The sequence below is a fragment of the Pararge aegeria genome, chromosome 27, assembly GCF_905163445.1.
Source record: "Pararge aegeria chromosome 27, ilParAegt1.1, whole genome shotgun sequence".
In the NCBI taxonomy this organism is placed as follows: Eukaryota; Metazoa; Arthropoda; class Insecta; order Lepidoptera; family Nymphalidae; genus Pararge; species Pararge aegeria.
Window position 1 is genome coordinate 4,505,572 of NC_053206.1, and position 246,242 is coordinate 4,751,813.

General features: G+C 37.3%; 7 protein-coding genes and 1 non-coding gene across 12 annotated transcripts; 2 read left to right on the plus strand and 6 right to left on the minus strand.

The window, feature by feature from the left end:
• Positions 1-10,955: 10,955 nt before the first annotated feature.
• Positions 10,956-51,326, minus strand: LOC120635555 (mucin-2-like). The gene is made up of 49 exons (XM_039906570.1): positions 51,012-51,326; positions 47,613-47,643; positions 43,707-43,742; positions 43,054-43,269; positions 42,529-42,750; positions 41,498-41,716; positions 40,137-40,355; positions 39,797-40,015; positions 38,460-38,681; positions 35,122-35,258; positions 34,192-34,543; positions 30,123-32,504; positions 28,811-29,026; positions 28,366-28,584; positions 27,922-28,140; positions 27,478-27,696; positions 27,034-27,252; positions 26,590-26,808; positions 26,146-26,364; positions 25,702-25,920; positions 25,258-25,476; positions 24,814-25,032; positions 24,370-24,588; positions 23,926-24,144; positions 23,482-23,700; positions 23,038-23,256; positions 22,595-22,813; positions 22,152-22,370; positions 21,708-21,926; positions 21,264-21,482; positions 20,820-21,038; positions 20,376-20,594; positions 19,932-20,150; positions 19,488-19,706; positions 19,044-19,262; positions 18,600-18,818; positions 18,156-18,374; positions 17,712-17,930; positions 17,276-17,494; positions 16,832-17,050; positions 16,388-16,606; positions 15,944-16,162; positions 15,500-15,718; positions 15,012-15,230; positions 14,569-14,787; positions 14,062-14,280; positions 13,619-13,837; positions 12,363-13,394; positions 10,956-11,089 (listed from the first exon to the last, which is right to left on the minus strand). The coding sequence occupies exons 1-49, from the start codon at positions 51,324-51,326 to the stop codon at positions 10,956-10,958; spliced, it is 13,398 nt and encodes a 4,465-aa protein (XP_039762504.1).
• A 12,577-nt stretch (positions 51,327-63,903) lies between these two features.
• LOC120635750 lies at positions 63,904-65,459 on the minus strand. The gene is made up of 2 exons (XM_039906890.1): positions 64,624-65,459; positions 63,904-64,150 (listed from the first exon to the last, which is right to left on the minus strand). Exon 1 carries the CDS (start codon positions 65,371-65,373, stop codon positions 64,630-64,632), a length of 744 nt encoding a protein of 247 aa, XP_039762824.1. The 5' UTR covers positions 65,374-65,459; the 3' UTR covers positions 63,904-64,150; positions 64,624-64,629.
• Positions 65,460-79,849: 14,390 nt separating this feature from the next.
• On the plus strand, positions 79,850-115,108 carry LOC120635626. Of its 2 annotated transcripts, XM_039906655.1 has the most exons (9): positions 79,850-80,087; positions 102,093-102,917; positions 103,487-104,334; positions 104,826-104,953; positions 106,047-106,180; positions 107,108-107,243; positions 109,188-109,294; positions 111,727-111,857; positions 112,933-115,108. In XM_039906655.1, the coding sequence occupies exons 2-9, from the start codon at positions 102,135-102,137 to the stop codon at positions 113,042-113,044; spliced, it is 2,379 nt and encodes a 792-aa protein (XP_039762589.1). In that variant the 5' UTR covers positions 79,850-80,087; positions 102,093-102,134; the 3' UTR covers positions 113,045-115,108. The 2 variants fall into 2 exon arrangements, with proteins under 2 accessions (XP_039762589.1, XP_039762590.1); XM_039906656.1 differs by lacking the exon at positions 111,727-111,857.
• A 4,246-nt stretch (positions 115,109-119,354) lies between these two features.
• Positions 119,355-162,083, minus strand: LOC120635652 (cyclin G). 2 transcript variants are annotated; one of them, XM_039906705.1, is made up of 11 exons: positions 161,584-162,083; positions 135,541-135,657; positions 131,827-132,022; positions 129,728-129,843; positions 128,602-128,729; positions 127,864-128,042; positions 126,709-126,811; positions 124,686-124,804; positions 123,571-123,696; positions 121,622-121,710; positions 119,355-121,222 (listed from the first exon to the last, which is right to left on the minus strand). In XM_039906705.1, exons 3-11 carry the CDS (start codon positions 131,983-131,985, stop codon positions 121,141-121,143), a joined length of 1,101 nt encoding a protein of 366 aa, XP_039762639.1. In that variant the 5' UTR covers positions 131,986-132,022; positions 135,541-135,657; positions 161,584-162,083; the 3' UTR covers positions 119,355-121,140. The 2 variants fall into 2 exon arrangements, with proteins under 2 accessions (XP_039762639.1, XP_039762638.1); XM_039906704.1 differs by lacking the exon at positions 161,584-162,083 and adding an exon at positions 161,361-161,489.
• A 1,305-nt stretch (positions 162,084-163,388) lies between these two features.
• On the minus strand, positions 163,389-195,676 carry LOC120635716. Of its 2 annotated transcripts, none has more exons than XM_039906840.1 (13): positions 195,221-195,676; positions 191,865-191,966; positions 189,817-189,941; positions 189,018-189,163; positions 187,854-187,981; positions 187,107-187,213; positions 173,540-173,656; positions 172,325-172,461; positions 171,297-171,402; positions 170,634-170,689; positions 167,943-168,198; positions 167,498-167,579; positions 163,389-164,769 (listed from the first exon to the last, which is right to left on the minus strand). In XM_039906840.1, exons 1-13 carry the CDS (start codon positions 195,374-195,376, stop codon positions 163,537-163,539), a joined length of 2,751 nt encoding a protein of 916 aa, XP_039762774.1. In that variant the 5' UTR covers positions 195,377-195,676; the 3' UTR covers positions 163,389-163,536. The 2 variants fall into 2 exon arrangements, with proteins under 2 accessions (XP_039762774.1, XP_039762773.1); XM_039906839.1 differs by having other exon boundaries at positions 172,304-172,461.
• A 551-nt stretch (positions 195,677-196,227) lies between these two features.
• Positions 196,228-214,539, plus strand: LOC120635814. 2 transcript variants are annotated; one of them, XM_039906976.1, is made up of 7 exons: positions 196,228-196,515; positions 196,646-196,916; positions 203,201-203,395; positions 206,781-206,944; positions 209,545-209,770; positions 211,867-211,947; positions 212,577-214,539. In XM_039906976.1, exons 2-6 carry the CDS (start codon positions 196,750-196,752, stop codon positions 211,940-211,942), a joined length of 828 nt encoding a protein of 275 aa, XP_039762910.1. In that variant the 5' UTR covers positions 196,228-196,515; positions 196,646-196,749; the 3' UTR covers positions 211,943-211,947; positions 212,577-214,539. The 2 variants fall into 2 exon arrangements, with proteins under 2 accessions (XP_039762910.1, XP_039762909.1); XM_039906975.1 differs by having other exon boundaries at positions 196,228-196,395; positions 196,482-196,916.
• A 6,549-nt stretch (positions 214,540-221,088) lies between these two features.
• LOC120635557 lies at positions 221,089-245,251 on the minus strand. The gene is made up of 15 exons (XM_039906571.1): positions 245,231-245,251; positions 244,617-244,964; positions 241,291-241,429; positions 240,231-240,678; positions 239,258-239,662; positions 238,089-238,099; positions 236,407-236,478; positions 234,724-234,766; positions 234,275-234,324; positions 232,336-232,551; positions 227,408-227,593; positions 224,232-224,781; positions 223,267-223,412; positions 222,565-222,708; positions 221,089-221,223 (listed from the first exon to the last, which is right to left on the minus strand). Exons 2-15 carry the CDS (start codon positions 244,749-244,751, stop codon positions 221,135-221,137), a joined length of 2,634 nt encoding a protein of 877 aa, XP_039762505.1. The 5' UTR covers positions 244,752-244,964; positions 245,231-245,251; the 3' UTR covers positions 221,089-221,134.
• Trnay-gua lies at positions 229,601-229,689 on the minus strand. The gene is given in 2 exon segments: positions 229,601-229,636; positions 229,653-229,689. It is a non-coding gene; the product is annotated as a tRNA-Tyr (tRNA).
• Positions 245,252-246,242: the final 991 nt, after the last annotated feature.

Here is a 246,242-nt window from a genome sequence, read left to right on the forward strand (position 1 = left end):
ATAGACAAATATGAAAAAAAAAAGTGTGCGTGTACTAGCGTACACTCGTAAGAAGTGAAACTTCTTTATGACCTTATTTTTCGAAAAATGATCTTCTATATGCAACTTTAGAGAAATTTGTTAAATAACGTTAAAATAGATTAAATTTAGCAAAAGGCTTTTATTTTCATAGACATGAATACAAATAATATAGAAATTTTACCTTTAAATAAAATTTGTATTATGTTTCTAAGACGTCCGAAGTCCTTTAAGAAGAGTACATCGCTTTTTTGCCACGGCATTTCCGTCAGATGTCACTAATTTCGGTCACGTGTCGCGCCACTGACGCCCCCAGCAGCTGTTCTGTGAACTAACTACCACAAACCAAAACAAGCCACCCTAATTTGTCATTGTTCTGTTCATAATGATGCGTATACAGAATGGTATCACCAGGAAGACATTATTTGGACTTCGGACGTCTTAGGAAACATAATACAAATTTTATTTAAAGGTAAAATTTCTATATTATGTGTTCCGGTTGACGTCCGAAGTCCTTTATGAAGAGATCTGTTTGTTATCTCCTGGTGGCTTGTAGAAACAAAAACGCAACAATGTGATAAGTACATCTTTGATTCATGATTAAAGAAAAATAAGCTTTTATTTAATGATTAATTAGTAGAATTATTTTTAGCAGTTATAGGAACTATTAACATTAGTTGCTAGATGCTAAAAATACTCAATCAAAAATAAATAATCACATACGCAATAATACAGTACACAATAATTTTAATATTCAATTTACTGTAAATTTAATTTGATACAGAGAAATGTTGAGACAGGGACTTTGTAAGCACTGTACTATTATTAATTTTTTCCCTTCTATCAATCTCTCTATGATAAAATTTCCTAAATGTATTTTCATGTCTCCAGTTTGCTTTAGATAGAATATCATTTATAGAATATTTTTCAACCCAATTTAAGGACGAAACTGCGGATCTAAAGCTACCTGGTGTAGCCTCGATACCGGCTTCTAATAAAAGCTTCTTAACCCAACCCCCAATCATAGTTGGAGTAGCTGGTTTGTATGGTTCACGAGTGGTAATGAATAAGTTAGTCATAGAAGCTCTAAAATTTTTTGATACCAAAATTAAAGTTCTGAGCCAAAAAAGTGGATCAGTATTTTTATCAGGAGAAGCCTTGAATGTCCAGCTTGATTGCTGGAATGTAGCGGAATCGGTTTTAGAACCAAATACGGGATGCAACGTTATCAAACTATCCCTATCTATAAAATGCTCTGGATCACAATGTAAAAGTGTGAGATCATGAACACGTCGACAAGATGACAACAAAAGTATTGTGGCAGTATGCTTAGATACCTCGTATAAACTATTTATTTTGGGATTTGATTCCTGTAAGTACCTAATGAGTATTCTTGCATCCCATATAGGTACTTTAGGAGGTATCGGTCTAGCCAACGACACTGCTTTTAAAATATGTTTAACTAAATTATTTGATGAAATTTTGATATTTGAAATTGTTTCACAAATAGAAGCTATTGCTGATTTATGTACAAGTATGGTACGGTAAGCTAAATTATCCGTCAAATACAATTTAGCTAGATACCTAGCTACATCTTTCGGTAACGGACGGCGAAAATCTACGTTATTTAATGAACACCATTCTGACCATCTTATCCAAATGGGGGCATATGTTTTTAGCGTAGATGTTCTCCAGCATGATAAAAGAAGTTCTCTCTCGTCATGCGACCAATTTACTGTCAATGCGTCCCACCCAAAATGAGCCAAGCTTCCAATTTCAGCGTCTTTATGTGAGATGGCGGTCGTCCCGTCACCGTGTCGACGAGTGTTTTGCCGAGGTTTCGTATCTTGACCGGACGCGTTAGTGAACGGCTCTTTAGATCCGGACGCCAGAAAGGCTTCTTCCACTTGGGGGCTATTAATATGTACCTGCCCTCTGCTGAGTTGAGGTGTTGTAGGACGCGGGGAAGAAGTCCCGGCGGAGGGAAGATCCACGCCAGTTCGTATCTCCAATAAGTGCTGAATGCGTCGTGAAAGCAGGCGTTCAAGTCGGACAAGTCTAGCGTAGCATAATTTTGCACCACGTGAGCACTTTGAGACGCGAACAGATCTATATTTGGTGTTCCCCATATTTCGAATATTTTTGAAGTTGCTCGTTCTTGTAGGTGCCATTCCGAGCCTATTTGATTGCGTGAGAGCTTGTCGGCTTCGGTATTGTACACTCCCGGAAGGTGATGTGGAAGGAGTACAATATTGAGGCTGTCCGTCAGATTGATAAGCTCTTTTGTCAAGTCTAGAAGCCGTGCTGACCTTGTTCCTCCTTCGTTCTTTATATATGACACCACGGTCTTGTTGTCGCTCTGAAGGACCACTGTTGAATTTTTGAGTGTTGAGGCCTTCGTTGAGATGGCGGCAATCACAGCGTACATTTCTTTTAAGTTGCAATGGAATTTTTGCTGTTTTCGATTCCACGTGCCTGTTATTTTGCTGTTGTTTACTAGCGCTCCCCATTGTACATCTGATGCATCTGTGATTACGTAATTTGTCGGTCTTCTCTTTGGGTGGATCGGAGTCGTCTGTATCAGATTTTCTAGCCACCATTCTAGTTCGACACGTACCTTTTTCGGAAACTGTCTGGATTTGCGTGGATGTTGACGAAGACAATTGCTGTGACGCTGGATTGTACGGCAATGCAACCTTCCCCGGTGGGTGACGAAGGTAGCGAAGTTGAGATACCCTAGGAGGCGTTGCGCCTGCTTGAGGGTCCAACTGCCGGATGCTAGGAGAGAGATCAGAATCTGACGAACTTTTGTTATCTTGTCTAGGGGTAAGGACTTTACGTTGAGGTCCGTGTCCCATTTTACCCCCAAATATTCGAGCGATCTGCTTGGTGTTGTGATCGATTTCTCGATATTGACACACCAACCCAAGTTGGTTAAGAATTGGATAGCTAGTTGAACGTGAGTTCTCAGAATCTTCTCGGACTGGTGGACAATAAGATAGTCGTCCAAATACACCACTAGGCGGAGGCCTGTGTCGCGTAATACTTGGGCCGTCCAATTTGTCACAGAAGCGAACATTCTTGGTGCTACCGCTAAACCAAATGGCAGGCAAGTCATCTGTAGCAACTGACCTTTGTAACTGATACGTAAATAACGTCGGTGATCTTCCTTTATCGGAATATGGTAGTAGGCCTGGCTTAAATCGAGCTTGACCATCCAATCGCCCGGTTGTAAAAACTTTGGCATTTGATGGTGATGAAAAAGACGAAAATGTTTCGGTAACATGTAACGATTTAAAGCCTTCAGATTGAAGATGACTCTGCTCTTTCCATTGTTCTTGGGTATTATAAATAATGGGGAAATGAATGATGCCGTCGGCGGGGCTGGTTCTAATACCTGATTTTTGATCATCCACTGAATTTCTAAAGTCATGCTTTGGGAAGATGGAGTTTGAAATTTTTTTAAAACATCCGAAGTTGGAAGAACTAAAGGAGGAGCTTGATTGAAGGGAATTCAGGCGCCCGATATTAGCTTTAAAATAGTTTTGTGTGGCTTGAAATGCACCCACTTGTCTCGATAAAGTTTGAGACAGCCGCCCGAAAACCTTGTCGAGTCATCTTCTTGAATTTCTATTTTTGAATCCGCTCTCTTTTTGCCCCCCCTTTTTTCTTCCTATCGGAAGAGTCAATATTTCTTTTTCTATTTTTTCCTGGTTTACCCTTGGCTTGTTGAGGGCGAAAGGAATTTTCTGCAGATGTGGATGGTACTGGGGATTTTTGACGTGCCCGTGAATTGCGCGCTTCAGCATTTTGCTTTTGTAATTTATCAATACCTTCAATTTTTTGTAGATATTGTAACAAATCCGATGGACTAAACATGTATTCCGAAGAAGGGGGTATTTTTTCTAAATCTTCACGAATGTACTTTCCCTTTAAGCCCTTTAAAAGTTGCTTACGGCGTAATTCCAAAATTTCGGCTCGTTTTCCACATATTATTTGGAAAATATCATGTGATATACCCTTATAGTTAGATTCGTTGCCAAATAACTGCTTTAACTTATCGTACACAGAAGTTGAAGTTATTTGTGTGTCAGATTTAGTCGACCAATCCATTATGGATTGCAAGGCTTCATTTAGCAACTCATTTTGGGCCAGAAATGCATTCGATAATGCCGCAAAACTACGTTCCATTTGGAACCATCTAACAGGGCTGAAGGGATCTTCAAAACGCCTTAACTCCTCATTTACTTTTAACTCCGTGAAAGCGGGAGACGCCACATACTTTTTCTGTACTTCATTATATCGTACGGCATTCCAATCAGTGGAATTAAATCTTTGCATAGCGGATATCTTATCAACTCGTTCCGGTTTAGCCTTTGAGACGGTTGGTTCTTTAATTGATACAATAAGTTCAGAAATATCCTCTATTTTCCCAGGCGGTCGTGAAAAGGGATCCTGTAATACACTAGTATTTGCCTCAGTAGGGCTAACATATTGCCTAGTAGTTGAATTTGGTTCTGGCATTGCCAATTGGGCACACAAAATATTATTAACTTGACTCACCAATTGTTGAGAAAGCAACTCAAACCTCCGTTCCAATTCCTCTGAGGCAGAATGCGAGCGGCTGCGGCGCTCTGGGCCGCTACGCCGCCGTTTTTTCGGTGGCGTTGGCGGTCCTTCTGATGATGAATCTTCACTTTCACTCGACGTTAAATTCTCAGACCGAACTATATTGTCGGTCGCCGGTGGCGCGGGAATATTATCCATTTTACAATACTTAATTACTTCACGAAAAACCAAAATTATTATTTAATTTTAATTTTAATTTTAAAAACTTTTTACTTCTATCTCAAAAGTTTTAGAGAAAATGTTATAATAAAACATCTAACGAACTTGCGTGGTCGAAAGACGACGCAACAATGACAAATTAGGGTGGCTTGTTTTGGTTTGTGGTAGTTAGTTCACAGAACAGCTGTTGGGGGCGTCAGTGGCGCGACACGTGACCGTAATTAGTGACATCTGACGGAAATGCCGTGGCAAAAAAGCGATGTACTCTTCTTAAAGGACTTCGGACGTCAACCGGAACACATAATACAATTATTTCATTTTGCCTCATCATTTTACCTTATTACTACGAAAATTATTTCATCATTTCATTGATTATTTCTATCATTGTTATCGTTATTATATATTTTTGTTAATAATGGCTTATGGTAACTGAAATCCCTATCCCTATCCCTATCCAGTGGCGTGCACAGGGTTTTTGGACAGGGTATGCATAAAGAAGGCAGATGCCATAAAATGGAACAATCCTTCGCATTATATAGTTATACAAAAAAAAATGTGTGCGTGTACTAGCGTACACTAGTAAGAAGTGAAACTTCTTTATGACGTTATTTTTCAAAAAATAATTCACTATATGCAACTTTACAGAAATTGGTTAAATAAAGTTAAATTAGATAAAGTTTAATAAAAGGCTTTTATTATCATAGACATAAATACAAATTCTACAATTATTTCATTTTAGCTTATACAAATACAAAGATTATTATTGAATTTCATTAATTGTAATAGAATTATTACATTTTAATAAAATTATTAAATTTTTTTTTTTTTTTTCTATAACTTTCAATCGAACTTTGGTGATTTAGATATTATTTTCATCGGAGACTTACGTCAATTACCTCTCGTTCGCGCTACTCCTATCTACAAGCAACCTAAGCAGACTATTGTTGTACCAATATTATGGCGAAATCTGAAATTTTATGAACTAGACCAAGTTATGCGTCAAGCAAATCAACAGTTCTCGTCAATACTTACAAAAATCGGGAGAGGTGAACGTCTTAATGAAAGTGAAATATCTATCATTGAATGCCGTTTTTATTCCGTAGAAGAAGCTGCAACTAAGTGTCCTCAAGGTATACGATTATTTAATACAAATTACGCAGTCACTGAGTATAATAATCGAATATTAAACTCTTATTCAGAAAAAATAATTTCAACTGCTAATGATGTTTATAGTGGATGTACTACCAAGGATCAAGATACTTATGTGCACCAAAAACTACATAAAATGTCCTTGATTGATACAAATGGGTTGCCTTACATTTTTATTTTTATATTTTTATATATTCATAGAACTTGTTTCAGTCAACTGTCAAGATATTTTGTAGGAACTCTTTGAGGAGTCTTGAGTTTTGTTTACAAAAAAGATGGCGCGTAACGGAAAAATGTCACGCGTAACGAAAAAATGTTACACTAAATTTTTTTCCAACCCCGATAAAGAAGTTTCACTTCAAAAATTTAGGGTATGCAGAGCTTTTGTGCTTGTATGAAGTGTACGCCACTGTCCCTATCCCTACTATCCCTACTGCCCTACTAATACTATAAATGTCAATGTAAGTTTGTTTGTTACGCTTTCACGCAAAAACTACGTAACTGATCCTCATAAAACTTTGTACACATATTCTTGGAATTGTAAGAAGTAATATAGGATAATTTTTATCACGACATTAAGATCGGTTCCTTTGGGAGAGGGGATGAAGTCTTTGACGATTTTACACCATAACTCCGACAAATTATAACCGATTTAAATAATTACTTTTGTTCTATTGAGGTTATAATATCTATTTAATTTTGCCCAAACTTTGTGTAGATCTGATGAATATGGTTGTAGATAGAGGACAGAACTCCTGAGCGGACAGCAGCAAACCCCTCATTTAAGGCTTAGCGATACTTTAAATTTTTTTAGAACTAAAACTTAATTGAATGCCTCATCAAAAAACAAAATCACACGCAGACGAAGTCGCGGGCAACAGCTAGTATGTAATATATTGTTTACATTCCACAAAATTTAGTAACCGAGTAAAAACTCCATCAATTGTCTGCATGTAAAATCATCGGTGTTTTATCATTATTTTTACCGAGTAAAGAGGCACCTCCACTTGTGTATGACTACAATGAATGGTGAAGAATATTAATAATATCGTCCAACTTCTGATCAGGAGATACAGATAGTGCAACGATCAAAATTTTCATCCCATTTTCCACTTGCCATTGAGCCATACATAAATCACCAAATGCTGAAGCTTGACCCATGAAAGTCAGGAGAAAGAACAGAAAAATCAATTGTGGAAGTTACAATGTTGACAAAATCATTAGAATTATGATATATTCCTACACCTCCTGCTCTCGTATTCAGCCGTTTAAATTTTGCGATGCATTTGAAGTTAGTGATGTTTACTTCACTGTCATTGTACAGTCATGTTTCAGATTTTAGACTTTGACAATTGAAAGTGAAAATTGACAAGAAAAATATGGCGCGTAACGAAAAAATATCACGCGTAACCGAAAACCGAAAATAATAATAACGTTTTCATGCCAAAAATAATTGAATCTGCTCTGTTTTGGATGTTATCGTGTTTTTGAACTAATTTAAGGTCTTAAAAATATCATATATTTTTTTTCAAGTACAAATATCACCATTTCAAAGATACAGTCAAAGTCAAAAATATCTATATTCAAGTAAGCCATAGGTGAAACTTTTGATGCGTACATTACATCAGAAGTATACTACACGGTAGTGAGATAATGGATTTTCGTAAACTTAAAACTAAAGCTTTGAGGGTTCCAAACGCGTCCTGGTCTAAGAAGAAGCGCACAACAAAATCAGGCGGGTTTTTTTTTTTGGTATCACCATCTCACAATGTCATTTAAAATTATTAGAAGAGCAACCTGGTTAGAGCAATAATTCACGCCCAAGCTTGTTTATCGATTACGTAGTCCTTTATACTTTAATATGACTTTTCTACTTATATGCTTACGTCAGTGGCTTGAAAACCCCCTTTTGCACATTTGTAATAAGTCTGGGCTTTCAGACAGTTGTGGAATAATATTATGTAATCCTCCATTTTGTGGCGGCGGCCATCTTGGACCGATTTTGATCAAACATAGCAAAGAAAACTATCGACTCATACTTCGTTCAAGCAAAAAACAAAGATATAAAAATCGGTTCATTTATTCGGCCAGTAAGATTCCACATAAAAGAAATAAAATACAAAAATGAAAGCCTAACAAAATTCATAGTTTCTGGATTTCCTCTGGCCTGAGCTGGTGGCTGTGGTTACCACCCTGCCGACAACAACGTGCTCGGTGCCGCTAAGGGAATTAGCGCTCTGCTACCATGTTAGACTGTACCATCACTTTGCCATCCAATTCCCGCGGGTGTCGTACGAGGCGACTAAGGGAATCCTCCATCCAAACAGAGAACGGACAGCAGCGTCTTCTAAGCTGGCTAAATCTTTTGATCGGCTAAATCTTTTGATCAAAGAAATGTGCATTAATAAAGCGTCCATGTAAAAACTTCAACCATTCACTTTCCATATGGTATCCCGGTCAGAAGTTTTAAGTACACCCTATTTCTGCAACCCAGTATTGCCATTTCTCACAATGTAACATTAAAATTCCGCGTCATATGTCTCACAAACAAACCCTTCGGTTTCTCCAAAGAGGTTATAGCCTGGGCGCAAAACAAAAAAAAACACGCTTTTCTTTTCTGTTTCCTTACACTGTTATTCATTTATATTTAATAGAATTTTTAACACTATTCTCAATTTGAAATTATTAAAATTTATTTTAAATTTTTTAGTAAAATTTTCTATAAAAGCCGGGCACGTCGTGGGTGAGCTGAAATACTCACTCACTCCTTACCCTTTGTAGGGACAAAGGGTAGGGCCCCGCTGAGGTGCTCCTCCAAAACGTCTGGAAGCCGAAAAGAGCCGGCACAGGAGAGCATAGAAATGGAAACTGAATGCCAGGGCGCCATCTAGAGTTTCTCCATGCCAATCTAAACCACTGCACCCGTGCGCAGGACCTCTTGATGCAACACATGGCGGAGTGGCGGATTCATGTGGTGACGGCTGCCGAGCCCTACTTTGTCCCCCAGGGTTGAGCTCAGTCAAACTGGGCTGGGGATACTGAGGGCTTGGTGATGCCACCATGGCGGGGACCTCTCGCTGCCCAGCTAGCCATGCTGAGCAACGAGAGCGCTTTAGTAGCCGTGGCCGACTTCTGCTAGGACGTGTTTGCAGAAGGAGGCCGCGGAGCGGGTGCGTGAAGAGACTCCAGACGCGCATCCTCTCCGGCGTAGACTAGTAGGAAGAAGACGGCGGCAATTTGCCGCTCGCCAGCTTCTCTTGGGAGGCGGCGGCGATCACTACACAGGCCTTTCTACGATCTGAGGGGGGGTTCAAGCTGTCCTGATCCCCTCCTCGCTAGCGCGGGAGCCCCAACAATCGGTTTGGGTGGTTGGTAGACGTCCGGGAGGTATACAACGGATTTCCTGGGCGTCTAACAAAGCCAACAATAGGGACATGCCGTGGTAGTTTTTAGTTCGGGTATACCCCCTTTAGGGGGGGGGGGGGGGGAGTCTCACATAACCTCCGTCCTGCCCAAGGGTCGGAGGTAGCAATAAAGCTTTCACGTCACGTCACGTCAAGTCTGCTTATAAACTGGACGTACTTTCAATAATTTTATTGGTTTTAACGGAAGATATGTAAAGAGTACAAGTAGTAGTAGGGCTTTTTGTGACAGAGCTCGTCCGAGGAAGTACTTCAACATGCTTTTCATTTCTGCCGTTAACCAGCATTTTTCTATGCTGTGTTTCAGTCTGCTGCCGTTATAATTACAGGCACATGAGGAATAACACCTATGCCTCAGTTGACGGACACAGGGCGGCACGTTGCAGGACCCTTAGTACAAGATTTGCACGCTCGCAATCGAACAGTCGTTTTCGAGTATTACCATACTTAAACATCAGAATAAAACCTTATGTTAGTAGGATCTTATGTCTATTGGTTTAAAGCTCAATCTTGCCTGCAATTCTTCAGCTAGGGCTTTTGGCGCGCAATCGAGGAGTCCTTTTTACATGTCAAAGTGTGTAATGTACCTTATTTTACTGGCTTTAGAGTCGCAAATCATATAATTCTGATTTTTGTTTAACATGTTTTGCCAAAAGCCCTAGCTGAAGAATTGCAGGCAAGATTGAGCTTTCGTGTTTTCGTGCGGGAATAATTAAAAATTTGACTTAAATGGATTTTATTAGCTAGGATTAGGATTAAAGCTAAAATATTCTTTAGCGTGGACTTTTGACGGAACGGAACGGAACGAATAAAAAAATTATTCTACTTGTAAGATGATGAGAAGACAGAGTTTGATATGCGTAAAGGATTCCACGATTGCGAGTGAGAAAATATTGTCCTAAGGATACAAGATTATTTGCGATCTCCGAAATCACCTGCAATGTAGCAATTGATGGGCATATACGTGCAATCCGTCGCTGTCGAGGGATTCCCAAGCGACTGTTCGTTTATGGACCCCATAGACACTAGAAATTTTCTGACGTCGTCACCTTGTCGCCGCGAACGAGACTCAGAACACACCAATTGTTATTTCCTTTTAGAACACATTACTAGACTAGTTACTACTAACTAGACTTTATTGCATTTTTTATTTTAAACGACATTGCCTTTTACGTTCTATAACAGCTAGAGTACGCCGTTGTGAAAAACAGTAATGTATGACTCCCAGCGCGTAGTATTTTCACTTCGAACTTTTAGTAGTACTGGCTGTTCTACTAAAAGAGAAAACCTCGTCGTACGATGCAACGGCTCCACCGTTGCATCGTACGACGAGGTTTTCTGTACTCGCGCTAAAGGGCTTTTCTAGTTTCTCTTTATTAAGATTTCTATCTATTAATAAAACAAAACAAAATTGTATGCTCATCGTTTATTTGTTTTTGGTTCAATTTTACAAAAATTGAATTTTCTTAATGCTCGTTTATATACATATTGTTATATTATAATTTGATTATAAAGTATAAAATGGGTATATTCGTATATCGCGTTAATTCAGTCGCTCTTTCTTTTCTTCTTTTGAACTCAATTCATACTGGCCTCGTATTTGAAACGATTTCTCATTTCCAAGGGCATATCCTCGAATCTGCTGAAGCATATGCAAATCCTACTCTTCCCTGGCGAGTTGGGGTAGAACCCTGGCAGGAATGGGTAACGACCTGTGAGATTTAAAACATCATTAATTTCAATCTATATAACATAAAATTTAATGAATTAAAGAAAAGCAGGGTAAACTTTGGGCACTGCAGATAGAAGTGAGAACAAATCTATGTACAAATATACACAGTAGACATTTAAGTTGTAGTAAAGTGTTTTTTGACACAGCTTATTTCCGCTGAGCGGCATTGTTGCAAGCTGTGTTCCGGTCATATCTACGTCTCAGGTTAATGGACACAAGGCAGCACTTTGCGCGGATGTGTTCCTTTAATGGCAATGGTTTTACACTTAACAGAAGCAAACCGTTTGCAGAAGAAACACAAGTAGGGAGAAACGTAAAAATAGAAATAGGGAGAAATGGGGAATTGGAAATAGGGAAAAATGGGGAAATTCAAATACGGGGAGAGGAAGCCAGCGGAGCCGGTGTTCATCGAGGTTTCAGTGGGAAAAGGTAGGACAGAGCTGGACTGGATTGTGCTTTCGACACTTTGAAATCGATAAAACCGTGCGTAGGCTATCTGTTCGGTCCATGAAATATTAACTAAGTATAAATTCCGGTCACATCTACGTCTCAGGTTAATGGACACAAGGCAGCTCTTTGCGCGGATGTGTTCCTTTAATGGCGATGGTTTTACACTTAACAGAAGCAAACCGTTTGCAGAAGAAACACAAGTAGGGAGAAACGTAAAAATAGAAATAGGGAGAAATGGGGAATTGGAAATAGGGAAAAATGGGGAAATTCAAATACGGAGAGAGGAAGCCAGCGAAGTGATCGATGTGGACGACGAAGCGGAGCCGGTATTCATCGAGGTTTCAGTGGGAAAAGGTAGGACAGAGCTGGACAGGGTTGTGCTTTCGACACTTTGAAATTGATAAAACCGTGCGTAGGCTATCTGTTCGGTCCATGAAATATTAACTAAGTATAAAAAAAATGGGAAGCGTGCGATGGTGATGACGAGAGTTTCAAACTTTTTGTTCACCCAAAAAGCACAGATACAAATATATATACTTACGACAATACACACATCCCCATCTAGCCCCAAAGTAAGCGCAGCTTGTGTTATGAGTACTACGATAACTGATGAATATTTTTATGAATAATACACATAAATACTTATAATATACAAATAAACACCCGGACACTGAAAACATTAATGTTTATCACACAAAAAATTGTCCAGTTGTGGGAATCGAACCCAGCCTTGACTCAGAAAGCAGGGTCGCTGCCCACTTCGCCAATCGGCCGTCACGATGATGATAGTTCATTTCACTTACTGTTAGCGGAGGAAGGTTTTCCAATAGATGATGCTCCCTTTGAACATGGCTGCTTTTGTTCGTTGGGTTTAACGGCTGGTAGTCCTTGTCCTTTATTTTCTATTGTTGGTTTCTCAACCTGTTGATTTCCTTTTGTCGGTTTCTCAACCTGTTGATTTTCCTTTGTTGGTTTCTCAACCTGTTGATTTTCTTTAGTTGGTTTCACGACCTGTTGATTTTTTTTTGTTGGTTTCTTAACCTGTTGATTTCCTTCAGTTGGTTTCTCAACCTGTTGATTTTCCTTTGTTGGTTTCTCAACCTGTTGATTTCCTTTGGTTGGTTTCACGACCTGTTGATTTCCTTTTGTTGGTTTCACGACCTGTTGATTTTCCTTTGTTGGTTTCTCGACCTGTTGATTTTCCTTTGTTGGTTTCTCAACCTGTTGATTTCCTTTAGTTGCTTTCTCAACCTGCTGATTTTCCTTTGTTGGTTTCTCAACCTGCTGATTTCCTTTAGTTGGTTTCACGACCTGTTGATTTTCCTTTGTTGGTTTCTCAACCTGTGGATTTTCCTTTGTTGGTTTCTCAACCTGTTGATTTCCTTTAGTTGGTTTTTCGACCTGTTGATTGCCTTTTGTTGGTTTCTCGATCTGTTGATTTTCCTTTGTTGGTTTCTGAACCTGTTGAATTCCTTTAGTTGGTTTCTCAACCTGTTGATTTCCTTTTGTTGGTTTCTCAACCTGTTGATTTTCCTTTGTTGGTTTCAAAACCTGTTGATTTCCTATAGATGGTTTCTCAACCTGTTGATTTTCCTTTGTTGGTTTCTCAACCTGTTGATTTCCTTTAGTTGGTTTCACGACCTGTTGATTTTCCTTGGTTGGTTCCTCAACCCGTTTTGGTCCTTTTGGTGAATCATTCTTGCCTGGCTTTGTCGTTGTGATAGAGACATCATCGGTGTTAACATTTTTGGTATACTGGTCATCAATTGTGGTTCTTTCGGTAGACTTTACATCGGTTTTAGTGTTCTTATATTCAGTTGTTGAACTGCCGGTATCTGCAAATGAATGTATAATATTAAATGTCTTTATTGAGTAAAAGCAAGAATAAACCTTGATTAGTGACATAAAGGGAGCAACTAAGGGATCGTCGTCATAATTACAGCAACAAACGGACGTCCACTGCAGTTTGTCGGTCCTCAGGTGCGAACCTTCTCATGACGACAGACCCGTACTAGTAATTGACAGTTATTAAGGATAACAAACTATTTTTTAGACTTACTGCCTCCCTGAGGTTGATTCCTTGGTCCCTTGGTGGGTGTTGATTTAGGGCCTGACTGTTTTGGTCCTTTTGGTGAATCATTCTTGCCTGGCTTTGTCGTTGTGATAGAGACTTCATCGGTGTTAACATTTTTGGTATTCTGGTCATCAATTGTGGTTCTTTCGGTAGACTTTACATCGGTTTTAGTGTTCTTATATTCAGTTGTTGTACTGCCGGTATCTGCAAATGAATGTATAATATTAAATGTCTTTATTGAGTAAAAGCAATAATAAACCGTGATTAGTGACATAAAGGGAGCAACTAAGAGATCGTCGTCATAATTACGGCAACAAACGGACGTCCACTGCAGTTTGTCGGTCCTCAGGTGCAAACCTTCTCATGACGACAGACCCGTACTAGTAATTGACAGTTATTAAGGATAACAAACTATTTTTTAGACTTACTGCCTCCCTGAGGTTGATTCCTTGGTCCCTTGGTGGGTGTTGATTTAGGGCCTGACGGTTTTGGTCCTTTTGGTGTTTCATTTTGGCCTGGCTTTGTCGTTGTGATAGAGACATCATCGGTGTTAACATTTTTGGTATTCTGGTCATCAATTGTGGTTCTTTCGGAAGACTTTACATCGGTTTTAGTGTTCTTATATTCAGTTGTTGTACTGCCGGTATCTGCAAATGAATGTATTATATTTAGTATATTTATTGACAAAATGCATGGTTATACCGTGATAAGTATCAAGAACGGAGAAATTAAGGGATCGTCGTCATAATCACAGCGACGTGTAATGTAATGACGCAATAAGGTGCATGGTGTTTAATTCCTGCTTGACAGATATTAAACGACGAACGGACGTCCACTGCAGTTTGTCGGTCCTCAGGTGCGAACCTTCTCATGTCGACAGACCCGTACTAGTAATTGACAGTTATTAAGGATAACAAACTATTTTTTAGACTTACTGCCTCCCTGAGGTTGATTTCTCGGTCCCTTGGTGGGTGATGATTTAGGGCCTGACTGTTTTGGTCCTTTTGGTATTTCATTTTGGCCTGGCTTTGTCGTTCTGATAAAGACATCTTCGGTGTTAACATTTTTGGTATTCTGGTCATCAATTGTGGTTCTTTCGGTAGACTTTACATCGGTTTTAGTGTTCTTATATTCAGTTGTTGTACTGCCGGTATCTGCAAATGAATGTATAATATTAAATGTCTTTATTGAGTAAAAGCAAGAATAAACCGTGATTAGTGACATAAAGGGAGCAACTAAGGGATCGTCGTCATAATTACGGCAACAAACGGACGTCCACTGCAGTTTGTCGGTCCTCAGGTGCGAACCTTCTCATGACGACAGACCCGTACTAGTAATTGACAGTTATTAAGGATAACAAACTATTTTTTAGACTTACTGCCTCCCTGAGGTTGATTCCTTGGTCCCTTGGTGGGTGTTGATTTAGGGCCTGACTGTTTTGTTCCTTTTGGTGTTTCATTTTGGCCTGGCTTTGTCGTTGTGATAAAGACATCATCGGTGTTAACATTTTTGGTATTCTGGTCATCAATTGTGGTTCTTTCGGAAGACTTTACATCGGTTTTAGTGTTCTTATATTCAGTTGTTGTACTGCCGGTATCTGAAAATGAACGTATAATATTAAATGTCTTTATTGAGTAAAAGCAAGAATAAACCTTGATTAGTGACATAAAGGGAGCAACTAAGGGATCGTCTTCATAATTACAGCGAAACATAAAGGGAGCAACTAAGAGATCGTCTTCATAATTACAGCGAAAACGGACGTCCACTGCAGTTCTTTGGTCCTCAGGTGCGAAACCTTTTCATGACGACAGACCTCTACTAGTAATTAACAGTCCTTTAGGAATGCAAAATATGTTTTAGACTTACTGCCTCCCTGAGGTTGATTCCTTGGTCCCTTGGTGGGTGTTGATTTAGGGCCTGACTGTTTTGGTCCTTTTGGTGTTTCATTTTGGCCTGGCTTTGTCGTTCTGATAGAGACATCTTCGGTGTTAACATTTTTGGTATTCTGGTCATCAATTGTGGTTCTTTCGGTAGACTTTACATCGGTTTTAGTGTTCTTATATTCAGTTGTTGTACTGCCGGTATCTGCAAATGAATGTATAATATTTAGTATATTTATTGACAAAATGCATGGTTATACCGTGATAAGTATCATGAACGGAGGAATTAAGAGATCGTCGTCATAATCACAGCGACGAACGGACGTCCACTGCAGTTCTTTGGTCCTCAGGTGCGAAACCTTTTCATGACGACAGACCCCTACTAGTTATTAACAGTCCTTTAGGAATGCAATATATTTTTTAGACTTACTGCCTCCTTTAGGTTGATTTCTCGGTCCCTTGGTGGGTGATGATTTAGGGCCTGACAGTTTTGGTCCTTTTGGTGTTTCTTTTTGGCCTGGCTTTGTCGTTCTGATAGAGACATCTTCGGTGTTAACATTTTTGGTATTCTGGTCATCAATTGTGGTTCTTTCGGTAGACTTTACATCGGTTTTAGTGTTCTTATATTCAGTTGTTGTACTGCCGGTATCTGAAAATGAACGTATAATATTAAATGTCTTTATTAAGTAAAAGCAAGAATAAACCTTGATTAGTGACATAAAGGGAGCAACTAAGGGATCGTCTTCATAATTACAGCGAAGAACGGACGTCCCCTGCAGTTCTTTGGTCCTCAGGTGCGAAACCTTTTCATGACGATAGACCCCAACTAGTAATTAACGGTCCTTTAGGAATGCAAAATATGTTTTAGACTTACTGCCTCCCTGAGGTTGATTCCTTGGTCCCTTGGTGGGTGTTGATTTAGGGCCCGACTGTTTTGGTCCTTTTGGTGTTTCATTTTGGCCTGGCTTTGTCGTTTTGATAGAGACATCTTCGGTGTTAACATTTTTGGTATTCTGGTCATCAATTGTGGTTCTTTCGGTAGACTTTACATCGGTTTTAGTGTTCTTATATTCAGTTGTTGTACTGCCGGTATCTGAAAATGAACGTATAATATTAAATGTCTTTATTGAGTAAAAGCAAGAATAAACCTTGATAAGTGACATAAAGGGAGCAACTAAGGGATCGTCTTCATAATTACAGCGAAGAACGGACGTCCCCTGCAGTTCTTTGGTCCTCAGGTGCGAAACCTTTTCATGACGATAGACCCCAACTAGTAATTAACAGTCCTTTAGGAATGCAAAATATGTTTTAGACTTACTGCCTCCCTGAGGTTGATTCCTTGGTCCCTTGGTGGGTGTTGATTTAGGGCCTGACTGTTTTGGTCCTTTTGGTGTTTCATTTTGGCCTGGCTTTGTCGTTCTGATAAAGACATCTTCGGTGTTAACATTTTTGGTATTCTGGTCATCAATTGTGGTTCTTTCGGTAGACTTTACATCGGTTTTAGTGTTCTTATATTCAGTTGTTGTACTGCCGGTATCTGCAAATGAATGTATTATATTTAGTATATTTATTGACAAAATGCATGGTTATACCGTGATAAGTATCATGAACGGAGGAATTAAGGGATCGTCGTCATAATCACAGCGACGAACGGACGTCCACTGCAGTTCTTTGGTCCTCAGGTGCGAAACCTTTTCATGACGACAGACCCCTACTAGTTATTAACAGTCCTTTAGGAATGCAATATATTTTTTAGACTTACTGCCTCCTTTAGGTTGATTTCTCGGTCCCTTGGTGGGTGATGATTTAGGGCCTGACTGTTTTGGTCCTTTTGGTGTTTCTTTTTGGCCTGGCTTTGTCGTTCTGATAGAGACATCTTCGGTGTTAACATTTTTGGTATTCTGGTCATCAATTGTGGTTCTTTCGGTAGACTTTACATCGGTTTTAGTGTTCTTATATTCAGTTGTTGTACTGCCGGTATCTGAAAATGAACGTATAATATTAAATGTCTTTATTAAGTAAAAGCAAGAATAAACCTTGATTAGTGACATAAAGGGAGCAACTAAGGGATCGTCTTCATAATTACAGCGAAGAACGGACGTCCCCTGCAGTTCTTTGGTGCGAAACCTTTTCATGACGATAGACCCCAACTAGTAATTAACAGTCCTTTAGGAATGCAAAATATGTTTTAGACTTACTGCCTCCCTGAGGTTGATTCCTTGGTCCCTTGGTGGGTGTTGATTTAGGGCCCGACTGTTTTGGTCCTTTTGGTGTTTCATTTTGGCCTGGCTTTGTCGTTTTGATAGAGACATCTTCGGTGTTAACATTTTTGGTATTCTGGTCATCAATTGTGGTTCTTTCGGTAGACTTTACATCGGTTTTAGTGTTCTTATATTCAGTTGTTGTACTGCCGGTATCTGAAAATGAACGTATAATATTAAATGTCTTTATTGAGTAAAAGCAAGAATAAACCTTGATAAGTGACATAAAGGGAGCAACTAAGGGATCGTCTTCATAATTACAGCGAAGAACGGACGTCCCCTGCAGTTCTTTGGTCCTCAGGTGCGAAACCTTTTCATGACGATAGACCCCAACTAGTAATTAACAGTCCTTTAGGAATGCAAAATATGTTTTAGACTTACTGCCTCCCTGAGGTTGATTCCTTGGTCCCTTGGTGGGTGTTGATTTAGGGCCCGACTGTTTTGGTCCTTTTGGTGTTTCATTTTGGCCTGGCTTTGTCGTTTTGATAGAGACATCTTCGGTGTTAACATTTTTGGTATTCTGGTCATCAATTGTGGTTCTTTCGGTAGACTTTACATCGGTTTTAGTGTTCTTATATTCAGTTGTTGTACTGCCGGTATCTGAAAATGAACGTATAATATTAAATGTCTTTATTGAGTAAAAGCAAGAATAAACCTTGATAAGTGACATATAGGGAGCAACTAAGGGATCGTCTTCATAATTACAGCTAAGAACGGACGTCCCCTGCAGTTCTTTGGTCCTCAGGTGCGAAACCTTTTCATGACGATAGACCCCTACTAGTAATTAACAGTCCTTTAGGAATGCAAAATATGTTTTAGACTTACTGCCTCCCTGAGGTTGATTCCTTGGTCCCTTGGTGGGTGTTGATTTAGGGCCCGACTGTTTTGGTCCTTTTGGTGTTTCATTTTGGCCTGGCTTTGTCGTTCTGATAGAGACATCTTCGGTGTTAACATTTTTGGTATTCTGGTCATCAATTGTGGTTCTTTCGGTAGACTTTACATCGGTTTTAGTGTTCTTATATTCAGTTGTTGTACTGTCGGTATCTGAAAATGAACGTATAATATTAAATGTCTTTATTGAGTAAAAGCAAGAATAAACCTTGATTAGTGACATCAAGGGAGCAACTAAGGGATCGTCTTCATAATTACAGCGAAGAACGGACGTCCACTGCAGTTCTTTGGTCCTCAGGTGCGAAACCTTTTCATGACGGTAGACCCCTACTAGTAATTGACAGTCCTTTAGGGATGCAAAATATTTTTTTGACTTACTGCCTCCCTGAGGTTGATTCCTTGGTCCCTTGGTGGGTGTTGATTTAGGGCCTGACGGTTTTGGTCCTTTTGGTGAATCATTCTTGCCTGGCTTTGTCGTTGTGATAGAGACATCATTGGTGTTAACATTTTTAGTATTCTGGTCATCAATTGTGGTTCTTTCGGTAGACTTTACATCGGTTTTAGTGTTCTTATATTCAGTTGTTGTACTGCCGGTATCTGCAAATGAATGTATAATATTAAATGTCTTTATTGAGTAAAAGCAAGAATAAACCTTGATTAGTGACATAAAGGGAGCAACTAAGGGATCGTCTTCATAATTACAGCGAAGAACGGACGTCCACTGCAGTTCTTTGGTCCTCAGGTGCGAAACCTTTTCATGACGATAGACCCCTACTAGTAATTGACAGTCCTTTAGGGATGCAAAATATTTTTTAGACTTACTGCCTCCCTGAGGTTGATTCCTTGGTCCCTTGGTGGGTGTTGATTTAGGGCCTGACTGTTTTGGTCCTTTTGGTGAATCATTCTTGCCTGGCTTTGTCGTTGTGATAGAGACATCATCGGTGTTAACATTTTTGGTATTCTGGTCATCAATTGTGGTTCTTTCGGTAGACTTTACATCGGTTTTAGTGTTCTTATATTCAGTTGTTGTACTGCCGGTATCTGAAAATGAACGTATAATATTAAATGTCTTTATTGAGTAAAAGCAAGAATAAACCTTGATTAGTGACATAAAGGGAGCAACTGAGGGATCGTCGTCATAATTACAGCAACAAACGGACGTCCACTGCAGTTTGCCGGTCCTCAGGTGCGAAACCTTTTCATGACGATAGACCCCTACTAGTAATTGACAGTCCTTTAGGGATGCAAAATATTTTTTAGACTTACTGCCTCCCTGAGGTTGATTCCTTGGTCCCTTGGTGGGTGTTGATTTAGGGCCTGACGGTTTTGGTCCTTTTGGTGAATCATTCTTGCCTGGCTTTGTCGTTGTGATAGAGACATCATTGGTGTTAACATTTTTGGTATTCTGGTCATCAATTGTGGTTCTTTCGGTAGACTTTACATCGGTTTTAGTGTTCTTATATTCAGTTGTTGTACTGCCGGTATCTGAAAATGAACGTATAATATTAAATGTCTTTATTGAGTGAAAGCAAGAATAAACCTTGATTAGTGACATAAAGGGAGCAACTAAGGGATCGTCTTCATAATCACAGCGACGAACTGACGTCCACTGCAGTTCTTTGGTCCTCAGGTGCGAAACCTTTTCATGACGACAGACCTCTACTAGTAATTAACAGTCCTTTAGGAATGTAAAATATTTTTTAGACTTACTGCCTCCTTTAGGTTGATTTCTCGGTCCTTTGGTGGGTGATGATTTAGGGCCTGACTGTTTTGGTCCTTTTGGTGTTTCATTTTGGCCTGGCTTTGTCGTTCTGATAGAGACATCTTCGGTGTTAACATTTTTGGTATTCTGGTCATCAATTGTGGTTCTTTCGGTAGACTTTACATCGGTTTTAGTGTTCTTATATTCAGTTGTTGTACTGCCGGTATCTGAAAATGAACGTATAATATTAAATGTCTTTATTGAGTGAAAGCAAGAATAAACCTTGATTAGTGACATAAAGGGAGCAACTAAGGGATCGTCTTCATAATTACAGCGAAGACCGGACGTCCCCTGCAGTTCTTTGGTCCTCAGGTGCGAAACCTTTTCATGACGATAGACCCCAACTAGTAATTAACAGTCCTTTAGGAATGCAAAATATGTTTTAGACTTACTGCCTCCTTGAGGTTGATTCCTTGGTCCCTTGGTGGGTGATGATTTAGGGCCTGACTGTTTTGGTCCTTTTGGTGAATCATTCTTGCCTGGCTTTGTCGTTGTGATAGAGACATCTTCTGTGTTAACATTTTTGGTATTCTGGTCATCAATTGTGGTTCTTTCGGTAGACTTTACATCGGTTTTAGTGTTCTTATATTCAGTTGTTGTACTGCCGGTATCTGCAAATGAATGTATAATATTAAATGTCTTTATTGAGTAAAAGCAAGAATAAACCTTGATTAGTGACATAAAGGGAGCAACTAAGGGATCGTCTTCATAATTACAGCGAAGAACGGACGTCCACTGCAGTTCTTTGGTCCTCAGGTGCGAAACCTTTTCATGACGATAGACCCCTACTAGTAATTGACAGTCCTTTAGGGATGCAAAATATTTTTTAGACTTACTGCCTCCTTGAGGTTGATTCCTTGGTCCCTTGGTGGGTGATGATTTAGGGCCTGACTGTTTTGGTCCTTTTGGTGAATCATTCTTGCCTGGCTTTGTCGTTGTGATAGAGACATCTTCGGTGTTAACATTTTTGGTATTCTGGTCATCAATTGTGGTTCTTTCGGTAGACTTTACATCGGTTTTAGTGTTCTTATATTCAGTTGTTGTACTGCCGGTATCTGCAAATGAATGTATAATATTAAATGTCTTTATTGAGTAAAAGCAAGAATAAACCTTGATTAGTGACATAAAGGGAGCAACTAAGGGATCGTCGTCATAATTACAGCGAAGAACGGACGTCCACTGCAGTTTGCCGGTCCTCAGGTGCGAAACCTTTTCATGACGACAGACCTCTACTAGTAATTAACAGTCCTTTAGGAATGCAAAATATTTTTTAGGCTTACTGCCTCCTTTAGGTTGATTTCCCGGTCCCTTGGTGGGTGTTGATTTAGGGCCTGACGGTTTTGGTCCTTTTGGTGAATCATTCTTGCCTGGCTTTGTCGTTGTGATAGAGACATCATTGGTGTTAACATTTTTGGTATTCTGGTCATCAGTTGTGGTTCTTTCGGTAGACTTTACATCGGTTTTAGTGTTCTTATATTCAGTTGTTGTACTGCCGGTATCTGAAAATGAACGTATAAAATTAAATGTCTTTATTGAGTAAAAGCAAGAATAAACCTTGATTAGTGACATAAAGGGAGCAACTAAGGGATCGTCTTCATAATTACAGCGAAGAACGGACGTCCACTGCAGTTCTTTGGTCCTCAGGTGCGAAACCTTTTCATGACGATAGACCCCTACTAGTAATTGACAGTCCTTTAGGGATGCAAAATATTTTTTAGACTTACTGCCTCCCTGAGGTTGATTCCTTGGTCCCTTGGTGGGTGTTGATTTAGGGCCTGACGGTTTTGGTCCTTTTGGTGAATCATTCTTGCCTGGCTTTGTCGTTGTGATAGAGACATCATTGGTGTTAACATTTTTGGTATTCTGGTCATCAATTGTGGTTCTTTCGGTAGACTTTACATCGGTTTTAGTGTTCTTATATTCAGTTGTTGTACTGCCGGTATCTGAAAATGAACGTATAATATTAAATGTCTTTATTGAGTGAAAGCAAGAATAAACCTTGATTAGTGACATAAAGGGAGCAACTAAGGGATCGTCTTCATAATCACAGCGACGAACTGACGTCCACTGCAGTTCTTTGGTCCTCAGGTGCGAAACCTTTTCATGACGATGACCCCTACTAGTAATTAACAGTCCTTTAGGTATGCAAAATATGTTTTAGACTTACTGCCTCCCTGAGGTTGATTCTTTGGTCCCTTGGTGGGTGTTGATTTAGGGCCTGACTGTTTTGGTCCTTTTGGTGAATCATTCTTGCCTGACTTTGTCGTTGTGATAGAGACATCATTGGTGTTAACATTTTTGGTATTCTGGTCATCAATTGTGGTTCTTTCGGTAGACTTTACATCGGTTTTAGTGTTCTTATATTCAGTTGTTGTACTGCCGGTATCTGCAAATGAATGTATAATATTAAATGTCTTTATTGAGTAAAAGCAAGAATAAACCTTGATTAGTGACATAAAGGAAGCAACTAAGGGATCGTCGTCATAATTACAGCGAAGAACGGACGTCCACTGCAGTTTGCCGGTCCTCAGGTGCGAAACCTTTTCATGACGATGACCCCTACTAGTAATTAACAGTCCTTTAGGGATGCAAAATATGTTTTAGACTTACTGCCTCCCTGAGGTTGATTCTTTGGTCCCTTGGTGGGTGTTGATTTAGGGCCTGACTGTTTTGGTCCTTTTGGTGAATCATTCTTGCCTGGCTTTGTCGTTGTGATAGAGACATCATTGGTGTTAACATTTTTGGTATTCTGGTCATCAATTGTGGTTCTTTCGGTAGACTTTACATCGGTTTTAGTGTTCTTATATTCAGTTGTTGTACTGCCGGTATCTGCAAATGAATGTATAATATTAAATGTCTTTATTGAGTAAAAGCAAGAATAAACCTTGATTAGTGACATAAAGGGAGCAACTGAGGGATCGTCGTCATAATTACAGCAACAAACGGACGTCCACTGCAGTTTGCCGGTCCTCAGGTGCGAAACCTTTTCATGACGATAGACCCCTACTAGTAATTGACAATCCTTTAGGGATGCAAAATATTTTTTAGACTTACTGCCTCCCTGAGGTTGATTCCTTGGTCCCTTGGTGGGTGTTGATTTAGGGCCTGACGGTTTTGGTCCTTTTGGTGAATGATTCTTGCCTGGCTTTGTCGTTGTGATAGAGACATCATTGGTGTTAACATTTTTGGTATTCTGGTCATCAATTGTGGTTCTTTCGGTAGACTTTACATCGGTTTTAGTGTTCTTATATTCAGTTGTTGTACTGCCGGTATCTGCAAATGAATGTATAATATTAAATGTCTTTATTGAGTAAAAGCAAGAATAAACCTTGATTAGTGACATAAAGGGAGCAACTAAGGGATCGTCTTCATAATTACAGCGAAGAACGGACGTCCACTGCAGTTTGCCGGTCCTCAGGTGCGAAACCTTTTCATGACGATAGACCCCTACTAGTAATTAACAGTCCTTTAGGGATGCAAAATATGTTTTAGACTTACTGCCTCCCTGAGGTTGATTCTTTGGTCCCTTGGTGGGTGTTGATTTAGGACCTGACTGTTTTGGTCCTTTTGGTGAATCATTCTTGCCTGGCTTTGTCGTTGTGATAGAGACATCATTGGTGTTAACATTTTTGGTATTCTGGTCATCAATTGTGGTTCTTTCGGTAGACTTTGCATCGGTTTTAGTGTTCTTATATTCAGTTGTTGTACTGCCGGTATCTGAAAATGAACGTTTAATATTAAATGTCTTTATTGAGTAAAAGCAAGAATAAACCTTGATTAGTGACATAAAGGGAGCAACTAAGGGATCGTCTTCATAATTACAGCGAAGAACGGACGTCCACTGCAGTTCTTTGGTCCTCAGGTGCGAAACCTTTTCATGACGATAGACCCCTACTAGTAATTAACAGTCCTTTAGGAATGCAAAATATGTTTTAGACTTACTGCCTCCCTGAGGTTGATTCCTTGGTCCCTTGGTGGGTGTTGATTTAGGGCCTGACGGTTTTGGTCCTTTTGGTGAATCATTCTTGCCTGGCTTTGTCGTTGTGATAGAGACATCATTGGTGTTAACATTTTTGGTATTCTGGTCATCAATTGTGGTTCTTTCGGTAGACTTTACATCGGTTTTAGTGTTCTTATATTCAGTTGTTGTACTGCCGGTATCTGCAAATGAATGTATAATATTAAATGTCTTTATTGAGTAAAAGCAAGAATAAACCTTGATTAGTGACATAAAGGGAGCTACTGAGGGATCGTCGTCATAATTACAGCAACTAACGGACGTCCACTGCAGTTTTTTGGTCCTCAGGTGCGAAACCTTTTCATGACGATAGACCCCTACTAGTAATTGACAGTCCTTTAGGGATGCAAAATATTTTTTAGACTTACTGCCTCCCTGAGGTTGATTCCTCGGTCCCTTGGTGGGTGTTGATTTAGGGCCTGACAGTTTTGGTCCTTTTGGTGAATCATTCTTGCCTGGCTTTGTCGTTGTGATAGAGACATCATTGGTGTTAACATTTTTGGTATTCTGGTCATCAATTGTGGTTCTTTCGGTAGACTTTACATCGGTTTTAGTGTTCTTATATTCAGTTGTTGTACTGCCGGTATCTGAAAATGAACGTATAATATTAAATGTCTTTATTGAGTAAAAGCAAGAATAAACCTTGATTAGTGACATAAAGGGAGCAACTAAGGGATCGTCTTCATAATTACAGCGAAGAACGGACGTCCACTGCAGTTCTTTGGTCCTCAGGTGCGAAACCTTTTCATGACGATAGACCCCTACTAGTAATTAACAGTCCTTTAGGAATGCAAAATATGTTTTAGACTTACTGCCTCCCTGAGGTTGATTCCTTGGTCCCTTGGTGGGTGTTGATTTAGGGCCTGACGGTTTTGGTCCTTTTGGTGAATCATTCTTGCCTGGCTTTGTCGTTGTGATAGAGACATCATTGGTGTTAACATTTTTGGTATTCTGGTCATCAATTGTGGTTCTTTCGGTAGACTTTACATCGGTTTTAGTGTTCTTATATTCAGTTGTTGTACTGCCGGTATCTGAAAATGAACGTATAATATTAAATGTCTTTATTGAGTAAAAGCAAGAATAAACCTTGATTAGTGACATAAAGGGAGCAACTAAGGGATCGTCTTCATAATTACAGCGAAGAACGGACGTCCACTGCAGTTTGCCGGTCCTCAGGTGCGAAACCTTTTCATGACGATAGACCCCTACTAGTAATTAACAGTCCTTTAGGAATGCAAAATATGTTTTAGACTTACTGCCTCCCTGAGGTTGATTCCTTGGTCCCTTGGTGGGTGTTGATTTAGGGCCTGACGGTTTTGGTCCTTTTGGTGAATGATTCTTGCCTGGCTTTGTCGTTGTGATAGAGACATCATTGGTGTTAACATTTTTGGTATTCTGGTCATCAATTGTGGTTCTTTCGGTAGACTTTACATCGGTTTTAGTGTTCTTATATTCAGTTGTTGTACTGCCGGTATCTGAAAATGAACGTATAATATTAAATGTCTTTATTGAGTAAAAGCAAGAATAAACCTTGATTAGTGACATAAAGGGAGCAACTAAGGGATCGTCTTCATAATCACAGCGACGAACGGACGTCCACTGCAGTTCTTTGGTCCTCAGGTGCGAAACCTTTTCATGACGACAGACCCCTACTAGTAATTAACAGTCCTTTAGGAATGCAAAATATGTTTTAGACTTACTGCCTCCTTTAGGTTGATTTCTCGGTCCCTTGGTGGGTGATGATTTAGGGCCTGACTGTTTTGGTCCTTTTGGTGTTTCATTTTGGCCTGGCTTTGTCGTTCTGATAGAGACATCTTCGGTGTTAACATTTTTGGTATTCTGGTCATCAATTGTGGTTCTTTCGGTAGACTTTACATCGGTTTTAGTGTTCTTATATTCAGTTGTTGTACTGCCGGTATCTGCAAATGAATGTATAATATTAAATGTCTTTATTGAGTAAAAGCAAGAATAAACCTTGATTAGTGACATAAAGGGAGCAACTGAGGGATCGTCGTCATAATTACAGCAACAAACGGACGTCCACTGCAGTTTGCCGGTCCTCAGGTGCGAAACCTTTTCATGACGATAGACCCCTACTAGTAATTGACAGTCCTTTAGGGATGCAAAATATTTTTTAGACTTACTGCCTCCCTGAGGTTGATTCCTTGGTCCCTTGGTGGGTGTTGATTTAGGGCCTGACGGTTTTGGTCCTTTTGGTGAATCATTCTTGCCTGGCTTTGTCGTTGTGATAGAGACATCATTGGTGTTAACATTTTTGGTATTCTGGTCATCAATTGTGGTTCTTTCGGTAGACTTTACATCGGTTTTAGTGTTCTTATATTCAGTTGTTGTACTGCCGGTATCTGAAAATGAACGTATAATATTAAATGTCTTTATTGAGTGAAAGCAAGAATAAACCTTGATTAGTGACATAAAGGGAGCAACTAAGGGATCGTCTTCATAATCACAGCGACGAACTGACGTCCACTGCAGTTCTTTGGTCCTCAGGTGCGAAACCTTTTCATGACGACAGACCTCTACTAGTAATTAACAGTCCTTTAGGAATGTAAAATATTTTTTAGACTTACTGCCTCCTTTAGGTTGATTTCTCGGTCCTTTGGTGGGTGATGATTTAGGGCCTGACTGTTTTGGTCCTTTTGGTGTTTCATTTTGGCCTGGCTTTGTCGTTCTCATAGAGACATCTTCGGTGTTAACATTTTTGGTATTCTGGTCATCAATTGTGGTTCTTTCGGTAGACTTTACATCGGTTTTAGTGTTCTTATATTCAGTTGTTGTACTGCCGGTATCTGAAAATGAACGTATAATATTAAATGTCTTTATTGAGTAAAAGCAAGAATAAACCTTGATTAGTGACATAAAGGGAGCAACTAAGGGATCGTCTTCATAATCACAGCGACGAACGGACGTCCACTGCAGTTCTTTGGTCCTCAGGTGCGAAACCTTTTCATGACGACAGACCCCTACTAGTAATTAACAGTCCTTTAGGAATGCAAAATATTTTTTAGACTTACTGCCTCCTTTAGGTTGATTTCTCGGTCCCTTGGTGGGTGATGATTTAGGGCCTGACTGTTTTGGTCCTTTTGGTGTTTCATTTTGGCCTGGCTTTGTCGTTCTGATAGAGACATCTTCGGTGTTAACATTTTTGGTATTCTGGTCATCAATTGTGGTTCTTTCGGTAGACTTTACATCGGTTTTAGTGTTCTTATATTCAGTTGTTGTACTGCCGGTATCTGAAAATGAACGTATAATATTAAATGTCTTTATTGAGTAAAAGCAAGAATTAACCTTGATTAGTGACATAAAGGGAGCAACTAAGGGATCGTCTTCATAATTGCAGCGACGAACGGACGTCCACTGCAGTTCTTTGGTCCTCAGGTGCGAAACCTTTTCATGACGACAGACCTCTACTAGTAATTAACAGTCCTTTAGGAATGTAAAATATTTTTTAGACTTACTGCCTCCTTTAGGTTGATTTCTCGGTCCTTTGGTGGGTGATGATTTAGGGCCTGACTGTTTTGGTCCTTTTGGTGTTTCATTTTGGCCTGGCTTTGTCGTTCTGATAGAGACATCTTCGGTGTTAACATTTTTGGTATTCTGGTCATCAATTGTGGTTCTTTCGGTAGACTTTATATCGGTTTTAGTGTTCTTATATTCAGTTGTTGTACTGCCGGTATCTGAAAATGAACGTATAATATTAAATGTCTTTATTGAGTAAAAGCAAGAATAAACCTTGATTAGTGACATAAAGGGAGCAACTAAGGGATCGTCTTCATAATCACAGCGACGAACGGACGTCCACTGCAGTTCTTTGGTCCTCAGGTGCGAAACCTTTTCATGACGACAGACCCCTACTAGTAATTAACAGTCCTTTAGGAATGCAAAATATTTTTTAGACTTACTGCCTCCTTTAGGTTGATTTCTCGGTCCCTTGGTGGGTGATGATTTAGGGCCTGACTGTTTTGGTCCTTTTGGTGTTTCATTTTGGCCTGGCTTTGTCGTTCTGATAGAGACATCTTCGGTGTTAACATTTTTGGTATTCTGGTCATCAATTGTGGTTCTTTCGGTAGACTTTACATCGGTTTTAGTGTTCTTATATTCAGTTGTTGTACTGCCGGTATCTGAAAATGAACGTATAATATTAAATGTCTTTATTGAGTAAAAGCAAGAATAAACCTTGATTAGTGACATAAAGGGAGCAACTAAGGGATCGTCTTCATAATTGCAGCGACGAACGGACGTCCACTGCAGTTCTTTGGTCCTCAGGTGCGAAACCTTTTCATGACGACAGACCCCTACTAGTAATTAACAGTCCTTTAGGAATGCAAAATATTTTTTAAGACTTACTGCCTCCTTTAGGTTGATTTCTCGGTCCCTTGGTGGGTGATGATTTAGGGCCTGACTGTTTTGGTCCTTTTGGTGAATCATTCTTGCCTGGCTTTGTCGTTGTGATAGAGACATCTTCGGTGTTAACATTTTTGGTATTCTGGTCATCAATTGTGGTTCTTTCAGTAGACTTTACATCGGTTTTAGTGTTCTTATACTCAGTTGTACTGCCGGTATCTGAAAATGAATTGTTATATTAAATGTCTTAATTTAGTTTACGCTGGAATCAAAGAAAGGCATTTAGGCATAATACAGTAAATAAATTATAATTAATGTAGTTACTAAGTAATCGAAACGTATTAAATTATAATTTTTTTTTCAAAAGTAAGAGCGTTGCAGATAATGCATTAGCATTATAAACCCCTATTATAAAACTTTATTTGAGCATTTTAGTTTGAGATTCACGCTAGTTAACGGGCCAGGGTAGCAAATTTAGTGTGTTTACAAATAATTTATATTGCTTATTCTCCATGTTTGTTAGGTGCATGAAAAGTATGTAGGTGAAAAATCTTTATCACATTTGATAATCCAATCTTGAGATAACTTATAGGCTATTTTAAATCGCGCTGGGAAGGGTCTCCCTTACAAGTTGTATGCATATATATTTCTATGCTTACTGGCGTGAACTAATGTACCACACATTTTACACTACACTATTCAGATTTCCGATAATAAGCTCTCTAAGCACGTCTCGCTCCGACACCGGAGCTTTCATAGGAAATGTAAGTGTTTGTGGTTGTGTATTTTATTATCTCATTAGATAAATTAATAACCATCCAATGAAAAACAAATATGTAAATATTTGAAGCCAAGTTCCATATTAAGAATACGGGTGGTTTTCGGTTTCACCATGTGTTTATGTAAAAAATATTTTGACTTATTAAGAGGGCAAAAATGGCTCTAAATGCTGCGTGTTAAATTATATATGGTAACTGCGTCTCCAGTCCCTTATACTTGGCCGGTACTTGTCTGACACACTATCGTGTTCTTTGAGTGATTCATGACATCATCTTTCTTCTGAAATTAATAATAAACCTGAAGATCTTTTTTTGTTTTTTTGGATGCGTTTGATCGGGGCCAAAGTTTCGGTTTTCAAAATATGTGTTTTCAAGATTCACAGTTAAGCATCAAGAAAAGATAAAAAAGCGAAAATATAGTAACAGCGGTGGTGCATACAACTCTGTTGGCATATTGTGTAATATAGTTCAAGTTTGTATGGAAAAATCCGAGATTTTACTGTTGTCGTGTTGTGTATAATATAAGCTTACTGTACCTTTCTCCGCAGTTTCTTGATTATTTTCCGCTTCCGGTGTTGGTGTAGGACTTTCTTTCTGTTTTAGTTTCCCTCCTGATTCCGGTGTCTTATTTTTTTCTGATTCCGGTGCTGGTCTCGGTTTTACTTCCGGTTGTGGTTTCTGTCCAGGTTTTGGGTTCTGATTGTTTGTTGCTTCTGGTGTTGGTGTGAGAGTTTCCTGTTGTTCTGGTTTCTCCCCTGAATCTGGATTCTTATTATTTTCTGCCCCCGGTGTAGGTTGTAGTTTTTCGCCTGATTCCGGTTTCTTATTATTTTCCGCTTCCGGTTTTGGTTGCGGCTGTACTTCCGGTTGTGGTTTTTCGCCTGATTCCGGTTTCTTATTATTTTCTGCTCCCGGTGTTGGTTGTGGCTGTACTGTCAGGTTTGATTTTTCGCCTGATTCCGGTTTCTTATTATTTTCTGCTTCCGGTTTTGGTTGCGGCTGTACTTCCGGTTGTGGTTTTTCACCTGATTCCGGTTTCTTATTATTTTCTGCTCCCGGTGTTGGTTTTGGCTGTACTGCCGGTTTTGGTTTTCCACCTGAATCTGGATTCTTATTATTTTCTGCCCCCGGTGTAGGTTGTGGTTTTTCGCCTGATTCCGGTTTCTTATTATTTTCTGCTTCCGGTTTTGGTTGCGGCTGTACTTCCGGTTGTGGTTTTTCACCTGATTCCGGTTTCTTATTATTTTCTGCTCCCGGTGTTGGTTTTGGCTGTACTGCCGGTTTTGGTTTTCCACCTGAATCTGGATTCTTATTATTTTCTGCCCCCGGTGTAGGTTGTGGTTTTTCGCCTGATTCCGGTTTCTTATTATTTTCTGCTTCCGGTTTTGGTTGCGGCTGTACTTCCGGTTGTGGTTTTTCGCCTGATTCCGGTTTCTTGTTATTTTCTGCTCCCAGTGTTGGTTGTGGCTGTACTGTCGGTTTTGGTTTTTCGCCTGATTCCGGTTTCTTATTATTTTCTGCTTCCGGTTTTGGTTGCGGCTGTACTTCCAGTTTTGGTTTTTCGCCTGATTCCGGATTCTTATTATTTTCTGCTCCCGGTGTTGGTTGTGGCTGTACTTCCGGTTGCGGTTTTTCGTTTGATTTCGGTTTCTTATTACTTTCTGCTCCCGGTGTTGGTTTTGGCTTTACTTCCGGTTGTGGTTTTTCGCCTGATTCCGGTTTCTTATTATTTTCTGTTTCCGGTGTTGGTTGCGGCTGCATTTCCGGTTGCGGTTTTTCGTTTGATTCTGGTTTCTTATTATTTTCTGCTCCCGGTGTTGGTAACGGCTGCATTTCCGGTTGCGGTTTTTCGTTTGATTCTGGTTTCTTATTATTTTCTGCTCCCGGTGTTGGTTGCGGCTGTACTTTCGGTTGTGGTTTTTTGCCTGATTCCGGTTTCTTATTATTTTCTGCTTCCGGTATTGGGTGCGGCTGTACTTCTGGTTGCGGTTTTTCGTTTGATTTCGGTTTCTTATTATTTTCTGCTTCCGGTATTGGTTGCGGCTGTACTTCCGGTTGCGGTTTTTCGTTTGATTTCGGTTTCTTATTAGTTTCTGCTCCCGGTGTTGGTTGTGGATGTACTTCCGGTTGTGGTTTTTCGCCTGATTCCGGTTTCTCATTATTTACTGCTCCCGGTGTTGGTTGTGGTTGTACTGCCGGTTTTGGTTTTTCGCCTGATTCTGGTTTCTTATTATTTTCTGCTACCGGTGTTGGTTGTGGCTGTACTTCCGGTTGTGGTTTTTTGCCTGAGTCCATTTCCTCTATATTATCTGCTACCGGTGTTGATGAAGGTCTTTCTTCCTGTTGTGGTTGCTCTCCTGATACTGGCTTCTGATTATTTTCTACTTCGGGTTTTGGTTGCTTTAATTCGGGTTGTGGTCCAAATTTTGGTTGTTGATTGGTTATTTCTTCCGGCTTTTGTTGCGGTCTCTTTGTCGGTTGTGGTTTCAGTTGTTGGGTTTGTGGTAAAGGTTTTGATCCTTTATTTTTTGGGTAGATTGATTCAGGATAGCTAGGTGTGCCTTCTGGTGTGTAATAAGTGTAATCATTGTCATAATCGTTACTACCAGATTGCCATGACCCTCGTTGGTCATTGTAAGAGTTTCTTCCTTTTTCACCGTAGTTTACTACATTGCCTGCTCCCGAAGGTTGTCTCAGTCCTGATCCAGGTCGTGGGAATGGAGCTTTGTATCCCGGTTGTGGGGATTGAGGCCCTGCTCCCCGTCCTGGGTAAAAAGATTTTCTATAGTCATAGTCATTCATGCCAGATTGCCATGATTCTTCTTGGTCATTGTAAGTATTTCTGCCGCTTTCCTCGTAGTTTACTAATTTGCCCCTTGGTGGGTTGCGGTTCGGCCCCCAGATGTTACCTGATGTACCTGAGTAATATATCAGTAGGGTTTTATATACTGGACCGTTGGGAAGTAATTAACTCTTTAATGATAGAAACCAAAAAAAAATCACGTAGTTAGCTTATTTTAATCTTCGTTAAGAACGAGATTCCATGAGAGTAGGTGCACAAAATGTAGTTATCGCAGTCACATGCACCTAAGTATTGACGCAAAAGTACTTAAGCGAGCGAGCGAGTATTTGAAACGAACCCAAAACAATTGACTCAGTAACGCCTTCACTTGATCCATGCACTGACACCTCCTCTTGGCATTTCAGCACAGTAAGATTATAAAAACTATAAGTTAATGCAACTGATTACAGACAGACCAAGATAACATGACCTGAATCTTCACATCACTATCAAGCTACTTCGCCTGTACAGTACTAACCCCAGGCAGGTAGTGAGATTAATAACAGACCAATTAACAGACATCTTTTCATTATCGGTGCCAACGACATCCCTCTGTCTAGAGCATGTATGGAAGCAGATGAAACACCTATACACGTACCGCTCCGATGCAACGGAGTAGCAGAACATCACGCATTATAGCTTGGCTCCTCAGAATATACTAGGTATATTCTGGGTCCGCTAAGATTCTGGAGTGAGTACGGCTGGCTGGGGTGCCAGCGGTTCTACGTACAACGGATGGTCTCCTGCCTGACATATCCGAATGTCCTCGGCTAAATTAATTACTAATAAAAGAAAAAAGATTCTAATGATTAAGAAATATAGGTCCACCGGCTAGTGGCAAAACTCCACAAACACCCGAGACGTGGCCAACTTCTCAAAAAAAAATCTAGAAAATACTAAATCCTTCTCACCTTTAATGTAACAGAGACATAAATTAACAATAAGGACATAAAATCCAATCACTGAACTGATTCCACTTTGCGAATTCCCGGGGTGTCTCCTTGACTCCCTAAAAATTTTTAATCATCGTCCTTGTTTTTTTTTGCCATTCTCCCCATTACAGGGCTGGATACACATACTCTACTACTACTCTACTAGACTTCCCTCGCTCGTCAGCGATCCACAGTCACGTGTTTGAGTTGCTGGCGCACCGATTATACTTTTAACCGATACACCAAAACCAGTGGTTCAACAAAGTGCACCGAGTCTTACGTTCTAAATGAATAACACTTATCGTTCTAATTAAATCGTCGACGCTATTGCACTAGCTAACCCAGAAAATACGTTAACCCTACACACAAGAGCTTGGTCGCTTCTGAACGTCGTCATCATCATCAGCCAATATGCATCCTCAGCTGGACACATGCCTCCTTGGAGCAGCGCCCACTTTTCCTACTCCTAGCCTTCTGCATCCAATGGATGCCTGCTACTTTTAGGAAGACGTCGCACTACCTAGTTGGGGAGCGCCATACACTCCAGTTGCCGAGTCGTGGTCTCCACTACAGGACCTCTACTACAGGCTCCAATGCGAATTATTACTCCGACAAACGTGACCAGCTCACTGCCATTTCAGCGTGCTAGCCTTTCTTAGCAAGGGACGAACAATATTGACCAGGCCTTTGGCCTGCTAGGAAATATCTGACCCACTCAGAGAAAATAATCTAGTAAAAACAATTAAATTTATTAAACTAAAACTTAATCCTGGAATAATTAATAATTGATGAGTAATTGAAAGATCAAGTTAGAATATAAAGAATACATACGCGATGGACGTCTCCTTGGAGGATGCTGTGGCCTTGGAGATGGATGTTTTTTGTTGCCTTTGGATCCCTTTGGTCCAGTCGGTCTGTTCGGCTCTTGCCTTGGTTTTGTTTGTTTCTTGGGTCCTTTTCCTCGGATTGGCCTGCTTGGATTAGCTGTCTGCGGCAAGATCAATGGTGCTAAGTCCTCCTCGTATTCCTGGGCCATTGGTTGTCGTGGGTAGATAGCTGGCGTCATCTCAGCCACGGTCTCTTCCTGGTACATCTGTGGCATTTTTGGTTGCGCGTAGACAAACTCCTCAACTGGTTGCCTGAAGCGTGGTGGGTAAGCCATTGGTGGTTCAGTGTAGTATACCTGAGTGAATATAAATCTGTCAGTTATTGTTTGACTGCGATTTCATATGGCTTTATTGTAATTTTACTGTAAAGACGCAAAAATGTATTAAGGCACGCATCAAAAATGCCGTCTATATGCATATAAACGATGGGGGAGACGATAAAAAAACAGAGTCATGATGGTAGTGTGATCTGGTTACGAGAACGCGACAAATGAATGGCCACGTTGTCCTAGGCAGTAACTTTATAGATATATGCACAAACGCATGAGCAAGTTGGGCCATGGATCTGGTAATTTAATAATTAATAAACGATTTAAAGATCTTTGTCTAACATAGAGATCCTATCAAATAATACAAGCTTATATATAATTATTACATAGTTGGTCAACTCGAATTCCAAACAGAGCAATGGGTGCGGTGTGGGAAGTGCAGATAACCTTCCCACCTGTCCGCTATGTCTGCGTTAGGCCGGCTAGGCTTTGCTTGCGTGCCGTTACTCTCAATGAGTATACAAACAAGTAGTCTCAACATATTCTAGTCTCAACTGAATATAGATAATATGTTAACAGAGTTGGTTCGCCAAAATAAAATTCACCTCTTCCTGAATAGGCATGGGCACGATCACTTGACGGTAATGTGGCTGGTGGCGGTGTCCGTAGGCAGGAATGGCAATCACCTGTGGTGGACGCTCGATTTCCACCGGGAGTGGCATAATATTGGCATTCGATGAGCCTGCGAAGTAAGTGTTTTTGATTAGTTTACTGGCTTGGATAGTTCTTCTACAAAAATCACTTATACCTGACTATGGCTGTTGCCCACGTTATTGATCCACGTTTATTACGCTTTTTGACAAATCCCTTGGGAACCGTTTGTTTTCCCGGCATAAGAAGTCGTATTTTACTCTCCGTCCTTTCAACTAACTCTATGCTAAAAGTCAAGTCCATTGGTGGCTTAGTTAGGACGTAAAGGTAGAATAAACAAACAATCATACTTTCTTCATTTATAATATTAGGTTAGAATTAATATTTCGAGAAATCATTATCTATATATATAAAAGAGGATGTTTGTATATATGTCATCGATAAACTCAGAAACTATTTGACCGATCATTATGAAAATTGGTATGCTTATGTATTTTTTCACGGAGAAGGTTTATATGCTATGCCCATTGATGTAACTCCCCACCAGGCGGCGCTGTCAAGTATCGACTTCCGCCCCGTTCAACCGATTGTCATAAAAATTGGTATGACCATGTATTTTTCCACGGAGAAAACGAACATGCTATGTCCATTGATGTAACTCCCCACCAGGCGGCGCTGTCAAGTATCGACTTCCGCCCCGTTCAACCGATTGTCATAAAAATTGGTATGACCATGTATTTTTCCACGGAGAAAACGAACATGCTATGTCCATTGATGTAACTCCCCACCAGGCGGCGCTGTCAAGTATCGACTTCCGCCCCGTTCAACCGATTGTCATAAAAATTGGTATGACCATGTATTTTTCCTCGGAGAAAACGAACATGCTATGTCCATTGATGTAACTCCCCACCAGGCGGCGCTGTCAAGTATCGACTTCCGCCCCGTTCAACCGATTGTCATAAAAATTGGTATGACCATGTATTTTTCCACGGAGAATGTAAATATGATGTCCATGTTATTAAATATCACCATCATATAGCGCTTCAATGCATTAAGTTCTATAGCGATCAACTGATTCAAAATTTTATATGCGGCAATGAATGCAATAAAATGTTTTCTCATTAAATTCAATGAGTTATTTTAAAACTTATATTAAATAAGAAAATTAAAGAAATAACTAACCTTCATTTGTAAACAAAAAACTATAATTTATTTAAAAAGCAAATCAGCTAACTTCAAATATATCATTTGTTATTGAAAATAAAAATAAAGCAATAAAATAAAAAATAACTTATAATTATTATTTTAAAATAACATGATCATGTACTAAAAAAAATTGATTTGTAATTTTAATTGTAAGTGTAATTTAATGAAAGTCAATAATACTCTTAATTAGTAAGTATACTCAAGACTTTAATAATAATATTATTTAATTTTTTTTTTCTATTTACAATTTATAAATAGTTAATTTAAATTGTAAATAGAAAAGAATTAACTAATTAATTATTTATGTAAATAGATAAAACAGGTGCTACACAAATAATATTATTTACAATGCCACGGAAAAAATCAAATATCGGAAGATCAACGAGAAATACGAAGCAACCAGAAGAACTACAGAAACACCGCAACAACAAACAACACGATTAGAATCAAACAGACTTCGAGCTTCGTCTTTGAGAGCTAATGAAACAGATAGTGAACGTGTTGTTCGAGTTACAGACCTACGATCAAGAGCGTCTTCATCAAGAGCTGCCGAAAAACCTGACGAACGAGCTCAACGTTTGGATGATCAAAGATTAAGACAAAATCAGTTAAGAACTAAAACCGATCTTAATAAAGCAGCCTTTAATTACGATAAGAAATATGATTACAAGATCCATCCCGATGTGGTCATTGGTTCAATGAATGTAGTATGTCCGCATTGTCGCGCTAAGAAGTTTCAAAAATAAACTTCCGGTTTGTGTTGCTCCAACGGCAAAGTTCATTTACCACCACTGGTTGAACCACCAGAACCTCTTCTTACATACGTATCTGGAACTACTAAGGAGTCTAAACATTTTCTTCAGCATATTAGAAAATACAACTCCTGTTTTCAAATGACATCGTTTGGAGCAACAAATATTGTAAAATATAATCATTTTATGCCCACATTTAAAGTGCAAGGACAAGTATACCATCAAATTGGTTCACTTCTCCCAGTACCTGAAGAAAATCCCCATTTTTTGCAAATTTATTTCATGGACAACGTAGAAAAAGAGATTGACCGACGATGCATGTTCAGTACGACAACTAACCGGGAAATTATTACTAAATTACGGATTATGCTTCATGAAAATAATTGTTTGATTAGAGATTTTAAATCTGCATTAGAAGGTGCGACAACAGATGATTTCAGGGTCATTATTAGAGCAGATAAAAAACCTTCGAATGAGCATGAAAGACGCTTTAATGCACCCGTGGCTTCTGAAGTCGCAGCTGTAATTGTTGGTACAGAAATTACAAAAAGAGATATATACAGAAATTACAGCTTGAAGCACTTGACGGATTGGGCTGAAATTTTGCACACAGATAGTTATTACAACGTAGGCGTCCGCTAGGAAAGGATTTTTTTAAATTCCATCAGGGTTAAATATGGGATGAAAGTTTGTAAAAAATTCTTCATTTATCAATTTATTTTTCAAGCTACATCAATTAAACTTTGATTTTAGGTTTTCGATTTATAATAAAGAAATACGTATTTCATAGAGGATCAAAATTTATATGAAAGTTTCTGATTTTCTAAGTAATTTCCGTTCATATTTTTCTATAAGCAGCAAGACCTTTTTTTAACCCTTTGTAGTAAATTTACCAAATCAAAAATAAAACTTAACGTGAGCGAAGCCGCGGGCAAAAGCTAGTCATTTATAATAAATAAATTTCAGTATTTTTTTTGTTACAAAATTAACAAATAAACAGGAGATTGGAACTGGCTAACAATAACGATGGCATGCTTAATTAAAAAAAATTGTAAAAGATAATACAGCAACTAAAAAAAACTTGCAACATTATATTATTAGACGATTAGTAAAGGTAAGGAAAAGGGTAAGCCAAACTGTCCTTTACATTGTTTACTTCCTTTATATTATAGTTATTGCTCCTGGCATTATACATACTCAAGTTGCGGTTGACCCCTGCATCATTTGCGATTGACCCCTATATAATTTGCGATTGACCCCTAACCTAATTTGCGGCTGAACCCTACTCGTAAAAACAGGACAAGCAAAAGAAGATGAAGAAAGTCTATTCTTACTTGATGAATAGCTGTAGTCATTGTTGGAGCTAGATGACTTTGATTCTTCGTTGGACACAGTGTTCCATTTTCTAATTCCACCGTTACCATCGTCTGTCACTCCAGAGTACGCGTTGTTGTTGTGCGAGGAGTCTTGAGCATCCTTGCTTTTACTGTCCACGTTTTCACGTTTGGCCGTGTAATGCGTTTGGCCGTCTGCAGTTGTGAAGGACGTGACGTCCTCTGAAAGAAGTCATTAAAGAAGGTTCAGTAAAGATTTTTTTTTCAACTACAAGTTTGCCCTTTTAAGTGATGAAGCCTGAGATGGTTACGGGCTTACTGTAAGCTGTAAGTTATGACTGTTCTCATATTCTAATATTACTGGGCTGATTTCAACCATTTCTTCACCTTAATTACTAAGAAGTAACATAGGCTATAATATATTTTAAAACAAATTGGAGATGCATAAGAAAATTGCACTAACGTAAACCAAAGTAGCAAAATTTTGCCTATAAAATTAATTACTTGGCGTGGGCTGAGAAAACTATTGATGATACATAAAAATTATGTAATAAATTATTAAAGTAACTATAATTACCTTTAAAAAAGAGACAGATATCTAACTATCATGGTTAGGTCACAAAAAGTTTTACTATCTATAATTTTATTTATTCGCTGGCAGAAATAAACAAAAAAATTTTTTAATCTTCAAGTATTTAATATTTATCAAGCAGTAAAATACTTTTTAATTCATTCGAACCGGAATCTTAACGAAAAGGTTATTTTATAGCTACAATTAATTGAAAAGTTCTTTTCTTAAAACTATAACTGGCGATACGTATTTTAGTTTATTCTCTATTAACTTTACGGTTACTACTTGTTGTTAGTGATAAAAGCTGAAACCGACATATACACTAAATTCTCCTTCAAACCTCAAAAGTTGGGTCCTAACCATTTACTGACTCCAGTTAACATTGCTAGTTCTTTATGCTACTGCCACACATCTCCGAAATAAACTGTTCCTACGGGATACTTTAGAAACAAAAACAAACGAGCTATTCTTGTTTATACATATATAAAATCTGAATCTCGGAAACGGCTCCAACTATTTTCTCCAGGGGGTTTCGGGGGCGATATATTGATTTAGGTTTCATTTTATCCGTGTTCAGGCAATGAAAAACTGTTACTGCTATTTCGCCCAGAAGGGAAATCTTTTTCTATAGAGATAGAAGTCGACATAATTTTGATTATTATTATCCGTTTTTTCCAGAAACTTAAAACCAATCCCCTTATCGGTTTCAACTTAAGATATATTGAAAACTAAATAAAAAAAATATAAAATCAAACATAAAAAGTACCGTTATCGTAGTTATAAATATCGTCGCTTTTGGAGGAATCTTTCTGACTATCAGACACTTTGTTCCATTGATTCCTCTTGTTGCCATCAATTACCACACCGGAGTTAACGTTTCTATTTTTCTTGGTGTCGTAATCGCTGTTACTCTTACGATTGATGTCCTCACTCTTGGAAGAGTACATTTCTTGGCCGTCATTCCCTTTGTAGGATTTCACATCTTCTGCAACGAGTAAAATAATATCTTAGTACGCTTCACAACCGGTATAAATTGACAAAGATTACCCCACAAAATATCTTTTTTCATTGACTATTGTTTAGAGAGGATGCTTCTAGGCGCTTACTTTTTGCGTGGTTAAAACTCTCGTTGTCGTTGGCGGACTCAGACTGGCTGTCATCGACAGAGTTCCACCATGTCCTTTTATCACCTTCTATCTCTGAACCGAAGTTTTCGTTCCTCTGGTTGTTGGAGTTGAAGGCACTGTCGCTATCACTGACAACGGATTCAAAGTCGGACTCGTATTGTTGCTGGCCGTCCTTTCCCACATTCGAGTATACCTTATCTGAAATAAGTCGCAAGATAAAGTTTACAAAATGGAAAACCATTTTTGCAGATATTTTAATTCGTTGAAATAAATATATGCTTAATTAAATGTATGGGTGTGTGTCTTCTTAAAATCAGCGTTGCAATGTTTCCTAAACATTCAACAAAGAGCTCAGTTGGTAAGTATTTAAATTTATATTATGATTCTATGATATTAAATGTAGTTTTTGTTTAGTTTTTATTACTTTGCGCTATCTAGCAAAGCTGTTTCTTTTCATTATTTTTTGTTTCTGTTTTTTTTTTTTTTTTTTTTATTAACGATAGGCCAGCGTTTGACGACAATCATGCCCGTTAGAAAGCAATGATGAGGTCTAGGTTGAAGCACGCTTGCCTAGAAAAAGCCTATTCACTCTAGCCTTGAAGGTACTTAAATTATACGTGGCAGGAAACACAGTTACCGGGAGGGCGTTCCATATCTTAGCGGCAAGTATCAGAAACGTGGATAAAAAACGTTTCGTGCGTGTTGATGGGATATCAACCACATAAGGATGCCACCGCTCTCGGTGTCTCGCTGTTCTGTGGTAAAACGGGGAAGGGGGAACAAGATTGTGAAGTTCCTGAGCACACTCACCGAAGTTTATCCGGTAAAAAACCGATAAACAGGCAATTTCCGTTTTCTTGTCTAAAAGAATAGTGTTAATAGAGGCTTTATTTATTTATTTATTATTCATGACATCCCGCGACTTCTCTCGTATTTTTTCCGGTGGGAGCAGTTCGTTTTTAGCAGTTCATTCGTTTAAGATAAAAGTATCCTATTGCAGCTATATCTTTATACCAATTTATTTAAGATCAGTTAATTTGTATTTTTTTTGATCCACAGGAAAAGAACCCATTTGATTTCTCGGAATAAAAAAATCCCGGTTGGTTGTAACTTATGCATGACTCGAGCACGGGACTGATATTGACAAATTTTGGCCCATAGATCCCATGCATCCTCTAGACGGATATTTAGTACAACACACACTATACATCATTGACTACGAGCACGGGATGAGTTCATGAAGTTTGTACTCTAAACCTAAATAAATAGATGCCTTTTTAGTGTAAACCTGGAACTTTGATTCTGGAAATAAATTTTGTTCTATTGTCAAATCAACCAACCTTTAAAGTAATTATACTGGTCATCATCTTGGGTCGATACAGCGTCGCCCTTAGAAAGTGTTCTGTATTTGCTTAACTTTTTGCCGTCGTCCATTTGTTGCACGTCTAAGTTGTAGTTGCTGTTGGAGTTACGGCCACTATTGGTGTTTCTGTCCACATCTTCGCGGTTGGACTTATATAGTCTGCTTCCATCGCCGGATGAGTACGAAGCCACATCGTCTGTGGATAGTCATCATCATCACAATCGATTTGCGTTACATGTAAAAATATAGATATTTGGTTTGGTTTAAAGACTGGCATTGTTGCAAGCGAAAAAGATCCTGTGGCATGTCATTATGGCACAGATGGTTTTGCTATTATGGTCTATTTGCCATTTACTACCACTTATCCACCCGGTTCCGGAAAGGATGCGTAAATGGTTTGCCCGACAAAAAAGATATTTTTTCAAAATAACTAACTGTTACTTTTATAGAATTTGACTATTAACCTTGCACAGAAAATGTAAGGTTTTGAGTTTTTTCTGGCAGCAAATTCCCAGTACCAGCCTGGAATTAGGAAATTGGCTTAAGCCAACCGTGCCTCAGTGAGCAAATTAAACCATCAGATCCGGTTATTACCACTTAACTGTGATGACAATCATTAAAGAGAGCGACATTAAAGATTATTGATTACTGCCAAATGTCACAATGGTCAGCGACCCTGCGACCGGTGGTAGAGTCAATACAAACAGACATTCTTGACGTTTCAATAGTTCTCTTAGAGTAGGCCTACTTAAAGTAAATGCATCTTGAATTTTGAATTTTGACAAATGTTTTTCAGTTCTGGGAGTTTATCTGTACGTTCATCAGTCATCTTAGTAACCATCACAAGCTACGCTTACTTTCGGGCTAGATGGCAATGTGTGTATTCTCGTAGTATATTTATTGATTATCAAAAGTTTTAAGCAGTGTGGAGGATCAGATACCTTTCTCCCATGAGAAAGGCCTGTCAGCGGTGGAATAAGTATTATATGCATAATGCCATATAAATACCTGTTGAGCGGCTGTAGCCATCATTCTTGTTGCCAGAGAAAGAGTCTCTGTCAGCTACAGAGTTTCGTATAGACTTCTTGTTACCAACGTTGCTTTGTTGCTGGTATTGCTTGTGGCTGCGGTCGGATTGGCTGTTGCTGTCGTCGTATCCACTGCCGCTGTTGCGTCTGTTGATGTAACTGCTGCTGCCGTCAGCGTCGTTGGTGTAACCTTGTTCATTACCTGCAATATTATAAATGTAATTTTAAAAATTTTGCCCCTTTACCGTACGCCCGTTTGCTGTGGAGGCATGTGTATTGGTGTCACGTGATTGAACCCTATTCAATTTGTGTTTGACCCCTAATCAATTTGCGGTTGAACCCTAGTGACCCCTACTCGACCCTACCAAAAAAAGAATGTTTTTATTAAAACAATCTGCCTATATGATTTATAGAACATTTTAAACCATTTCTTGGGAGAAGCTATTCTAACCCTCACTCTATTTGCAGTTGACTTGTCACCCCTACTCAAAAAAAAAATACTCACCATCCGCATAACGGTAGTTTTTAGCGGAGTTTTGGACGTCATTCTGGACGTCATCCACAGCGTTCCATCTCCGACCGTTGGAATCCTCGCCAGAATATTGATTCTGTTTCTTGTTGGATTCCTGGTCGTTGTTGTTAGAGCTACCGTAGTTTTTATAGTTTTGCTGCAGTTTTTTTGTCACGCCGTGCATTAAGCCAGACTTGTAAGGAGGTAATTCTGTGGGCAAATAAAATTTTGCGTAAGTCATCATTAATCATTATGACGGCCGACTGGCGATGACTGATGAATATATTTTTTTATTATGAATAATATAGATAAATACTTATAAAATACATTTAAACACCCAGACACTGAAAAACATTCCTGTTCGGCACACAAACATTTTCCAGTAGTGGGAATCGAACCCACGGCCTCTGACCCAGAAAGCAGGGTCGCTGCCCACTGCGCCAATCGGTCGTCGATTGCAGTCAAGGTGTAACTTGTGGAATAACAGAGGACACTGCTTCCCGTCCCCCGTTGTATTCCCTAAGTCGCCTCGTACGACACCCGGGGGAAGAGTAGGGGCGGGCGGTGACAATTGTATTCTGATCTACGCTCACCACACGACCCTGGACCGGTTTATAAGTAACAATATGATTTTAAACTTTACTTACTCTTAACCGCCTTAATGGCGTCAACATTATTTTTATCTGAAAGAAATAAACAACACATTGAAATAATAATACTAGTAGAAAATAATGTCTGGCGTTAATTCAAATTCAAAATTTCTTTATTCATGTAGGCCTATCACAGGCACTTATGAAGCGTTCATACATATTTGTTTACATAATTGTAAGGGGATGGTGATAACTTCGTTCGCCAACTTAAATGTAAAGCTACGAGGGTTCCAAACGCGCCCTGGTCTAAGAAGAGCCCACAACAAACTTGGCCGGGTAATTTTTTTTTGTTATCACCATCTCCAAGTAAATTTATATAAAGCTGTGAAGCTAGAGCAATTCACGCCCAAAAATGAAACAACTGTTTCAGCCGCGTTTCTTTCACCGTTGAATTTAAGTGACATTTTAATTACTTAAACGCACAGAACTCAGAAAAGTAAGAGGAGGAAAAGTTAGATTGGATTCAAACTCGGACCACCGAAAATGAAGTCGAAGTCCTACCCAATAAAAGTGGCAATCACGTCACCAAGAAAGAAAAAAAACAACATATTGAAATAATAATAATAGCATATTATCAAAATTAAGCTTAATTTGCTATACTCCGCGAAAAGCAGGAGAATCTGTGTGGTGTAATTTATAATTTCTTCAATCCTTGTACTCCACACCAAACAGATCCTCGGCAATGTACCCTCTACGCACGTTTCGCTCCGAAACCGGAGCATCATCAGGAGATGTTGACTTTTCAAAATTCAAAATTCAAAATTCATTTATTTCAAGTAGGCCTAATACAAGCACTTTTGAAACGTCAAGTCTGTCCGTGTGTAGTGACTCTACCACCGGTTCGGAAGGCAGATTCTACCGAGAAGAAGCCGGCAAGAAACTCAGCAGTTGCTCTTTTCCAACATCAAAAATTTACATTTTATATTTTAACATTCATTTTTCTATCTTGTGAGAGATGAAAGCGGAGCCGGATGCTTCCAAGCAACCTTGTCATTTCAATGAATAATTGTCAAGTTACTTAACAATTATTCATTGTAAAGTCATCTTAGCTTAATTTTGATAATATATCATGGATTTCCGCAAAGTAACGCCTGCTTCTATACAATATATAATATTAGCAGAAAAAAAAATTGGCATCAATGAAATCTTATATCTTTAAACGAGCAATTCTTGTATATATATAATTGGAATCTCGGAATCGGCTCCATCGATTTTAATGAAATTTAGTATACAGGGGGTTTTGGGGGCGATAAATCGATCTAGCTAGGATTCATTTTTAGAAAATGACATTTTATTTATGTTTTCCGATAATAACCGATTTGGTACAACGATGTTGCACGGGTCAGCTGGTAACTAATTATGCCGCGTTCTTAAAGTATGGATTTATAAACGCTAGTCGATGTCGTGCTGTCTCTCTCTCTCTCTGTACGTCGGCCATCTTGGTTCTTCTTATTATAGTACTTCCTTAATACAAGGTTTTCCTTATTGAAGAACCAAGATGGCCCACGTAATGGTAATTTAAGAAACATCGTCTATAAACAGAGCAAAATTTTAGGCCATGCAAGGACATGTCCTACAAAATGGCGGCTGTGTCCATCAACCTGAGGGTGTAAGACTTATGTGCGTGTAATTACACCGTCAATTGAACCGAACAACCATTCTGGTTTTTTTTTAAATCCTAATTTTTAGAGATGATTCGCTGGGCGAATACGCCTCTCTGTAGTGTAACATTACGTATAACATACAGCATTAATCCCTACTAATATTATAAATGTCAATGTAAGTTTGTTTGTTACGCTTTCACGCAAAAACTACTTAATCGATCCTTATGAAACTTTGTACACATATTTTTTGGAAGCGTTAGAAGTAATTAGGATACAGTGTTTGACGATTTTACACCATAACTCCGACAAATGATAACCGATTTAAATTATTATTTTTGTACTGTAGAGGTTATAATTTTTTTTTTTTTTTTTTTGTCTTTTTATTCACTACGATCTGTCACATTAAGTAGTTGGTAGGTCGGGACTTGTCATGACATGCTCGGAATGCGACTAGGGTCCATCCTACTTTACTTTATTGTTTAAGTATGTATAATATGTACTGTAGAGGTTATAATATGTGTTTAATTTTGCCCAAACTGTGGTTGGAGATGGAGGACGAACTCCTCAGCGGACAGCAGCAAATCCCTCATTTAAGGCATAGCGATACTGAACAATTTAATTTTTTTTAGAACTACAACTAAATTTAATGCTAAATCATAAAACAAAATCAAACGCAGACAAAGTCGCGGGCAACAGCTGGTACTACATGCAGCAGTAGCCAGGACTGTCATCGAGAAAGGAACTTTTACTGTCTCTTCTCTATATCAATCCCAACTAATCGCAACAGTTTTCTTGCTGTCATTGAATGTGGGTAGGCCAGCACAATGGTAAAATATCCGACGGGGCTTAGAATCAGCTTATTGAAGTGCTGTCGTCGGTAATCTTTGTTCCGGGCACATTCTATTAGAATATGGACAACGTCTTCGACCACATTGCAGACACTACAATTGGGTGTATTAACTTTTTTGCTGACGGCAGAAATAAGTATGGCGCGGGCGATAGCACTTCCCAGGACGAGCTCTGTTACAGAAAGCTGCAATATTAACGTCCGTCGCCATTCTTAACCGCGTTAAGTAGGAAAGAAGCCTTCGCCATATTAATCCAGCCATCACTAGTGGCAATGTTTTGCTAGCTAATGGTTCGTTAAACCGATAAGATATCGACATATGTGCTTAGCAGTGGCGTGCACTTCATACATGCACAAAAGCACTGCTTACCCTAAAATTGATATAAAGCTCGTATAGGAGGAGGATTTTTGTCGTTTTATGCAATTGTCCTGCTGTATGCATACCCTGGTAAGAAACCCAGAACTATATATACAACGTGTAATCGAATTATGTAATACTGTTGAATGGTGCATAAGTATATTTCATAAGGAATACTATAAAAATATTAAATTAATAGAAGCTCTTTTTTTCCATACAAACTAATTCAAAACATTCTATGTGTTTACTTGTGACAACCCTATTGAAGATAAAAGGCTGACACGTGCATAGCACACAAGGCAATGCACGTGCTAAGAAAGTGACAACAGTCCCTCGATTTTAATTTCGCACGTGATGTTAGGGCTGTATCTGATTTCTATCCATAAAACTGTGGCAGTGGTCTAATCAAAAACTATTATCGTTTTGGTGTCATAGATTAGTCTCAGAGACAGCAAATAATATAGGTACCTATAAAGAATGTAAAGTAATATTTCGGTTTTCATCTTCACGAAGAAAAAAATAATTTTTTTTCTTACTAAATCCTGCACTAAATTCAAAATTCATTTATTTCAAGTAGGTCTAATATAAGCACTTTTGAAACATCAAGTCTGTGTGTGTGCAGTGACTCTACCACCAGTTCGGAAGGCAGATTCTACCGAGAAGAAGCCGGCAAGAAACTGAGCAGTTGGTCCTTTCCAATATCAACAATTTACATTTTACATTTTAAAATTCATTTTTCTATCTTGTGAGAGATGAAAGCGGAGGCCGGACCTTGCTGTAATAAATGTGTTTTAACACATTCTTTAAACTTATGCATTCGTAGGTCCAAAAATACTTTAGGAATCATGTTATAAAAGCGTATACTCAATCGCACAAATGACTTCTGCACCTTTCGCAGACGATATGCAGATATCCTTCACACTATGTATGAATACCTACTATGTAAAAATTTCTCCACTGAAAATAAACAGACAATGTTGTCTAAAGGTGAAATTAAGTTTTGCAGTGGCATAAGCACTCATTGCGTCACCATTACCCTAAACATCGGGAAGTCACCTAACTTGGCAACACTGTCAAATTAAAAAAAGACTTACCTTCATTTGGTGCTGCTTGGGTACTCAGTGCCTGAAATAAAGAAAAGTGCGTTAAACTTCAGTAAAACAACGGTTAGAACTAGCGTACTCTCATGATGAATAATTTTATCGAAAATTTTCAAGAATCTTAGCATGGATATAGAGGTGCAAAAGTTACAAGTAAGTTTTGATTTTAATCCCTAGTTCACCCATTGATATAGCATCCCTATCCCTAGCCCTATCCCTACTCCCTACTAAAATTATAAATGTCAATGTAAGTTTGTTAGTTACGCTTTCACGCAAAAACTACTTTACCGTTTCTCATGAAACTTTGTACACATAATCTTTGAAGTGCTAGAAGTAAATATATAAAGGATACTTTTTATCCCAACTTTAAGCTCGGTTTCTATGGGAGAGGGGTTGAAAGTGTTTGATGATTTTACGCCATAATTCCGACAAATTATAACCTATTTAAATAATTATTTTTTGTACTATAGAGGTTATAATATGTGTTTAATTTTGCCCATACTTTGTGTAGATTTGATGGTTGGAGATAGAGGACAGAACTCCTCAGCGGACAGCAGCAAACCCCACATAAGGCTTAGCGATACTGAATACTTTAAATTTTAGAACTACAACTAAATTTAATGCCACATCAAAAAACAAAATCAAACGCAGACGAAGTCGCTTACCCACTAATTACTTACTTACTACCCATACTAATTACTTTACCAAAAACCTTACTATGAATTTTCATAGTATAATCAGTGTGGGTAAATATGGGGTATGAGCGAATTGTTACATGTGAATTTTGAAATAAACCCCTAATGTACTCCCTTGGTGGAGGATTTTGCGAAAACACTCAAACACGTTCGCTATTCTTTATTTCCCAAAACTTCACATCCCAAACTTTAGTAATACAAAATTTCATCCCCTTTCCACTCCCTTGCAAAGCACATAGCTTATGTGTTTTACAACAAAATATTCGATATGCCGATACGGAATATGGGTTTCATATAACTGCTATAACACCTAAGAAGTTATCCTACTGCCGTCTTAGACTTGGAATTACATTCAAGTGTTGACTTGTACTGGAACAAAAAATACTAATTCCACGAGGATAACTTTTAGCTTCCAGCAAGGCTAGCATCGGCGGGAGACAATTATCTCCCCGGGGAAAGGATAAAAATGTATCTTCTCCCACAGCTTTATCAACTCTCGGAGCACTGGCGCACAAGTTGATATAATATCCAAATAATATATGTGTAATAATAAACGGGGTGAAACTTCTCCTATTCCATGTTCCCGTATTTTAGCAGATGGACACGTTAATTACATTCCATGTCAGGGGACATAATCGCGGGATATATTTTTTGTCTCCTGCCTCCTGCAGACAAAAATTATGCAGCGTACCTACATTATCCATCAATTCCATCCACAACCTATTAAAGTTCCACAGCTGGGCATATGCCCTATATGGTTTAAGAGTATATCCACCACGCTGCTCCAATGCGGGTTGGTTGGCTTAATAACATTAAAAAAAAAAAAAAAGTAAATATATTATACTCACGAGCACGCAGACAAGAAGCAGTAATCGTAGATTCATCTCAAAGGTCTCAGGACTATATTATCCTATAAAGACCGATGGATCAACTATAAAGACACGATCAAACCCTGATCGTTTTATACTTTTCGCGCTGTTTGTGCAAACACCATTAATTTTCTTAAAGTAAATTTGTTTAATTGGTAATAAATTATTTAACAGCAACTGCACAAATAGCTTTATTGTCAAATTTGGTGAAGTGGGTGTCACGCAAAATGAACGCCGACGGTTCAGCTACGCAGTGGATAGGTTTTTTTATCATCGTTTCAACGATATAAAAATATTTTATTGACTGTAAAACCATTAAGAGTATGAACTAAATTTGGTCTTGAAACTCACTGCAAGCTTAACAAACTAAATCAATGGTAGTTATCTATCAACGCACAGCTCAAATCACTAGACGGATTAGGATGAAATTTCGCATACAGATAGCCTAACCTTCCTTTAAAAAATAATTCTTGGAAATTCATTCCCTAACGGGGAAATACGAACTAGAAATTTAAATATCAATGAATAATTTGATAACGTGAGCAAAACCTTGTATTTAAAAGGTAATTTATAACAGAATGCTTTGTATAGGCCAAGCGTTTACAGAATTTACACGTTTTGCCTATACTATACGTGTTGAATTGTACAAATACCCTAATGTACATTAAGATCTGAAACTAAAAAAATAAGCATAATTTGATACGCTCCGCGAGAATCAATGGAATCTATATGGGGTAATTTATAATTTCTTCAATCTTTATACTCCACACCAAACATATCTTCGGCAATGTACTCCCTACGATCTGAAACGCTATTTTTACATAGCACGACGTATATGAAAATTATTATTTTAAGTTAATGCAACTTGTAAATTATTTTGTGTTAGTATTTGCTTACTTTATGACGTAGATATAGAAAGATCTGGCTGATTCGAGTACTGCACGTAGGCCAACACTTTTTTTTTTAAAACTAATATAAAGCAGATGGCCTACCTGTTGGTAAGTGAGAACACATCGTCTATAAACTGAGCGTCACTTCACAGGGCATGCTAGGAGCACATCCTGCAACATATTGCTCTGTGTCCATCAATTCAAAAAAAATCCCACATAACCCAAATTCTCCCACAGAGAATTGGGTATCTTTTAAGAAGATTTCCCGCCCGTCAAGAAAAAAAAAAAAAGGTAGCACCTACGCTTCAAATCATTCAAATCAGCCTCGTATATATAAGTGCCTGTAATTACATCGGCGACCAAGTTCCCATTTATGGGATGGCTCTACCAACTGCCAAGTATCAGCTTGATACCCTGGATTCGGTGGATCGCCGTGCTGGAAGGCTCATCGGTGACCTAGCCAGTAAAAAACTTAAGAGTTTGGAACATCGTCACAAGGTTGCCTGCATTACGTAATTCTATAGAATATATTTCGACGAGTGTGCTCAAGAACTATTTGATCTAATTCCCCCCTCGCCTTTTTACCATCGACCCGCGAGGCACCGTAAGGATCTGCATCCCTACGTGGTCGATATACCGCGGACGCGTACGAAGCGCTTCGCATCTTCGTTTCTGATCCGCACCGCTAGAATCTGGAATGCTCTTTCAGCTTCCATTTTCCCCAGTTCCTACAATATGAGTACCTTCAAATCTAGAGTGAATAGGCATCTTCTAGGCAAGCGCGCTCCACTGGCTGCATCATCGCTTACCATCGATACGATAGGGCACCATGGTGGCGCCCTAGCCAGTCCTCCATAACGGGCCTTATCGCCGCTATAGTGGCATGCCCTGCGCTGGGATTATCCAGGCGTCTCTTCCATACCGCCATTAGGATCTGACGGAGCTCGAAACGACGCTGCGAGGAACCGATGCCGCGGGTATCCGCGGCATCGGTTCCTCGCCCCTTCTTCGCGTCTCCATTTTCCACTGATGTATTGAGGCGAGGGTTTTAGCTTCGAGATCCCAAGGTGCAAATCCAGCTAGGAGGCTCGCCACCTCAAAAGAAATCGTGCGATATCCTTTTATTACCCTAACGGACATCGCTCTCTGCGGTCTACGCAATATTGCGACGTTGCTGGCCTTCAGGGTGCACTGGTGCTCCATATAGAGCCATTGAGCGCACGACTCCCATGTAGAGCTTTCGACATGAGTCATTTGGACCACCAAGATTGGGCAACAGACGAGCAAGCGCACCCGCAGCCCCCATCAATTTAGGAACCAACCTACTAAAATGCTGCCTAAAGTCCCATCGGCTGTCGAGGACGAGTCCCAAGTATTTCATCTTTGACTCGACACCGATGCGAACGCCATCAACAATAATGTGGGATCCTGAAGGTGGTGCGCGTCGAGGTCCGTAGAAAAACATGCCTCACACTTATTAAGCGCCACCTCATAACACAAGCTACGCTTACTTTGGGGCTAGATGGTCATGTGTGTATTGTTGTAGTATATTTATTATAATTACTTAATAATAATGAAATCGAACTTTTATCACTGACAGGTATATTACAGCTAATATACCTGATATAGTGCTAGTCGATCGAGCAGTGCGCCGTGCAATAATTGTTGACATTACTATTCCACATGACGATAATCTGGTGAAAGCCTGAAAGGAAAAAGTATCTTAATACGTGGACCTTGCTCACGAGATTACTCCCATGAGGTGTGTTGAGTCGACCGTTATTTTACCGATAGTCGTGCCAGTCGATGGTCTTCTGGCGAAAAGCTCCGACCAACATCTTAAGAAGCTTTCGCTTGGTTGTTGGATCAAGGGTCGGATACAGAAGGCAGTAGTCCTTGAAACGGCGGGCATTGTGAGGAGGTTCCTCACTCTGGAGCCCTAACCGCCGGTTGCTTGGGCATTCAAAAGCCCCGCAAGCGGAGGGTGGAGGTTTATTTTTATAAATTTTTAATAGTGTTTTTTAATGTGTTTTTAAGCATTGTTAATAATTTAAAACAAAAAAAGAAAAATAATAAATGATAGAGCTTAATATTTATAGGAATATATATACTAACGGGTTAATTGATTTATATATTTAAAAAAAATGTTATGTTGGTTTGTGTACGCCCCATAACTCAAAAAGTTCTGCACCGATCGAGCTGAAATTTTTGCATGATATATCCAACAATCCGTATCAAGGATTGTTTTTATCTATTTTTTACATCAGTCACATATCCGCGACCGCGAAACTACAGTTGTTTTTAACGATCGATGTACCAGTGACCGCGCCATCTGCCGAAAGCGAGGAAAACACTTGCTGACATATGGAATGTATTCTTTGTTTTGTTTCTCATTTCTCAACCTTTTCATAAAAATGTGCCATAGCGAAGCGTGGCAGGGTACAACTAGTTGATTTATAATTTTTGCAAAAGGTTTATTGTAAATATATTATAACTTACTACTTGTTCCTCTCTCTAAAAAATAATAAATAAAAAGTCGTATGTCTGTTGTGTGTGTGTGGTGTAGTGAAGAGAGGGTGTGTATTACTGTATTCACTCATGAGAATGAATGCGTGTAAAGGGTACTTTGTAAATTAAATAAAATGGGTGGTCATTTTTAAAAATATTACCCAGAAAAACGACATCGCCGGATTTCATGGCCGCAGTCATGACGTCATAGTTAAATTAGAGCTTCAGTTTTTTAGTAGTAGACCTGTTTGTGACAGAGCTAAAGGGGGAGTACTAAAGCCATGCTTGTTACTGCCGCTAAGCAGCATTCATTATCTTCTTTTCTTTTAAAATACAACTTTTTTAAGGTGTGTATTGAGATGGGTTTTATCTGAATTAAAACGTCACGAAAAAGTAAGTAAAGTATCTACTGTTACCCGCGACTTCGTCTGCGTTTGATTTTGTTTTTTGATGTGGCATTAAATTTAGTTGTAGTACTAAAAAAAAATCAAGTATTCAGTATCGCTAAGCCTTAAATGAGGGGTTTGCTACTGTCCGCTGAGGAGTTCTGTCCTCTATCTCCAACCACAGTTTGGGCAAAATTAAACACATATTATAACCTCTAGAGTACAAAAATAATTATTTAAATCGGTTAAGTATAATTTGTCGGAGTTGTGGTGTAAAATCGTCAAACACTTTCATCCCCTCTCCCAAAGGTACTGAGCCGATATTTTTGACTTTGTGAAATGGACTATTGAATATGGAATACTGTTAGACTCATTATCGAAAAACCAACATTAAAATTAGAATTGAATCATTTGAATTACCCAAATGCGCCGTCAAACCTTAAAGCTAACTTCAGGATGTCGGTTTTTTGTGACGATGTGTGCGGGCATTGTAAAAATTTACTCTTATCATTTTTCCCTAACGCGCCAAATGAATGCTTCAAAAAATCTAAATCCGTGCTCCAAAGCTAAAGATTGTTGATTTTGGTATTGATAAGAAAAAACATAGCAACAGATATAAAATCAGAATACTTGATATACTTACGCAGAGATCTACGAAAATGAATTTTGCTTATAATATCAAAAGTTGTTAAGCAAAATTCTAACTGACATAGCTCAACGAGTCTCGAAGCTGAAGTAGCAATGGGCGGGGCACATAGCTCGCAGAACCGATGGACGCTCTGGTCCCGAGGTGCTGGAATGGCGACCCCACGCAATTAATCGCCAGTTCAAACGAGTAGCTGGAAACCAGCGGCCCAGGACTGACGATTTTAAAACTCCCCACAGAAGACCTATGTCTATGACTTCAATCGGTAGAAGTTATGATGATGACTTCTGTTTCCGGGCTCCATAGATTCAACATGTCCAACACGTTCAAATGCCTTGTTGATTTGCAGCTCTGAAGATACCAATTTTGGCTAAGCCACTAACTTGGCTGCAGTGAGTGGCTTAGCCAAATTCTGTAATTTCGTCTTGATTGCTTAAGAATCTTAAAACGCACATACTTTACTAGTATCGAGTGGAAAAAAAAATGGAAATCAATAAATGATTAAAAATATAGTAACTGTTGTAAACTTCGCATATTCCATGTTCCCGTGCTTAAGCAGATGGACACTTTTATTATGACCCCTTTCCAGGCTCCACTGCGACTGATTTAACAAGTCCAATATATATTTTTGATTTACACCTCTAAAAATACCGAATTTGGCTAAGCCACCAACTTGGCTGCAATAAGTGGCTTAGCCAAATTTCGCAATTTCGTCTTGATTGCTACAGAATTATATCCCCTGATTATTACAGGGGATATAATCAGGGGATGTAATGTTTGTCTGCCTGTGCTAGCCCTGCAGGGGGCTAATTAGTCTTTAATAGGGGAGGGGGACAGATGAGAGATCCGTTTCGTAGAGCAGGATGAGTTTATAGGTCATCATATACCTATCATTCCACTGACTGAATATAAGCGACGACGTCAATAAGTATTTATGTAAAATAATAAACCATTTATTCAATGTAACAGGCTTTGTACAGGTGTCTGACAATTAATATGTACTTTGTAATTCAAAACAAAGAGGTGTTATTGAAAGTACGTATGTACGCTTTACTTATCTTGCGCAGATGCTATTATTAATTTATTGGTATTTGTTTTCAGGAAAACCAAAGTCCAAAGACACAATGAAAAAAGCGTTTCTTTGAGGAAACTACTTTTATTAATTTGAACAGGCGTTTCTTCTTCTTCATCGTCTTCTTCCGGCGATTCCCGCTGGCATTCCAGGCAGGTCCACTCTAAGCTGGAGGCTGCTTTAAATGCGGTGATCTGTTTATTGCTTAAACCACTACATCTGGTGTTGAGATGCACAATTTTTTCACACTTGCTGCACTCTAATCCAGGAAGAGATTTACTAATCGATTTTTTTTTCAAATGTCACACTTATACATTGTTGATAGGTAGGTACTCGTAGTTACTATAGAAAAATATGTTCGTAATCGTGTATTTTATTCGCTTGCGTGGACAAGTTAGAGGGGTATAGTACAATAACTGTTCATAATAGACAGTGGCGTGCACTTCATACATGCACAAAAGCACTGCCTACCCTAAAGTATATATATAACTCGTACCGGAGGAGGATTTTTGCCGTTTTATGCAATTTTTCTGGTGTATGTAAGAAACCCAGTGCACGCCACTGATAATAGATTTATATATATATCATAATCGATATCAAAATCGATGCATTTTTTTTTCTTTAATAATGGATATCTATATCGATATCATAATCGATTACTACAATTAATATACATAGATATAAATATCATAATCGGTTACTATAAACGATATCATAATCGTTTACTATAATCGATATCAAAATCGATATTGATGTCTATATCATAATCGATAAGTGTAATCATTTGACATAATGAATAATTTGACGGCCCAAGTGGGCAGCGACCCTGCTTTCTGAGTCCAAGGCCGTGGGTTCGATTCCCACAACTGGACAATATTTGTGCGATATACATGAATGTTTTCAGTGTCTGGGTGTTTATCTATATATTATAAGTATTTATGTATATTATTCATAAAAATTATTCATCAGTTATCTTAGTACCCATAACACAAGCTACGCTTACTTTGGGACTAAATGGCGACGTGTGTATTGTCGTACTTAGTATATTTTTTTTACGACAATTACTGTTATCGATATAGGGATCGATTACTTTAATCAATATCATATCATTATCGATATCTTTATCGATGTCGAAACTGAGATCTTAATCATAGTTACAATCGCAATCGCTATCAATCGCAATCGCAATAGCGATTGCGATTTCGATCAACATCGCAATCGACAACAATATTGAATAAGCTAACAATGATAATAAGCTATATTATAAATAAATAAATAAAATTCATTTATTTCGACCGACTTGGATCATAAATGGTTAGTAAAAAACAAAGTTTTGTTAGTAAACTTAGCCTAAGGAAATAGTTTATATAAAACCCTTCTGGCATGCCCGATTGGAAAGCACGTGTACAATGCCGCAATGGCACTCAGTCATACTGACAATCAGTCCTGCCAGCTGGTGCCCTCAGAAGGCCGCTGGAACCAGCCAGAACCCTTCGCACCAAGGATGTACACCGTTTTCGCATGATCGTGTAGAAACAATCGATACGCGCTTCGGCAAACATCCCTTACGCACTGCAAGACCGGGGCAGTCCCATCAGAATCCTAAACGCATTATTGTACTGTACGCGGAGGGCACTGCACTTTTTATGCTTGTAATGTACAGTATGCTCTGAAAAGAATTCAACAGGAACTGTACAACGAGCAAACCTGCGCGCGATCGTATTGGCCCTTACAGACAATACCCTGCCTCTCTCTCTATATCTGCATCATCTTTGAGGTCAAAGGATATCACATGTCCCAGGTATTTAAACTGCGTCACTCTCTTTAACGGTTGATATTGATTTCAATAAAAGTTACGATATCGATTTAAAATAGAATTGCGATTGCGATTGATTATCGATAATGATATTGATATTGATATCGATTATGATACCGATTTTGATATCGATTAAAGTTATCGTTTCTGATATTGATATCGATTTTATATCAATAACAATTTGCCTTACGTTATTAACGGTTTACCCGCGATGCAAAAAAGCCGGCATTGTATTAGTTTAAAGTATGTCTGTGTGTCTTAATCCGATTATTAACAACTCCCTCAATTTGGTTATCGAATTGAAGTCCTCGACTATTTGAATCAACGACTTCATAGATTTATTTCGATGAGTAGAACACTTTACACTATGATACATTCCAAATCAAAGATGGCCGCTACCACAAAATGGCCAACTACTTTTTTTTCACAAATTTACGTTTTCTAGTATCTAATTGAAGGGCTTGACTGTATTAAAAAGTAACGCGTTTGCAATGAATAATATAAAATAGCCTTTAGTAAGTATTGTTAATTTAATTTTCTATTAATTGCAGCCTGCCATCTAGCGGATAAAAAAATAAAGACACAAAATATCTTTCTAATATAACTTGATGTCGTAATCGATGGTCGTAATATTTTTGACTTGATATCTTAATAACCGCTATACTTCATGAAAAAGTATAATTAGGACACTAAAACTTAACAAATAACTCAAACATTGCGAAATATCTTCAGTTTGCGAACTCTACTAACAAATTATTGGGACTTGGTCTGCCGCCTAGCGGGCGATAGAGTAAATATTTGGTCCAAAATTGTGTCAATAGATGGCGATACTAGTGCGTAAAACCTGTTTTTAGTACAAGAGACCACTGTATGATTTCCTTTAATATAGTAAATACGGAAACGAATGTAATTTGATTATTATTTATACGGAATTTACACAGATGTTCGGCGTACTATAATTAAAAACAAAAGATGGTAGTATGTTTGTGGTCGTATTACGCAAATGTCTAGTTCAATATTGAAACATTTTGATATAATAAAAGGAAAGTATTATAGATTTTATTTTATGTCAGTGTAATACTTGGATCTAGGGTTGCCAGGTTGCAAAACCTAATGGCCGGACAGACCAGCCAGTATGGCCATAAATTTGAGCTAAAAGCCCTCAATAATTATAGAGGATTTTGTGTCTTAGTATTAATAGGTGCGATGCCAAATATTTTGTAAACTCAAGTCTTTTTGATTATTACCATAAATCTTGGTAAATTCTAATGAAATATTAACAAAATGGAATGCCAACTCAGTCTCAGTACTTTATTATTAATCAAACAGTTAAAAGTCTTACAAAGACCGGACAAGCCGGACGCCGTATATTTTGGCAGGACACGCATTCAATTAATATATTCCCCTGCTTATATTCTATTGAGTCAGCCGTGACAGGTTTAACATTACAAAAACGGATTCGTAATACACAACGTACTGTTTTTATCGTCATTGATTCCTAAATTTAGAAGATAAAAAAGCCTCTGACAAAATTTAATTTTGCACCAAGGTATCCTACCTTTGCTTCGCTCGGTCTAACGATGGTACTTTTTCTTAATAATCTTTTACGATTTAAATAAGCGATGAAAGTCTTGCTACAAAAAACTTTCTTTTTAATTGTTAAGACCAGCGCTTGTCTGCAAGCACAATACCACAGATACGCAGAGCACAGCTAAGATATGATGCAGTTTTTTGCCTTGAATAGGTCTACGAATAGTAAATAATGTACATAAGTAAATTATTTACTTAAGTACATTATATACTTAAATAAATTTTATACTTAAGTACATTATATACTTAAGAACATTATTTACTTAAGTAAATTATATACTTAAATACATTTAACTTAAGTACATTATATACTTAAGTACATTATATACTAGAGTACATTATATACTTTAGTAATTTTTTTACTTAACTTCATTATTTACATTAAACATTATCTACTTATATACACTATATACTTAAATACATTATGTATTTAAGTACATTATTTACTTGAGTACATTATATACTTAAGAACATTTATTACTTGAGTACATTATATACTTAAATATATTATATACTAAAAGACATTATTTACTTAAGTACAGTATATACTTAAGTTTATTATTTACTTATATATATTATATACTTAAATACGTAATATACTTAAGTACATTATATCCTCAAATATGTTAAATACTAAAGTACATTATTAACTTAAGGACATTATTTACTTATATACATTTTATACTTAAATACATTATATACTTAAGTACATTATATAGTTAAATATATTACATACTTAAGTACATTATTTACTAAAGTATATTATATACTTAAGTACATTATATACTTAAATACATTATATACTTAACTACATAATAAACTTGAGTACATTATATACTTAAGTTCATTATAAACTTAAATATATTATATACTTGAGTACATTATTTACTTGAGTACATTATATACTTAAAAAAATGATATACTTAAGTACATAATTTACTTAAGTACTTTATTTACTTATTTACATTATATAATTAAATACATTATATACTTAAGAACATTATTTACTTATTTACATTATATACTTAAGAACATTATTTACTTAAGGACATTATATACTTAAGTACATTATATACTTAAGTACATTATTTACTTTAGTACATTATTTACTTCAGTATATTATATACTTTAGTACATTATTTACTTAGGTACATTATTTACTTAAGTACATTATATACTTCAGTACATTATTTACTTAAGGACATTATTTACATGAGTACATTATATAATTAAATATATTATATACTTAAGTACATCATTTACTTGAGTACATTATATACTTATTTACATTATATACATAAGTACATTATATACATAAGTACATTATATACTTAAGTACATTATATACTTAAAAACATTATATACTTCAGTACATTATTTACTTAAGTACATTATTTACTTGAGTACATTATATACTAAAGTACATTATATACCTAAAAACATTATAAACTTAAGTACATTATATACTTTAGTACATTATAAACTTAAAAACATTATATACTTAAGTACATTATATACTCAAGAACATTTTATACTTAACTACATTATATACTTAAGAACATTATTTACTTTAGTACATTATATACTAAAGTAAATTATATACTAAAGTCAATTATATACTAAAGTACATTATATACTTAAGTACATTATTTACTTAAGTACATTATAAACTAAAGTACATTATATACTTAAGTACATTATTTACTTAAGTTCATTATATACTTAAGTACATTATATACTAAAGTACATTATTTACTTAAGTACATTATATACTTAACTACATTATATACTAAAGTACATTATATACTTTTAAGTACATTATATACTAAAGTACATTATTTACTTTTTAGTACATTATAAACTAAAAAACCTTGTATACTTTTAAGAACATTATATACTAAAGTACATTATATACTAAAGTACATTATGTACTAAAGTACATTATATACTTAAGTACATTATATACTTAAGTATATTATATACTTAAGTAAATTATATACTTAAGTACATTATTTACTTAAGTACATTATATACTTAAGTACATTATTTACTTAAATACATTATTTACTTAAATACATTATATACTTAAGTACATTATATACTAAAGTACATTTTATACTAAAGTACATTATATACTAAAGTACATTATATACTTTTAAAAACATTATGTACTAAAGTACATTATATACTAAAGTACATTATATACTTTTAAGTACATTATATACTAAAGTACATTATTTACTTTTTAGTACATTATATACTAAAGTACATTATATACTTTGAAGTACATTATATACTAAAGTACATTATATACGTTTAAGTACATTATGTACTAAAGTACATTATATACTAAAGTACATTATATACTAAAGTACATTATTTATTTAAGTACATTATATACTTAAGTACATTATAAACTAAAGTACATTATATACTAAAGTACATTATATACTTTTAAGTACATTATGTACTATAGTACATTATAAACTAAAGTACATTATTTACTTTTTAGTACATTATATACTAAAGTACATTATTTACTTTTAAGTACATTATATACTAAAGTACATTATATACTAAAGTACATTATATACTAAAGTACATTATATACTTAAGTACATTATTTACTTTAGTACATTATTTACTTAAGTTCATTATATACTTTTAAGTACATTATATACTAAAGTACATTATATACTAAAGAACATTATATACTAAAGTACATTATATACTTAAGTACATTATATACTTTTAAGTACATTATGTACTAAAGTACATTATATACTAAAGTACATTATATACTAAAGTGCATTATATACTTTTAAGTACATTATAAACTAAAGTACATTATTTACTTTTTAGTACATTATATACTAAAGTACATTATTTACTTTTAAGTACATTATATACTTAAGTACATTATATACTTAAGTACATTATGTACTAAAGTACATTATATACTAAAGTTCATTATATACTAAAGTGCATTATATACTTTTAAGTACATTATAAACTTAAGTACATTATTTACTTTTTAGTACATTATATACTAAAGTACATTATTTACTTTTAAGTACATTATATACTTAAGTACATTATTTACTTAAGTACATTATATACTTAAGTACATTATATACTTAAGTACATTATTTACTTTAGTACATTATTTACTTAAATACATTATATACTTAAGTACATTATATACTAAAGTACATTATATAATTTTAAGTACATTATGTACTAAAGTACATTATTTACTTTTAAGTACATTATATACTTAAGTACATTGTACTTTAATACATTATTTACTTATGTACATTATGTACTAAAGTACATTATATAATAAAGTACATTATATACTAAAGTACATTATATACTCTTAAGAACATTATATACTAAAGTACATTATATACTTTTAAGAACATTAAATACTAAAGTACATTATTTACTTTAAAGTACATTATATACTAAAGTACATTATTTACTTAAGTACATTATTTACTTAAGTTCATTATATACTTAAGTACATTATATACTTAAATACATTATTTACTTAAATACATTATATACTTAAGTACATTATATACTAAAGTACATTATTTACTTTTACGTACATTATATACTTAAGTACATTATTTACTTAAGTTCATTATATACTTAAGTACATTATATACTAAAGTACATTATATACTAAAGTACATTATATACTTAAGTACATTATTTACTTTAGTACATTATATACTAAAGTACATTATATACTTTTAAGTACATTATATACTAAAGTACATTATATACTAAAGTACATTATATACTTAAGTACATTATATACTAAAGTACATTATATACTTTTAAGTACATTATGTACTAAAGTACATTATATACTAAAGTACATTATATACTAAAGTACATTATATACTTAAGTACATTATTTACTTTAGTACATTATATATCAAAGTACATTATATACTAAAGTACATTATATACTTAAGTACATTATATACTTAAGTACATTATTTACTTAAGTACAATATATACTAAAGTACATTATATACTTAAATACATTATTTACTTTAATACATTATGTTCTTAAGTACATTATGTACTAAAGTACATTATATACTTTTAAGTACATTATGTACTAAAGTACATTATATACTAAAGTACATTATTTACTTAAGTACATTATATACTTAAGTACATTATTTACTTAAGTACATTGTACTTTAATACATTATTTACTTAAATACAATATATACTTAAGGACATTACATACTAAAGTATATTATATACTTATAAGTACATTATGTACTTAAGTACATTATATACTAAAGTACATTATATACTCAAGTACATTATGTACTAAAGTACATTATATACTCAAGTACATTATATACTAAAGTACATTATTTACTTTTAAGAACATTATATACTAAAGTACATTATATACTCAAGTACATTATATACTAAAGTACATTATATACTTTTAAGAACATTATATACTAAAGTACATTATATACTTTTAAGAACATTAAATACTAAAGTACATTATATACTAAAGTACATTATATACTTAAGTACATTATTTACTTAAGTTCATTATATACTTAAGTACATTATATACTTAAGTACATTATATACTTAAGTACATTATTTACTTTAGTACATTATTTACTTAAATACATTATATACTTAAATACATTATTTACTTAAATACATTATATACTTAAGTACATTATATACTAAAGTACATTATATACTAAAGTTCATTATTTACTTTTAAGTACATTATAAACTAAAGTACATTATTTACTTAAATACATTATATACTTAAGTACATTATATACTAAAGTATATTATATACTTTTAAGTACATTATGTACTTAAGTACATTATATCCTAAAGTACATAATATACTAAAGTACATTATATACTTTTAAGTACATTATATACTAAAGTACATTATATACTAAAGAACATTATATACTAAAGTGCATTATATACTTTTAAGTGCATTATAAACTAAAGTACATTATTTACTTTTAAGTACATTATATACTAAAGTACATTATATACTAAAGTACATTATATACTAAAGTACATTATATACTTAAGTATATTATTTACTTTAGTACATTATTTACTTAAGTACATTATATACTTTTAAGTACATTATATACTAAAGTACATTATATACTAAAGTACATTATATACTAAAGTACATTATATACTTAAGTACATTATATACTAAAGTACATTATATACTTTTAAGTACATTATGTACTAAAGTACATTATATACTAAAGTACATTATATACTTAAGTACATTATATACTAAAGTACATTATAAACTAAAGTACATTATTTACTTAAATACATTATATACTTAAATACATTATTTACTTAAATACATTATATACTTAAGTACATTATATACTAAAGTACATTATATACTAAAGTTCATTATTTACTTTTAAGTATATTATAAACTAAAGTACATTATTTACTTAAATACATTATATACTTAAGTACATTATATACTAAAGTATATTATATACTTTTAAGTACATTATGTACTTAAGTACATTATATACTAAAGTACATAATATACTAAAGTACATTATATACTTTTAAGTACATTATGTGTATTATATTTAAAAGCGCAGAAGGGCCTTCTTCTAAACTCATTTCTTAACTTATTGTAAATTAACAACTCTTCTTTTAAAATAACAACACAAGTCAGTACAAACACAAAATTATTATATTCCTCTAGTATGTATTATATCACAATAATAATTATTTCAATCTATATTACTAATTATCAGTATTTCAATAAAGACTATCATAAAATAATTTGTTTAAGTTAACAAACAGCGATTCGTCGCAAAAACGGCGCGCTGGTTCTTCCCGCCTCTCGAGAAAAACAAGATGGCGATCCTTTTCCCCGCTACCATAAACGCGACGCTCCGCTAGAGTGACTTTGACAGGCCGTATTCACTCTAAACTTTGACGCGCCGTCACGGCCGGACTGACATTCGACCGTCCCCGGGCGTTAAAATCTGCCTGGAACATAGAAATCACAATCACTAGGACACCCGCTCGTCCATCCCGCTAATAATTATCGACATCAACGCATTATCAACCGGACAAGTGCATCCCTTCAACCAAACCCACACGGGTTTGGCCCGGATGACACTGTCCCTTTTTTCGTTCAATAAACCACAACACAATCGGATTGAGCGTGTGCATCCCTTCAACCGACCCCTCTCGGTGCGGCCCGGATAACACACCTCATCCAGGATCAACTATGGAAACTTTTCATCTGGACCGAGCGAGTGCATCCCTTCAACCGACCCTTACGGGTACGGCCCGAACGACACAGCTCCACCAGGATCGACAATCGGAACTCTTCATCTGGACCGAGCGAATGCATCCCTTCAACCGACCCCTGAGGATACGGCCCGGACGACACACCTCGACCAGGATCGACACACAGATAAACACATTCGTAATATAAAATATGGCAAATGTCATACCTATGGTTACGGATTATCTTGTTCAGCGTAAATTTCTATTTCATTTTGTATATCCCAGGTCTCAGGATCAGAATATACACTAAGAGTGTCTGAATTGGCTGTGATAGTACGGGAATCGGTAGAAATAGCATCCGAGCATGCAGTCAAGGTGTCATCTCTATCAATTAAAGTTACATCATCAACATCTTCAGGCGCCGTCTCGGCCTCGTCATAATTCAAAAGGTTATACGTTATTTCAAGTAAACCGTCGTGACCTTGGGGCACTGGACGCAAATTCTCGTGGGCATACTTATACACTCGTTGAGAACCACTTAAACTTTTCAATTCATACCGATCGTTTTCTAACACCGCAGTTATGATGAATGGGCCCTTAAACTTCCTATCCAATTTAGTTTTATTCCGTTCACTATTTTTAAGAAACACAAATGCACCTTTTCTAAACGGTTTTATTATTGCACGACCCCGATTAAATCGATCAACTTCGGACTTAGCTGCCTTTTGAATATTAGCTGACGCATCTTCCCGTATAGTGTCAAGTTCTAGCCTGTTGCGTTGACTATTAACCTCTGCGTTTAGTCTAGACATACCTAGCGATTGTGCACGAATCCCTAACATCAGTTCTGTGGGTGAGTATTTTGTTACGGTAGATTTGGTGCTGTTGAGAGCAAGTTGAATTTTTCCTAATTCATCGCGCCACGTTTTATTAGGGTCGTTTTCAACAATAGTCAACAAGCTTTTAAGAGTTCGCATAACCCTCTCAACTTGTCCATTTGCCCTGCTAGAGCCCGTTGCAATAAAGTGTAACTGTATCTTATGCTCAGTGCAAAAGCTCTTAAATTCAGAGCTAATATAACAATGACCTTGATCAGCAATTATTCGCTTAGGCGCTCCGATAAGGTAAACTGCTTTTTGTAACGCGTGTATTGCACTACTAGCGTCGAGAGAAAAAGTATGCTCTGGTAAAACATATTTTGTAAAAGCATCAATTATTACGGAGCAATATTCTTTCCGATCGCTCTTTCCGCTAAGCTTTCCCGTAAAATCTGTGTGTATAGTATGCCATGGCACAGAGACTTTCGGAATTGGGTGAAGCTGGACAGGCTGAGCACCCGATGGACCTTTAGACGCTTTACAAATAATACAAGAGTCAATAAACTTACGCACGTGTTAGGAAATAGGGAATTACAGCACTTTATCTATGATAAACCCGATGATTATATTAAATATATCAACAAATAATAGTTTGTATACTCATTGATAATGTATTGAAAATAGAATAATGGACTTTAGTAGACTGTCAAATAAAAGTATAGGATCTATGGCGGGAGACGCGAGTTTGACAAGTTAGATTGGCGGCAAAGAAAAAGTGAGGACGGATTTAAATTAATGAATTGAGAATAGAAGATTAAGTAAAGTATTGTGTATAAAACGTTACAAATTGGGAATAGATGATTTATAATGGAAACGACATACTTAACGAAATATTGTTGTGGCAAAACAAGAGTCGTATATACTGGTGATGGAGTTGAGATAAGTTGTTAAAAGTTGTTGGTACTATGGTTGTACCTGATGTAGCATCAGATAAGTATATCTCTTATATCCTTTGGGTTATTCAGGTATCATATATGAAGCCCTAGCATTATTTCATACAGATAGCTTATGTAGCATACGTTGCTCTATACAAACAATTTGTTTCAAAAGTCCTGATGTTATTAGTGATAATAGTAGTTATGTTTGACCTGTCTTATATGTCTTGTATCAAAGGGCCTAGCGTTATAACATATGATAATGTTGTAATTGTGTTTATAAGTCTTGTTTTAATTGATTGAATAAAAGAGCAACGGTAGAGTTTCTTGCCAGTGGTCTTCTCTGCCGAAGACAGCATTCCGAACTGGTAGTAGAGTCATTTGAAGGTAATAAGTAATATGAATTATAGAGAAGCCTAATATACAGTATTAGAGTCAGTCTAGTTGTTTTATTTCACTCCTTGGGAAGTCAGGTTTATAGAGTACAGACCCACAACACTGCTCTAAAGCAGGTTGGTGGGCTTTAATGATGTCTTTTATAAAATTAATACTTTAATATGAGAAACTAGGTATTTAGCTTCAATAATACTGTTAATTAATGAAAGATCTAAGTGCCATCCTGAACATTGTGGGTATTGAAGTGAATATCTGAATACCTGGGTCTTCCATATTTATATTTTTTTTAGCATCAGAAGTGGGATCCTATTCATGTCCAATTTATGCCTTTCTCTAATGCAGATTTACTTTTTTTAGAACCATCCCGTCAAATGTGGACATAATAAAGAATTTGATGTTTTTGATGATGCCTCAAGTTTTGCTGCTATGTGCTAAAACAGAAACACTCTGGAGACAAAGCACCATGCTTGTTGAAATTCTATTTAAGGATATGTGGTCCGGGGAACCAATTAATAACCATCCCGGCAAATGTGGATATAGTACATGGTTTGATGTTTTTGATGATGTTTCAACTAATAGCTGGTATGTGCTAAAACAGAAACACTCTGGAGACAGAGCACCAGACTTGGTAAAATTCCATTGAAGTATATGTGGTCCGGGGAACCAATTGATGTGATATTTTTATTTATCTTTTCTTTTTGTCGTTTCTACTTTTGAAAGATAGTACTTATTACCTGAAACTGATATGGCCTAGTGGCTCTTTGTTTATTTTGCTGAAATGATTAAGTTCAAAATAGAATTGATTTAAGTTTGTTTGTGATAACCAACGAGTCAAGTTGGCCAAACAGAATGTGTAATAAGTTTGATAAATTTGAATTATCAAGTTTTATTTAACTAGTCTGGTTAGACAAATGGAATTTGTGTTAAGCTTTATTTTATTAGTCTGTCAAGGTTAAAATACATAAACTGGTCAGGTTAGCCGAACGGAATGTGTGATATATTTTTCCTATGATTCTTATTTATTACATACAAGATTTCAAGTTTAAATTGAGCAACTAGTCAAGTTGGCCAAACAGAATGTGTGATAAGTTTGATAAATTTAAAATTTCAAGTTTTATTTAACTAGTCAGGTTAACCAAATGGAATTTGTGTTAACTTTTATTTTATTAGTCTGTCCAGGCTAAAATAAATTAACTGGTCAGGTTAGCCGAACGGAATGTGTAATAGATTTTTCTTTTAATTCTTATTTATTACATACAAGATTTCAAGTATATATTGAGCAACTAGTCAGGTTAGCCAAGCTGTTGACTTTTATTTAGGAACTATTCTATGTACTTCGAGATCGAAGTACTTGTCAGGAAAGCCGAGATAGGAGAGATTGTGTAAATTATTCAGAACATATAAAATAATACACAAAAAACAAAACAAAAAAAAAAAAAAAAATCAAAATTTCTTGGTAGAATAGAATAGAATATGATTATGTGTCAGAACAATACATATAGGGAAAATTACTACTGAATAGCTAAATGAAATAGTTTAGTTTCTATGTTGGGTTGTGTGAAGAAAAGAATTAGGAGTCAGCTTAAATGTTGTGGGTTAGGTTAGGTCAGTGATCTTTCAGTATGATGTTGAGAGAAGTTTTAAAAAATGATATAATTAAAATACAATATTAAACTAAATTAATGTTGCTGCTGCAAAGGAAAATATATTAGTTGCATTATAAATAATTAGATTATACTTAGGTTTACAGTTGTTTAAATTATCAAATTTTATGTGAAATTTTAAGAGTCCTTGCATGATAAATGATTCTGTTAAACAGGTGGTTTAATTGATGTTTAGATTGAAATAAAACATTGAATAATAGAAATAACAATTGAACAAACATTGAATATACCTTGGCTTTTATGATGAGATGATAAAAAAAAAAAGATGTAAACTAATAGAAATAATTCCATCTTAGCGTTTTTATATTAATTTATTTATATTTATCTTATATATTACTTGACTTGGACAGTGGAAAAAATATGAATATCACCAGTGGGTGATGATGTTATTGATATCACTTGAGAGTGATGATGTTGTTGATATCACCAGTGGGTGATGATTTTATTGATATCACTTGAGAGTGATGATGTTGTTGATATCACCAGTGGGTGATGATGTTATTGATATCACTTGAGAGTGATGATGTTGTTGATATCACCAGTGGGTGTTGGTGTTTTGGTATATATTGGTTTGACTATTTAGACTGTACCTATTACATCTGTGACTAAATGGAACTAACAATGCAAATTAACAGAATTGAGGAGAAATACAATTATGTGTATATTTTGATAAAGTTGGACTGGAGGCAAATGGATAAATTGTTTGAGATTTATATTGAGATGGAAATATTTGGATTGTGATTGTACATGTTAAAATGTACAAGATAAATGAAAATGAGTATTTTTGATTTACATTGTTGAAAATTAATCATTTTACTTTATTAGAAGTATTATATTGTTGTAATATGTTAAATGGTGTGGAATTTTAATGAAAATTTTTTTTGGTCTCTTTCACTTTAATTATAAAAAAATTTGATTATGCCTATCTTTTGATAGAATATTGTTTACAGTTTATTGATAAAAGTGTATACAGAATGTAACTGATTTGATGATATTTGTGCTTATATACCATTTAAACTAATGTTATAGAGGTGTATATAAGATGATGTACTTATAAGGATGTTCTTTGAACCTAAAGACTTATGATACAATACATATACCTAAAAAGAATAACCCTATGTACTTCGAGAACGAAGTACTTGTCAGAATGGCCGTGTTAGGAAATAGGGAATTACAGCACTTTATCTATGATAAACCCGATGATTATATTAAATATATCAACAAATAATAGTTTGTATACTCATTGATAATGTATTGAAAATAGAATAATGGACTTTAGTAGACTGTCAAATAAAAGTATAGGATCTATGGCGGGAGACGCGAGTTTGACAAGTTAGATTGGCGGCAAAGAAAAAGTGAGGACGGATTTAAATTAATGAATTGAGAATAGAAGATTAAGTAAAGTATTGTGTATAAAACGTTACAAATTGGGAATAGATGATTTATAATGGAAACGACATACTTAACGAAATATTGTTGTGGCAAAACAAGAGTCGTATATACTGGTGATGGAGTTGAGATAAGTTGTTAAAAGTTGTTGGTACTATGGTTGTACCTGATGTAGCATCAGATAAGTATATCTCTTATATCCTTTGGGTTATTCAGGTATCATATATGAAGCCCTAGCATTATTTCATACAGATAGCTTATGTAGCATACGTTGCTCTATACAAACAATTTGTTTCAAAAGTCCTGATGTTATTAGTGATAATAGTAGTTATGTTTGACCTGTCTTATATGTCTTGTATCAAAGGGCCTAGCGTTATAACATATGATAATGTTGTAATTGTGTTTATAAGTCTTGTTTTAATTGATTGAATAAAAGAGCAACGGTAGAGTTTCTTGCCAGTGGTCTTCTCTGCCGAAGACAGCATTCCGAACTGGTAGTAGAGTCATTTGAAGGTAATAAGTAATATGAATTATAGAGAAGCCTAATATACAGTATTAGAGTCAGTCTAGTTGTTTTATTTCACTCCTTGGGAAGTCAGGTTTATAGAGTACAGACCCACAACACTGCTCTAAAGCAGGTTGGTGGGCTTTAATGATGTCTTTTATAAAATTAATACTTTAATATGAGAAACTAGGTATTTAGCTTCAATAATACTGTTAATTAATGAAAGATCTAAGTGCCATCCTGAACATTGTGGGTATTGAAGTGAATATCTGAATACCTGGGTCTTCCATATTTATATTTTTTTTAGCACACGCATTTGGACATTTCAGGAAACCAATATTGCTCGTAAAGTTTATCTAAAGTTTTATCCTTGCCTAAATGCTGTATTTCATTGTGAATGTGGTTAATTAACGTCCAAATTAAAGACCGAGGAACTACAGGCAACCAAGAAACAGTCTTGTTTCGGTTAACTTTTTTGTAAAGAATACCCTCTCTTACATCATATGACTGAGCTACCGAATCAGGAAAACCATTAGTTTTGTGTTTTGTAATGAGATCCTGTATCTCACTATCGCGCCTTTGTTCAACGGAAAGCCAATCTTGATAAAGCTCGACATAATGAACTTCTTTCGTCCGTGAATCCTCTGAAGATGTAACATCAATATTCGGAAGAGGATTTCGCGAAAGGTAGTCCGCATGTTCCATTCCTCGTCCTTCTCGATAAACAATGTCAAAATCGTAAGCTTGTAGATAAGCCCACCAACGATGTACGCGAGGAGTGAGATCTTTCTTTGATTTTGAGGCCTTTAGAGAATTGCAATCGGTAAAAACTACAAAATGTCGCCCGTAAAGGTAATGCCGAAAGTGCTCCACCGCTCGTACGACTGCTAATGTCTCTAATTCGTACGAGTGGTAGCGTGACTCTACATCCGTTGTGCGTCGGCTAAAATACTCTACAACATGCGGTAAATTACTTTTCTTTTGAATGAGAATCGCTCCATATCCTTCGGAGCTTGCGTCGGTGTGTAACTCTACTGGTAGTTCTGGATCAAATATAGTTAGTACCGGTTCAGATGTTAATATACGTATTACAGCGTTACGTATTGCCTCGTGTGCTTGAGTCCAGTTAATAGGTCCTTTTAATTTCGTAAAGGGGTACAACGGTCCCACGATGCGAGTAAAATTAGCAATGAATTTCCGAAAGTATGAAGCGAGGCCCAGAAATTGCCGAACCTGAGTAGCCGTTTTTGGTTGGGGAGAGTCTATTAACGCTTGAATTTTTCGAGGATTCGGTCTTATTTCACCACATTGGAGTAAATATCCCAGATATTCTATCTTTTGCTTCATGAATTTACATTTTTTATGATTGAATGTAAAACCAGCTTCTATTAAAGCACCCAAAACATTGTCTAGGCGCTGCAAACCTTCAGTTATATTGTTAGAGTAGCATAAAACGTCGTCCATATAAATCAATGGCTTATCTTTAACATTATTCAGAGCCTTAGTAATGCACCTCTGATAAACTGATGGTGCATTTCGAAGTCCGAATGGCATAGCAAGGAATTCATATTGCCCCTCAGGTGTAACAAATGCTGTTTTTTCAACTGAATCAGGGTGCATAACTATTTGGTGAAAACCAGAAGCCATGTCTAATGATGAAAAATAATTAGCCCCAGCAAGCAAATCTATTTGCTCTTCAATACGTGGCAGGGGATAGTGTTCGGGTTGTGTATTAGAATTTAATTCACGATAATCTACGCACAATCTGTATGATTTATCCTTTTTATCAACTAAAAGCATAGGACTTGCAAATGGGGAGGAGCTTTCTTGAATTACCCCAGCATCTAGCAATTGTTGAACCTTTTCTCGAACTATCTGTTTTTCTACTGGTGCCAATCTATATGGACACCGTTGTACAATTTTATGTGGATCTACTAAGTTAATTTTACACTCTCCGGTTTTTACTCGCCGAGAAGGAATTCCTTCAGTGAAATAGTCGGAATATTTATTTAGTAATAATATTAGCGAATCCTTATCCCTTCCATGTAAATCTGTGTCAATTTCCTTAAAGTCAGGTTTGTTTAAATTTAAATTGCAAATATGAATTTTTTTCTTTGAGTGAAATATAAGATTGTCATTGTCAATTTGAACGCACAACCCTTGCTCAAATATATCCCTCCCGATTATGATAGGATCAGAGACACGACTATCAGGGACCACATGAAAAACTAAATTTACTGAAAATGCTTCTATTACCACATCACTTTGAATTTGGATGGTACATGGTATATCATCATCGCCTATACCACTAAGATAAACGAGACTCTCACGTACAGTACCCCCAAGTTTGTTAGAGAAGCTTTCTTTTACAAGAGAACAAGATGATCCGCTGTCAAAAAGAAAAGAGACTGTCTCACCGGAAGATGTCTTCAAAGTACCCCTGGAAGGGCGGTGCTCGCACTGATGAACTTCCTTAACTGTAGCTCCGCCACCTTTCTTTCCAACCGTACAAAAAGTCGCCACGTGACCTAGCTGGCCACAGGTGTAGCAGATTATAGCACCTTTCTTTTCCATAGTACGTGACGAACTCGAAGTTTCTAGGGATTTTGTTTCAAAATCATCACGCCGCTTCCTACATTCGACTAAACGATGCCCAGGCAATCCACAAAAGTGACACCTGCCAGGAAATTTCTCTAAGGTACGTGCTCGCTTAGCTTCAGGGTCTCTATTTTCCCCATCTAAACGACGCTTTAGAGATATTCCACCAAGTACACGGAATAATTGAGCCCGACTCGTAATCGTTTGTGCATATAATTCGCGACGGACCAAGTAGTCTTTCTGACACAGCACTGAAATAACGAATCCGGTTATGACTTCTTCAGACATCGTAGTTTTAGGTATTCATTCAATGAGGTTCCATAACCGAAGAGCAGATTCGGACGGTATCTCTTTAACGCCTATTTGGAATCGTAGAATTTCATCAAAGTGGTCTTGCATAAGTTTTGGATTAGCAAATTTAGCTATTAAAATCTCTTTAACTGAACTCCATGTAATCTCGTTTAAATTTAGCTTAGTAAGACACGAAGCTGCACGACCTTTTAGGGCTCCCGTTAGAGCTACGAGTAAGTTGACTCCTTCTAGACGTTTATGTTGCACAATTACTTCCGTAACTTTACACCAATCTTCAATATTAGAATCTGATTCATCCGGATCAAACTTTAAAAGTTGTGTTTGATTAGTATTCGCTGTTGGAACTTGTTGCACTTCTAAAACTCGGGTAAGCAACGCTTCCATGTTACACAAAAGTTGCTCGGCATTTATTTTATTCGGCTGTGTTGCTTCATTTTGTTGTTTGTTACATCCCACTTCTGATAAAAGCGCAGAAGGGCCTTCTTCTAAACTCATTTCTTAACTTATTGTAAATTAACAACTCTTCTTTTAAAATAACAACACAAGTCAGTACAAACACAAAATTATTATATTCCTCTAGTAGTATTCGACGACATTAAGCGCGTCGCAGGTAGCCGTTGGATCCAAGCGGCTCAGAATCGTGGAACTTGGAACTCCCTACAAAAGACCTATGTCCAGCAGTGGACGTCTATCGGTTGATGTGATGATGATGATGATGATGAGTATGTATTATATCACAATAATAATTATTTCAATCTATATTACTAATTATCAGTATTTCAATAAAGACTATCATAAAATAATTTGTTTAAGTTAACAAACAGCGATTCGTCGCAAAAACGGCGCGCTGGTTCTTCCCGCCTCTCGAGAAAAACAAGATGGCGATCCTTTTCCCCGCTACCATAAACGCGACGCTCCGCTAGACTGACTTTGACAGGCCGTATTCACTCTAAACTTTGACGCGCCGTCATATTCATAAAAATATCAGCTATCCTAGTACCCATAACACAAGCTACGCTTACTTTGGGGCTAGATGGCGATGTGTGTATTGTCGTAGTATATTTATTTATTTATTAAACCAAGCAGATGGCACACCTGATGGTATGTGGAAAATCATTGCCTATAAAATTCTGCAACAATATATTAGTACACCTAGTTGACCTCTAACGGCCTCGTACATTTCTGTTTTGTTTTTATTTATGTTTTTGATTGAGTTTTCAACTTCATCGTACAGTGTTACCTTCGTTACAACAATAATATTATTGTAAACTTGCGAACCCGCACTTGTGTTTTTTTTTCAGACACGCATGCCGGTTTGCCAGTAATACGGTTTACACTACAACTTTATGTTTCTCGATTTTGTAGTTGCTAATCTTGTTTCAGTGTATAATCTGTTGGTGAACCTAATAAATAAATATATTTACCGGCAACCACACCCTTCATTCCGGAACACAAAACTTCAATAATGCGCCACAAATAAGCATGGCGGATTTTTTTTAATTTTTTTTAATAAATATATTACGACAATACACCCATCGCCATCCAGCCCCAATTTAAGCGTAGCTTGTTTTACGGGTACTAAGATGACTGATGTTTTTTTTTTATAAATATATAAATAAATACTTGAATATACAAACTAAGAACACCTATAAACACCCAGACACTGAAAAACATTCATGCTCATCACACAAACATTTTCCAGTAGTGGGACTCAGAAAGCAGGGTCGCTGCCCACTGCGAGTCGGCCGTCAAATATTATGATGTTAAGATTATTTTTTTTTTAAATTCCACTTCATACCCATCCGAAGCCGGGGCGGGTCGCTAGTCGAGTATAAATTAAGTAAATAATCTTACGGTGGGCTCCTTGATAAACAATTAGCTGCACGACCATTTCGGAGAAAGAAAAAAAAACGAACTTGTAGGAATGGTCTGGATGTCGTACGATGCCTTCTGGTTTTTTTGTACCCATCGAAGAAAAATGTATCTTATGCATATATGTTTAAAGCTCAAATTTGCCTACAAGTCTTTAGCTCGGGATTATGACGTTCCTAAACTGAAATTAGAACTATCCGATTTGCGACTCTATTAGGACCGTTTTACTTTGAAGATACAGAGTTTAATCGATTGCGTAGGATGAATAGGATGGATGGATGGATGTAAGATTTGCTCGCTCGGGATCGAGTCGTTTGAGCTCAAATTTGCGTACAAGTTTAGCTCAGGCTTTTGAAAGAACGTTTGTAAAACAGAAATCAGAAGTACAGGTTTTGCGACTCTAATGTAGTGCCATTAAGTCTATTTTACTTTGAGGATATGGCTGTTCTACTACTAGTAATATAAGTGAGTCAGCTCTAAAAAAAGTAACTCAAGCTGATGTCGATGTCGTACCCAATAAAAAGTAATCTGTCACAATATGGTTTCATCAAGAGGGTAAGCTTTGGTCACTTAGAAAGGTCCTTTAAAATTTGAAGACATCTTATTTATATCGTGATTTTTAATCTACTTCAAAAAAAGAATTTTGTTTTTTTCTTGTTATTTATTTGTAACGCGATGACTCCGTCATTTACTACACTACAACTGAGACAATTAAAATAAATTAAAAAGTCTTATATCTTACTAAGTATTTTAATTGATGTGATTAATGAATTTCTTAATGACAAAGTTGCTTGGAAGCATTTGGTTCCGCTTTTATCTCACAGGATAGAAAAATGAATGTTAAAATGCAAAATGTAAATTGTTGATGTTGGAAAAGAGCAACTGCTGAGTTTCTTGCCAGCTTCTTCTCGGTAGAATCTGCCTTCCGGTGGTCTGCCTTATCTAAATATTCTACTTATTACTTAAAAATTAGTCATTTTTAAGTATAAGTCGCATCTACGGCGTAGGCCATTACAACTAAGACAATTACATAACAATAAAAAGCGTAAATTTATTGTTTAAAAAAAAAATCGACAAATAAAATTATATTTTCTACTACATTTTGGGGTCGGCGCTATTTTTTTACTTTTTAGTTGTTGTAACATTTAATTTCCTATCTACCATCCTATTCTACTTCCTATAATTTTGTAAGGGTGGATGGATGGATGTTTGTTACTCTTTCACACAAAAACTACTGAACCAAATTGAGAGAAATTCAGAATGGAGATAGATTATACCCTGGATTAGCACACAGTCAACTTTTTATTTCTTAAACAGTTCCTGTGGTATTTATAAAACACCATAAAAACAGCGTCCTTCTAATATTTATATGCGAACATTTATAAAGGACGGATGGATTGACTTTTGTTTCTCTTTCACGCTAAAACTACAGAACTGAAATTTGAAATGGAGAAACTTTAAACCCTGGATTCAAACAAAGGCTATAGTGGCAGGGTTTTTGACTAATTAAGGCGCATATAGCTGAAAGACAGCAAATATGAAGAGCACGCGACTGTAGGTCAATATTATTTTCCTTATAGATTGCAGTCTTGTAGAGTTAGGGCATGAAGAGCTAGAAGCTTGGCTCTACATGAGATCTGATAAATTTTTTGAAAGTGCTATTCCTATGGCATCGTAAAATGTTGCCAAAAACGTTAAAATTAGTATGTTTTTGTTTTGATTTTCTTTTACCACGATTATTTGGCCCGCTTGAAATTCATCACCCATAAATTCAGCAACACTTCACAGGCATAGAAAACGTCCTAAAAAGTGCCACCCTGTGTCCTTTAACCTAAGGCATAGGTGTTAAGCTAATGATAACACCGGCAATCGCACCCTTTAAACCGGAATACAGCAATACCGCTTGGCTGCAGAAATAAGCATGGCGGAGGAATTTCTCCAGGCAAGCTCCGTCACAAACTGCTCTGCTAATACAAGAATAAATAAATAAAAGAATAAACATAGTAAGCGAGAACAGCAATTAACTTATTTCACACATAGACGCCTTTTTCAAAGTCTTATTTGGACATTTCTATTTGACTGTAACATAAATAGAATCCCACTTTAAACAGGATTTTAATTAATACGAGCCAGTAAGCTTAGTATGAGATTCGCGCGTTCGCAATCGGTTTCGAGCATCGAACGCTGTAACGTCAAAGCAAAATGAACCTAATTAGACTAACTTTAGAGTCGCTAATTCTGTAATCATGTTTTTATTTTGTCAAGAGCACTTGCAGGAAGTGTAAACAAACTTGAGCTTTAAAACAAGCACACAAGTTTTATTTTTGCTTGCCGTCACTTTACTTTCGTCGATATTTTACTCGCACCTCTTTCAGTCCCGTATTATATTGACCTCATTTCATGTAACTGGGTCGGAATTCCTTCAAATATTTATCGCTTCTTTTCGGATGGTTTGTTGTTGTCGATTGTTATATTTTTTATCTCCAGCAGCAGGTAGCACGGCTAGCATGGGCAGGAGACAATTATATCCCCAGGGAAAGGATAAAAAAATTTCTTTATCAACTCTCAGAGCACTGACGCACAAGTGGAAATAATATACAAATAGTATATGTATAATAACAAACGGGTCGTAAACTTCTTCTATTCCCTGTTCCGGTGCATCAGCAGGTGCACACGTAAATTATATCCCCTGTCAGGGGATCTCCTGGCCATGCTAGCCCTGCAGCAGTGGACATTTGGCACTCGCATTTCGGCACGCGGCTTTCTAATCTCTTTAATTTTTTTTTTTTTTCATTTTATAGGTATTAAACCTTTTTGTGACAGACGTCCAGGGAAATACAACCTTCATGCTTATTTCTATCTCTATGCAGCGTTGGTGTGTTCTTGATTCAGGGCTTGCTTGCCGGTGTAATTACAGACACATGAGGCTAAACACCTACGCCTCAGGTTGGTGGACGGACATAGGGCGGCTATTGGAAGCACTTGTCACTAGCATACCCTGCGAAGTGTTGCTCTGTTAATAAACGAAGAAAACGCTCGCGAAAAGATGGCCCACTGCTAGTTCCTTCAATAATAACTATAAAACAAAACGCTCAAACTATTTGAGTGAACGAACTGTACCTTACCTACGTATTAATAGCTTTAATTTAGTATTCAATACAAGTACCAACTACTATGCTCAAGGACTGTGAGGTTAGTACACTTGCTAATCCAGTTGCAGGGAAATACCGTGTATCACATTAAGTCAATTGCTTTGCGAAGGTTTTTAATAACTTGTGTCGAGCATATAAAACATTGGGGTGAAAAATTTGGCATTATGGGTCTATTAACCTTTGCCTATATGATTTTTTTAAGTTTACAGTTCTTCTTTTGATTTATGGCTTTTCGTAGTGCCAGTAAAAAAGTTTTTTAGTTATTCCCGCCCGCAGATATTTGTCGGAATTTCCGCCATTAATCTCTGTCCTTTTTAATTGTCAAATGAAGAAAACCTAACACGATCTTTTTATTACTATTCGGTGTAAAAAAAAGAAGATTTTTTTTTTCTTTTGTGTACAGTTAACTCGGGCTGAAAGGCAACACAAGTCGCGTGAGCTGTGTATTTTGGCGAAATATTTTTCGTATATGCACGTAAAAACCCTTATGAGTATATTAAATAAATACTTACTATCTATATACTTTACAAGATTATCTCGTTTTAATTTAATTGTTTTTATTTATTTTAACACACATGATTAATGTTCTATTTTTTAATCAGGTTTGTAGGTATCATTAAAAAGTAATTAAAAGATTGTTTACATTATAAGACAAGTAAAAAAAATGGAGTAAGTATTTATTTAGAACAAAAAGCTTAACTGATCACAGACGACATCAAATCAGTCACTGTGAGCTGCGGGAAACCAGCCGCGATTCAGGACTGTGGATTTTAGAACTCCCAACAAAGCAGTGGACCTCAATCGGTTGAAATGATGATGATATAATATGCACTGTAGCATCTTTTTATGTAGTTTTGCGGATGTTTTTCGCTGTTTACACTCTGAAGGTATGAGTGCTAAATGAAGTCAAAACAAGGAGGGCATGGAGGTCAGCACACATTGTGCGTTATCGAGACATACATAAATAAACATGAGATAACGCAGTTGTATCGATACTCTTTTGTATTGCTAGCCGCTAGGTACTCGTACCTGCGAGTTCTCAGAATTCTGTTTTTATCTTGGCAACAATTTGTATTTTTATATACTCAGATTACTGGGCAGAAAAAAAACTAGTAAATCAAGCCTTTGTACTAATCACTGTCAGCATCAGCATCACCTTAATACATTTATGGTTAATAAACGTGGCCAGCCTGTGGTGGCCTGATATAAAGACCTGTGGAGTATGGAAATTCTTTGTTGAATTTATATTAAGGGGAATTTAGGGTTTAAACCCATACTAGAGAAGAAATAGAAAAAGTTTTCTTGTTTTCTATCTAACTCTAAATCTTAGTTTAGTAAAAATGAATAAATATAATAGATAAATCAACTCAAATTTCCAAACAATGTACATAGTTATATTCTAAAATGCATGTAATAATACATGCTCAGGCCACGATTGACAGAGATTCGTAGGTACAAATCCTATCGGTTCCGGAAATGCTTATATGCATTTTAAAATAATAAAAATTGATAATCAATTTTTATTTTTATCATTTTTAGGTAAACCACATTTAAAAATTATAAAATGTGGTTATAATATAACTTTTGAGATACGCAGAAATGTCGTGACGTGATCGTATAGTATAAACATCCCCTTGTATACGTCAACTTCAGAAAGAACTGCCAATGTCACAAGATGGTGGACTGCTCCTTCGTGCCTTCTTCATCTACAAGACATTGGCGAAATACCTTGTGCCCAGTTGGCGCAGACAAAAGCCATAAACAAGAATTGAATTGAATTGAATTGAATGGTGGACTGTCAAAGTGTTTTTTTTGTTTTTATCTTGTTTTTCAAGCCAAGGAAACACTGAGCACTACCTAGACTCGTGCGCATAACGTCATCCTCCGAATGAATTATTGCGAATAAAAACAAGTTTCCCAGAACTGAACTTATGGTAAAGTGATTGTGATAATATGGTGTGATCTAAAGGAGTGCAGTGAAAGTTGGAAACATTGAATTTAGAACCGTGTTTTTTAATTTTGCAGTGTGACGTCGTAGAAAACATATGAGGTAGGCGTTCTATTTATTGTTTTAATTCTAAAATCAAATTTTCCTTGTATGCTTTTAAGTTAGCGCTTACTTTATACGGTTTTTTTTTTTTTATAAATAGCAGGTACTAAAAATACATCACACTTTCTGTTGGACATAAGTCTTTCGTTAAGTTAACCACATCAACGGTTATATGTCCAGCTCTTAATCGTAGCTCAATGGCCATTTTTATTAAATACTATAATATTGTTTTCTTTTAAAATTCAAAGTTAACAATTTCAATATACTAGACGACATAAAATAAGTAATCCATTCAAAGCAAATGTATACAATTTTACAATAAACTACCAGTTTCGAAGTTTGTGTTAAACGTAAGCTTATAGAAAAGTACTATTATAGTATTAAGGACTATGTCAACGATAAAAATGCTTGGGTGTAAATTATTGCTCTGACCAGGTACTTCTTTAATAGTTTTAAATGGCAATGTGAGATGGTGATAACAAAAAAAATAACAACCTGCTAAGTTTGTTGTGGGCTTCTTAGACCAGGGTGCGTTTGGAACCCTCGTAGCTTTAGTTTTAAGTTGACGAATTTAGTTATTGCCATCAACTCACTTCTATGTCATATTTTACATGTAATGTACGCATCAAAAGTGCCATCTATGTGCCTATTTGAATAAAGAAATATATAGAAATACTAGCTGTTGCCCGCGACTTCGTCTGCGTTTGATTTTGTTTTTAATGTATTCAGTATCGCTAATCCTCATATTATATCATAGCCATAGTAGTATATATATATATATAACATGTGACTGTCAATTAATTATAGACAAATAATTTGCAATAAAATGAAATTGCGACTAATAGTTATTTAATTATTATAGTTATTTAATTATAGTTCTTTAATTATTATTATAGTTATTTAATTATAGTAATTTACTTAAGAGATATCTTAAGTTGGTCCAGACTGCTCACGGTGTGCCAATTTAATTTAAAATCGGTTAAGTAGTTTAGGAGTCCATCGCGGACAAACATCGTGACAGGAGATTTATATATATTAAGATAATAAAGAAATTCATTTATTTCAAGTTTCAAGCAGGTTTACTCTAGCACTTTTGAAATGTCAAGTCTCTGTATGTTGTGACTCTACCACTAAGTTTTTGAGTTATTTATACCTACCCTATATGTACGGAATGACACTAGTGTTTTGAAAAGCCTATACAAAATATCTGCATAGTAATCTTATAAAAAGGAAAATGTATTTGTTTGTTTGTTACATATGTTTGGCTTAATATCTGCACTAAACATGATTAAATTTGGCACATAGATAGCATCTTAGAGATGGACATGGGATACTTATAGCTCTAGTTCAACCCCAGGATTTAAATAAAAACTCTTGAAGCAGCTTCAAGCTAAACCAATCTTGGCTAAACACTGGGATATTGAATAATTCCATAAATTCAGATGAAACTAGACCACAGCTGGTTAATACGATATAACACACTCACTGAGTAATATGTTTATCTTGGAATACCTTAATGAACAATTGGTGATAAAAAAAATTGTTTGTTTATTTGAAATCTTTATTAAACTCACAAAACAGACAAGATAAACTTCAAATCTACTAGCTGGTAAGAGAAATTTCGAAGGGCAAGTGATTTGACAGCAGATTGGCACAGTGACATCTTCCTTTTTCCCTGTTCGCTGATGACACAAATTCTTCGGGAATCCGATGCATGAGCATAAAATTATTCAAGAAGATTTGAATGCTATTGAAAAGTGAACGAAGGAATGGTTACTATCACTAAATGTCAATAAGTGCACTGTTTTACATCTTGGTAAGAAGAACCCCCGGCTGCCATATTATCTAGATAAGAAGCAATTGAAAGTTTTGGATACACAAAAAGACCTAGGCGTGATCATAAGCAGTGATCTAAAATGGGAAGCGCACATTGTGGTTATTGTCAGTAAGGTCAACTGTATCCTTTACACAATTAGGAAAGCATTTTTTAATATTAATAAGAAAACCTTCATACAGATATATAAGACATATGTGAGACCTTTATTGGAGTACGCTTTTCAGGTCTGGAGTCCCTATTTTGTTTAGGATATAGAAATGCTTGAAAAGGTTTAGAGATGAGCCACTAAACTGCCAAGAGAATTGGTTTGCAAACCTGGGACTCACAACTACACTCTCAAAAGTACGCGAGAAAGAGGTGATCTCATTGAAACTTATAAAATATTAAATAGGTATTACAACATTCCAAATTTTGAGGAAATATTTTCAAAAAAGAGTAACCCCAGATTAAGGGGCTATGGTCTCAAACTTGAATTTCAGTCTACGTCTAATCCTTCCAAGCACTTTATCAGCAATAGAGTTATACAAATGGAATGCCTTGCCTGAAGATGCAGTGACTGCAGTATCACTAATTCATTTTAAGAACCGACTGGATAAACATCAAAAAAACAAAGAGCACATGAAATGATATAGATGCATCAGCGAAAGCTGATAAATTAATATATAATAATAATAATAATAAAGAATTTGGATGAATAAAACAACCCCAACAATGTGATGGCTGAGCTTGGAATCTCGAAACAATTATTTTAAGCAGTGTCACTGCTGCACAAAGCACAGTTTTTTTTTTTTATGCATTTGAAAGAATTTTGTAAAGTGGGTAAATAATTAAACTATTGATAACTATAAATTCATATTGGCCATATATCTTATCTTATATCTTTAACTTTAATTCCAATTATATCTTTAAATTTATATATATATATATATATATATATATATATATATACAAGAATTGGAATATATATATATATATATATATATATACAAGAATTGGAATATATATATATATATATATACAAGAATTGGAATCTCGGAATCGGCTCCAACGATTTTCATGAAATTTAGTATACAGGCGGCGGGCGCGATAATTCGATCTAGCTAGTATTCATTTTTGAAAAATGTCATTTTATTCTTGTTTTCCGGTAATAACCGATTTGGTGCAGACGAAGTTGCAACTTCGTATGCAGTAACGGGTCAGCTAGTTTTATTACATTGATTAGGATTTTTGCAAATACGCTTATAATTATTATTCAATTTGTAAATAGTTTCCAAGAAACAATTAAAATTATATTTGATTAACAACCAATGTTCATGACATTGAGTTGGTGGGTATTTTGATATAAATACGACCGCATTATCGATGCACCTCAGACCCCGCCCCCGACGTCCAATGTGTCCCAACAGCACACAAACACACAACCAACACAGTGTCTTCACCGGCGAAGACGAGGGCCCCGATTTCTGACCTCTTCCGGACGTGGATCCTTACCACGGTCACGGGGGCGTTCGGACTAAACAATGATTAGTCCAAAAGTCCACCAACACTCAGACAACACTCAGATTAACGTCGAACCGAGCCGACGTCCGAGCCCTCGCAGGAGGCACCCTGCGAGGTCGTCGAGCCCTGGGGCTCTTCTCATGGCGAGCTTTCGCGCTCGCTCCACTCCCCCGGTGACGCCGTAGCAACCCCTCAGGTGGTTATCGGCAAGTGTCCTTCCGAAAATCGATGCACCTCAGTCCTACATGGACTCGAACGATGCAAAGATACCTCCCGGTGTCTTAGTCGTTTATAACTAGGCTATCACCGCTTTGAACAAATAAACAACAATAAAAACGTCGTACAATCCGCGTGTCTCAGATCCATGCTGAGGGTTGTGACGTCATTGCCTTATTATTATGCAACTATGCATGCGTCAGCGGTTTTCTTATCGACATACAATATGTATGGAATGTGTATATGTGAAGCGGTGATAGCCTAGTGGGTAAACTTGGGCTTCCCTTTCGGAGGTACCGAGTTCGTTCCTCGACCCGCCCCTGTAACTTGTAAAAATTCGCCAAATGTGTCGCCTTTTATACCTTTCTGACCCCCACCTAATCTATCTAAGCCCCTCCCACCTCATTAGTGCCTCTGAATATGTTCAATAGAGGTGAAGTTGATAAGTTTATTTGTTCGTTTAGTAATTCGAACCTCCCATTCCTATGTTTAATAATTTCTAATTGTTCCCTCAAATCAAGTCTCAACCCTTTTTTGATAATATATCATGGATTTCCGCAAAGTAACGCCTGCTTCTATACAATAAAATTCTTCTTCACTTGCTTCAACGGTGAAGGAAAACATTGTAAGGAAACCTGCATGAGAGTTCTCCATATAGATCATAAAGGCGTGCGAGTATACCATTCCGCAATTTGCCAGCGTGGTAAACTACGGCCTAAACTCTTAGAGTTTTGAGAGAAGTCATGCTCTTCCTTCAGGAACCCGTCCCGTAGGGAGGAATAGGGAGTAAGGGTGATGCGCTCGACCATAGCGATAGGTAGATATTCCTCAGAGCTGGTCCAATTGTCTATCTTCCATCATCATCATCATCATCTTCATCTTATTATCATCTCTACCACAGGACTACGATCTCTTGCCGCTTGTATCCACCGACTCCCTGGAGGTCCTAAGGACCCGAACGTCCATCAGAGTAAGTCATACGGGGTTAAATAAAGAGAATACAAGAAATCTATCGTCCTTGTAGTTCATATCATTAAAACTAACAACTTTTGTTCTACGACTTTTCAAAATTCAAATTGAAAAGATGATGGGCAATGGCGCCAGCAGTTTTGGTACCATGCCCATAAGTGAACAGTAAGGCGGGTTATATTTATTGTAAATATTGATTTTAGTTTGTAATTATTATTTCCCAAGAAAAATATATTTATCGTTGGTTCATTAATAAATAAATTTACAATTGATTACATACAAAAAATAAATCATGTTTTTGTATGCTGTCCACGCCGTCACCGCTGGAAGTACCGATTGGGCGGACAACTTTATTTAGAGGCACCAATGACTCGCGCATCACTCGAGCATCCACAATGCCATATCAGATAAATGTGATTTGTTACGTTGCGCTCTGAGTGAATTCACAAGTAACGCAATGTGTGTTATTTCTTACGGGAATAGATAATTTAATAGCATAGAGTAGAGTAAATAAACAATATCTATATAAAATAAATAAATATACTACGACAATACACACATCGCCATCTAGCCCCAAAGTAAGCGTAGCTTGTGTTATGGGTACTAAGATAGCTGTTGAATATTTTTATGAATATAATACACATAAAATACTTATAATATACATATAATGTAAAATAAATGTTTTCCAGTTTAACATTTATGCTCAGCACACTAACATTTTCCGGTAGTGGGAATCGAACCCACAGTCGGAAAGCAGGGTCGCTGCAAACTGCGCCAATCGGCCGTCTATAAGAGATAACCTCACTTGATTTTAATTTTGTACATGTGTTTGCAGATAAGTCTCAGATACAGTTATTAATGTACCTACAGGTACAGCCTGTGAAGTATTATTTCGGTTTTCATTTACGCGTTGTATATTGCGCGAGTGTGAAAACTTTAATAGCGCGATGTAGTAGCCTTGTGGCGCCATCTAGTTTGATAGCGTCGAGAACGCCACAGACCAGCGAAAATCTTACTTATCTAGATGGATTATTTATATAAATAGCTATCCTTGATTTTCCTTGATCAAGTGAAGTTGTTATTTTTTACATCCACGTCACTTTTAAAGACCTTAAACCAGTTTCCTTAACAGATAGGTTTTTTTTAATCATCCATTTTCCTTCTCTTATAAGTTGTCTCAAAACCCTATATAATAATTAGACTAGACCATTGAATTATATACTGTACACGTTTTTGTAAACCGTTTTTCTTCTTCATGGTATAAAAAGTAGAATATTGTACCCTGCGTTCTTTTTGTTTTTGCTTTGAAAAAAATATATACTAAATAAATAAATATACTACGACAATACACACATCTCCATCTAGCCCCAAAGTAAGCGTAGCTTGTGTTATGGGTACTAAGATGACTGATGAATATTTTTGAAACTGACACTGAAAAAACATTTATGTTCATCACACAAACATTTTCCAGCTGTGGGAATCGAACCCACGGCCTCGCCCTCAGAATGCTGCGTCGCTGCTTACTGCGCTATCGTGAATCAAATTTTATCTTGATTATTTCTTGACAAAACATTATTGACAGATTCGTTTTAGTAAAATATCTGGCACAAATAAATTTATAGTAGTAAAAGATTAATTATTTACCAACTGTACAAAATTACTGTAACTCTACTATATGTACCTACACGAAGCGTGTGCGTCTCCGTGATAAACGGTTAGTGGTTTCATATCCTATATTTAGCGGATGCGTAAGCGCAGATTTTGATAATACCTTAACATTACTACAACTGTTTACAGAATTATGGTCAGTTTTGAAAGACTTAAGGATAGACATTCAAGAGTTATAAAAAGCCTACCCTTTAGTATTTATAACTCGTACTGGGGACTTTCTTCATTTTATATCATCTGCATACCCTGTGCATACTCTCTATGCACGCCACTGATTATGGTGCCACTTTTTTCTTATTTTACTACAAGTTTTTTATACACAATTCTATTTTTTTCATCTACCACAAAGCATCAGTGAGATGCTATATTGTATATTAAAATCCAGCCTATTTACTTGACTAATAAGTAACTTTGTTTAATCTTAAACTTCTACTTATAAATAGTTACAACTTAGATTAATTACGTACGACATTAATATAGAACAAAATTTCAATATTTTTAAGAAAAAACTTGAAACTTTTGTAATTGACAAAATCTCAGTGCGGTCCTGGCTATGTATGAAGTATTTATTTATAATTTTACCCTCAAGTTTTTTATATAATTTCTTATATGATTGTTTTGTACTTGTCGTTGTTTGTAGTTTTAATATTACCTACATAAAATAAGTTGTAAATATTCTCATTGAGTGAAATTGTAATTTCTTTTGAGAAAAATAAACGTCTTTAACCACATATATGATATAGTAATTTTTTTATGTGTATATGTATATATATACACGACTTAACTATTTTCTGTATTTGCTTTCTTCACCATTGGTTGTCTAGAAGAAATCGCTATGAAGCGATAAGGCTGCCAAATTGTTTACGTTGTTTTGTTATACTTTTGTTTTTTTTATGCACTTTTGGTGGTGTGCAATAAAAGTACATATATTTATTCATTCATATAGTATATAGATAAGTACGATGGCCGATTGGCGGAATGGGCAGCGACCCTGATTACTGAGTGCAAGGCCGTGGGTTCAATGCCCTCAACTGGAAAATGTTTGTGTGATGAAAATGAATGTTTTTCAGTGTCTGGGTGTTTATACGTATATTATAAGTATTTATGTGTATTATTCATTAAAATATTCATCAGTCATCTTAGTATCCTTAACACAAGCTACGCTTACTTTGGGGCTGGATGGCGATTTGTGTATTGTCTTAGTATATTTATTATTATAGTCCAATGAGTTAACTAAGTCTCTAACTATGATTTACGTTCTCATTGTTCACGTAAACCTATTAAGTAATAGCACAGACATTACTTTTGTTCAGGGTATTATCGACACAATAGATCGATATAGATTCTATTTTCGTCCTGCAGAAAAGGGCTGTTCGTGCGATATATAAAATGGGCCCGCGAGAGTCATTAAGGGATAAATTTAAAGAAGTAAAAATAATGACGGTACATAAATGAAAATTTAATTTATGTCCATAAAAATATAACAAAATTTAAAGGGAAAATGGACTGTAACAATATAAATATTAGAAGCAAAAATAAACTTGTGCAGTTTACTAGGCTACACAAAATTGCGAATTCATTCAAGGGCAATTGTATATTATTTTATAACAAATTACCGAATGTAATCTTTGAGATGTCTCTCAATAAGTTCAAAGTTTATATAAAACGTAAGCTTACAGAAAAATCCTATTATAATATTAAGGATTACTTAAACGATAAAATAGCTTGGGTGTGAATTGCTCTAGCTTCATAGCTGAATATAAATTGACTGTGAGATGGTGATTAAAAAAAAAAATTACCCGGCTAAGTTTGTTGTGAGCTCTTCTTAGACCAGGGCGCGTTTGGAACCCTCGTAGCTTTAGGTTTAAGTTGGCGAACGAAGTTATCACCATCCCATTACAATTATGTAAACATTTATGTATGAACGCTTCATAAGTGCCTGTGATAGGCCTACATGAATAAAGAAATTTTGAATTTGAATTTTTTGAGACAATACTATGATTTTTTTACCAGGAGATATTAGACAGATTTACTGAAAAGCATTCATAAAGCCACTGTGTATAGAAACGATATTACTAACAAGTGTCTTGCAAACTGGGGAACTATCAACGCGTTATCGCTAATGTTAATTAATATTATAAATTTTATTAAAAACATGTTGTTGAACTCTTGTACAAGATTTGCTTGCTCGCAATCGCGTTGTTTACACATATCAAACTCTGTATCGTCAAAGTAAAATGGACCTAATGTATCAAGTTTTAGGGTCGCAAATCGTGTACTTCAGATTTTTCAAAAGCCCGAGCCGAATAATAGTAGGCAAATTTGAGCTTTGAAGTTTGAGTATTTCATACGCGAAAACAATTCCATAATTGCTAGCGAGCCAATCGTGGAATTGGATAAGGCTACTGTCGGTTAAATTTAATGCATTGACTTCTTAACTTTAAATACTAGAGGGTTATGTTCGGTTATCAATCAATTAAGCGGAATTATCGACAAAATATAAACAACGTGTAAATGAAAACCGAAATAATACTTCACAGGCTTCAGATGTAGCAGGGGCGTGCACTTCATACATGCACAAAAGCACTGCATACCCTAAAATTGAAATATAGCTCGTATAGGAGGAGGATTTTTTCCATTTTATACAATTTTCCTACTGTATGCATACCCTGGTAAGAAACCCAGTGCACGCCACTGAGATGTAGGTACTATATCTATTGTCTCTGAGGCTTATCTGTGAATCATAAAACCTAATAGTTTTTGAGTAAACCACTGCCATGGTTTTGACTGAAAGAAATCAGATACAGCCCTAACACATGCGCAATTAAAATCATCTGACTCCTGGCACTTTATCAGGTATGCGTCGCATAGCGTAGGTACTATGCGCGTGTCCGTCTTTTCTCTTCTATAGGGTTGTCATAAGTAAACACTCAAAACGTTTTGGATTCGTTTGTATGGTAAAATTAATATGCTTCATTTTATTTAATATTCTACAGGAGAAGAAACATTTTGATTTATGAATGTTCTCGAAATGACGTAGAATTTAATTTTTTTTTTTGTGTTTTTTTATCTTCTTTTTATAATTGTTTGTACGATGCAGCAATAGTTGTTGTGGTCATTGAACTTTATTTTTTTATTTTATTATTATAGTAGCTTAATTAATACTGCGATTTAAGACTCAACACGCGGTGCTTGTATTGAGTGGCACGTTTTTATGATTTTAACAATAATAATATATTTTATTAGGTAACTATGACCCATCTTAACTATTTTAATACAGAATAAATAAAAACTAAACTAAATAAAAAAAAAAAACAAAACTTACATGAGATATTAATATTGAATATACAAAAAGTTACAAATTACAATTTCTGCCTCCAAGAAGCCCTACATAGAGTTTAATATATAGCTTGTAAAAGAAAACACAAATAATGTAGCTTTGTAACTTGTAATGCCGCCTCCACATGCTTGGTGTTTGCCACAAACACCAAACACGGGCCCACCAGATAATCACTCAACACGCACACGGCATGCGGCATGGGATATTTTCCGGATCGGCAAACATGGCAGACGAGTTTGTGGCTGCAGTACTTTCGGGTTGACATATTTTTGTTATGAAAAAAAAGCAAAATGAATTTTACACTTGTTACTAGAGAAATTGAGAGCGTAGTAGACAGTGCACTTTAGTCGACGCTGCGATTTTAAACAGCGCTTCGGGTCATAAATCATATTTAGCTGTCTATTTCGCTAGCACTTACAGTTCTTATGGAACCTACCTAAGGCTGCCAGTCCACCGTTGCGGAGTGAGGCAGCGGAGCCGAGAAACGGAGAAATATTAACCAATAGGATTGCACAAAATCTCTGCTCGTCTTAAGTGGACAGCGACTTGCGAGCTAGTTCAAAAAATCATAAAAAACCGGTAAGCGGTACGGAGCTCGAAACCACTCGTCGCGTACTTGCTGCCTAGCTCCGCATATTGAAAAACATAGCAACTCCGCTCCGTATTACTTTCTCATTTCGCTCCGCAGCCTCGCTCCGCTCCGGTGGACAGACACAGTACGCGACTCCGCTCTGCATTAGTCCGTTTCTCGCTCCGGTGGACTGGCAGCCTAAACACCTCGTTTAGGTGTTTAGTGATGTGCTTAAGAATTGTAGAGGTGTATATCGATAACGGGATAGGTACGATCGATATGCTAAATTATGTTAAGCATTAATAGGAATAATTTTTCATCATCATCAGCCTATCTCAGTCCACTGCTGGACTAATGCCTCTTCATTTGCACGCCATCTCGGTCTATTGCTAGCTAGCTGCAGTCAGTTCTTCCCTGCTGCCTTCACGATATCATCCCATCTAGCTGGTGGTCGGCCAATGCTTCTGTGTCCAGTGTGCGGTCCACTCCAGAATCACTCTGATCCACTGCCCGCCCCCCCTTCGACATACTCGTATGTGGTCCGGCAGGTATAATTTTTCGCCATCTGAATTTTTAAGATAAAGAATTTTTATTTGCAAGATAAAATATTTGTTTCCAAACTTAGAGAAACTATACCTTTATAGAAAAACAAGTCAGATTGCTAATGAACGCCACGATGACGCATCGACCCCGCGTGCCTGAGGTAGCTAAGTATCGATAACGGGTTGCATTGCGTGCACACCCTACTGTCAGTGGCATTTATTGTAACTCCGTCCGCAGCCCGCGAGCTTGCTCGTACTACTGATTACTAACAAGCGTTTGGAATCAACGCAAACATTTGAAGAACCTACGATTTGTGTGCGAAAACCGACCACCGATCACTGGCAAACACAACAAAACCAACCAAACAACCGATTGACAGCCGATTGGCGCAGTGGGCAGCGACCCTGCTTTCTGAGTCCAAGGCCGTGGGTTCGATTCCCAATACTGGAAAATGCTTGTGTGATGAACATGAATGTTTGTCAGTATCGGGATGTTTAACTGTATATTATAGGTATTTATGTGTATTATATTCATAAAAATATTCATCAGCTATCTTAGTATCCATAACACAAGCTACGCTTACTTTGGGGCTAGATGGCGATGTGTGTATTGTCGTAGTATATTTATTTTATTATATTTAAAAATTTGTTTGGTGTTCGCTGTTTGCCGTTGTTTGCCAAGCGTATGGAGGCGGCTTAAGGATGCTCAAAAAGGAAACATAGGTGCTTTTGGGGCTATAATATAATCTTTGGGAAGACCGGAGCACGTACTGCGCTCGGTATCAAAAAAGTTTCGGAGCTCGCGGCGTACGGACGCGTATACGGGTGTTAAAACGGAAGGTTCGAAATATAATTACAAATGGTTTACCGAGTATTTTTAAAGTGATAACTGATTGCGAATGCGGAAAACATTATAGTGTTTTTTTCTTATGCAATAAAGTTTGTTTCTGTCTAAGAAAATAAATGAAATTTCGGTTTTCGGTTTTTTTTGTGAGTATTTGATGTTTTAAACGTACTTTTGAAATGTTTGGTTGAAAAGGATCAACTCTCTCGCGAACTAGCTTTAATTATTGTGTGAGTAAGATTTCGCTTTGTAACATTTTAGTGTATGTAGGATTAGAGACCGTTTGAAGCCTAGTTACTAATATTTCGGGGTACCGAATTCGATACCCGGCACTCTTCAAATTCAGGTATTTGCAGTTTTTATCCGCGGTGATAGGTCTAGTGGTTAGGAATTCGCCTTCACTTTCTGGGAGCCGAGTTCGAACCCCGGCACGCACTTATAAATTTTGTTAGTTATAGGTGCGCAAAAGTATTACGCAATTAAATAATCAATTTAATTGCGTATTACAGCTTTAACGGTGAAACATTGCGAGGAAACCTGCATGCCTGCGTTCTTCATAATGTTCTCAAGTGCGTGTGAAGCCCACCAATCCGCCCTGGGCTAATGGCGAACCCTACTCATTGTGGAAGGAGACCCGTGCCCTGTAGTGGGTCGGTTATAGGTTGTTAAGATGTGCACAATTGACGAAATTGACGAAATTTGCAGGTGCAGTTTGCAGCGACCCTGCTTTCTGAGTCCAAGGCCGTGGGTTCGATTCCCACAACTGGAAAATGTTAGTGTGATGAGCATGAATGTTTTTCAGTGTCTGGGTGTTTATATGTATATTCTAAGTATTTATGTATATTACATACTTATAAAAATATTCATCAGTCATCTTAGTACCCATAACACAAGCTACGCTTTGGGGCTAGATGGCGATGTGTGTATTGTCGTAATATATTTATTTATTGTTTATTTATATTTTATTTAGGCAATCAATACTCACTTGAATATTTAGTTCACGGTAAAGAAAAGCATCTCATAAACCTATATGTTTAAAAGTCGTCATGACTTAAGTTAAAACTACTGCAGTGTTGTGTTTTGGAGCCTTGTGACTCTCATTGAAGCTAACCTAACATATTCTTGAAAACAGTTTTTCTCTGATGTTCCAATCCAAAATATATTGTTGCGAATGAAAAATGAGTTATCCAGCTTTATTTTATGATAAGATTTGTCGAGATATAAAAATATTTGGAAGCGGCCAAGGATCCATACTGTGCTGGCCGTAAAAAGCCAATTAAACACATATACAGAAGAAATTTAGAATAGAAAATAGGAAAGTTATCAGCAAATAACCTTTTAAATCCATATTTTGCATTCCGAAAGGAAAGTGTACATTTGAAATAATATTGGATAGAAGCAGGCGCTACTTTGCGGAAATCCATATTATATTTTAAAAATTAAGCTTAATTTGCTATACTCCGTGAACAGCAGGTGAATCTGTATGGATCAAACAGATCCTCGGCAATGTGCCCTCTACGCACGTTTCGCTCTGAAACCTGAGCAGGAGATTTTGACTTTACAATGAACTGCTTTGCTTAGCGGAAATAATCTAATGTATACTAATTATTTGGGCGTTAATGTCGCTAGCTAAACTTGGAGAATCAAAATAGCCCTGCTTGACCCATCGTTTTTGAGATCACATGTTTAATGTGTCAGCACGCCCGACGCACTCACTGATCTTTCGCTGTCCACTCCCTTTTATATCACCGGGAAGGCACGGTGGTTATGTCGGACTCGTTCCGGCTTAAACCCCACGGTGTTCCACCAAGTCGCATAAGGCTGCCAGTCCACCGGAGCGGAGTGAGGCAGCGGAGCCGAGATACGGACTAATGCGGAGCGCAGTTGCGTACTGTGTCTGGTTCACTAAAGAGCAGCGGAGATTTTGTGCAATACTATTGGTTAATATTTCACCGTTTCTCGACTCCTTTGCCTCGCTCCGCTTCGGTGAACTGGCAGCCTTAAAGCGCGAAAATAAAGTTATTTTTACTACTGCGGGCCTTAGCACACTACAGCACGGCTAGCATGGGAAGGAGTCAATTATCTCCCCGGGGAAAGGGTAAAAATGTGTCTTCTCCCACACCTTTATCAACTCGCAAGCACTGGCGCACAAGTGGAAATAATATCCATATAATATGTGTGTTATAATCACCGAGGGTAAACTTCTCCTATTCCATGTTCCCGTCCTTTAGCAGGTGGACACGTTAATTATATCCCTTGGGATATCATTTTTGTCTCCTACCTGTGCTAGCCCTGCTGTACGGTGTGCTAGCCCTGCTGTACGGGAGCTGTACGGTGTGTTAGCCCTGCCGTACGGGAGCCGTACGGTGTGCTAGCCCTTCTGTACGCGAGCTGTACGGTGTGCTAGCCCTGCTGTACGGGAGCTGGACGGTGTGCTAGCCCTGCTGTACGAGAGCTGTACGGTGTCCTATCCCTGCTGTACGCGAGCTGTACGGTGTGCTAGCCCTGCTGTACGGGAGCTGTACGGTGTCCTATCCCTGCTGTACGCGAGCTGTACGGTGTGCTAGCCCTGCTGTACGGGAGCTGTACGGTGTGCTATCCCTGCTGTACGCGAGCTGTACGGTGTGCTAGCCCTGCTGTACGGGAGCTGTACGGTGTGCTATCCCTGCTGTACGCGAGCTGTACGGTGTGCTAGCCCTGCCGTACTGGAGCTGTACGGGATGCGGTCGACCGTAACAATAAATAAGGAGATCAAACTCCGAGCGGGTGGGTACTCGGGGACCGAAGTCCACGCTATTCTCTACCTAGATTATCTGCATAGATGAAAACAAGATAAAGGTAGACTATAAATAGATATGTATATTGTGGCTTCATAAGAAGGCTCAGAGACAGCGGGCGATGAAGAAAGCTATGCTAGGAGGATCTCTACGTGATCAAATCAGAAATGTAGAGATCCGTAGAAGAACTAGAGTTACCGACTTAGCTAAACGAGTCGCGAAGCTGAAGTGATGGGTTGAGCTCATAGCTCGGAGAAAGATGGACGTTGAGGTCCTAAGGTGCACTAAGCTAAGATATCTTTGCATTAACTTGCTATAAGAGTTAATATGAATTTTTGATTTACCTAATCAACTCTCAGGCATGCACTAGCGCCATCTAGTTCAACAATAGGAAGATCTTCCTCCGAGCGGGTGATCGTGCTCGGTCCGAACATTCATTTTTGGAAGTTGTATATAATATAGGCATTCTTCGTGAACACTTCGCTAGCGCGATGCAGGATTTTTGTAGCGCCATCTAGTTCTGTAATGTGGAGACCGCTACACAGGTTTCCACGCGATAGTTTCCATCGCCTTTAAAGCAAGTGATATTTAAATTGCCTAACTCCGAAAAGCCAGTAGTGCGTGCCGGGGCTGGAACTCAACCTCCACGAAAGGAAATCCGAAATCTTACCCACTAGGCTATCACCGCTTTAACATCTAATAATAATAATTTATTTATATTTTTACATTACTATTCCACATGACGATAATCTGGTGAAAGCTCAAAAGGAAAAAGTATCTAAATACTTGCACCTTGCTCACGAGATTACCGCCATGTGGAATGTTGAGTCGACCGTTATTGTTCCGATCGTCGTTTCAGTCTTCTCGCGAAAAGCTTCGACCAACATCTTAAGAAGCTTTCGCTTGGTTGTTGGATCAAGGGTCGGATACAGAAGGCAGTAGTCATTGAAACGGCGCGTATTGTGAGGAGGTTCCTCACTCTGGAGCCCTGACCGCCGGTTGCTTGGGCATTCAAAAGCCCCGCAAGCGGAGGGTGGATGTTTTTTTTTTATAAATTTAAAAAAAAAAATTGAAAAAGAATAAATGATAGATATAAAAATAATATATTACTAATGAATATAAAAAAAATATATGAAAATCAATCTAGTTACAGCGCCCTCACAAGGTTCCATTTCGAATGTATATACTATACATTTAATTGACACTCTTTTGAAAATCTAATAATTATGTCATCCACATGACATTGAATAAATAAATATATAAAGACTAGCTGTTGCCCGCGACTTCGTCTGCGTTTGATTTTGTTTTTTGATTTCATGCATTAAATTTAGTAGTTGTAAGTATAAAAAAAACTAAAGTATTCAGTATCGCTAAGCCTTAAATGAGGGGTTTGCTGTTGTCCGCTGAGGAGTTCTGTCCTCTATCTGCAACCAAATTCAGATCTACACAAAGTTTGGGCAAAATTAAACACATATTATAACCTCTATAGTACAAAAATATTTATTTAAATTGGTTATAATTTGTCGGAGTTATGGTGTAAAATCGTCAAACGTTTTCATCCCCTCTCCCAAAGCTACCGAGCTTAATGTCGGGATAAAAAGTATCATATATTACTTCTAACACTTCCAAGAATATGTGTACAAAGTTTCATGAGGATCGGTTAAGTAGTTTTTACGTGAAAGCGTAACTAACAAACTTACATTGATACGTATAATATTAGTAGGGATTCTTTAGTGACTCGGGTTATACCTTTGGTGTTTAATATGAATCGCGTGTAGTTTTTACGCTTGGAATTTGCCGTTGAATAAGAATTAGCCAATAATGCACCTTAGCGTTTAGATGGTTTTTACGTAGAGCTGATTTGCATAACATAGCATAACAACATAAACTTTAGATCGATTTGGCTTAACCAGTTACAACATATAAAAATACATATATATTTTATTTTATTTATTTATAACGGACAACCAACAGTACATACATTAAAACTTGCTTTTTTTTTTTTGGAATGAGTCACATAGTAAATGTTCTAACTATTTACAAGTTATCACAGCATGCATTAAAATGTAAAAAAGTCATTCTTATAAATTATTTACAATTCATTATTAGTCAGTTAATATAAACCTTTAAAAGTATAAATATTTAAAACTAAATTATAATAAAAAAATTAACTTAATCAAATATTAGGAGACATAAATATATATATATATATATATATATATATATATATATATACTTATATATATATACGTATGCTCGCAAGTGATATATATATATATACTTATATATATATAATATACGTATAATAGGCGTTTGTTTTCCGAAATGGGATTTAGTAGACGGTATGTGAAAATAAAAAATAAAATGTGTGTACTTATGTACACGCGATAGAAGTTATACTTCTTTGGCGTAACAGGATAAAAATCTTTTCAAAAAGTTTTATCTTTCGCCTTATTATATACTCTTACAGTAGAAAAAGATATCTAATACATTGAAATATTTATTAAAACGCATTCTCTATTTATCTTATTATCGGAAAACCAAGTTTCATCATTGAAATTTGTCATTTTTTTTTGCACACCCGTACCGTATTGTACACGTAGTTTAGTGATAATACATATACATCAATAACCTATAAAAGTGCACTGTTTTATTTTTATAAAACAAATAGCTGACCCGCGCAACTTCGTCTGCACTGAATCGGTTATAAGAGGTTTTAATATCCTAAAACAACCTAGAAACGAATTGCAGCGCTACCTTCTAGGTCCAGTTTTTTCCATAACCTTTGAAGCAAGTGATATTTTAATTATTTTAAAACGCACATAACTTAGAGAAGTTCGAGGTGCTGGGATTCGAACTCGGGCCGCCGCGAGTGAACTCGAGCCCAATGCGCTATCACCGCTTACGTATTGTAAGGCCTTATCTATTAAAGAGTTTTCGGTACCAGCCTTGAGTTAGGAAGCGGTGCCAGCCCCCGATGCCGTCGGTCAAAGTAACCGTTTCTGGCGATAATTACTTTATTGTAGTAAAATTCGTTTAAGCCCACCAATCCATATTGGCGCAGCGTTGTGGATTTTGGTGTATTGTAAGGCCTTATCTATTAAAGAGTTTTCGGTACCAGCCTAGAGTTAGGAAGCGGTGCTAGCCGATGCCGTCGGTCAAAGGAACCGTTTCTGGCGATAATTACTTTATTGTAGTAAAATTCGTTAAAGCCCACCAATCCATATTGGCGCAGCGTTTTGGTTTTTGCCTATAAAATTCATTATAACATTGCCTATAAAAATTCTGTTATGTGTATATATAGTTTGGACTGTATTAAAGTTTATCTATTGAAATTAAACTGATTGCTGGTTTACTACGATTTATTTTGGTACAAAGTTTAGTAAATGCACTGCGACCGCCAATGCGTGAATGCTCGTGTGGGCCACGTAAGTCGAGCTCGCGGGTCGCCCCCCGCATAGCCCGCGACCCGCGGACTGGTTTCGATGCATAAAAGTGGGCATCGAACACTTCTATGATAATTAAAAATTATGTACTACATGATTTTAGTACTCTTTATAATCTAACAATAAATAAAACACAGTCTAATTACTCTACGCTGTGGGTGTCACTCCCTGACGATATTCGTCGCTCTAAATCCCTAGCTATTTTCAAAAGCCGTGTTAGGCATCATTTGTCATTATAATTTTGTTGTTCGTATATGTGTACTTATATGTCTATAGTAAATATATATAAACATTTATTTATCTTTTTCAATAATTTATTATATTAGTTATTAGCAGTATGTACTTTTGTGTGTAAATTTATGTAAAGTTTAGTGTAATTGCGATTTCTCGTCTCTCATGTATAATCGTTAAGGTTACCTGGCAGAGATCACTTTTAGTGTAAAGTCGCCTTTTGCTTTTAATTTTTTATAAAGTATATTTTGAATTTCTCCCTTACTACGCAATAAAGATGTTTAAATAAATAAATCTAATAAAATGATAGCTAGTTGTGTGGTGGAGACAGATCAGAATACAGGTGTCGCCAACCCTTTTCTTCCCGCTGGTGTCGTACGAGGCGACTAAGGGAATATAATGGAGAGCGGGCAGCAGCGTCCTCTATGCTACTACGACCATCTACTGCGAGCACCAACCCGTCTGCCCAGCGTGCTGATTATGGGCAAATCCTCCGTTTGGGAGAAGCCTTTAGTCCAGCAGTGGACTGCATTGGCATGCACTTCATACATTCGTAAAAGCACTGCCTACCCTAATTCGTTGATGAAACAACCTTCTTAATCGTATATCTCTGACTGTCCCGCAACGGTACACCAGCACGGCTAGCATGGGCAGGAGAAAATTATCTCTCAATTGGAAATAATATCCAAATAATATATTATGTGTTAAAAACGGGGGTAAACTTCCCCTATTCCATGTTTCCGTACTACAGGTGGACACGTTAATTATATCTCCTGTCAGGGGATATAATCGGGGGGTATATTTTTTGTCTCCTGCCTGTTCTTCGCCCTGCTTAAGTTGCAAATCAAATTTTTAAAGTTATGCTACTTTGGGCGCGTTAGGGAAAAATGATGAGAGTAAATTTTTAAGATGCGCGCGCCCACCGTCATGAAAAACCGGCACCCCGAAGTTAGCTATAGTCAACAATTTAGTTTTTCAATAAAAGGTTTGACACTGTACACTTTGAATTGTCAAAGTCTGCGGGCTCATTCCGGTGATTTCATTGATTCATTGATTTTTTCATTGTATAAACAAAAATCTCAAATTTTAATGATGCAACTTCGTTTTCCAATAATGAGATAACTAAATAATGCGTTATATTAAATCTTACATTGTATTCAATACCTTTTTCTATTTTTTAAGTAGTTTTTTCTACAAACGCAAAATGAGGCGAAAGATAAAAAAAATAAAAATATTTTTATCTTATAACGCCAAAGAAGTATAACGTAATCGCGTGTACATAAGTACACACACGTTCTTTTTTAATAATATAGTTATAATTGATTCTGATAACACTCTGTGATAGCTAAGCCTATAGAGTCCAAAGACACTGTTTTCACAGGTATGGTTTTGAAGCTGTGATTATTTTAGCTTATGGAAATCTATAATAAATTTGTCCATTGTAAAAATTAATTTATAGCTGTTTGTTTTCCAAAAAAAAAATAATCGTGCGTTTACACGCGCTAGAAGTTATACTTCAAACAAGATAAAAATCTTTTCAAAAATTCAATATTCATTTATTTCAAGTAGGCCTGATTAATACCGTCATATTTTGTATGTAGCTTTAAAATACTTTACCTACTTATAATTCCGAGCGCTTAACGATGAATACCGGTGTACGGATAAACCCGACTGGGTTTTTGTTACGCCGTAACAGATATTATAAATAAATAAATAAATAAATAATAAATTATTATGTTAACATAAAAATGTATATTTTTCATTAAATAAATAAAAAAAAAAAAAAAAAATAAGTACTTTTGAAACGTCAAGTCAGTCAGGTTCGGAAGGCAGATTCCACTGAGAAGAGCCGACAAGAAACTCAGCAGTTTGCTCTTTTCCAACATAATTTTTTTTCAAAAATGTTTTCGTTTTTTGAAATTTATTTATTTAATTTATTTATTGGCTTTACATCACTTTTATTTTAGGTATCCGTTTTCACTGTTTAGAAGCATTTACCTTTTTAAATAATCGCATTAATAATCACATTCGCATGATATTTATCTTTATCATAATGAAAGCGTTGTTAATCACGAATTTTTTTTAAAACCGATACAGATTCGTATTCGAGCTTTCAGGGGCATCCATTCCATTCGGAAGTATGAACAGTGTTTGAGACATCACATCCGTCATTCCGTTGCTGCGTAAAAGAAGGATAAACAGACCAACACACTGTTCCGTTTATATCTCTTCTGTAAAAGGGATTATTAGTAAGGTTAGAGTTAGTCATATTATCCCTTTTCCTCAAAAGGTCCAGTTCTATATAACATACTAGCTGAGCCCCCCGGTTTCACCCGAGATAAGTTAAAGGTCGTAATGTACTGGTTCCCGTCATATACATTTTTTACTATCACTTAAACTGTAGGACCAAATGACATGGTTTTAACTAAAGGTTTATTTACATAAGATAACCTTGATAATAAAGTTACTCTTTTAACCCTCGACAGGGTGTTATAAGTTTGGTGTGCGTTTGTGTGTGTTTGAGAGCGCGCGCGCGTGTGTGTGTGTGTGTGTGTGTATTTTTGTCTACTGCTTGTGCTACTCCTGCAGGTGATACTGCAGTCTATTTCAAACTCTCAAGCTCAATACAACTTTATCAAACTATGGTCCGTAGTATAATGGAGTATAACTCACTAATATGGTCACCGTATTATACCATTCATTGCGATCGTTTAGAAGCTGTTCAAAAAAAAAATTTTACGAATATTGTCATATCGACATCACTTCGGCCATAAACGTACAACTTACCATGACAGGCTTGTACACTTTGGGATGCAAAGCTTGCAATTTCGTCAAAAATACTTTCATTTGATCTTCTTATTTAAGCTCATTAACTCCCAAATTGATTCTTCCGTCTTGCTCTCGCTCATTACTATAAATACTCGCGTTAATCCCAGATTAAAATATTTTAAACCATTTTCCCTAAGTGTCTACAAGAACAATACTTCCTTTTACAATCCCATCGTTCGCATGTGCCGCCTTTATAATGATTTAGTATCAAGTAATCATAATATTGACATTTTTAACAAAAGGATAAATATTTTTAAAAATCAAATTATTAAGCACTATTCCACATAATCTTTAGGGAAATAATATATATATTATTATTTAAGTGTTTCTTTTTTGTTTCAACTTTAATTTTATCTTTACTTTCTGTTTAATTTAATTCCAAGTTGTGTACACATACTTTGGGTTGTAGCTTAGAACAAAACTTGTTATTACTTATATTTAGATCTACTTTTAGTTATTACCTGTTTTGTGTACCTAATAACAATAAACAAGTAAACAAGTCGATGGATAACTTTTAATGGAATTTAAAAGAAACAATAATCGATTGGTTCTTTGTTATGGCGTGACAGACAGACAAACAAACAAACCCACTTTCTCATTTATAATACAAGTTAGGTTTAGCAGTAAAGTTATAATACTATTTCCTCAAAAGGTAAATTATATATAAGCTATTTAATCTGTATTTAAATGGTATAATATTGCTACATTAAAAGCACTGACGTATGTATAAATTGATTTCTGTTCGTCATAATAACTATCACGTAGGTATATTATTGGAGTCTCAGTGAGTATATGCTTTGTATGCTATTAAATTAGATATAATATCATCATCATATCAACCCATTAAACCCCCCCCAATCCCCCCCCCCCCGTCTCCTACCACAATGAGAAGGGGTTAGGGGCACCACAATGGCCCATTGCGGATAAGTAGATTCCACGCGATGTTTTCCTTCACCGTTGAAGGGAAAAAGTTTGTGATCTGGCAACTTTTCACTCTTTTTGGACACAATGCACTGCATACAGTAATGACTGGACTCTTTATGTTCTTATTTCGGTGCCTCCGACTCATGTTTTTGGACACAAGGCGGTACTTTTAAGGAAGTGATTCCTGCATGCCCTTCGAATTCTTGCTCCGTTTATACGCGATGGTTTTCTTACCATCACGTTGGCCTTCAATTTTAACTATAAAAAAAAAATTAAAATAACTTTCATTAATAAATAAAACCTTGTTGCAGATGCAAGAAGGGCTAGAAGCTCTATAAGCTGACTCTCCAACTATGGGCATGTCCAAGTTCCTGAATCTACAACAAAACACAAAAATGGCGGACGGCAAGAAGTCAATAAAGAACAAACTAATAAAACCATTCGTCGCACTGTTCCGCAAGAACAAAAAAAACAAGGCGAAAAGCCAAGAAAGTAACAAGGAAAATACAAACGAGGTACCATTAACGAACACAGCCGCAGAAATCAAATTAAACCATGTGCGTTATGAGGAATCCCCGTTCGATAATCTCCTGAAGAATCTTGAGAAGCTCGAAATAGAGAAGAAAGCAAGGCTAGAAGCGGAATCATCAGATTTCATCAACGCCAATTGCAACGATTCGATTAGCAGTCTGGAGAATGAAATCGAAAGGGAGAAAGAATTTTTGGATAGATTCAACGAAGTCGACAAGAAGTCAAGGTTAGATGCAGCAAACCCAGGTTTAAACGAACACCAAAACGATTCAGACTACGATAATGACGCAGAACTTCTGGAAAAATTCCACGAACTTGTAATAGAGGCGAAGGAAACCACCGGAACTGCGGAAGATGATGAGGATTTCAATAAGTTCTCATCTAAAGTGGCATCTGAGGACAGCAGGGCGTCCAGGATCGATTCGCAATCTTCGGAGGACAGTGGTTTCGCAGACAAATGTAGTCCAGAGTCAGATGAAGACAAAACTGGTGAAGAAGAGAAGCAGAAAGAAGCCAAACTGCAAATAGCTTACATCAAAAGGGGTCCTATAAAGAACAATAGATCAATAACCAAGCAAAGCAGCTCATCTGTGCAACCATATGAGGTAAATTTTACTTTTAAATATATATTTTTTAATTATTCTTGTATTGCTGTCATCCTTTACCGCCCCACTACAAAGCACGGGTCCCCCATAGAGAGAAGGAGTTAAGGCCGTAGTGAAACCACACTGGTCCAGTACGGACTGGGAGCCGCACAGCTTTGAGAACATTTATTTTACTTTACTGCACCTGATGGTGCAGTCTAAGATGGTAGCAGGCTGTTAGGTAGTATGGTAGACATACCCCTAATCGGTTTCTACGCGACATCGCACCGAAACACCCAATCGCTTAGCGGCACGTTTTTGTCGGTAGGGTGGTATAAATTATGAAAAAAAAAAAAAAAATAATAAATTACACCATTCTACCCGCAATTTGGGGAGAACCCCACCTGAAACGAAATCAAAACCACGGCCAGAGCCTCCAATCTGACATACATTATGGAGAACTCTCAGGCATGCAGGTTTCCTCACAGTGTTTTCCTACACCGATAAAGTGGTTATTTTAATTGCTTAAAACGCACATAACTCATCAAAGAAAGAAAGAAGTTATCACCTCATACATTTTTTTTTTTCAGATTTCCCTGAACCCCGACATCCTTTCTGGCGGGTATGTGATCACCAATCCAGAACATAGCGCGGCGTTCTTAACCCAACCTCCACACGAATTGGAACCGCAGGGTTCTGAGGGAATCGATTTCCTAATCAAATCCTGTTTCTCGCAAGATCAAATCGACCTATGCATTCACGCTCTAGAGGTTGATTCACAAATGAAGAGCAATTCAATTTTAAACCCACCCCCAAATATATACCTAGACCAACAACTCGGACTTATAAATGAGAACAGCGATCTAGATTTGAACAGTCTTTTGACACCCCCAAATTCGGTCAACAGCTGCGCATCGAATTCGCCGAATCACATAAACATGGAATCACCACACAAAAATATTGATGCCCTGCTAGGAAGCCCCGGTTTGTCCTTGAACGGGGACTATGAGGAATTTAGGGAAATTATGCCCTTAGTAGCGTCACCATTCTACCCGGGATTAGGGGAGATTACCCCACCTGAAACGAAATCGTCGCAATCGCACCTAAACGCTTCACCATCCTACCCGCGATTAGGGGAGATTACCGCACCTGAAACGAAATCGTCGCAATCGCACCTAAACGCTTCACCATTTTACCCACAATCCGGGGAGATTACCCCGCCCGACACCACCTCACCATTGCCGGTGTACAAAATACTAAAGCACTATAAAGACCGCCAAAGGGAGTTGGAGCAACAATTTTTGAAAATGGAATGCTGTCAGACAAATCTGACACCGTGCAAAGAGATTTTTAGGAAGAAGTTACAGAATTTGCCTGAAGATGACAAGAAGCGGTTGTGCTGTGGTGTTGCCAAGTTAGAGCTGAAATATGCCTATGGGTAAGTTTTATTCATACTTATCCATCCTGCGACAGTTTTGCTCTGTTTAGTCTGTCTGTAAGTATAGGCAATGGGTATTCTACCTACAATCATGGTTTTCTTTTTTCTTTTTTTTTTTTAATATGTTTAACGCTTTAACGCTTGACTGCAATCACACCTGATGGTAAGCGATGATGCAGCCTAAGGTGGAGCGCGCTTGCCTAGAAGATGCCTGTTCACTCGAGATTTGAAGGACAACATTAAAATTTGAGATTTTTGTACATTTTGAATCAATAAAATCACCGGAGTTAGCCCGCAGATTGAAATTTAAAAATAATTTTAGAAAACGAAAATGTTAACTACAGCTAACTTCATGGTGTCGGTTTTTTGTGACGGTGTGCGCGCGCATCGTACAAATTTACTCTCATCTTTTCCCTAACGCGCCAAAAGAAGTATAACTTCAAGAAAAACTAAGTTGGCGTGTTTAAGCAAAAAAATTTCATCTCTTCCAGAATTCTCCTCCACACCCTAACAGACCTGTCAAACAGTGACCAGGCGGAAGATTTCAAAGAGGCACTTCTCTGTCTGGTGTGCGAGAAGGTACTCTCTGAGCAGAAGACCCTTTTTGTCGAGGAATTCGGTAAGTTCCAACAAGAAACACATTTGGCAACAGCTCGGCAATTCTTAAGAACATAATTGTGGTGAAAGTAAATTTAAAATATTATGAAAATTAAGCTTAATTTGCTATACTCCGCGAAAAGCAGGAGAATCTGTATGGTGTAATTTATAATTTCTTCAATCCGTATACTCCACACCCTCTACGCATGTTAGCTCCGAAACCGAAGCATCCTCAGGAAATTTTGACTTTACAAAGAATAATTAACAATTATTCATTGTTTTTCAGTTTCTGTAATTAACAATTCATTGGATATTTGGACCTACCAAAGCATAAGTTAAAAGAATGTGTTAAAACACATTTATAACAGCGAGGTTATTATACAATTGATGAATTCCTTAATGACCAGGTTGCTTGGTAGCATCCGGCTCCGCTTTCATCTCTCACAAGATAGAAAAATGATTTTTAAAATGTAAAATGTAAATTGTTGATATTGGAAAAGAGCAACTGCTGAGTTTCTTGCCGGCGTCTTCTCGGTAGAATGTGCCTTCCGAACCGGTGGTGGAGTCACTCAGTCACAGACAGACTTGACGTTTAAAAGTGCTTATATTAGGCCTACCTACTGGAAAATAAATAATTTTTGAATTTTTTGAATTCTTTGGTGTGGAGTATAAGGATTGAAGAAATTATAAATTACACCATGCAGATTCTCCTGCTTTTCGCGGAGTTTAGCAAATTATGCTTAATTTCCATAATTAATCATGGATTTCTGCAAAGTAACGCCTGCTTCTAAGTTCTATCCAATATGTAACTTTAAAATTCAAAATATTCAAAATTAATTTGTTTGAAGTAATATAAGCACTTTTAAAACGTCAAGTCTGTCTGTGTGTAGAGACTCTACCACCGGTTCGGAAGGCAGATTCTACCGAGAAGAAGCCGGCAAGAAACTCAGCTTTTTCACTTTTTCAACATCAACTGTTTTTTTATATTATACATTTTATTTTTCTATCTCGTGAGATGGATTTCTATCTGCCAGGTTTCCGTTATATTGTCTTGTCGTATTCTGATATGCCGTCATCACACCGTATGAGTTATATTTGTTTTATTTTAACTTTAGGACTGAGCCTGCTCAAATACGCGGTGCTACGCTGCTATCAGAGGCCGGTGATCACTCGCTACTTGGTGCAATGCGTGCGCGCTGTCACCAGGAGCTCCGCGTACGAAAGGTCCAACGACACCGTTTTCACAGAGGTATATCGTCTTTCACAGATAAAATATACCACGACAATACCCACATCGCTATCTAGCCCCAAAGTAAGCGTAGCTTGTGTTATGGGTACTAAGATGACTGATGAATATTTTTATGAATAATATACATAAATACTTAGAATATACATATAAACGCCCAGACACTGAAAAACATTCATTTTCATCACACAAACATTTTCCAGTTGTAGGAATCGATCCCACAGAGGTATAGTTATAAGTTTTGAGGTTTTGATACCTTATTGGGTAAAGCCTCGACTTCTACTTCGGGTTCTCGGGGTATCTTAGGGGGCGTACATAAAATACGAGAGCTGTTTAAGGGGGGGGAGGGGGTCGAGTCAAATCTCATCTAATCTTAAGTCGAGCCTGAAATTATGAAAATTAAGCTTAATTTGCTATACTCCGCGAAAACGTACATCGGCCGATTGGCGCAGTGGGCAGCGACCCTGCTTTCTGAGTCCGAGGCCGTCGGTTCGATTCCCACAGCTGGACAATATTTGTGTGATGAACATGAATGTTTTTCAGTGTCTGGGGTGTTTATCTATATATTATAAGTATTTATGTATATTATTCATAAATATATTCATCAATTATCTTAGTGCCCATAACACAAGCTACGCTTACTTTAGGACTAGATTGCGATGTTGTCATAGTGTGTTTGTCATAGTATATTTATTTATTTATTTATCAAAGCAGGAGAATCTGTATGGTGTAATTTATAATTTCTTCAATCCTTATACTCCACACCAAACAGATCTTCGGCAATGTGCCCTCTACGCACGTTTCGATCCGATGAATAATTGTTTAGAACACAAATTAAGCTTAATTTTCATAATATATCATGGATTTACGCAAAGTAGCCTGCTTCTATCCAATACCCAGCCTGAAATTAAACAAGTGTTTCTTCCGCAGGTGGATTCAAATGGTGACAACTTGTTGATCGCTTGCGTCCGCGAGGGGGACAAGTGCGCGAACGTGCTACGTGAGTTGGTACGCGCAGAGGAAAACGACATTCCCCTGTTCGACGTGCACCACGTCAACATAGACGGTGAGTTAACACAAATTCAAACGCATTAAATGCAAATAAAAAAATTCAAACACTAAAATATATATTAGCCCAACGGTTTAGTTTAGCGATTTAAAGGGGCAATATTCAAACACATTAAATTCAAATAAAAAAATTCAAACACTAAAATATATATTAGCCCAACGGTTTAGTTTAGCGATTTAAAGGGGCAATATTCAAACACATTAAATTCAAATAAAAAATTCAAACACTAAAATATATGTTAGCCCAACGGTTTAGTTTAGCGATTCAAAGGGGCAAAATTCAAATACATTAAATTCAAATAAAAAAATTCAAACACTAAAATATATATTAGCCCAACGGTTTAGTTTAGCGATTCAAAGGGGCAATATTCAAACACATTAAATTCAAATAAAAAAAATTCAAACACTAAAATATATATTAGCCCAACGGATTAGTTTAGCGATTCAATGGGGCAAATTTCAAATACATTAAATTCAAATAAAAAAATTCAAACACTAAAATATATATTAGCCCAACGGTTTAGTTTAGCGATTCAAAGGGGCAATATTCAAACACATTAAATTCAAATAAAAAAATTCAAACACTAAAATATATATTAGCCCAACGGTTTAGTTTAGCGATTCAAAGGGGCAAAATTCAAATACATTAAATTGAAATAAAAAAATTCAAACACTAAAATATATATATTAGCCCAACTTAATCTAGCAATTCAAAGGGGCAATAGCGCCAGCATTTTGGGTACCATGCCCATAAGTGAACTGTTAGACTGCTTATATTTATTGTAAATATTATTAATGTTGGTAATTATTATTTTTGCGGCAAAAAAAAACACTCAAAATCAAACGCAAAAATTCAAATAATGGAATACGTTAATTCAAATTCATTAATTCTCATTCATATTATAGACGTTAATTTCGATGTAAATTTATACGTACACTGTATATAAAATTATTATTTCCCTAGAAAAATATTTTTTTCTTGCGGCAAAAAAAAAACACAAATTCAAACGCAAAAATTCAAAAAATAGAATGCGTAAATTCAAATTCATTTATTTCATTTCATTAATTTTTATTCATATTATAGACGTTAATTGGAATGTAAATTTTATACGTACGCTGTATATATTTCTTGTGTGCATGTGTATGTCACTGAACTCCTCCTAAACGGCTGGACCGATTTGTATGAATTTTTTGGTATACGTTTGGGTGGCACCCTGGATGGTTTAGATTCACAAAATAGCCCGACAGATGGCGCTGGGGTCCGCTAGTTATATTATACATTTTAAAAATACAATTTTTTTTTTTTTTTTCCCAAAGATTTTTTTGCCACACCGTTACTTTTTTTCTAGCACGTCCGAAGGTTGGCTGATAGAAAATGGCTTGTCATTTAGTCCGCTTTTTAAAACGGTTTTTTTTGGTATATGAAGAAATTAAAATAAAACAGAATTGTGTGTGCCATAAAGTTTTCAAACGAACTCAATACCATTTCTGTAGCCCTAGTAGATTCTATTTAGTGTCCAGTGACGTGCACTTCATAGATACCCAAAGCGCTGCCTACCGTAACATTTTCATATAACTGGCAACCGAGGAGGCCATTTTATGCTATTTTTTGACGGTCGAAGGGTGCTTTCTGAGTCGAAGGCCGTGGGTTCGATTCCCACTACCGGAAAATGTTTGCGTGATGAACATGAATGTTTTTCAGTGTCTGGATGTTTATCTGTATTTTCTAAGTATTTATGTATATTATTCATAAAATTATTCATCAGTCATCTTAGTACCCATAACGCAAGCGACGCTTACTTTGGGACTAGATTGCGATGTGTGTATTGTCGTAGTATATTTATTTATTATTATTATTTATTTATTTTACTTCTTAATACGCTATACTGTTAGTGGCCCTATTTATCGTGTAGTATAATCGTGGCTTATATACCTGTCCCAGGCTGCACCGCCCTCCACGCGTGCTGTGCGGGGCACGGCGTGAGTACGCCGCGTGCGCACACACTGCACGTGCTCCTGAGACACGCGTCCGCGGACCGGTATCGAAAGGTAAGTCCAAGCCCGCGGAAAACACCATTGACATATAAAAGAGACAAGGCCACGAGCAAATATTTACTTAAACCGGTTAAAGTGGACCGCAGGCGTTCTAGGAGCGACAACAAATCCAATTTGTATACCGCTGCCAGTGTCAAGATCGAGTTATCCCGCGGGAACTTGTTACGCGGGGATAAGTTCGATGAGAGTTTGAACACGCCCGGATTTGTTAAGCACTTACATATCACACATTAGAATGTTATATGTTATCTAGTTATATAGGTATTTATGTTACATATTTTATATGTAATATATTTATATATATATATATTATATATATATATATATATATATATATATATATATTTATATATATATATATATATATATATTATAGTTATATATATATATTATTTATTGCACCACCTACCTCTTTTCTATGGTTTTTCCTTTTACGCCATTGGTTGCCTGGAAGAAATCGCTATGTAGCGATAAGGCCACCAAATTGTACTCTCTTGATATGTATTTATATCTCTGTAACTACTTTTTTTTCTTTGGTGTACAGTAAAAGTGTATTCATTCATTCATTCATTCACACATAAAACTATACATAAGTTATAAGAACGCAATAAATTTAGGGCCAAACCCTTGATATTACTTGCCTCGTAGACATTTCGCGCTTGAATCACATATATTAACTAACTTTAGGTGCGTTTTAAATTGAAACAATTAAATATTACGCTGATTAAAACGTAAGCTGATCGAAAAATCCTATCCTAAATACCTGGCTAGGTTTGTTGTGGTGTTTCTTTTAAAACAGGGCGCGTTTGAAACTCTCGTTGCTATAAGCGACAAATTTTGTGGTTTTGGGATGGTTCAAAAATATTAACGGTTAAATCCATCATCATATCGACTCATTGCCGGCCCACACAACGCACGGATCTCCTCCTACAATGAGAAGGGGTTAAGGCCGTAGTCCACCACGCTGGCCCAATGCGGATTGGCGGACTCCACTTACCTTTATCATTATTTTTAATTTTTGAAAGAATTTACTTTTTTTTTAATTTGGCAACTATGGGTTATGACCCATCTACACTATTATATAACAGAATAATTAACTAAATTAAAAAAAAAACTTACATGAAATATTAGTATTAAATAAACAAAAAGTTACAAATTAGAATTTCTGTCTCGAGGCAGCCCTACGTGGAGTTTAACATAAATCTTGTAAAACGGAGAGTCGTACCGTCTATTTATTACGTAGAACTCTCAGGCATGCAGGTTTCCTCACGATTTTTACCTTCACCGTCGAAGCAAGTGATATTTTTAGTTACTTAAAACTCGCATAACATAGGAACTCGGTCCCCCGATAATAAAGCCGAGCTCCTACTGCGCTATCACAGCTTATCCATACTAATGTAGGCAACACATATATACCAGTTTATTTTATTTATTCATTCACACACCACAATACACTATAATATTATACATCATAGTTATTATAAGTATTCGTATTACATACATCACACTACGTACACATTCACACCAACTCATTCACATAACATAAATATATAATTATTTACACACAAAATTTAATTCACAAGCATACCCAGGCGAAAGCCGTAGTATGCGAAAGTAACCGGCAGCCCGCGCCGGCGCAGCGAAGTTCCCACCGCGATCGTCGCCTACGCGCCGGGCGCTAGTGTGCAGTCCAAACCTTCCGCGCGACTCGACTGTATGCGCATACTACCTATCATTAGACTTTTTATGTGCGCACGCATTCTTTCATATTGTTATTTCGTGCTGTCCTCAATTTTTGCTGTGTAATGTGCTCTTGTTATATTTAAATATTATACTTCTGATTTTAAAGTCTTGGTGCGTGATAATTCAATCAAACCTAACGCACCCCCTAAACTAATATTATAAAAGCGAAAGTTTGTCTCTTTGTTTGTTTGCCCTTTTAAACCCCGAAACTAAACAACCAATCGACTTTATTTTTGTCATAGTTAGTTGACAGCACGAAGAGGCCACTTTTTATTCCAGGAAATAAACGGTTTCCACGGGATTTGTAAAAAAAAACATAATAACGCGGGCAACAACAGTGTTGTGAAAGGCATTTAAAATTTGACCATTCGGGTATAGGCATAATATAACTATAATATCAATATAGAAAAACAAACTTTGGGCCCCGGACCCTAATTGTAATAGCAAATTTAGGTTATGGGGCTCTAATTGTTACAGCAAATTTCCGGTCCGGCTCTAACTTTAATAGCAGAGTTGGGCATTGGAAACATCATTACCTCCTATACTCCAGCTGTACCAGTCGCGCAGGTCGCTGTTGAAGTAGATTAGAACTATTTCAAGCTCGCAGCCTGAACCCACCTGGCGAAGCTAACTGCCAATTTTTTAAATTCCAGTAAAAGGGTTACAATTTTTTTTTCTTCTAGGATCGCAAGGGTGGTGAGACCCCCCTCCACTTGGCGGTTAACTCCGCCAACTGCGAGCTAGACATGGTTCTGATCTACTTCAGCGTCGACCGGCGGGACTGGTTCAGCCTTGCGCATGCGGAGAACTTGAGGTAATGTTCGTTCCAGGGTCCCAACTCTGCTATTAAAGTAAGGGCCCGAGGCACAACTCTTCTTTTACAATAAAGGTCCAGAGCCAAAATTATTCTCATACAATTAGGGATTAGAGTCTAACATTTTCTGTTACAATTAGACTCCAGGGCCCAAAACTTTTATTTACAATTAGGGCCCAAGGTTTGCTTTTTTCATTTTTCTACGAGATCTTTCCCTGGCAGTCAAGGATGAAAGCGGGCGAACCTGTTACGGATATGGCAGTTATATTAAACCCGTCCTAGTCGGTTTCTACGCGGACTGGAACCTTACATAGCTTGGCCGCACGTCTTTGGTGGTAGGGTGGTTACTAACCATCGTACCACACCAGAGAAAAATAAGAAATTATAAATTTCTCCGCTTATAATAAATACAACTGCGTTCACCATTGCGTTAGGAAGGTCGTCAAAACCTCTGCTTGTTTCACTTTCTTTACTTTCTGCGAAGTATATCTACAATTAGAACCATAGACAACTAAACATTTTTCTTATGTAAGGTACGCATCAAAAGTGCCATTTATTTATTTATTTTCAACTAGCTGTACCCTGCCACGCTTCGCTGTAGCACATTGTAATTGTTTCAGAAAAATAGATAAAAACAATCCTTGATGCGTATTATATTATATATCATGCTAAAATTTCAGCTCGATCGGTGCAGAACTTTTTGAGTTTTTGAAGCGTACAAAAACCAACATAACATTTTTATATATATAGATTAATTAGGAAGGACGAAAATCCACTTACACTAATAAACAATTACATTATTATTTCTATTATACTTATGGACTAAACGTAATGTAAATAAAACAATATGTAATTTTTTTTTTAAATTAGGGTACAAAAAATAGAAGAGTGAGAAATACGAATAATTAGGCTAACAACAATAAAGAGAAGAAAAAAAACAAAAAATTTATAAAAAAAAATTAAATAAAATCAAAGTCAAAGTCAAAAATTATTTTACTTTTACTTTAAAAAATTTAATTGTATAGAACCTCCATCATCTGAGGTAGTAATATGTATTATTTTTTTCTCTTTCCAGCAAAAAAACCCCATTGGAGTACGCTAAGAATGGCCTACGATCAAGACCGACGACGTATCCGCGAGAAATCTTTAAATTCCTCGACAAGTGCCGAAAAACAACGAGGAATTAATTCGAGAAATTTTAATAAATATTTGACGACACAAAAAAACGTTCACCTTCCCAAAGTATCATTTTATTTCGGAAGGATCATAGCTGACATTTTCTACACGAGGAAAGGATAAAATTTCTATCTTTTCCTATAGTTTTATCCACTCTGAATATGGGCACATGGGAAATAATATCCAAATAATATACGTGTAATATCAAAAGGGGGTAAACTTCTGATTTCCACGGTTGACTTGCTTTGGCAGATGGACAGATATATTTTATCCCTTGTCAGTGGATATAGTCGATGGATAAAATGTTCGTCCCCTGCTTATGCTAGACGTGCTGTCTGTATATTAAATAGGGGATTAACTTATCTTTTCCCTATGGTCTTGCTTTTGCAGATTGAAAAATAAATTTTATCCCTCAGTGGATATCATGAGGATAAAAAAAACCTCTTGCATAAGCTAGCAAGCTTAACGGTTGTAATAGCGTCAAGGTTAGCGTGCTCGGAGGGTGGGAGTGAGACCGAAGCTTGCTAGGTGTTCCCCCAGGGCATTGAAGGGAAATCCCCCTAGACACCCTAATCGTGTCTAAAGGTCCCCTTTAAGGGCTCAGAGCTCTGCTTAAGTTGGTGTTTGGGATAGGTGTGTGTTTTCGCTCTTGTGTCAAGTACAACCTGATGCTGGGTAAGACCCATGGCCGGATGACGTCAGAAATATTATCGCAACACTGTAACGTCAAAGCAATATGGACTGCGTTACTCTATTGAGACTCACAATGTGTCACTCTTTATCATTTAACCAGCGTGTAGACGAATTTGAGCTTTAAAACAAGGGGCATAAATTCTGTTTTACTGTGACGTTACGTTGCGCGAGAGTCCAAACTGATCTTCCATTAGTAGGGTACGATTTTTATAATAAGTGTACACCTATTCAATCAGCAACACATCACAAAGAACATTTTAAGGGATTCGAATATTAAAATATGGAGGCTGACTTACCTACTGCCCCCCATTTATTTTTCAAAATGGCGTCTGTAAAACCTGTATCATGCTTATTAATAAAGCGGGCGATATAAATATTGATTGGACGAATTTTATACAGAGTGAGCGACTATAAAATCCAAAGCGATAATAGTGATAAAATAAATCTAGTTCGGTTTTCCCGAGCTACTGACGCTTTCAAAATGGCGTCTGTATAACCTGTATCATGCAAATTAATAAAGCGGGCAAAATGTATACTGAGTGGGCGACTTTTATACCGAGTGAGTGACTATTAAAATCCGAAGCGATAATAGTGATTACAAAAATCTAGTTCGATTTTCCCGAGCTACTGACGCTTTCAAAATGGCGTCTGTAAAACCTGTATCATGCAAATTAATAAAGCGGGCAAAATATATACTGAGTGGGCGACTTTTATATCGAGTGAGCGACTATAAAATCTAAAGCGATTAGATATATAAGCTATCTGATCTAAAAAAAAAGTTTATATCCCGAGCTACTGAAGCCTAAAGTTTGTTTAGGTAAGGTAATTTATGTGCCCTTAGGTTCTATTGTCTTAGAAGAAATATAGTCATGATTCGCTCACTTACTTTTAAGGTAAGCCATATTTAGTAATTACGATACTATTACGTCTTAATAATATCCATAAGTTATTAAAGCTTTAATGATGCTTTTCTGTTATTAAACTTTGCTATGAAATATTGTTGTATGCTCATATGCTTTAGAGTGCTAAGGCGCCGGTTTCATTACAGCCAGAAGTGGTCGTTGCGTTGCGAAGTATCGCTCTGTTAATTGGATAGTTTTAATATTAAACGTGTTTTGACGTATTACTTAAATAAACAAAAAACATGACTTTTTCATTCATAGGCAATTCTGGCTCCATACCAAAATATTCGAACCCCAGGATGTTCTAACATTTAGCTTTAATAAAATAACTAACCTTTGAAATTTTAAGTTTAGTTAAAGATTTCAGTTTTTAAGTTTAGTTTCGTAAGAATAGAGATTGATTATTTTAATTGAATCTAATTAAGATTATTGCGGAGTGTTGGAGAGGAACTTTTAAATAGTTTTTAAGTGTTTGCTATCGTGAATTTGATTATGCAAAGAACTATCTTGGAAAAAAAGTGAAATATTTAAAAATATACGCTCTTTAAATTCTGTTTTAATTCAGTTTTGTTTCTGCGAAATTTTAAATTATTCCCTAAGAAAGTTATGCTTATGAGAAGCCGGGTTGTAAAAGGTTAAAAGTAAAAGACACACTCTTTTTAACATTACAGTAGAAAAAAATTATATTAAATTAAATACGCAATGGAGTAAAATATAAAACCCAGAATTTATATACAAATATATTTCAATTCTTCCTTCAATGAGCATATGAAAGAAAAACACAGTCGAATTGAGAACCTCTTCCTTTTCTTTAAGTCGGTTGACAATATTACTGTATAGCCAAATTCACTTAGCCCAATTACACTTTTATGCAATAAGATGGGAATAACGTTACGTTACGTGTTAGTTTTCTCCATACGTTTGGAAAACCATATTATTCAAGACAGGTAATTAATCAATGAAAGTAGTGTTTGTATCCTCTTTGATATGTACCCTACATACCCTTTATTTAATCTATGAATGTGTGCCCCGGTTGGTGTTTAAATTAATACTATGGAGGGTAGAGGTAAGGAGAGTCATCTTATATGGGAGAAAAGTTGAAAAAGTGTCCAGTTGTATGCGCTAAATAACAGTTCAAAAATCCTCCACAATGGCGCTGGTGGATGCACAGGGTATGGTATGAATGTAGCAATCGTAGATGAATTGAAGTATGCCGAGTTAAAAAATTTAATGTCATTATCGACTAAAATAGTTTCTGTAGTTTTATTTTTCAAGCCTACTCTAACAATATTTGGTTTGGCGCTTCTTTTAAGAGTTACCTTGATGCAAATGTGGCGCCATCCTAATTTAATACATTTTGACGACACTTTTTCATATACACAGATGATCCTCCTTACCTCTACCCTCCATAATGAATACTAGTAAAGTGCCGATAAAAATTTTTAGCACCCGTATCACCCACCCATTAAATAAGAATTTGACGTTTATATGCCACGAAATGAAAGAAATATGTAGGCTAGGTTTAACATGGTTATTGGTCCATTTCCTGATTAAATAAACAAGAACGTAAAGAATTGTGTCTAATAAGGTTCCATCACTCCTCCTTCGAATACTTACATTCGAGCTTTCCATAGAACGTAAATTTTAAAGATAATATTTTAGAAATAAAAATACAGCAGTCATATTTTTGAAACGACCGAAAAAACCTCAAAATTATGACAATAGTTTTTTTTTTTATAATAAAAGAAATATTTAGTTACTATTTTTAGTTTTATTATTGTAAATTACTTTGAAATGACAATTTTATTTCTCTGTAACATATTACTTTACAGTAGTAAAGTTAGTTTTTGGAATCCTCGACAGTAATTTGATAAATTAAATGTTGCATGTTTTTTCTATTTTATTAGTAGTGATGTGCCGCTACTGATATTGGAAAAATACCGAAATATATTCGAATTGTTTTTAGATCACAAATATTGATAACTGCGCAGTTAAAAAATTTACGGTCACCGCCCGAATGCGTCTCGGAGAGCACGTTTAGTCGTCTGTCCCGGTTATTAACACGGTGATAATAATCTTTAGGGCCCACCAACCCCCTTTTTTAGCAGCGTGTTGGGTCTTTGCTCAAAAACCACCTCTCCTATTAGAGATAAGGGCTGTGCTGATGACTTATTTTAAAGTCTCAAATTACTTACGTCGGAGTAAAATGGAACTAAACTACATTATGAGCTGAAGTAGAGGTTTTTTTGTCAGAGCTCATCCGGCTTACCAACTTACGCCTCAGATTGACGGACATAAGGCGGCACGTTGCAGGACGTGTTTCTTGCATGGCCTGCGAAATGTTGCTCTGGTTTTAGGCGATGCGATGGCAAGATAGAAAGAAAAAACTTTAAACTATAAAATGATGTCGAAAATGAGCAGTCTGCTGAGTTTCTTGCCGGCTCTTCTCGGTAGAATCTGCTTTCCGAACCGGTGGTAGAGTCACCTCAAACAGACTGGCTTGATTTCAAAAGTTTATAACCTATTTGAAATAAATTAATTTTGAATTTTGGTGGTTTTCCTGCATCACCTTATTCCGTTAATTATTCCTGAAAAAAAAAAATGAACCAAGAGCTCTTGGCGGAATTTTGGTACAATAAAAATCAGTGGTACAATATTTGCAACTCTAACACGAACCAAGATTAGGTCCATTTCACATTGACATAATCTTTCGATATAGAGTAGATATTAACTCTTATTTATAGGATATACTAAAACGAATGTAGCCATAACTTTCACGTTGAATTAACGTGATTAACAAGTTTGTTTACGTATAAATGTCTGTTAGTTTAAGTTACGTTATTTTGTCTTGTTGTTTACAAATGTTATTGTATATATGTCGCAATATATTTTTTTACGAGGACAATAAATACTTTAATTTTTTTTGACCAATTATTTTATTTTGCCCCGAATCCTTTTTTATTTGTTGCATTTCCTATTGACCTGTGGCTCTGAAATGTGGGCGCTATGGGTCTCATAAGAAGCATCAGGGTCACTCAGTGGGCGATGGTGAGAGGTAGAAATGAGGAGATCCGTAGAAGAACCAGAGTTACAGATATAGCTCAACCAGTCGCGAAGCTGAAGTGGCACTTATCTCGGAGAATTGATAGTCGGGGTTCCAGGGTGCTGGAATACGCAGAACGCAGACGGATGACATCAAGCGTATCACAGGAAGCCGCTGCGAAACTCACCCTCATTTTGATCAATTGCAGCGATCGAGTTTTGAAATATTATATTAATTACCTTGTATCAAACAAAGAAGTCAATTACTGAAGTAGAGGTTAGGGCATTCATTTAAATAATGTATCCATTATTTTAAGCCTGAATAAATGATTATTAATATTATTACTACTAGAAACCTAAACCTACTACCTACTGGCATATTTCGCGAGCATCACACTTTTTGTGTTTAGCTTCGAACGAACTCTTGGCACGGCTTCTGGCATCTGGCGCATTTTCTGTGAGCGATCTAGCGGTCCGTTACGATGTCGCGTAGAAACTGATTACTGCTATACCTCTAGGACCAGACCAACTAGCAGGTGATACTACTGCAGTAAGGGCTAACTTGTAACAAATATCTTGCGAATACGGCGTTGTATCTATAACTCAGAACTATCTAGCGAAAAAAGTCTGTACGATAGTAAAAAAGTAAAAACTTTTTGCGTCTTTCGGTTTTTTTTTATTATTATTCCTGGGCATCACTTTATTTAAGTCTGTGCATTAAGTGCACTTTATTTATAAAACTTGCATAAAGTTTTATAAAAGTAAATTATTACATGCGTACTTATTAAACAATTACAAGAACAAAAAAAAAGACATGGTAACCTGAGATCGTTTTTTTTATAATTTTTTAAAAATTTATATTTTTTTTTTACATTTCACTTCATTCATATTATTTTAATCTAAGTAGATACGGAAAATGAATTAGTAAATTTATTAATATAATAATATGTATATTATTTAAAATGTCGCTTTTCGAATTTTTTACATATTACGAGTTAGTAAAAATTTTGAAAAATAAACTTCGAAAATTAATATGCATGTAAATAAATCAACTAAGTCTCTAGTGGATTAAATTTCCCACTAGTTTTTAGTTACCTACTAGTTGATTTAATCACATTGCGTCAATAGTTAGTCAATAGAATAAGTATATATTAATAATTAATTACTATAATATTAAAATGCTCAGTGATTAGTTTCGATTCAGGCTTACTAAAAACAAATAACTTCTTTTTTTCTTTATCATTAAATAAGAGCGGAAAAAATAAAATGTTGTCTCTAAATTTCTGTCAAACAGAATAAAAAAATAAAAAAATTAAGTTTTATTAATTTACCTCAAAAAACCTAAAAATTATACAATTTTTTACCTTCATTCTGGTATGCATGAATCCAAACTAATTATTGTTTATCGAATATTGCTAAAAACAAAGAAATATTTCGGTGGATTTTTTTTTAACTTTTTTTTTTCTTAAAGTTCACTCACTCTCACATAAACACTTATACAACTAGGAAATATATGGAATATTTTTTTTTCGTTTTTACAAAAATCACAGTACAAAAGCTATGGGAACGCGGGGGCAGAGCTTTTTGGCGCCAAAAAAAACCAAATGCGTACGACAGAATCTAGCCTTCCTTTTCTAATTAATTTCGCCTATATACTATAAATTTGAGCATTTTGGTTTAATGCTTCGCTACTTTCGGAAACGTTAGATATCTTTTTTTTTATGATGTTCTTTATTTTCTATCTTTTAGCTTATATAATTGCCACATTGGTTAAAGTAAATCTCAGAGAAAAAAATGGTAGTTTAATTTAGTACTGTAGGTTTAGCAATTTTATGCAAAATTGGGTAAGTACTCAAATAATAAAATTTTAATTTCTTCGAAAAATTGTTATATAATTTTTTTGGTAATTTTATTGCCACTATTCGAAACCCGTCATACGCACTTTAGTCGTTATTCATATTATTCGCTTAAAAAGTTAAAATTACAAATAATAAAGCTCCGTTACTGATAAAATAGGCTGGAAATAAGCACTGCCCTCGTTCGATTTAAATTTTTTTTTAAATAAAAACTAAAACCTTAAATAAAAATACTCCAACCTCTTTGAATTCCGATATAACACACCAAAACCTCAACTTACAACTCTAAACTACGTTTGCAAATAACAAAAAAAAAATCGTATGAAAATCGGATGTCATAAAGAAAACTTGCGCAGTTTAAAAAAAATATTCGAACACAGAAATGGGAATTGCACGCCTGTTTATTAGAAAAAACTAATCTATTAAATTCTATTTTTAAGCTTAATTTTCTGGAGGGTATAACATTTACGTACTCCTTGATAAAAAATGTTATACTCTCATTTTCTTATTTCGCTATTTAATCCTCCAAATTCAGGCCTATTCAAAAATATTATTACTATAATGTTAAAAATATAAATGCATAAATTATTCATTTTTCTTTTGCCTCATTCGTTTTAAAACTGTAAAAATATAAATGCATAAGTCACTCATTTTTCGCTTTTTGTCCCACATTCTTTCAAATTTTTACTATTTGTAAACGTAGTTTGGTTCCCATAGATTGCGGATCACGTGATTTTGACTCAATTCAAAAGCTGGATCACAACATAAAATCTACTTCATCGATACTACATTAATTACGACCAATAATAATTAGATAACGGCAAAGTAGTGGGTAAACATATTGCCTTTGTGCATTTATCAAAAAAATATTAAACATATTATGGCAAACAGTTTTAGGTAATAAAACTTGCAAATATTTGAGAAAAATGTTTATTATTAAATAAAGAATAATAATAATTAGATTGTTAATGATAAACGTGCCAAGATTTGTCTATTATCTAATTATTATGTCAAATTATCCGAACGCGCGAAGTCACAGGAATAGCTACCAGTTTATTTCTTTAAGTTGTCCTATAAGGCGAAGGTCACGTATTTTACAGCCTTGTTAGGTATAAATATCGGCAACATATCCGAAAGTTATCAAAACTTTTTAGTAGTTAGTATTGCTAGTAAAGAAAGTAAATTTGCCGACATTTCCACAATCAACAATATATTTATCTAGCTTATTGTATTTACTTTATTTTTTAATTATTATTAAAATTATTCATTTGTGTTTTGTTTTTAAATATTTCAGCTAAATCGCATGTCAATAAGAGAGTTTAGCTAAGTGATGTAAAACACAGCCCTTTTTTTAAAGTTATTACAAAGATTACGATCTTACAAAAAAATGTAAGGAAAGTTTTGATATTAATCAGCCTATTTTTTTTTTTTTACTGCTAATCTTTTTATATTGACACAAACAGGCAACGATCATGACGTGTTGAGCCAAAATTATATTTACAGCCTAACTTTTTCCGAGCAGGCATTGGTCAAGATATCTTTACCGGACTCCTCCCTTCTTTTATGTAACAGACATTTGGTAGTTTTTAGTAAACTTTGCGGTATATTCGCGTTTCAGTTGTCGCAGTAGACGGGCAGAACAGGGCTTCTAGGCCAGTCCGAGGTCTCTTCGCTCTCGCTGCTTTCGCTTCCCGATCTGTATAGAAAAAAAAAGCAAAAGAGTTAGTTGATTAGAAACCCCACGCAGATTTTTAGTTTATGCCAATGCTGTGAAAGTTTATTTTATTGCTGGCGCGGACGATTTCGCAAGTGTTGCCGTGTCCTCTGGTAATAAAGTTCTTTCTTGTAATAGCAAGACCAATTTATTTACAGTGTTTTGACGTCACAATTAAAGCAACTAATCCATAGCGTTGAATCACGTGGACTTGGTTCGGATAAAAATATTTTGATAAATCTTGAACGACGAATGTAAAAATATAGTCAAAAGCTCTATTGTGGGTTTACATGGTTCGTTTTGGTGTTCTGGGTGTTTCCCTGGTTCGTTTTGGTGTTTCACTTGGTTCAGTTGGGGTGTTATGTATGTGGGTGTGTTTACCTGGTTCGTTTGGGTGTTGTGTCGACGGCGAAATGTTGCTCCTCGATAGTAGGGAGCAGTGACGTCAGACGGTCCGTTGGACGTAGCACCTGGGAAATAAAAAAATAAATAAACTCAAAAAAAGCCAATAGTTTCAATGCTTCTTTACTTCACACGTTGACCTAACTTAGACTAGATATAATGAATCTCATATAGATTCCAGTTCAGCTTGTAATCAAACTGTACCATCTCTCTATGCTCTGTGGTGTGTATATAATATTTTTCTGTGTACATTAAATGTGTATTAATTAATTCCTTCATAAATTCTTAAGATTAATCTATCACACTTATGATCATACAAGTAACTATTTCAATAAGTAACAATTTTTAAATAATTTTAAAGTGAGCACCCCAACGGTGGTAATTTCATGTAAATGGAACTTTCCATTAAATAAATAAATAAATATTTTATTCTTCCTTTTTATGATACTGTTTTATTAAAACGAGCATCTAAACCATAACTAAATGTATAAGACAATGTTTTGTATGATTACGGAAAGATTTATTGTACGCTAACAAACGTGATTTCTGGTACTTTTTAAAATTCCAATATGGTTAGATTACCCATAGTAGAACGTGTTTGTTCCTTCAAATTATACTTCTTTATTAAGCCGAGTAGCTACTTTATAAGACTTGATATTTTGAGTACAATCTTTTTTTTTCTCTCAATAAACGAAAATCTAAATGATTTCCAAACTAATTCAATGTTTCTTATGATTATGCAAGAAATTATTGCATGGTAACTAAAGCGGATTAATGCTAGGGTACCTACTTTAGGCTAGTTTTAAGACGCCATATCAAGGTATAGTTTATGGCTCGTTTTCATACGCTAAAAGTGAAGTAAATTTATCGTGCGTTTAGACAGCTTATACACCAAGCCCAGTGGCTTGCACTGGGTTCCTTACCAGGGCATGCATACATCAGGAAAATTGCATATAATGGCAAAAATCCTCCTCCCATACGAGTTATACATGAATTTTAGGGTAAGCAGTGCTTTTTTGCATCAGTGGCGTGCACAGTATGAAGTGCACGCCACTGACCAAGCCCTGTCGCTGCGGAACGGCCTGCCTTCACTTCGTAACGCGATATCACCAAGTAAATAAGAGTAGTAAGCTTATATTGAAGTAAAACTTCTTTAGGCGCGACTAGAGAGTGACTCGGATTTTTTTCAGACGGAAGTAACTCTCGCGTCAGACGTCTGTGTAGTTTCCGCTATTTAAAAATCTATTGAATAACCAAAACATTATTTAGACTTTATTCAAAACATTCAACATTGCATAATTTGGCTACTTTCTTCTTTATTTTGTTGCGTACCTTTATTCAGGGAAATGCGTAACAAATAAGCGGTAATGGCTTCCTAAATAATTTTTCTTTATGAAAGTGTAAGTAACAGAAGCCGAAGTCTACTATAAACTATAAAAAAAATAAAAAAAAAAGAATGCGAGAACAATAGCGACATGAAATTGACCTTAATCGTTATGAAAAACCTTAACTGCCCTACGAATAAAGCTTAAATCGCTTAATTCTAATTTGAATTTCGATAACGTCATTTTCAACTGACATAATTTCTTTATTTTCTTTTCTGGCACTCGACATTTTAATGTTGGTATGAACTATATAAATAAAAAATAAAACTATAATAAAGAAAGATTCAGTTTATTATCGTCCGGACCGGCCGGCTCGGCGATTACGTGTATACAAAATAAAGGCGAACTCATCCATGTTCTTGTCTCGTAAATTAGGTTAAAAATAATAAGTATATGTCATATACTGCACGCTTCTTGGCTTATTTATTTTAAGCGGTCTGTCTTGCTTCGTCACGCGATATCTTACCACGCACCAAGTTAATACGAGAGGTAAGCTTATATTCTTCTATTTACATCTCGTTGAGTCTACTTTAGTGTACGTACCTTGAGCGTGCGCTCGGACAGTCTCCACACCAAGCGCTGTCGCTGAGGGGCAGCCTGCCTCGCTTCGTAACGGGATACCACCGCACGCACCAAGTTCCTTGTGCTCAAGAGAGAGGCGTCACTCATCTGAAATTTTAATACATTTATTATTATTAGCCTTGCAAAAAAAAAAAAAATTCAAAAGATTCAAAATATTGATTTTTTTCAAAATGAATAGATATATCGATATTTATTCAATTACTCGATCATCCTAGATTTTTTTTTCCCTATATTATTTATTTATTAATGAACCAAAATATATTTTTCTAGGGGATAATAATTAGAAACTAAAATTAATATTTAAATTAAACATAAGCCGTCTAACTAACTGTTCACTTATAAGCATGGTACCCAAAATGCTGGCACTATTGCCCCTTTGAATTGCTAGACTTAGCCGTTGGGCTAAATAAGCGCCAGCTCTTGGCTCACCATACATAAGGACCAATTTTTAGGACACGATGTTAATATATTTTTTCGTGTCCGAAGACCATGGGCCCGGAGTCTCAAACGCAAGCGTCGGAAAAATTGTCATTTTATATTGTTTTTGCCAGAATAAAACACATGCACACGTTTGAGTCATTTTTTTGATAAGTAATAATGGACGGACAAATAAATGGAAAACCATCGCCTATAAACTAGGGATTGCAAACCGGTTTAACCGAAAACCGTAGAACCGGTGTTTTACACTCAAATTTCAATTTCTAAAACCGGTTTTTTTTTGGTTTCTCAAAATGAGTTCACTGAGTAGTGTTTCGAGCCAGCATTCGGCAACTATCAATATTTAGTATATTACACTAAATTAGAAAAAAAAAACGGAATTTTAACAAAGAACCAAAAAACACGGTTTTTGGAATCTGATCGGCAGGGTGATCTCGCGACAGTCTTGCGACAGGCGTAAACCTTACAATCACATTTTCATACAATCAATAAACAAAAGTGACGTTTGACAGCAGTGATTGCAAGGTTTACTCCTGTCGCAAGATACGTAATCGCCCTGCCGTTTTGCATTCCCTACGTTATTCTATAACGCTCTTAGATCCATCTCTGCAGAGGAGTAAAAAAACCATGCAACTCACGTGACAGTGCGCTTGTAACTGCGCAGCGAACTCGTAAAGGTAGTACGCTTCCTCCGGCACCGCCTGCGCATCGCCCGCGCCGTCCGCCGCCAATCGGCTTGTCTCAACCAACTCTTTCTCTGTAAGCACAAATAATTTATTTATAACAATTTCTGGTTTCTTCTCACCTTACAAGCTTGTAATGGGAGGCCAATCGCAGTAACAAAATTTGTATTTATCTAATATTGGATAGAAGCAAGTCCACCAATCCGCACTGGGCCAACGTGGTGGACTAAATTAAAAAAAAAAACAAAATTCAATAATAATTTATTTCAAGTAGGCCTACTTTATAAGCACTTTTGCAACGTCAATTATGTATGTTTGTACTCCACCACCGGTTCGGAAAGCAGATTCTACCGAGAAGAGCCGGCAAGAAACAGTAATTGCTCTTTTCCAACATCAACATTTACAATCATTTTCCTATCTTGTGGGAGATGTGAGCGAGGCTGGCTGCGCAGGATAATCTGTGTGGTGTAATTAATAAATCGTTATAATCAAAAATTTGTAAAGTCAACTTCTCCCGAGGATGCTCCCGAGGAGCGAAACGTGTGTAGAGGGTACATTTCCAAAGATCTAATTTGGTGTGGATTATAAGGATTGAAGAATTTATACATTACACCATACATATTTCTCCTTTTAAAATAAATGCAGACTTTCCGGGGTCGCAAAAAGAGACAAAAAAATAATAATAAATATACTATGACAATACACACATCGCCATCTAGCCCGAAAGTAAGCGTAGATTGTGTTATGGGTACTAAGATGACTGATCAATATTTTCATGAATATTATACATAAATACTTAGAATCAGTGGCGGTACTACCATACAAGCCGAAAAGCCGGGCTTGCGTTACAATAAATATCTCTTTTAAATATTTCTCGACTATTCCGAAATTAAATTAACAAAATAATTTAAACTTGATAGCAATGAGGATATAAATACAATGTTTTAACTTTTGCTTAATAATGTATATACTCTTTGTCTACTTTACTGCAAGCGCTACGTTACTCTGGCAGGTAGACTCTGTGGTAGCAACCAGCCGAAAGGCGCTGCGCCGCGCCGAACTATCACTATCGCGCTCTTCGCGTGTCTTCATACGCGATCGGAGGCCCCGCTTTGTCTCGCTTACACTCATTTGCTTATATGGGGCTTTTATTTTACTGCTCTCTCTCATAGAAATTTCAATGTATTTAGCAGAGACAATCTAGATTATTTAATAATTTAGTATGGAGATCAAATGCCAGATTGCGAGTTGAAGTTAGTGACGAGCGAATTGAAACAACATCACGCGTGTTATTGTTTGCGTTACAACTAGTTGACACTTGACAGATTCATTATTATTGATTAGTAACTAGTTAGTAGTTTATTATTGTTTTTTTTAGTTGAATAGTGCTTTTTACTGGTTTGTTTTTTTACAAATTATAGTAAATATGGTTAAAAATGAGCTCAATTTGTGTGCAAATTGTTTCTGTGGCGAAATCAAAAAATAATTGGCGAACAACAGGTAAATTTTTGCATATTTTGTTTCTAATGAAAAGAATGGTTGGAACGCGGCTGGTTACGACATAAATTACCAGGCATCATAAGAATTAAAGAGAGCAGAACTCAAAGAAACACTTGGGATTACTATGATTACTTTTTAGTTTTGGCAAACATTGCATAGAAACTTCTTTATCATAATTCGCGTGCTGACCCTGACCGTAGTGTTTTTCAAAGATTTGTTGATATTTAGCACACAAGAATGGTGACTTAGAGATCATGATGAGTTAAATTTTTCCCTTAGGTAACTGGGCTTGCTCAAATTCAAAACCCTAGGAACGCCACTGCTTAGAATATACATATAAACACCCGGACACTGAAAAACATTCATACTCATCACACAAACATTTTCCAGTAGTGGGAATCGAACCCACGGCCTTGGACTCAGAGAGCAGGGCCGCTGCCCACTGCGCCAGTCGGCCGTCTAAATGAAATGAACTCACCTAGCTGATTGTAAACCAAAACCAACGCCAGTTCACTGGTCCTGGAGTTCACACAGCCTGCATCGCAAACAGCTATCTCCAGGAGGTTGACCAGCTCGCTCTCCTGAAAGCAGTAAACTCCGATTGAAATACAGTCGTCGTCGTCGTCGTTGTCGTCGTCGTCGTCATCATCATCATATCACCGTCATCATCACTTCTACCGATTGAAGTCCACTGCTGGACATAGGTATTTTGTAGGGAGTTCCAAAATCCACGGTCCTGGGCCGCTTGTTACCCCGCGGCTCCCAGCGACTCGTTTGATGTCGTCTGTCCACCTCGGTGGGGGCCGACCAACGCTGCTTTTACCTTTGCGTGGTCGCCATTCCAGCACTTTGGAACCCCAAAGTCTATCGGTTCTCCGAGCTATGTGCCCTGACCATTCAGCTTTGCAACTGGCTGAGCTATGTCGGTAACTCTGGTTCCTAAGACTACGGATCTCCTCATTCCTGATTTGATCACGTAGAGATACTCCCAACATTGCTCTCTCTGTCGCTGAGTGATTCTGATCCTTCTTATGAGGCCCATAGTTACCAACTGAGTGTGTCACGGCAAATGGTGCAAGCAGCGTCTCGTTTGATGTGAACCGACCTGGCAACCGACTGTGTGTTTGTGTGACACGTCAAATGGTGCAAGCAGCGTCTCGCTAGTGCACATTTCGAGGGATTTATAGTCGAGTGTTGCAAGCAGCGTCTCGCTGGGTGTGTACTGACGTAGCTACCAACTGCGTGTTTCACGGCAAATGGTGCAAGCAGCGTCTCGTTTGATGTGAACCGACCTGGCAACCGACTGTGTGTTTGTGTGACACGTCAAATGGTGCAAGCAGCGTCTCGCTAATGCACATTGCGAGCGTGTTGTAGTCAAGTGTTGCAAGCAGCGTCTCGCTGGGTGTGTACTGACGTAGCTACCAACTGCGTGTGTCACGGCAAATGGTGCAAGCAGCGTCTCGTTTGATGTGAACCGACCTGGCAACCGACTGTGTGTTTGTGTGGCACGTCAAATGGTGCAAGCAGCGTCTCGCTGGGTGTGTACAGACCTAGCCACCAACTGTGTGTGTTTGCCACGGCAAATGGTGCAAGCAGCGCCTCGCTAGTGAGTGTCGTGCGGTTGTGTACTGACCGGCAACGCGAGTGCGCTCAACTGCAGCTCGGCGGCAGCGCTGGTGACGAGAGCGCGTAGCAGACGAAGCCAGTGCAGCGCAGTGACGGAACAGCGCTCCGCCAGCGACAGCTTGTCGGCGATGACGCGCGACATGCGAGCCACGTCGCCCGCCGTGCACGCGGATTGCGACACCGACACTGTTGACACAAGCGCACCGTTGTTACACTTAGTAAAAAGATTTTTATATTCAAACGTCGACAGCCCTTTTAATCCACCCGACCATCTAATCTCTTAAGCAATATTCAAAATAAATTAAGTAGTATGTTTTTACTAACTACTTTTTTATATACACTAATAAATGTCGTTAGTACCGTAAAGCCGGTAAAGTTAAGTTTTTTACAAGTATTGCACCCGTTTTATATTTACTATTTGTTAGTAATACTAGACAAAAAAAGGTACTTTTTTTGAATGAATGAATAAATACACTGTTTATTGTACACCACATAAACATGTAGAAAATTGTAAACAAAAATTTTACGCAAAGTATAAACTTAATTGTAATTTATTAACAGAGAGAGCAAGGTAAGGGGACATAGTATGGGGGAGTGCGTAGGAAATGCAATAGTTACCCAGTTCCTTTTTTTGTTATCAACCGAAAGTAAAGGGAGACAAGTTAGGGGAACAGAGAGAGCGGATAAGAGGACGTGGTGGGGGGGGGGGGGGGGGGAGCGGATGCGTAGGAAATGCAATAGTTACCCAGTTCCTCAACGGTGACGCTGCGGGGTTGCTTCGAGACGGCTGCGTGCTCGTCCATCGCGATGTTCATGCAAGACACCGTGATACACGGCACGTGGCACGGCCGCACCTTCATTTTTGTTAGGAAACTGGAAATAAAATATTATTTTTTTTATATTATGAGTAGAGCCGTACGTAGAGCTTAGTTTTCTATACTTAGCGAAAAGCAGGTGAATCGGTATGGTGTAATTATAATTTTTTCAATCTTTATACTCCACACCAAACAGTTCTTCGCAGAGGCGTTCACTGGGTTTCTTACCAGGGTATGCAAACAGGGGAAATTGCGTAAAAGGCATAAATCTTACTCCTATACGAGTAATATATCAATTTTAGGGTAGGCAGTGCTTTTGTACATGTATGAAGCTTAGTTTGCTATATTCCGCGAAAAGCAGGAGAATCTGTATGGTGTAATTTATACTTTCAATCTTTATACTCCACACCAAACAGTTCTCCGGCAATGCACTTTCTACGCACGTTTCGCTCGGAAACCCCAGCATCCTCAGACATCATCTGAGATGTTGACTTTACAATGAATAACAGATTCTCCTGCTTTTCGCGCAGTATCGCATATTAAGCTTCTTTTTTCATAATGTATAATGGAATTCCTTAGAGGTTACCTTTTGTCGACGGCACGGTGGAGTACGGTAAAATTCGTCACAATTTATGATTACACCATAATAGTTTTAAATCTACTTGTGAATTTCGGTTAGTAAATTTGTTTATTATTATTATTATTAATTCCGCAAAATAAGTTTAGCAATTGATATTTTACTATACTTATTTACTCGCAATTTTTATGCATACCCTCATTCCAAGGTTCGTTCGCTCGCAATAGTGGAATCGTTTTAGAGTATTCAAATACTTGAACATCAGAGTAAAATGGATCTTATGACGATAGTTTTAAAGCTCAAATTTACCTGCAGTGCTTCAGCTAAGGCTTTTGACACAATTGTTAAAAAAAAATGACACGATTTGCGACTATAAAAATAATAAACTTAAGGTTCATTTTACTCTGAAGACAGAGTTTTATATGCGAAAACGATTCTACTAATATCGTAATACAAGTTTGCTGGTATCTGGCACTCACCGGTCGAAGAGGTTGATAGCACTGATGAGCACGTCGGCGGGTAAGTCGAACCACACCTTGAGACAGCGGAGCACGTGTGCCGCGCCGTCCCGTGCGCCCGTCGTCACCTCGCCATTCTGTCAGACAAATTGACATTTAATCGCAAACTCCACTAATGTGCTCGACTGAGCTCCCAAGTCGTAAGAATTGTAACGCCATTCAGTCAGACCAAAACCTGAAACTTAGCAGAAGTTTTCAAAGTTCAAGCGGTACAAAATTATGTTTATGTAGACGTGACGTCATAATTTTGAATTCGGCGTTTCTGCTGTCATGGCGGATGACAAAATCGAAAATAAATACCAATCTAACTTATAATATACGTTTTTCATAATACATAAATCATATACGTATAAATGAGAACCGAAATAATACATCACAGGCTTTAGAGGTACGTTATGTACTGTCTCTGAGACTTATCTGTGAAACCGAAAGCCTAATAGTTTTTGAGAAAACCACTGCCACAGTTTTTACTGAAAGAAATCAGATACGGCCTCAAACATCGCATGCAAACGTAAAATCGAGTGACACCTGTCACTTTATCAGGTACGGGTCGCGTAGCGTAGGTACTAAGCGCGTGTCGGTCTTCTATCTATTTACTCGAATCTATTTACTCGAAATTTATCGAAAAATAAAAATGCTAAAAATTTAATATTTTCACAGGGTGATTCCTTATGAAATATATATACTAATGCATCCTTCAATATTATTTCGTGAATTCTGTTACACGTTGTATAATTAGATAAATACAATATTTTAGCGATTCTTTGTTAAAGTCATCATGCCTTATTATATCCACTGATAAGGGAGGTTATTCCTGAGAAGTGGTGCTCTGATTATGGTGCTCGGATTATGCTTACCACCTTCTTGATCTGTCAGTTATTACTTTTAAAAAAAAAAACCCCGGCGAAGTACGAATCGGAGGATTCCGCACCGTAATGAAAACGACAAAAAGATCGTGTTTGCTTAAACAATAATTATACAAATATACCAAGAGAATAAACACATCGCCATCTAGCCCCAAAGTAAGCGTAGCTTGTGTTATGGGTACTAAGATAGCTGTTGAATATTTTTATGAATATAATACACATAAATCCTTATATGCAGATTAACACCCAGACACTGAAAAACAATCGTGTTCATCACACAAACATTTTCCAGCTGTGGGAATCGAACCCACGGCCTAGGACTCAGAAAGCAGGGTCTCTGCCCACTGCGCCAGTCGGCCGTCAAAAAAAAAATATATTAAGTATTACGTAAATATTTATATTATTCTGTTTTTTAGTATAAGTAAACTATATTTTGTTTTTTTTTTACATCATCTGTGAAAATGTCCACTATCGTACTATCACGCACAGCGGATTCTTACACGATCAGCGATTTCTTACAGGTGCGGTACCCTAAAAAGAAGAAATGTATGACCCTTGCACTACTAGCATGGGCAGGAGACAATTATATCCCCGGGGAAGGGATAAAAATTTCTCTTCTCCCACAGCTTTATCAAGAGCACTGACGCACAAGTGGAAATAATATCCAAACAATATATGTGTACTTATAAAGCGGGGTAAACTTGGACACTTTAATTATATCCCATGTCAAGTAACGCTTGCTTCTATTCAATATTTTAAAACGCAACGTTTGTATCCTCAGTGTCGCAACACAGCATGGCAACAATAAACATTGCAACACAGAACGCTGTGACCGCACCAGGTTGCAAAAGCAACCTTCTCGGTATGCAAATGAAGTGCGCTGAAGTGGTATGCAAATGACTGAGGTCAGTGGCGCTTAGTGTGAGATCTTCATACTCACAATTTTTAAACTTATTTTTTTTTTTAATAAATTTTTTATTAGTCAACTACTAAAGAGTATGAAGAAACTAACCGTTTGCTAGAAAAACCAATCTACAGTAGAGTGGTTTTTGAGGCTTCGATATTAGTAGTGTACACGGCTTCTGTACGTTCTTAATTCTGTGCCACAACAAGGTATTGATAGAATTACGTATGTGAGCTACTTTAGACGTGCTTCCATCAATACCTACTTATGGTGGTCGCGGCAGTAATTACCTTTCCGTCAGTGGGCAGACACAGCTTGGGCTGGAACTTGTGCTCCAGCTGCAGGTACTCGGCGAGTGTCGCGTGCAGCTGTCGCGCGCGACAGTCGCGCCCGCCTGACGTGGACGCTCCTTCGTCAGCATCCGGGTGTCTCGCGCCCGACCTCAACATGATCGGGCTTCGCCGCGAGCGGAGGGTGAATCGGCACCTGTGCGAGCATCACCAGCATATCAATCTACGTCCCTTCGCAGTTCGCTGTGATGTTAGAGTCAAGGAACTCCATTTATTTTTGAAGTAACACTTCTTGCTTGCTGCTAGGGGGAAAATGCTGAGAGTAAATTTTTGTAGTCTAAGATGTTAGCGGGCTAACCTAACCATTCCAACACGGCTAGCATGGGCAGGAGATAAGTTTCTCCCCGGGGAAAGGATAAAAATTTATCTTCTCTATCTATATAGGGCCCTCATGACGTTGTGGTGAAAGCTGTGGTTTATAAGTGTAGGGTCCCGGGTTTGATCCCCGATGGGGGCAACCTGGGAACAAATAATCTCCTAATTCTCTCGGCAGCAGGGCTAGCACAGATAGCAGGGCAGGAGATAAGTTTCTCCACGGTGAAAGGATAAAAAAAATTCAAAATTCATTTATTTCAAGTAGGCCTAATATAAGCACTTTTGAAACGTCAAGCCTGTCTGTGTGTAGTGACTCTACCACCGGTTCGGAAGGCTGATTCTACCGACAAGAAGCCGGCAAGCAACTCAGCAGTTGCTCTTTTCCAACATTAACAATTTACATTTTACATTTCAAAATTCATTTTTCTATCTTGTGAGAGATGAAAGCGGAGCCGGATGCTTCCAAGCAACCTTGTCATTAAGAAATTCATCAATTGTATACTAACCTCGATGTAATAAATGTGTTTTAACACATTCTTTAAACTTATGCATTGTTAGGTCCAAAATCACCTTAGGAATAATATTATAAAAGCGTATACTCAGTCCCACAAATGACTTCTGCACCTTTCGCAGACGATATGCAGACGTCACTAATTTATGACCATTGCTTGTAAGTCGACTGTTTATATCCACTTTTTGTTTATACAGACTAATATGTTGTCTTCTCTTAAAAATTATCTTCTCCCACAGCTACATCATTTCTAAGAGCACTGACGCGTAATATCCACATTATATATGCGTTAAAGATTTTAACCTAAGATTTAATCAACAATCAACGTGGTTAATCAGCATTTCTTGAATATAGTTAGTTCAACGGATTACAACATATCACGATATTTTTTTGTTTTTGTCCATATTTCGAACCAGTTGCATGGCTCGTGATCACGACGGGAGTGAGCACATCCAAAAATATTATCAAAGTCAAAGTCAAAAATATATTCATCGTGGTATGTACCCGTTGAAATATATTTAAGTAATAAATTAATTACGACAATACACACATCGCCATCTAGCCCCAAAGTAAGCGTAGCTTGTGTTAAGGGTACTAAGGTGACTGATGCATATTTTTATGAATAACATACATAAATACTTATAATATACATATAAACACCCAGACACTGAAAAACATTCGTGTTCATCACACAAACATTTTCCAGTTGCGGGAATTGAACCCACGGCCTTGGGCTCAGACAGCAGGGTCGCTGCCCACTGCGCCAATCGGCCGTCGTATTTAGGTGAAGTCAAAGTCAAAAATATCTTTATTCAAGTAGGGGCCCATAGGTGGCACTTTTGATGCGTACATAAGAATTACACGGTAGTGAGATGATGGCGATAACCACATTCGTGAACTTAAAACTAAAGCTACGAGGGTTCCAAACGCGTCCCGGTCTAAGAAGAAGCCCACAACAAACTTAGCCGGGTGTTTTTTTTTTTTTGTTATCACCATCTCACAATGTCATTTTAAATTATTAGAAGAGCAAGCAACCTGGTTAGAGCAATAATTTACAGCCAAGCTTTTTTATCGTTTACGTAGTCCTTTATACTATAATAGGACTTTTCTATAAGCTTACGTTTAATACAAACTTTGAACTTTTTAAGAGACATCTCCAAGATGACAATTTGTATTATAATAGGTTAAACTTTTCCTGTTCACTATTCCCGTGCTTTAGCAGGTGAACACGTTAATTATAACTATATCGCTTGTAGCGGGGATTTAATCGCGGATATAATTTTTGATTATGTTTAATAGGGGATATTATCCCTCGATATAATATCACCTATTAAACACATTATATAGAGTGGATATTATTTTAGACGGCCGATTGGCGCAGTGGGCAGCGACCCTGCTATCTGAGTCCAAGGCCGTGGGTTCGATTCCCACAACTGGAAAATGTTTGTGTGATGAACATGAATGTTTTTCAGTGTCTGGGTGTTTATATGTATATTATAAGTATTTTATTTATATTACCTATTCATAAAAATATTCTTCAGTCACCTTAGTACCCATAACACAAGCTACGCTTACTTTGGGGCTAGATGGCGATGTGTGTATTGCGTTATATATTTATTTATTTATTATTTATTATTTACTTGTGCGCCAGTGCTTTGAGAGTTGATAAAGCTGTGGGAGAAGATAAATTTTTATCCTTTCCCCGGAGAGAAACTTGTCTCCTGCCCATGCTATCCCTGCTGCCGAGAGAACTAGGAGATTATTAATTCCCAGGTTGCCCCCATCGGGGTTCAGACCTGGGACCCTCCACTTATAAACCACAGCTTTCACCACCACGCCATGAGGGCCCTATTTCTGAACTGGTATTTGCTAAAGACGAGGAGACCTTCGGAGTAAATCCCCCAATAGCGTCGGGACCTGACACTTCTCATGCTCTACTTCTTGAGATTTTGCACTCGCCCCCAATCCCTCGGGGACTCACGCGATTACCCCTTGAGGTGTTTATCAACTACGCTCCTCCCCAAATGAAGGAAACTGCGTCAAAACAAGAACGTATTATTGTCTAAGAACGTCGTGCAACGTACGTTGCGTCACACACGGCCATCTGTTTACTATCGCAATTCCATTCTAGAACGGTCCATCTGTTTGTTTATGCGCCCCAAAGGTGCGGCATAGGCCGAGCGTATAACTTCGAACGGATACTCGCGTGGGTCGCTCCACTTATCCATACATACCTATTTATACTAATAATAAAGCTGATAAGTTGTTTTTTTTTGTAGTTTATGTTTGTACTAGGACCTCGACCTAATAGGATGCCATCAACTATTACTAACGTTGGGGCGGTGACGAGCGCTGTGGTTTTATATGGACGTCTCGAGGCCGATTCCCGGCGGGTACCCCTAAAAAGGGTACCATCTTAAACACAGGGGATCCATCGCAGATTGCAGTGTGTGTGTGTGTGTGTGTGAGAGAGAGAGAGAGAGTGTGTACGCGTGTGTGTGCGTTTAAGTTTGTGTGTGAGCGTATGTGTGTAAGTATGTGTATGAGAGTGTGTGTGTGTGTGTGTGTGAGTGAGAGAGAGAGTGTACGCGTGTATGTTTGAGTGTGTGTGCGTTTAAGTTTGTGTGTGAGCGTATGTGTGAGCGTATGTGTGTAAGTATGTGTATAATTATGATTATGTGTGTGTGTGTGTGGGTGTGTTGGGTGTTCGTGTGTATGTGTATAGATTTACTTCCTTGTGTGCGTGTGTGTTTATTTTCATAGTTTTTGTTGGTTAGGTTACGTTAGTACAACACACAAAACGCATTAAAATAAAGCTTGTTACGTACCTAGCTAGCGCCGGAGCAAGCGGCCAAGTGTCCTTGTGTATTGCCCGCGCCGATCCCCCCACAGCTCGTCGCGCAGACCCGACGGTATTGAGCGACCGGGCGCGAAGGCCCTAGTACCTGACCACAGATTGAGCTTGAGAACAACCTGGCAGTCTGGACCGACAGCTAGGTTGATCGCTTTGTGTTAATTTTTGGGATTGGATCGGGTTTTTCGTTAGAACTGGACGGGTTTTTGGGGATCGGTTGAGGTTTTTGTGTTTGAGACTAGATTTTATGGAAATTTAGATAGGATATTCGAATGGGATTTATATTATTCTATTGGCAGAGGTTATCTTTACAGATTTTATAATGTTTTTTATTGGGACTAGAAGACTTGGTTATTTATTTCTGGAACAGACGTTTTTCAGATAGGATATGTAGTATTAAATTTTAGATTTCGATTATTGGGTATTCCAAGCAATGATCTTTTTTATTTGATTATATTGGGTTTTTATACTTAGATTATGGCCTTTATTATTTAGCTGAGAAATCGACTTGGTACTTTCTACCAAGCTGAAGCTGAAAAGAAATTCGAATTGAGTTTTCGAGTTAGAGAGATTCTAAGAGTAGAAAGGCAGGGTTTAGTGGGAGGAAGTTATTAGGGGGGGGGCAATCTTAGGTTACCGGGTGCAATGCCTTGTTGAAAGACGATTGCCCAGCCACCTTAGCTCTTAAGTCAGATACCCACAGCGGTGGTTGAGCACCGTTGCTAGGGCTGGCACTGCTTTAATTTATTTTGGAAAATGCAAAAACGCCACGGTCGACAACCCTGACCCAATAGTACACACGGGATTTGTGAATCCTTCGTACTCTATGAACTATTGAAAGTTCCTCGCGATAAAGCGATATGGGCTTCTTGACAGGGGTTCCTAATATACCTTAAAATCAATTAAGTACCTGTAAAATTCGCACATTATTAACATCTAGAACATAAATATCTTAGTTACTTTTTAAAATATTTGACACAACTATTTCCTGTTTACGTTGACTGAGTGATTTATTGCTAAGATCCATTTCGAATCTCTGATGATTCTTTATCAAATTGTTATCATGTAAATGTGATATTAAAGATTTGACCAACCAAAAAGTGTATATTCTTTTATTTTGTTTTTGTCGAAAAAGTGCAAAATAAAAAAACAGATGAATTATAATAAGATTTTTTTATTTACATCACTGCAGTGCATAAACATAAGTACCCTATGCCTTATGTACAGGCATGAGACATTTACTCCACGGGAGTAAGACAAAAAGTATAACCCGTCCCACAGTTTTATCCACTCCCCGAGCACGGGGGTAAAATTCTCCCTTTTCCCTATTGCCACGCTTTGCCATTTTTTTTCCTTGCCAGTGGATATCATCATGATATAAAGAATTAATAACATACAGAAACCTTGTACACGACTAATATTGTAGCCTCCAAAACCACTCCACTTTAGAATGCTTTATCGAACAAACGGCTAGACGACGTTTCTGATACGTACCGCTAAAGTTTGGAACGATCTTCCGGTTTCGGTGTTTCCTGATTCATACAACTTGAATGCCATCAAGAGTGAATAGGCATTTTCAAGGCAAGCGCGCCCCAACTTAGAACGCATGATTGCTTTACATCAGGCATGATAGTTGTCAAGCGCAAATGTATCCCAACTAATATTATATATGTGAATGTCAGTTTGTTTGTTACGCTTTCACGCGAAAACTACTGAACCGATCTTCATGAAACTCTTTATACATATTTCTGGAGGTATCCCTACTAATATTATAAATGTGAATGTAAGTTTGTTTGTTACGTTTTCACGCGCGAAAACTACTGAACCGATCTTCATGAAACTTTTAATACATATTTTAGGAGGTATTAGAAATAATATATGTAGTTTACTTTACAATGAAAAAAAAATTACTTAAGATAAAAAAAAAAAAATGTGAAAAAATCTAAAAATCCCATATATGACTATAGGTGAATCCCATATAGACTATGTGGCAGTACGCTGCCTCCCAAAATTACGCGGGCGTACCCGCAGGGCACATCTAGTCTGATATAAAATTACAAACATACAAGTGAAGCTAATATAAAGCGTGTAAAAAAGACACTTCATACCATTAAGCAGTTGGCAGTAATTATTTTACCTCAAATGTTCTAAACGTTCACAATGAAATGGGAAAATGGGAAAAAGTTTGTGAGCCAGTAACATACCGCGGGTGTGAAGCGTGCGCGAAACGTGCGTGGGGCACTGTTTTTGGACACAATGCACTGCATACAATAATGTCTGAATAAGGATTCTGTATGTTCGTAATTCTATGATCATACCGTATACATATACATATAAAAACCATAAAAAATAAACGTACAATCAATTTGTGGGCGAAAAGCTTTTATTTACCTCCTTACATTTATCTAAACTTTGTCGGCTGATTTGCGCAGTGGGCAGCGACCCTGCTTTCTGAGTCCAAAGCCGTGGTTTCGATTCCCACAACTGGACAATGTTTGTGTGATGAACATGAATTCTTTTCAACGTCTGGTGTTTATCTATATATTATAAGTGTTTATGTATATTATTCATAAAACTATACAACAGTCTTAGTACTCATAGCACAAGCTACGCTTACTTTGGGAGTAGATGGCGATGTGTGTGTGTGTGAATTTATTTATCTAAACTAATAATACCTGAACTAAATGCTTATATAGACGAAATTTTTGCCCGGTGGAAGGCTTTGGCCGTGGCTAGTTACTACCGTACCGATAAAGACGTGCCGTTAAGCGATTTAGCGTTCCGGTGCGATGTCGCGTAGAAACCGATTAGGGTTATGACTACCATACTCCCTAGCAGGTTAGCCCGATACCATCTTAGACTGCATCAACACTTTTAAAAAAAATATATGTTTATATAGACGTGACGTCATAATTTTGTGTTTGATTTTTACCTGTATTGGCGAATGACTAGGTTTTGCAGTTTATTTTATTCCAATCTCACTTCAAGTACGAATAAAAATACGTTTTTCATAATACAAGAAACGTATATCATTAGATAAATACAATATTTTAGCGATTCTTTGCTACCATCAAAATGGCAATTGTATACTGTTCTGTCGTAGACAATTAGGAACATAAAAATGTTTTATTCTACAGAAGTGCGATGCGACATTAACAAGTGGAATCGAATTAATATAATAAATAAAGTCAACCAATGTCGTTTGTTGTAAACAAACAAATTAAGGATTTTAAAGCAAGGTTATTGTCAGCGGATACTGTTGTTTTCCATCTCATTATAAATAACACCTGTGGATCTTATGTATCAATATTTATAATACTATAAATGGCCCAAAATGTACTGGTATGTTTTGCTTTCACGCAGCAACGGGGAAAATCGACGCACGGAATCATGGTTTTGAGGTGATTACATTCGCTAACTTACTCTGTTTAGTTACGATGGCTTAAACGCTTTCCGGTCTAAGAAGACCAAAGCAAACCTTTCCGAGTATTATATTTGCTATCACCATCACGCAGTGTCATTTCCAGAGCATTCTTATAGCAATATTCTCTAAGCTTTATAGTTACCGTTCATATTATATATCTTTCATAATTTTACTCTTATATTTTCAGGAAACAAATCTACACGAATCTACACATATCCACAAACAAATTAATGGCAGAACGAATCTGAATGGTATTTGGCACTCGGCAACAGCAAAAAAAAAAACAAAATAATTTAAGAAACTTTCTATCCGGGGAGATTATTGTTGTCCCGAAAAAATACAATTAAAAAAATCGCCCAGTCGAGACAGTCATCGCTCTTTTTATCTGGCACCTACTTACTTTAGGTAGCTTAAACTGTTTCGTGAAATAATCGTATACCTTACTGATAGTATATAGTGATTGATTGATTGGCCAATACCTACTTAGAATCTCCTCATACCTACTAATATTATAAATGTCAATGTAAGTTTGTTTGTTACGCTTTTACGCAAAAACTACTTAACCGATCCTCATGAAACTTTGTACACATATTCTTGGAAGTATTAGAAGTAATATAGGATATTTTTTATCCCGACATTAAGCTCGGTTCCTTTGGGAAAGGGGATGAGTGTTTGACGATTTTACACTATAACTCCGACAAATTATAACTGATTTAATTTTGCCCAAACTGTACTTAGAGATAGAGGACAGAACTCCTCAGCGGACAGCAGCAAACCCCTCATTTAAGGCTTAGCAGCTGATACTAAATACTTTAATTTTTTTTAAAACTACAGCTATATTTATAATAGTGAGTGTATACCGACCCCCTTCAGGTGATTTTAGCGATTTCGAGAATGTCATGGAGGATGTACTAAAGCGTTTGGGTCTTTCTACTAAAAAAGTAATTGTATGTGGCGATTTCAATGTCGACATTTTACTAGAAAATGCAACAACTGCTAGATTGCTTAACTTATTTAAATGTTTTAATTTGTGTCACACTTTTAGTGAACCTACTAGAGTAACTGCAACTTCAGCATCCTGCTTAGATAATATTTTTTTCAATTGTGACATTTTAGATAAAAGAATAATTAATAATTTAAGGTCAGATCATTGTGGTCAACTTATTACTGTTTTAAATACTATCAATAAAAGCAGACAAATTATAAAGTGTAGGCCAATAACTAAGACTAAATTAATGCGATTCAAACGTGAAATTACTGCGAAAATCCCTGGTATTGCGTGCGAACATTTTCATCCGGACAGTCTTTATAGTGCACTATTTAATACTATAAACAACGAATTTAATAGAGTATTCAACTTTAAGCACATCAATGTCAGTAATAAATTAAAATTTAGTGACTGGGCTACTGTAGGTATATATAAAAGTAGGGAGAAGTTGTATGAGCTGTATGATGAAAAACAATTTAATCATACTCCAACTTTCGTAGAACACGTAAAAAAATACTCTAAAATATTTAAGAATGTTTGCACTAATGCGAAATCGCTACACATTAAATATAGTATAATGAAATCTGATAACAAAATACAAACAACCTGGAAAATAGTTAATTACGAGTCAGGAAAAACTAAATCTCGTGATGTGGATTTTGAACTTATTGTTGATAACAATAAAGTGACGTCTGACAGGGAGGTTGCTAATACTTTCGAAAACTTCTTTCAGAATGTTCCCATTTTGTTAACAGATTCTCTAAGCTCTTCACCAATAGCAGCTCAGCGTATATTGAGAGATAATGTTAAAGAGTGCAATGTTTTATTTAATTTTAAACATATATCTGCAATAGATATTGTAAAGAATTTCAGGTTATTAAAGTTGAAAAAAACCGGTGATCTGTGGGGTATGTCGGTGATGGTCATTTCTAACATTATTGACGTTATTGCCCCTTATCTAGCTGTAACTTTTAATGAATGTGTTGATATGGGTATTTTTCCGAACCTAATGAAATGTAGTAAATTAATACCCCTTTTTAAATCCGGTCAGAAAAATGACCTTAACAATTACAGGCCTATTTCAATCTTGCCAACTCTTAGTAAGGTCTTTGAAAAAATTATACTTTATCAACTTTTAAATCATTTTAATGTAAATAACTTACTTCATCCGGAGCAGTACGGCTTCACTAAAGGTCGTAGTACAACGGATGCAGGCGCAAGACTCATAAAGCATATTTACGATGCCTGGGAACGTTCGCAGAATGCCATTGGTGTTTTCTGTGATCTGTCCAAAGCATTCGATTGCGTTGAACACAAAACGTTGTTATTAAAACTAAGCCACTATGGCATCAAAAACGTTGCACTCAATTTAATTGCCTCTTATCTAAGTGATAGAGTTCAAAGGGTATGCGTAAAAGACATAAAGTCTAAGGGATCATCTGCCTTAATGGGTGTCCCACAAGGCTCAATTTTGGGTCCCTTATTGTTTCTGGTGTATATAAATGATCTGCCACACCATGTCAGGGGCACTTGTGAGATTGTACTGTTCGCAGATGATACATCTCTCATTTTTAAGACTGTTAGAAACAAAGATAATTTTGACGATGTAAACCGTGCTTTGTCACATGTGTCAGACTGGTTTACTGTTAATAACTTACTTTTAAATGCAAAATAAAACTAAGTGTTTGGAATTTGTTTTGCCTAACGTAAAAAAAATTGATAAAAACATCATAATAAATGGAGAAACACTTGAAATAGAAAACTCCACTGTTTTTCTAGGAGTGACCTTAGATTGTAAGCTACAGTGGGGTATCCATATAGAAAGCCTAGCGAGTAAACTCAGCTCAGCTGCATATGCAATCAGGAAAATTAGACAGCTTACCGATGTTGAAACAGCTAGGCTTGTTTATTTCGCATACTTTCACAGTATTATGTCCTATGGGATCTTGCTGTGGGGAAAAGCTGCAGATATTGAAAGTATATTTATACTACAGAAAAGAGCCGTACGATCAATATATAAACTTGGATCACGCGAATCGCTTCGTGAAAAATTTAAACAAATAGGTATTCTTACAGTAGCTTCGCAATACATTTATAGTAATATAGTCTTTGTGAGGCAAAATATTACTCTTTATAAATCAAAAGCTGAAATTAACAATCGACTTACCAGAAACGGTCATAAATTGGTGATATCTGCATATCGTCTGCGAAAGGTGCAGAACTCCTTTCTTGGGTTGAGTATACGCTTTTACAACATGATTCCTAAGGAAATTCTTGACCTACCAATGCATACATTTAAAAAATGTGTAAAAACGCATCTAGTACAGCGAGGTTACTATACATTTGATGAATTCCTCAATGACAAGGTAGAATGGAAGCAGCCAGCCTCGCTTTCATCTCCCGCAAGATAGCAAAATGATTGTAAATGTTGATGTTGGAAAAGAGCAACTACTGAGTTTCTTGCCGGCTCTTCTCGGTAGAATCTGCTTTCCGAACCGGTGGTAGAGTCACACAAACATGCATACTTGACGTTTCAAAAGTGCTTATAAAGTAGGCCTACTTGAAATAAATGAATTTGAATTTGAATTTGAATTTAATTCCACATTGAGGGCCGAGTGGCGCAGTGGGCAGCGACCCTGCTTTCTGAGTCCAAGGTCGTGGGTTCGATTCCCACAAATGGAAAAGGTTTGTGTGATGAACATGAATGTTTTTCAGTGTCTGGGTGTTTATCTGTATATTATAAGTATTTATGTGTATTATATTCATAAAAAAAAATATTCATCAGCTATCTTAGTACCCATAACACAAGCTACGCTTACTTTGGGCAAGATGGCGATGTGTGTATTGTCGTAGTATATTTATTTATTTATTTATTACATCAAAAAACAAACGCAGACGAAGTCGCGGGCAACAGCATTTAAAATGTTGCTTACATTAGCAAGCAGCTGATGTTATTTTGAGATAACATCAGCTGATATACCCGCTCTCCCTTCCTCGCTTATAAATAGAGAGAGAAAGTACTAGAATTCGATTGGCGTAAATATTTACATAGAAATGTCTGCACCTACGTAAGTACGTAGGTACTAATGTATTCGTTTATTTCGCGTTATCAAAATAAACTTATCTATTGCTATGTCATTGAACTGGGGTTGTTTACGTGTGTAAATGCCGAATGCTGACTGAAAACGTGCGACTGAGCGATTTAGCGTTCCGATAATGGCAGTTGTTTAGTTTTATTTTAGTATTTAAGCATCTAATATGTCATTTCCATTAAAAATAATATAATATATTAAAAATAATAAAATATAACAAAATTTTATAAAGAAAATGGACTGTAACAATATTAATATTAGAAGCAGAATCAACTCGTTGTGCAGTTTACAAGGCTACATAAAATTGCTAATTAATTTAAGGGCAATTGTATATTATTTTATAACAAGTTACCGAATGATATCTTTTAGATGTCTCTCAATAAGTTCAAAGTTTATATAAAACGTAAGCTTACAGAACAATCCTATTATAATATTAAGGATTACTTAAACTATAAAAATGCTTGGGTGTAAATTGCTTAAGATGGTGATAACAAAAAAGAAATTAACCCCGCTAAGTTTGATGTGGGCTCTTCCTAGACCAGGGCGCGTTTGGTACCATCGTAGCTTTAGGTTTAAGTTGGCGAACGAAGTTATCACCATCCCCTTACAATTATGTAACATATATGTATGAACGCTTCATAAGTGCTTGTGATAAACGTGAATAAAGAAATTTTGAATTTGAAAAGAAATTGAATTTTGAATTTGAGAGTAATGTGCAGTACAAGTCTACAAGGCTTAACGGTGCGAAGAATATGTTATACATTTGTTTGAATAAATAAATCCCTACTATCCCTATCCCTACTAATATTATAAATGTGAATGTAAGTTTGTTTGTTACGCTTTCACTCAAAAACTACTTAGCCGATCCTCATGAAACTTTGTACACATATTCTTGGAAGTGTTAGAAGTAATATAGGATATTTTTCATCCCGACATTAAGCTGGGTTCCTTTGGGAGAGGAGATGAAAGTGTTTGACGATTTTACACTATAACACAGACAAATTATAACGGATCTAAATAATTATTTTTGTACTATTGAGGTCATAACATGTGTTTAATTTCGCCCAAACTTTGAGTAGATCTGATGAATGTGGTTGGAGATAGAGGACATAACTCCTACGCGGACAGCAGCAAACCCCTCATTTAAGGCTTAGCGATGCTGAATACTTTATTTTGTTTTAGAACTACAACTAAATTGAATGCCACATCAAAAAACAAAATCGAAGACACGGGCTATAGCTAGTAAATAATAAATATGATGTCGCGTAGAAACCGATGAGGGGTATGACTGTCATACTCCCTAACAGGTTAGCCCGCTACCATCTTAAACTGCATCATAACTTACCACCAGGTGAAATTGCAATCAAGGGCTAACTTGTAAAGCGATAGAAGTTTCTGAGACCAGCGGGTTGGAACGATTGAACTTGTCATCATATCAACGTATTACCGACCCACAGATCACGGGTCTTCTCCCACGATGAGAAGGGGTCAAGGCTTTAGTCCACCACGCTGGCCCAGTGCGGAATGGCGAGAAAACTCTTCAGCTTATTAATATTAGTATAATTATTTATGTACATTTCACGTGCGTAGCGAAAGTGGTTAGTAGCGTGGAACAATATGAAATCGAGACGCGTTTGATAAATACTCTACATGCTTATCATACGCTTGCAGTTGCGCGCGGTTCCGCCCGCGTTATCTAACGTTCGTAACTTTTTTTTTTTATTAGTGTTTTTACCTACACTTGGGAGGAATTATCAATTTTATGAATTTAATATGCATATAAATATTTTCGGAACCGACAGGATTTGAACCTGCGCCTCTCTGGCAATCGCGGCCTGAGCGCTTCTTCCAATTAAGCTACGGCTCTCCTACCATCGATGCCGAAAGTTAGTATATATGCCTTTTACATCAGTCTTTTATATGCATATTAAATTTATAAAGTTCGTAACGTTATATAATGAACCAACATAACACTGGTAGCAGGCATAACAAAGAGTATTGCATTTTCAGCGCATTCAAACAAATACACTTTTCAACCACTATGGTGGTGGAATTTTAATAAATCCTGAAACATATATTTTTAAAAATTTCCATCTTAAAGTGAGGGACTTTCTTACAAACTCTTATAATATCATAGGGTATTTATCTTCCTGTTCCCACCGCTGCCACCATGTTGTGATTCAAACTCGGCACTTGATGAGAACTGATTTATTGTTTTTAATTATTGGCATACCCACATAAAAATTAATAATACAATATCAAACCACAACACTCCCATAGATTTTTTTGCATTAAAAATAGTTATAAACCTTTCCGATGAATCAAGTTATCTAATGTCAAAAAAGATTTTTCAAATCCACCTGATAGTTGCAGAGATTAGCGCGTACAAACATACAAAAAAAAAACTTTAACTTTATTATTAGTATATAGATAACTGAACCCTTATCGTACGCTCTAACGACTGTGTTGTTTTCATAACTATAACAGATAAAAAAAAACGGTTTTCTTTTCCAAGTCATAACATGTTATTTGATTTTATCCCTACTAATATTATCAATGCTATGTGTATATATGTTATAACGAAAGGTTTTATATTCGAAGTCAAAAATTTGGTTAAATCCCTAAAAACATTGTTATTGCGTTTGTGTTTGTCGGTTTGTCCCACTTTCGCGCAGCAACGGATTCACGCATTGGGCCTTTTTTTATAAACGTGGCATAACGTCAGGTTTTATATCCAAGTCCTAACATGTTATTTGATTACATCGCTACCAAAATTATCAATGCGAACGTGTGTTTGTTAGTTTCTTCCTCTTTCACGTAGCAACGGATTGATGCATTGGGTCTATTAATAAACGTGGCATAACGTCGGAGTAGTCACGCAGTGTACGCTCCGATATTTGGAAGGTGCTGTGAGTTGACGTCTGGCGAAACTGTACATAAAATTACTTCAACGTTATGCCAGTTTCTAGTTTAATGTAACTGCCATACCCCTAATATTTTATCCCAGCTACCATCTTAGACAGCATTGCAAAATGAAAATGAAAAATATTTTTCGTTATCTCAATTACATTACAAAACAATAGTAGAGTATTTGTATGTTTATATGTTTGTATATATGCATGGAATATATATTATATTTTTGTAAATATCTTTAATAATATGTTATGTTTAATATGTACTATGTGAAATGTTTATTTTATGTTAATTTAGTTTAAAAACCTAATATTTCACTAATGTTTGTTGTACTACCTACAAATTTCGTATAGCATTTTCTTGTATGCCTTTGGTTGCCTGGAAGAGATCGCTATTTAGCGATAAGGCCGCCAAATTGTACGTTCTACCTTATTGTGCTGTTGTATTTTTATCTCTGTAAATTTTCTCTGTGGTGTACAATAAAAGTGTATTCATTCATTCAATAGGCTAAGACCTCCATTTAAGTTTGGAAAAAACCTATATTTGGAGGTCTATGTCTTACCAGCACGGCAAAAGACAACATTTTATCTCCTCTGAAAGTGGAAACCAAATAATATACGTGTAATAATAAAAGGGGGTAAACTTCTCCTATTCCATGTTCTCGTGCTTTAGCACGTTAATTTTATTTTTCGTCAGGGGATAATAAATTTTGTCTCTTACATACGTTATCAGTGCAGGCGAGATTGCGGAACTTGTAGTGAAATAAAAGCAAACGAAGCCGGGGCATGAAACTGGTTTGCATTATACAGTCAACGCCCGAATAATAATTGGCACAGCAGATGTTTTGGCCAGCTGACCGTGGGGGCATGGGAGGCCATAAAATATTTGTCGCAGCTAACCGTGTGTCACCGTGTGCGTGAACACTTTGGGTTTATTTAAAAATAATTGCTGGTAACCGCGTTTTCTTTGGATTTTCTTATTTTTTTGGGTTCCTCGACATGTAGAACCCAAGCCAATTGTAAGGTGGTTGATGTGGAAGTTTAAAGTTTATAAAATACTAGCGGACCCCAGCGCCATCTGTCGTGCTGATTTGTGAATCTAAACCATCCAGGGTGCCACCCAAACGCATACCAAAAAGTTCATTCAAATCGGTCCAGCCGTTAAGAAGGAGTTCAGTGACATACACACGCACACAAAAAATATATATATAAAGATTATAATATAGTGAAGTGGTGTTGTGGACAGTTGGTGTTTTATGAAGTTATGCTTCTTTTGACGCGTGAGGGAAAAATGATGGGTCAAAGTCAAAGTCAAATATTTCTTTATTCAAATAGGCACATAGATGGCACTTTTGATGCGTTGATTATATACAAAATGTGTACATAGCAGTGAGTAGTGCTGGCGATAACTACACTCGTAAACTTAAAACTAAAGCTACGAGGGTTCGAAACGCGCCCTGGTCTAAGAAGAAGCCCACAACAAACTTAGCCGGGTGTTCTTTTTCTTATCACCATCTCACATTGTCATTAGAAAATATTTAAGATGAGAGTAAATTTTTACGATGCGTCACAAAAAACCGACACCCTGAAGTTAGCTATAAGGTTTAACAGTGTACACTTTCAATTGTCAAAGTCTGCGGGCCCATTCCGGTGATTTAATTGATTCAATTGTAAAAAAAATCTCAAATTTCAATGTCGAGTGAAACTTGTTTGTCCGATAATGAGTCTATTAGTATTCCAAATTTAATTATGTCTATTTCTTTAATTATGTAGAATATGTTTTTTTTTTGTGGTATTTAAGTAAGGTTGCGGTCGAGCTCAAACAGTATCCTGAATATGTTAGCGGGAAAGTTTGATTCACCTATTTTGCAACACTTCATGTCGGTGCTTGTACGGTGAAGCGAATTGTATTGAATTTTTCCTATAATATAATATAATTAATTAATACTAACATAGTCGTTTAAGTTGTATTACTAACAAGGGTGGACCTTAGTTGTCTTAATAAAGAGATTATTATTATTATTATTTATTATTAAGTAAACTTTATTTACAAATTAGGATGTTATTTTCGTTTTTTCTACAAAAGTAGAATAAGGCGAAAGATTCATTTTTTGAAAACATTTTTATCTCATTATGCCAAAGAAGTATAACTTTTGAAGCGTGTACATAAGTACACACACCTCCTTTTTTTTATAAACATCGAACTTTCCGCTCTAGCAGCACGCACATAGACACGTCAAACACATAACACTGTTGTCGGTTGCTAAGCAACGCTATGACGATTTCTGCTAGAAATTTCTATAACTAGATGTGTAGTGCTAAATTTCACATACAAACGGCGCGGCGTGTGAAAGAATCACTAATTAGACATTAATTATAACGAGTTAATTGCCGTTTTTACCGACAATGGGCATATCTTAGACTGTGTTAATATTGTTATGTGAAGTTAGTTTTTTTTATAGTTTCTTGGGAGTGAAATTTGTCGTCCGGGAAGATACAACGGTATCCCCGCGCGTCTAACAAAGCCAACAAGAGTGACATGCCGTGGTGGTTTTTATTAGGGGGAGTCCCACATAACCTCCGTCCTGTCCAAGGGTCGGAGGTAGCAATACAGCCTTTCCATCACGCCAAAAAAAAAGGAGTAAATTAGGTATATCAACTAAGGTACTTTTAACTAGGGCATCCCTGCGTCTTCCTCCGAGTATTTACTACTTCAGGTGGGTTACTTTTTCCTATACAAACTTACGACGTTCCGCGTCGCATCGCCCTTCAGAGTTAGAACAAAAATAGTATGATATTTTATTACTTCTTTATGCTAGTAGTAATAGCACAGAAGGCACTGCTATCCGTTCTCTATTATATTCCCCTAAATAGCATCCTACGACACCAGTGGATTAAGGCCGTAGTAAAACAAGTTTAGCACGGCCCAGTGCGAATTGGTTGGACTTCACACACATTTGAGAACATTACGGAGAACTCTCAGGCATGACATAATTTTCCTTCACTGTTGAAGCAGAGAGATATTTTAATTCAGTCAGGCAGAAGACAAAAATTATATCCCCCTATCACTGGGGATATAATAAATGTGTCCACCTGCTTAAGCCCGGGAACGTGGTATAGGAAAATTTCACCCCCGTTTATTATTACAAATATATTATTTGGATATTGTTTCCACCCGCATAAAATTATTAATTCATTTAAGGGTAATTGTATATCTTTTTATTGCAAACTAGCGTACCCAGCCCGCTTCGCCGGGCTAGTTTTTGTTTTATATTATTTAAACAATAAACTTACATCATTAAATGTTTAATTTAGGTCTCATAATATATTCAATCATTTATTTCTCTCCGTATTCATTCCCTTCTATTCTCTTCTCGAGCGGGTGAAGATCATTATCTACACCCATGTACACCCAACAATAGAATATCATCATAGCAAGTAAAAGCTGTATTTGACAGTTTGACAGTTCAAAAATAGGAGTGCTCCGATCGTCACCAACTTTACAGGATTACTCGCCAGGTCAATCCGGAGATTCCCTGAAAGTTTCATTGAAATCGGTCCAGCCGTTTCGGAGCCTATACGGAACATACCCACACACCCATAGATTACCTGATGAAATCCTTGGGATGCCTCTCAATAAGTTCAAAGTCTATATAAAACTTATGCTTATAGAAAAATCCTTGGCCTTAGATAAAAAAAAGCTTGGGTATGAATTGCTCTAACTTCATTGCACAACATTAATTCGACTGTGAGATGGTGAAAACAAAAACAAACCTAGCTAAGTTTTTGTGGGCTCTTCCTAGACCAGGGCGCGTTTGGAACCCTCCTAGCTTTAGTTTTAAGTTAGCGAATGCAGTTATCACCATCACTAACATTAGTGTAACATTTTAAATGAATGCACGCTTCATAAGTGCCTGTGATAAGGTCTACATGAATAAAACTCGGCCCCCCGTAACAGAAGTCCAAGTCGTACCTACTGGAATATCACCGCTTCGAACGCTTAACGAGGGTGTAACCACTGGAAAAAGGAAATGCGTGTACTGGATTTCTGTGTATTGTTTTTTTAAGCAAACTTCCACGTATTGTGGCAGCTCTCGATACATTATCTGAGAAATAAAATCAAGATATTCGCGACACGGCACAAAAGTGCTTATAGAGTGCTAATAGGTATGCACTGGAGAATCCGTTTGTCAATATTAAAAATTAACGGTAGATTGGCGCAGCGGGCAGTAACCCTTTCGAGTCAGAGACCGTGGGTTCGCTTCCCACAACTGGAAAATGTTTGTGTGATGAACATGAATGTTTTCAGTGTTTCTCTGTATATTAAGTATTTATCTAAATAACTCATAAAAATATTCATCAGTCATCTTAGTACACACAACACAAGCTAAGCTTACTAGGGGGCTAGATTGTAGTATATTAATATTCAAATCCAGTTTTAACGTAAAATTGATTATTGCGTCAAGGTTAAGAGATATCTTATTTTAACTGCGCGCGCGACTTCGTCATGTTTGAACTTGATTCGAGCGAGGTTAACCCATTATAATATGACGAGATGAAAATGCGTCACTCTTTGTGACCTACATGTTTCCATTTTTAAAATATTTAACGAAGGTTATTTTATTAGCTACGAATACCTATTTAAATATACGGTATATTAACCGGTTTTCATCTTGTAAATGGACTTGCCATGGAGGCACTCTGAGCTTGTACCGACCCGATACACTGTGGGCTGAAATTCGATCATCATAGTCGGAAGAAAAAAAAAAAAATTTTTTTTTGCTTTGCTATTAATCAATTCTATGCCTAAATATATTATGGGATACAATTTGGCAGAAAAAAATATAGTGTTTATATTTTTACGAAAAAAAAATATGTATTAAAAGTCTGGATAACTCCGGAAGTGCATTGATAACCGTTTTATCCTTGCACGCGGTTAAAGTACTGATTGTTTATGATTTCTTTGTCATACTCACACCGGAACATTTTTTTTTTGTAGTATATAAATAAATATACAACCTACCTAACTGGATCGTGTGTCCTAGGTATATTGTACTCGTCTACAATTTCGAGTGCAGAGCTCCCAAAAACTACTATAGATATAATTCATAATTCATTTATTGCATAATCTGTACATATAATAGTCTATACTAATATATGAGGCCCATAGTTAAAGGGAAAAAGGGTATACGAGGGTACAAAACCAGGTGCTCCATGACACCATTGCACCAATCTGTCGCCAGACCCGCTGCCCATTGACGATGGGAAATTGCAAATTGGAAAACGTTGATTCAATAACCAGTCAATCGTTGGCTCGATAAAGCTGCGTATTTCATTAATAATTATGTATAGGTATTAATTCAGGCTAAAAATAATGGATACAAAATTTACATGTCCTAACCAGAGGATCCGTCCTTCCCGCAAGGCTAGCACGGGCGATAAAAGTTATATCCCCCGATTATATCCCTGGAACAGGAGAAGTTTACCCCCGTTTAGTAATACACATATATGTCATATGGATATAAATATAAATAAATAAATATACTACGACAATACACACATCGCCATCTGGCCCCAAAGTATGGAGGGTAGAGGTAAGGAGGATCATCTGTGTATATGAAAAAGTGTCGTCAAAATGTATTAAATTAGGATGGCGCCACATTTGCATCAAGGTAACTCTAAAAAGAAGCGCCAAATATAAATATTGTTAGAGTAGGCTTGAAAAATAAACAAGGAAGTAAGGTTATATTTACCACAATATTTTGTACAACGTAAGTTGTTGAAATTCTCAATAATTAACTACTTTAGTCGATAATGACATTAAATTTTTTAACTCGGCATACTTCAATTCATCTACGATTGCTACATTCATACCATACCCTGTGCATCCACCAGCGCAATTGTGGAGGATTTTTGAACTGTTATTTAGCGCATACAACTGGACACTTTTTCAACTTTTCTCCCATATAAGATGACTCTCCTTGCCTCTACCCTCCATACCCCAAAGCAAGCATAGTTTGTGTTATGGGTACTAACACACCCTGACACTGAAAAACATTCATGTTCATCACACAAACATTGTCCAGCTGTGGGAATCGAACGCACGGCCTTGGCTCAGAAAGCAAGGTCGCTGCCCACTGCGCCAATCGGCCGTCATATTATTTCTACTTGTGCGCCAGTGCTCTGAGAGTTGATGAAGCTGTGGGAGAAGATAAATTGATATCCTTTCCCCGGGGATACAATTGTCTCCTGCGCATGCTAGCCGTGCTGATGTAACAAAGGGTGCTTGTTTATTTTAATCCTATGTTTTATGAAATCCACATATAATATAACAATATACATATTAAAATAATTTAAAAGGTAAAAAATTGGTTGCCTGTAAAGTCGGTATACGGGCGGAAGTTTTACGTGACAACGACTTTGAGTGGTAAAATAATTTTAATGTGAATATTCATTCGTATAGTAGGAAGAAGGATGAAATAATAGTAACAATTTAAAACATTTATTTATACAAAGAATTATATTTAAAACATTAATTTATACAAAGAATCTCGCACTGAATTTCATATTAACAAAATTTTATTTTTACCTTTACACATACATACGTATTTATATACAAATATACATACAATAACTTGCAATACATTTGCGTACAATGAAACAGCGTTTACTACAAAGGGACGCGTGCCTTTCACTTTTTATGTCTGTCTCTCTCGCTCTTAGGCGGGCTAACCATGCCCGAGTGGAAGGGACGCGTGCCTCTCACTCGCTCTCATTGTGAGCGCATAACGTGAGCGGAGCGTAACGCAGTTTCTTGAAGTGTCACCCGGCAAACCAAATTTATAAGACGTTGTCACGTCAAAAATAATAAGATAAAAAATAAAAATTAACTACATATAAGTAAAGAATAAATTGTGTAGGTATACATGTGTGTGCACGTGTGTGTGTGTGTGCACGTGTGTTTGTGTGTGAGCGTATGTTACTCTGTTGCTGCGTTATTGATGGGCAAGCAAACCCACTTTCGCATTTATAATAATAGCATGTTGATTCTACAAGCTATGCGTCAATAACTTCGACTTCCAGAACAATATTTAGGACATTGTCAAAGCCATGGCCGCTAGCCAATATTTCCATACTATAGCTATTATTATAGATAATAATTACGCAATTTGAGGTAAACGAGTGATGTAATTGCTTTTTTAAAGTGAGTGTCATGGTCGCTTTAAGATTTACAGTTATTTCTCTAATGCCCGTTTTAAATAAATCTAGGCATCGCTTTATCGAATGCCTAAATATTTTTAATTAGGAATTCGATAAAGCGATTTCGATCGATGCGATCGGCCTTTTTTTTCATAGATGGCAACATCTATGAAAAAAAAGGTTCCCAAACGCTAAACCTGGTGAACAGTTAATGTATGCAGAAAACCTTGGTATTGTGTTATAGAAGCATATACTTAGCCCCTAAGTATATGCTTCTATAACACGATACCGAAATATGAAATATAAAATTATAAAATAATAATGTTGGATTTACCTTTACATAAGTTTAAAGAATGTAAAAAAAAAAAGGATTAAATACATCGAGGTTACTATACTATTGATGAATTTCTTTATGACAAGGTTGCCTGGAAGAAAGCCGCTCCGCTTTCATCATACACGAGGTAGAAAAATAACGTGTGTGTGTACACGCGTTAGAAGTTATATTTTTTCGGTAACAAGATAAAAATGTTTTCAAAAATTGTATCTTATTCTACAGAAAACGACACTAACAATAGAAAAAAGGTATTGTTTGAATTATTGAACGTCAACTGTAAAGCCTTTAAAAAAAAAAAACTAAAATGTTGACTATATGAAGCTAACTTCATGGTGTCGGTTTTTTGTGACGGTGTGCGCGCGCCAAAAGAAGTATAACTTCAACAATGATTTTTAAATTGTAAAATTATGTTGGAAAAGAGCAACTGCAGAGTTCCTTGCCGGCTTCTTCTCGGTAGAATCTGCCTTCCGAACCGGTGGTAGAGTCACTACAGACAGACATTTTGTTTGACGTTTCAAAATTGCTTTTAGGACTACTTGAAATAAATGAATTATGAATTTGAATTTATGTATAGGAATCTCCTTAAATTAGGCGTTACTTATTTATGAATTGCCTTGTTCGTAGTAAGTGAAAACGGATATAAAAGAAACATCTCTTTATCTAATGAATAAAACTCTCTATCTCTAGCGCCGTGTGGTGAAGGTAGAACCAAATACAGTTTTTTTTTTATCTTACTACATACACACTGGTTAGCCCTTGACTGCAACCTCATCTGGTAGCAAGTAATGATGCAGTCTAAGATGTTATCGGGTTAACCTGTTAGGGAGTATGGTAGTTTTATTTAAATCCTCTACAAAAGACCCTGAAACAGTTAGCTTAATGCCAACATTAAATTCGCCTCGTGTGATAAACCCACCCTCTGATGACGGCTGATTGGCGCAGTGGGCAGTGACCCTACTTTCTGAGTCCAAGGCCGTGGGTTCAATTCCCACAACTGGAATACGTTTGTGCGATGAACATGAATGTTTATCAGTGTCTGGGTGTTCATCTGTATATTATAAGTATTTATTTCATAAAAATATTCATCAGTACCAATATAACTCAAGCTACGCTTACATTGGGGTTAGATGGCGATGTGTGTATTGTCGTAGTATATTTATTTATTTATATTTACCCTCGTGTTTTAACACCCTTTATTATACAACAGTTGTATAAATAACCATTTTGTATATAATTCATAAAAATATTCATCAGTCGCCTTAGTACCCATAACACCAGCTAGGTTCACTTTTGGGCTATATTGCGATATGTGTATTGTCCTCGCATACTTATTTATTATTTATTTAATTTCAATTATGACTCATTAGGTATTTACAGTATTGCGTCAATCTCTTTAGGGATAAATCTCGTCACTATCAAAGTTGCAAAGGTACAAATTAAGGATAATGTCCCATAAATAGGACAATGCTAACGACTCGACATCCAAGCCGAGGTTGAGCGAGTGGCCTCAAAACGATTGCTCTCGATTGAATTTAGAATAGGATGGCACTCAATTCCCTTTACACAGTGCGTGAGTTTTTTATTTAAATTTATTCATCAAATAAAACAATCAAATCGAAATTGTTAGTATAAAAGCACCGAAAAACCGTACTGTGTGACACACTTTGTTTTAGTCGGGAATGCCTTTAGCTATGATTGAAGAAAATCAGAAGAAGGTAGATGGATGCCTAATGAAAGTGCTTGACTAGAGGAATACACCAGGACAAATTTCAAATCCAAGATGGCCGCCATCATAGAATGACAAACTTCTTTTTTTTCACAACTCCCCCATTACGGGTATCAAAAGAAAGGGCTAATTTTTAATGGTATTTCTTACTTGTCTTGTAATGTAAAAAGTCTTATCATTTAAGGTAAAGTATGTTTAAAAAAAATGTGCAGTTAGCGATATGTAGGTAGGTATATTATATGAAAATAATGAAATTTAATGATTGTTTTGTATTTTAGATTAAAACGCTATTGAGGCAAAAAGACGGTCAGTTTTGAGTTTATCTTCTGTGGCCTTTGAACTAGACACCGAAAATGTAAGGGCGTTTTTATTGCAAGTACCCAAAATTTTATCATAACGTTTTTAATTTAAACAAAATTTTGCACGCCTTTATGGCAAAACATGTTTGGATCAATATTATTCTGTACCTATTTCCCACATTTTATGTAATCCATGTTTAATGCAAATAAATGAAATTATTATTATTATTTTTATAACTTCATGAAAATGGCGGAGTCTATCAAATCGGTTCTTTGTTGTGCATAAATCGGTGCACAAAAAGCACTGAAGTTAAATAGCCTTCGCCTTTTTTTGGTACTCGTTTAATGGATCATTTGCACAAGGCTCGATCGATCGGGGTACAAAGTACGAAACGATGACCGACCCGGTTCCGCTGTCACGTATACGCTCATAGTGTCACGTAACGTGCGTGGAGAGCGTTATTTCGGAAATCTGCGTGGTGTTGCATAAAAAAAAAAGTTAGCCGCCACAGCGGATGTGGAAAATTAAAGATTATTTATAATTAGCTATTGTCTATTTTTACTACTGGGCTATCACTACCTCTTTTCTTAAAACAAACAGTGATAGCCCAGTGATTAGAACTTGAGCTTCAGTTTAGCGGGCCCGAGTTCGACCCCTCTAACTTTTTAAAGTCACTAGCTGTTGCCCGCGACTTCGTCTGCGTTTGATTTAGTTTTTTTTGATGTGACATTAAATTTAGTTGTTGATCTAAAATAAAGTATTCAGTATCGCTAAGGCTTAAATGAGGGGTTTGCTGCTGTCCGCTGAGGAGTTCTGTCCTCTATCTCTAACGACATTCATTAGATCTACACAGTTTGGGCAAAATTACATATTATAACCTCTATAGTACCAATTTTTTTAAATCGGTTATAATTCGTCGGAGTTATTGTGTTAAATCGTCAAACACTTATCCCCTCTCCCAAAGGAACCGAGCTTAATGTCCAGATAAAAAGTATCCTTTAATACTTCTAACACTTCCAAGAATATGTGTACAAAGTTTCATGAGGATCGGTTAAGGAGTTTTTGCGTGAAAGCGTAACAAACAAACTTACATTGACATTTATAATATTAGGAGGACGATAAGTAGGGATGTGCGTTTTTTATGTATGTAATGTATCACTTCTTTAACGGTGAAGGAAAACATCGTGAGGAAACATGTATGCCTGAGAGCTCTTAATAATGTTCTCAAAGGCGTGTGGAGTCCACTAAGCCGCACTGGGCCAGCGTGGTGGACTACGGCCTAAACCCTTCTGTAAAATGGTTGATATGATGATGATATTGTCTGTATAAAATCCCGTGGGAACCGTTTGGTTTCCTGGGATAAAAAGCCTACGTTCCTCTCCTCTCTCAGCTAACTCTATTCCAAAAAAAAAGTTGATTGCTTGCTTAACTAGGGCGTCAAGGAAGGACAGACAAAAAAACAAACAAACACATTTTCCCAAGTATAATAATTTTATGCCAGTAAAACAAACGTTTCCCACGGGATTTGTTAAAAAAAACCTTTATAGACGCGGACAAGGGACGCGGGCGACAGCCAGTGCGATAACAAACGCTACAGCCCCTCCCCACACGCATTTATCCATATTACAATCAAACACGCAATCGTAAAAATAACCTAATAACGCAAAGAGCTCATTCACGTAAACCCCACTACGTTTATCACGCGCGAATCACGAGGAAATATCGTACAAAGTACAAAAAAAAAATAACCAGCAATTTAATTAAGGCATTCGGCACCAAGCAACACGAAGCGTTCCCCAAACATACGCGGTAGCGATGGCGGTGACTGATGCAGAATCTTTTATCAATTCGGTTGTTTTTTTTTAATGTATAACTCCTTCATGAGACGGACGGTTTTACTTTTTTTTGTTCGAAAGGAGTTTATTCTGAAATAATCACATTTAAATTTCATATAGATCCGATGAAGCGTTTAGTACACAGACACGGGAATTATCAAAAAATTACGGTAAATAAACTACTATCGCATAGGTAAATGCGCATTGTTTACGCAATTCATAGTTTGATTTATTCATAAAATTTATTTTGTTATTATTATTAATCCAAATAAAAGGTTTTGTAATGCTTGATGATTTTGGGTTCCTTCATAAATTCACAAAATTCATGCATAATTTAAGAATTTTAGTTTTATGACGAGGTCAATAGTTTCAATTGTACTAGAACTGTTTTGTTGCACGACATAGGTTTTTAACTACATATATGTATATCGGCAATTCTTTTAAGGCAGATATTATTGAGATTTGGTCTGTTTGATACAAGTTCAGGATTCTTCTGTCCCGGTAAAGGAACATCCACGCCCGCCTGTAGATAGCGAACTTCGTGGGCTTTTAAAATTCTCCGTATACGAACTGCCATATGCGCCCGCGACCGCGTCCGCCTCAGCCTCTGTGCTGGGAACGCTCTAAGCGTATCCCGATAAGATTCGTTACGAAGCGTTATCTCAAGGTATTGTAAAGTGGTCTGCCTTGAAGTTTTTGCCCGTATGAGGCCGCATATGTAGATGCCGCTGTTACTCGCCATTATTTTACATCCATGCTAATATTATAAATGCGATATGCACAAAGCTTGAAACAAACTATACTTCCGCACAGCAACACTATCCAATGCTCGTGTTATCAACAAAAATGTGTTAGCAAGTAGATTTACGTACTTGTAGCGACATACAACTTATTGCGCGCAATTTATGAATATGATTATGTGTACAGCTGCGTCCGAATTAGTTTGCACGGTCGACTGTCGTGCTCTAATTTAAAACATGGGTAGGTATAGTCCGAATAAAACTGTGAACTTTGTGCGTTTCTATGCTCAGAATTCAATATTCAGTATAGACCAGCCAGCGCGACGGTACCCTTGACTACCTGCGCAAAGCAACACACGCAGCTTACTTCCGCGACGACAGAAAGTTTAAATCGAACTATAGATAACAACCGGCTAAGTTTGTTGTGGGCTTCTTCTTAGACCAGGGCGCGTTTGGAAACCTCGCAGCTCTAGTTTTAAGTTGACGAATTTATTTATCGCCATAAACTCACTCCTATGTCACATTTTACATGTAATGTACGCATCAAAAGTGCCATCTATGTGCCTATTCGAATAAATTTAGATATAGACATTAGACTTTGACTTTGATATTCATCTACCTCGAATCCCCGGCCACATTCCCGGAAGTCCTTGGCAACATGGGCGGCCCGCTAAGCTTCTAGAACGAGTAAGGCTGTCTGGAATAGCGAGCGGCAACAGCGAGGAAGTTCGACGTACAGAAAGCTAAGCGCTCAAGCGCGGAAAACTGCCCAGTCCGAAGAAGATACTCACCATCGTCAATATCACTCCATTACAGGCTCAATATAGGGCTCGGGTCTCCTGACAGAATGGGTACGGTTTAGTGTAGCCGGCTGGCTACACTAAAGTCGGCTGACTTAGATTTCTAGTTTGTAGGATCCCAAATTTTCCGCAGAATTAAGCAATTTAACATAATAAATAATATATAAATAAATATACTACTACAATACACACACATCACCATCTAGCCCCAAAGTAAGCGTAGCTTGTGTTATGGGTACTAAGATGACTGATGAATATTTTTTATAAATAATATACATAAATACTTAGAATATACATATAAACACCCAGACAGACTGAAGAACATTCATGTTCATCACACAAACATTTTCCAGTTGTAGGAATCGAACCCACAGCCTTGACTCAGAAAGCAGTGTCACTGTATCATCTCACAAACAGACTAAACGATAGGTATTCTAAGTCAATTCAATTCAAGTCAATAAATGCTATATCATTATTATTAACATTGGGTTGGTCCACCTACTACATATATACAGGATACAGGCCTCCTCCAATAGGCCGCACTTTTGACGCATACATTACATGAGAAGTACGCGTTAATGAGATGATGGCGATCACCATATTCATAAACTTAAAACAAAAGTTACGAGGGTTCCAAACGCACAGTGGTCTAAGAAGAAGCCTACAATAAACTTAGCCGGATGTTACGATCTCACATTGTCATTTAAAATTATTAAAAGAGCAATAGTTCACACCCAAACTTTTTTATTGATTACGTAGTCCATTATACTATAATAGGTGTTTGTTAAGTCAACATCATCCTTTGTTGCTATGGCATAGGTTGCCATTTTGCCGTTTATATAATTCGGATGCCAAAGCCCTAACCACCACTACGCTGTGACTCCTTATGCAATGTGCCAGTTGGTAAATAGTATATATTTTAGGCGTACATAGATATCTATTGAGGACAAATTGATAATGGAAACTGGGCTGTATTTTACAGATGTATATTTGCATTTGTACACTATGTTTTAAAATACTACTAGGTACTTATATGCTACTACATACTTATATGTTCTGTTCATGTTAATATTAAAAATGGCAAAGGTTTGTTTGTTTGTTACCTCAACTGATCTTGATGACATTTTACCTATGCCATGTTGGTTGGTGATGTATACAACATTTCTTTATTTATCTACAATAAGTTAAAATATGTTGTAAAACTTTTTTTTTATGTTTCATCATATCAACCCATTAACAATCCACTACAGGGCTCGGGTCTCTTCCCACAATGAGAAGGGGTTAAGGTCTAAGTCCACCACACTGGCGCAGTGCAGAGTGGCGGACACCACATATGTTTGAGAACATTATGTAGAACTCTCAGGCATGCCGATTTCCTCACAATGTTTTCCCGAAGAAAGTTATATTTTTTAATTACTTAAAACACACATAACTTAGAAAAGTTAGAGGTGCATGCTGGGATTCAAACTCTGCCCAAAATAAGTGAAGTCGAGCTCCTACCCACTGGCCTATCAATTCTTTTTTGATGATTAAAAATTGCTAATTACAAGGAAATCTTGGGACCACATTCTATATATACTATAATAATAGGTTATTATGCCAGAGTTTGAGCCTTCCGGTAGGTAGTTAAAGCGTAATTGCTAACATGAAGAGCCAGAAAGCCATTGCTGTTGGTCATAATTGCCAAAGTTCCAGGGTACTTTTATACCTGTGCATTTGCCCAATAGGCTCTGGATGGCAGTATATCATCTATCACTACCCTACACTGACACAAAGAATCCAAAAAAACACAGGTAGTAAAAAAGTTTGTATAGTAATAATATTACTTAAAATTTATGTTCTTGTGTTCTTATTTTTATCAATATTTAAACCTGTCACAACATATACAAATAACATCGTAGCCAGTGCCATTCTTTGATGACAATGCATGTAAATAAGCTAATAAACTATTACTGGTTTGGAGAGCAAAAAAAAACTGATTACACATATCCAAAAATAAACGAATACCTACATTGCGAAATTTCACAAGCAAATTACGAAACTTTCTGCATGTTCCAACAAGTTCATGATTTCATAAACAGTTTGTATTATTTAAGCAAAATTTAGCTAATTTTCATCTATAATCTGAAACTTCATACAACAGCTGTAAAAATATACGTCAATTCAGTGCCATTGAATTGCTGAAGTTCTTTATTTACATAGTACTTAAATGTTTGTGTACGTAAGTAAAATGGAGGGTTTCTGGTCTACATTGCGAAAACAAAGCATAATTATGGTATTCCAATAAGAAGAAGACACTGGTTGACCCAAAAAAGACGGGTCCTTCATAAAGGCGAAGTAGGTTAGAGTACAACTTTACTTTTGCGACGATTTCCCGAAGTTTACGCACAAAAATTGATTGTACATTCTCAAGTTTAACATAAAATCAATAGTTTGAACTTACCCGGATGCTTCCGTGGTGGATTTGGGGTGGAAAACCGCCTATGATACGAGTAATTTTATTTTACACTTCACGCGAATAAATTCTATGGATCTCGAGAAATTACTGTCAAATTCGACAAAAATGGCGTACACTTACGTCACACGGCGGGAAACTCAAACTATTTTTGTAACTAAATTTTACTTTAAAAAATACCTTATTATGTAATATTACAAGTTAAACTTACCTCATAAAGCAATGAGAGATGTGTCTGAAAAGTTTCTATTACTTTTCTAATACATTTGGAATAGCTTGATTCAGTCCGACTCCGTGCGCTGTTGCCAAACCGTTATTGCGTCAGAAAATAAATAATGTTCAGAATCAAACATTTCAAAGCACTTGTACATAACTTGCTAATGTTTTTTCCTTAAAATTTCTTTACAGAAACTAGAAATGGTTTTAATTACTAAAAAAAGGCAAGACGAAAAAGTTTCACATACGAAGAGCGGCAACGTCGCTAACTTGAACACAACACTGGACAAAGGAGTAACTGTATTACTAATTATTTGATTCGAAAACCCTCTAAAAGGGGTTTATACCGTCGATTTAGTATACTTATTGTAAATATTGCGCTAACTAAGAGATGGTTTCTTATATAAACACTTGTTTCGAGTCGGTTTTTGTAAATTTTAACTGAGTACTAGTACGTGCTATATAGAATTTTGAACTTGTTTTGAACAGAATACAGATGTAGCGGTAGCGTAAACAAAAGAATAGGTCAATGTTGCCATGCTATTCAAACTGGAACCAAAAACTACTACCAACTAGAATGAATACATTAATGATCAAAATAAATATGCTCCATTTTAAATATTACTAATATAAATGATAATAATAATAAATAAAAAATAATAGTAATTTTAAAAGCTTTCGCTTGGTTTTTGGATAAAGGGTCGCATACAGAACGCAGTAATTCTTGAAACGGCACGTATTGTGAAGAGGTTCCCCACTCTGGAGCCTTGACAGACTTGCTTGGGTAGTTAATAGTGTTTTTTGTTTTCCTTTTATAATTTATAGTGTTGGAAATTTGAAAAAAAATGTAAATTAGAAATAATGCTTATACTAAAATAAAGACTAAAACCAGTGTGTGTACTTATGTTCGCACAGCTGCTATATATGTTAGTGTGTATGTAATTTCAATTTGTTTATCGGGAGATTGGATGTCGTGCCCCGACCCCGATTTTTAAAATCATTAATTATTAATTTTAATCATATGTATTGTTTAAAATAGGTTTGTAAATAACCTATATTTTTTTTGTAAAATTTAAAAATGGTTACTACGGATTTTCCTTTGGAGATAAACATAATTAATAATTATACCATCGCGGACTTTTTTGTAGACCTTTTCAAGGTGGACAATACTGTAGTACATTATTTTGATCTATCACGTAGCGTTCACAGTCACTTCTAAAATTATCAATGTAACTCTTGAATCATTTATTATTTTTAAAGAATCAATGGCATATATAGAGAAAGACAAGCAGCGGGAAACGACTTTGTTTTATACTATGGTAGTGATGATGTGATGTGAATAGGTTATATTATATAACAGGATAAATAAGGGATTTGGCGGCCAATTGGAGCAGTGGGCTGGGATCTCGCAACTGAAAAAACTTCGTGTGATGAACATGGTGTCTGGGTGTTTATACGTATATTATTCAAACAAATATTCATCACTAGTACCCATAATTATATAATAATAACCCATAATAAGTACCCATAACATCTTAATTAGGGTTAGATGGCGACAAGCGTTATCGCAGTATATTTATTTATATCGCAATAAAGAGTCAATATAAGCATCGTTAAAATTAAAACCTATCCTTAAATAAGGCATATTATTACTGGCATTCTTATCACGAGATTTAAGTACAGGGCATATAGCCCAGTCGTTAGTTTCGTTGGGTTGTGGTGTTAATTAAATGATTAAAAACACAATGATTAATGTCCTATAATTTATTATTATAGAAATACCTACATAAATAACGACAACTAATCAGCTAACAGATACTTAAAAATTAAATCTATTGTGATTCTTACATAAACTACAAGTAAATGAATCGTAAAATGTTTTAAACATATGTTTATAGAAAAATTAGACACCAAAAACTGTAAACATATAAAAAACAAACCCATCTTACTACATTTTAGGTGATACTTTGAAAAAACTAGCAATAGAAGTCTGTTTTAAATGGTCTGACGGTTTCTCAGTTTTCAAATATTTCTTTTTTATCGGTGTAACTTCTGCATCGGGTCGAATGATACATTCTTTCGGCGATTTTTGATTTACCGCATACTGCAATACGTATTGTTTCATTACTTTAGCAGTACCTTTTTGAACTTTTCTGCCCCTTTTTTTGGGTTTGGTTATTTTCAAATTCAACTCTTGGGATTTGAATCTTATTTTCAGCTTTATATTTCTGTTGCGAATTGACAATTCGGTATTGTGGTTTTTCTTGTATTTTTTATATTTTCGCTTTTTAACATTACCACCAGAAGTAGAGCCAGAATTGTTTGTGTATTCTTGTTTAACATTAAAGTCTGCTTCAGGATGTTTCCGTTTTCTATTAGTACTATCCTTCATATCAGATTTTTCAGTACAAACTTTCTTATTATAACATTCATTTTCATCAGTTTGGTCTTTATTACATTGCTTTCTCTTTTTTCGTACCATTTTGGTAGGTTTCCTCTTCCTGTTTGTAACATTATCACTGTTTGGTAGTTTTCGTTTTGGCGGTTCTTTCATCGCATCCAATGCAAAATCTATAGCTGTTCTAAGTTTTGTGGAATTATTCTCAAGATTTATATGATTATGTTCGAATTTACAGTTAGTTTTCCTATCTACTTCGTTTAAATATTGATTTTTGAAACTCTCCAAGTCAATATCTAGATTTTTCTCTTTTATATCTTTATTTAGTGGACTAAATTTGAACGCGCATTTCTTATCGGGAATAAGAAAGTCTTTTGCGTCATTCGTTTCAATTTTGATCAAATCGATGTTGACAATTTGATTATTTTCCGATATTTCCATAGAATCGTTTTGAATGTTTATTTTTTTTAATTTCTTCGGCGTATCAATTATGGGAAGGCTGCTACTTGAATCTGCAATAAATTCTGGCGGAAGTTGGAATGGGCTACTGGAGGAATCTTCCATAATTCCGGGTTTTTCAGGAGTCAAAATGGCGTTCTCACATATATTTAACTGTTCTGTGGTTGTATTATTTTCTAAAGTTTCTGGGATATTTTGTTCTGGGGTTTCGGAGGTGTGGTTTAGTGTCAAGAGGTTTTCATTTTTACTCGTAAATGAAGTTTTCACGGTCGCTACTGATATATTTTCTTTATCTTCAGTGCATGTTGAATCATTGATGGATTCCTAGAAGAGAAGAATACGTCATTTTATATGATACTTGATTCATTTAATTGTATTTAATATATTCATTGTCAAGTCATAACATAATTTTGCTTTCTAAGTCCATGGCCGTGGGTTCGATTCCCACAACTGGAAAATGTTTGTATGATGAGCACGAATGTTTTTCAGTGTCTGGGTGTTCATTTGTATATTATAAGTATTTATGTTTATTTATTCATAAAAATATTCATCAGTCATCTTAGTACCCATAACACAAGTTACGCTTACTTTGGGGCTAGATGGCGATGTGTGTATTGTCGTAGTATATTTATTTATTACAATAACTAAAGCGTTCAATGTTTGATTAAACATTGTCGGGTCAAGCAGATGTACCACCTAACGGTGAGTGGAACACCATCGCCTATAAACCGAGCAACACTTCGCTGCGCATGCAAGGAACTCGTTTTTTTTTTCATTGCACCTTTAAGTTAGCCCTTTACTGCAATCTCACCCAATGGTAAATGATAATGCAATCTTAGATGGCAGCAGGCTAACCTGTTAGGGAGTATGGTAGTCATAAAACCAACCGGCTAAGTTTGTTGTGGGCTTCTTCTTAGACCAGGGCGCGTTTGGGACCCTCGTAGCTTTAGTTATAAGTTGACGAATTTAATTATCGCCATCAACTCACTTCGATGTCATATTTTACATGTAATGTACGCCTCAAAAGTGCCATCTATGTGCCTATTTGAATAAAGCAATATTTGACTTTGACACACGGTTTCCACGCGACATCGTTCCGGAACTCTTAATCGCTTAGCTGCACGTCTTAGTCGGTAGGGTGATAACTTGAAACCTCCCACCGGACCAGACGAGAAAATTCAGAAATCATAAATACGGAACCTCAAATTCCCTATGTAGTCATAGTAGAGTAGAGCATAATCATTTATTTGCAAAAAAACATTGTGAAATTATAGATGTTAAAAATATTATAAGGAACAATGTTCCAGCCCATTTAGAGGCATGCAAATCTTAACATAAAAATAATTAAAAACATTCATAATTAGATTACGTCAATTATAATATAAATTAATTAATTACAATGTAAATTTTATGTCCGATGCTATATAATGACAATGAATTTAATTTAGGCCTTAAGTACCAGCAAAGTACTCGTCTACGGAATAATAACATTTATCAGTGAGATATTGTTTTAATTTGCGTTTCAGCTTATATGTACTAAGGTGGTGGGACTCATAACAGGGCATAGCTCATTAAACAGACATCTTTCCATTATAGGTGTCACCGACAGCCCTCTTTGCAGAGCATGCATGGATGCGAACGAAACACCTACGCACGTGATGCTGGAGTGCACGGGCGTGACAGAGCAACGCGAGATCTACCTGGGATCACCAGCCACTAACCCAGAAGTCCTCAGCAACCTGGGCGGCATGCTGGGATTCTGGAACGAGCTTGGATGGCTGGAGTAGCGAGCAACAATGGGAAAATTTCACGTACAACAAGCAAAGCGCTTACGTGCGGAAACTGCCCAGAGAGAAGAAGAAGAAGAAGAAGAATATGTACTATGGTTTTTATCAGTCAGCTGCTCCGGTAATTTATTGTAAATCTTGGGTGCCATATTAAAAATACTTTTGCCAAACTGCGCAGATGAATGTTTTGAAAAATAAATTTTAATTTGCCTCCTTGCACTCTCAGAGAACCTAAACAGATTTTCATTTAATCTACCTCATTTGCTCGTCCGGGGAATTATTATCGCCATGCTTATTTCTGCAGCTGAGCCGTATTGTTGTAATGCTGAAGTATCGCTCTGTGTCCATTAAGGCTAATGGCTGTGTCCATTAATCTAAGGCTATGGAGGGTAGAGGTAAGGAGAGTCATCTGTGTATATGAAAAAGTGTCGTCAAAATGTATTAAATTAGGATGGCGCCACATTTGCATCAGGGTAACTCTTAAAAGAAGCGCCAAATATAAATATTGTTAGAGTAGGCTTGAAAAATAAACAAGGAAGTATGGAGATACAAGGAAGTAAGGTTATATTTACCACAATATTTTGCACAACGTAAGTTGTTGAAATTCTCAATAATTAACTACTTTAGTCGATAATGACATTAAATTTTTTAACTCGGCATACTTCAATTCATCTACGATTGCTACATTCATACCATACCGTGTGCATCCACCAGCGCCATTGTGGAGGATTTTTGAACTGTTATTTAGCGCATACACTGGACACTTTTTCAACTTTTCTCCCATATAAGATGACTCTCCTTACCTCTACCCTCCATACCTAAGGCGTAGGTGACAAGCGTTATGTACATATAATAAGTACCCCGGCAACCACGCCCTTCAGACCGGAACACAACATTGCTTAGCGGCAGAAATAAATAAAATAATAAATACATATACTAAGACAGTATTCTGACCGCCATCTAGCCCCATAGTAAGCGTAGCTTGTGTTATGGGTACTAAGATGACTGATGAATATTATATATTAATACTAATAATATTTAGATAAAGAAACACCCAAAAAATCGAAAACATTCATATTCATCACATGAACATTTTTCAATTTTAAAAAAAAAAAATTTTTTATGTTGTGGGAATCGAATCTTCAGACTTGGACTCAGAAAGCTGGGTCGTTGCCCATTGCGCTTATCAGTCGTCTAGATGAATATTGGGGTACTACTTCCCTTGAGATTGTATAGTCTAGCTTACTCAATCAATAACCTATTACCTTTACTTTTTCTGGAGAGTTGTTCCGTTCTATGATATTTTTTTTATTGCTCACATAGTCTAGGAGTCCTTCGAGAATGTCACTGTAACAGAAATACATGAATTAATTTTTTAAATTAATTTTTCAAAATTCAAATTCAAAATTTCTTTATTCATGTAGGCCACTTATGTATCACATGTATCACAGGCACTTATGAAGCGTTTTTTTAAGGAACCGACAGGATTCGAACCTGCGACTCTCTGGCACTCGCGGCCTGAGCACTTTATCCACTAAACTACAGCTCTCCTACCAATGCCAATACCGAAATTAGTATATGCCTTTTTTTATCAGTCTTATATACAATAAAAAAATACATACATTTATGTCTCAAGTTCTCACTTCTATCGACAGTCTCGTATGTTTTTTTTTTTAATTTTGAAGTCGTTAAATAATTCTAATAACTCACCCAACAATTTTCCTTTTAACACAAAGAGGTTTTGGTTTCTTGAACTTTCTCCTCATCTCGTCCAATAATTTGGTATCAAACATAAATTTTTCCACCTCCTTCGATGATATTTTCTCATTTAAACCCTGTTTCAGCAGTTTAAGCGGCGACAGTAATTCGTTTTCAGGATGTTTGGGTTCAGTAGGATTTGTTGAGGTGGGACGCTTTGGTGTTTTTAAGTTCAGATCTTGGCGGCTGAGATCCGTGTTGGTTTTTACTAAAAAAAAAAAATTAAAAGTTATATTCGGAACACGACAAGTCAAGAAATCACACAATGAATAGTGTATGAATTAAAAATCAAAACACCCCCGACTTTTAATCTTATATATATATTTCTTGTGTGCGTGTGTATGTCACTGAACTCATCCTAGACGGCGGGACCGATTTGTATGATTTTTTTTGTATACGTTTGGGTGGCATCCTGGATGGTTTCGATTCACAAATTAGCCCGACAGATGGCGCTGGGGTCTGCTAGTATAGTATGAAAATTAAGCTTACTTTGCTATAGTCCGCGAAAAGCAGGGCAAAATCTGTATGGTGCAATTAATAATTTCTTCAATCCGTATACTCCACACCGAACAGGTCTTCGGCAATGTACCCTCTACGCACGTTTCGCTCAGAAACCGGAGCATCCTCAGGAGATGTTGGCTTTACAATGAATGATTTTTAAGAATTATTTATTGTAAATTCATAATAAGCTTGATTTTCATAATATATGGATGTCCGTAAAGTAACGCCTGCTTCTATCCAATATTTAAATATAGTTAATTATGTAAAGTTATTAAGGGACGTGTGAAAAAAAAATTCGCCATAGTTGTGGTGGCTGCCATCTTGGACTTAAATTTGTCATAGTGAATATTCTATTAGTCTGGTCCTTTCATTTGACACCCATATCGTGGGAGTTGTGAATTAATTTGTAATCCGCTATTTTGTCGCGGCGGCCATCTTGGACCGATTTTCATCAAACATAGACTAAAAACACTCCAGACTTTCAACAGAATTTCAACTTTCACACGCAATAACCGTACTCTTAAACGGTTTCTACGCGACATCGGACCGGAACGCTAAATCGCTTGGCACCACGTCTTTGGTGCGACCGGACCGGAGCAAATTGAGGTATTCCAAATTGCCTCTAAAGGAAGAATTCCGGAAAACAAACCATTAAACATTTTATAATATTCAATGGAATCCACTACATTCTACAAGTCAGTGTATGAATATTTGACATAACCAAAATGAATGAATGAATGAATGAATACACTTTTATTGTACACCACAGAGAAAATTTACAGAGATACAAATACAACAGCACAATAAGGTAGAACGTACAATTTGGCGGCCTTATCGCTAAATAGCGATCTCTTCCAGGCAACCAAAGGCATACAAGAAAATGTTATAAGAAATAAGTAGGTGGTACAACAAACAAAATTAAATATTAGGACTTAAAACTAAATTAACATAAAAAAATAAATAATAATAAAAAAAAAAAACATAAAACATAGTATATACTAAACATAACATATTAAAGATATGTACAAAAATATAAAATATATTCCATACATATATACAAACATATAAAATGTTACAGTATTGAGATTAAATTAAGGAAGTACTTAACAATTTATTATAATTCAATAATAATTTACCATTCACCATTGCTGTGCATTCAAAATTGCTGAGTTTGAATCCTTGTTATAAAAACTTTGTCACTAGCTTTGCAACTTTAAAAAAATAATGTCTTTTGTTCCACTGCAAGTTAGCTTTTAACAGTATTCTCACCTGATTGTAAGTGTTGATGCAGTCTAAGATGGTAACTAATTAGTAACTTGATCATTTGTCTTAATGAATCATGTATAGATCATAATATATTATCTTCCATTACACACAGACTCTATCTTAATTGTAAAGTCCTGCCCAATCTAAACATCATAAGCTTTTGATTAATTGAATCCTCTTTCAAAAATGGAGTTTTAATCTCTTCGAATCTCTTGCTTGGTCGGGATTCTTACAAGGCATTTAACATGAGGAATGAAACAGTAACTCTTTCTTCTAATTGGAACATGTAGAGCTACTTTGATATATTTTACTGCATCGCCTGCTGGCTGTGTCTAAGTCAGATTGTAGTTTAATGAGAACTACAATAACATCTCATTTATAAAACCTTCCAACATTGGAGTATATAGAATCCCTTGCTTGCTCGGGATTCTAACTAATCAAACGTTATAGTCACTTTGTCACCTTAGCTTTGAGACTTGTTGAGCTTTTTTTTAATAACAATAATTTACGTATGATCTGAATTTCATAAACTTTTTTTGATTAATTGAATCCTCTTTCAACAATGGACTAATCAAACGTTATATTCACTTTGTCACCTTAGCTTTGAGACTTGTTGAGGTTTTTTTTTGAATAATAATAATTGACGTACGATCTAAATTTCATAAACTTTTGATGAATTGATTTTTTTTTAATAGTAATAGTTGACGACAAAGCAGATGTACCACTTGATGGTAAGTGGACCATCATCGCCCATAAAAAGAGCATGAGAGGTATGTCAAAAACTCTGATTCTTCTAATTAGTTCGGGTTTACGATTAAATATCGGCACTTTTACTAAAATCATTGCTCTTACGTTTATCAAATGATTATTTCTTACCAGTTTTGTCTTCCATTTCAGTCCGAACTGTGACATTATGTGATGCACTCGACGAGCTGAAAGTTAAGAAAACTGTTACAAAACTTATTTCAATTGATTTTCATGACAGACCACAGTGATCTTTAACATAGTTTAATGACTAAACAGTTGGCTGAGCAATTACTTAAAATTATAATGGATTTCTTAACTAATTATTCTGATATCTGATATATATTTCTACCAACACTAATTAGAGAATTCTAAGACAGAAATCATGTATTTGTAATAATTATAAAGGTCAAACTGTTTCTTATTGCTACGCCCTGACAGGGTCTCATAACTTTGTAAACTTGTAAGGGCATGGATGCAGTGGCGTGCATAGAGGGTATGCACAGGGTATGCAGATGATAGAAAATGAAGAAAATCTCCAGTACAAGTTATAAAAAACTTAAGGATAGGCACTGTAAGAGTTATGAAAAGCCTACCCTTACGTATTTCTAACTGGTACTGGAGATTTACTTCATTTTATATCATCTGCATACCTGTGAGACACCCATTGACGTAGCCGACCCCGAGCCGACATAACTTGTAAAGAGAAATGCTGGGATTACAACTCGCCCCCCCGAAAGTGAAGTCAAAGTCCCACTGGGCTGGAAATTGGGGCAATAATACATCATAACTCACACATTCAAATTACGTTTTCGTTTAGTTCTTCTGATAGACATACGACTCGGCATAACTGGGCCAGATTGAGTACGCTGTGAGTTTTGATTCTGCGATGGAAGCGATACTGAAAACGAAAAAGATTGTTGAAAGGGGTTTAGTTTACATTCGTGTCGACAGATGGCGGTGTGCCTTTTGTAGCTGGCGTCGCGTTTGGTTCTATTGAGAACATTTAATTTCTTTAATTTTTTTTATTTCACATCAAGTTAGATCTTGATAGCAATCTCGGGGGGGGCAAACGGGCTAACCTGTTAGGGGTATGGCAGTTATATTAACCTCCTATTCCCATTCGGAACGCGAAATCGCTTAGCATCACATTTTTGTCGCTAGCCATGGCCAAAGCCTCCCATCAGACCAAACCGGAGAAAAATTGCCTTTTAAAAAAATTTAAAATGCAATATTTAAAACCCGCGACTCTGGCAATCGTGGCCTGGGCGGTTTTATATGCATTTTAAATTTATAAAATTGATATTCCCTCCAAGTGTAGATAAAAACTGTATAAAAATTATAAAGTGATCCCAAATTGCAGCGGCAATTAGAGTTTTAATCATTTCAGAGTAAAGAATAAAGCCTTAAAACTATATTTTAACGAGCGACACCACAGTTTTTACATTTAGATAGACTTGCGTCGCGATTTATTTACAATAGCATTATAATAATAATAATAATAAATAATAAATATACTACGACAATACACACATCGCCATCTAGCCCCAAAGTAAGCGTAGCTTGTGTTATGGGTACTGAGATAGCTGATGAATATTTTTTTATGAATATAATACACATAAATACTTATAATATACAGATTAACACCCAGACACTGAAAAACATTCATGTTCATCACACCAACATTTTCCAGTTGTGGGAATCGAACCCACGGCCTTGGACTCAGAAAGCAGGGTCGCTGCCCACTGCGCCACTCGGCTGTCATTATGGATAATTTGATATGATATCAAAAGCAGACTAACAGCCTAATTGTAAAAGATTACCGGCGTCGATGACCGCCAAGTGCGACTGGTCTGGAGCGGCGGGCCTGCAAACATCACAGACGTAGTACTCCGTGGTACAGCAAGCTGCGTGGGCGCCCGGACTCCCGCAGAGCACACACAGCTTTATATCCCATATCCTGAAACATATATAGTACATAGTGAATACTGATAGTAACATACAGAATACATTTTTTTCCAGTGCGGATTTTTTAATATGTGAACGAAATGTATGAAAATGTATTTTAAATTTTCATCTTTTACTTAACGATACAGAAATTAACGGTTACAAGAGATCAGTCTCCGGTAAAGATAATTATGGGCACCCTACAATAGCTCTCAGCTGTTAACTTGCGATCAACGTTCTCTCACTCGGTCGATATCGTCGCAACGGTAATTCCATAAAATAAAGCATAATAATAACTTCAACAATTAAAATTGAAATCAATTACCTATGCATGCCACACATTACGATGTATTTTTTTTTATCCATTTAGTTACCCCTTGACTGCAATCTCACCTGGTGGTAAGTGATGATGCAGTCTAAGAAGTTAGCGGGCAAACCTGTTAGGGAGTATGGTAGTCATACCCCTAATCGCTAAGCGGCACGCCTTTGTCAGTAGGGTGGTAACTAGCCACGGCCAAAGCCTCCCACCAGACTGGATAAATTCCCAAATTACCCCAGACGTGACCTCCTACATAAATTCACAAAGCTCACCGTTGCTCCAAGGAGACAAAGAACGTTACGACACCGATTCGCCGGATCGTAAAGTTTAGGAGATCGTAAACTGGCACTTGACAGATGAAAAAAAAACGGCATTGCCTTGACCTTCGTTAGTGAAAACGGGTATGAGGCTATATACTGTACGGGAGCTATGGTTAGGCGCTGGACGCTTAAATACCTGGACATCAGACTAAGGCGATTCCTAGGTTTAGCATATACGGGTATTAATACAAAATTGCTGAAGAGTCGGAGTAAAATGGATCTTAATTCAATAGTTTTAACGCTCAAATTTGCCTACAACTCTTCAGCTAGGGCTTTTGGCAGAACCTTTGTAAAATAAAAATATGATATACAGGATTTGCGACTCTAGTGAGAGTGACATTGGGTCCATTTTACATTGACGCTGCAGAGTTTGATATGTGAAAACGACTCCCCGATCGTGACTCCTCGGTAATGCGTTGACATTGATGACAATGTTTCCATTTCTTACGCACCCTGAATTAGCGTCGTACTCCCGACCCCTGGGGCACTTGCAATCGTCCACTCGACATTCAACGGGGCGTTCGTATATCTCCGAAAATGCATTTTGTTCCAGCTCCCACGCTGCGTCTCTGGAATGGAGATAAATTACATGAAAATCAGTTCAGCATTAGCAGACAGGTAATATAGGGAGTACCGCCTTGCTTATATCTGCTGCTTAGTTGCAGCTGAGTTAGCGCAGTAGACAGAAGTAAGACGCTGCTTGCACCATTGGAAGTTACCGTCGATGGCCAAAAATCAATTAGACAACGTAGTACTACTACTAAAATCTTAGGGCCTTTGCTTAGTGATTCATTTTTGGCCCTCTACTGTGGTCACTTCCGGCGACGCCATCTCGCTCAGCTGCAGCTAAACGGTAGAAATAAGGGTCGAAAGTGTCTTTTATGCAAGGTAAGTACATCTCATATAGTGATACGGTGGTAGAGTCACAAACAGACTTGACGTTTCATAAGTGCTTATTAATTAGGCCTACTTGAAATAAATGAATTTTGAATTTTGAACTGTTCGAAAGTGTCTTCTACGCAAGTTTAGTAAATCTGGTATAGAGGTCGCAAGTGTCTTTTATGCAAGTTAAGTACATCTCATATACGGTTCGAAAGTGTCTTTTATACAAGTTTAGTACATCTCTTTTCAGGTCGCAAGTGTCTTTTATAAAAGTTTAGTACGTATAGAATGTGGATCGAAAGGTGTCTTTTATGCAACTTAGGTACGTGTAGAATACGGATCGAAAGGTGTCTTTTATGCAAGTTTAGTTCGTATAGAATATGAATCGAAAGTTGCCTTTATGCAACTTAGGTACGTATAGAATAAGGATCGAAAGGTGTCTTTTATGCAAGTTTAGTAGGTATAGAATATGTATCGAAAGTTGTCTTTTATGCAACTTAGGTACGTGTAGAATACGGATCGAAAGGTGTCTTTTATGCAAGTTTAGTTCGTATAGAATATGAATCGAAAGTTGTCTTTTATGCAACTTAGGTACGTGTAGAATACGGATCGAAAGGTGTCTTTTATGCAAGTTTAGTTCGTATAGAATATGAATCGAAAGTTTTCTTTTATGCAACTTAGGTACGTATAGAATAAGGATCGAAAGGTGTCTTTTATGCAAGTTTAGTAGGTATAGAATATGTATCGAAAGTTGTCTTTTATGCAACTTAGGTACGTATAGAATAAGGATCGAAAGGTGTCTTTTATGCAAGTTTAGTAGGTATAGAATATGTGAAAAAGTTACTGTTCAAAGAATGATGGATGTTACTTTCCGATAATGTTCTATCAACTTGCTGAGTAATATTTTGGCGGATGTTATCTGCCATATTCTATTTTGACCAGGAGGACTGTTATTAAATAGGTAAGTTGATACGATATCAACTTACCTATTTAATAACAGGTTGGGGTAGGTAGAGTATCTTAGGAGTCCAGGCACTGGAGCACCGCCCTCTGCGCTGCTTCAAGTGCATGGGTATGGGACACACGGCGTCTTTGTGCCTCTCCAAAACCGACCGGAGCAAGATGTGCTACCGGTGTGGAGAGGAGGGCCACAGGCACGTAGGATGCGAGAGGTCCCTGCGCTGTGCCGTCTGCGCGGATGCACCTCAGCCGTCAGGGCACATCATGGGCGGGAAGAGCTGCCACCCCCTCAAGAGAAAGCCCGAGTTGTCCCCTCTCAGAGCGACCGAAGTGGCCCAGCGCAGACCGAAGACACTGATATGCCGTCAAATGAATAGACGGCATATCAGTGTACTCCAGGCGAACTTAAACCACTCTGCGGGGGCTCAGGACCTCCTACTGCAGTCCGCCGCAGAGTGGTCTATCGACATAGTTGTGGCTTGCGAGCCATATCATGTCCCCACCCAGGAACGCTGGGTTGGGGACATGTGTGACTCGGTAGTCGTTGTTTCGGCGGGCGGCGCGGGCCCTCCCCTCTCACCTCTCGAGAGGGGTCCCGGGTTTGTGGTTGCGGGATGGGGACAGTACACCATTGTCGGCCTGTACTTTTCCCCTAACCGCACGCTGGCAGAATTTGAGGATTTCCTCGACTCTGTCAGCGAAGCCGTCCGCCGGCACAACGGAGGGCGTACCCTGGTTCTTGGAGACTTCAATGCCAAGAGCCAGGCGTGGGGGAGTCCCACCTCGGACGGCAGAGGCAGGGCTGTGCTGGTGTGGGCTGTGCACCTCGGGCTCTCCCTACTCAACAGGGGGACAGTCAACACCTGCGTCCGCGCACAGGGTGGTTCCATCGTGGACCTGTCGTTTGCCTCCCCCTCGGTTGCCGACAGAGTCGCCAACTGGAGGGTAGAGGACGGGGTGGAGACTCTATCGGACCACAACTATGTCCGATTTGAGGTCTCCACATCCCCGGTGGTCGCGATGGCACCTCCCCAGGGTCCAAATCGCCTTCCACGTTGGTGTCTCACCCAAATGGACCGGGAGCTGGTCAAAGAGGCCTCCATTATTGGACGGTGGGCCTCCTACAGAGAGGAGAGGGACACCAGTGTGGGAGAACGGGCGGAGCAAATGCGCGTGGACCTCACTGAGGTCTGCGACTCTGCAATGCCGAGGGCGCGTGGATGGCGCCGCCGTAAACGGGTGTACTGGTGGTCGGACGAGATCGCGGTCCTACGCATCGCCAGTCACCGAGCCCGCAGGGACTATGTCCGGTGTCGTAGGCGGAACGGACTGGACGTAGTTCTGGAGGAGCAACTGCGGGAGGTTTACGGCCAGGCCAAGAGGGCTCTTCAGCTGGCCATAAGTAGTGCCAAGGAGCGTGCCCGGGAGGAACTGCTGGAGGGCCTGAGTAGGGACCCCTGGGGACGCCCTTATCGCGTGGCGAGAAAGAAGCTCCGTAATCAGGGACCCCCAGTAACCCAGACCCTCCAGCCGGAGCTCTTGCGGAGCGTCGTCGAGGGACTCTTCCCGGACTCCCAGGGACATGTCCTTCCACCGATGTCCTCCCCGGTATCCCAGGCTGGAAGGGGCTCCACCCCTCTGGCTGATAGCAGTTCTGTTCCGCTGATCACCGGGGAGGAGTTGGACGTAGCCCTTGGTCGCCTCCGGTCCAAGAAGACGGCACCTGGACCGGACGGTATCCCGGGTCGGGTCATTTTTATGACCAGGGAGTATTTTGAGGCAAGACTCCGGGAGCTGTTCAACCAATGTCTACTGGCTGGACAGTTCCCCAAGTCTTGGAAGGAGGGACTGCTGTGCCTCATCCGCAAAGCAGGGCGACCGCTGGACGCTCCGTCGGCGTACAGACCGATAGTCTTGCTCAACGAGGTCGGGAAGGTCTTTGAGAAGATCCTTGCAGACCGACTCGTTGGGCATCTGGAAACTGTCGGTCCAGGGCTCTCGGAGGGGCAGTACGGCTTTAGGGCGGGTCGCTCGACCATTGACGCCCTAGAGTCGTTGAAGGCCCTGACGGATGAGGCAGTTGCCGGAGGGGACGTCATTCTCGCCGTCTCCTTGGACGTCACGAATGCCTTCAACAGCCTCCCATTTGAGACTCTTCTAGAGGCACTTCGGTACCATGAAGTGCCTCCGTATCTCAGGAGGCTGTTGGAGTCATACCTCCAGGATAGGTGGGTATCCTGGACGGGGAGTGACGGGCATCGAGACCGGCGGAGGGTGCTCAACGGGGTCCCGCAGGGATCGGTTCTCGGGCCGGTGCTGTGGAACATCGGCTTCGATTGGCTACTGCGGGCCCCCATGCTGCCTGGGACTAGGGTGATATGTTATGCGGATGACACCCTGGTCACGGCACGCGGGAGCACCTTCGCGGAGGCGTCCCGCCTGGCCACGGTCAGCACGTCCCTCGTGATAAGGAGGATCCAGGCCTTGGGTCTGAGGGTTTCGGTCCCTAAGACCGAGGCCCTCCTCTTCCATGGCCCACGCAGAGGTCCACCACGAGGTGCCCACATCACCGTCCAGGGTGTTCAGGTGGAAATAAAGGCCCAGATGAAGTATCTGGGCCTCACCCTGGACGGACGGTGGAATTTTAAAGGGCACTTCGAGCTGCTTGCGCCCAGACTCGTCGGAGCGGCAGCCGCTCTGGGAAGGCTTTTGCCCAACATCGGGGGGCCGGACTCGGCCTGCAGACGCCTGTATGCGGGTATCGTCAGGAGTATGGCGCTGTACGGGGCTCCAATATGGGTGCACGCACTGTCTCCGCAGAACATTACGCTTCTGCGGCGACCACAACGCGTAATCGCGGTGCGTGCAATACGTGGCTACCGTACGGTGTCTTGGACGGCATCCACACTCCTCGCTGGCGACCCGCCGTGGGACCTGCAGGCTGAGGTGCTTGCACAGGTGCACCGCTACCGGTCAAGTGTGAGGACTCGAGGGGAAAGACCAGGACTCGAGGAGATTGGGAGACTCCGTACCCTCGGAAGGGAGGTCCTGGTCCAGAGATGGAGAGAAGACCTCGAGTCCCCGGTGGCGGGCATCTGGACGGTGGAGGGCATCCGGCCCCACCTAGAGCGGTGGCTGAAGCGGCGCCATGGCGCGCTGACATATCGCCTCGTGCAGGTGCTTACCGGACACGGCTGCTTCGGTAAATACTTGCACGGGATCGCGAGGAGGGAGGCCTCGCCGATCTGCCATGAGTGTGGCGCGCCTGAAGACACGGCGCTCCACACCTTGGCATTATGCGCGTCATGGGCGCCGCAAAGACACGCAATGGTGTCACTTCTGGACGGTGACCTCTCGCTGCCGAGTGTTATCAATCTGATGCTCGGCAGCGAGGAGGGATGGTCTACTGTCGCCTCCTTCTGCGAAGCCGTAATGGGCTTGAAGGAGGCCTCGGAGAGGGAGAGAGAGCAGGCGGCTGATGCTCTTCCCCTCCGAAGAAGGAGAAATGGTGGCAGGAGGCGCAGATATGCGCACCTTATGCCACCTCCGTAGACACCATTGCGTGCCTCCGGCGAGTGCGCCGGGGCGTCAAAGTTGTATGCAACCGCGATCCTTTGACGCTCCAACTTGGGCGCGGGCGGCTTCGCTGGGTTTTAGTGGGTATTCTGGCTGATACTTCATCGGCCAGCGAGTCCCACATACCCTGCTGGAGGCTGCACAGTTCTGGCTGCGCAGCCTCCAGGAGGGATGCCTAAACGCATTTCCCAGCGTAAAAAAAAAAAAAAGGTAGAGTATCTTGGGGTGTTAACGTAGGAGGAAGATAGGAAGAGGTGTAGTGAGTTTAAGACATTCATACTTGGGGAGTTTGATGAGTTGTCGTTCTTCGATAAAGTTAGTGATTGTGTGGTTGTGTCTGTTTGTCTGTTGTTCGTTTTTGTGTGTTTGTCAATTTATTGTTAAGAAGGGGTTTTTAAGTTGTGGGTAGTATTGTTGCGGTATATGACGGGGCCAGCGGATGCCCCTAAGCTGCGCGATGTGGCATCGGGGTCGGGGGATGCTAGTCGGTCTCGTAGAGTGGCAAATGTAAGAAATGGGTCTCGGACACGGAGTCCAATCTCTCGGGCTGCACGCAACGATGCATCGGACTCGGAGTCGGAGGGCTCAAGAGCGTCTTCGAGAGGTGACGCCACTTCACGTGGTAGAACTCGGACGAGGGATCGCGGTACAGGTATTGTGCGTGCAAGGGCTGAATTGCGAGCTGCTAAAGACGAAGCGAATGAGCAAGCCTTCGAACAGTGTCTTAGGGATCGGCTGTACCGAAAAGAGGTACCTCAGTTTGTGCTGGACCCAGAGGAGACAATCGAAATCCGAGCACCGGAGGACACGAGTAAGCTTCACGCAGAGGAGTTGCGGGCTCTTGGCGGTCATAACGTGGCCAATATTGTGCAGGTGGCCGCCAAGTCAGGTAATCTGAAAGGGACCTGGGTGAAACGTCTTAAAGACTCAGCTCACGTCCTGCAGGAGGTGGTTGACACTTTGGCTACCAGGACAGAAGTGGACGAGACACGCCGGCTTAGAGCTGACAATGGTCGTCTTCGTAATGAAGTGGAAAACCTGAAGGCTGAGCTAAAGGCCCACCGGCGTGAGTTTGCCGAAATGAAGAGTTCCATGGCTGCGACGAAAGACTCTCCTACTCCCACGCTGAGCAGTGACCTCATTGAAGATCTTAGGTCCTCCATAGTCTCTTCCGTCGGAATTATGCTCGACGCTCGATTTGCGGGCATTGAAGAGAGGCTTCTGCCTGAAAAAGTCCATCGCCCACCTTTGGGGGTGGATAGGAGGAAGCGAGTTCCGCAAGCATCTCAGCCAAGCACTGTCAATGCGACGGAACAGATAGCCTCGATGACCCAGAACGCCCCAGTGACCGAATCTTCTGCTGGAGCTCCAGACCCAGTCGCTGGCCCGAGTGGATCTCGTGTGACGAATGCCACTAATTGGGCCACGGTAGTAAGGAAAGGAAAGAAGGGGAAGCCAGCCTCTCCTACTTCTGAGCCTGCACCTGCAGTCAAGTTAGCACACCCAGCTTGGCCAAAACTAGTCTCTTATAAAACTGCTGCGGTTGTTGTTACTTTGCAGTCGGATGCGGCAGAAAAGGGGGTGACCTACGCCCAAATCATCGAGCGGGCCGAGCAGAGTATCAACCTGCAGGAGATGGGCATCGGTGACGGCATGAAGAGTCGCCGAGCTGCTACTGGAGCCAGATTGCTGGAGCTGCCCAAGGGTCAAACTTCGGAGCAGGCCGAGTTGTTAGCGAGCAAGCTTAGGGTGGCGTTAGATGGCTTGGCTAACGTCGTCAGGCCCAGCCAGTCTGCGACCATAAGGGTGACAGGGCTTGACGATTCGACCACAAAAGAAAAGATTATCACCGCCGTCGTGAGAGCTGGGAACTGTTCTGCAGAGTCTGTGAAAGTCGGCGAAATCCAGCTTGGCCCTAAGGGAATGGGAACTGTCACGATTCATTGTCCCATCGAGGTAGCTAAGGTGCTGTCTGAGGCCGGGAGACTATTGGTTGGTTGGAGCGCGGCCGAGATTCAGGTGCTCGAGCAGCGCCCACTGCGCTGCTTCAGGTGTCTCGGCATCGGACACACGAGGCCAGTCTGCCCCTCCACCGCGGATCGGGGGAATCTGTGTTACAGATGCGGTGTTGATGGTCACAGAGCAATGGAATACACGGGCGAGACCCGGTGCGCGGTTTGTACAGATAGAGGACTGCCTGCAGCTCATATTATGGGTGGAAAGAGCTGCAATCCCCCCGCCACGAAGGGCAGAACAGCTCCATGGGCTCAAACTACCACCAGCGCCGGACGCCGTGAAATACAAGAGGAAGTTGATATGACATCATGAACTATCAGCGTAATATCAGCTTCCTCCAGTCGAATTTAAACCACTCCGCAGGGGCTCAGGACCTCTTGTTACAGTCAATAGCGGAGTGGGGGATAGATGTTGCCGTGGCTTGCGAGCCCTACTACGTTCCCCCTCACACACACTGGGTGGGAGATTTGGACGGATCAGTTGTGGTTATGATTGGGAATAGTACCGGTCCCTCACTCTTAATGGTAGAAAGAGGTGCGGGATATGTGGTGGCAAGATGGGGGGATTACGTGATTATAGGAACGTATTTCTCGCCCAACCGCAGCTTGGCGGAGTTTGAGGTCTATCTGGATTCAGTCAGAGACGCTATCAGTAGACAGACAGGCGCACACGTCATCGTCCTAGGCGATTTTAATGCCAAGTCACGTGCACGGCGTGGGGCAGTCCTGCCACCAACGCTAGGGGGAGGACGGTGCAAGTTTGGGCTCTTCACTCGGGTCTCTCGCGTCTCAACAGGGGGACAGCACTTACATGTGTGCGGCAGCAGGGTGGATCAATAGTAGACCTTTCGTTTGCCACCCCCGCCGCTTCAGAAAGGGTCGTTAACTGGAGAGTGGAAGAAGGGATGGAGACTCTCTCAGACCATAACTATATCCGGTTTGAGATCTCCACCATTCCGGCCTCTGTGAATCGTCCCAGGGGCACGAGCCGGTTTCCGCGATGGTCTATCAGCAAGTTAGATAGGGATTTGGCTAAAGAAGCTGCTATCGTCCAGCGGTGGTCCTCTTCTCGTACTGATGCCGTTGTTGATGTGGAAGAGCATGCGGATCAGCTACGCAGAGCCCTTGCAGAGGTGTGCGATGCATCTATGCCGAGGGCAAAACAAAGACCTCGCAACCGCTGTGTGTACTGGTGGTCGCCTGAAATTGCAGACCTCCGTAGGGAATGCATTAGGGCTCGCAGAGAGTACGTCCGTAGCCGCAGGCGGAATGGGCTAGACCTAGCACGTGAGAATCGGCTGCAGGATGCCTACCGCCAAGCGAAAAACGCGCTGCGACTGGCAATAGGCAAGGCTAAGGAGCTTGTCCGTGAAGAGCTTCTGAAGACGCTAAATAGGGACCCATGGGGACGTCCCTACCGCATGGCACGAAACAAACTTCGCACTCAGGGCGCCCCGATCACGGAAACCCTGCAGCCGGATCTTCTTCTGCGGCTGGTAGAAGAGCTTTTCCCAGACTCTCAGGGACATGTCCCACCGGTAATGGCTCCACGACCCAGAGCTGAAGCCGTGGGAAGTGTCCCCTTGGTCACAGAAGAAGAGATGGACCAAGCCCGAGACCGCCTGCGTACTCGGAAGACGGCACCGGGGCCCGATGGTGTCCCTGGCAAGGTTTTAAGCATTGTTTTTGAGTGTCTAGGGGATCGACTTAGGGAACTGTTCAACAAGTGTCTTAGTGTCGGACAGTTTCCTAAGTCTTGGAAAGAGGGAAAATTGTGCTTGCTGCGTAAGGAGGGTCGTTCACTGGACTCACCTTCAGCATATAGGCCAATAGTGTTGCTGAGTGACACGGGCAAGCTCTTTGAGAAAATCCTTGCTGCCCGTCTCACCTTGCACCTAGAAACGGTGGGACCGGGTCTGTCCCAGGTGCAGTACGGATTTAGGACTGGACGTTCTACTATAGACGCCCTGGATGCCCTGAAAGGTTTATCTATGGAGGCAGTACATAGAGGACTAGCGACCTCTCTCGACGTGGCAAATGCCTTCAACAGCCTCCCTTTTGAGACGTTGCTGGAGGCACTTAGATATCATGAGGTGCCACCATATCTTAAGAGACTGTTGGAGGCGTACTTACAGGACAGGGAAGTTATATGGGAAGGGAGTGACGGGCGGATATACCGACGTCTTGTCTGCTGCGGGGTTCCACAGGGATCGGTTCTGGGTCCAATCCTTTGGAACATAGGCTTCGACTGGCTCTTGAGGGGCCCACTGCTTCCCGGTATGAGAGTATTGTGTTACGCAGATGACACGCTAGTCACTGCCTGTGGGAACACATACGAGGATGCAGCTCGCCTTGCTGTTGTCGCCACGTCCATGGTGGTGGACAGGATAGGTCTTAAGGTCTCAATTTCTAAGACTGAGGCCATCCTTTTCCATGGCCCACGCAGAGGTCCGCCCCGGGGAGCATATATCACCGTTCAGAATACAGTCGTAGAGGTAAAACCCTGTATGATGTACTTGGGGCTTACCCTGGACGGGCGATGGGGATTTAAGGCGCATTTTGTGCAGCTCGGTCCTAGGCTTGTCAGTACTGCCGCAGCCCTTGGTAGACTGCTACCTAACATTGGAGGGCCAGAATCTGCCTGCAGGCGACTATACGCGGGTATTGTGAGGAGTATGGCACTGTATGGGGCTCCAATATGGGTGCACGCATTGACTCCGCAGAATACTACACTCCTGCGGAGACCACAACGCGTAATAGCGGTGCGTGCGATCCGGGGCTACCGTACGGTGTCTTGGACTGCATCCACGCTCCTCGCTGGTGACCCGCCGTGGGACCTGCAGGCTGAGGTGCTCGCACAGGTGCATCGCTACCGGTCAAACATGAGGACTCGAGGGGAAAGACCAGGACTTGAGGAGATTGGGAGACTCCGTACCCTCGGGAGGAAGGTCCTGGTCCAGAGATGGAGAGAAGACCTCGAGTCCCCAGTAGCGGACATCTGGACGGTGGAGGGCATCCGGCCCCACTTAGAGCGGTGGCTGAAGCGACCCCATGGCGCGCTGTCATATCGCCTTGTGCAGGTGCTTACCGGACACGGCTGCTTCGGTAAGTACTTGCACGGGATCGCGAAGAGGGAGGTCTCACCGATCTGCCATGAGTGTGGCGCGCCTGAAGATACGGCGCTCCACACTATGGCATTATGCGCGTCATGGGCGCCGCAAAGACACGCGATGGTGTCATTCACATCTGGACGGTGACCTCTCGCTGTCGAGCGTTATCAATCTGATGCTCGGCAGCGAGGAGGGCTGGTCTATCGTTGCCTCCTTCTGCGAAGCCGTAATGGCTTTAAAGGAGGCCTCGGAGAGGGAGAGAGTGCAGGCGGCTGATTCTCTTCCCCTCCGCAGAAGGAGAACAGGCAGCAGGAGGCGCAGATATGCGCATCTTTTGCCGCCCCCGTAGACACCATCGTGTACCTTCGGCGAGCGCGCCGGGGCGTCAAAGTTGCATGCGACCGCGATCCTTTGACGCCCCAACTTGGGCGCAGGCGGCTCCGCTGGGTTTTAGTGGGTATTCTGGCTGATGTTTCACCAGCCAGTGAGTCCCACATACCCTGCTGGAGGCTGCGCAGTTCGGTCTGCGCAGCCTCCGGCAGGGATGCCTAAACGCATTTCCCAGCGAAAAAAAAAAAAAAAAAAGGTATAGAATATGTATCGAAAGTTGTCTTTTATGCAACTTAGGTACGTATAGAATAAGGATCGAAAGGTGTCTTTTATGCAAGTTTAGTAGGTATAGAATATGTATAGAAAGTTGTCTTTTATGCAACTTAGGTACGTGTAGAATACGGATCGAAAGGTGTCTTTTATGCAAGTTTAGTTCGTATAGAATATGAATCGAAAGTTGTCTTTTATGCAACTTAGGTACGTATAGAATAAGGATCGAAAGGTGTCTTTTATGCAAGTTTAGTAGGTATAGAATATGTATCGAAAGTTGTCTTTTATGCAACTTAGGTACGTGTAGAATACGGATCGAAAGGTGTCTTTTATGCAAGTTTAGTTCGTATAGAATATGAATCGAAAGTTGTCTTTTATGCAACTTAGGTACGTATAGAATAAGGATCGAAAGGTGTCTTTTATGCAAGTTTAGTTCGTATAGAATATGTATCGAAAGTTGTCTTTTATGCAACTTAGGTACGTGTATAATTCGGATCGAAAGGTGTCTTTTATGCAAGTTTAGTTCGTATAGAATATGAATCGAAAGTTGTCTTTTATGCAACTTAGGTACGTGTAGAATACGGATCGAAAGGTGTCTTTTATGCAAGTTTAGTTCGTATAGAATATGAATCGAAAGTTGTCTTTTATGCTACTTAGGTACGTATAGAATAAGGATCGAAAGGTGTCTTTTACGCAAGTTTAGTAAATCTGGTATAGAGGTCGCAAGTGTCTTTTATGCAAGTTAAGTACATCTCATATACGGTTCGAAAGTGTCTTTTATACAAGTTTAGTACATCTCGTATTCAGGTCGCAAGTGTCTTTTATAAAAGTTTAGTACGTATAGAATATGGATCGAAAGGTGTCTTTTATGCAAGTTTAGTAGGTATAGAATATGTATCGAAAGTTGTCTTTTATGCAACTTAGGTACGTGTAGAATACGGATCGAAAGGTGTCTTTTATGCAAGTTTAGTTCGTATAGAATGTGGATCGAAAGTTGTCTTTTATGCAACTTAGGTACGTATAGAACATGGATCGAAAGTTGTTTTTTATGCAACTTAGGTACGTGTAGAATACGGATCGAAAGGTGTCTTTTATGCAAGTTTAGTTCGTATAGAATGTGGATCGAAAGTTGTCTTTTATGCAACTTAGGTACGTATAGAACATGGGTCGAAAGTTGTTTTTTATGCAACTTAGGTACGTGTAGAATAAGGATCGAAAGGTGTCTTTTATGCAAGTTTAGTAGGTATAGAATATGTATCGAAAGTTGTCTTTTATGCAACTTAGGTACGTGTAGAATACGGATCGAAAGGTGTCTTTTATGCAAGTTTAGTTCGTATAGAATATGAATCGAAAGTTGTCTTTTATGCAACTTAGGTACGTGTAGAATACGGATCGAAAGGTGTCTTTTAAGCAAGTTTAGTTCGTATAGAATATGAATCGAAAGTTGTCTTTTATGCAACTTAGGTACGTATAGAATAAGGATCGAAAGGTGTCTTTTATGCAAGTTTAGTAGGTATAGAATATGTATCGAAAGTTGTCTTTTATGCAACTTAGGTACGTGTAGAATACGGATCGAAAGGTGTCTTTTATGCAAGTATAGTTCGTATAGAATGTGGATCGAAAGTTGTCTTTTATGCAACTTAGGTACGTATAGAATATGGATCGAAAGTTGTCTTTTATGCAACTTAGGTACGTATAGAATACGGATCGAAAGGTGTCTTTTATGCAAGTTTAGTTTGCATAGAATAAGGATCGAAAGTTGTCTTTTATGACACTTAGGTAAGTATAGAATACGGATCGAAGGGTGTCTTTTATGCAAGTTTAGTTCGTATAGAATATGAATCGAAAGTTGTCTTTTATGCAACTTAGGTACGTATAGAATAAGGATCGAAAGGTGTCTTTTATGCAAGTTTAGTAGGTATAGAATATGTATCGAAAGTTGTCTTTTATGCAACTTAGGTACGTGTAGAATACGGATCGAAAGGTGTCTTTTATTCAAGTATAGTTCGTATAGAATGTGGATCGAAAGTTGTCTTTTATGCAACTTAGGTACGTATAGAATATGGATCGAAGGTTGTCTTTTATGCAACTTAGGTACGTATAGAATACGGATCGAAAGGTGTCTTTTATGCAAGTTTAGTTTGCATAGAATAAGGATAGAAAGTTGTCTTTTATGACACTTAGGTAAGTATAGAATACGGATCGAAGGGTGTCTTTTATGCAAGTTTAGTTCGCATAGAATATGGATCGAAAGTTGTCTTTTATGCAACATAGGTATGTATAGAATACGGATCGAAGGGTGTCTTTTATGCAAGTTTAGTACGTGTAGAATATGGATCGAAAGTTGTCTTTTATGCAAGTTTAGTGCGTTTAGAATACGGATCGAAAGTTGTCTTTTATGCAAGTTTAGTACGTATAGAATATGTATGGAAAGTTGTCTTTTATGCAACTTAGGTACGTATGGAATACGGATCGAAGGGTGTCTTTTATGCAAGTTTAGTTCGCATAGAATATGGATCGAAAGTTGTCTTTTATGCAACCTAGGTACGTATAGAATACGGATCGAAGGGTGTCTTTTATGCAAGTTTAGTACGTGTAGAATATGGATCTAAAGTTGTCTTTTATGCAAGTTTAGTGCGTTTAGAATACGGATCGAAAGTTGTCTTTTATGCAAGTTTAGTACGTTTAGAATACGGATCCAAAGTTGTCTTTTAGCGTAAGCGTAGTAAAGCGTAGTTTATGCAAGTTTAGTACATATCGAATACGAATCGGAAGTGCCTTTCGATTCTTCGAAAGTGTCGGTCCCCTGACAGGGGATAGAATTAACGTGTCGAAAATAAAAAGTTAAAAAATTAATCTTTTTTTGGTATAATTACCTGTCGGGTATATAGTATCCTTGTGCGAGAACTGCAGTAGAAAACATGTCTTTGTCATTGCACAGTGGACACTTGAGATAGTGGACACCGGCGTTTAACGCCATGCGCTGGAAAATAAAGTTTATATGTTAGCATTATTGTCTTGTGGGAGGCTTTGGCCGTAGCTAGTTACCACCCTACCGACAAAGACGTGCCGCTAAGCGATTTAGTATTCCAGTGGGCGTAGTAACCAATTAGGGGTATGACTCTCATACCCCCTAACAGGTTAGCCCGCTACCATCTTAGACTGCATCATCACTTACCACCAGGTGTGATTGCAGTCAAGGGCATGTAGTAGAATTATCAAAATTCTATTTTCAATAATATATCATGGATTTCCGCAAAGTAACGCCTGCTTCTATCCTATACTTGTAGTAGAATTAAAAAAAAAGTTCATTATTCTTAAAAAAAATGAATTACTAAAATATCACTTGCTTTGATGGTGAAGGAAAACATCATCATGAGGAAACCTGCATGTCTGAGAGTTCTGTAATGTTCTCAGAGACATGTGTGTGTCCACCAATCCGCACTGGGCCAGCTTGGTGGACTACGGCCATAACCCCTTCTCATTGTGGGAGTAGACCCGTGACCTGATCAATGATGATTCATAAAAATATTCATCTGCCATCTTAGTACCCATAGCACAAGCTACGCTTACTTTCGGTCTAGTTGGCGCTCTGTGTATTGTGGTAGTATATTTATTTATACCTGCAAACAACTCCTATGGAACCAGGCATCCCTAGCACAACATGGTGGCCAGAACGTTTGGGTGGTTGGAAACCCATCGACCGACTCGTAGCATATCACACATACACATTCTGACTCCTCCGCAAATTCTAAAAAAAAAAAATTAGCCGGCTAAGTTTGTTGTGGTCTTATTAGACAAGACGTGCGTTTGTTTGTCCTTTACGACCTAAGCAAGCAAACAACTTTATTTTTTGCATAGAGTCCGTTGAAAGGGCAGAGGGTAACAAAGGATACGTTTGGTTCGAGGAAAAAAAAATAGTTTTCACTGGATTTGTACAAACCGCAATATAAGCAAACGAAGATTGCAGGGAACATTGCTAGTATCATAAATTGCTATTGCTAGTATCCGCAGAGGTTAGGGCATTCATGTAATTATTGTATCCATCATTTTTAGCCTGAATAAATGATTATTATTATTATTTGGATTGAGACCATCTCATGCGACGCACTACACTACCGGCAACGGTAGCACTCGCGGGAGCCCGTAGCTCCTGTTGCCCCAAGCTGGCCGATGGTGGCATGTCGTCGTCTTTTTGATTATTATTATTATTATTATTATTATTATAAATGTTTGTGTGTCCTTTACGCCCTAAGCAAACAAATCAACTTGATTTTTGGGATTAGTCAGTTGAGAAAGGAAACCCATCGACTGACTCGTAGCATATAACACATACAGATTCCGGCTCCTCCGCACATTCATAAAAAAATATATATTAGCCAGCTAATTTTGTTGTGGGCTTCTTCTTAGACCAGGGCGCGTTTGGAACCCTAGTAGCTTTAGGTTTAAGTTGGCGATTACAATTATGTAAGCATTGACGGCCGATTGGCGCAGTTTGCAGCGACCCTGCATTATGAGACCAAGGCCGTGGGTTCGATTCCCACAGCTGGAAAATGTTTGTGTGATAAGCATGAATGTTTTTCAGTGTCTGGGTGTTTATATGTATATTGCTATTTATTTACGTATATTATTCATCAGTCATCTTAGTACCCATAACACAAGCTACGCTTACTTTGGGGCTATATGGCAATGTGTGCGTTGTCGTAATATATTTATAAAAAAAAAAAAGCCTCTGATAGGCCTACATGAATAAAGAAATTTTGAAATTTAAATTTACTCAAACTCACCAGACTCTTTGATTTTAACGCAGATGCTTTTCTGTCCCGAAGATTTGACTTTATTCTCTCTCCTTACCCTAGTCAGCCTAAATTTTGCTTTTTCCATTACAACGTCTGTTACCTTCTGCTTAGGTGCATGCTTCTCACAGTATGACCTGAAAATTGAATAAATAATAAAAAAAAAATAATGACAACCCCCCTGTCGCAACGGTGAGTGCTGTGAATATAAGTGTGAGGTCGCGGGTTTGATTTCTGGCAGGGACAATTTGGGAGTTTACTATTTCTGAATTTTCTATGCTCTGGTCTGGTGGGAGGCTTCGATTTAATCACCACCTTGGTTGAATATAACTGCTATACTCCCTAACAGGTTAGCTGGCTACCATCTCAGACTGCATTATCATCTACCAACAGGTGGGATTTGGACCGTCAAGGGCTAACTTGTAGCAGAATAAAAAAAATTATATGTTAGAGATGATAAAACTCTGTCCAAGACGGTTCATCATCATCCTATCACCCCATTACCAGCCCACTAAAGGGCACGGGTCTCCACCCAAAATGAGTAGGGGTAAAGTCCCAACCCAGTGCTGATTAGTGGACTTCACACTTATTTGAGAATATTATGGAGAACTCTCCGGCATGCAGTTTTCATCAAGTAATTTCCAACACTGTTGAACCAAGTTATATTTTAATTGCTTAAAACGCACATAAATGAGTAAAGTTAGATGTGCATGCTGGGATTCGAACTCGCCCCTCCGAAAGTGAAGTCGAAGCCCTACCCACTGGGCTATCGCCGCTTCTGTTTACTCACTTATAATTTCCATAGTAAAGAGACACAGCGTTTTTCTCCCTTCCACATGGCATGTGGAACTGCTTCTTACACTGAGCTATGCTGCAGCCGAGTGTCGCCCCCTCGACGCCACAGTATGAGCATTTCTGTAAACATCCACATTTAATATTATAATTGCGAAAGTACGTTCGTTTGTCCTTTACGACCTAAGCAAGCAAACAATTTGATTTTTTGCGTAGAGTCAGTTGAAAGGACGTAAAGTAACAAAGTATACTATTTGAAGTTATACTTTTTTGGCGGCGTTAGGAAAAAATAATTGGAGTGAAAATATACGATGTAACACAATGCGCGATTTTAACAAAATCAAGGTTAGTTGCGAAACCGAGTGAGAGGGGAATACATCGTCCGCCAGCCCACTTTTTACGATGCGCGCACACCGACACCAGGAAGTTAGCTATAATCAACATTTTAGTTTATGAAAAAAAAGTTTGACTTATTTGATTCAATTATACAAAAATTTAAATTTTTTTAAAATGAGTGTAACTTGGTTGTCCGATTATGAGATAACTAGATAATGCGTTATAATAAAACTTTCAATGTATTAAACCTTTTTTTTCTATTGTTGGTATTTCTTTTTCTAACTTCTAACTCATTAACACACACGTTTTTCTTATTCCAGGGAAACTAATGGTTCCCTCGGGATTTGTATAACACAAAAATATAAGCAGACAAGAATATTATAAATGTGAAAGTGCGTTTGTTTGTCCTTTACGACCTAAGCAAGCAAACGATTTTATGCATAGAGTCAGTTGAAAGGGCAGAAAGTAACAAAGGATAGTTTCGATTCCAGGAAAGCAAATAGTTTTCACTGTGTTGTGGGTATTTTGATAATAAAGTAGTTGTCATCCAACACGAGTTTCATTAACATAACATGGTGACAGCGGTGGAATACGAACCCACGCCCTTTCGGACTGGTGTCATTTAAAAAAATGTTAACCCGAACAAAATTTTGATTGCTCCGAGCCCCCTTCTCAGCCGGGTCCTAGCACAAGCGGTACTATTAATGCTTATAGTAGTCCCATTGTTTATGGTTCTGATGTTAAGGTTGAAAAAGATCCTTCTCCTATTATGCCAAGGAGAAAAGCTAGGAAGTTGTACTCCGACGTCCAGAACTATCTTTAATTTACGGAATTTCAAATATTTATCATGTTATGCTGTAATTTTTTCTGTTCTCGTTTGTTTTTCTCCTAAGTATCGAGTACTTTATTGTTTTCATACTTATTGTTTTTTTTTTTTGTTTTTTTTTGTTTGAGGGAAGACGATGTACATATGAAATTACTCTTTAATAACTATATTTATGGGGGAGGTGTTGTGGATAATTTTGATAATAAAGTAGTTGTCATCCAACACGAGTTTCATTAAAATAACACACTGGATTTGTAAAAAAACTGCAATATAAGCAGACAAAGAATACACGGCAATATAGTTACTAATACCTATCATAAATTGTTTTTTTGTCCTTTCTAAACTTCACATAAACACCTTAAATACTTACAGTGAAAAGTACAGCTGCTCACTACTTTTATTACAACACTTTCGCGCGCCAGCACTTGTTGGTTGCACACGCAAGATTAGTTTATTTTTCATTAAATTTGGGTTGCACGCACAGATCTTTTATTTGTGTGTGAGTACCTGTCATAGGTCCGAACATCAATAGAAGCGCCCTTGTTTAGATTGGTGTGTCGGTATTGTTATTTTTCACTGTCTGTCTGTCTGTTTCACTGTGTTTCACATAAATATTTAAATAAATATATTTATATATTTATTTTTTAATTTATTTATTTTTGTTGTAAAACAGTGTACCGTCGTTTGGACGCGAATTGGGCGTCGGACGCGAAAAGGCAAAAAGACCATAAATTGATTTTTTGTCCTTTACACCCTAAGCAAACAAACTTGATTTCAACTTGATTTCCAGCATAGAGTCAGTTGAAGGATGAAGAGTAATATAGTAGACAGACAGGGAGGCTGAACTTATCACTAGGTTATCACCGCTTCGAATAATTACTTACATGTTTTTTACTCCTCTCGATCTCAGCCAAAATGTCTGGATACATGAATCCAAAAAGACCTTCCTCATCTTTGCCCTTTTGTATGAGGCAGCATGACAACAACTGGAGAAAAAAAAAAAGTAATAATAGTATCCAGTTAAGTAGGTCCAATTTCGAGAAGAGGTGAACCGCCGAATCTAACTCGGACGGGCAACTTTCGGGAAACTTCGTGACATCTTTTCGTCAAAAATCCCTCAGTGCCTGAAGACCAAAGTCTTCGAACAGTGCGTGTTGCCAGTGACCTATGGCTCCGAAACATGGTTGCTAACTATGAGCCTCATAAGAAGGCTCAGAATCACTAAGCAGGCGATGGAGAGAGCCATGCTCGGAGTATCTTTACGTGATAAAATCAGAAATGTGGGGATCCGTAGAAGAACCAGAGTTACCGACGTAGCTCAAAGAGTCGCGAAGCTGAAGTGGCAATGGGCGGAGCACATAGTTCGGAGGAGGGATGGTAACTGTTAAACGCAGCGTTGGTCGACCCCCGATGAGGTAGACGGACGACATAAGGCGCGCCGCAGGTATCCGCTGGGTTCAAGCGGCACAAAATCGTGGAATTTGGAACTCCCTAAAAAAGACCTATGTCCAGCAGTGGACGTCTATCAAATACAAAATTTTTTTTTTTTAGTAGGCCTAATATAAGCACTTTTGAAACGTCAAGTCTGACTGTTTGTAGTGATTCTACCACCGGTTCGGAAGGCAGATTCTACCGAGAAGAAGCCGGCAAGAAACTCAGCAGTTGCTCTTTTCCAACATCAACAATTTACATTTTACATTTTAACATTCATTTTTCTATCTTGTGAGAGCTGAAAGCGGAGCCGGATGCTTCCAAGCAACCTTGTCATTAAAAAATTCATCAATTGTATAAATGTGTTTATACAATTGATGAATTGCTGTAATAAATGTGTTTTAACAAATTCTTTAAACTTGTGCATTGGCAGGTCCAAAATCACCTTAGGAATCATATTATAAAAGCGTATACTCAATCCCACAAATTACCTCTGTACCTTACGCAGACGATATGCAGATGACACTAATTTATGACAATTTCTTGTAAGTCGACTGTTTATGTCCACTTTTTGTTTATAAAGACTAATATGTTGTCTTACAAATACTATATTGTTATAAATATATTGTGAAGCTACAGTAAGTATGCCTATTTCTTTAAACTTCTCACGGAGGGATTCGCGTGATTTAAGTTTATATATTTACCGTACAGCTCTTTTCTGCAATATAAATATAGTTTCGATATCAGCTGCTTTACCCCATAACAAGATTCCATAGGGCATAACACTATGAAAGTACGCAAATAAACTAGCCTAGCTATTTCAACGTCAGTAATCTGTCTAATTTTTCTGACTGCGTAGGCAGCCGAGTTTAGTTTACCCGCTAGTGAATCACTCCACTATGATGATGATGATGAATAATAGTAGACAGATGCAGGCATTACTTTCCATGATATTCAGCCAACTTTAAACTTAATTGGCTTCTTATACTCTATGGTTTAGGGGTATGAGTAATCATCATCATCATCATCATCTCAACCAATTGACGTCCACTGCTGGACATAGGTCTTTTGTAGGGAGTTCCACAATGCACGGTCCTGGGCCGCTTGTCTCCAACGGCTCCCAGCTACTCGCCTGATGTCATTGGTCTACCTCGTTGGGAGCTGACCTACGCTGCGTTTACCGGTGCGGGGTCGCCATTCCAGCACCTTAAAACCCCAACATCCATCGGTTCTCCTAGCTATGTGCCCCGCCCATTGCCAGTTCAGCTTCGCGACTCCTCTACGGATCTCCTCATTTCTGATTTGATCACGTAGAGATACTAACATAGCTCTCTCCATCGCCCGCTGAGTGACTTTGAGCCTTCTTATGGGGCCCATAGTTAGCGACCATGTCTCTGATCCGTAAGTCATCACGCAACACGCACTGTTCGAAGACTTTAGTCTTCAGACACTGGGGGATTTTGGACGAGATGTCACGAACTTTCCCAAACGCTGCCCATCAGAGTTGGATTCGGCGGTTTACCTCTTTCTCGAAATATGAGTAATACAACTACCAAATTTAACAGCAGGTGATATTACAGTCAAATTGTAGCGGAGCAAAAACATCTCTACTTGTAGACTGTACATTGCAGATCTGTTTGGTGTGGAGTACAAAAAATGGAGGAGTGATCAAAAAATACTGTCATGATTGGCGCCGAAGTTAAGTGAAAGATCATCTCCTCACTGCAACACTTTGCAGGGCATATAGAAAACAAATCTTACAAAATGCCACCCTATGTCCTTCAAATCAAGAGTGAATAGGCATCTTCTAGGCAAGCCCGCTCCACCTTAGGCTGCATCATCGCTTACCATCAGGTGTGATTGCAGTCAAGCACTCTATAATAATCAAGTCAAAAATACTTTATTGCACACAAGAAAAAATAAATAAAAGAGAACAAAGGTACAAGTCAATTAAATTTGTGTAACAAAGGCGGCATTATCACTTATAGTGATTTCTTCCAGGCAACCATTTTGAGGAATTAGCTCACATATGAATCCTTATAGCAGTGGGCAAAACTCTAAGAATATACATACATATTTTTTTTTTTTTTTTAATGGCTTGCGTTTGTACCAAATGGGTACGATTTACTTCGCCAATGTCACGTGGTATGGAGGAGACACGCTTTTGAGAATGATCGGTGAAATATGAGGAAGACCAAATTTTAATCTTGACGCATTTAAATAAGTAGCAGATTTTTTGCTTCTCCTTTATGAGTTAATTTCCAACAGAAAACACCACAGAAAAACAGATAATTAGAATGTTAGTCGGTTGGAGATAGGAAGGTTCTTACATATATATTTACAACTTAATATTATTACACTTAACATATTTACATAGGAATCTACAGAATGGGCTAAACACAGACATTAACAGACACTCAACATTTAGAGGACGAGGAACTTGGGCTGGGAGAACATCATAGAGGGGATGAAGGAGTTTAGGGCAAGAGAAGAGGATATGGGAGACAGTGCCTTACATACATATTAATAATTACAAAAACAGTACATATATAAAATAAAATAAAATACTATTTGGCTATATACCGGAACACAGCAATGCTGCTCATCAACAGAAACAAGACAAGCACTGGGGAAGTCCCCAGACAAGCTCAAGCACTAAAAACTACTAGCTACAGTAGTTTTTGAATATCGAACTAATACCAACATAATATATTGGCAATATTACTTCTCTGTACGAGCTCTATCACAAAAAGCTACTATTGCCACTACTTGGTACTTTCGCAATTATATTATTAGTTTTAATACTCACAGCACAAAAATAGTGACAGTGTATATCACCAATGCTGTACAGCTTCCCGTATATCGTCTCTTCATCAAAGTTCCTCTTGCAGAAAGCACAAGGAGCGCTTTTATCAGCTAGTTTAGCTAGATATTTAGTATTTTTCGTTGTTTTCCTACCAGCCATGATTTCAAACTTTTTTTCCAGATATTCAAATAAACATTATAGCTACCTACTTTCTAGGTAAGTTATCAATAAATCATATCGGTAAACTAATAAATATTCACATTTTGCCCTTTTTATCACTTCAAACGAAAGCACAACATTTTCACGATGCCAAGTGGGCACACAGTATACAGGCTCAGCCAGAGACACAAATTAGGTGCTGCTAATCATTAAGACACAAAAATATAATATATTTAAGTTTATTTATTGAGTAAAATTAGGAATTATTAAGTTTCTTCCAGTTGCTTACTCAATTCCTAGACTCTATAAAATAGAAATGTCAAAATATAATCAAAATAAAAAATGGTCGTACTGCTTTGGCGGGAATACAAATATTTTACGTTTAGAAACAAACTATTTGAACTGAACTAGTGATTTTTTCCATAAAAAATCATGGGACTTCAAAAGGCAAACAAGTAATCGTAAATTTGAGTGAACTAAAAATTAAGATTAAAAGCAAACATTTATAACGTATTTATTCTTGATTATGTTGAATAAAATTACAATCACAAGTTCTGTCTATGGTTTTCCACTGACATGTGATTCAGAAAATTAAAAACAAAAATGAATCCATTGAGATTTTGTAAAAGGTGATGTCGATACCTAAGGAGAAACTTTAGCTCCTGTAAATTTTGGAAAGTAAATTCATAACTTAAAGCGTTCATTGACTACCTAGCCTACCTACATTATTGTTTTAGAAGCACTCGACGACCTTCGTACTGATAAGGTATGTTGTCTATGGATGAAATGATTTTTCAATAAAAATAATGAGCAATTAGTGTCAAGCAACACTAAATTTAAAACGTCAAAAAAATGCGAAAAAAAAGCCGCAAGGCTACTGTTGTAGTTTTTATTGTGTTTTTATTTTAGTTTTTGAAAGATATTTGTGTTTAATTATTGTTGTTAAGCCTCTAAAAGAGTGTACCAATTATCAATTTATCTAGTCTTAGGCGTAACCATTCAAGTTTGCTGGCGAAACGGTAGCCATGACTATTTTTCTTGTGCCATCATATTGTTAATCGATTGTTCTTTGTTATTAAAATAGTGATTTCTGGTGCTTTCGTAGGAGTTTTAACCGAGAACCCCTCAAAATTTCACCTGTGAGTCAGTTTCATTAGCACAGAAAGTATCAAAAGATATATAAAACCTCGTTTTCGAGGAAAATCCCGCCAATATTATCTTACTGAAAATTTTACATAAAAAAAAATGGTAACATACTTTTTACTGCAGCGTCTTAGGAAATGGAGAAATCGCTGAATAAATGCATTAAAAACGTTAGCGCTGTCGCAATAGACCGCTAGTAATACAATTCCAATAAGATTCTTGTTGGAAAGATGTCTACAGTACAAAATACTCTTTGGACTCAGTTACCAGCTGAGACCTTGGATCCTAAATATGAGAAATGCAGAAATATCACCGAAGAAATATACAAGAGGATAAACATAACCTTTCAAATAAAAAAATTGGAGACCAATGTCCAAAGTGAAGTGTCTGATTGCAGGTAAATTACATTTTATTAAAGATGGAATATTCAGAAACTAAATCCAAAAGTTTTTAATTACTTTGCTGTAAATTGAAAATTTTATAAATCTTAAATGATGAAAAAAGTATGCGTTTATGAATTTGTAGATAGTTGATTAGATTTTTTATTGACCATGATGTTGATAGCAAAAAAATACCATAATAATTTTCTTTTCAATAATAATAATTATAAATAATCCAGTGTACTTCCAGTAATTAACATTTAAAAATTTCAAATTAGATTAGTCAAATGGAGATGCCTTTAAATTGGCATTATTAAGGTTTAGGTTTTGGTTTTCTTTATTTAACTGGTTAAATAGTGGAACTGTTTTTATGCTTGCGTCATCACTAACTTCTAGCCGGTAAGATTGTAGTGGGCTAGGGCTAACTTGTAGTACAATATAAAACAAACCTAGGCCCACTGCATCAGCATTCATCAGTATTTATCAGTATCATATTTATCATCTATTTCAAATTCAAATTCAATATTTTTTTATTCATGTAGGCCTATCACAGGCACTTATCTGCTTACTTCTTCTTCTTCTTCTGCTTGCGGCTCAGGTTCGTCTGGTCCCTGGTGTCACGTCGACCGGCTACAATCTATTGTGACACCACTGTCTAGATCTCCCAGCAAGCGTTGGTCACCTTCAGGAAAAGCAGCACTTTCCTTGCTGGAAGAAATTTAGCATCCTCTGGTTGCATTATGTGTTTCCCCAAAAGAGTGCTGCGTTTATGCATCAGCACGGGGCAGGAACAGATCAAATGCAGCGGCGTCTCCGCAGCCTCCTTACAGAGTCTACTTAGATCTGTGTCCTGCAGCTTTAGGTTGAACATGTGTCTATTAAGCCCACAGTGCCCCGTAAGCGCTCGCACTAGGATGCATAGGTTTTTTCTGTTGAGTGCTAATGCCTCAGAGGGGGCCCTTTTGTTGAATGGTCTTATTAGCACTTGAGAATGGTTCTTTCCTTGGAGTTATCTCCAGCGAATGAGTGTGTGGTAATTACAATAGGTTTGTAGGGTGAGTTGCGCCAGGCTTTTGGGTATTCCGCAGACCGGCTCAGGGCCAATTTGCTTCTCCAAAGCGCCTGACTTTGCAAGTTCATCGGCCATTTCGTTACCGATGATCCCCTTATGGCCAGGAACCCAGCGTAGAATGACCCTGTTGGTTAGTGCCAGAGTATTCAGTAATTGTCTGCAGTTTTCTACCAGCTTTGAGTTTAACCTCAGAAGATAGAGCAGAAAGTGCTGCCTGACTATCCGAATGGATATAAATAGTTTTGTTTTTGTAGTTCTTTAGCAGACAGGTTTCCGCACATTCAATTATTGCGAAGACCTCTGCTTGGAATATGGAGGCGTAGACACCCAGGTTACGTCGAAGCCCTACCCTGGTAGTCTCTTCAAATATTCCGCATCCTACGTTACTACCCGACTTGGAGCCGTCTGTGTACCACTTAAGGCTCCCCGGTTTCCAGGTGATCCGGTTTTCAAGCCAGTCAAACGATTTGGAATTTCCACAGTATATTGCCTGAGGAAGTTAAGTTTTGGAGTTATTGAGTCCGTTGGCATCCCCAAAACAGGTATCCCAAGAACTGAGTTATGAAAATGCCTCAGTTCTCGTGAGAGCCAGTTTACCACACCCTGGCTGGTGAGCCTGTACATGCAAGCCTTCGCCTCCTTCTTAACATGTAGGTGAAGAGGAGGGAGATTCAGCAAAGCATCCAGAGCAGCCCCAGGGGTGGTGCTCATGGCTCCTGTTATGAGCAAGCAGGCTGAGCGTTGTAGACTGCTTAGCTTGTTTTGGGTATTTACCTGCATCGTCTTACTACTCCAAACCACGGAAGCATAAGACACAATAGGCCTCACAATGGCTGTGTAGAGCCAGAAGGTTATCTTGGGTTTCATGCCCCATCTGTTCCCCGCTAGCCGACCGCAGATCCCCAGTGCTGATTTTGCTTTTTTAAGTACTCCATCTATGTGGGAGTTCCAGGTCATTTTCTTGTCAAGTATAACTCCCAGGTCATTTTCTTGTCAAGTATAACTCCCAGGTATTTGACCTCCTCCGAGAATGGGATACTTATGTTGTTCAGCTTGGGCGGCTTAAGATTGTCAATCTTACGCTTCCTAGTGAACGGTATTAATACAGTTTTGTCAGCGTTAACTGTAAGTTCGTTCTCTATGCACCATTTTTCAATAGTGTTGAGTGCTCTTTGCATGCGATGGGAGAGGGTGTCCTGACATACTCCTCGCACAGTGACCACCAAGTCATCAGCGTATCCTTGGACATCAAAGTGCAAGTTAGCCATCTTGTGCAATAGATTGTCCACCGCAAGGGTCCAAAGCAGTGGCGAGAGAACCCCGCCCTGCGGACATCCCCTAGTGGTGAGCACCTCAACCGAGAAACTGTTTAATTCGATTTTTACATTCCGGTTGGAGAGCATCGCCTCTACCCACCTGATGGTTGTGTGATCAGCCTGCTTATTGACAAGACCGCCCACCAGTGTACGTATCGGAGTGTTGTCGAATGCTCCCTCAATGTCTAGAAAAGCAGACAATGCGATCTCCTTATCCTCCAGCGCCTTTTCAACCTTGTCAACAAGGCTGAGCAGAGCAGTTTCAGTGGACCTGCCCTTGCAATAGGCGTGCTGGGTAGCATGGATGGGTCTCTCAATGAGAAACGTATCTCTGATATACCTATCAAGCACTTTCTCCATCGTTTTTAGTAAGAAAGAGGATAGGCTTATGGGTCTAAAGGATTTCGGCAGTGCGTAATCCTTTTTCCCCGTTTTGGGTATAAAGATGACCTTAACTTTGGTCCATTGTTCCGGTATGAGTCCCCAGGCGTAACTTTCCCTGAAGATTTTTACCAGGTGCGGAACTAACAACTGGGCTCCCTTTTGTAAAAGAATGGGGAGTAATGCCGTCAGTTCCACATGCTTTATTCGGGTTGAAAGAGCTTATAGCCCACCTCACAGTGCCAGGTCTGAAGACGATGGATGCCCTTCTCCAGTCCTCAACTTTTGGATGGCCGAGAGAGCATGCCATAGTACTTCCAGCGTACCCGATGTTCGCTCCTGGAAAGTGAGTTGTGGCTAGCAGTTCTAGGGTTTCCTTCTCACTTGACGTGAAGGTTCCATCAGGATTTTTCAGGAGCCTCAATTGATTGGGTTTCGCTTTAGCTAGCATTTTGTGGAGTCTCGCACTTTGAGGCAGGCTGCTAATTTCCTCACAGAATCTCCTCCACGATGCTCGCTTAGCTTTCCTTATCTCCTTATTGTATTCAGTTAGGGCTTTTTTATAAACGTCCCATTCTCTGGTCGCCTTCGCCCTATTGAATAATTTTCGTGTTTTGTCTCGGAGTCGTTTTAGCCTCGAGTTCCACCACGGTGCCTTACGCCGTGTGGTCTTCACCCTAAGCGGGCAACTGTCTTCAAAGGCACTGATTGTACCTCTGGAGACTGCATCCACCGCAAGGTCAAGGTCAACACGGGTCTTTATACTTTTGGGGACCAGTTCTAGGTTGCTCTCTAGATTGTTTTAGAAGCTGTCCAAAGAGGTGCACCTCGGATTCCTATAAGTAATTGTTTCCATGCTGGAGCATGACTTTAAGTTGAAGTTGATGTGTCGATGGTCCGACATGGAAGGTTCATCGCTTACCATACAGTTTTCTATATACCTGGCTAGATTGGTAGTCGCGAAAGTAATATCTAAAACCTCCTGTCTTGCCCTTGTTATAAAAGTTGGCGTGTTTCCCCTGTTTAAGAGCTGAAGGCAGTTTGCAAGAAGAAAATCGTAAAGGTACTCACCCCTTTCGTGGATGTCGCTGCTGCCCCAGGCGTCGTGGTAGGCATTGGCGACACATCCCACCAGTAACTCCGCGTTGTGTACCCGTGCGTACTCTACCACCGGGAGTAGGCCGACAGCCGGATTGGTAACCTCACCGGGTAAATACGCCGAGCAGAAGATGACTCTTCTGCCCCCGCTACTGTTGAAGTCAACATATGCTGCCACCAGGTCGTCAGTGCATAGTTCTGGAATCGGCAGAAAGTTTATGTTTCTGTTGAAAACAATACAAGCTCTAGGTCTGCAACCATTGGATAATAACACCCCCAGCGTTCAGGCCTAGGACGTTTGAGTGCGAAACCCAGGGTTCTTGGATGAGGGCGAGGTTGAATTTACCTTCTACAAGAACCTTCTCCACAACCGCGGCAGCGGCGGCCGCATGATGAAGATTAGCTTGGAGGACCCTCGCCGGTGCCCCGGGAGTCGCCATTTATTTGGCCCTTTTAACGACGGGTCCACCAGAGCCTCCTCCCGTTGGAGAGGGCGCGTGCCCTCTGCCGGAATGAGCCCCCTTAGGCCCCTTACCCGCCTTTCCTCTACGGCCAGCTGCAGCGGTGTTTTGCCCGGTATGAGAGCCCGCCAGTCCGCTCGATACAGGGTTGGAGGAGCTACCAGTTTTTCGGCCGGCAGTCCTCCCCCCCCCGTCCGCTCGTACCGGGTACTGCTCTCCCCGGGTGCCCCGCGCTTCTGCCCCCCAGCCAGCTTGGGCCAGGAGCGGGTAGTGCCGGACTGGTGTTTAGCCCAGCCGACCCCACTCCCAGGCCAATCGAGCCAGGTGCTGCAGTTGCCGGGTTTGTGTGCACCTCTGCAGCTGCCCCCGAGGCGGAACCTGTATTGGCCCCTCTCACCCTGAACACTATCTTCCTAAAGCCAATATTGACCCGAAAGTCACGTGCGCGGAGGGTCTCAACGGAGATCCGTCGACCTTCTCGTTGAGGACTCTCGAGTGTTCAGGGTAAAGCCTCTCGTTCTGGTATCTGATGGTGTCCAGAGCCTCAGAGACAGAGGACGCATCAGTTGCCGGAATGAGGGTGGTTGCAATCCGTGGCTTTGGAAGCTCGCTATCCTCCATTATGGATAGGTTCGCCTCAGACCATGGCTTGCAATTTGGGACTTCACTCACAAGCCAGTCTATGCTGCGTTGGTTCTCACAGGTTACGAGAATCCATCCTGCCTTGTGAGTAAAGCCAAGAAAGGACGGTCCAGCGCCTCTGTTGTCCATGCACCTCCCTTTTGTGTTTAGGAAGGTGACCAGGGCCGCTCGAACCGAACTCATTTGCGCGTCTGTCATTGGCACCACATTTCGGATGCCAACTCTTGTCGCGCCCGCTATGTCCCTATAGCTGAGAGGCGGGTTGGTGCCCCGCCACACATACACTGTGGACAATTTTGGAGCCTTGCTCGGCTTCTCCTTGGGGGAGTTGTCCTCTGGTCTGCCCCTCTTGAGGTTATGTCGCGGACCATCCGGTTGAGTCGAGCAAGGTTTGCCTGCCTGAAGAATGGCCTCGTTGAGGTCGAGACCCTGCTTACGGAGCCTCCACATTCGCTTATTTCCTGCACCACTCAAGCGTCTAAACGCTGGATTGGCGTAGATGTTTCTGTTGTCGGGCTGGGCAGGTTTGCTCGAGGGCTGAGCAGAGGTGGTATGACCTCCGTCCTCCATCGTAACATCCCGGTCCAGTACCGAGTTGTTGCAGAGTCAATAGACGTCTTCAGCTCCTGGAAAATACCAGTTGGTGCTGAGTCAGTCTTGCTCCTCTGCTCCTGGTCTGATCCACCAGAGGTGGATGGTAATAGGTTAGACATGTGTGTATCCATGCAAGTCCCACGAGTAGCAAGGAAAATAAAATGTCGCAAGGCCCCAGAGCCCCGCATGAGACCCGAAGGGCAAGTTACTACCTCGATTTGCCACGGTTTCGAGGAGACTCCGTTCAGGACTGATTAACCCATCAGCCATTCATCCATCGGCACGGGTCGTGTGACACCTTGGATTGGGTGTTTGGGAAATTATACTAGCAGTACTTTCCCAAGGTACTACTGCCACCTTTTTTGAGCGTATTTAATGCCTCAGGGTTTGTGGAAACCGTGGTCAGGATAATTTACCGCCGCCTGTTGTTCGGCGTTGTCAGCTCGTTTTGCACCACCCAGGGGACACGTGTAGGGCGGGCCCTATCTGCTTACTTATCAGGCTTTCTGTTTAAATGTTATTATTATAAATAAACATACCTTTTAATAATGCTTGTATAAATTTGAGTTATCGTACATACTAACCAGTGCATGCTGTGACTACCTATAAGTGAAATTATGTGTCATTAGTAACCTAAGGCTAGCTTTATTCATAACTATAATTCATGTAATTTTGTTGGTATTTCTAATAAAAATAAATAAATAAATCAGTCACCAATAATTTATATCAATTTTCAGCGACCGCGACCAAATAGACAGTAATGAGTTGAGCAATGAGACCGACCTTTTTGCCTGTGACAAGAGCTCAATATCAAGCAGCGAACTAGAAGCTATGGAGCGAGGTAGTGCTGCATGCGAGAAGTTTATTAACAACAATAACAATGAGGAAAAAGTGAAAAAGACCACTGTTGTTTGCAAGAGACCCCGGAAGAGGTAAGATTTTTTTTTAATATTTTTTTTTTTTAGATTAATATCGGGCAAAGAAGCAAGTGGGTCACCTGATGATAAGTGATCACCGCCGCCCATAAACATCTGCAGCACCAGAGGAGCCATCGATGCGTTGCTGGCTTTTAAGGAATTTGTTTCTCCGCCCCTTGAATAACCCTAGATTGTATTTTTGTGGAAACACATCAGATGGGAGATTGTTCCATAATTTGCAAGTGCGCTGTAGAAATGATCTGGTATTTCGAACAGTAGAAGAATACCAGACATCCAGATGATGAGGGTGGAACTTATTTCTATGGTCAGAGAACAGGGAAGGAGGTATCAATGCAAACAACTCTTCAGAACATTCTCCATTATAGAGTCGATAGAACACACAAAGGGAGCTAACATCTCTTCGGTGCCACAGGGACTTTAAACTGCAAGTCAATTTGGGATATTAACTAGATGTGCCCTGCGGTTTCTATCACATCGACTGTGGATTTCAGCTTAGTCTACAATTTACCCTATCAAGTGCAGATTTTTTCATTCGGATGGACAGTTCCAGAAACAAACAGTAGTAAATATTCAATTTAGCGATGCAACTGTATAATCAGCTACAGCGTCCGGGTATAAAATACCTATCAGAGCTTCAATGGCATAACCATTGACAATGGTAGTAGAAGCATTGAATAGTGGTCAAGCCAACATGTCTCAACTTTAAAAATTCAAAAATTCAAAATTCATTTATTTCAAGTAGGCCTAATACAAGCACTTTTGAAACGTCAAGTCTGTCCGTGAGTAGTGACTCTACCACCGGTTCGGAAGGCAGATTATACCGAGAAGAAGCCGGCTAGAAACTCAGCAGTTGCTCTTTTCCAACATCAAAAATTTACATTTTACATTTAAACATTCATTTTTCTATCTTGTGAGAGATGAAAGCGGAGCCGGATGCTTCCAAGCAACTACTTTCAGTGTCTATCCTGAACAAAACAAAATTGTTTTTCAGGATGAAAAGTATATTTTATTTCGAATAATTAATAAACTTCACACAGATACATAAGAATTGACCGCAAACAATTAATCTGAATTATGAAACTTTTAATTATGAGTTTGGTATCAGCATATGTATATGTGTCCTCATTGACATTGTCTATGTCAAAGTGGATACATGATAGCACTAGCTGTCCCGGCTAACTTCGTACCGCAGATAATTTTTTTTTGGTTGAATGTTATATTTTAATACTTATTATCCTATTCCGGTCTAAGAAGAATCAAAAATCATTAAAATTGGTCCAGCCATTCTTGAGTTATAAATGGCGTAACTAACACAACTTTCTTTTATATATATATATATTATATATATATATATATATATATATATATATATAAATATATATATATATATATATAGTTCTCTTTAAGTAGACCAATTAGTATTAAGAATAAAGGTGTTATTTTAATTGAGGTTTCCTATTGATGATTTGTTTATTTTACCTGAATGTTATCATATAAAAGGTATTGTGTTATTCTGGCAATTATGTTCGGTTGAGTATTTTTAGCCATCAGTCCAGATTGTTATCATTAATATGTGATATTTTTATATTTATCTCACAATAAGTTAGGCTATAGGCAATGTTTTTTAAGTCGTTACAATGGGTACATTGCTTGGAGTGAATTAAATTGTAATAATAATGAAAAAGCGGTGATAGCCCAGTGGGTAGGAGCTCGACTTCTCTTTCGGGGGGCTGAGTTCAAATCCCAGCACGCACCTCCAACTCATCTAAGTTATGTGCGTGTTTAAATAATTCAAATATAACGGTGAAGGAAAACATCGTGAGGAAACCGGCATGTCGTAGAGTTCTAAATAATGTACTCAAAGGTGTGTGGAGTCCACCAATCCGCACTGAGCGAGCGTGGTGGACTACGGCCTTAACCCCTTCTCATTGTGGGAGGAGACCCGTGCCCTGTCGTGGGCCGGAGATGGTTTGATATGACGATGATGAATAATGAAAAAAAATTTTGCTAACTCCTGACATATTAAAATACCCTAACCTCACCTAAAGTGTTGATGAGTTTATGTGTATGCGATATTATTAACAGCAGTAGTTGAACTAGAAGGATTACACATTAGGATAGTTTTGACATACATATATGATCTCAGAAATAAATGTTGCATAATAAATAAAATAATCCCTACTTCCCTTCTTAATATTATAAATGTCAATGTAAGTTTGTTTGTTACGCTTTCACGCAAAAGCTATTTAACCGATCCTCATGAAACTTTGTACACATATTCTTGGAAGTGTTAGAAGTAATATAGGATACTTTTTATCCCGACATTAAGCTCGGTTCCTTTGGGAAAGGGGATGAGTGTTTGACGATTTTACACTATAACTCCGACAAATTATAACTGATTTAATTTTGCCCAAACTGTACTTGGAGATAGAGGACAGAACTCCTCAGCGGACAGCAGCAAACCCCTCATTTAAGGCTTAGGCGATACAAATTTTTATTTTTTTTTAGAACTACAATCAAATTGAAGGCCACATTAGGCAACAGCTAGTAGTACATAAATAATAGTACATAAATAATAGTACATAAATAATAGTACATAAATAATAGTACATAAATAATAGTACACAAATAATAATACTGCAAAGTAGTTAGTTATGCAGTGTTTTGTTGTACTTTTTTTTTGACGACCTTCCTGGCGCAACGGTAAGCGCTGTGAATTTAAGCAGACGGACCCGCGTTCGGTTCCTGCAGGGGCAATTTGGAAATTTATTATTTCTCAATTTTCTCTGGGCTTTGGCCGTGGCTAGTTACCACCCTACCGACAAAGACGTGCCGCTAAGCGATTTAGTGTTCCGTGTCGCATAGAAACCGATTAGGGGTATGACTACCATACTCCCTAACAGGTTAGCCCGCTTCCATCTTAGTTGCAGCGTCACTTACCACCAGGTAAGATTTCTAGAGGAATAAAAAAAAACCTTTCAAATGTCAGAGCTTGAAAAACTCAGTTTAAGTATTCACACCTCAATGTTTTTGGATCCTTTACGTTTAAATTCATCCGAATAGACAGTTTTTTCTCTCATTCCCTTGCAATTATGACGGCCGATTGGCGCAGTTTGCAGCGACCTTGCTTTCTGAATCCAAGGCCGTGGGTTCGATTCCCACTACTGGAAAATGTTTGTGTGATGAGCATGAATGTTTTTCAGTGTCTGGGTGTTTATATGTATGTATATATTGCTATTTATTTATGTATATTATTCATAAAAATATTCATCAGTCATCTTAGTACCCATAACACAAGCTACGCTTACTTTGGGGCTAGATGGCGATGTGTGTATTGTCGTAGTATATTTATTATTATTATTATAATTGTCTTCCACAGATTCAGAAAGCGAGTGAAAAAGCAACAAACGTCAAAGAAAGAGTCAGATGGTTCGAGCGATGAAGCTATACCACTGAGTCGAGTGGCCGTCGTTGATAATAGGGCCGCTAAGTCACCGTTGCACTCATTCATGGGAGTCCCTAATGTTGTTATCACGCCCATTGGTAAGTCCAATCCTTTATGCCTTAAAATTCTAACACCCATTGGTAAGCCCAAAATGCAATTTTATGGTGATAACAAAAAAAAATTTTTACCCGGCTAAGTTTGTTGTGGGCTCTTCTTAGACCAGGGCGCGTTTGGAACCCTCGTAGCTTTAGGTTTAAGTTGGCGAACGAAGTTATCACCATCCCGTTACAATAATGTAACCATATATGTATGAACGCTTCATAAGTGCCTGTGATAGGTCAACATGAATAAAGAAATTTTGAATTCAATATAACTCAAAATTGTATTGAAAATGAAATGAACGTAAATCGTTGTTTTTGGCACATTTTATTTTGGTCTTGCAGTTCGTATATCTTTTTATTTCTATTTTTTTTAATGGTCAACTTAAGAGTAAAAAAATTAACGACAACTAGGTCACTCACCTCATCTCAAACCACACAGAGTTTATGTGGCAAGGTATAGTTTATTGATATTACAACAAGCGGTCACTCGCGACTTCGTCTGCGTATAAGTCAACCTCAAAAGATAGACATATGCTGTCGCGTATTGTTTTTAGAACACTATATACATGATTTTATCAAATATACATGATTTTATCAAAACACTAACCGACGCAACGCAGGCAGTAGAAACTTAAAATGGAATATAACCGCGATTCTGCAAAATTCTTCATTAGTGCATGCATCATATTAGTCTTAGCGTGATGATAATGCCTTGATAAATGGGCTATCAAACACTGAAATAATTTTTCAAATCGGACCAGTACTTCCTGAGATAATTGCATTCCAGTGAATTATATACTTACTGCTTTATATATTAGTATAAGATTTGATTGTATACGATACTAGCTGGTTCGGCATTAGTCGTCCTGTACGGTTAAGCAGCGCCACCTACCGGGCCCGAAATGTGTTTTTAAACAAACCACAGACCTTTTGCAATCTATACACAAAATTTCATCAAAATCGGTCCAGCAGTTTACAACACATGTACAGAAGGTTTCTAGTTGTTTTCTCACCGTTGAAACATACCCTATACCGCCATAAACCGTTTTAGTGAGACTTATGAACGGCAATTCATTTTTATATACAACATGTCATTTGTAAAAACACTTGAACATAAAAATCCTTACTAATATTATAAAATAATTATTTTAAATAAGTTTGTTGGTTTGTCCTTCCTTCACGCCGTAATAAGCAAACATTCAACTAGATTTTTGACATAGGCTACTTGTTATCCCAGGAAAACAAACACCGAACCACGGGTTTTGTAAAAAAAAAACGTCATAAACCCGGACGAAGTACTCTGACAGCTGTTCATTAATATTAAAAAAATCGTACTCACACGTAACGTTGTCGTATTCTTGGCGAAATAATATTTAAACACAAGCTAAAAAATTTATACCTTAGCTTACAAATTGAAGCAGCGAGATTTGTCTATGCAAAATGAGTACTGTTTGGAATAATTATGTATTTATTTTTTGGTTTTTCTACCATTTCATTTTATTTTCTTTAATTACTTTTATTTACCTACTTGTTTAATTTAAGTTTTAGTTTTATTGGCTCTCTTTTACAGTTTATTTGGATTTTTTTTTTATTTAAATTTCTTTCTTAAATTTACTCGGGCGTCGCGGTTGTTTGCTCAGTCTGATACTGGTGCAGACTGAAAATCAGCGCTGAGCATTGTTGCTAATGCACAGCATAAGGCTGAGTTTGCGGCCATTTGCCATATTGTTAATATTAATTGATGATTCTTTTAGTTATTAATCTTGTATTAACAATAGTGTATGGCAATAAAGGATTTTTTATTTTAAAATAATGACAGTGTATAGTCAGTACATATTTGAAAATTTAATGTACGTTCATAAAAACATTTCTAAATTTAAGAAAAAATGTGACTGCAATAATTTAAACATTAGAAGTAAGAATAAACTTACAGTGCAATATACTAGGTTACATAAAATTCATAAATCGTTTAAAGGAAATTGCATACAATTCTACAATAAACTACCAATTGTCATCTTGGAGATGTCTCTTAAAAAGTTCAAAGTTTGTATTAAACGTAAGCTTATAGAAAAGTCCTATTATAGTATAAAGGACTACGTAAACGATAAAAAAGCTTGGGTGTAAATTATTGCTCTAACCAGGTTGCTCTTCTAATAATTTAAAATGACATTGTGAGATGGTGATAACAAAAAAAAAAAAAAACACCCGGCTAAGTTTGTTGTGGGCTTCTTCTTAGACCAGGACGCGTTTGGAACCCTCGTAGCTTTAGTTTTAAGTTTACGAATGTGGTTATCGCCATCATCTCACTAACGTGTGGTTCTTCAAAAGTGCCACCTGTGGGCCTACTTGAATAAAGATATTTTTGACTTTGACTTTGACTTTGACTTTATTATTATTATTATTAAAAACCAAATATTATATATAAACTTCACATGCTTTAAAGGTTTCATGACGCTGTAAAATAGCATATCCATATTAAGATGTCATAAATTCTACAAAATTACACCTATCTCTTCAGAACACTTATAATTATATATCTTTGGGTAGAAACTCTGCTTTGGGTTTATGGCTCTTAAAATATTGATATTTTATTACAGATCTGAAAAAACTAAAACTGCCCATACCAGCTAGAAAATCGGATGCGAAGCAAACACAAAAAATCAAAGGGGAGTCACCTAAAGTAAAATCTTTCAAAGTCATAGACAAGGCAGAGGTGAAAAAGGGCATAGACAAGCCAGAGATATTGACTGTGAAGGACAAAAGCACTCCGGAATGGAACTGTACTTTATGCAGTTTGTCATTTAAAGGAGAACGAGGGTTAAGGTATTTACTTTATTTATCTTGTACACTTGTTCTATACTCTATAAGCTAATTTTGCCTAAACAAAGTTGCAGCCACTATTCTACACAATAAACCCCGACCTTCTGCGTCGCATCGCGTTTCTTCAAGAAAATCACTCTCTCGGTTTCTAAGAGTCGAAAGTATCCCTACTTCCCTACTAATATTACAAATGTCAATGTAAGTTTGTTTGTTACGCATTCACGCAAAAACTACTTAACCGATCCTCATGAAACTTTGTACACATATTCTTGGAAGTGTTAGAAGTAATATAGGATACTTTTTATCCTCTCGAAATTAAGCTCGTTTCCTTTGGGAGAGGGGATGAGTGTTTGACGATTTTACACCATAACTCCGACAAATTATAACCCATTTGTATAATTATTTTTGTACTGTAGAGGTTATAATATGTGTTTTATTTTGCCCAAACTGTTGTTGGAGATAGAGGACAGAACTCCTCAGCGGACAGCAGCAAACCCCTCATTTAAGGCTTAGCGATACTGAATACTTTAATTGGAGTTTACTCCTTAAGAATCGATTTTCATATATAAGGCGCCCGGTATGAGAAATATGTGAGGACTAAAATCTACTGATGAATTACCTCGTTACGTTTACGCTTTGCGACGTTGCATGCCCGGCAACTGTGATGCGCAAACATGCAACGTCGCTTTAGTTTAATTAACTTATTTTTCCTATTTAAGTTACCAAGGAAACCGAATATTATCTAGGTAAAGAAACAAACACATAAATATATGGGACAGAGTGAGATAGAAAACATTATACATTTTTTTTCCTATTCTTGTTACCATGGAAACCAAATAATAAACATTACATTTATCCTAATATTTCTGATACTCTACATCCACCTCAATCTCCCGTAGGCTACTTTTAAGAAGAAATTGCACAGGATTTTTAATTTACCCTTTCATATGGTATTAAACTTTATTCAGCTAAATAAACTCTTTTTGTGTGTGTTTCGACAATCGTACTTAAGGAGTAAACTCCAGTCGTGCGTCGGAGCTGACACACACTTTTTTTTTTAGATCTACAACAAAATTTAATGCCACATCAAAAAACAAAATCAAACGCAGACGAAGTCGCGGGCAACAGCTAGTAATTTTATAATATATACTAATTTTTGCATCGGCAGATGGAGAGCCGTAGCTTAGTGGCCAAAGCGCACAGGCTGGGTTGCCAGAGTCGCAGGATTCAAATCCTGTCGGTTCCGAAATTTTTTATATGCATTTTAAATTTATAAAAATACACAATATTGGCTCAAATACACAGTTTTAGCAATAACACGCAGTATTGACATAAGTACACAGTTTTAGAAATAGTACATAGTATTGGCAAAAATACACAGTATTAATTATAGTTATCCGAATTTAACCAATACCAAAACATGTGATAATAATTTAAATTCAAAATTCAAAATTCGTTTATTTCAATTAGACCTCATATAAGCACTTTTGAAACGTCAAGTCTGTCTGTGTGTAGTGACTCTACCACCGGTTCGGAAGGCAGATTCTACCGAGAAGAAGCTGGCAAGAAACTCAGCAGTTGCTCTTTTCTAATATCAACAATTTACATTTTACATTTTAAAATTCATTTTTCTATCTTGTGAGAGATAAAATCGTCCGAAAGGTTGTAAGTGGAAGGGTTCACGACCCCTTAGCAATGAGGAACACGACGTAGAGAGAGAGAGAGAGCTCCAAGATTACTACTACAAAATAAAGCTTAATTTGCTATAGTCCGCGAAAAGCAGAAGAATCTGTGTGGTGTAATTTATAATTTCATCCATCCTTATACTCCACACCAAACAGATCTTCGGCAATGTACCCGCAACACACGTTTCGCTTCGAAACCGGAGCATCCAATGAATAATTGTTAAGTTACTTAACAATTATTCATTGTTAAGTATCAAAACATCTGAGTAAATTTTAAATTACATCATACAGCTTTCCTGCTTTTCGCGGAGTATAGCAAATTAAGCTTAATTTTCATAATATATCATGGATTTCCGCAAAGTAACGCCTGCTTCTATTCAATAATGAGAAATAATTAATTTATTATAATTTCAGACGTCACATGACTATGTCGCACATATTGAGTCCAGAGGAAGAAAAAAAATTGAGCAAGTCACGAGAGGAGACTTAGATTAGGTAAGAGTTTTATTTACAATTTAGCCATAATAATTAAATACTCCTTTTAAAATGTGTAACTAAAAATTAATATTAGATTAACTTAATAAATTATCGTCTAATCGTAGAGTCAAAGCGAAACATATCTTTATTCAAGTAGGCCCATAGGTGGCACTTTTGATGCGTACATAAGAATTACACGGTAGTGAGATAATGTGGTTATACATTCGTAAACTTAAAACTAAAGCTACGAGGGTTCCAACGCGTCCTGGTCTAAGAAGAAGCCCACAACAAACTTAGCCGGGTGTTTTGTTTGCACTGTAAGTTTATTCTTACTTCTAATGTTTAAATTATTAATTATTAGAAAAAAATACAATGAATAAATCAGAAATTATTCAACGAAAGTACACAGATTCGGAAATTATTCTTTTTACTTACCTGAAAAACGTTCAGCGAAAGTATACAGATATTGATATAATATTCAGTACCTACAGGTTACTTGAAAAATTAATATCTATAAATTTGAAGCGAAATTAATATAGATTTAAAATATTAACTTTTAATTATAGAAACTAAATGTAAGCTATTCAGAATTTCAAAAATATAACTTAGCTAAAACGAATATTTTCTTATTGTCTTCTTTTTCGCAGGTAACGCTTGTCATCAAAACGGGCGAACCGGCGTGTACAGAAAATTTTATTTAAACGTAAATGTTACGTCACTTCTATTTCGCGATGTCATGAATGTCTTGGTGTGTTTTTAAAAAAATATTGTGCAAAGTCAATTATATTTTGGAATTCATTGAAAATACGACGAAACGACGTGTGAATTTTAACCGAATAACATTAGCCGAAAATGTTCGACGAATATTTATTAAGTTCGTCGAATATTCATAATGTTTGCCGAATATTAAGAAAACTTTCATAGAATCTTCATAAATTAGCTTTCAAATAAATGAAAGCAACATTTTTGTATTTCACTAAATAAAATTAATTTGTGACAAAGTATATGTATTCGGTATTAATTCACTCCGAATTTTTACTTTAGAAGCCTTGGTTACCGAATCTAAAATATATTTGACTTCGTAATTTCTAATATAATATATTTATAGTTATATAAGTATTGAAAGATAGTTAATGCATACAAACTCGCGCGTCGAATAGATTGAAGCCGAATCTCTTATAAGGCGCGGGCAACTATTGCAGCAATAAATGCCCGGCATTTAATTGCACGGAAAGATCTATTCGACTCGCAGAGTGTAGATAGCTAATTGGTGGATTTGGAATTTTTGGGGGGTTAGGACGGTAATGAATTTGGATGCGTGAAGTTTTATTGTTTGTTATCATAGTATATACTCTTTTGTTATACAAAAAACTAGTCGGAAAAGCTGTACCAATGCTGTGGTGGGGTATTAAGGTTATCAAAATAAAGAAAAAAGATAGAGAAATCAACTGTTTAGGTTAGTTTATATGACATATAACAATATAATAAAGTCCACATTACGAGCGAGTGTGATATATAATAACTCCTAATAAAATAGTGATTGTTTATGATCTCCTAGTACCTAATTTCCATCTTCTCTTGTATGTATCAGATATATTTTGATATTATAATATCAAATTCTACATTGATCAGAAATCCAGGTTGTACGAAAAAAAATTGACATTTTGTTAGATGTGTATTTCTTCAAACATTAACAAGGTGACAGCTCGAAGGAAAATGATGTCACTACCAGTTATACTGTTTATGATGTCCTGGTACCTGATTTCCATATAGCCTTGTATGTAGCAAATATTTTTTTATATTATAATATCAAATTCTAAATTGATCAGGAATCTAGGTTGTACGAAAAAAACGCCATTTTGCTAGATTTGTATTTCTTTTAAAATTAACAAGGTGACAGCTCGAAGGAAAATGATGTCACTACCAGTTATACTGTTTATGATGTCCTGGTACCTGATTTCCATATAGCTTTGTATGTAGCAAATATTTTTTATTATAATATCAAATTCTAAATTGATCAGGAATCTAGTGTACGAAAAAAACGCCATTTTGCTAGATTTGTATTTCTTCCAAAATTAACAAGGTGACAGCTCGAAGGAAAATGATGTCACTACCAGTTATACTGTTTATGATGTCCTGGTACCTGATTTCAATCTAGCCTTGTATGCATCATATATTTTGATATTATAATATCAAATACTATATTGATCAGAAATCAAACAGTAACAAAAAAAAAATGCCATTTTGTTACATTCTGTGATTGCTCGAAGAAAAATGTTTTTTTTTTTGTTGTGTGACCTGACAAAATGTTTCTGACAATGGACTAGTGTTAAATTTAAACAAACATCCCAACTCTATTGTTTATCCCCACTAAATACTATGATAACAGCAATAATGAAGGCAGGGTCAAAAATCTGTGATCAGTGGTATTTTTGTGATTGTAGGGTAAAAAGGGAACATGCATTCATGTTATAGACAGATGGGAAATTATACTTTATCTGCGGCAACTTTAGCATAAAACCTTCGAGGTCGGCGTGATATTACGCCCCAACCTATAACGAAAATATCAGGCCATATCAAGACACGGTCAAATTTGTTTGTATTCTCTTTAGTTTTCTTATATTTATAATTGAATAAAAAGGAAAAAGTTTCAAATATCTGTATTTAAAAAAGCTTAACAGGTACAGGTACAAATTATTTTGATATAATAAAAATGATTTTTTTTTTGCGGTTAGCTTGATTTATCTGTTGAAATAGAATGTGTTGTCAGTCGGATAATATAAAGCAATATGAATATAAACTTAATTTTTTTGGAAATTATAACAAAAAAAAAATCATCCGAGGTTATGGTATTCATAGGTTATGCTAGGTTATGGTATGCTACGATAATTTCTGAGTCTGGGGCGTTTTCAAATCCCGTGTGTGTTCTCCATAAATCTATAACATGAGCATAATTTAGGGAATAAAAGATCTATTTCAAAGTGACTTTAAAAAAAAAAAGAAAATGGTCATAGCCAAAACTAATCTAAATAGCTTTTTATGGTTTTAGGTAATTATAATCTCATAATGCGTTTGGAGTTAAGAATGCGATGCATATAAATCGTTTAAAATAAAAATAGGAAAAATCCGCCATCACCGACCGCATTGGTTGAAAACTTCAGAATTTTTACAGTACAGTGTGAAAGAAAAAATATAAATAATTTTAATTCTAAAATTTGTTCTAACTCTAGGAAAAAAATAACTACCTTTAACTTTGCTCTTATTATGAAGTAAGTCACGATTCCATTCCTATTCTAATTCTAAACAAGTAGCAATTACTCATAATTAATTTATTTTAAATTATTTTTAGTAAAAAAAAAAAAATTTTGTACCTTTTTGACGTACAAAATATTTTATTTTAATTCCACAGTGTAAATACTTTTTGCTGTGGCCATTTCCTTTTTAAACATCCGAAGTCAACTTTTGAATGTATTGGAATATTCATGGAAGCAACTTGTGAGTACAAAATTTTAAGGTGTAGGTTCTTGAAATATATTATCTCTTTCTTCGTAGATAAAAAAAAAAAGTTTTCCACCATTAGTATAGATGTACTTACTTACTGGAAGGGATACAAAATTGGTGGCCCCTCTGTATATTTATGGACTGGGGTACTCAAAAATTTTTAAACTTTGTAGCCCTTTGCAATATTATGGTGCCCTTACACATTATTGTATTCTTGATTCAGAATTCGAAAAATTTCAATACCCTTTTTGAGATAAATTGTTCAATTGGTAATCCACATTATTAAAATTTTAATTTGAGGTTTCTTATAATTATTTGACTCGGGGACTAACTAAAGATATAAAAAAGCTAAATTGTGGTACCTCGACACGACGATTTTAACTATACCAGGCTAGGTTTGTGATGTCATATTTTTGACCGTAACTGCAATTTGTCCCATCAACATTCATGTCAGACTGTAAAGACTTAAATGTCATAGACAATTAGGGCTCGCCCATGTCTATTCCAGTAGGTTAGTACATTATACTTTATGGTTTCTCCATTATCTCTTTAAGTGTTTAAATAGGAGAATCATAGTTTATGGTAGTTTTTAAGGCGTAGGATAATTTTAAAAGTCATTATTATTTTTTTGTTGCTGGCAATGATTGCCAAAAAAAAACTCGAAATATTTTATGCAAAAATCTGTTCAAAAGTACGATACTTAAAGCTCATTCACATTGCTCCAGTTGCTGGATCAGTAAGTTGTTTCCAATAAGTGTAAGGTTTGCTCGCCCGAAACGTTTTCGTATATCAAAGCACTATAATGTCAAAGTAAAATTAACCTAATGTTAATAGATTTAGAAACGCAAATTCTGTTTTACTGATTTTTACTTCACAACACTTTCTCTAAGAGCACTGGCTGTAGAGATGTGGACGAACTTGAACTTTGTTTAGTTGTTGTATGATATAGTCTGTTTATTTGATTTTTAATTTACAAGTAAAAAAAGATCCGAATACCCGCATGAACGCTTTTCTGAACCTATCGATATACATTTTATTTCATATACTTACATTTTTATTAATAGGGCTGTACCAACGTGAATATTACTTTGAAGCAGTTGTTGATCATTATCAGTATATTTAACAGTAATAATTACGTTGATACAGCCCTATAAATAAAAAGTTATATGGAATAAAACTTATATCTGAACTTACGATCATTCGGATATCCGGATTTTATACATGTAACTTAAAAATATATTTATTAAATATCGATACTTTTTCGCACTTTTGACATCCCTACTTCTGATGTATCACGACACGTGTAAATCGGGGTTTAAATGGAGCAAATGAACACATTAATGCATTAAAAGTTTAGCGTAATAAATGTTTTCTCAATCAATAAACATTTCGTTTTTTGCTTGTTTAATTTTTAATGAGGTGCTAAAATTTTAATATATTATTATTATTATAATTATATTGTGTAAACGTACGTTAATGTTTTATTATATTCAAAGAATTTCGGCTCTACGAAAGTCCAAAGGGCTTGTGTTTATTTTCCAAAAAAAAAAAGTAAGTAAGATGTTTTACAAAAACAAAAAAAAAACTTATCTAAATTCGAATCCATATTTTTTATATATACAAACAAATTTCGAAAGTAATCTTTATTTTAGAGTTAGCAATGTTTTAATAATAAGGTGAATCGATAATTTTTGCTGTTGTTTTTTAAATTAAGGTGTATGCACACTTTTATTGTATGGAAATGGAATATTGTGTGTACAAACATACATACATATCAAATTGCGTACATTGCGTAAGCCCGGCTCCGCATGTTGGCTCCAACTCTGGTACCAAACTCTGTCCTCATTACTTAACACTTGGATCGGAAACTTAGCATTGGTCCAAATATTTGTAAAAGTAAACTTCAAAAAAAAAAAAAAACGGTTAAGCTAATTCACCGATAATTGATCGAGAAAAAACCGATACACCTTATCGGGTTCTACTCGACGACGTAAAAGTATTTACAGCAACATCTAAAACATACATCGTCACATAAACTTGAGTAAACTAACGCGTGATGCCTGATAAAAATGTCGGCCAACATTGGCACCAATAATGGCACCAACATGTGGAGCTGGGTTAAAGGAACAAAGATAGACGGAGCAAAAGACGGACACGAAAATGTAGCTAATTATGTGCGTATACCGTTATAGAACTACTAAAGTGTCTCTGCACTGCTAGTATGGGCAGGAAACAAATATTTTGTTTTTAACATTTTTTAAATCTATGTATATAAAAGAGAAAGTTCCGTATAGGCTCCGAAACGGCTGGACCGATTTCAATGAAACTTTCAGGGAATCTCCGGATTGGCCTGGCGAGTAATCCTCTAAAGTTTGGTGACGATCGGAGCACTCCTATTTTTGAACCGTCAAACTGTCAAATACAGCTTTTGTTTACTATGATTATATTCTATTGTTGGGTGTACATGGGTGTAGATAATGATCTTCACCCGTTCGAGAAGAGAATAGAAGAGAATGAATACGGAGAGAAATAAATTATTTAATATATTATAAGACTTTAATAATTAAATTTTTTAATGATGTAAGTTTATTGTTTAAATCAAATAAATCAAAATCTAGAACGGCGCCAAAAAGATAAATTCTTTAAAAATAAACGTTTTTTTTTTTTTATAATGAGACATATAAGAAATGTATTGGATGTTTAGAAGGTAACAGTGAATACTTAAATGTATATCTTTGAATGATTGCGCGATCCCCCGTCTATCTTTTACCTTTAATATAAGATCTTTTGTTTCTAAAAGTTATGCTTACTTATATATATTAATGTTATTAATAATTAATACAATTTAAGATACAATATTATTTTGCCTGTTTGTTTTCCTTTTGACTAGTGTATAAGGAATTGAGAAATTGTTTAGTTTATTTTAGTTCTGTTTATTTTTATTATTGTGGTGCTGAAATCTGAACGCAATAGCTGACGTTAATTGAATTCAAAAAGTACAGTGAAGTTGAGATTTGTAAAACGTACTATTAACCATCGATCAATAGATATAACCTGCCAGCAAATATTTTACATTAAATCGAGCCACAAATAAATCAACGCCATCTATTAGAATACTGATGAACTAATACGGACCACGAAAATTGTATGACGTATTCTGGCTTGAGATATAGGCGGGCGCTACTCCTGCCAGGGCTGGCAGCCCATTTTCACTGCCAGCCAAGTCTGATCGAAGTCAAGGCTAATGATATAAATCTCAACTTTAGCGATTAATTTAATTAGCAAATCAAATTTAGCATCAAAAAATAAATTCAACTGGATCTAAAAATTGTAATAACAACTCTGTAGTAGAGCGATTTGATGAATTCAGCGACGTTCCGACGTAAATGATATTTTTGATTCACAACCGACCGGAAAAAAGCAAGATTTTTTGAATTGAACCACCTATTTTTAGTATCGAATCTGTGAAAACGGTCTGTTTTGTTTTCAATCCTTGTTTTATTGTAAATATTGGATTTAAGCAGTCTTTACCTTATACTGATACCCAAGGAATGCTAAGCTTATTTGTTACACAGCTTGTCAACGAAGAAATTACTAAAATGTTCACCACCTGTTTTATAGCATGCCATATTAACGCCATCTATTGTTTAAAAAAAATCAGTAACCTTATTCTAGCAGGGAATACCCGAAAGTCTATGTATTTGAGCGATAGTAGTATTATATGCAGTGTACAGGGAAATTCCCCTGATGAGGCAAATCGATACATTAAATACGCGGAAGTCCCCTGTTTGCACTATTATCAGCAGTGGGCAGCCGAAAATATGTTTTAAAAATGGGAAAAAACTTTTTTTTCTTATATTTATTTTATAAAACAATAGTTTCATTACATCCTCATAGTCAGCTTTAACAATAGTTGGTTTGCTTATTTTAAAATCTTACTTAATGACCTAACTTCACTTAGTGCAGGTTTTTTGGTATTCCTGCTCAAAAATGACACTAAACATTGCACAAAAAAAAAGTTTGTTTTATTAATATACATTTGTTTAATTTGTACAATCAAGGCAAACATGCAAACAGCAAACTAATCAGTATATTTGGTATATGTAATTATAATGCGAGGACAATATAGTAAGTATAGTGAGTAAATGTTTGTATACTCACAGAGAGTAGCGGCGCGCAAGCAAAGTCTTGCCAGATTACCGCAGGCGTCCCACGTTGCCCTGCCGAGCGTCTCTCCTTTACGTGCGTGTACTTTACTATTTTATATTCCTACACAAATAAGCTACCTCAAGTGAAGTTACGCCATTAAACTAGAAAAAGTAAAAGATTCTTTCAATTATAACACAGGTGGGAAAGAAATGGACTGTAGGCTTTGCATTCCTTATGTATTGTTAAATATGTATATTTATTGAACACGATGATCTCTGTTTGTGTGTCATTTATGTTTTAGTTTATTATCTTTGGTGCAATTTGTGGGCGATGCCATATTATAAAATAAAAATATTATTAAAAAAAAGAAACTGTAGTGTGGTTGTTTTTTTTACTTCTAACTCTGTGAGAATTTAATACCTAAATCTACTAATCTATACTTTAATAAAACCGTGGTTATGTTGCTGCGTGAAAGTAGGCCAAATGAACGCATCGATTTATCAATTTGACTACAAAAAAATAACTTGTTACCGCTATCACCACGTCATGATATCAACCCATACCGGGCACGGGTCTTCCACAATGAAAAGTGGTTAAGGCCGTAGTTCACCACGCTGGCCCAGTGTGGATTGGTGGACTCTAAACACCTCTGAGAACATTATGGAGAACTCTCAGGCATACAGGTTTCCTCACTATGATCTACTTCACCGTTGAAGCAAGCGTTATTTTAATTACTTAAAACGCACATAACTTTAAAAAAGTATGTGCTGTGATTCCAACTTGGCGCCACGAAAGTGAAGTCTAAGAAAACACGCTACTGATTTATTTTCCATTCACGCTGTATAATAATGTATGTGAACATTATTACCTGTACTCATATATTGAACATTAATAATAATAATAATAATAATAATTTATTAACCAAAATTCACAAGTAGACTTAAAACTATTATGGTGTAATCATAAATTCTTACGAATTTTACCGTACTCCACCGTGCCGTCGACAAAAGGTAACCTCTAAAGACATTAATTAACACCCACCTACTTACTACAGCAATCAAGATAATTCATATAACTAAAATTCCCTTAATATAATTAGGTAGATACATCGGAAGTTTAAAATTGGTAGTAGGTAGGTACTATAAATATATTTTAATATTAACTAACAATCTTATTTAAACCTATATCCTATAACTTTATTAGTAATGTTAACTATAACTATTTAAACTATTGCTATTTACAAAAAACCTTAAGTGGATAACAAAGCAGGTAGTTTAAAAATGCGGTAAGTTAATGCCACGAACGTCCATCGAGCAACGCAATACAGGATGTTCAGTTGTCGCATATTTTTAGGAATTAACTGTTATTGTACTTTGAAATTGTTATTTGTTGATAGTAATGTTTTAATTTAAATTTTATGTTTTTATGTGTTATGGTATCTTTGAGTGACTTAGGTAGCTGATCATAATATACATCATAATATACTACTCGCAAATAAAACTACATGGATTCAAAAATGTATTTTTGTTTTATTTTAAAAGATATTCAACATAAATCAATATTTGCAATCATCATAGTCTTCACACGGTGTTGTGGGTTTAGTTTTTTTCGGATATTTTGTCACTTTTGGTGACTTAGTGGAGCCTGAAAAAAAAAGTTTCATCGGTTTCTACGACTACCTCTGTGGCTCAGCGGTGAGCGCTGTTTTATTTAAGTTTGAGGTACCGTGTTCTATTTGCGGCTCGGGCAATTTGGGAATTAATAATATTTGAATTTTGTCTGGTCTGGTGGAAGGCTACGGCCGAAGCTAGTTACAAGGACGTGCCGCTAAGCGATTCGGCGTTGCTAGTAAGTTATTTTGATTAACGACAATAGGACAGAACTTATTTGCTGATAAATGGTATATACGTCGTTTCGAGATTAAGTGTATCGCTTTTTTTCATTGTTATAGTATTTTAAATTGTTTATTTTAACATATGTTTCATATTCAAGGAAGCCTTCGAATTTTGTTTTTTTAATAAAATTTAATAGAGAAAATCATCATTAAGATTCTCATCCTTTTGTATGAAACCTGCTTGGACACCTATTTCATAGCAGAGAGTGTTCGGGGCGTTAATCTTTCTCTGTGCCAGTGGATGGTTTGAAAAAACGATTATCAACAAAATTAACTTTTTCAACTTTTCTCCCATATAAGATGACTCTCCTTACCTCTACCCTCCATAGACTAACTTTACACCCGTAGAATGTTGCCAGATCACAAACTTTTTCCCATTTTATGGTAGATTTTTAGAAAATTAAAGGTAAAATAATTCTTAACTGCTAAATGGTATGAATTGACTAACCGCCTGTTATAGAAACACTACTAAGATAATTGGTTTTTGATGATTCAATATTAGTCGTGTACAAGGGTTTCTTTATAAATAAATATAATACGACAGTACACACATCGCCATCTAGCCCCAAAGTAAGCGTAGCTTGTCATATGGGTATTAAGATGACTGATGAATATTTTTATGAATAGGATAATATACATATAAAAACCCAGACACTGAAAAATGTTCATGTCCATCACACAAACATTTTCCAGTTCTGGGAATCGAACCCACGGCCTTCGACTTCAGAGAGCAGGGTCGCTGCCCACTGCGCCAATGGGCCGTCAAATAATTGCGTTGTAAGTTCTTAATTCTTTGCTCTTATCATATGTTATAGATTATAACTATGACCGATGGTTTAGTGGACTCTCTAAGACACGGGATTGGACAGCGCCAAGTTTATTGTGGACTTGTACTAAGCATTTTTTGGCAGCAACCTTTCGATTTTTTTTTATGTACTATTGTCAACCATTCTAAATTTCTAACCAACAGAATATGGAGTCGGTTAAACAAAACATATAATTATCTTTTAGAGTCCGCCATTACGTCCGCCATGTTGGATTGACATTTCTTCGTATAGTCTATGGCAAGGGGAAAGCTCCCATCTACTTACCACCATCTGTAGCTACAACTACGCAGGGCGGGCGGAAAATCCTCGCTTGTCGCAACAGGGTTGTGCTATTACTAAAGTCTAGGCGCCATTTGTTGAATAGTTCCCGAAGACCGTGCTTCAGACTGCCTAAGGTATGTTTTTTCTCTGAAAGGAGGCGAGGTCCATACTGTCAAATCAGTTCAGAAGAACAACAGTTACTGAATGAGTTGCTCTTAGCTAACTGATAATTGTTAAGGTTGTATCTATATGGAGTAAATCTATAATGTTGTATTCAAATCCGTTCAGAAGTTTTTGTGTGATGCGTGCACGAACAAACAGACAAAAAGATACACAGTGTATCGCACGCAATTAACAAGAATTTTAAGTATGGCAATCCCTTAGTAGACCTATATCTAGCAAAAAGCATCGGTTAAAATTATGATGATGATTCATTCTTCAGCAATTTTTCTGACAGGTGGCAGTCTTCAAAAAATTATCTAATTTGACAGCTCTAGTTGTACACTTATTAAACATTTTGTTTTTGTATCATCAAATGAAAGGTCGCAACCGCTTAGGAACTGTCAGAAAATTTCTGAATACACAAATAATCTTCTTCTTTTGCTTATTTGGCTTTTCGGTATGCCAAATCAGCACATCGTACTTCGCAAATGTGACGTGTGTTGGAAGATACACAGAGAGAAACTCGAATAATTAACCACCCACCTTTGATGATAACATTGAACAACATTTTCATAGAATTGACATCCCATCGAAAGAAACGCAAGTTCAAATTGCTAATTTGATATAGTATGGAGTAGATATCCTCTCTGCCATACGATGTTGTATTGACATTTAGAAGGGAAATAAGTCTGTAAAAAAACTACACTGTAATATAATAACATCTGTCATGTTTTATACTGGTTGGAATATTTTATTTACACAGTTTTAAGTTACTTGACTTTACACGCAAAAAACATTTTTTGTACATTGTAGGTACTACAAGTTACAACTTGTACAACAATTAGTAACAACGACTTATCTTGGACATGATTTTATGAGCTTGATCTGTGTATTTTTACCGAATCCTTCAATGTAGTATTCACTTACTTATCCATCCTTGGGATGTACGTATGGAGGGTAGAGGTAAGGAGAGTCATCTGCGTGTATGAAAAAGTGTCGTCAAAATGTATTAAATTAGGATGGCGCCACATTTGCATCAGGGTAACTCTTAAAAGAAGCGCCAAATATAAATATTGTTAGAGTAGGCTTGAAAAATAAACAAGGAAGTATGGAGATACAAGGAAGTAAGGTTATATTTACCACAATATTTTGTACAACGTAAGTTGTTGAAATTCTCAATAATTAACTACTTTAGTCGATAATGATATTAAATTTTTTAACTCGGCATACTTCAATTCATCTACGATTGCTACATTCATACCATACCCTGTGCATCCACCAGCGCCATTGTGAAGGATTTTTGAACTGTTATTTAGCGCATACACTGGACACTTTTTCAACTTTTCTCCCATATAAGATGACTCTCCTTACCTCTACCCTCCATAGATGTACGTAAAAAACTCATTATGTACTGACGACCGTAGAAATAAAATAAGAAAAATATATAAAAAAAATATTTAGCGTGTTAGTATGTAACTATCTTATTACTTTTAAAATAAAACCTTTACCTTAAAACAGTTGGGTGTTTCGAATGAAGCACCTTAGGTTCACTGATATTAAGTTTAGCGCCAGTAAGGAATGGCGTTATAATATCTTGACAATGCACCCATTCTAACTGTTTATCAAAGAATTCTGTGTTATAAAGTCTTCTATAAAATATTTCCCCAGGTTTTGTAAGAAGTTTTTTCTTAAGTATGCTGGAACGCAAATGGCTGTATGATGCGTTACCATTGCCTTTATCGCCATCTTGTGATTTGCCTTTGCCTTTATTACCGCCGATTTTAATGTCAAACTTGTCAGTTGTAAGCGCGCTTGATTTAAACTTAGCGCTCTCTTTTCTGTTAATGTATTCCAAAATGGGGGTAATTGGTAAATTTTCATTTATTTCATGTTCTAAAGCTTCTATTGAAGAGTCTTCGATGTCTAAAGGGTTTATCAAATCGGTAGCCTTGGTGTTTGAATGAATTTCATCTTGTATTTTCTGTCTCAATATTTTTATTCTTTCTTTTTGGCTTACAGTAGCCGTTCTTTCGAAACTCGTCTTGATTAAACATTGAACTATGTAAAAAAGATTACTTAGCTTGTAATAGTAAGTACAGAGTGGAGATTTTCAACTACGTTAATTTATTCGATCGCGTAAGAGTTAACATCGATTTATATGGTACAGGAAGAGCCATATAGTTAGAATACTGGCAAACAGGCTTTTCACTAGATGGCGCTTTTTCTATACCATATAAATCGTAGTTAACTTTCACGTAATCGAATAAGTAAACGTAGGTAGAAATTTCACACTTGCCTCTATACCAGCGAAGCAGTAAAAACGCAATACTTACCCAGTAAAATAAACAATACTCCTTTCATTTTGTATTCCACGAGAAATACAATTCCTTGTCTTTATTGTTTTTAGTGAACGATAATCTATGATTAAAGTTAACCGACCGTTTTTAAACTAACTAATTGTTTGTGTTATCTACGTTCTGAAATATGATAACAAAAGCTTTTCAGTTTTATGTACGTATGAGGTTTTGTGTACGAAAAATCAACGGCAAAACTAACGGTCGCCGCAAGAGTTTTTGTAGGTTATAATAAGTACTAAATTCATGTGTACGAGGTACGTAACTTTTACCTAATATCAATAGTAGGTATTCTCAGCGCACGTCGCGGACAATAGCTAGTTATTTAAATGTATTTTTATATTGTTTTAAGTCAGGTAAGGATTAAAAAAAGATCGCGGGATATCTTGAACGTTCCGGAATAAAAAGTATCCAATCCTTTAACGGGATGAAATCCTTGCCAAATAGGCATGATGACAGTAACAGAGAATCGCTAAAATATTTTATTTATCTAATTATATATTATTCATGTATTATGAAAAGCGTATATTTATTCATCAATAAACAAACCTGTAAAATCTAGCGAACCGCTGCCGCCATGACAGGTGAAGCACCGAATTTAAAACGACGACACGTCTATAAAAACATAATTTTGTACCGCATGAACTTCGATCGAATCGAAATCTCTGCGTAATATATCAAGTATTTAGTGATTCCAAACTATCAGTTGCTAAGATTTTAATACCAATATCAATATTCTTTGGAACAAGGATTTACTAATGCTTTTATTTGTGACGCCGACGTTACAAGTACGGCCATGACACGACGAGTGAAAAATGTTTGTAAAACGAATGTAAAAAATGTAAAAAACGATGTAAAAAATGTTTCCCGCCATAACATGGCGGGAAACATTTTTTAAAAATAACATTTGCAATTTATATCAACGAAATCTCTAATTTATGCAAAAATAAGACATTTTTTAAATAAAGTAGATAAGTACCTCCGATCATCATAGGGAAGTTTTCCAAACAAGCCATCATGCTATTGTATCGAAATATGACAGTTTCTTCGGCGTGAAAAGTTAACAGATAATACGAACTGAGTAGCTACCGAATTTGAATTACTTGTATGGAGTAATGACCTACATACAGCACGAATATGACGTAAATTCACGAGCAAAGCCGCGTTCTGAATAAAAAGCGATTTAAAAAGGAAGAATCATTGTATTATTGCTTTTAGTTTGGAATATTGTCTATTGCAGATTCGCAGATTTTCATGTGCACTTCTACGAATTCTGAAAACGAAAAAAAAAACAAGTAAAACCAAATTCACACGAAAGTAATTTAATTAATTTATCGCTAAATTTTTTCGTACAAAGTTTATACGGTGTCGGTTAGGTAGTTTACTTTTGGGAAAGGAAGCATGGAAAGAAAGGCACTGTCCGGTTCGTGAGCGGTCACTTTAGACCTATGTCCAGTAGTGGACGTCGATTGGTTGACATGATGATGATGTCTTTGTGGGACGTTTACCGGGTTGATTGACCGCTTTATTAGATAATAAGGACACAAGGAATAAGTGAATATAAATAACACAAAAAGTTTCCTAACATAGTTTACTAAGTAAATTGTTACAAGCAAAATTATATGGACCGTGGTCTGAAATAAATACTTACTTTATTATTATTATTAAAGAGCGGGTTAATATAGGGTTCTTCCTATGAGGGTTCGGGGGCTTATCATATTTAAATGATAAGACTCGTTAAAACCCTAAACATAGTGACAATAACACAGGCAGAGGGCTCGTGGTGTTTGGTGGGCTCCGCGCCAACACCAACTAAATTACTCTCAATGACGTCTCAGCACCGATTAGACAACCGATTTAGCATACAATTTTTTAGTTGAATTAGCACCAATTGACGGCCGACTGGCGCAGTGGGCAGCGACCCTGCTTTCTGAGTCCAAGGCCGTGGGTTCGATTCCCACAACTGGAAAATGTTTGTGTGATGAGCAATAAGTGTTTTTCAGTGTCTGGGTGTTTATATGTATTTTCTAAGTATTTATGTATAAATAATTCATTAAAATATTCATCAGTCATCTTTAGTACCCATAACACAAGCTACGCTTACTTTGGGGCTAGGTGGCGATGTGTGTATTGTCGTAGTATATTTATTATTTTAATTTATTAACCGATTTAGTACCAATCTATTAACCGTCTCAGAACCAATTTACTAACCGATTTATCACTAAGTTATATATTGTAGCTCTTGTTTGTTATACATCCTAGGAATTAGGATCGATATGAAAACCGATCTTGCAATTATTTCTTAAACTGATTTAGCATCTATGGATTACCTTCTGGATGATTCCCTTCGCAGTTCGCTCGTTCCATAGCACATTTATTCATAAACATGACGACTTGATTGTCTATGGAACTGATGCCACATATAGGGTCCAATTTGTTAGGGCAGACCGACGGACAGCCGAAACGTAAGAACATCACGTGTTTACTGCAGTACTTTGTGTCAACCACATCGTAACCTGTTAGATAGATCTTTAAAAGTATTATCGCCCGCATTACAGCGTGACCCGGAGTGTGTCCTTTTCTATCTTACGCAGGTAACGTAAAGTTTGTTTAAATTTCAGTTTTAGATAAACTTCGCTGTTATCTTTGTAAGAGAACACAGGTAAGCTCAAACAATTTCCCTTAAAGTGGCCCTAGAATTGTGCCTAAAAGCGGGCGTCGGCTTACGGCCACCTCAAGTTCAAAGGAATACGGAATTTACTGTGGGGTCGACGACATGAGTCGTCACGATTCGGAGGACTGTAATTTCCCTACTAATTATAATTAACAATATATATATAAAAACTACTAAACCGATCATCACGACACGTACACATATTCCTGAAGGTATAAGAAGTAATATAGGATGTTTTTTATCCCGAAGTTAAGCTCAGTTCTTTTGGGAGAGGGGACGAAAGTGTTACACGATTTAACACCAGGCTTAGCTATCCTAAATACATAAAGTGCCGCCCCGTTTATGAGGCACATGTCTTTCGAAAAACAAAAACAAAAGCGGACGAAGTCGCGGGCAACAGCTAGTATGTAAATAAAAGGAGAAAGTAAGTCCTAGCTGCTAGACGAAATAATAATGTATACAAACAAATAAATACAACGTGTTAATGAAAACCGAAACATTAGTTCAAAGGTTTTAGAGGTACATTATTTACTTTCCCTGTTATTTGTGAAACCGAAACGCTAATAGTTTTTGAGTAAACAACTGCCATAGTTTTACTGAAACAAGCAAAATTAAAATCAAGTAACTCCTGTCACTTTATTAAGTACGTGGTTTGAACCTATAGCTTAGAGCTAGAAGGTGTTATGGGTATAGAAATGCAAAAAGCAAGAAAAATGCCGCGCGCCGCCCGGCCGCGTATAATATAGTTTGGAAATAAAACTGGACCTGATGGCGCTGCAATTAGTTTCTAGGTTTTTTTAAGACACTAAAACCTGTAATAACCGATTTATGAAGGGTCAGCTTGTCTTCAATTAAGTTGTAATAAGTAAACACTTGAACAACGAATGTTTTGAATTAGGAATTCCTTAGGAAATATACCTATGCATCCAACAGTATTTCGAAATTCTTATAACACGTTGTATATTTTTATTCCGCGACAATTTAGACCTTGATCTTAACTTATGGCGAGTGATGATGCAGTCTAAGATGGTAACGGGCTAACCTGTTAGGGGATATGGCAGTAAAGCCGTTCCTCTAATCGGTTTATACGCGACATCGTACCGGAACGATTAATCGGTTAGCGTCTTTGTCATTACGATGGTAACTAGCGACGGCCAAAGCCACAAAAGACTAGAGAAAATTCATAAATAATAAATTGCTAAACTGCCTCTGCTGGGGATCGAACCTGGAATCTCCCATTTAAAACCACAGCACCCACCGCTGCGCTAGACAGATCGTCAATTTTATTTTTTTATTGACGACCTCCCTGGCGCAATCGTGAGCACTGTGAATTTAAACAGGGTTCGATTCTCGGCAGGGGCTTTGGGAATTTATAATTTCTGAATTTTGTCTGGTCTGGTGGGACGCTTCGGCCGTGGCTAGTTAGCAACCTACCGACAAAGACGTGCCGCTAAGCGGTTTAGGGTTCCGGTGCGATGTCGCGTAGAAACCAATTAGGGGTATGACTACCATACTCTCTCACAGGTTAGCCGGCTACGATCTAAGACTGCATCATCACTTACCACCAGCTGAGTTAGCAGTCAAGGACTAACTTGTAGTACAATAAAAATAAAAACTTGGCATTTTTTAGTAAATTACACCAATAAACACTAATTAAAACAGAAAAATAGTTGGTTAAAAACTTGTAAGGCAAACAGTGATAATACAAACATTACGTTCAAGTGTATATGGTTTGTTTGTAGTGTCATTATGGATAAGAATTAAGAAATATTATTTTTAAAGGATATTAATATTATTAATGAAATAAAAAAAAATCAAAATAAGGAACACTGCTAAAAAATTTATTCACTCCTTCGAGCCGGATTTGAACCAGCGACCTATGGATATCAGTTACTATTCCTCTACAGTCCACCGCTCTACCAACTGAGCTATCGAAGGTTAGTAAGTGATGTCGAAATTAAACACCAGATAACCTGACGAAAGCTTTAGTTCGTACGCTAAAAGATAAATAGAAAGTTCTGACAGGTCTTTAGTGTACGTTGTATCTTGTTAGTGCGGGGGCGTTAACTTACGATAAAAGTGTTTCGTTTTTTATTTATCCTATTATATACACGGTTAAAAAAATATCAGAAATATCTTGGCCTTGTAGCTCCTATCATTAAAACTATTTTATTTAATTCTAAATTCAGTACTTATTTATTTCATACAAAAAAAACCATGTTTTTTTGTTATGACCGCTGCAAGCATGCACTCGTGGTTAGTGCGATCTATCGATGTTACATTACAGAGTAGTTGTAACACTACTTGTACTATCTTTAAAATTTTAATTTTCAAAATTACGAAAATTTTACCTGGAAGGAGTTCTAAGTAAACACATACAATTAATAGTTTACTATGGATTAGCGGATGCAGTGATCAACAAGGGACTTTGGATTTAACGGCAGAACGTTTAATCTTATATCATTAAACGAGCAATTCTTTATATAAATATATTCTAATTATATCATTGGAATCTCGGAATTGGCTCCAACGATTTTCATGAAATTTAGTATACAGGGGGTTTCGGGGGCTATAAATCGATCTAGCTAGGATTCATTTTTAGAAAATGTCATTTTATTCGTGTTTTCCGGTAACAACCGATTAGGTGCAGACGAAGTTGCACGGGTCAGCTAGTACTTATTTAAACAAAATAACAAAAATACAAATAAGAATTTTAAAGAGAATGATGTGATTAAAGGCAAAGAAAAAGTATAGCGGGGAATTTGAAAGTGGTTTTAGAGATTTAAAAATATTTTCAGTTCATAAAAAAGTAGATTACCTATTAGCAAAGGAACACTTTTTTTAATCCGATAAAATTAAGGGTTCTTGTCTTTCTATTTATTACCTCTGACGCTATGTCAACTACTGTTTTAATTTCTCCACTTTTTAAAAGCCTTGAGTAGTAATTTCCTTTCGTTTGTACACTTCATGTATCTTATGTTCAGAATCACAATTTATGGTACATAAATAATAAATAAATAAATAAATAATTTGCTTTAGCCTATTTATATGATTACTTTGAAATCTTTGTCTTCGATAAAATATTATTAATTTGGAATGAGATATACAAGATATATTAGGTTGGAGAAAAAGTTTGCATTTTTTTAAGAAAATTCAAAACTTTTTTTTTTCGACGGCCGATTGACGCAGTGTGCGGTTACACTGCTTTCTGAGTCAAGGCTGTGGGTTCGATTCCCACAACTGGAGAATGTTTGTGTGATTGTTTGTGTGTACGAGTATTTTCTAATTATTTATGTATATTATATCCACAAAAAAATATTAATCAGCTATCTTAGTAACCATAACACAAGCTACCCTTACTTTGGGGCTAGATGGCGATGTGTGTATTGTCGTAGTATATTTATTTATTGTTTATTTTATTTATTATACATTTAACTAGAGTATGTAGGTACCATTTTGTTCCAAAACTTTTTGCCATCTCGTAGGTAGGGTCATAATCCCATTGCTATAGAAATATTGGGGTTTTCGATCAAAAAACCGCGACTAGTAGTTTTGGCAGTCCTCTCGCGATGTTAACCTGACACTGCCTAAACCAGCCAGACACAAATAGTATAGCCAAAGAGATTTTATTACAAGTGCATACATACTATGATAGCTTTAGATGCATGCAGTGGCATGCAAAGTGTATGCAGATGATAGAAAATTGAGAGAATCTCCAGTACGAGCTATAAAAAACTAAAGGATGGGCGTCGTAAGAGTTATAAAAAGCCTACCCTTTAGTATTTATAACTTTTACTCGAGATTATCTTCATTTTATATCATCTGCATACCGTCTATGTACGCCACTGGGTGAATGAATGAATGAATGAATACACTTTTATTGTACACCACAGAGAAAATTTACCGAGATACAAATACAACAGCACAATAAGGTAGAACGTACAATTTTGCGGCCTTATCGCTAAATAGCGATCTCTTAAAGGCAACCAAAGGCATACAAGAAAATGCTATACGAAATTAGTAGGTGGTACAACTAACATTAGTGATATACTAGGATTTTAAACTAAAATGCATGTTGCATTTTACGATGCTTGATAGTATTGCCCCAACTGAAACTTACCTCAATTGTGAACAAGATTGAACAAACTCTTGGGATATAAGCGTTTTAATACCGACAAAATAAAAATTCATTTATTTCAAGTAGGCCTAATATAAGCACTTTTGAAACGTCAAGTCTGTCTGTTTGTAGTGAATTCAAATTCAAATTCAAATTCATTTATTTCAAGTAGGCCTACTTTATAAGCACCTTTGAAACGTCAAGTATGTATGTTTGTGTGACTCCACCACCGGTTCGGAAAGCAGATTCTACCGAGAAGAGCCGGCAAGTAACTCAGTAGTTGCTCTTTTCCAACATCAACATTTACAATCGTTTTGCTATCTTGCGGGAGATGAGAGCGAGGCTGGCTGCTTCCATTCTACCTTGTCATTGAGGACATGAGTGACTCCACCACTATTTGTTCTACCGAGAAGAAGCCGGCAAGAGACTCAGCATTTGCTCTTTTCTAACACCAAAAGTTTACTTACGGAGAGCTCCCCGATAATTGGCGCACATGTTGTTCAGTATGACATGGCACGCGCTTTGAAACCACTTGAACCTCATGGTACGTCGGTTCAGTCCGCACGCGAGCTTGTGGTAGTCGTTACAGTGGTAGGGATCACAGTAGTCCATCCATGCGGGGTTGAACGGCTTGTTGTACCGGTTCACCCAGGCTTCGGGCATCATCGGCTTCCATATTTCATCTATTTCAAGGTTAAAGGAAGTTTTATTAGAGAGCTTATGAATTCATATTTGCCAGATATTTACGTTCATGAAATTGAGTTGGTGGGTATTTTTGATATAAATACTTATTATACATATTATCTTGTATATGTATATATGTATATCGATGCACCGCAGTCTCCTTTTTTACCCCCGTCCCCGACGTCGAGCCAAAGCGGCAACGTCCGAAGCATGTCCTTGACGACCCTGACGATAAAATAACTACAGACAACGTGTCCCAACAACACACACACACGCAACAAATACAGAGTCTTCGCCGGCGAAGACGAGGTCCCCGATTTCTGACGTCATCCGTACGTGGACTCTTAACACGGTCACGGGGGCGTTCGGACTAAACAATGATTAGTCCAACAGTCAGATTAACGTCGAACGGAGCCGAGGTCCGAGTCCTCGCAGGAGGCACCCTACGTCTACGTCTTTAGTCTGTATAGTGTAATTTATAATTTCTTCAATCCTTATACTCCACACAAAACAGATCTTCGGCAATGTACCATCTACGCACGTTTCGCTCCGAAACCGGAGCATCCTCAGGAGATGCTGACTTTACAATGAATAATTAATAACACTTGAAAGTCTTAACAATTATTCTGCTTAACAAATATTTCGGCAAGAGGTAAAAATTAAATTTGGAAAATTCAAAAGTGCACGCCTCATAATCACATTTTTCACAAAAAAAAAAAAACCTTAAACTTTTCACCGCTTGCGGGCGTAGTAATTTTTTTTTTTACAAAGTCAATGACGTAAATGGAATTTAAAAAAAATACTTTCAACATTTCTCGCCATTCTCGACGTAAAGCAACACAATAGCTCGCAAGCATTGTGAACGAACCCAATTTTCATAAGAGACACACTAAAGACTACGTATTTTCCAGAGATTTTCAATAGCAAACAGCGCGCTGCGTTTATGAAGCTTTTAAAAAAAGAAGTTCTTCGAAACGTTATTTTTTACGGTCGTGAGAGTGCCAGATCCATGCGGGCAGACATCCGGAGGTCCTCGAATATTTTTGAAATTTATTTATTTTTTTACTCTAAACAATATCAAAATATCAAATACGCTTAAACGAATGTTTTTCTTGATATATATATATATATATATATATATACATATATGATACTATTATATAGAAAAATACAGTGTTAACTTAGCGGTTTCCCAGCTGGCTGATACATACGCTACGCCATAAACATGTTGTGACGTCACTACAAGATTCATTAATACAGAATTGCTTTAATAGTACTATTTTGCTTTATATAATTCGTAATAATACTTATTTAAATATTTAATGTTTTCCAAACAGAAAAATATCAATATATTTTGTTTAATAACTTACCGGAAACTAGTATCGTAAAATATTATTATTGGTTCGTTTTGTTGTAAACATTGTAAACTGTACCTGAGCCGTATAAAAGTAGAAGCATTACCTTCTCAAGCATTCATTCTATATCAAGTAATTGTAGCCGCTTCCGCTCGATTATATGTCAAATGTAATAAGTGAAAACTAGTATTATTCCAAGAACTATCCCCACGTTCTCCAACAATAGTCATTTTAGGTTTCGAAAACTCTTTGACTTTCATATATCCGGAGTGGAGGCGTGCAAAATGTGAACGGACTGTAGTGTTCTTAACGGACACATCATATTATCTTGTAAGTTTATTAATAAAATCAGGTGAAAAGCCGTTACCATGATATCTGTCTCGGATGAAATTCGGATTGTCGTATTTTGAATTGGGCCTGAAACAAAACGAAAGCTTTAGAGACATTCTTGTACTACCGCAATGATTATTTCTGCCGCCAAGTTCCGTTCCGGTCTCAAAGGTGTGGTAGCCAGTGTGATTACAGACACAAGACACTTACGCCTCATGGTGACTTTTTTTTTTTTCATTTGATCATTAAACGGGTAACAATCAATGACGTTATCATGAGAATAGTATAAATAAAAGAGAAAGACAGGAAATTGAAACCTTCTAGAAATTAACACAGCGTGCTTAATTAAAATAATCTAAAAGCTAATAAAATAACAAAGCAAAATTTAAAACTGAATACCTGCAATACTAGACAAGTTTTTTTTTTTAGCTAGGCTGTTAAAAAAGCTGACAGAAACTACTAAAATGAAACTGATTTTTTTCTTACTTGGTGTGGTTATATAATTTCTCAGTTCTTTTCTGTCTTGCACCTGAAATATATAATAATGGAGAACTCTCAGGCATTCAGGTTTCCTTACGATGTTTTCTTTCACCGTTGAAGCAATTGAAATTTTAATTGCTTCAAACGAACATAACTTAGAAATGTTAGAGCTAGAGAGATTCGAAATCGGCGACCAAATTCAAATTCAAATTAAAAATTTCTTTATTCATGTAGGCCTATCACAGGCACTTATGAAGCGTTCATAAATATATGTTTACATAATTGTAAGAGGATGGTGATAACTTCGTACACCAACTTAAACCTATCGAGGGTTCCAAACGCGCCCTGGTCTAAGAGCCCACGACAAACTTAGCCGGGTAATTTTTTTTTCGTTATCACCATCTCTCGTTTATTTATTATTTTACTTTTTTATCGTTCCAGTAATCCTTAATATTATAATAGGACTTTTCTGTAAGCTTACGTTTTATATAAACTTTGAACTTATTGAGAGACGTCTCAAAGATTTCATTTGGTAATTTGTTATAAAATAATATACAATTGCCTTTGAAGCTACGTCAATGGGTGTCTATAGAGGTAGAGACAACTCTGACGATGTAAGCCGTGCTATGTCGCATGTGTCGCACTGGTTTACTGTCAATAATTTACTTTTAAATGCAAAAAAAACTAAGTGTGTGGAATTTATTTTACCAAATGTAAAGAAAGTTAATAAAAATATAATAATAAATGGAGAATCACTAAAAATGGAAGATTCCACAGTTTTTCTGGGCATGACCTTGGATTGTAAGCTTCAGTGGGGTACCCATATAGATACACTAGCAGGTAAACTAAGCTCGGCTGCCTACGCCGTCAGGAAAATTAGACAGATTACTGACGTAGAAACAGCAAGACTTGTTTACTTCGCGTACTTTCATAGTGTGATGTCTTACGGGATCTTATTATGGGGCAAAGCTGCTGATATTGAAACTATATTCATATTGCAGAAAAGAGCTGTACGGTCAATATATAAACTTAAATCACGTGAATCCCTCCGTGAAAAATTTAAAGAAATTGGTATACTTACGGTAGCCTCACAATACATTTATAACAATATAGTATTTGTAAGACAACATATTAGTCTTTATAAACAAAAAGTGGATATAAACAGTCGACTTACAAGAAATGGTCATAAATTAGTGACATGTGCATATCGTCTGCGAAAGGTGCAGAAGTCATTTGTGGGATTGAGTATACGCTTTTATAATATGATTCCTAAGGTAATTTTGGACCTACCAATGCATAAGTTTAAAGAATGTGTTAAAACACATTTATTACAGCGAGGTTATTATACAATTGATGAGTTTCTTAATGACAAGGTTGCTTGGAAGCATCCGGCTCCGCTTTCATCTCTCACAAGATAGAAAAATGAATGTTAAAATATAAAATGTAAATTTTTGATGTTGGAAAAGAGAAACTGCTGAGTTTCTTGCCGGCTTCTTCTCGGTAGAATCTGCCTTCCGAACCGGTGGTAGAGTCACTACACACGGACAGACTTGACGTTTCAAAAGTGCTTGTATTAGGCCTACTTGAAATAAATGAATTTTGAATTTTGAATTTTTGGAATTTTGAATGAATTAGCAACCGGAAGTGAAGTCTAACTCCTACCTACTGGGCTCTGACCGCTGTACTTACTTGCAAAAATAATGTACAACGATAATATGTAACACAGAAAATGCGTTTCACTTGACATATTAACTTTCCCAACTGAATATTGGCATCAAACTCATTTACCCAATTACTATTAAGATTCTAATCTGCGTTAAAATTAATGTTTTTTTTTTAATTACTTTTGTAGTTTATTAAGTAACTACCTTTTGCCCGCGAGTTAGTCAAAATTCAAATTTCATTTATTTCAAGTAGGCCTAATATAAGCACTTTTGAAACGTCAAGTCTGTCTGTTTGTAGTGACTCTACCACCGGTTCGGAAGGCAGATTCTACCGAGAAGAAGCCGGCAAGAAACTCAGCAGTTGCTCTTTTCCAACATCAAAAATTTATATTTTACATTTTAACATTCATTTTTCTATCTTGTGAAAGATGAAAGCGAAGCCGGATGATTCCAAGCAACCTTGTCGTTAAGAAATTCATCAATTGTATAGTAACCTCGCTGTATTAAATGTGTTTTAACATATTCTTTAAATTTATGCATTGGTAGGTCCAAAATTACCTTAGGAATCATATTATAAAAGCTTATACTCAATCCCACAAATGATTTCTGTACCTTTCGCAGACGATATGCAGATGTCACTAATTTATGACCATTTCTTGTAAGTCCGAGCTAGTAGCGGTTCTTTCCAAATATCACGGGCACCGTCACTTTTCCGGGAATTTTATCTATTTAATAATAAGTAGATACCTACCTATTAGTTTAGTACTTCGATACCGAAAGTCGTGTGGCTAAGCGATTTAGTGTTCCGGTGCGATGTCGCGTAGAAACCGATTAGGGGTATGACTTACTCCCTAACAGGTTAGCCCGCTTCCATATTAGTATATAGCTTACATATACAAGGTAATCGGTAATAATAAAATACCTACATATCTAATAAGTCGACTTACAAGAAATGGTCATAAATTAGTGACATCTGCATATCGTCTGCGAAAGGTGCAGAAGTCATTTGTGGGATTGAGTATACGCTTTTATAATATGATTCCTAAGGTAATTTTGGACCTACCAATGCATAAGTTTAAAGAATGTGTTAAAACACATTTATTACAGCGAGGTTATTATACAATTGATGAGTTTCTTAATGACAAGGTTGCTTGGAAGCATCCGGCTCCGCTTTCATCTCTCACAAGATAGAAAAATGAATGTTAAAATATAAAATGTAAATTTTTGATGTTGGAAAAGAGAAACTGCTGAGTTTCTTGCCGGCTTCTTCTCGGTAGAATCTGCCTTCCGAACCGGTGGTAGAGTCACTACACACGGACAGACTTGACGTTTCAAAAGTGCTTGTATTAGGCCTACTTGAAATAAATGAATTTTGAATTTTGAATTTTGAATTTTGAATATTTTGGATCAAAATAAAACAGAGTATCGAAGAAAATAGAATTTAATATTTTCACAATTTATAATTTTATTTACCGCATTTGAATTATATCAGCGTTATATATATTCATTTAAAATCAAATTAACATATTCTTCTACATATATATATCACAATAAAATACGTTTAGTTTTTATATATCACATTTATGACTTGCGTCGTTTATTGACTACAAAAATGCATTCAGTCAATACAAAAAAATCCTTAAAAAAATAATATAAATTTCTAGTTAAAACTTCAATATTTTTACAGATAAAACAACGAGAACAAACTTTGGCACAGACTAGTAAAAAAAATTGTGCATTTGTAGGACTTAAAAAAATGAAACTTGAAAATGCTATAACTGTCATCCAGTCCTATTCCATATATTACATATTTCATTGTCCCAATTTTAAACAACAATTTATCCGTAGTTTCGTAACTTTTTTCGATGTTATGCTGCTGTGGATTAAAGTTGCAATCAAAAAAAAAAAAAAAAGAAAAGAAGTAGCAATTCAATCTCACAATTCACACATAAGAACAATCTCTTACTTCATAGCTCAACATTAACTAGACTGTGAGATGGTGATAACAAAAAAAAATAATTAACCTGGCCAAGTTTGTTGTAGGCTCTTCCTAGACCAGGGCGCGTTTGGAACCCTCCTAGCTTTAGTTTTAAGTCAACGAATGCAGTTATCACCATCACTAACATAAGTGTAACATGTTCAATGTATGAACGCTTCATAAGTGCCTGTGATAAGGTCTAGATGAATAAAACATTTTAGAAACATTTTTGAATAAGTGTTTTTATTTTGATAAATTTTTATTTTTCTACGGCCACGGATTCAAGGCTTTCAAGGCCTTTCTAAGCATATTACAATGTAGTTTAAATTTTGATACATACTAAGAGATAGCCACAGAGCCATAACCACAAACTGGTGATAACACCGAGTTTCTATATTCTCCATTCAATTTTTAACCCCAGACACAAGGCGACGGGTGTTATAAGTTTGGCTTGTCTGTGTTGTCTGTGGCGTCGCATTTCCCGAACGGATGAACCGATTTTGATTTGGTTATTTTTTATTAGAAAAGTGAAATAGTCGAGTGTTCTTAGCTATGCTTAATGAAAATAGATCCAAGATGGCCGCCACCACAAAATGGCGGATCACATTTTGTTTCAATCCACAATGTGGGTACAAAATATAAGGGCTTGACTAGTATAATACACTACACTACGACAATTTTTTTTTCCAAGATGGCCACTACCACAAAATCGCGGATTGCGTTTTTTTTTCCCAACTCCCTCAATATCGTTATCCAATGAAAGGTCTTGACTAGTAGCATTATGAACACTATATCGAAAGTGGCGGGTTTTTTTTTTTACGGCATAAAATAGAAAGCCATAACTAGGTTGTTTTGGCTTTGCATAAAACTCACCCTGGAACGATTTAATCATTCAAACATTAACCTCAAGAGGTCTTCATCAACTTTTTTGTCTACCCTCCCCTTCTTAATTTCCCTGTCAAACTTCAGTTCACTCCCCCTCTTGTTACACATTTCCACAAACTTATTAGGAAATCCGACAACTCTGTCGGGTGATAAATAATTAACAAAATAATATATTTCCTTCCTACTGCAGTGCGTAGCGAAGCAGACGTCCAGCCGCGTCGGCGTCACAAACTCGACTGAAGAAAAGTCCTCCGTAATACGTTGCCATTTCATAGCTGATAGGTAGACATATAAAAAGTTCTTATTATTGTACCCTATACACTCTTCGTGGGGAGCTTTTTCGTTTCTATTTCTACACAAGTGTATTTTCGTTTCATTTTTATTATTTGTCACGCCTGGTACCAAATTTGGTATGGTGCTGAAAATAAATTAGTATATGAGCGCGTTAAGACATAAAAAAACAAACACATAAGTTTTAATTTGCGACACACACACACACACATAAACGACATACAGAAACCGTGTACACGATTAATATTAAAGCATCAAAACCACTCCACTTTAGTAGTGTTTTTCGAACAGGAGGTTACATATTTAGCAGTTGACAGTAATTATTTTACCTCAAATGTTCTAAACGTTTACCTTCAAATGGTAAAAATGCGAAAAGTTTGTGAGCTAGAAACATTACGCGGGTGTGAAGTGTGACGTGTGCGGAATGTTTTTACTGTTTGTGCACTACATTCAATAATGAGGGTTCTGTTCTGTAATTCTGTGGTCACACGTGTGATTTTTCACACAAAAAAAATTGTAAAACTTTCAATGTATTAAATACCTTTTTTCTATTGTTAGTGTCGTTCTTTCTACAAACGTAGAATAAGGCGAAAGATCTTGATACGCCAAACTTCTAACGTGTGTACACACATAAATACACACACGTTTATTTTTTATAGTTACCGAATGAAAACTGTAAAAAAAAAATAACTCACCTATACAACGCCCATCTGTCTGTGCTGACATATACTTTCATACCCAATTGCTCATATATTGCATTGAAAACAAATTCATAACCGTACTTGGCTGGAGTATAAATCGCTAAACAATTTTTACTATTAAAATTTAACCATTTCTTTACATGGTATATTAATTTATCGACACTGTCATTGCGCTTCGGAAAGAAATCGTATTCCAAATTAATAAATGTTGTATCTATGTATACAGTATTCAATTTTATTGGTGCTCCGTTATCATGCAATGCAGTGTATTTGGTTAAATCGTTGCAGTTGATTCTAAAATCACCGGTGAATAGTATTTTTTTTGATTCATATGTGAAAAGGAACATGGTTGAACCGACGCAGTGAGCAGCTGGTATCAGAGTTACTGTCATTGAAGTTTCTGGCATGTTCTGTGTTCCTGGTAAGGTGATTAGAGTAGAACCTGTAATACACAGAAATATTGTAATTTTTTTTTTTTATTATACAGTGTGTAAATGAAAACCGAAATAACGAACTTCACACGAGGTACATTATGTACTGTCTCTGAGATTTATCTGTGAAACCGAAAATTTTGCTTCATAGCTCCGTTAAATTTGTACCGTATTTAATAATATTTTTTTTATTTAAAAGTGTATATATAATATTGTCGGAGATAAAGGACATAACTCTTAACAAATAACAGCAAGTCTCAAGGCACAACGATCAAATGCATGCGTACCATCCTACTAATATTATAAATGCGAAAGTTTGTGAGGATGGATGTATAGATGTATCAACAAAAATAATGACAATTTACTAACTCAGTATACCACGTAAAATAATAGTAGCTTTATTTTTTTTATTATGTTAGCATCACATCTATTCTTCTATTCATAGACGAAGTCGCGAGGGTCCGCTAGTATATAATATATTCATCATCATATCAACGCATTCCCCCCCCCCCCCCCCCCTTGAGGTGCGTGCCAGGTCTCAAACTCAGCCCCCCGAAGTTCTAACCACTGGGCTATCACAGTTTAGATGAATTTATATTTTAAGCATCTCTTGATGTAATCACCTGTTTTGAGACCCTTGACGTAGTTCATCAGTTTTGAATCGCACTTTTCAAAATTGACGATTGTAGCAGTCAGTTTACTAGTGTAAATAAATGCCTTTGTCTTTTCCAATGTCGCCAATAAGGCAGCTGAATGTATTCCCTGGAATTGATAAAAAGAAAATTGAATTGATTATTAAATACGCATAATTGCACAGTTTAAGCAAACCGGACACTGCCGCTTTCCGTGGCAGTTTGAGGCTTGCTTCTTCCAAGATATGGAACATATTTAATAAATTAAAAAAAAATTTAAAATGCATATATAAACGGTACGAGACGGTAGGAAAGCCGTAGCTTAATTGTTGAAAGCGCTCAGGCCGCGATTGCCAGAGAGTCGCAGGTTCAAACCCTGTCGGTTCCAAAAATTTTTTATATGCATTTTAAATTTATAAAATTTAAAAATTCCTCCAAGTGTAGGTTTACCTACTACCTACTTAAAACACTAATAAATATTATAATAAAAAAAAATATATATATATGGAACATAATCCCCCTACTGATACAAGATCTGACTTTCCTTCAAGTCCAAACTTAAAAATTTATTGCTGTAATTGGGAAGTCTGGATATCTTGGAGCAAGCCTTAGTAACGCTTTGCATACTGGCAGAGATGTTAACTACATTATTTAGTAGACACAGATTGCATACACTTGCCACCAAAATAGCAGTTCTTGGCAGGTTCGGGATGTCGAGAGAGGTCACCTGAAAAGCAGCACTGAAGCAATGATCACTAAACAGCTGCTACAGCATAACGCTGAGGCAATTCTCTTGTTTGGGAGACACAACACCAAAGATATGTCACTGCCAACACAGAATAATATTTGATTGTTTTTAGCTTATTTAATTTTTATTTAGTTACCTAATTTTAAGATCCTTAATTTATTTTTTTTGGTAATTTTTTTTTAGTTTAAGTCCACATTAATATGTTTTTGTGTAGCGTGTACTCTATATGTTAATTCCGGTGTATTGTTTTTTTTTCCAAATAAAAATATTTATTATTATTTTACATAAACCTTAATGCTACTTTTGCTGCGAAGAGCGGGAAAATCTGTGCAGTGCATTTTAAAAATTCTTCAATTTTCATCATCCACACCAAACAGATCCTTCTAAATGTAATCTTGGACAGAACTGCTTCTATAGTTATTGCGGAATTCCGGAATTCCATAATATATTATGAAAATTAAGCTTATTTTGCTCTGCAAAAATCAGCAGAATCTGTTCAGTCAGCAATTATTCATTGTATTGTCAACATCTCCTGAGGATGCTTCGGTTTTAGAGAGAAAAGTGCGTCGAGGGTACATTGCAGGAGATCTGTTTGGTGTGGAGTATAAGGATTGAAGAAATTATAAATTACACCATATCATGGTATACCAGCATATCGTCTTAGGAAAGTACAGAAAACCTTTGTGGGGCTAAGTATATGCTTTTAAAGAATGTATAAAAACACATTTAATACAGCAAGGTTACTATACTATTGCTGAATTTCTTAATGACAAGGTTGCCTGGAAACAAGCCGCTACGCTTTCATATCACACAAGATAGAACAAAGATTGTTAAATTGTAAAACAATGTTGGAAAAGAGCAACTGCTGAGTTTCTTGCAGGCTTCTTCTCGTTAGAATCTGCCTTCCAAACCGGTGGTAGAGTCACTACACACAGACATACTTGACGTTACAAAGTTGCTTATATTAGGCCTACTTACTACCTAATAAATGAATTTTGAATTTTTTACAGAATCTTCTATTTTTGTGACACAGAGCATCATCAGATGTAGGCCTTACAATGATTCTAACTAATATTGTAAATGCAAAAGTGTCTGTTTGTCCTTTCTTTACACCAGAACTTTCTAATTAAGTAATCAATTTACTTTATATTTGGCATAGAGTTAGTTGAAAGGACCAATAGTAAATAGCTTTTTATCCCAGTTGAACATACGTCTGTCACTGGATTAGCAATAAAACATCCTAAATGCAGACAAAGAATGCAGGCTAAGGTAGTCCTACTATCCTACTAATATTATAAATGTAAAAATTTGGATGTTTGTTACTCAATCACGCAAAAACAGCTGAACCGATTTGGATGAAATTTGGCATGCATGTAGCCTTTGACATGGAAAAGAACATAGGCTACCTTTTCACTCGGCAACCGGTGCGGCCTGCTAAGCTTCTGGAGTGAGCTCGGCTGGCTGGAGTGATCCAGCGGGAAGCCGCATCAGTGGACATACGTACAATGGAAAGTGAAAAAACCAAGTGCGGAAATGGTCCAGGAACGGAAGAAGAAGAATATATATACCAGACAGACAGATACATATTATCCCATGTAGTTCCCAAGGAAAAATTAAAATTGTTTACGAGCTAAGCCGCTGGCAGCCATCTTTGAAATTTGGCATGCATGTCACCTATGCTATGGAAAAGGACACGTACTTTCTATACTGGTCTCTCAAATAGTTCCGGTGGTAGATTTAAGAATTGTTAACAAGCAAAGCTTTAGACCCAATTCTGAAGTCCACACAGACAAAGTCTCAGGCAGAAGCTGATTCATACAGAAGATCTGCTTAGAGTATGTAATTGAAGGAATTGTAAATTGCAATTTTATTGCATTCAAATCTCTTAAGGTTCTTAATTAGGATGAAAGTTTGTGTCGCTATTGTTTTTTTTTTTTATTTATTGTAGGTTCAGCTTCTGTAAGCACACTTTCATAAAGATGAATTATTAAAAAAGCCAATGTAGTTTACTGAATCATGACGGGTGATCTGGATTTTTTTACAACGCATTTCACTTAAAAGTGACTTGATTGTAAAAAAATAACTTTCATAAAAAAAATTATAAATAATGGGTTGAATAAATTTATCATTATCAACCCTTTACTGGGTAAGGGTCTCCTTTCAGAATAAGAAGGAGTTTGAGCTGTGTCACCACAAGGTGCGGTTTGGTATACTTTGCACGCGTGCGCGTTTGGAATCCTCGTAGCTTTAGTTGTAAGTTGACGAATTTAGTTATCGCAATCAACTCACTTCTATGTCCTATTTTACATATACGCATCGAAAGTGCCATCTATGTGCCTATTTGAATAAAGAAGTATTTGACTTTACTTGACACGCTTTCAGAATATTACGGAGGACTTTAAGCCATGCAAGTTTCCTGACAATATCTTCTATTAGCAAGTGATGTTTTATAATTATTTTTTTAAATGGCACTTTCGCAATGCAAAGATAATAAATTTACGTAGTTTCCGTGTGATTGGCTTGGCTACTTTTAGCTTATAACGTTAGTAGTGATAAAGTAGATAACTACCTGTACATGATCCGAGTGGTAATGACTGAGGAAGTAAGCTCTGGCCATTCTTTTCTCGGCATTTTCAAAATTGTCAATGTAAATCTCAGGTATTTCGTCGATTTCACCATGAAAAGAACTTCGAATGTGGCACATTCTTGTGTTCTAATAATTTTTAATTCATTGTCTAATAAAATCCACTTTTTAGTTATTATTTACAAACAACTTTTATTGCTATCAGCACCGTGATTCCAGTATAAACCTTGTCTGTGGTACCGATTCAATATTTTTTAATAACCTCTAACCTTGGCTTTAAGTTCTAAGTCTAGCCAACCCATATACGATACACTGTAGTCTTGCTGCTCTAACCTACGTAAAGTCAAAAGAATTTTAGAATTACTTTCAACATATGGAGGGTAGAGGTAAGGAGAGTCATCTTATATGGGAGAAAAGTTGAAAAAGTGTCCAGTTGTTGCGCTAAATAACAGTTCAAAAATCCTCCACAATGGCGCTGGTGGATGCACAGGGTATGGTATGATTGTAGCAATCGTAGATGAATTGAAGTATGCCGAGTTAAAAAAATTAATGTCATTATCGACTAAAGTAGTTAATTATTGAGAATTTCAACAACTCACGTTGTACAAAATATTGTGGTAAATATAACCTTCCTTCCTTGTATCTCAATACTTCCTTGTTTATTTTTCAACCCTACTCTAACAAACAAAGCCTACCCTCCATATTTGAAACGTAAATTATGTCAGATTGTACTGACTTTACCGTCACCGGCTCTTTTTTGTTAATTTTTCTGTCTTGTGTGAGATGAACGCTGAGCGGCAAGCAACCTTGTCATTAATAAATTCATCAATAGTATAGTAATCTAAATGTATTAAATGTGTTTTTATGCACTCTTTAAACTTATGTAAAGGTAAATCTAATATAACCTTCGGTATCATGTTATGAAAGCATATAAAACTCAGTCCAACAAAGGTTTTCTGCACTTTTCTAATATGATATGCTATAGTCGTAAAAATATAATAGGCCCGTTTTGACATTTGTCATCGCGACGTAACTAGTTATGGAACCATAAGACTCGGGACTCGATACTCACGATAAATCAATTCAAGTTTGTATCAGTACTTGATTGATATTATTATGTATTGTAAAGTGTTCGTTCGTTCAAAGTATTACTTACAAATTATTCCCTACACAAAGAATGTGAGGAAGTTTATCGAACTATATCACAGCGAAGTCACAATAGAGTTTAAGTGAGATTTTATTAGACCACCGCGCCGCTAGAATCAAAAGTGGGTTACTAATCGTTGTTAAATGATAAAAGCTCTCCTTAGAAGCAGCTTCTCCTATCCATTTACTGACATTGTTTTCCCATCGTTTATCAACCAGTATCAACTATTTCTTTCTTCTTTTACTGCTACACATCTCTCAAATAAACTGTTCATACGGCCCTAAGCTACGGAGTTCTTTAAAAAAAACAAACGCGGTTGAAGTCGCAGGCAACAGCTAGGGTCATATAATCTGTGCGTTTCAAATGTTCTGTTCTGATAGGCCTAGTACATGAATTGAATGAATTTTGAAATTGTGTGTGTGTGGTGCCACCCAATTTGAAAAATTGGGTGGCACCGGTTGGGC

What these genes read in the sequence shown, in the direction of transcription:
- LOC120635557 (XM_039906571.1), bottom strand. Translation starts at nt 244,751, where the DNA reads ATGTGCCACATTCGAAGTTCTTTTCATGGTGAAATCGACGAAATACCT. An exon ending in CGAAGGGAATCATCCAGAAG is followed by an intron (nt 224,782 to 227,407) that starts GTAATCCATAGA and finishes TTTTTTACATAG; the next exon opens with TTCAATGTTTAATCAAGACG. An exon ending in AAACACCCAACTGTTTTAAG is followed by an intron (nt 223,413 to 224,231) that starts GTAAAGGTTTTA and finishes GTTTTTTTACAG; the next exon opens with ACTTATTTCCCTTCTAAATG.
- LOC120635555 (XM_039906570.1), bottom strand. Translation starts at nt 51,326, where the DNA reads ATGACTCATGTCGAAAGCTCTACATGGGAGTCGTGCGCTCAATGGCTC. An exon ending in AAATCAACCTAAAGGAGGCA is followed by an intron (nt 27,697 to 27,921) that starts GTAAGTCTAAAA and finishes GTTCATTTTCAG; the next exon opens with ATACCGGCAGTACAACAACT. An exon ending in GAATCAACCTCAAGGAGGCA is followed by an intron (nt 21,039 to 21,263) that starts GTAAGTCTAAAA and finishes ATTCATTTGCAG; the next exon opens with ATACCGGCAGTACAACAACT.
- LOC120635814 (XM_039906976.1), top strand. Translation starts at nt 196,750, where the DNA reads ATGTCTACAGTACAAAATACTCTTTGGACTCAGTTACCAGCTGAGACC. An exon ending in AGTGAAGTGTCTGATTGCAG is followed by an intron (nt 196,917 to 203,200) that starts GTAAATTACATT and finishes ATCAATTTTCAG; the next exon opens with CGACCGCGACCAAATAGACA. An exon ending in AAAGGAGAACGAGGGTTAAG is followed by an intron (nt 209,771 to 211,866) that starts GTATTTACTTTA and finishes TTATAATTTCAG; the next exon opens with ACGTCACATGACTATGTCGC.
- LOC120635716 (XM_039906839.1), bottom strand. Translation starts at nt 195,376, where the DNA reads ATGGCTGGTAGGAAAACAACGAAAAATACTAAATATCTAGCTAAACTA. An exon ending in CGAAAACGTAATTTGAATGT is followed by an intron (nt 170,690 to 171,296) that starts GTGAGTTATGAT and finishes CTTAACTTTCAG; the next exon opens with CTCGTCGAGTGCATCACATA. An exon ending in TGAAATGGAAGACAAAACTG is followed by an intron (nt 168,199 to 170,633) that starts GTAAGAAATAAT and finishes TTTTTTTTTTAG; the next exon opens with TAAAAACCAACACGGATCTC.
- LOC120635626 (XM_039906655.1), top strand. Translation starts at nt 102,135, where the DNA reads ATGGGCATGTCCAAGTTCCTGAATCTACAACAAAACACAAAAATGGCG. An exon ending in ACGACACCGTTTTCACAGAG is followed by an intron (nt 106,181 to 107,107) that starts GTATATCGTCTT and finishes TTTCTTCCGCAG; the next exon opens with GTGGATTCAAATGGTGACAA. An exon ending in GCGCATGCGGAGAACTTGAG is followed by an intron (nt 111,858 to 112,932) that starts GTAATGTTCGTT and finishes TTCTCTTTCCAG; the next exon opens with CAAAAAAACCCCATTGGAGT.
- LOC120635750 (XM_039906890.1), bottom strand. Translation starts at nt 65,373, where the DNA reads ATGCGAACTCTTAAAAGCTTGTTGACTATTGTTGAAAACGACCCTAAT.
- LOC120635652 (XM_039906705.1), bottom strand. Translation starts at nt 131,985, where the DNA reads ATGTTGAGGTCGGGCGCGAGACACCCGGATGCTGACGAAGGAGCGTCC. An exon ending in GCTATCAACCTCTTCGACCG is followed by an intron (nt 128,730 to 129,727) that starts GTGAGTGCCAGA and finishes TTTTATTTCCAG; the next exon opens with TTTCCTAACAAAAATGAAGG. An exon ending in AGTTACAAGCGCACTGTCAC is followed by an intron (nt 123,697 to 124,685) that starts GTGAGTTGCATG and finishes TTAAAATTTCAG; the next exon opens with ATGAGTGACGCCTCTCTCTT.